The following is a 287,267-nucleotide window of genomic DNA, read 5'->3' as shown; positions in this document are numbered from 1 at the left end:
GAGGGGCCTTGGCCCAGCTGTCCCCTCCCTCCTGGCCCCGATGTTTCTGAGGCAGGAGCGTATTCCCACCTCTCCCGGTTATCTGTTTTCCCCGTGGCTGCTGCCCCTGAAGACCGGGAGCTCCTTGAGGGGGGATGAGGGGGGGACAGGGACTGGCCTAGGATTCACCTCCATGTCTCCGGCCCCCAGCCTCGGCCAGATGCTGGGGAGGCGGGTGCGGGAAGGAGGGGGAAGGCGGTGGGGTGGAAGGGGAGGCAGACGGAAAGAGGATAGCTGGTCTCTCCTCCCCTCTTTCCCCCTTGAGTTCGCAGCTCAGTCTCAGGCCTCACTCAGCTGTGGTGACGCAGGTGGCAGGGCTCAGCAGCGAGGGGAGATGGGAGGGCGTGGAGAGGAGGCTGCTGACCAAGCAGCACCTCCACGCAGAGGCTTAAGAGCTATTTGCGCGCCGCTGCTCGCTAAGCCCTAATCCTTCGCCACACCTGGCCTCCCAGAGGGACCAGGCTGGGGAAGCAGAGACCAACCACCCCCCGCCAGGCCTGCCGCTCACCACCCCTCATGGCCTGTTCTCCGCCCGGCCGAGAGGCGGCGGAGGCTCAGAAGGTCACCCACACCTCGCTTGGCCCTCCGTGCGCTCCCAGCTTCCCTCCGGCCGGCCCGGCAGTGGGGACAGCAGAGCTCAAGTGGAATGCTGGACCCCCTGCCTCTACCTGGCTCTGCCGAGGAAGCTCGTTTCCCCAGTGGTCAGAGGCACTAAGGCCTCCCCGCGGGGCTGGGAGGAGCTGTCCCTTCCCTGGACACTTGTTCATTGAGCACCTACTCCAGGATGGGCAGGCAGTTGGGAGACAAGTCAGATGCGGCTGGCAGTGTTGGGTACCGAGTAGGAAATGCACGTATAGAGCTGGAAGGGCCCTCCACGGCTGAGAACTGAACCAGGTTCTGAAGAGGGTTCCCAGGTGGTGCTAGTGGTAAAGCACCCGCCTGCCAGTGCAGGGGATGTAAGAGATGCAGGTTCGATCCCGGGGTCGGGAAGATCCCCTAGAGGAGGGCACGGCAACACACTCCAGTGTTCTTGCCTGGAGAATCCCATGGACAGAGGAGCCTGGCCGGCTACAGTCCGGAGGGTCTCGCAGAGTCGGACACGACTGAAGCAACTTAGCAAGCACACACATGCAGAAGAGAGTGACACTGTCAGCAAGGCTCACTGATCCCGGCAGGAAACAGGCTCAGGAAGGGAGGGCTGGGCTGCTTGAGGGAGCATTGGGGGACCTGCACCTCTGGGCTGCAGGTCTGTGAGCCGGGGCTGGCGGGGACAGTGGGCAGCTTTGCCCTGCAGGTGGGAGTGGATCCTGGAGGTTCCTAGTCCCAGTGAACTGCAGGGGGCGGCGGGCCTTTCCAGACTCTCTTGGTGACTGAGCCCAGTGCCACCCCCGCCACTCCTGCCCAGGCCTGAGTGACTGAGTTGGGCCCTTGCCAGCACCCCAGTGCAACCCTCTTTTGTCAGTGGCACCCCGGTGTGGATGATGGACGGTCTTCCTGAGAGCTGCCTTTGGGGCAGGAGTGGCCAGGTGGGTGTGTTACATGACCTGGGTGACTCCCTACGGACTGGGGGCCTTGGTGTCCCCACCTGCAAAGGAGGGTCAGAGTAGGTGACTTCTAACGACCTTCCTGTCGTTTTGTGAACCCATTCCTCCAACCAGAAGAGCATTCTTTGTTTTTAATTGTTTATCATGCATTACAGAGCAGACGTCCATCATGTCAGGGATGACCTTTAATCTCCCATATCCCCACCGTGAAAGAGTGGATTATTAGACTCTCTTACAGAGGGTTGACCTGAGTCTTAGAGAAAGGCAGCACTTCCTGTGATAACCTAGATCCATCTGCTCAGTCCACAGACAGTTCTTGGGCACCTGTCATGTGCCAGGCCCCGGGCACCAAACAGAAATCCCGGCTCATTCAAGTAGGGCAGGGGTCCCCAACATCCAGGCTGTGGACCTAAGGTACCTGCTGGGAGATTAGTGGCAGTGCTAGATTAGAAATAAAATGCACAATAAATGTAATGCACTTGAATCATCCCGAAACCATCCCCCCCAACCCCTGGTCCGTGGAAAAATTGTCTTCCACGAAATTGGTTGTGGTGCCAAAAAGTTTGGGGACCGCTGAAGTAAGGGAAACTATTTACGTGCAACTGCTGTGTGTCGAGTTGGGCTCTGGGGACCTGTGATGAGCGAGACAGACCCCAACTCACCCCTGGGGGCTCGAGTTATAGCCTAGGAGATGGACAAAAGACCCATGAACAGAATAGGAATTAAAAGCTTCCAGGTTGTCATCAGCATTAGGGGGTAACAAGCAAGGTCATGAGTTTGAGGGTCGAGGGCTCAGCCTGGCCAGGGCAGGGTTGCATGTGCTGGTCTTGACCCAGGGAGTCCATCGTCTGTCCCTCTGTCTGGCCACCAGGGACCATGTCAGAATCAAACTCTTCACCTTGACCTCTTTAGCGATGGGCCTAATCACTGGGCCAAGCACCTTACACCTTGAGTGGCCATGCCCCACCCACCCGCCACACCTGCCCGCCCTTTGCTCCTTCCCCCAGCGCGCATACCAGCAGGCTCCCTGCCCAAGTCCTGACGCTGCCCCCTTCCCGGGACAGCAGGGCTCTGGAGCCCCAGGTGGGCTGCAGGGAAGGGGGCATGTGTCTGAGCAGACAGGTGTAACCATCCCAGGTGGGAAGGGAGACAGCATAAGGGAGCTTCAGCGACGGAGGTCTTGGACGCCGGGATGCTTCCTGGCCAGCCTTGCGTTCCCTGCCTCAGGGCCTTTGCACTGGCTACTCGCTCTCCTTGGACAGCTCCACCCCTCAGTGCTCCTTCCACCCTCGAGTTCTCAGAGAGGCCCTCCTGGGCAGCTCCAGGAGACTGTGTGTTGGAAGGACGTCACCATCTGAACGCACCCTGTTGTCGTTTGTTTCATGGTTTGTGGGGGCCCCTCCCTGCCCCCACAGAAGGACACTTCCTACAGGCAGGGGTTTGGTCCTTCTTGTCCACTGTGTCCCCCAGAACTGAGTATCTTGTGGAGAACACAGTCAGTGCTGGATAAAATGCGCGACTGGACTGTGGTCATTGAGGACTCCGAAAGCCAGGCTGCCATGACTCCACTTCACTCCTGGGAGGGATCCTCACGATCCTGTTGTAGATGGGGGCCCTCGTTCGCACCCTGAGCTCATCCCACTGTCCTGGGGTGCGCCATCACAGCTTGCCTATCACACGGCACCCAAGGCCCACGGCCCCAGCCCCGCCTGACCCCAGTCCCGGGCTGTGGCCTGTGTGCTGCAGCATCCAGCCAGTCCTGTTCCCAGGGCCCACCTCCCCTCCACACGGGAGCGCCCTGGACCACACCTCCTTGCTCACTGCAGGGATCTGGTGCCCAGCACAGGCTTGGCCCCGTTCACCTTCTGGAGGCAAGGCCTTGCTTCAGGAGCCCTAAGAGCCTCTCTGCTTCGGTCACCTCTGCCCTGGTCCCTTCCTCCACCATCGCTCCCTTTGGTTCATCCTTGAGGGCTTTTGAGCCACCTTCCTGTCCCCAAGATCTGCCCAAGTTCACCTGGATAAAGCCCCTGGCACTAAGCCCCACCCCAGCCCACGAGGGGCCACATCCCAGACAGGCCTCGGGCCTCCGCCAGGCCTTCGTCTTCAGTCTCTACTGACTTCCCCACTTGGCAACCTGGCAAAGTGCCCCCTCCCTCAAAACATTGTCTCCCTGGACGTCTCCCCGGGTAGGTGGCCTCCCCTCCCTGAGTCAGGAGCTGGTCTTCCCACACGGAAGTCCTCCTCAGCCCATAAGCTCCTCCTTCCTGGAGCCTTGGATCCCCCAGTGACCTGCACAGAAATGTCGGTTTGAACAAGTGAGTGAATGAATTCCAGTTCAAGGGGACAAATGCTTTTTGAGTTCCTGGGCAACGTGGGGCTTGTGTCCGGTGCCCAGAGTGCCCCGCACTTGTGAAGCTCACGACCTGGCTGGTGGGCACAGTCAGTATGTGGTGACTGGATAAGCCCAGAGGTGACCCAGGTTGGGGAGGGACAGCTCAGGGGCTGAGGGAGGGGATGACAGAATAACCAGCGCTCTGCCCTCCGGGAGCTCGTGGGCCAGGCGGGAGGAAGGCGAAGTTTGCTTGCCCTGAGCCCGAGAGAAGTGGGCCTGGATCCAGGGGTCCCAATGCAAGGCCAGGGCCATCAGCTGAGATGACAGAGGGGGACAGGGGAGTTGGGGGCAGGCCTCTGCTCTTTCCCAGGGTCCCCAGCATGCTCCCCCTTCTCCCCGACCACAGCCTTCTACCTGGAGTCACCTTGGCCCCACCTGGAAGCCAATTAGGCCCCTCGTTGCAGCAGTGAGGATTAATATGATTAATAACGCCCCCAATCTCCCGGGTGCTGACTCAGCTGGGAGCTTAGGGAGGGGAGGTCACTTTATAAGGGCCTGGGGGGGGGAGTCGGAGCCCGGAGTCGTCCAGCCGGAGCCCCGAGTGGCTGAGCTCCGGCTTCAGAAGCATCTTCAGGTTCGCGCCGCTGGCAGGCAGCCGCAAGGGCCGCAGCCATGAATGGGACGGAGGGCCCGAACTTCTACGTGCCTTTCTCCAACAAGACGGGCGTGGTGCGCAGCCCCTTTGAGGCCCCACAGTACTACCTGGCTGAGCCATGGCAGTTCTCCATGCTGGCCGCCTACATGTTCCTGCTGATCGTGCTCGGCTTCCCCATCAACTTCCTCACGCTCTACGTCACGATCCAGCACAAGAAGCTGCGCACACCCCTCAACTACATCCTGCTGAACCTGGCCGTGGCTGACCTCTTCATGGTCTTCGGGGGCTTCACCACCACCCTCTACACCTCTCTGCACGGATACTTCGTCTTTGGGCCTACAGGATGCAACCTGGAGGGCTTCTTTGCCACCCTGGGCGGTATGAGCTGGGTGCGGTGGGCTGGGCTGGGATGTGTGTGTGTGCAGGAGCCAAGAGCTTGGGTGTGGCAGGGGGGTGTGTGTGGGGACAGCCCCAGCCTTGCGGATCGTGGACGAGAGCCCGTGAGCCAAAGCCCTCCCTTAGTCAGTAAACACTGTATAAGCGATGGCGAGCTCGGCCGGCGTTCGTGGAGGGCAGGCACTGAACACGTGATCTCACTGGCACTGGAGTCATTGTCTCGCCCTCCAGACAGGAGACAGATGAGAGAAGTCCGGGGCCTTTCTGGGGTGGCAGGCAGTCTCTGGCAAGGCCGAGTTTCAAGCCCACATCTCTGCGGCCCCTCAGGCCACGTTCTGCTCCCCTTGGAGCAGCGAGGCTGGGCGAGACCCACGCCGAGTCCCGGGGACAGAGAGCTGGACGACACGGGTGCCTGTGCTCAGGGCCCCAGACTGAAGACTAGAGTCTTCAGTCCCCTAGTCACCGGGCTCCGTCTGCACTGGGCTCCGGGTGTGGTCCCTCCCCGGCTTCTCTCTGACCCCCTCCCAGCCCGCCTCCAGGTTCTCTGCTCTGCTTCAGGAGTCCCTTCACAGGGAGCCAGTAGACCCTGTGAGGTGATCTGTGTAGCTGTGAGCCGTGCTTTAAAATATTATCACTGAAAAATGGGTGAATAGATCCCATTTAGCCAATGAGAAAACTGCAACATGCAGAGGGGAAGAGTGACTCAGGAACATGGCAGGCCAGTGCCCAGAGCCTGGGTCTCCTGGCTCAGACCCAGGAGCATCCCCTAGGAACACACGGGCTCTTAGGCAAGCAGGAGACGCGGGAGGTCGTCGTTATAAAGCCTGGGTGACGGAGAGAACCCAGCACCAGCCACAGGATGCTCTATTTTCTCTCTCCCATGTGCGTCCAGGCCCTGCCTCAGCCCTGTTCCCGGGGCGCTGGCCATTGCTGGGTGACCACGATCCTCCAGTCTCAGGCCAGAAGGGTGCCACACACAGGTGGGCACGTCTCTGCTACAACCATGGGCCTGGAGTACTCACTAGCGTTCCCTTTCACTCTCAGAAATGCCCTGGTTGGTAAACCCCACAGCCACCTCCCTCCTGAGTTTCTGGGGGTGATGTGCAGGGCAGATGTCTGAATCCCATCATTATTATTCCTCCTCCTCCCTCTGAGCAAAACACTCTCCGGCTCCTGGGCTCCCTGGAGAGGGTCCCCCATGCCCGGGGTGTTCCATGTCCCTGGAGGTGAGGGGCCCACAGCCCAGGAGGAAAGGAAGGCCTCCCCCTCTGGCTCCTGCTGCCTCTGCCGTGCCCTGTGACCGGAACTCTGCCGGTGGCCCCACGAAGGACACATTCTTCTGTGAAAACTCCCCACTGGGCTGCCAGTTGTCAGCCATGACCCCACGAGCCGATTTCCGTGTTCCCCGTGAACCCGGAGCTCTGGCTGCACTCACCTTCCTGGGAGTTACTCCACGTGGTGTGTCGGCCCATCTGCCCCGCCACCTCCTCGTCCGTGTCCAAAGTCCACACTCCAGGACTGCTCCCCGGGTGCCTTCCTGGTCACCCCCTCCCCATCCCCTGGAGGAGCACACCTCCTCCTTAGAAAGACAGGTCCAGCCATGTGGCGGGTGGACTGACAGCTGGCCGCCTTGCAGGTGAAATTGCCCTGTGGTCCTTGGTGGTCCTGGCCATCGAGCGGTACGTGGTGGTGTGCAAGCCCATGAGCAACTTCCGCTTCGGGGAGAACCACGCCATCATGGGCCTCGCCTTCACCTGGGTCATGGCTCTGGCCTGCGCCGCACCCCCCCTTGTCGGCTGGTCCAGGTAATGGCACTGAGCAGAAGGGGAGGAGGGTCTCCGGGTCGCTTCCTAGGGTCCTCCGGCTGGGAGGGGGGGTGCTGTCTGGTTTCAGGCCCACCGAGCTGGCAGCTGTCATAGGGTTGAAGTTTAGGGCAGGGAAGAGAGGGTCAGCCCCTAACGTCGCTATGGGGCTGTTCCCCGTGTCAAGGAGACTCCAAGACGCCCCAACCCTTCACCTTGGCTGTGCCCCTAATCCCCAACTAAGCCAGGCCAGATTGCAATCCTCTTTGGCCCGGTGCCCTGGGAGTGGCTCCTCTGACCTTAGGCCTCTGCCCCTGCGGAGGCAGAGCCTCCCTCATGCAGGTGTGGCCCTGGGAGCCAGTCCTGGCAAGACGCTAGGCCGTTATCCCCAAACGGGCTGATGAGATGGCGGCGGGGTGGAAAGTGGTTTGGGAAACTGAACTCTGTGGGTTCCCAGAGGCTTCATGCCCTTCTGCTTCCAGGAAACTGCCATCTCGCTCCCCTTTCCTCCTCTCTCGGTCTTCCTGGGGCCAGTGTTTTCCCTCCTGGGCAATTTAGCAAGGGGCAAAAATCCCCGCCCCTCCTTCCCTGTCTTCTCCAGTCTGGCCTAGTTACATCCTCATAGATGCAGCTAATGGGCACTGGGTTTCCCGAGGTCAGTTCAGTGTCACCATCCTTTGAAATCACACACCCTAACCACACGCCCCAGGGCCTCTTGTTTCCAGAAACTGTGCAAAGATCCCTTAGTTACCCTGAGTGGCCTAGAAAGACCTGGGTGCCTCCAATACAGACATTGGGAGCTTTTCCCTTCTCCCCACCGACCTCTGCTCCTCATGGTCCAAGGCCTGGCCTCCGGCCACTTGGGAGTGGCAGGCCGGGTGAAGAAGCGCCAGGCAGGGAAGCAGGGTGGCAGAGTAGGGGCGCTAGGAGTGAGAGATGGGGAGAGACCAGGGTCTCAGGATAACACGGTGCCAAACAAGGCAACAACACTGTTTCCACACATCTGAATCCCTTATCTCAGTAGATGTGATCCTCACAGCCAAGGAGAGGTTTATTATCCCCATTTTACAGAGTGGGGAAAGTGAGGTCCAGAGTGAGATCAGCCCCACTGCAGGCGTTGGCAGAGGACTCAGGTCAGCTGGGCCTGCTCCCTGGTCCCTCACATGTGGGTCTCCCTTGCCCCTCCTACCCCTTCCCCGCCCTGGTCCTCAGGTACATCCCGGAGGGAATGCAGTGCTCGTGTGGGATTGACTACTACACGCTCAAGCCGGAGGTCAACAATGAGTCCTTCGTCATCTACATGTTTGTGGTCCACTTCTCCATCCCCCTGGTCATCATATTCTTCTGCTACGGGCAGCTGGTGTTCACCGTCAAGGAGGTAGGGCCCTTGGGGGACCGGTGCTGTGGGGCTGGGGACAAGAGCATGGATTAGGCTAAGCACGGCCCGTGGCCCAGAGCAGCCGCAAGCCTGGACACCAGGCCCTGTGTCCCCGCAGGCAGCTGCCCAGCAGCAGGAGTCGGCCACCACTCAGAAGGCCGAGAAGGAGGTCACCCGCATGGTCATCATCATGGTCATCGCTTTCCTGATCTGTTGGTTGCCCTACGCCGGTGTGGCGTTCTACATCTTCACCCATCAGGGCTCTGACTTTGGCCCCATCTTCATGACCATCCCGGCTTTCTTTGCCAAGTCTTCCTCCGTCTACAACCCCGTCATCTACATCATGATGAACAAGCAGGTGCCTGCTGGTGGGGCGGGAGGGGCCAGGTCCCCCCAGGTGACAGGTGGAGAAGCCGCAGTCTTAACTGGGCCTGTCTTTCCACCTGCAAAATGGGCAGGGGAGTGGTCTTCCCTGGGGTAATCAGAGTCATCTGGGAGAAATGCAGATTTCTGGACCAACCCCCAGACCTTCTGATTAGAAGCTCAGGGTGGGCTCAGGAACATGCATTTCTAACAAGCCCTCTGATGCTGGCTCAGGAAAGAGAAGTGCCAGTCTGGATAGTTCTGGAGGCTGGCTGTAACAGTCCAGACGGTCAAAGTCCCAGGCCTGGGAACAGGTGCCAGTCTCCACAAAGCTCCAAAGAATGCTAAAAAGCCTCATTCCAAGAGATGACGGGATAAAGCGGTCCTTTTAACATAGACCAGTGGCTCCTCTGCAGGTTCTTTGGTCCAGTGGGGAAAACCTGGAGTCAGACAGATTGGGTTCAAATCCCAGCTCTGCTAGTTTCTAGCCCTGTGACCTTGGGGAAGTCACTTTCCTTTTCTGGGCTTCATCCATGGATAGGATGAAATCCTAAACTCCTGGGTTCAATGAGATAGTCTCCAGATGGCCCTTGGCACACTGAGGGCATTGTGGAGTGTCACCAGTGACAAGGCCCCCTTCGGGTTTGGTCCCAGCCCCTGGGGTGAGCGGGGTTGGGGAGGCTTAGTAAGTTCCTGCAGGGAGCCATCTGACCAGGGAGCGGAGGCTGGGAGGGCCAGAGGCAGAAGAGGGAGGAGGCACACCTTGCTGACGATGCCATTTCCCATCCAGACTCTGGGGGGCCCTGACCACCCCTCACCCTAACCCTACCTCTTCCTTCCAGTTCCGGAACTGCATGCTCACCACCCTCTGCTGTGGCAAGAACCCGCTGGGTGATGACGAGGCCTCCACCACCGTCTCCAAGACAGAGACCAGCCAGGTGGCGCCTGCCTAAGCCCCCCCAGGGACTCCGTGGCCAGCCGTGGGAGTCCCCCAGCCCCCACCCCCACCCCAGCCTCAGCAGCTCCATCAGGAGCCGTGCCTGTCGGAACCAGCTCTCACAGGCTCCCTGAGTGTAAACACAAAAACCAACCAACCAAATGCAAAAGAATCAATGAGAGAAACAGGAGGCGCCTCGCTTGGCAGGGGCGGCCCGATCTGGAGTCCTGATTTCCCGGGGGCTGCTGTAGCTCCGCTCCCCCCAGCTCATCTCTCAGCTATACAAGAACTCTTGCTCTGGAAAAGTGTCCCAGCTTAGGGATAAGTGAGTAGCACATGACGGGGCACGCCATAGGTGCTTATTAATAAATGCTAGGTGGAGGAAGGAAGGAATGAATGGAGACGTGAATGGAGAGATGAACGGGTCAGGAGGGCATAGCCATCCTCTCACAACCATGTTAGCAGCAGCTCACCCTTGGCTGATGACCCTGAGCAGTTGTTTTGTCCTTGGGCCTCACTTTCTTCCCCCATACAATGGGAATTCCAAATCTCTCCTCACACAGCTGCTGTGAAGATCAAGAGATTGGGTGTGTGTGTGTGTGTGTGTGTGTGTGTGTGTGTGCGTGTGTGTGTGTGTGTGTGCGTGCGCGCACGCGCGCATGCTCGTGTGGGTGAGCTGTTTGTAAATAGTAAGGAGCTGGACAGACTGTAGTTAACATTATGAATAATATCAATTAATATAAGTAATTCATTCCTATGATCATCTCCTCTTGATAGTGACCATTTTGAGATTGGGCAAGGCCCTCAGCATCCAGCCTCATCAGATTTATAAACATTAGACAGACGGCAAGGCCAGACCAGGGCTGGGTGGTGGGCCACAGGGAGGGACAGTCAAGGAAATGCAGAATGCATTAAAAAAAAAAAACCAACATCAGAGGACCAGATTCTGGGGCCAGTACAGAGGCCCATGACGTGGGCCATTCCCTTCCAATGCAACCCACAGAGAGACAGGTCTTGCTCTCGGCGTCTGAAAAACCACTAGCTCTCCTGCCCAGCACCCAGGCTGCGGCATCTCTGGGCCCCTATGGAGCTTCTAGAAGCTATGTTCACCTGCCCACATTTAATGAAGAGCTGGGTCCCCAACATCACCTTTGTCTCAAAAAGAGCTTAAAAACAAGTGTGGGAAATCCGGCTGGACCCACCTTCCCCCAGGGAAGTTCACAGGTTACAGATTTTAGCTCCCTTGCTGGGCAAGCCTTCAGCGGCTCCAGTCCATTCTCCCCTCCGAGAGTCCTTGCTGCTGCGAGGCTGGCTGGGACTCTGGGACATCAGAATCAAGCCGCCTCATAAATGCCCCTCCTCCACTACATAACCAAAGCGGGAAGCTCTACCTCTCCCCAGCTCTGCCTGGAGACGAAGGCAAATTGGGGTATTAAAAGCTCAGCTCCTATCCTTGGTGTTAGTGGTGGTGGTTTTTGTCACTCTCAAGCTCTTTATCTACAGGATGGATGGAAACGGGGCAGTGTTCATCTGATCCTTGACCCTGGGGTTTCTGGGTTTGGGCAACCATCAGAGCTCCCTGGGAGTGCTTTAGGCTGTGGGGAGCAGGCCCAGGAATGGGAAAAGCTCCAACCTTGGAATCACAGAGATCCAGGTGGCCCGTGAAACTGCAAGCAAATTTTGTCACCTCTTGGAAGCCTCCTTATCTGCAAAAAGGGATCTTAAAACTGACCTTAATGAGATTTCAGGCTTTATGCAGCCAGCGTGCTTCCTGGACTCACCAGATGATGAGAGACTTTTTTGCATTACTGGAGCCTTGGCTCCAGGCTGGCCCTACCAGGGACCTCATCTGAAGGGGGAATGGGATGAAGGTGTAGCTCCCAAATGACCATCCTCCTCCAAGGCGGGCAAAGGCAGCAGGAGTCTGAGAAGGGAGATCCTTAGTGCCATGGAGTGGGCTGGGGCAGGTAATAGCTGGGATCTCTATAGCTGCCCCTCTCTACTCTGTCTCCCTATGTAGGTGATGTCACTCAGGATTCCTTTATCTGCAGGGGAAAGGATATCGCACTCAATAGTACCAAAGCAAAAGGAAGACACGATTGGCTCCCATAAATAAAAAGCTCAGGGCTTCAGGCGTGACTGGGTGCAGGTGCTCAGATGAGGTCATCCGGCTTTTGAGGGGGCTGTACTGGATCTTCGTTGCTGTGCGCTGGCTTTCTCTACTTGTAGTGAGCGGGGGCCACCCTTCCCTCTGGCGTTAGGGCTCCTCATCACGGTGGCTTTTCTTGTTGCTGAGATCGGGCTCCAGGTCACTGGAGCTGCAGTGAGTAGCTGTGGCTCATCCGCTCAGCTGCCCTGGAGCCTATGTTCCTAGACCAGAGATGAACCCGTGTCTCCTGCACCGGCAGGGGGGACTCACCCACTGGACCACCAGGAGGGCTTTTCTGAGGACATGATGTCTTCACTGAGGCCAAAAGGATCAGTGAGAGGATGTTATCTGACTTCTAGGTCTCCCTTTGGATGCACTTTCCTCTGTGTTGCCTTTCAGTTCAGTTCAATTCAGTTGCTCAGTCGTGTCTAACTCTTTGTGACCCTGTGAACCGAAGCATGCCAGGCCTCCCTGTCCAACACCAACTGCCGGAGTTCACCCAAATTCATGTCCATTGAATCGATGATGCCATCCAGCCATCTCATCCTCTGTCGTCCCCTTCTCCTCCTGCCCTCAATCTTTCCCAGCATCAGGGTCTTTTCAAATGAGTCAGCTCTCAAGAGTCTTCTCCAACACCACAGTTTAAAAGCATCAATTCTTCGGTGCTCAGCTTTCTTTATAGTCCAACTGTCACATCCATTCATGACCACTGGAAAAACCATAGCCTTGACTAGATGGACCTTTGTTGACAAAGTAATGCCTTTTATGCCAGGTTAACTGTTCCCAAGAGGTAAGCATAAAAATCACCAGTAATTCCAACCTCAGCCAAACCCTGCAGAAATGGGGCTTCTCTTCTCCACCTGTTACAGTGAAGTTTCCAGGTAGGGCTCTCATTGGCCAGGCCTGGGTCACCTGATAGCTCCTAAGCCAATCACCAGGCTGGGATGAGCATTCATCCTCTGATTGGCCTGGCCCCCTGTCATGATTGCATTTGCAGCAGAAGGTAGCGTTCGAAGTGAAAGTCGCTCAGTTGCGTCGGAGTCTTGGTGACCCCATCGACTGACTATACAGTTCATTGACTTCTCAGGCCAGAATACTGGAGTAGGTAGCCTTTCCCTTCTCCAGGGATCTTCCCGACCCTGGGATCGAACCCAGGTCTCCCACACTGCAGGCGGATTCTTTACCAGCTGAGCCACGAGGGAAGCCCGGTAGTGTTAGCTCTATTTTAACCGAATGGTCTGAGGGTGGGGAAAGGAAGGAGCCGAAAAGAAACTTCAGGAGGTGGTTACCAGAAGGAGGAGGGCCACAGGCAAGGGGCCCGGAACCAGCAGCAGTCCAGGGGAGGTGCGCTTCGTGTCGGCGATAGCCGGCTAGTTCACCCTCTATCCACAGCGGTGACGAGAGCATTCCCACGGCCGGCGGGTGTGGATCTCACCCTCTGTTTCAGATCCTGTGTGGGACTGGGCACAGTAGTGGTAGGCACAGTGGCATTGCAGCTAGTCTGCCTTGTGGTCATCCCTGTCCCCTCACTCCACAGACCACTTATTGTGAGGATTCATCAGCCTCACATCCAGAGGGAAAAAAATTTCCTCTAAAACTGGAACAATCTCTGACTTTTTCCTGGTAGAGTGTAAACCCTACTTAACTTCCTCAATTTGCAGTTGATTTGACCGCCATTGGTGGGGAACCTGCCATATATAAAGGCGAACTGAGTCTGGGGAGAGGGTGTTACCCACCTCATCTCCAGGCTCTAGGCAGCCAATGTCCCTAGGCCAGGACACGCTGGAGACTCAGAGATGGACTGGAGGGAGCAGTCTCTGGGCTGTGACTCAGGGCCACAGAGCTCTCTCAGCCCCTGATTTTTGCCTCTGGAAGGAGAGTGCAAAGAGTTTAGAACTGTAACCTGCAGAACTGTAAGTTCACATGTAGAAGAACCCCATTCAGTGTCCCAAGATGGCAAAAAAAAAAAAAAGTTTTTGGCGAACCTTTAATTTCATACAGCTCTCAGTAAAACATCTCATGAGTACCCGAAGCAGCCCATCCTCTCTCCAGCAGTCTGATCTTCACAATTACCATTTCCCTGTGAAAAGGCAATCCTCTAGAAGAATTTTTAGATCATGCAGCACATTTTAGAACTTCTTCCCTCCAAATGCAAAACTCTATCCTGGCACAGACCTGGAGCAGGGTTTCAGATGAGGCTCGTGGGAATGTTTGTATCCCTGAGTCTTTCTCAGTTCTTGGAAACGTGATCAAAATTGCTGCCCCCGTTGGCACCAGCTTCCACACGCCTCTCTGCCTCATCTCGGCTCCTGCTCTAGATGGTTCCCACAGATGGTTTTCAGGCCTCCCTCCACTCAGCTGGGCTCTGCTCTGGCACTGGGACTGCTTCAGCAATGGGTGCTGAACATCTACTGTGTGCCAGGTGTTGTGCTGGGGACAAGGAACACCACCAGGAACAGGACAGACACAGCTCTGCCCGCTGCCCCCCACTCCCAGAGCTCAAGGAGACAGGTAAGGCAGTGTTTTAACCCCAGATGATGGAGGCTGCTGGCAACCCGAGGAGGGGCCCCTAACATCCTAGGGTGTCATGGAGGGCTTTTCTGAGGACGTGATGTCTACACTGAGGCCAAAAGGATGAGTGAGAAATAGTCCAGATAAGGTTGTTGTTGTGTTGTTGTTGTTTAGTCGCTAAGTCAAGTCTGACTCTTTTGTGACCTCATAAACTATATAGCCCGTCAGGCTCCTCTGTCCATGGGATTCTCCAGGCAAGAATACTGGAGTGGGTTGCCATTTCCTTCTGCAGGGGATCTTCCCATCCAAGGGATGGAATCTGCATCTCCTGCATTGGCAGGTGGGTTGTTTACTACTGAGCCACCAGGGAAGCCCCCCAGAGAAGGTAGATATAGATAAAAGAGGGCCTTGTAGGAAGAGTGTATCAGCTACACTGACAACAACCTCCAAATCTCATGCTTCAAACAATACACTGTGTACTGTTGCTTGTGACTCTGTGGGTCAGCCAGGTGATCCAGACCAAGCTTGGTTGATCTCTTCTGGGCTAATTCAAGCATCTGTGATCAACTGGAGGGCTGGCTGGTTGGCCAGTGTGGGCTGGGCGACCAGAGACTGGGCCACAGGCCTCTCCACATCCAGCAGGCTTGTTGACATGGGACTGGGACCAGACATCCCTTCCCTCATACTGAGTTGGTCACAGCAAGTCCCAAGGTGAGCTCAGATTCCAGGCATGAGGGAGGAGCTGCAAACTTACATTGCAAATGGGCATGGATATGGGCAGGGGTGAAAAACTGGCACTATTTTTACATCAGTCTAACACACACACACAGAGGAAACCAAAGTGGAAAGCCCTGCTCTCAACACCTAACCAGTTCCAAGAGCCTCAGTGTGGTTGGACTATGGGGTTTCCAGGGGGAAGGAGGCTTCATAAACTAGACTGGAGAGGTCAGACTTTCACCTATGGCAGTGGGGAGCCATGAAGGGTGCTAGGCAGGCAGTGGTATCTAGTTTCACTTTAGAACACTTTGCCTGCCTCAATCCAGACCTCTGGTAATGGAGAGTCCCCTGGAAAAATCCTAACAGTAAGACCACAGAAAGAAAGATGCAAGTCTGTTCTAGACCTGCCCCCTTAAAATCCTACACTCTCCTCAGAGGTAACCACTGCTGTTACCTTGGTATAAATCCTTTCAGACCTTCTTCTGGGACTTCACTTACACTCACACACACACACACACACACAAAGTTCTGCCTTCTCAGAAGTGGGGAACATATTCCACAGATACTTTTTGCCTCATTCATTTTCACTGCTGTGTAATATTCCACCATGTGAACAGATAACAGTACATTTGTCCAGTCTGCCCTTGGTGGGTATCTAGGTTGTTTTGCATTTTTGCCAAGATTGCACTGAGCAATGTATCATCAGTGTAAGAAAGAAAGAGCGCTAAGTCGTGTTCAACTCTTGCGATCCCGTGAACTGTAGCCTGCCAGGCTCCTCTGTCCATGGGATTCTCCAGGCAAGAATACTGGAGTCGGTTGCCATTTCCTTCTCCAGGGGATATTCCAGACCCAAGAACTGAACCCAGGCCTCCCGCATTGCAGGCAGATGCTTTACCAACTGAACTACGGGGGAAGCCCCATCAGTGTAAGAATTTCTCTCAAATTTATACCCAGAGTGACATAGGTAGATGTGGCCCAAATCCATCTTAGTCGTAATAGATGTTACTCAGTTGCTCTTCTATGTTGCTTCCCAGCAGCTATGTATTTCTTCACATCCTGGATGCTCAATTTCTATGGACATTTAAAAATTTGTCATTCTGGGGACTTCCCTGGTGGTCCATTTGTTAAGACTCCATAGTTCCAGTGCAGGGGGTGTAGGATCAATCTCTGTTTGGGAAACTAAGATCCCACATGCCACATGGCATGGCCAAAAAAACCCAAAATTGTCATTCTGCATTTGAAATACCACCTCATCCTTGTTTTAATCCATCTCATCATTTTATTTTTATTATTATTTGTTATCATTATTCATTTATTTTTGGCCACACCACATGGCATGTGGGATCCTAGTTCCCTGACCAGGGATCGAACCCACAGCCCCCGAAGTGGAAGCATGAAGTCCTAGTCCCTGGACTTAAGGGAAGTCTGCACCTCGTCATTTTAAATGGCTGCAGAGTATTCAACAGTAAGAAAGTAACTCCGCCAGGCCCTGAGTGATTCATTTGGAAGTTGTTTTTTTTTTTTTACCTTTTCCAAATAACACAGCAGTTATTTCTTTTCCAACAAATGTGCTCCTAGGAGAGAGAGGCGGAGTTGCTGGGCTCCAGGGAGTACCTTTCCATAGTAGGCTGCTCCCAATTTACACCCTGGCAGAGACAGCGAGGGTCTGGCTCCCACATCCTTGCCAACACTCTGTCTTCAGTTTTTATCAGTTTGACGAGAAAAGTAGTAGCTCACCGTTGTTTCGACTTAAATTTTCCTGAGTGCCAAAGAAGTTGAGGCTGTTTTCCTGTGTTTGTTTGCCTTTCTGGTGAATTCGTCTTCTGTGTCGGTTTTCGCAGTGGAGTGTTGTCCTTATTTACGGAGACTTTTGCTAAGTAATTTAAACATCGCTCTGTCACCCCTTAGAAACTCTTTCTTACAACACAAAAGGAGGTCACGACAGGCTGACCTGGGGGTGTCTGCTCCAGGTGAACCCACCGGCCGGCCTCCACCTGCTACTTCCTGAGACAGCGGAGGCCAGCTGTGGCCTGGGCACAGGGGCGGGCACCGGGGTGGCAAGGGGGCTCTCCCGGTGGCTACCTACACTGGCCCAAGCATGCCAGTTCCCCGTCTGCACCCCCCAGGCTCTGCTGCGCGGAGGTGCAGGGCGGACCAGGCATCTGAGCCCCCTTCCTTTCACCGTGGGGGCTGAGACCCAGAGCAGTCACGCCCGCGGACAGGGTCCCACAGCAGCAGGTGGCCGGGGCTGAGACATCCGCGCCCCGGGCGGGGCTGCAGGGCCCCCTCCCAGCCTCCCGCCCAATCAGCAGCTCCGCGCCTCCCTCCCGCCCAATCAGGGGCTAACTGGGGGCTATGTAAGGTGAGCAGGCGGGCCAGGGGGCCTGGCGCCAGGCGAGGGGGCCGCCCGGATCTTTCTGCCTGCGAAATGGGTCCCGGACGCGTCGCTTCCAGTGACACCTCTTCCTCAGCCTCCTCGGCCTCCGCAGACGGGTCGTCCAGGCTGTCAGGGTCTGAAAAGCCAGGTGAGCTCGTGGAGTCGCCCCCTCCGTCCTCCGAGAGAGAGCCTGTTCCCGGGGGGTCCTGAACGCTTCCTTCCTGCCCCTCTCCTCACTCAGGCTGGCCCCAGAAACCGCACCCCACCACGCCCCCCCAGGGGCAGAAGAGCTGACGCCAGAGGTGGGGGCCGGCAGGGAGGAGAGGGCAGGGGCCTCCCCAGCTGGAGCCCATTTGCTCGGGGCGGGGGGCTCTGCCCAGCTGGAGCTAATTGAAGGGCTCGAGCAACAGGCCTGCAAGCGCTTGAGGCTCAACTGCGCTTTGGCGTCCCAGGTTTCAACCAACACACAGCGCCTCAGGATTCTCTGGGTATGGGGTCCATGAGGTACACAGGCCCTCTTCATCCCCTCCAGGAACTCCCAGGCTGGGAGGCAAGTTGGCTTCTTTGATAATGCTGGCATGTGCTTGAGTGGCATGTGCAGAGGGCTGTCGGAGCCCCGAGGAGTCGCCTGACCCGCTCTGGGTGGTCAGGGTAGGCTTCCCAGAGGAGGCGGCTCCTGAAGGAGGTTGGGACAGGGGACATGTTTAGAGTATTTGCGAAGACGTCTTTGGAGAAAGAATGGGTCCAAGTGCCTGGGGAGCACAGGGCAGAGCGGCTCAGTGCTGTTTGGGCCTTGAAGGGTGAGTGACAGTGGCTTGGGTGGTCATGGCCAACCAGGCCAAGGGGACAGCCTGGCTGGGGCCAGGGCCTGGAGGGTAGCGTGCTGGTGGAGGGCTTGGTTTTGGGGGTGAGGGGCTGCTGTGCCTCTTCCTTCCAGCTGGGGCAGAGTTGGGAGAATAGCAGTGATCGGGGCAGGGGCTGATCGGACCGGGCCTCCCAGGTGGAGGTCAGGTGTGAAGGCAATGGCGGCTGAGGGATGGAGATTCGAGATGCGCGTGGAGACGGTGAGAAAGCGAAGTCTGCGCCCTGGGGATGGGAGCCAAGAAGCTTGCGGGGAGCAGGAGTGACCTCAGGGTTTCAGTTCCTGGCCAGAGACTGAGGCCGGGCAGTGGCAGGCAGGCAGAGCGTCAAATCCTGGCCACCAGACCACCAGGGACCAGTGGCCAGTGATGAGGCCCTAGCTTGTCGCCTATGTAGAAGTGAATTTCCACATAGAGACGGAAAGTAGTGAAACAAGTCCAGTGTTTATTAGGAAAAAGAGTACGTGTGGATATAGACCCATGGGTGGGCTCAGAGGGAGCCGTGCCCTCGTGGTTTGAATCACCTTTACGGGGCGTTTCTTCTGGGTTTCCTCTGGCCGGCACCTTGCTTTGGCTGGTTGTGCGTCTGCATCCGGTACATCTCAGCCTCCTGCCACGTGTGCGTGCGCATCTCCGAGCCAAGATGGAGTCTAGCGCGGAGGCCTATGGGTAGCTGACATTACTTGCTGTGGGGTGACACCCACTCCCTTTTTGACCTCCAAGGAGCCTTTCTGTGCCTGTGTCATCAGGGAGCCCTCCTTAACTTCGACAACAAGGAATACATGATCTTTTATCCAGGCAGGGTCCAGCCTCCTCCATCACGGTGCTTTTATGGAGTTTCTGTCCATAGGGGAGAAACTGTTCAAGCCTGCGGCCCATCTGTTTCCTGCCTCGGGGGGAGGGGGGGTTCAGGACACGCCCTGGGCACCTGTTTGGGTGTCTGGGTAGGTATGAGAGATGGGCACCACTGTGGGGGAGAGAAGACGAGGGACAGGTTTGTAAGGACCCTGAGCTCTTCTTTTGGACACCCCAGTATACAGCAGGCATCAAATAACTGCAGAATGAGGAGCTGAACAGTTTGGAGGGCTGGGGAAGGAAGGAGATGCGGGGGTGGCTCCCTGGGACAGGGCGTGGTTTGGGGGACACAGGGCAGCAGTTAGACATGTCACCCTGGGCCAGGCCCCTCTAGAAACCCTCTAACACTGCAGCTGGAAGGGCTCAGACCACACTAGGGCCCCCTTCTTGCCGTGGGAGGTGGGGGCTGGGAAAGCTGAGGCTCTCAGAGTGAGACTCCAAGGTCAGACTGACCTCGGGTTCTATGGACTAGCGGTCTCTGACCCCAAAATAAGTATTCTCAGACACTGGGCTCCTCCTGGCCAGGAAACAACAGAGGTTGGATTTGATTAAGTCTCTTTACAAATGTTGCTGAGGTCTAGACTTTTTAGATGCTGGGTTTTTTTTTTTTTTTCACTTCAAAATGTGGTTATATATATTTATATATATATATATAAGCCACTTGGTTCCTTTTCTTGAGTCTTTAGTTTTTGCAGATTGGTTGGAAGTCAACATTTCTAATCACTGTGTTTAAATCAGGTTTCATATTTAAACCACTTTTATGTGCTTTACGGTGACTGACAACTTCTCTCACCGGCTCCCTCCTCACCCCCGTTATCCTACTCTTGTTTGCAACTTTTTAAACACAACAGCTTACTGAGATACCTCAAGAATTCACATAGCACACAATTCACTCATTTACAGTGTACAGTGGCTTTTAGCACATTCACAGTTGTCTATTTGTTTCCATAGTCAATTTTCATCTCCTCTAAACGGAAACCTATACCTGTTAGCAGTCACTCCCCATCACCATCCACCTCCCAGCCCCTGGCAACCGCTAGTGCCGATTTGCCTATTCCTGGCATTTCACATGAACTAAATCATACAATTGGGCTTCCCAGATGGTGCTAGTGGTAAAGAACCCGCCTGCCAATGTAGGAGAAACGGGTTCAATACCTGGGTCGAGAAGATCCCCTGGAGGAGGGCATGGCAACCCACTCCAGTATCCTTGCCTGGAGAATCCCCGTGGACAGAGGAGCCTGGAAGGCTATGGTCCGTGGGGTCGCAGAGAGTCGAATACGAGGTGTGTAGCATCGTCTGTCCCTAGGGCTGTTGTGAGCCCCTGCATCATTTTGGCCCTAAAAGAGGGCCCATTACGGCTCTGGGGAGACTTGGGAAGTCCAAAGCGAGGAATTACTTCTATTTAAAAGGAACTTACAGATGTCCATAGCCTTTTCAGATCAGGTGGAGAAGGCTTCAACCCATCCTGTGAAAGTATCAACCAACCCCAGACCATATTTATATCTTGATCGTGGGAGCATTTGGGTGAAATCTAACTGCCAATCTTCCCCTAGATGTGTCACTCGGCACTGAATTGGCCTGAGTAACAGAGGGGGGATTGAATGGGTCTGGACATTATTATGGGTCTTCCCTGGTGGCTCAGACGGTCAGGAATCTGCCTGCAATTGCAGGAAACTAGGTTTGACCCCTGGGTTGGGAAGATCCCTTTCAGGTTATTATGGGCACATAAGTCACAGGCCAATGTTGCTTGCTTTGCTGTCTTGTAAGCACCTTCCCTGAAAAAGCCTGTTGCATCAAGTCCCATAATGCATCCCTCCCGTAGTGGATGGTATCATGTCAGCTCTTAGTTCCCATTGTTGGGCCTCCAGGACTAGACGCTTACCCTCTTCTTCATACTAACCTCTGCTTCCTCTCTCATAGCCCTGTTTCTTAGCATTTTCTTGTTCCTGTGGGGAGTACTGAGGAGGACCAGGGAGTTCAGGGGGGCCAATCACTAGGACCATAACTTAGGCTCTGCGGTCAAGCTGTGTGTTTTGCAATTCAATCAGCTTGGGCTTCCCTGGTGGCACAGATGGTAAAGAATCCACCTGCAATGCCTTGTCAGTTGCTTTGTTTGTAAATATTTTCTCACAGTCTGTGGCTTGTCTTTTTGTATAGCAGGTTGTTTTTTGTTTTTCGCTATGCAAAACTTTGAAGTTTAATTAGATCCCATCAGTTTATTTTTTAAAACTTTTTTGTTGAAGTATAGTTGATTTACATTGTTCTGTTAGTTTCAGGTGTACAGCAAAGTGAGTCAGTTATACATAAACATACGTGGTGTTGTTGAGTCGCTAAGTTGTGTCTGACTCGTGGTGATTCCATGGATTGTAGCCCACCAGGCTGCTCTACCCTTGAAATTTCCCAGGCAAGAATACTGGAGTGGGTATCCATTTCCTTCTCCAGGGGATCTCCCCAAACCAGGGACTGAACCTGCGTCTCCTACTTGGCGGGTGAATTCTTTACCAGTAAGGCACCTGAGAAGCCCACATATATGTGTATCCACTCATTTTTAGGTTCTTTTACCATATAGGCCATTACAGAGTACTGAGTAGAGCTCCCTGTGCTATATAGCAAGTTATTATTAGTTATCTATTGTGTAAATAGTAGTGTGTAAATCTCAGTCCCAGTCTTCCAATTTATGCCCCCCCAAGCTTATCCTGTGGTAACTGTTGTTTGTCTTCTACATCTGTGCCTCTGCTTCTCTTTTGTAAATAAGTTCATTTGTACTCTTCTTTTAGATTCCACACACAAGTGATATCATATATTTGTCTTTTTGTGTCTGCCTTACTTCATTCAGTATGACAACCTGTGTCCATCCATGTTGCTTCAAATGGCATTGCTTTATTCCTTTTATATGACTGAGTAATATTCCATTGTATTTATGCACCACATCTTTTTTATGCATTCCTCTGTTGATGGGCATTTAGGTTGCTTGCATGTCCTGGCTATTATAAATAGTGCTGCAACGAAACTTTGGATTATGGTAGCTTTGTAGTAGTCTGAAGTCTGGGAGCCTAATTTCTCCAGCTCTGTTTTTCTTTCTCAAGGTTGCTTTGGCTATTTGGGGTCTTTTGTGGTTTCATACAAGTTGGAAAATTTTTTGTTCTGATTCTGTGAAAAGTGCCATTGATACTTTGTTAGGGATTGCATTGAATGCATAGATTGCTTTGGATGGTATAGTCGTTTTCACAATATTGATTCTTTCAACCTAGGAACATGGTCTATCTCTCCATTTGTTTGTGTCATCTTTGATTTCTTTCACCACTATCTTACAGTTTTCTGAGTAGAGTTCTTTTACATCCTTAGTTAGGTTTATACATAGGTATTTTATTCTCTGTTGCAGTGGTAAATAAAATCATCTCCTTAATTTCTCCTTCTGATCTTTCGTTGTTAGTATATAAGAATTCAAGATATATATATATATTTTTGACTGTGCTGGATCTTTACTGCTGCATGCAGGCTTTCTGTAGTTGTGGTGAGCGGGGGCATACTCTCCAGTTGTGGTGTGTGGGCTTCTCATTGCAGTGTCCTCTTGTTGTGGGCACTCGGGCTTCAGTAGTCCTGGCATGAGGTCTTAGTTGCCCCATGGCATATGGAATCTTCCCAGACCAGGGAACAAACCTGTGTCCCTGGCATGGGCAGGTGGATTCTCAACCACTGGGCCACCAGGGAAGTCCTGCAAGAGATTTCTGTGTATTCATTTTGTATTCTGCAACAGTACTGATTTCATTGATGAACTCTATTACAGGGCATCTTTAGAATTCTCCATGTAATAATATCATGTCTGCAAACAGTGACAGCTTTACTTTTCCAATTTGGATTCCTTTTATCTCTTTTTCTTCTCTGATTGCCATGGCTAGGACTTTCAAAGCACTGTTGCATAATAGTGGTGAGAGTGAACTTCCTTGTCTTGTTCCTGATTTTAGAGGAAATGCTTTCAGTTTTTCACCATTGAGAATGAGGTTTGCTGTGGGTTTGTCATATGTGGCCTTGATTATGTTGAGGTAGATTCCCTCTATGCCCACTTTCTAGAGAGTTTTTATCATAAATGGGTATTTTGAATTTTGCCAAGCATTTTTTGCATCTATTGAGATGATCGTATGGTTTTTATTCTTCAATTTGTTAATGTGATATATCACACTGGTTGGTTTGTGGACTACTGATGAATTCTTGCATCATTGGGATAAATCCCTCTTGATCCTGGCATATGATCCTTTAATGTGTTGTAGGATTCAGTTTGTTGGTGTTTGTTGAGGATTTTTGTATCTATGCTCCTCAGAGATACTGACCTGTAATTTTCTTTTTTTGTAGTATCTTTGCCTGGTTTTGGAATCAGGGTGATGGTGGCCTCATAGAATGAGTTAGTGGGTGCTTCTTCCTCTGCAATTTTTTTGAAAGAGTTTCAGAAGGATAGGTGTTAACTCTTCTCTAAATGTTTGATAGGCTTTGCCTATGAAGCCATCTGGTCCTTGACTTTTGATTATTGGAAGATTTTTAATTATAGTTTTAATTTCAGTACTCATGATTGGTCTGTTTATATCTCTATTTCTTCGTGATTCAGTCTTGGAAGGTTGTACCTTTCTAAGGATTTGTGCATTTCTTCCAGGTTGTCCAATGTATTGGCACATAGTTACTTGTGAAAGTGAAAGTCGCTCAGTCGTGTCTAACTCTTTGCCACCCCATGGACTATACAGTCCATGGAACTCTCCAGGCCAGGATATGGGAGTGAGTAGCTGTCCCTTTTCCAGTGGATCTTCCCAACCCAGAGATCAAACCCAGGTCTCCTGCATTGCAGGTGGATTCTTTACCAGCTGAGCCACCAGGGAAGCCCATAGTTACTTGTAATCTCTTTTGAGCGTTTGTATTTCTGTGGGGTCAGTTGTAATTTCTCATTTTTCATTTCTAATTTTGTTCATTGAACGCTTCTTTTTTTCCTGATGAGTCTAGCTAAAGGTTTACCAATTTTATTTATCTTTTCAAAGAATCAGCTTTTAGTTTCGTTGATTTTTAGGATTGGTTTTCTTTGTTTCTATTTCACTTATTGCCACTCTGATTTTTATGATTTCTCTCTTTCAACTAACTTTGGGTTTTTATTTGTCCTTTCTCTAGTTACTTTAGGTGTAAGGTTAGGTTCTTTGAGATTTCTCTTGTTTCCTGAGATAAGATTCTAATGCTATAAATTCTCTCAGAGCTGCTTTTGCGTTAGAATAGTTGTGTTTTCACTGTGATTTGTCTCTTGGTATTTTTTGATTTCCTCTTTTGATTTCTTCAGTGATTGATTGGTTATTTAGTAACATGTTTCACCTTCATGTGTCTGTGTTTACAGTTTTTTTTTCTTGGAATATGTTTCTGATCTCATAAGGTTGTGGTCAGGAAAGATACTTGATTTGATTTCAATTTTTAAAAATGTACAGAGGCTTGATGTGATCTGTCCTGGAAAATGTTCCATGTGGATGTGAGGAGCAATTGTACTCTGCTGCTTTTGGATGGAATGTCCTAAAAATACTAATTGAATCTGCCTGATTTGTTGTGTCATTTAAGGCTATGTTTGCTTATTTTCTGCCCAAATGTTCTCTCCATTGGTGACAGTGGGATGTTAAAGTCCCCCACTCTTATTACGTTATTGTTGATTTCCCCTTTTATAGACGTTACCATTTGCCTTATGTATTGAGTTACTTCTATGTTGGGTACATAAATATTTACGATTGTTCTATCTTCCTCTTGGAGTAATCCCTTGATCATTATGTAGGGTCCTTCCTTGTCTCTTGTAACAATCTTTAAGATCTATTTTCTCTGATATGAGTATTGCTACCCCAGCTTTCTTTCTTTCTTTTTAAATTGGGGTATAGTTGTTTAACAGTGTTGTTAGGTTCTACTGTACAACAAAATGATCAAGTATATGTACACATATTGCCTCCCTCTACCCATCCCACCCGTCTGGGTGACTGCAGAGCCCTGAGCTGAGCATCCTCTGCTATGCAGCAGGGTCCTACTAGGTATCTGTTTTACACGTAGCAATGTACGTATGTCAGCCCCAGTCTCCCAGTCCATCCCACTTCCCTCCCTCACCCCCATATCCACGTGTCCATTCTCGACATCTGTGTCTCTGTTGCTGCTCATCAAACAGGTTCATCTAGACCACTGTTCTAGATTCCACATAGATGCATTAATATACAATGCTTGTTTTTCTCTAACTTACTTCACTCTGTCTGATGGTCTCTGGTTCCAACCACAAATAACCCAATTTCCTTCCTTTTTATGGCTGAGTAATATTCTGTTGTGTGTGTGTGTGTGTGAGCGTGTGTGTATACATACACATATACACACACCCAAATCTTCGTCCATTCATCTGACGATGGGCATTTAGGTTCTTTTCATGTCCTGGCTGTTGTAAATAATGCTACAGTGAACACTGGGGTTCACGTGTCTTCGTGAATTAGGTTTTTTTCACGGTATATGCCAAGCAGAAGTAGTGGGATTGCTGGGTCATATAGTAGGTCCATCTTTAGTTTTTTAAGGGACCTCCTTACTGTTCTTCATAGTGGCTGTATCGATTTACGTTCCCACCAGCAGTGCAAGAGGGTTCCCTTTTCTCCACACTCCCACCAGCATTCATCATTGTTCACAGATTTTGTGATGATGGCCATTCTGACTGGTGGGAGGTGATATCTCATTGTAGTTTTGATTTGCATTTCTCTAATGATTAATGATGTTGAGCATCTTTTTATGCATGTGTTGGCTATCTTGTGTCTTCATTGGAAAAAAATTCCGCCCATTTTTTGATGGGGTTGTTTGATTTTTTGATACTGAGCTGCATGAACTGTTGGTATATTTTGGAGACTAATCCTCTGTCTCTTGGTTTGTTTGTAAATATTTTCTCTCATTCTGAGGGTTGTCTTTTTATCTTGTTTATGGTTTCCTTTGTTGTGTAAAAGTTTTTCAGTATAATTAAGTCCCATTTGTTGATTTCTATTTTCTAGGATGTGGGTCAAAAAAGATCTTGCCGTGGTTTATGTCAGAGAATGTTCTGCCTATGTTTTCCTCTAAGATTTTTATAGTTTCTGGCCTTACATTTAGGACTTAAATCTATTTTGAGTTTATCTTTGTGTGTGGCATTAGGAAGTGTTCTAATTTCATTCTTTTTCATGTAGCTGTCCGGTTTTCCCAGCACCACTTATTGAAGAGACTGTCTTTTCTCCATTGTATATTCTTGCTTCTTTTGTCATAGATTAGGTGACCATAGGTGGATGGTGTTATTTCTGGGTTTTCTATTCTGTTCAATTGATCTGTATTTCTGTTTTTGTGCTATACCATACTGTCTTGATTACTGTAGCACTGTAGTATAGTCTAAAATCAGGGAGCTTGATTCCTCCAGCTCGGTTTGTTTTTTTTTTAATACAAATTATATAATTTTTTTGTTCTAATTCTGGTAGCCAAAGTCTTGGAGCTTCAGCTTCAGCATCAGTCCTTCCAATGAATATTCAGGGTTGATTTCCTCTAGGAATGACTGATTTGATCTTGCAGTTCAAGGGACTCTCAAGAGTCTTCTCCAGCACCACAATTCGAAAGCATCAATTCTTTGGCGCTCAGCTTGCTTTATGGTCGAACTCTCACATCTGTCCATACATGACTACTGGAAAAACCATATGGACATTTGTCAGCAAAGTGATGTCTCTGCTTTTTAATACACTGTCTAAATTTGTCATAGCTTTCCTTCTAAAGAGCATTATGTATCATATCATGTCATCTGCAAACAGTTACAGTTTTACTTTTCCAAGTTGGATTCCTTTTATCTCTTTTTCTTCTCTGATTGCTGTGGCTAGAACTTCAAAACTCTGTTAAATAATAGTGACAAGAGTGAGCTTCCTTGTCCTGTTCCTAATTTTAGAGGAAATGCTTTCAGGTTTTCACCATTGAGAATGAGGTTTGCTGTGGGTTTGTCATGTATGTCCTTTATTATGTTGAGGTAGGTTTCCTCTATGCCTCCTTTCTGAAGTTTTCATCCTAAATGAGTGTTTGAATTTTGTCAAGAGTTTTTTGTGTCTATTGAGATGATTATATAGTTTTTATTCTTCAGTTTGTTAATGTGGTATATCACACTGGTTGACTTGTGGATTTTGATGAATCCTTGTATCATTGGGATAAATCCCACTTGATCATGGTGTATGATCATTTAATGTGTTGTTGGATTCAGTTTGCTAGTATTTGTTGAGGATTTTTGTGTCTGTGTTCATCAGTGATATTGGCTTGCAATTTTCTTTTTTTGCGGTATCCTTGTCAGGGTTTGGAGTCAAGATGATGGTGGCCTGAGAGAATGAATTTGGGAATGTTCTTCCTCCCAAGCTTTTTGGAAGCGTTTCAGAAGGATAGGTGTTAACTTTTCTATAAATGTTTGATTGATGGGCTTCCCTCGTAGCTCAGCTGGTAAAGAATCTGTCTGCAATGCAGGAGACCCCGGTTCGATTCCTGGGTTGGGAAGATCCACTGGAGAAGGGATAGGCTACCCACCCCAGTATTCTTGGGCTTTCCTGGTGGCTCAGCTGGTAAAGAATCTACTCGCAATGCAGGAGACCCGGGTTCAATCCCTGGGTTGGGAAGATCCCTTGGAGAAGGGAAAGGCTACCCACTCCAGTATGCTGGCCTGGAGAATTCCATGGACTGTATAGTCCGTGGGGCCGCAAAGAGTCAGACAGGACTGAGCGACTTTCACATCACTTCTCTAAATGTTTGATCAGATTCACCTGTGAAGCCATCTGGTCCTGGACATTTGTTTGTTGGAAGATTTTTAATTATAGTTGCAATGTCATGAACTGGTAACTGGTCTGTTTATATCTTCTGTTTCTTCTGGGTTCAATCTTGGAAGGTTATACCTTTCCAAGGACTTGTGCCTTTCTTCCAGGTTGTCCAATTTACAACTGACACCGCAGAAATGCAAGGCCCATAAGAGGTTACTACAAGCAACTATATGACAATAAATTTCTCTTCTTTCATTTCTAATTTTATTAATTTGAATCCATTTTCTTTTTTTCTTGATGAGTCTCTCTAAAAGTTTATAAATTTTATTTATCTTCTCAAAGAACCAACTTTCAGTTTCATTCTTCTTTTTTTTGCTGTTGTTCTTGTCATTCCTACTCACTTCAGTATTTGTTTCCTCCTCCTCTAGTTGCTTTAGGTTATGTTGTTTATTTGAGAGTTTTCCTGTTTCCTGAAATAAGATTCTGATGCTGTAAATTGCCTATTAGAGCTGTTTTTGCATTAGGATTGTTCTGTTTTCATTGTGATTTATCTCTAGGTATTTTATTTCCTCTTTTGATTTCTTCAGTGATTCATTGGTTGTTAAGTAATGTATTGTTTAACCTTCATGTGTTTGTGCTTTTTACAGTTTTTTTCCCCCCGTAATTGATTTCTTTTCTCATAGTGCTGTGAAAAGATACTTGATACGATTTCAGTTTTTCAAAATGTACCAAGACTTGATCTGTGACCCAGGATGTGATCCATCCTAGTGAATGTTCTGTGTGCATTTGGGAGAAAGTGTATTCTGCTGCTTTTGGAGGGAATGCCCCCAAAATATTAATTGAGACTGTCTGGTCTATTGTGTCATTTAAGGCTTATGTTCCCTTATTTATTTCCTGCCCAAATGTTCTACCCACTGGGGTCAGTGGGGTATTAAAGTCCCCTGCTATTACTGTGTTATTGTCTATTTCCACTTTTATGGCTATTAGCATTTGTCTTGTTCCCTGGTAACTCAGCTGGTAAAGAACCGTCGGCAATGCGGGAGACCTGTTTGCTATCCCTGGGCTGGGAAGATCCCCTGGAGAAGGGCATGGCAACCCACTCCAGTATTCTTGCCTGGAGAATCCCATGGTCAGAGGTGCCTGGCCGGCTACAGTCCGTGGGATCGCAAAGAGTGAGACGCAACTGAGAGACTAAGCACAGCACATTGAGGTGCTCCTATGTTAGATACATGTACACTTCTTCTTGGATTGATCCCTTGATCATTATGTAGTGTCCTTCCTTGTCTCTTATAGCAATCTTTATTTTAATATCTATTTTGTCTGACATGAGTATTGCTGCCCCAGCTTGCTCTCCTTCTTTTAAAATTGGGGTGTAGTTGCTTTACAATGTTGTTAGTTTCTGCTGTACAACAAAGTGAATCAGCTATCTGTATACGTATATCACCTCCCTTCACCCATCCCACCCATGTAGGTCACCACAGGGCGCTGAGCTGAGCTCCCTGTGCTATGCAACAGGTCCCCACTGGCTATCTGTCTTACACAGAGTAGTATATATATGGCAAACCCAGCCTCCCACTTCATCCCACTTCCATCCCCCACCCCCAGGTCCATACAGCCATACATCTGTGTCTCTGCTCCTGCCCTGCAAATAGATTCATCTGTACCACTTTTCTAGATTCCACACACATGCATTAGGACACGATACTTGTTTTTCTCTTTCTAACTTCACTCTTTATGACAGTCTCTGGCTCTGTTCATTTCTCTACAAATGACTCAATTTCATTGCCTTTTATGGCTGAGTAATATTCCATTGTGTGTGTGTACACACACACCAGATCTTCATCCACTCGTGTGTAAATGTATATTTAAGTTCCCTCCATGTCCTGGTTATTGTAAAGAAGAAAATGAAGTTGCTCAGTCGTGTCTGACTCTTTGTGACTCCATGGAGTATAGCCTGCCAGGCTCCTCATCCATGGAATCTTCCAGGCAAGGATTGCCATTTCCTCCTCCAGGGGATCTTCTGGGCCCAGGGATGGAACCCAGGTCTCCCACACTGCAGGCAGACTCTTTACCGTCTGAGCCACCAGGGAAGCCCAAAGTGAAAGTGAAAGTCACTCAGTCATGTTCTGCTCTTTGCGACCCCACAGACTGTATAGTCCATGGAATTCTCCAGGCCGGAATACTGACATGGGTAGCTGTTCACTTCTCCAGGGAATCTTCCCAACCCAGAGTTTGAACCCAAGTCTCCTGCATTGCAGGTGGATTTTTTTACCAGCTGAGCCACTAGGGAAGCCCAAGAATACTGGAGTGGGTAGCCTGTCCCTCCTCCGGCAGGTCTTCCTGACTCAGGGTTTGAACCCAGGTCTCCTGAATTGCAGGTAGATTCTTTACCAACTGAGCTCTGAGGGAAGCCCTGGCTATTATAAATAATACTGCAGTAAACATTGCAGTGGATGTGTCTTTTTGAATTAAGTTTTTTTTCATGGTATATGCCCAGTAGTGGGATTCCTGGATCATATGGTAGTTCTATTTTTAATTTTTTAAGGAACCTCCCTGCTGTTTTCCATACTGGCTGTATCAGTTTACATTCCCACAAACAGTGCGCCCTCTCCAACATTTATTGTTTGTAGATTTTTTTTTATAATAGCCTTTCTGACCAGTTTGAAGTGATATGTCATTGTAGTTTTGATTTGCATTTCTCTAATAATGAGTGAAGTCAAGCGTATTTTCATGTGCTGCTTGATCATCTGTATGTCTTCTTTGGGGAAATGTCTGTTCAGGTCTTCTATCCATTTTTTGATTGGGTTGTTTGCTTTTTTTGATATTGAGCTGCATGAGCTGTTTGTATATTCTGGAGTTTAATCTCTTGTCAGTTGGTTCATTTGCAGATATTTTCTCTGATTCTCAGGGTTGTCTTTTTGTTTTGTTTATGGTTTCCTTTGCTGTGAAAAAGCTTTTAAGTTTAATTAAGTCCCATTTATTTATTTTTATTTAAAAAATTTTATTATAGTTGCTTTACAATGTTGTGTTAGTTTCTACTGTGCAGTAAAGTGAATCAGCTGTGTGTATGTGTGTGTCTGTGTGTCTGTGTCTGTGTGTCTGTGTGTGTGTGTGTCTGTCTGTCTGTCTTCTTTGGGTTTTCTTCCCATTTAGGTCACCAGAGAGCATTGAGTGAATTTCCCTGTGCTGTACAGTAGGGTCTCAGTCAGTTACAATCTCCCAATTCATCCCATTCCCTCCTACCCCCTTGGTATTCACACATTTGTTCTTTATGTCGTTGTCTCTATTTCTGCTTTGTAAATAAGATCCTCTGAACAAAATTTTTTCACACTCCACACATGCGTTAACATACGATATTTGTTTTTCTCCTTCTGACTTCACTCTATGACAGTCTCTAGCTCCATCCACATCTTTACGAATGACCCAATTTCATTCCTTTTTATGGCTGAGTAATATTCTGTCAAAAAAGATCTTGCTGTGATTTATGTCAGAGAGTGTTCTGACTATGTTTTCCTCTAAGAGTTTTATAGTTTCTAGCCTTATAATCCATTTTGACTTTAATTTGCGTATGGTGTTAGGGGATATTCTAATATTATTCTTTTTCATGTAGCTGTCCAGTTTTCCCAGCACCACTTATTGAAGAGACTGTCTTTTCTCCATTGTATATTCTTGCCACATGTGTCATAAATTAGGTGACTGTAGGTGCGTGGGTTTATTTCTGGGTTTTCTATTCTGTTTCATTAATCTGTATTTCTCTTTTTGTGCCATAGCATATACTGTCTTGATTACTGTAGTAAAAGCAGGGGGCTTGATTCCTCCAACTCTGTTTGTTGTTTTTTTTAATACAAATTATAAATTGTTCTACTTCTGTGAAAAATACCATTGGAAATTTGATAGGGATTGCATTGAATCTGTAGATTGCTTTGAATCTGTAGATTGCTTTGGGTACTGTTGTCATTTTTACAGTATTGGTTCTTCCAACCCAAGAATGTGGTGTATCTCTCTTATTTGTTTGTGTCATGTTTGATTTCTTTTATTAGTGTCTTATTAGAGTTTTCCAAAAGTGTGTCTTTTGCCTCCTTAGGTAGTTTTTTTTTTCTTGCTATTTTATTCTTTTTGTTTCAGTAGTCAGTGGGATTGGTTTCTTAATTTCTCTTTCTGATCTTTCATTGTTAGTATACAAGAATGCAAGAGATTTCTGGGTATTCATTTTGTATCCTGCACTTTCATTGAGCTCTAGTAGTTTTCTGGGGGCATCTTTAGAATTTTCTATGTATAGTTTCTGTCATCTGCAAACAATGACAGTTTTACTTTTCCAATTTGAGTTTCTTTTATCTATTCTTCTTCTCTGATTGCTGTAGCTAGGATTTCCAAAACTATGTTGAATGTTTAGAGTCAACTTCCTTGTCTTGATCTTAGAGGAAATGCTTTTAGGTTTTCACCATTGAAAATGACGTGTTCTGTGGGTTTTGTCATTTATGGCTTTTATTATGTTGAGGTAAGTTTCCTCTATGCCTACTTTCTAAAGTATTTTTATCATAAATGGGTGTTTTGAATTTTGTGAAACTGTTTCGTGTCTATTGAGATTATCATATGGTTTTTATTCTTCAATTTATTAATGTGATGTATCACACTGGTTGATTTGTGGATATTGAAGAATCTTGCATCATTGTGAGAAATCCCACCTGATTGTGGTTTATGATCATGTAATGTGGTGGATTCAGTTTGCTAGTATTTGTTGAGGATTTTTGTGTCTGTGTTCGTCAGTGATATTGGCTTGCAATTTTCTTTTGTTGTGGTATCTTTGGCTGATTTTGAAATCAGGGTAATAGTAATGGTGACCTCACAGAATGAGTTTGTGAGTGTTCCTTCTTCCGCAAATTTTTGTAAGAGTTTCAGAAGAATAGGTGTTAACTCTTTAAATGTTTGATCAAATCCACAGCCATCTGGTTCTGGACTTTTGTTTGTTGAAAGATTTTACATTACAGTTTCAACTTTATGACTTGTGATTGGTCTGTTGATATCTTCTATTTCTTGCAGGTTCAGTCTTGGAAGGTTGTACCTTTCTTAGATTTGTGCATTTTTCCCAGTTGTCCAATTTATCATCTTAGAGTTGCTTGTAGTAATGTCTTATGAGCCTTTGCGTTTCTATAGTGGCAGTTGTCATTTCTCCTTTTTCCTTTCTAATTTTATTGATTTGAGTCCTCTCCCCTTTTTTTTCTTGATGAGTCTCTATGAAAGTTTACCAATTTCAATTACCTTTTCAAAGAACCAGCTTTTAGTTTCATTGATTTTTTTGCTATTGTTTTTTTCATTCCCATTTCATTTATTTCTGCTCCAATTTTTATGATTTCTTTCTTTCTACTAACTTTGTGTTTTGTTTCTTCTTTCTCTAGTTGCTTTAGGTATAATGTTAAGTTGCTTTTTTCTTTTAAGTTTATTTTTTTATTGAAGGATAATTGCTTTACAGAATTTTGTTGTTTTCTGTAAAGCCTCAACATGAATCAGCAGGGTTAGGTTGTTTATGTGAGAGTTTCTTGTTTCTTGTTTCTTGAGCTAAGATTAAATTGCTGTATATACCCTTTTAGAACTGCTTTTGCTGCATCCCACAGGTTTTGGGTGGTAGATTTTGTGTTGCTGTGTTTGGACTGTGATTTGTTTTAATGTATTTTTTTTCTTTCCTCTTTGATTTCTTCAGTGATCTCTTGGTTATTTACTAGTGCACTGTTTAGCTTTCATGTGGGTTTTTGTTTAGTTTTTTTTTTTAATGTAATAAATTTCTAATCTCATAGTGTTGTGTTTGGAAAAGATGCTTGATACAATTTCAATTTTTTAAAATTTACCAAGGCTTGATTTGTGACCCAACACATGATCTATCCTAGAGAATGTTCCATGTGCATTTGAGAAGAAAGTGTATTCTGTTGCTTTCAGATGAAATGTCCTATAAATATCAATTAAGTCTATCTGGTCTCTTGTGTCTTTTCATGCTTGTGTTTCTTTATTAATTTTCTGTCAAGATCATCTATTCATTGGTGTAAGTGTGGTGTTACTTTCCCCTGCTATTATTGTGTTACTGTCAATTTCCTCTATTATGGATGTTTGCCGTATGCACTGAGGTGCTCCTAAGTTGGGTGCATAAATATTTGCAGTTGTTATATCTTCTTTTGGAATTGATCCCTTGATCATTATGTAGTGTCCTTCCTTGTCTCTTGCAACAATCTTTAACATGTATTTTGTCTGATATGAGGATAGTTCCTCCAGGTTTCTTTTGATTTCCATTTGCATGGAGTATCTTTTTCGGTTCCCTCACTTTCCTTCTATATGTGCCCCTAGGTCTGAAATGTGTTTCTTATAGACCACTTACAAAATGGATATTGTTTTTGTATCCATTCAGCCAGCCTATGTCTTTGGTTGGAGCACTTAATCCATTTACATTTAAAGTAATTATTGATACATATATTCCTATTGCTGTTTTCTTAATTGTTTTGGATTTTTTGTTGGTAGTGGTCTTCTTTCTTCCCTCTTTTCTCTCTTGTGGTTTGATGACTAGTGTTGTGGGGGTTTTGTTCTTTTTATTTATTTTGAACTATACTGGGTCTTCATTGCTCTGAGGGCTTTCTCCAGTTGTGAGTGGGGGCTCTTCTCTAGTTGGGGAGTGTGGACTTCTCACTAGAGTGACTATTCTCATTGTGGAGCCCAGGCTTTAGGGTACGTGGGTTCAGTAGTTGCCATGCATGGCCTTAGTTGCCTCGCAGCATGTGGGCTTTTCCCGTACCAGGAATCAAACCTATGTGTCCTGCATTGGCAGGTGGATTCTTGACCACTGAACCACCAGGGAAGCCCCCATTGTCGTGTTTGGGTGATTTTTTCTTTTGTATGTGTGTATCTATTGTAGTTTTTTGTTTTGTATTAATAGTTCCCATGAGATTTTGATACAGCAGTCTGTATATGTACAAAGTTCTATTTTTCCACTTTAATATGTGAGATATATATAAAGGGGCTTCCCTTGTGGCTCAGTGGTAAAGAATCTGCCTGCAGTGCAGGCATCACAGGAGATGCTGGTTTGATCCCTGGGTCAGGAAGAACCCCTGGAGAAGGAAATTGCAACCCACTCCAGTATTCTTGCCTGGAAAATTCCATGGACAGAGGAGCCTGACAGGCTACAGTCTTTGGAGTTGCAAAGAATCAGACACAGTTGAACGGAGCACATTTGCCTTCATATATGTATATTAATATGAGCTACTTGATTCCTTTTCTGAGTCTTCAGTTTTTAGAAATTGGTCAGAAATCAATATTTCTAATCACCGTGTTTAAATTAGGTTTCATATTTAAACTACTTTTCTGTGCTTTATGGTGACTGACAGCTTCTAACACTGTCTCCCTCCTCACCTGGATCCTACTCTTCTTTGCAATTTAAAAATAACAGTTTATTGGGATAACTCAGTAAATCACAGAGCATGCAGTTCACCTACTTAAAGTGTACAGTAGCTTTTAGCACATTCACAGTTGTGGCCCGTCTCTACTGTGAATGTTAGAATATTTTCATCTCCTCTAAATAAAAACCTGTACCCAGTGGTAGTCACTCACCGTCTCCACCTACCTCCCAGCCTCTGGCAGCCATGAATCTACTTTTTGGCTCTGATTTGCCTGTTCCTGACATTTCATATCAGCTAAATTATACAATCTGACAGGGCCTAGGCCGGGTCGGGGGCCGGGAGCCGGGGGCGGCGGCCGAGAGGGCCTAGGCCGGGCCGGGCCTACTTTTTTGGGCTCCAGAATCACTGCTGATGGTGACTGCAGCCATGAAATTAAAAGACGCTTACTCCTTCGAAGGAAGGTTATGGCCAACCTAGATAGCATGTTTAAAAGCAGAGACATTACTTTGCCAACAAAAGTCCATCTAGTCAAGGCTATGGTTTTTCCAGTGGTCATGTATGGATGTGAGAGTTGGACGGTGAAGAAAGCTGAGCGCCGCAGAATTGATGCTTTTGAACTGTGGTATTGGAGAAGACTCTTGAGAGTCCCTTGGACTGCAAGGAGATCCAATCAATCCATCCTAAAAGAGATCAATCCTGGGTGTTCATTGGAAGGTCTGATGTTGAAGCTGAAGCTCCAATACTTTGGCCACCTCATGCGAAGGGTTGACTCATTGGAAAAGACCCTAATGCTGGGTAGGATTGGGGGCAGGAGGAGAAGGGGACGACAGAGGATGAGATGGTTGGATGGCATCACCGACTCGATGAACATGGGTTTGGGTAGACTCCGGGAGTTGGTGATGGACAGAGAGGCCTGGCGTGCTGCAATTCATGGGGTCGCAGAGAGTCGGACACGACTGAGCGACTGAACTGAACTGAAATTATACAATACGTGACTTTTTTGTGACTGACTTCTTTCACTCTGCATCATCTTTTCAAGGAAGTACTTCATTCCCCCTGTTGGCTCTATGATGTTATGGCTATACTACATCTTGTTTATCTATTCACTAGTTTATGAACTTTGGGGTTGCTTCTGCTTTTGAACTATTATAAATAATGTAAGGGGCTTCCCTGGTGGCTCAGTCCATAAAGAATCCACCTGCAAAGCAAGAGACAAAGCAGGAGATGCAGGTTCAATCCCTGCGTCAGGAAGATCCCCTGGAATGGCAACTCATTCCAGTATCCTTGCCTGGGAAATCCCATGAACAGAGGAGCCTGGTGGGTTACAGTCCATGGGGCCATAAGAGTCGGACACGACTTAGTGACTAAACCATAAATAATGCGTCTATGAACATTTGTGTATATGTTTTTGTGTGGACATGTATTTTCTTTTCTCTTGGGTATATCAGTTCAGTTCAGTCGCTCAGTCGTGTCCGATTCTTTGCGACCCCATGAATCGCAGCACGCCAGGCCTCCCTGTCCATCACCAACTCCTGGAGTCTACCCAAACCCATGTCCATCGAGTCAGTGATGCCATCCAACCATCTCATCCTCTGTTGTCCCCTTCTCCTCCTTCCCCCAATCATTCCCAGCATTAGGGTCTTTTCCAATGAGTCAACTCTTCGCATGAGGTGGCCAAAGTATTGGAGTTTCAGCTTCAACATCAGTCCTTCCAATGAGCACCCAGGACTGATCTCCCTTAGGATGGACTGGTTGGATCTCCTTGCAGTCCAAGGGACTCTCAAGAGTCTTCTCCAACACCACAGTTCAAAAGCATCAATTCTTCGGCACTCAGCTTTCTTCACGGTCCAACTCTCACATCCATATATGACTTGGGATCAGCCCAGTATATACCCAAGAGTGAAATTCTTTAGTTACTTGTTATGATGAAAACTTTCAAAAGGACACAAAAGTCGACTGATGGTACGGTGACAGCCCCATCCGCACAACCGCATGCACCCATCAGTCAACTTCAGCAGCTAATAGCTTGCGGTTACCTTGTTCCACCACTGTGTTATTTCAGAGTAAATGCCACGCTTATCATTTCATCTGTAAATTGTTCAGTATTTATCTCTAAAAGATGAGAATCTCTTAAAATAATTGCACTGCCATTAGCACACCGGAAGCAATATCATCCTTAATGTCGTCAAATATTCCAGTGTCCACATGTGTCTAGTTGCATTTTTTGCCCCCAGTTGGATTGTTCAGATCATATTCTGAGTCTGGGCAAGGCCCCTGCATTGCCTGTGGTTGAAGGGTGTCATAGGATCTTTTCTTTCTGGGGCCTTTCCCATGTTTATTTTTCTTCCTTGCTTATTTGTAGGAGGCACTGGATCACGTGTCCTAGAGAATTCCTCATATCTGGGTTTTGCTGATTTCATGTGGCCCTTGCATTTCCTGTGAAATGTTAGATCTAGACAACTGACCTGGTGTAGTATTTTTTTGTGTTTTTTTTTTTTAGTTCTTTTGGCTGCACTGGGTCTTGGTTACAGCACGTGAACTTCTCATTGCTGTGGCTTCTTGACACGGAGCACGGGCCCTAGGACACAGGCTTCAGTAGTTGTGGAACCTGGCGCTGAGGTGCCCCAGGGCATGTGGCATCTTACTTCCCAGACCAGAGGCTGAAGCCGTGTCCCCTGCATTGGCAGGTGGCCTCTTAACCCCTGGGCCACCAGGAAGGGGATCCCAGTGTTGTTTATTAAAAGGACCCTTTAATGCTTTTTAATAAGCCTTCGTGGAGGACCCCCATGGTGGGCCCCGGGAGACCGTGGCTGACCAAGCAGTGCACCCCCAGCCTCTGCTCCCAGATCAGGGGTGGGTGGGGCTGGGGGAGCGCATACGTGAGTCCCCGGGCTGCTTGCCCACCCGCTGCGGGGACTGGCCAGCACCCAGCGGGTGCTTCCCTGGGCACGTTTGTCAGCTGGGGGGCTGGGGGCGGTCTGGGCCCTGGGTGACGTCCTGCCGTCCCCCCCACCCCCGCAGGCCTGACCCGGGGCGCTGTCCGAGCGCCACGCCGCCACCCTCCGGTGCTGCGCATGGTGCTGGAGGCACTGCAGGCCGGGGAGCGGCGCCGGGGCACCTCGGTGGTGGCCATCAAGGTCTACATCCTGCAGAAGTACCCGACGGTGGACGCCCTCCGGCTCAACCACCTGCTGAAGCAGGCCCTGGCCACGGGCCTGCACCGCGGCCTGCTCGTCCGCCCCGTCAACTCCAAGGCCAAGGGAGCCACTGGCAGCTTCAAAGTGAGTGCCCCGGGGTGTGGGGGGAGAGGTGGCAGGGGGCCCTGGGGTGTGGCGAACTTGGCCCCAGGCTTGAACTCCAGCTCCAGCTCTTCCTTCCCAAGCTCTGGGTGCTGTTCCCTCTCTCCTCCTGTCTCTTCTTCTTCTTCTGTCTTCACCCAGACTCCCCTGCACCCCCCGGGAGGCTGAGCCCCGACACGGCCCCCGTCACCCTGCTGCACCCACCTCCTTCCTTGTTGGGTGGGACCCATGACCAGAGACTGTCTCAGCTGTTTCACTCCGGGTCCTTGGCGCCCATGACCCCTTCCTGGAATTCCTTTACCAGGGGCGGCCCAGACCCAGCCTTGGCCCCTTCAAGGTCACAGCCTTGGGGTTTGCTCCCCACGCTCCCTGGCTCCAGACCCAAAGTCTCCAAACCAGGGCTGACACCTCCCTGAGCCAGCACGTCCTCCTCTCTCAAAGGGGCGAGTCACCCAGAGCTAAGAGCAAATTTGGCACAAAATTCAAACCCCAGTGTCATGACTGCCAGCTGCCACCAGGGACATCTCGGATCCCAGATCCCAGGGACCCAGACCTGGGATCCGTCTTGTCACTGCTGTGCCCCAGCACGTAGCAGTTCCTCTGATGGTCGCCGTGGAACTTGGTGGAACATTCTCAAACTGCCCATTCCGGTCCCTGTGGGAACAGGCTAGCTGAGCTCAGGGAGACCCCCTCCTAGGACTCCAAGTGTGTGGGTCTGAACTTCGACAGCTGCCATGGCAAGGCCAAGGGCACAGTGTGGGGTGAAGGAGGAGCAGGAGAGGGGCTGCTGGGTGTGTGTGTGACTGGGAGGCAGTCAGGAAACTGAACCAAGGGGTGGGAGGCAGGAAAAAGGGTCTCGGGTACCACGGAGTCAAGATGTGTGTGTGCTGGGAGTGGGGGTTGTTTCTGGTCATGGTGGGTAATGGGGAACCCATGAGGATTCAGGGATGTTGGAGAGCAGTGTCATCAGAGCTGGAGTCTAGAAGGGCAGAGCCAGGGGCCCCTGCATCCCCCTGCTGCTCACACCCTCCCTGATGACCCCATTGTAAAGATGGGAAGACTGAGGCCTGAGGAGGAGGAGAAGACTTGGACAGGTCGAGTTGCACGGCTGGGGTTCAGGTTGGAGGATGCTGGGAACCCTCAGCCATCTGCCCTCCACATCCGTATTCAGCTGCAGAGCAGGGGAGCAGCTGGGAGACCTGGGGACGTGGTGGCTTGAGGCGGGGAGGGGGTGTCAGGGCCACAGTCCATGGGGAGGTGTTGGGGGGGGTGTCAAAGGAGCTTCACGAGTTAGCATCAGAGGACAGGGTCAGGGCTCACAGTGCGTGCTGGGCTCCGAGGCTTCCGGGGGCAGGGGCGGGAGGTGTGTGCCTGCCACCTATGCAGGGAGCGGGGAGAACGCTGGGTGAGTTTTGGAAACTCGAGTCCCTTAGTTCCTACATGGCGGCACCTCCCTCATGGTGCGGGGCCTGGTGGCATGCACTACTGGCTTCCGGCTTTTAGGAGGCGATTTTGCATCCTCTCCCCAAGCCCTTGGCCACCACCTTCTTTGCCCCCTCCCTGGGAATGGGGTCTTCTCTGAGCCTCGCGTAGGGTGTCGGGGCATGAGACGCCCAGACCTCTGCTCTCAGTTCCACCCCGTTCTCTTCTCCACCAGTTAGTCCCCAAAGACAAAAGGAAAATCCCACCCAAGAAGACGGCCCCCAGGATGCCCGGTCAAGCTGAGGGGAAGGACCCCAAGAAGCCGAGTGAGTCAAAGAAGGACGCTGCCAACCCAGGCGAGGTGAAAAAAGGGTCCAGGAAGCCCGGAGAGGGAAGGGTAGCTCCCTCCATACCAGGCACAGTCAAGAAGGCCCCCAAGAAAGGCACGCAGACCAAGGACCAAGAGGCAAGGCTGGGTGAGGCCAAGAAGTCCTCCCAACGGCCGGACAAGGTCGCGCAGGCCCCTCCCAATGCCAGTGTGCCTGGCGGGAAGTCGAAGGTCAAAGAAAGAGGGAGCCTCCAAGGTATGTGTGTGAACGGGGTGGGGCTTCTGGCACCCACTGGCCACGAGTTGGGATGGAGGGGTCAGTTCTGAGGAGGAGGGGGATGTCTACTCAATGTGCCCTAAGCACTTGGCTTGACCCAGAGAGACAGAGAACTCATGGTAGCTGGTGGGGGTGGGAGGAGGGGTCAGCTCTGAGAGGGGTCAGCGGAGGCTTCCTAGAGGAGGTGGCCCACGCAGGAGAACAGCTTGTGCAAAGGCCTGAAGGCATGAAGAACGTGGCTGTGCTGAGCTGTGCTTAGTTGCTCAGTCGTGTCCAACTCTGTGAGCCCATGGACTGTAGCCCGCCAGGCTCCTCTGTCCATGGTGATTCTCCAGGCAAGAATACGGCAGTGGGTTGCCATGCCCTCCTCCGAGGGATCTTCCCAACCCAGGGATCGAACCCAGGTCTCCCACATTGGAGGTGGATTCTCTACCACCTGAGCCACCAGGGAAGCCCAAAGAGGGTGGAAGAAATCTAAATAGTCCTGTCTGTGTGCATCGGAGGCGGGAGAAGGGGAGGCTGTGAAGGGCAGTGGGAGGCTGGACTTGATCTGGAAGACGATGAGGAGCCACGGAAAGACCCTGAACAGGGGACAGTTAGGGCCCAAAGTGCTTTTTTTCTTATGAATCTAAAAAAAAAACTATAAAAATTGGAGTATGATTGTTTTACGATGTTTTTCTGCTGTACACTGATGTGAATAAACTGTATGTATACATTATATCCCCTACCTGGTGATCCCCTCTCCCACCCCTCTAGTCATCACAGAGCAACAAGTCGAGCTGCCTGTTGTGCTATACAACAGCTTGCCTCTAGCTATGCATTTCACACGGTAGTGTGTATATTTCAATGGTACTCTCTCAGTTCGTCCCACCCTCCCCCTCCCCGACTGTGTCCCCAAGTCTGTTCTCTACGTCTGCATCTCTGTTCCTGCCCTGCGAAAAGGTTCGATACCAGTTTTCTAAATTCCGTGTATATGCATTAATATGTATTTGTTTTTCTCGTTTCGACTGACTTCACCCTGTATGATAGTCTCTAGGTTCATCCACCTCAGTAGAACTGACTCAAATTCGTTCCTTTTTATGGCTGAGTAATATTCCTTGGTATAGTTAGACCACAACCCCTCATCCATTCATCTGTCAATGGACATCTAGGTTGCTTCCATGTGCTGATTGTTGTAAATAGTGCTGCAATGAACATGGAGGGTACATGTGTCTGTTTGAATTATGGTTTGCTCAGGATGTATGCCCAGCTAGTGGGATTGCTGGGTCACATGGTAGTAGTTTTATTCCTAGTTTCGTAAGGAAATTCTAGACTGTTCTCCATGATGGTTTTATCAAGTTATGGAAAGACTCTGAACAGGTGACAGGCAGGGCCTGAGGTATTTTTAAAATGTATCCCGGCCGCCGCGTGGAAGATGAGTTGAAGACAAAGGGCCAATACGCCTGTCGGGGGCCTTTGGCGTGGGTGGATGGGGTGCTGTGAACGGAATGAGGGATGGCTGTCCTCCTTCCACTTAGTCCTCCCACTGTCCCATGGGAGAGAGGCTGCGACCTTCAGTTGGCAGACTCGGGCACCAGGCTCAGAGAGGCCGAACAGCTTGTCCTAGGTCACACAGCCTGCAAGTGTCAGCATGAGGACTGGGCCCTGGGCTGGCTGAGGGCTGTAGGGCCCCTGAACCCTTCTGCCAAGTGGCAGCTCCTCCAGAAAAAAGTCTGTCTCACACGGCATCCCCTCTTCCAGCAGATACCAAGGCCCACAGGAAAACGCAGCCGGGAGGTCAGAGTTCAAAATCCATGGTCACCAAGGTAGGTGTCGGGGTGATTTCCCTTGTCTTGATCTCCAGTGGCCAGAGCTTGGGTGTCCCCACCTAAGCCCGGTGGGGGGGGCGGTCAGAGGAGGAAGGGGGTAACTTATTTTCCTGCCAAGTACAGTTCATTTTCCTCTGTCCCCGGCCCTCCAGTGCCCGGAGGATCACCGTCCCCACCTTATAGATAGGACCTGGCTGAGGCTTAGAGAGGGGAGGGCACTTGTTGAAAGCAACCTGGAGCTGGGGTTTCAACCCTGAGTTTGTGGGCTCTGAGCGGTGTGCCCAGCCCTGCCACCTTCTCCTGGTTTGCTTTCTTACAGAGTGAGAATGATGCTTCCTTGGCCAAAAAGAAAATGGGGAGCAAGGTCCCTAAAGAGGCTGCTGGGGAGGGGCCCAAAGCCAAGGCCCCTGTTCCTCCCAAGGGCAGTGGGTCCAAGAGGGAGCCTGCACCACTGGCCGGGAAGGCTGAGGCCTCTAAGGGCCCAAGAAAGCCTGGCATCCCCACCAAGTCTTCAGCGTCCAAAGCGGCCAGCAAGAAGGCAGAAGCTGAGGGCTAGTGGCGAGGTGGAGAGATGCAGATTCTACTTTTTTACTCTCCTAGAAACTATCACTCTATTTATTTCACTATAACCTATTTATCAATAAAGCTTTTTTTCCCCACTCATGGGTGCAAGAGGAGGAGGAGTTCTAAAGATTTGGCCATCCAGGGCATGGACCCAGATGGACAGGATGGAAGCTCCTGTTCTGGGAGATGCAGACTGCTACAGGGATGCAAAGGCACGCAGGGGCCTGCGGAGGCACAGGAGAGGTGCTTTGTCCAACCTGAGATCTGGGACTGCTTCCTGGAGGAGGCAGCTTTTGGTCTTAAATGGGTGAGCAGGAATTGCCAGACAGATGAGGGGGGAAGGGCTTGCAGGCAGTGGGATAGGACTGGAAGGGGGTGGGGGGAATTGTGGCTTTGAGAGGAGCACAAGTCGGGAAGGGATGGCATGAGCCCCTGGGCTGTGGGGGATGGGGCAGCAAGGCGTGGAGGAGTAGACTAGGGAAGGTAGACGTCATCTTGGGGGCAGTGGGAGCCAGGGAGGGTTACAGGCCGGGGAGAGACTGACGTGTGTTGAGAAGGAGCTCTGTGGTTGCAGAGAGGAAGGATTAGAGGAGCTGAGAGGAAGTATGGATCAGTGGACTAGTCAGTGAGGGTGGGTCCCAAGGGAATCTGCAGAAGGAAGCGGAAGTGCAAAGGCCCTGCGGGTGGGAATGAGCTACGGAGCTACAAGGCAGCTCGTAATGGCTAAAGCCCACACAGAGACAGTAGCCGGAAGAGCAGAGGTGAGGTCTGGGGGTTTTTTAAACGTATGTGACACTCTGCACAAGGAGAGGTTGAGTCTGCGTCCCTTCCCCTTGGTTCTGGGCTTTGTGGTCGCTTGAATCGAGCACTGAGGAGATGACACTGGGACACTTTCTGGGCCCAGGGCTCCAGAGACCGGCAGCTTCTGCTTCCTGCGTGTGGGTGGTTTTTCCATTTTTTAATACCTGTGCTTAGAATTCAGCCACCACGCAGTGGGGAAGCCCAAACAGCCATTGGATGAGAATCGAGACATCCCAGTTCTCAGCCCCAGCTGAGCTCCCTGACCAGCCAGCACCAATTTGTCCACCTTGGGCCATCTAGGAACTGGATCCTCTGCCCCTGTTGAGCGGCCCCATTGACACCAAGGGACGGGCCTTCCCTCGCGAGCCCCGACCCAATCACAGACGCACGAGCACCGTGAATGTACTGAGGTGGTTTGTTATGCAGCAGTAGACACCGTAACGAGAGCTGCGGGGTGGACAAGGGTGACATCCTGAAGGGCCTCGTGAGCCCGGGTAAGAACTTTGGGTTTTGCTTTAATTGTGATAAATGCCCATTTGAGGCCATTGAGCAGCAGGGGCACACGGGTAGCCACAGGAGGCCTGGGCGGTGTGTGTGTTAGTCGCTCAGTCGTGTCTGACTCTGCAACCCCGTGGACTGTAGCCCGCCAGGCTCCTCTGTCCATGGGACTCTCCAGGCAAGAATACTGGAGTAGGTAGCCATTTCCCTTCTCCAGGGGATCTTGCTGACCTAGGGATCATACCTGGATCTCCTGCATTGCAGGCAGAGTCTTTACCGTCTGAGCCCCCAAGAAGCCAAGGCGGAGGCCCCTGCTGTGGTCCAGCTGCGGGGTGGCCGGCCACAGAGGGAGTGGTGGATTCCGGGTATATGTTTAAGCTCAGTGGATGGGATTTGTTGAGGGACTTGTGTGTAGAAAGGGGTCAGTGATGAGTCCATAATGTGGGGTCCACACAAGTGCCTGCACTGCAACCACCTGGTGGGGTGAGAACTTGGCTCGTTCAGAAGGCTGCCTGCCCCAAGAGATGGTCCAGATGAGGGGTGACCGCTGAGCCAGGGATGGGGGCAGAGACCAACAGAGTGGATTTGAGGGGCATCAGAGGTCAACTAGATGGCACTTAGGGCAGATGGACACAAAAGGAAACTGAGGCAGCCCAGTCTCCCTCCCTGCCCTACTCTCAGCCCCCGCCCTCGCCTCGCCAATCCCACTCGAGGCTTTGTCAGGCTGTACTAACAGCTTCCCGGCTTCCCTGGGGCCTCTGTCATGTGGCTGCTGGCAGAGCCCCTGGGGCACCGTGAGCAGCTGGCAGGGAGCTGGACTGGCACTTCCCACGAGAGGGGTCTGGTTGTGGGAGGCACCCCAGGCAGGCTCTTGGGGGGTGGGCATCACTGGGCACCTCTACGAGCTGGGGGCCAGCCAGGAGCCCCAACCTGGCCAAGGCTGGACAGCGTGGAGCACCCACGAGACTCGGGAAAGCCTGCTCCCCGGCTTGAAGACAGACAGTCCGCCCAAGTCCCCACCTCCTGTGACCCGCAGACGGAGCCAAGGGACACCTGGAGCTGCAAGGCAAGCCTTCGGGGGCCCAGACAAGGACTGGGGGTGGTTCAGCAGATGACCCCAGAAATGAGAGATTTCCTCCATTTGCAAATGCGTCCTTAAACTTCAAGGAGGACTCGCATGTTAATCAGGCATTAAAACAGGCTGTGGAATATTTAATGGCATAGAAAGATGGTACTGACTTAAAGCCCACATGGGGAAAAGGCAGCTTGCAGGATGGAGCATGTCCTGATTCCAGTTCCTACCCGTCTGCCCACAGCCCAGACGGGCACACGATTTGGGCTTTGCGACAACATTCTCTGAGATTCAAACCATGGGTGGGTTAGGGTAGCTTTTATTTTCTCCATGCTTTCTGTACTCCTTGACAGTTCTGCAGAAAGCATGTATTCATTCTAGAATCACACCTACCCCCTCCCAAAAAAAACCCCATCAAATGTGTCAATAACTCACATTAGAAAATCTGCTGCTTAATAAAAAGGCATCAGTGATCAGAATAGAAAATTTGAAAAGATAATCTCTCTCCACCCAGAAGGCACGACAGGAAGAGGCTATTTTTAAAGCTAAAAATTGTTTACTTTTCTCTCCTCACTTTTCTGTGCTCATTAATTCTAGAACTGGTGTTGGTGGGGTTTTGTTTAAATTGTACACATTTCTGTCCTAGTTCTTACTCCTGATATATATGTGTGGTTATTTCTCCTTCCTAAAAGGAAAAAAAAAACTTACTTAAGCCGCTTCTAATTTGGGGCTGGTCCTCTAATGACCTTTCCTGGGGCTCAGTGACTCAGCCCCGGCTCAGGCCCAGAGCCAACTTGGGGGCAGGCAGGGCTGGGGGTCTCCGTGGTATTTGCTGATCCCAAGTCAAGGACAGTGGCGAGGAAGAGTCCAGGGTTATACCAGCCCAGGGCAGTCTGCGTTTCCTCATCTGAATAATGGGGTTGATGGTAGATGTTTGTCAAGTAAGTATTGAGTTAGTTGCTCAGTTGTGTCTGACTCTGTGCGACCCCCTGGACTGTAACCCACCGGGCTCCTCTTTCCATGGGATTCTCCAGGCAAGACTACTGGAGTGGGTTGCCATGCCCTCCTCCAGGGGATCTTCCCAACCCAGGGATTGAACCCAGATCTCCTGCATTGCAGGTGGATCCATTACTATCTGAGCCACCAGGCAAGCCCATACCTATTTGTCAAGACTGATGTCAAATTCAGGATGAGCATATAAACATCCAGTCTCTTTGCAGGGTGGTCAGCTTGGAGCTCCCCACACGCTGGGGGCCACCGTGGACACGTCGGCCCGGAGGAAGTGTGGAGCAGAGGGATGAGGCCTGGGCACTCTGGTGTGTTGTCCTCACTCTCCCAAGAGCTGGGAGACTCCTCGACTGTGCCGAGAGCCAGTTTCTACATCTGTGAAATGGGGACACAGCCTCATGGCCTGCTGCACAGGTAAGCAGGTTAGGGGCAGCGGGAGGTGACACACAGCTGCTGTGGCATCGTCCTGGCGGCCAGTGGGCACTGGCGTCGTTACCCCGGGGAGCTTCTCAGAAGCAAGAGTCAGCGTCTGCCTGCCCCTCATGAAGGGGGCTGGGTGGGGTCCGAAGCCAGGCTCCCTGACCTCCCTTCTGCTACAAGCACGGCCATCTCAGGATAAAGGCTGGAGCTCACGGCAGGGTTTCCCATCAGGCTTTTATTATAAAGAAGGTTCCAGAGCGTCCCGGCCTCCCCCTGCAGCCCCGCCCCACGGGCCACAGCCCGTCCAGGCACTGGCCAGGCCAGCGCCAGGCGGCCGCTTCCGACAGAAGAGAAAGGGCGATGATCTCGGGGCTCAGCGGGGCGTCTCTGCCAGGTCCGCCCGTCCACGGAACAGTCATTTCCAGTGTTGCGCTGGGAGCCCCGGGGGACCCCTTCCGGGGTCTCCGCACTAGCGGCAGCTATTCACAGTTGGCGCGTGATAAGTTTCTTTAATATATAAAAGCTTCTTTTAAAAAAAACAACAAAAAAGTGGTGCTATCTTTAGAAACACTTCCAGCAAGATCACGTAGCCCAGCTACAGCCTTGGTGCAACTCAGCCCCCTTCCCCTACCCCCTGCCACCCCCCCTAGACGGGTCCCTCGGCCTCAGCCCGGCTCCCAGGACGGTATGGAGCCTCCCGCGGGCCGTGGACGCCGCCCGCTCTGCCAGTGTCCGCTGGAGCCACAGAAAGACCTGATGCTCCTGGAAGCCAGGAGTGGCCAGGCTCCTGCACAGGTGAGTGGAGATGGGGGCGACGTCTAGGTGGTGGAAGCAGAAGCGAACCGAGGGCTGGGTCACAGGGCCTCCCCCTCCGCCAGGCAGGATGAGGTAGCGTTTCTGGCTGTGGCCTGGGGCCCAGGCGGCCCTCCCTGCCCGTCGGTGGCCTCGTCGGCACTGGGCCGGGACAGAGCAAGTACGGGGGGCACCGTCCAGGCTGTGCTGGGTGGACGGCGTTCAAGGCTTCGGCCTGGAGGTGGGGTCTGAGGGCAGGTGGGAGGGGACGGTGCCTGCGGGGCCGGGGCCGGGGGCTCCTCTGCCCCTGGTGCAGCGTCCTTTCCCAGCTGGCGTTGGAGGCCCGGGGCAGGGACAGAGTGAAGTCGCGGGTGGGCGCCCACCCGCTGGCCCCTGGCTCAGGCCTCGCTATAGCACTCGTAGATGTTGTCCTCCATAAGGGCCACCACCTGCTCAAACTTGTGCTGCAGCTGCGTCCTCCGGGCCGTGGGGTTCGCCTCCAGGGCGCTCATGATCTGGAGCAGTTGTGGGGGGGCGGTCGGCAGAGGCGCTCGTTCAGGGCCCAGAACACCCCCTGGTCCCACCACACATCGGGGGGGAGTACACACACACGGCCTGGATTCCCAGTGCTGGTGGCCACACCCACAGCACAATCAAACGTCCTGGGGCCCGGAGTACCTGAGCCCCACGCTCACCCCAGGTTTCCCTGAGCGGGTGGGAAGGGCTGACGGGGGCAGGGGGGGTGTGCCCTGGATCTCACACTGGGGGCTGCTCACCTGCGGGCGATACCTCTTGGCGTATTTATAGATCTCTGCCATGGCCACGTTGGTGTTGAACTCATTCTGGTATTTCTGCGAGGAGAGACAGGGCGGGAGTTGGAGCACGGTAGAGACTCCATGGTCCAAACCAGGCCCAGCCAAGACCTGCTGCTTATACACAGAGCCCCCTCCCACCCCTGCTCTGAGGGTCAAGTCCTGCCCCCCCAACCCCCCATCCTCCGGGCGAGGTCCCCGTGGAGCCGGCCGCACCCGCGACTCCTCGGCCAGGTGCGCGTTCATCTCCTGCTCGCTGAGGGGGGTCATGTCATGGATCTGTTTGTAGTAGCGCTGCACGATCTTCCGGTACTCGGGGATCTCCTTGGCATAGAGCAGCTTGTTGGTTGGTGAGTCCTGGGTGGGCGGAGAGGAGTCAGGGAGTAAGACGCTGGGTGGAGATGGCAGACTCGTCTCTTCCTGGGCCGGCCCGCGTCTACGCCACCGCGCACACGGGCCGATCCCTGAGCCAGCGTCCTTAAGCTGCAGGCTCTGGACCAGGTGCTCCCCACCCCTCTCCTCTCTGCCCTATTTTCTGCAGGGCTCTCAGGGTGATGACCTCACGGGGGACATACTTGGAGGGGAAAGTGCGTGGGCTCGGGCCAGCTCTTGGACACGCAGGCTGTTTAGTTCGCGTCCTTGCTGAGGGTTATGGCTCTTGGTGGCTAAGATTTCTGGAAGCCTGGTTGCTGTCTCAGTGGAATATTTCCCACCACATGTTTCCTACTCCCGAGAGCGAAGCGTGCCAAGTACGCTCCCAGTTCTTTGTCTGTCATGGGCGTCCTGCCCTCCCAGACAGCATGTGAGAGGTGATGGCGTTTTCTGCCTTTTTTGTGGTCTGTCTCTGAAAGTCACAGGCTAACGGCAGGGCCAGGTCTAACTCCTGTCTCATGGACACTCACAGCCCCTCGGCCTGGAACGCCGGGCTCTTTGAGGCCTGCTGCACCCTCTCCCTACAGTCCCCGTCTCTCAGGGGTCTCCTCCTGCGTCCTGCGTGCCTGTGCCCCCTCTGCCCACCCTCACTCAGTGCCCACCGGGTGGCTCTTGGCCATCAGGGCTGCCGCCTGGACCGCGGCTGGTCGCCGACGCTGTATCAGACCACATGGGCTTTCCACGCCTACCTGGCTTCTCCCCACCTGGCTCTAGGGCCTGAAGAGCTGGTGCTGGGCACAGCTGAGGCAGCTGCAGCCCTGGAGTCTGTGACTGTGGGTGCCTGTTTCCAGGAGAAGCCCTGTCTGATGACCCCATTCACCTCACATCCGAGCTCCTCTGGTTCCACTCCCAGAAAGTCCTCCGTCCCCACAGCACCGGGCGGCCCACCCACAGCAGCTGACCTTGCCCAGCTGCAGGTCGGAGATGGAGCAGGCGTCGATGAAGGCCTGAGCGATGACCGAGAGGCAGGCGTCGATGTGGTCAGTCTTCTCGATGTCGAAGACAAACTGCGGGTTTTTCAGGATGTTCACCCAGAAGCGGAGAGGAAGGCTAGGGGACAGAGGGAGGCAGTGGTGTGAGCCCCGCCCGAGGGTGGGTCGCGGAGGAAGCAGTCACTGATGGGGGCTTGGGCCAGGGAGGCTGGCAGGCCCAGAGGACAGGGCTGGCTTTGCTCCCGAGGCCAGCGGAGACTGGATGGAACCTCGGTGTCTCCTCCACAAATGGGGTTGATGATTGTCCCTAGCTGGCTGGGGGCGGGGCAGAGGGGCTGGGAGCCGGGTTTCCTGCGTGGAGGGGGCCTGAGTTGACCCTCGCTGCCCACCCCATCCCCCGCAGAGCCTCCTGCTCGCACGCAGGAGCCGGGAGCCAGGGCCCAGTCCTGGTTCTCATTAGAGCCCCCGCCCCGCCTGGCAGCCCGCGGCTCCTCCTCCAGCCCTGCGTGGCTGCAGGAGCCCGTCCATCATTAGCTGGGTCTCTCGGAAGGGCTGAGGGTGGGCGAGGCCCACGAAGGCCAGAGGGTTGGTAAAACCGCCTCCCCAGGGACTAGGGGGCCTGGGACAGGGGACACACACACTACCCCCCTCCACCGATGGCTCAGAGCAGCCCCTGCAACTACAGAGAAACTTCTGCGTCTATGGCAATTCTTTTTGAGGGTCAGGCTGAACTTTTCAACAACTTTCTGTTGGGGTTTGGGTCTCTGAAAAGCTAACACGTGCCTCCAAGGAGGGATGTGATGGAGGCGGGCGCGTCTCTGGGAGCCTCAGAGTGCTTGTCTGTAAAATGGCGCCAACAGTATCCAGCCAAGGGGTGGGGGGTGGGGGAGAGGGACGGCAGGGCAAAACTTAGACAATGCTCACTTCGAGTTAATCCTTACAATTACGGCGGGTTCCTTTTACTGCCCTGGTTTTCCAGCTGGGGGAAACTAAACCCCAGAGAGGTTAAGTCTCCTGTTCAAGCTCACACAGCTTGGAATGGCATAAGGGACTGAACCCAGGCTCTGAACCCCAACCCCACTGCTGCCCGCATGATCCAGTGAAGCAGCCCCACCCCCCCCACCAGTCCCCCCGAGGGCCCCCCACCTGTTGGTCTTCCAGATGTGCAGCGTGTCGGGGTCTGAGATGCCCCTCTTCTCGGCTTGCTCTTCTAGGAAGTCAAAGAAGTACTTGACGGCCAGTGGGGGCTTGTCTTCCCGGATGCTCAGGATGGCCTTAAACAGGTCATCCAGAAACTTCTGCAGCGTGCCCTGCATGGGAGTGGGTGGCCGCTGTCAGCCCAGGAACACACGAGGTGGGGGTGGTGGTGACAGGCGCCTCTGGCGACTGTGGGGAGCCTGCGGTGCTGGGGCTGAGCAGTGCTGGATGAATGGGAAGCTGTGTGGCCCCAGGCTGGCCACCTAAGTGCTCTGGGCCTCAGTTTTCCTGTCTGTGAAATGGGTTGGTGAAACCCACTGCACAGGAGTGTGGGAAGGACTCGGACACAGAGCAGGGACTTGCTGGGCTGGGGTGTGGGCTCTCTGCCCCTAGTCATGTGGCCTTGGGGACATTTGTGGGCCACTACTGCCTTCTCTGTCAGACCAGCTGACAGAGAAGTTGTTGCTGGGCGCCCTTCAGGCTGGGAGTGGGCGCTCTTCAGGCTGGGAGCGAACCCCTCCTAGGGTGGGCCCCGACGCCCTCAGCCTCTTGCCCTGGAGCGCGGCTGGCCCCGCAGGGGAAGAGCTGTTCCCCCACTCCCAGCCTGTGCTCCCAGCTGACCCCCGGGAGTGAGGACATGGTGGGGGCTGGGCGCACCTTGGTGGAGAGCAGGCGGGTCAGGTAGATCTCCGGGAGCACCTTCTTGCGGTGGCTCTGCCGGTGGGACTTCTTGGGCTCTGCCAGCTCGTCCGTGGGCAGCACCTGGGAGGCGGGACCGCAGTCAGTGCTGGCGCCAGGCACCATCCTCAGCCACCCCTGGGAGGCCCTACCCAGGACCCGCGGGCGCCTGGCTCTGCACACACCCCACCCCAGCCTTCCCCAGGCCTGGGAGCATGGCCTCCAGAGGCCCAGGGCGGCAGGAGGCCAAGTCCACTCCCCGTGAGGGGCGGGCACCCCCAGGGCCAGAGGCAGGGCACTCACCAAGTGGAAATACTTCTCTGTGTCCAAGTCTTTCACTGCGAGAGGGAAACACACACAATAAATAAACAAGACACAGAAGCAGATGGGGGGAGAGAGAGCGAACCAGAAACGGAGGCAAAAAGCTGGAGAAGGAAACCCAGGGAGACGGAGCGAGCCAAACAGACGTGTGGAGAGAAGACAGAGGAACGCAAAGTAAGACGGCTGAGAGAGAGCTCTAGAGGAACACACACAGGATGAGGCACAGACAGACGCCCACATGGTGACAGGAGGGGCAGGGAGACCATCACAGAGGGACATGGGGCAGCTGCCCTCACCCACTGCCCCCGAGCCCAGACCTCACCAGCTGCTGGAAGGGACCCCAAGACCCCAAGGAGCCTAGGAGCCCCAAGCTTAGGGCATCTGAAGGTAGGGATGGGGGTGTGAGGCAGGGACACAGCCCGAACCCTCGATGGCCTGGAGCCTGTCCAGACCGCTTAGAACCACCTCCCTGTTCCTGGGGCCCCTCTTGGCTGCCCGCAGGAACCCAGCGCCGAGGAGGCCCAGCCCTGCCCCTAGAAGCCTCAGTTTCCCCCCCGGGGCTGCGCAGGAGGGCCCCGGCCCCTGTCAGCCCGCGCTACCTCGGCCCAGGGTGTTGTCCTTCTTGTCTGTGAGGCTCATGGCCAGGGAGGCGCCTTCGGGGATCTGACGGGGAGAGAGGCAGTGGTCAGAGGTCGGAGGTCAGGGAGGGCGGTGTGGCGGGGGGGTGGGCGGGGCCAGGGCCCACCTTGTAGTGGGCCAGCGTGTTGAGCTTCTTGCGGCCGTCCTCCACCACCGAGGTGTCATCCAAATCCCGGAGGATGTAGCTCTGTGTGCTTGAGGCGAACCACTCTGGGGGCAGGGGTGCAGGGGGTGAGGGCCGGGGCGCCCACCCATGGGGAGAGAACCGGGGGGGCCCCCCCAGAGCTCTCCGAGCCTCTGCCTCTGGGGGACCAGGAGAGGGTGCTGGGCGGGGGCACAGAGCAGCAGCCCCTCACAGCCATCCTGCGGGCAGTCACGGGGTGGTAGGAGCGGCTGTCATCACCCGTGGCGAACTCCCCACCCCGCCTGAACAAGAGCCCCCGGCTGACGTCCCTAGAGCCCCAGACGGCGCGCTTGTGGCAGAGAGGCCGGAGACTGTGTGACCGAGCGGGGCCCGCCGGCTGCTCCCCCAACCCTGCCCACCTAGGTCCACATCCTCGGCGCGCGGCCACTGGGAGTAGGGGACGTTCTTGCAGAAGGCTTCCAGAATCTTCTCCTTCACCTGTGTCAGCGTGTCCGTGTCCATGGCACGCACGCTCAGTGAGTCCATGCCGCAGCCCTGGAAGGACACGTTCAGGTTCTGCAGGAGAGAGACGGGGGGGGGCGATCAGCAGCTGCCCACCGGCTGGCCGGGGAGACAGCCTGCGGGCGGGGGGCGGGGGCGTCAGGAGCAAAGCCGGCTCACCCGGGGCTTGGCCTCGATATTTTCCCGCAGCAGCCACTCCTCATTGAGGGTGTAGCGGGCCTTGCCCGTGATGGCGTCGATGGAGCCCTTGTTGATCTGCTGTTTGATGGCACACAGGAGCAGGAAGAAGGGCTCCCCCACCGTCTCCTGGGGGGCGGGGGGAGGGGCAGTCAGAGGCTCAGGCCAGCTGCCCACCTTCCTGACACAAAGCCCCTGTCACGGCCTCTGTTCCCAGGCTAGCTCTGAGCCTCGATTCCCCCACCTGTATAACGGATCCTGCGGGCTAACCCCCTTTCCCACATGTGCAGAGACCATAGTCACCGGTCCTGCCAGATAAAAGGAAGTAAGACTTTGGGGCGCCCTCACCCGCAGGCAGCTGTACATGCAGATGGACATCCAGTTGGTGAGCATCTTCTCAACCACGGACTCCGTGCGCCGCAGCATCAGCTTGGGGTTCTTGGCGGCTGAGGCGTCGATGAGGTCCACCAGCAGCTCCTTCATGATGCCCGTGTAGTATTCGAGCTTGCTGTGGAGCGCGATGGTCAGCAGGGAGGCCAGGCTGCACCTGTGGGCGGGCGTGGGGGAGGGGCGTCAGCACCAGCCACACCGCAAGGCCCCGGGACCCCGAGGACCATGCCGTGGGGGCTCTGGTGCCCGCCTCGTCGCTGGACAGATGGGCATATGCGGCAGAAATCTCCCTGGAGAAAGGTCTACCTCCCCTACTGTACACAGTAACCACCATGCCGAGTCCCACAACCCTGGGCAGGCAGAACCAAGAAGGGGCAGAATGGGGAGGGGAGGTCTCAGGACCTCCAAGGCCCCAGGGCCTGACCCTGGGGAGATGCTGGCTGCCCCGAGGACACGGTGCTCTGCAAACTGCCCCAGGCTTGGATCCAGCCCGGGGGACCCAGGATGCGTTGTCCTCCCCCGGAGCCTGCACTGCAGCCTGACCTGTCCCGCACCGCGAAGTCCTTCTGTTGCTCCAGCGCGTGGACGAAGACGATGAGGAAGTGCTTGTTGTTGAGCAGCGAGGAGAACAGGCTGATGCCCTCTTCCATATTGGGCCGGCAACTCTCGGGGATCTGCAGGGGGCAAGTGGTGAGGGGTGTCTGTGGGGTCCCGTGTCTCAACACTCGGGATGCCTGGAGTGGCACCTGGAATGCTTCCCGGGATGGGGAGCTCATTACCTCTTAGTGGGAGATGCCTAACTCCCTGTGACCGGGAACAATGGCTCAGCTGAGCTGGAAAGGGAGGCTTGGGCGAGGGTGCTTGAAGGTAACTCCATATCCCTGTGTAGGGGACCCTCTTCCGTTCTCTAGGCAGCAGGGGGATAGAGATGTCCAGGGGGACCCAACCCTTTCCCCTCTCTGGTCTGGGAGTCAGTATGTAGAATACCTTGAATGGCCACTTGACTACCTGCTGGGATGGAGAGCTCACTACCTTACAATGGCAGGTTCCTCCCAACTTCCCAAGATTAGGATCAACGGATCAGATGAACTAGAAAGCGGGGCCCACAGAGAGGTGGGGGTGCCCCGAGGCAGCCCCCTTTGTGTGTGTGTGTGCGCGGGTGGGGGGCTACTCACCTTCCACTCTCCCAGCAGCGGGTGGGTCTCCTGCACTGGGGAGCTGCCCTGGGAGTTGAGGGTCTGGGAGGGGAGCACGTAACGCTCTTCGTAGAGGGAGGAGCACTGTGGAGCAGACCCCCAGCGTCTCAGCAGGGCCGCGCACTCCCCTGACTCATGCAGGGGCTGCCCCACAAACACACAAGCCCACTCGACAAAGGAAGAAGAGGCAGTGGGCCACGCCGAGGCACCACAGGACTCCACAGGAGAGGGGAGGGGAGTCCCGGGGGGCTTCCTGGAGGAAAAGCAGAACCAGCCTGAAGTCCAGGGGTGGTGAAGCTGGAGCGCACAGGCCTAAGAGGAAGCTAAAGCAGCTCAGTGTGGAAGGAGGCAGAGAGGCCTGAGGGGACCCAACAAGGGCTTGGTGTGCCATCGAGAAAGGTGGGGACAGGGCCGGAGAAGGCTGGTGCCACCCGCAGAGATATTCCTGACAGGCCAAGGAAGGTGGGGATGGGGCAGCGGCCCCTGGAACAGCACGAGGAGGCATGGAAGGGAGGGCACTGAGTCCAGTGGACAGAAGGAAGAGATGGAGATGAGATGGCCCCTTGGTGAGAGTAAGGCAGGCCCAGCACCCCAGGAGGAAAGTGGGGCTGACAGCTGGCTTCGGTAGGCACACTTAAACATCAAGTGAGCAGAGAAAGAAAGTTGGCGGGGTGGGGTGGAACCTGGGCCCTTCCCTCGGCAGGCCAGGCAGGGAGACCAGGGCAGGTGGCCGGGCTGCCACAGGCGGGTGTGTAGGTTTTGCACTGCTCAAGGGCCCATGCTGCACTCAGGTTCTCCCATAGGCGCAGAAGTGCCCTCTAGGTTCCCAGGACCCAGGGAGGGCTCAAGGAACTCCTGGGGTATCACCAGCCAGCGGGAAGCCTGAACTGACCTTGGGGAAGAAGGTGCGGGTCACGAAGTGCTTGTACTCCAGGAAGGGGATGCCTTGGCTGCGGTTCAGCTCCTTGGTCAGGTCTGTCATGTCCGTCTGCAGCTCTGCGAAGCCTGGCGGGCAGGCAGGTGGCCGTGAATAGATGAGGGGGCGAAGCCAAGGCCCGAGGTCCCACGTGGCTGCCCCACTACCTTTACGGATTTCCTCCCGGATCTGGGACTCCATCTCCTCCATCTGCAGCAGCGTCTTCTGCCAGTAGCGCTCGGCGCGGCGGCTCTTGGTGCAGAAGACGAACAGGGCTGTGGGCAGCAGAGAGGTGGGTCAGGCCTGCGATCCCTTTGGTATCAGAGTGTGTGTCATTACCTGCCGTGTGCAGGGCCTGGCTGGAAGGCAGACAGCCTGCCTGCGAGCCTCAGCTCCTCTGGCAGCTCACTCAGCTCAACACCAAAAACAGCAAACTACCCCATCAACAAATGGGTGGGAGATCTAAATAGACATTTCTCCAAAGAAGACATACAGGTGGCCAAGAGGCACATGAAAAAATGAACGTCACTAATGATTAGAGAAATGCAAATCAAAACGACTCCGTATCACCTCACACTGGTCAGAATGGCCATCATCAGAGAGTCCACAAAACAATAAATGCTGGAGAGGGTACGGAGAAAGGGGAACCCTCCTACACTGCTGGTAGAAATGAAAACTTGTACCACCATTGTGGAGAACAGTATGGAGTACCTTTAAAAACTAAATACAGAGCTACCATATGACCCAGCAACTCCACTGCAGGGCATATATCTGGGGAAAATCATAATTGCCAAAAATACATGCGCCCCAGTGTTCACTGCAGCACTACTTACAACAGCCAAGACATGGGAGCAACCTACATGTCCATCGACAGAGGAGTGGATGAAGACGATGCAATGAAATATTACTCAGCCATAAAGAAGAAGAACATAATGCCATTTACAGCATCATGGATAGACCTAGAGATTATCATTCAAAGTGAAGGAAGTTAGAGAAAGACAAATATCATATGCTATAAAAATTATACAAATGAACTTATTTACGCAACAGAAACAGACTCCCAGATTTTGACACACTTATGGTTACCAAAGGGAAAAGGTGAAGGGAGAGATAGATCAGGAGTTTGGGATTGACGTATACACACTACTAATACAAAACAGATAACCAACTAGGGCCGACTGCATAGCACAGGGAACTCTACTCAATACTGTGTAACAACCTATATGGGAAAAGACTCTGAAAAAAGAAAGAACATAGGTATGTGTATAACTCAGTCCACTTTGGAGTACACCTGACACTACCACCACATTGTAAAGCAACTCTAATAAAATACAAATTGAAAAAGTAAACTGCTTGTGGAGCAAAAAGCATAAAATCATGGTCAACAGTGGATTTCTCTAGATATGAGAATTATGGGTGATTTCTATTCTCTTTTAACAGAAAAGTATTTATATATTCTACCTCTGCTTTCCCTAAAATTTTCTACCTTGAATATATTGCTTTTTAAAAACCAGCTTCATTGAGATAATACACATACCGTCTACATCTACAATCTATCTATAATTCACTGCCTTCTAGTATATTATGGGGTTGTGACACCAGCCACGATCTAATTTTAGCACACTTTTTCTGCCCCTAGGAGACCCACTACCACAAGTACTCAGTCCCTATCCACCTCCCGCCTGCCTCCAGGAGCCACTAATTTGCCTGGTGTTTATCGATTTACCTGTTCTGGACATTTCACAAATGGGACCAAACACCAGGTGGCCTTTTATATCGGCATCTTTCCCTTTACCATGACGATTTCAAGGGCCACCCATGCTGAAGTACGTGTCAGAACTTCCTTCCTTTTTATGACTTAATACTATTCCACCTTATGTCTAAACCACATTTTCTTTGTCCATTCATCAGCGGAGGGACATTCTGGGCAGTTGCCGCTGTTGGTGATGATGCATAAAGCTGCTATGACCTTTGTGCACAGGGGCTGGTGTGGACACGTGTTCTCATTCTCCTGGGCAGATGCCCAGGGTGGGGAACTGCTGGGTCACGCAGTAACGCTAACCTTTCGAGGAAACGGGTGGTGAGTCTGCCATAACAGCGGCACTAGTTCAATTCCCACCAGCAGTGTACAAGGGCTCCAACTGCCCTGTGACACTGAATATAGTACTTTTGTAACCATTATCTTAACAGGGGTATAGCCTACCTAACGCGTAGGTTCATCTTCCCCGAGCAGCCCTCTCAGAAACAGCTTCAGTAGCCCTACAGCCTCCAGACCATGGTGCCAAGTCCCTCTGCCCGGCACTCAGGGCTCGTCCGCCACGCTTTGTGCCGTTGCTGGACACCCTCCCCACCCCGCTCTGAGCGCCTAGCCTGCTCCCAGCTCCACACCTTTGTTCAATGTGCCCAGCCCATTACACCTCTGTCCTACCCACCGATCTTCAGAGGGGGCCCAGGCAAGGTGGGCAGGTCTGCCCTGCAAGGCTTCACGAGGTCGGGGGGGCTCCTTACCAACCACGGAGAGCAGCAGCAGGACACTGCAGATGACGATGGACACGATGATGGCGGTCTCGCTGCCCCCCAGCTGCAGCGTGGCGATGGTCTGATTGAAGTTCCCTACCTGGATCTGTCGGGGTGGGGGCGTGCGGTGAGAGAGTTGAAGCTTCCCTGGACAGACGCCCTGGCTCTTCTCCTCACTGGCTGTGTGGCCTGGAGCAAGGCACCTAACCTCTCTGAGCCTCGGATGCCCCAAGTATTAATAGAAGAGATAACCCCACCCGCCTCCTGGGGACGCTGTGAGGGCTACATGAGATGACGCTTGTCAAGCCCTTAGTCCTGGGCCTAGCATGGAAGGGGAGACTCAATAAATACAGAGAACTGTGATTACTAGTTCTGTGATGACTATGGGCAGTTCACAGAACCTGGTCTGTGAACTGAAGTATCTGCTGGGATACCCGAAGACCAGGGGAACAAGTGAGTTCTCAGGGCTCAGACAGCAGAACTGGGACTGGGGTGCAGGTGAAAAGAAGCTTCTGCAGTTCACAGCCATCGTGGGGTGCGTGTGCTGTCAGAAAGGGAGTGAGCTCCCTGTCCTAGGAGGCATGCAAGCAGGTACAGTGCAGAAGAGATCCCCTTTTCTGGGCCCTCTCCCCACCTCTCCTGCTTCCCTCCCTCTGTGACTCGGCATGGTGACTGGCGGCCCAGACTGTGGGTATACCACCAGGTGGAATAGGGACCACCTCTCATGGCCTCTGAGAATCCCCCCCATTAGGCCCAGCTGGGGTCCTGAACAGGTCACTCAGTTCTTGGGTCTTGAGTTTCCTCATCTGCCCAGTGGGGACATAAAGCTCTCCTGTCTGAGCTCCTGAACTTGACGGTGCTCAGCTGAGATGCACCGGACGGGCGCGGGGGCAGCTGATCGGGCCTTGGGGGCAGGACCTGGGGTGGGGGGGATCACCCCTGCCTCCGGTGCCCGGTCCACTCACTGTGATGGGCAGCTGCCCCTCGGCCGTGCCCAGGGACTCGTTGACGGAGCAGTGGATGACTCTCTCGGAGACGATCTGGATGTCGCAGGCCACCTGGCCGATCTTGACGCGGTACTCGTGACTTTCGAGCCCCAGGCCATCCTGCTCCTTCTGCGGGAGCAGAGGGGGTGCTCACCCGGGGCCCGGGGCGGAAACCGATCTGCTCATGCCCCGCGCCCCCGGCCCCCTGCGGCTGGCACCCACGGGCGCTCACGTGGATCACCAGGGTGAGGGGCTCCCCAGGGTGGTGCTTGATCCACTTCTCCCGCTTGGCCGTGGAGAACTGCGGGTCGGGGAGGTAATCCAGGCGGAACTGGCTGCCCCGCTGGGCCTCTTCGGGCTCCAGCAGCTCCTCGGCCACCACCGCCTCGTCTGCGTAGACCCGGCCGTTGAGGAAGAAGTCCACGGGGGCCGAGGCGTTGCTTAGCGCCCCGGGTGACGGGCAGGTGATGAGGGTGGAGTTGAGGACCTTGCAGAGCTGGAGGGGGGGCCACAGGGGCCAAAATGGGGGATGGGATGGACAGTCGGCGGGGGAAACATGGAAGGAGGGGGGTCAAAGATGAGAAGACGCGGCATGGGAAGGCCTGGTCAGCCGGGGGCTGCAACCACCCTGCCCGCCAGGGCCTCGCCCTCACCGTGGGCTCCCGGCCGATGTGGTGCACGGCCATGGACACCTTCTGCACCATATGGAAGCGTTTGCCAGCCACCGTGATGGTCCTGCCGCCACTGCGGGGTGCGGGGAGACAGCAAGCCCTGTGAGCCCAAAGCAGCCACAGAGCATGCCCTGGCTGAAGGGCGCTGCCCGGGTCTCACCTGACGTGACTGCGGTGGGGACTGATGGCCGTGATGACCGGGTTCGGCATGTACTGGAAGCTGAGGCCGCCGCGCACGCAGCCCCGCTGCTCGAAGCGCACACACACGGGCACCACAGCCGGCAGGGCGCCCCCTGGCACCGTGCAGGCGATGCTGGCGTCCGAGCGCCTGCGGGAGGAGCGGCAGGCCTTGTCAGCACACACTCGCCTCCCGCTGCCGCCCCTGCCCATCACCCCATGGCCCTGAGCCACCCCCCTGCCGGCCCCCGCCTCACACAGACACCGTTTCCACATTCCCACTGCCGCACCTGTGCTCGGGCCGCCCACCCCACCCTGGACACCTCCCCTTCTCCTCTCTGATCCTGCCCCGTCCCACCTCCTCCAAGAAACCTTCCCAGAGAAACCCTCCCGGCTCCCGCCCCTGCAAGGGCTCTGCCCCTACAGCCCTTCCTGAAAGCCCGGGTTCCTCCCAACCCCAACCCCACTGGATGTTCCTAGTTCCCGCGAGACTGCGGTCCCCTGAGGGCCGAGACACTGGGGCGCGTCGTGTGCCCATCAATGGGACCTGGTACACATTAAGTGCATAATACAGACGGGCATTTCACTGAGAGGTTCTGGACCACGCCCCTGCCTCTGGCCACAGCCCTAGGCCAGCGGCAGGTCTCAGACTATGCACAACCGTCACGTTTTCACCGCAGGTTAAGGTCACTTATGAAGGGCACAGTACTCCCCCCTACTCCTGGGTACTGTCCATACTGGGTGAGAACAGTGAGGCTGAGAGGGAGGAAGGGGCCTGGCCAGGGGACACAGCCAGTGAAGGCCCCGGTGATGCTCGGTGCAAGGACATTCCCCTCCCAGCCCTCCGGCCCCCCCAGACCAGGGACTTACAGCAGCTCCGTGCAGGGCTCCGTGTTATTCACCAGGACCTGGAGCTCAGAGCCCACATGGAGGTCACTCCCGTGGATGGTGATCCTGGTGCCCCCCGCTTTGGGGCCCATGGTGGGCTCCAGGGAGTGGACCAGGGGCAGCTGTGGGGAAGAAGGCAGGTGGTGAGGCCCCAGGCCAGCCCGGGATGAGCCTGGCAGGGTGTTGGTGGGGGGGCAGGCTGCATTCCCTTACCACGTAGGAGAAGCGCTCCCGAGACCTGCCCTCCTTGGAGGCGTTCACCGTCACCACGTCCGAGAATGCCTCTGGGGCTGGGCCCGTGGCGCACACGATCCTGGGTGGGGGAGGCGAGTCTGGTCAAGGAGCAGCCGGGGTGGCCCGGGGGCCAGGCAGGCGCCCCCTGGTTTCTCCCTCGAACGATGCCCCCCCCCCAACTCCAGGACATGTGAGCCTCGCCTCCTTGCACTCAGCCCCCCGCACCCACTCAGCTGGGACTGGCACCTGGGCCAGGACACCCAACGGCGTCACCCTTGTCGAAATCCTGAAACAATTCCCGATCAGTTGGAAAATAGCCACTGAGTCCTCAGGTGTCACCCTGGTGCCGAGCTCTTCTCTGGGACTGCCCTCCCCGAGTCTACCACAATTTTGCCACTAGTAGACATGGGACTGGATAAGATGGTCGTTTGTCGTCGTTTAGTTGCTAAGTCGTATCTGACTCTGGAACCCCATGGTCTACAGCCCCCCAGGCTCCTCTGTCCATGGGATTTTCCAGACAAATATACTGCAGTGGGTTGCCATTGCTTCCTCCAGGGGATCTTCCCAATCCAGGGATCAAACCCATGTCTCCTGCATTGGCAGGCAGCTTCTTTACCGCTGCGCCACCAGGGAAGCCCAAGGGGATACTTGAAAGTTCTCCAACCATGAGAACATCTGCTGGGCTGGGAGACTGACGCCCTTATCTGCAAGCCTGGCTTATGGCCTCTGGAAAGGAAACCGAGCTCGGTCCCTGCCCACGACATTTCCTCGACCTCTGGGCCGGGCCCCACGGCTGCAGGCCCAAGTCTCTGCACACACCAGCAGACCTGCACTTTCTTAACTGCAGTTTTTTCCATCAGAGCGAGGCTTCTGTGGAAGCAGGGCTGCTCAGGGGAACCTGGGAGGGCTTCCCGGGGGAGCAGGCTCTGGAGTGGTGAAGCAGGGAAGGGCAGGACGCGTGGCGGGAATGGTCTGAGCAAAGTCTGGGAGACCCGGGAGTGAGTGATTTCTGGGGAGCAGAAAGGATCCAGGGATGGTGGGGTGGTTGAGGGCAGAGGGGAGGGTGCGGAGGGCGAGGGGAGGGCAGAAGTGCAGCTGGCACTTCCGGGTGGGTGGGGCCTGCAGGTCACTGAAGGGCCCCCCGGACCGCCCTCTACTCACTCCTCTGACACCGTGTATCTGTCGGCCAGTGGCTCACAGGCCACGCTGCCGATCCACACGCCGTGGGCCACGTCGCTCAACCGCCGGCCCAGGTTCCTGCCGCGGATGGTCAGCCGGGTCCCGCCGTCCAAGGGGCCGCTCAGGGGCTCAATCTGCCAGGCGATCAGAGAGACGGGAGGATGGGGCTCTGAGGCTGGGGTGTCCGGGGAGGCAGGGCCAGGCAGACCCGCCGCTCAGGGGAGGCTCTGAGAGCGCTGGCCCTGCCGGCCACCTGGCAGGTCACCAGGGCTGCCAGTGGGGATGTGTGTGACATGCAGCCTGCTCAGGGACAGTAGGGACAGAGCCAGTTCTACTGGAGGGGTGTCTCCTGGGGACGCTGAGGTCCATTCCCCATGGCCACGGGGACCCATGTCTGACCACGTGACCCTAAATCCCAGGCAGAACTGACTGGGCCTAAGACAGGCATGTGAACCAGGCTAAGGCAAACAGAACCCTTCCCTGAGACTTTTTCTTAATTAAAAATGAGGCTCGTGGGTTACCCCAGTTTTCCCCTTATCAGCAAGGGTTCCCAGACCTCGCTATAAAGACCCTCAGCCCCAGCCTCTCTTCCACCCCAGACTCCAAAGCCAGCCCGTTCGTAGCCCTCTCCACCTTCTTTATGCAAATCATCTCCTTTCTCATCGTTGTCCCCCAACCCCAGCTGAACCATGAGCTCTGTGAAGACAGGCACGTGTGTGTTCACTGCTGTGTCTCCAACCCTGGGACAGGGGGCGGGGGGACCTGGCACCCACTGGGTGCTCGGCGGGTGACAGCGCGTGGGGGCCCGGGTGTGTGCAAACATATGAGCTTCGGGTCCCTGAGCCTGTGTGGTGCGCTGTGGGTGTGCATGTTCAGGCGTGCGGCTGTGACAGGTCCCCGGCGGGGGAGGGGACAGGGGGGTGCTTACCGCTCGGATCTCGGGGGCGGGGCAGGTGCCAGGCGGGGGCTGCAGGGTCCCCCGCGGGCGGCAGCCGTCACTCCACACACACAGGTGGCCCAGATCTTCCCGGCCCAGGCACTGGGAGCAGTCAGGGCTGCCCACGGCGCAGTTGTAGACCTCCACTGCGGGAGACACGGAGGTGGCCCAGCTCAGCTGGGTCTTGCTTCTTAAGAGTCAGGACCTCATGAAGCTCTTAGTACCTTCTCCAACCCCCAGCCCCACCCCAGGGGTGTGCTAATAATAAGCACAGTGCAGCCACTGCCCCATTAACAGTCATCCTCATGGAGATCCTATCCAGTGGGGGTTGTTTATCAGGCCCAATTGACAGATAAAAGGATGAGGCTCAGAGAGACAGAGTGACTTGCCCGAGGTCACACAGCCTGTGAGTGGGAGAGCTGGAGTCACAGCCAGGCCCGAGCGGGTCTCCTGAGTCCCCAGCGGAGCTCTGGGAGGAGCACAGGGTGGGTTCCCCAGGGCATACAAGCTGGTTCTGGGGCTTCTGTCTGGGACCTTATAGTACAGAAGTGGGGCCGGAGGTGGGGTGCACATGCACAGGCCCCCCCCGAACAGAAAGGCCCTTGGTGAGTTGATTCGACATGGATAATAAGAGCAAGGCCCCCACCCACCATCTAGGGGCGCAGGCTGTGTCCCAGACAGCCTTGCAGGGCTCTGCATACGTCGTCTCAGCACACCCTTGCCCCCGCCCTCTGCAACCGGGCCTGCGCTTCACGGGAGGACCCTGAGGCTGAGAAAGGGCAGGTGAGTGGGTGCTGGGGCAGCACAGCCGCGGGCATGCGGGCGCCTCGAGGGCATGGTGCCAGCCCAGAGGAGCGGCTCCACAGTTAGGTGCGGAGTGAGCAAGAGGGCACAGAGAGGCGGGGCCGGGATCTGAGAGACAGTGTGTGTCAGGGAACAGTGGGGGGACACTGGAGCGCTGGACGGCCATGTGAGGTTGGGGGGGCTCCCACCTGTCACAGGGTCAGGGCTGTCCAGGAAGCGGGCCGGCCGCCCCTTTAGTTGGAGGCTGAGCGGAAATACCTGGCTCTTCTGGGCCGTGTGCAGCTGCAAAAGATGGGGAAATGCGTGACGGGTGTGGGCGCTGTCTGGGTCTTTGTCAGGGGGAGGGCGCATCGGGGGAGAGACGGGGGCAGGGCTGTTGGGAGCAAGGGGACCAGAAAGGGGAGGCAGAAAGGAAGACGTGTATGCATCTGGACGTGGGCAGGCCTGCCCTTCCCCTCCGCCCCTCTGCCCCCACCGTGATGCCCCGTCGCTCACCACCACTTGGTTGCAGCGTACGGCCGATTCGTTCACCCACACAGCCTCAAAGGTCTCCTCTGGACCAAAGCTACACTCCAGGGCTGCACCCTGCGGGAAACGGGGGTCAGGGGGCATCCAGGAAGCACCCACCGCCCCCCACCTTCTTCAGGACACCAGAGACTGCTGTCCCGAGGAGTGGGCGGGGTCTCTCTCCCTGGACTGCATCTCCTCCAGAATGCTCCTTCCTGGCCCAATGTCTGGCAGAGGCGGGGGCGGGGGTGGGGGGTTCACATGAACACCCAGAACTCTGGCCTTGTGCTCTCATGCCACTAAAAACCTCACCGACAACTTCCGGTGGCCTAACCCCGGGGCCTTTCACTCCGCTGGTAAAGCCCCGACTCTTCGGCACAACCAGCACTTACAAGGTTCATCCCAGGAGACTCCATCTGCCCTGCAGCCTCAAAACCCTCCACGGCTGCCCCCACGGCCTGGGATCAGTCACACAAGACGCGGGTCAACAACGCACACGCCGGCCTGCCCTCAGCCTTTGCCCAAGTCCATGCTTCCCTCCCAGCAAACCTCAACACAGCCTTCAAAATCCAGCTCAAATGTCCCATGTTCCAAAAACCTTCCCAGACCTCCCCCGACCCAAATCACGGGGACACCCCTCACTTGAGCATCCATCCGTTTGGCAATGAATATTAGGGTGTGTGCTAGGGGCTTCATTGAGCTCCTACAGCCTTCCACAACCCTGCATGCCAAGGACCTCCCCTATCCCCTGCCCAGGCTCTATCTACACCTGTCTCTCCACCCGCTGGAGGAGGGCGGTGCTGGGTTTCGGCCCCTCTGACACCCCAGGAAGATGGCAGTTGAAAGAGCTCAGGCTCTACCTTAACACAGGCCCACTCAGGTTCAAATCCCACCTCTGCGACTTCCTAGCTGTAATGAGTCTGTGCAAGTGGCTCCTTCTCTCTGAGCTGCGTGGGTCTCTAAACTCAGCAACGGAAAGAGACTCCCCTACTCTGCAGGAACCGGACACCATGTGTCTTTAGTGGGTTGCATGCTGTGGGGGCCTAATATATGCTGGCTGTGATCAGTACACAGGAAGTGCTCAATAAATGCTTGCTGGGGGTGGGAGGTGGGGAATAAACAGGGCCAATTCCCCAATGCCATCTTGCCCTCAGCCCAGCACAGGCCCCCCAGGAGCAGCCATTGGTAAATATTTGCTGAGTGAACAAACTCAGGTTTCAAGAGTGCTAGGCCAGCCGCGTGGCAGGACTTCCTGTTTATGTCCCTGTCGTTGGCAGATGTGCTACCCTGAGGAGAAAGCAGGTCGGCCACCCCCCGGCCCTGCCCCCTCCCTGCTTCACTACGAAACTAACACAGGGAAGTGGCTGTTGACAGGCTGAGAGCTCCTGTATCCCTGCCACGCTGAGCTGGGTCTCCTGAGTCCCTAGGCTCATGGCAGCTGGACAGCCTGCCTGGGGCTCTGCTGGGTGTGGGCTCCGTGGACCAGGCTGCTGCAGAGCCCAGGCAGAGTCAGAAGCAGGCCCAGGGCAAGGCAGGCCAGGATCACCGAGGCCCCGTGAAGGCAGACAGGGGCCCCCCAATTACACTCTGCTCAAAAGCAGGAGGCAGGACCCACACTCAGGCTCTGGGCCTCCCCGACCCAAGCTCCGGCAGCCCAGGGGAGCAGCATGGCCTTCCCCGCTCCAAATGCCCCAGAAGCTCTGCCCCAACCACCGTGGGAAGGAGCCCCAGGACCGAGGGCACAGCTCCCCCCCAGCCCCTCATGGGGTGGCAGCCCCTGCCAGGAGGCTCCCCGACACATTCCAGATGCCCGGCACGTGGCCCCCACGTGTGACAGTCGTCAAGGGCCTCAGCTCCCCCGTGGAAGCGACAGATGGCGAGTCCCCGAGAGCTGGGGAGGGGGTGGCTGGCATGCGTCCAGGACTTGTCAACGCTTCCCACCCAGGACGCTCCTCCAGGAGGGACCCAGCAAGGGGCGGCGTCCCTTCCCCCAGCCCAGATGGGTGGGTGGGTGGGGGGCGTGGGCAGGGAAGGCTGGTGGTGGGGAAGAGCACTGGACAAGGAGTCCAGGGCTAGGGTGCGAGTCTAGCCCGATGCCGTGTGCCCTGGAGGCATCTGTTTCCCCTTCCTGGGCCTCACTCTCTCCACTGGGACAATGGGGATGGGGCAGCCCAGGGGGTCTCGGGCCATTCTCCAGGGAAGATGTGTCAGCCTCAAACTGGGTGGGTGAGTGGTATGTCCAGGGTCACAGCCCAGCCTGGGGGCAGGGCAGGGTGGACATGGACAAAGTCACCCATGGGCTGCAGCACTGGGCGGGGCTGGGCCTGTCAGGGGGGAGCATCACAGGGGAGAGGGTCTGGGGGTCCCGGCCAAACCCTCCTTTCCTGCAGGAGCTAGGGGCAGCTGGCTGTCTCCACGGCCTGTGCCCACCACCCACCTTCCCTCCCCCTACCTCCATGCAACCAGGGCAGGGCTTTCTCCAACAAAGCCGAGAAACTCAGAGGGAGAAAACCAAAGTATGGGACTTCCCTGGTGGTCTAGTGGCTAAGACTCCAAGCTCCCAATGGAGAGGGTCTGAATTCGACCCCTGGTCAGGGAACTAGATCCCACGTGCGGCAACTAGAGATCCTGCGGCAACTAGAGATCCTGCATGCTGCAACTAAGCCCTGGGCAGCCAAATAAATAAAAAGCGGAAAAGCAAAGCAGGGGTTGTGGGCCCCACCCCTGCTTACCTGGAAGAAGGTGGCGTTGGCCAGGTGCACCGGGATGCTCTGGGAGCTGCCCGTGGGCATGGGGGCCAGGGAGGAGGGCAGGATCTGCGGGCAGTCCTGAGGGCTCTGCAGTCAAAACACAAGGAAGTGGGGCTAACCCTGGGGCGTTTTGGAGGAGACGGGATTCACGACCACCCCAGCCAGCCGGTGCAGTCCCATCTCCCTCGGGAGGCGCCGGGCAGCCTATGCAGTGAGGAACTGCTACTAATAAAATGACAGACACACCCACTGCCTCCCACACACGATCTCACCTGATCCTACGAGCGGGAAGGTGTATTGGCCCCATTTCACAGACGAGGAGACTGAGGCACAGAAAGAGGCAGTAACCTGCCCAGTGGAACCGAGTCCCCATGGCCACTGCACGGGGAGCCTCTCAGGCGAGACCTCCCCAGCTCTGGGCCTCGTCTTTCCCCAGCTGTAAAATGAGGCACTGTGCCCACTTTCTGAGGCTCCCTCCAGGTCTGGAATTCCGGTTTCCAGAAGGACACACAATGAATGATTCACAAAAGAGGAAACCTCAGACTTCGGAGCGGCCCATGAGAAACAGGGTGTGAGGCTGCACACCCCTCCCCACTGCCTGCATGTGTCACGGGCCTTGAGGGGGGGCCTGGGCATCCGCATTCCCGTGTCGGATATGGAGTCACTGTTGTTGTTTAGTCACTTAGTCATGTCTGACTGTGACCCCAGGGACTGGAGCACACCAGGCTTCCCTGTCCCTCACTACCTCCCGGAGTTTGCTCAAACTCAGGTCCATTGAGTCGATGATGCCAACCAACCGTCTCATCCTCTGCCACCCCCTTCTCCTCCTGCCTTCAATCTTTCCCAGCATCAGGAGCCACTGAGGCTACTCCACAAAAAGAAGTAAGTAAGAGAAGGGGAGGTATGAACCTGAGGTCAGAGGGCAGAGCGGCTCTTTGAATTCCCATCGGTCTGGTTCTCGGGCCAGAGACTGGGGTCTGAAACTGAGGACCGAGGTGAGAGATAGGGACCCAGGGTCTTTTCTCAGTATTGTTAATCAGACAAGGACCCTCAGGGGCCAGCATGAAACCAGAGCTCAAGGGATACCAATGCTTTACTTATTATCATTAACCATGGTCATAAATAGTGACCACAGTAGCAACAGTGGTTAGTGGCCAGCGCCCACAGCCCTCCATGTGCACCTGGACAGTTCTGAGCACCCTGTGCTGTAGTAATTCACCAAACCCTCCTCCCAAAAGCCCTATGAGGTGGGTACCATTGTTATACCCACTTGACAGACTGGAACACTGAGGCACAGAGAAAGAAAGTGGTACGCCCAGGGTGGAATGGGCAGCACAGCGGGCTCTAGTGGAGCAGACCCTTCTGCTGACCCCCAGGCCAGACATAGTGCCCAGACGATGAGCTTCCCTGGGAGCGTTGCCTGCTGCCGACCACAGGGGCCTGGACCAAGGAGGCCACCTGGCTGGGCCAACACTGCAGGGCTTCAAGGCAGGAGCTGGTGTCCGGCTTGCTGTGTGACACGCAAGTCTGTCCCTCCCTTGAGCGGCCGTCCTGAGCCATTCCATGTGTAAACCCCGTGGAATTTCGGGGAATGGAACCCACATGTTTCCAATCGGGTTTCACCGCCGCTGCCAGCCCGCTTCACAGCTGGCTGGGGGCCCTGTGGCTGCGACCCTGGCTCCGCCCCAGCCGAGGGGAGGTGGCCAGCAGCGGGGGCTGCAGGCATGTGGGTCCAGAGGAAACGACGCGGGACCATCCCCAAGGGCCGTACTCTCCTTCATCTTCATAACCCACCTTGGACCCTTGTACCCATTCTACGGAGTGGGCAAGCCTGGGAGAGTGTGCGTGTGTCTCTGCCCTCTTTCAGCACCTCCCCCAGGGTCGCTAATCTCCTCTCCTGGGGACGGCTGTCCAAGTGTGCCTGCATCTCCCCACCCTACAGGCCTGTGGTTTGGGAGGACTGACCCTCCTTCCTAGCCCCAGGGATGGGCAGGCACCCAGGCCTGTCCTGGGCTCAGCGATTGGTTCAGGGAGTGAATGTGACCCAGTCCCCCTGGAAAACTTCCGCAGAACCAACGAGAAGGAGGGTCTCCTGGGATTCCCGGGGATCAGGACGCTGCCCAGGGCTGCTAAGGCGTCTTGGGGCCAAGGGGGAGGGCCTGCCGGAGCACGGAGGCCACTCAGAGGGGTAGGGATGACGCTGCCCTGATGATGCTGGCAGAGCCCCCGGATCCAGCTGAGCCCGAAGGGGGTGCCGCTCCTCGGACTCTGTACTCACACAGGCGGACCGATTCTGCTGGGGCCACGGCTGGTGGCTCGCAGAGCATCGCGGCCTCCTCGTCCCATCCCAAGCCAAACCATCAAAGCCTTAGGGACAGGCTGAGTGACTTCTCCCCTTGGCCAGGGTAGAGCCTCCAGACTTGGGAAACCGCGGCCGCTGACCCATCTCTGGGCAGAGCCGAGACAGGAGAGCAGGAGCTAGGGCAGCGCGTGAGGCCACGGTGGGGTCTCGCCCGACTCTGCGCTAGAGTTCACAGACTCCCCCACGGTCTTTCCACGTGTGAGGGTTGAGAGCTGGGGACTCAACCCAGTGGAGCACTGAGTGGCCCCGGGGCCCTGAAACCACCTGACCTGCTTGCTCCCTGCCTTTCTGCATCGCCTTGCCCCCTACATTCCCACCAAACCGCCCTCTCCACCAGCTCCTAAGGAAGCCACTGTCATGGAGGTGCCCAGCCAGGCTCCCCCAACCCAGGGAGCATCTGCCCAAACCCTTGCTGCTTCTAAGGCCTAACATCACCCCGCCTTGGGGAAGCCACCTCCTCCAGGACAACTGGAAGGGGCGGAGGCAGTGGCCTTCTCCACTCCCTTCCCCTCCTTGGAAAAAAGCTGCAGCCCTCCTCGCAGCATCCTGTACCCCCTACTTCCTTCCTCTGGGGCCCACGAGGCAACGGGAAGTCAGGAGACACAGTCCCTGGCTCGCGCCTGCCCAGAGACCCCTCCCCAGCCTGGCCCAAGCCCTGCGGCCTCCACGACCGACTGGCTCTTAATTAAACGCCGGATTAAGCAGCAGGCCAGGCCCAGGCAGGGGCAGCCTCTTCTCCCACTGGACTACCATAATCCTCTGAGACAGGCCCCCTCTGTACCCCAAAGCATCCCTGACCCGCAGACCTCGGGTGTGGGGTGGGGAGAGGGGGGCTCCCTGGGGGCACTGCCCCGGAAACACCTCCAGGCTGGCGAGCTCCTATGCGTCTGCCAGAACCTGGCAGAAGGTTCCCCTCCCGAAGAAGTCCTCCCAGCAGAGGGGCCACCTACGGTGTGTCAGGTACGAAGCTGGTGTTGCTCCAGAGCCCCCTTTGAGAGAGGCTGCCTTTCAGAGATGGGGAGACGGGCACAGAGAGGTGGATCTCACAGCCACAACTCACGCCTCAAGCTCTTGGGTTCATCATGGGGAGGGCAGAACTATGTCTAATTGGCTTCTCTCCCAGCGGGCACCAGGGTTGCTTTCTAGGGATGCAGGAGGGGTCCCAGTGACCTCTCCCTGCTGGGAGCCAGGGCCTTGGGGGTCACACTGATTACCTCAATTGTGCCATCTGGAAAATGGGTGGGAACTCCCCTTTCCTGAAGAGATGAGCTGCAGGCAAGAACCTGGTACCTCACCCCAAGCCTCTCATGGCCCTGATACAAGACAGAGGATCCAGCAGGTGGGCCTGACAGGGGGATGAGCTGGCATATGACCTGGCACCATCCTGGTCCAGCCATCCCACCCTGGCACCCACCGCAGTCCAGCTGTCCCACCTTAACCAGTCTTGGGAGTCCCATGTGGTCGTCCATGGGACAAGGCTGGGACAGCCGTAGAGGTTCTCTGGGTGAAGACGCGACACCACCCCGTAAGTGAACACACCCAAACCAGCAGGCGGCAAGGTATGTGGTGCCTTGGCCTATGTCTCTGCCCGTCCCCGCCCTCCCCAACACGCCCGCCCTGTGTAACTGATGGCATGCTGTCCCCCAGCTCAGGGCACCGTCAGGACGGCCGAACAAGAGGACCTGGGAACCTGTGGCTCTGGAGGTCACTTGCTTTCTTTACTCTTCGAGAGTCACAGCAATCCCCGGCCCTGGGGCCCCAGTGCCCATGGGAGACGGAGACTGGGGTCTTTTGGCCCAGCCCTTGACTTGGGGAAGCGGGGAGAACACGGGCTGCCAACAAGAGGGGCTTCGATTCAAGGCCCAAGCCTGGTACTCCCTGACCTGCTAGGGTCACTGAAAATGTTGAAGGTAAAATTGAAAATGAGTATGACGTGCAGAAAGGGGCCTTGTCCTAAAAGGCTGGACGTGTAAATGGGCTCAGGCTTTCTGGGGGTCAGCTGAGCTAAAAGTGTGGGCTTTCACCCCAAAATGCCATGTTGAAGAACTGGGCTCCAGGGGACAGTCAAGGCCATGCAATGCCCTGCACATATGAGAACACAAAAAGGAAACAGGAGAGCTCAGCATGTCCAACAACAGGGGCTTGGAGGGGCTTCCTCGGTGGCTCAGATGGTGAAGAATCTGCCTGCAATGCAGGAGACCCGGGTCCAACCCCTGGGTCGGGAAGATCCCCTGGAGAAGGGAATGGCGACAGGGGATTGGTTACATGCACCGTGACGATGAGCCCCACGCGGCGGCTGTTAAAGCTGGAGCCAAGGAAGACAACGTAATGACAAGGAAATGTTCTCAACATGCTAAACGGAAAAAAAAAAAGGAACAGTGGAGGCAGAGGGCACCCTGGGCCTGGCTTACCGTGGGATTGGGTGAGGCCGCACACCGAGACTGGTTGGAGACACAGGCGTGCTGCTGGGTGCACCAAAAACAGGGCCACTGTGTTGACAGGCAGCTGGTGCAGCTGAAAGACAAAGGGGTACCACCCCTCAGCTACCTGGCTCCCCATCCGCGTGCCCAGCAACGGAGACCCGGGACAATCCTAGCACAGTGAAACGAGGTCTTGCTCAACATCAGAGCTGCCCAGAGGGGCTGGGCATTTTGTAAGATAATGAGCTCCCCAGCGCAGGAGGTATGCAAGGAGGAGACAGGCAAGCAGGGCCTCCAGGAGACTAAGTTAGGTGTAATCAAAGCACTTTTCTCAGCCTCGACTAGCCTGGGTGCTCACAGGCGCCAGGCACAGTGGGTGATGAGAGTTTGTTGCACAAATGAGCCAGCAGGTGAACAGCCAAGGGTCCCGTCTGCCTCTGGGACACCGTCATTTTTCTTGCGGAGGCTTCCCCGAGAGCAAAGAGTCCTGCCCCCACCGGAAGCTAGCCCCCACACCCTACTCACGCCGTGTGTGGGTACACCTGCCCAACCCGGCCGCAGTCATAGATGGTGAAGCTGGCCCTGACGATGTTCTGCCCATGGACCCTCACCGACATCTCGACGGTCACGTGGTCTGGAACAGAGCAGGGCGTCCAGGGAGAGAAGGACAAGGGGGCAGGGAGGTCCACCGACACCAGAGGCTGTGCCATCAGGACCCCCCATGCCTGAGAGTCCACCATCTGAGGGCCCTCATCGGCCGTCCCCGCGGCCCGGGCCATGAGGTGCCTACCTTGGTGGGGCGGGAAGGGCGGGAACTGATCCTTGGGCAGGAGGTTGCAGTAGGCGATCTGGTGGCCGAAGGCTGGGCCCGGGACCCGAGCCACCGTGCGGATGCCGTGGCCATAGTCACAGGCCATCTCCATGCCGCTGAGGCTGGGCAGGCTCCCTGAGATCTGCAGGATCATACCCTGGAGGCCAGGGACCCTTAGCTGGGGGTGCGGGGGGTGGGGGAAGGCCTTGCCTCACACCGCCCCACCCCCACCCCAGAACCTGGGGAGAAGAGGTGGTCAGTGGCCTTGACTCCAGGCCAGAGGGATGCAGCCAATGTGGGCCTCAGTTTCCCCATCTGCAAAGTGAAACTGACCACCTTACAGAAGCCAGAGGCTCTGCACGATCTGGCCCCTGGACCTTGGATGTCAGCCTCTTAACACTCTCTCAAATCATGAGTCTTGTTCCCACCCCAGGGCCTTTGCACTGGCGGGTCCCTCTGCCTAGACGCTCACGCTGGCTTGCTATCGCTGTTCGGATGTCATCTTGCAGTGAGCACCCCCACCCAGACCTGATCTAAAATGTCAATACTGTCCCCCCAAGCTGCTCGCTCTGCACCCCGTCCTCTGCTCTGCTTCCTTCTTCTCCATAGCACTTATCACCATCTTGGCATTTTATCTTGTTTCTGTTCTCTCTTCTGGGAGTGTGTCCACCCCTCGAGAGCCAGAGGTTTGTCTGTCTTATTCACTGCTGTGTCCCCAAGTCCAGGACTGTACATGGCACACAGAAGGTGCTCAATAACACCTACTGTTGTTGATGAACGAATAAATGAACGAATGGATGGACAAAGCCCTGCTTGACCAGAGGACGTATGTGCAGGACTGTGATGTGTAACGATGAGAGGGGAGCGTGGGAGCCGCAGCTCCTGTCGGTCATCAGAACCATCATGTGACAGACGAGGATGTCTGCCCCAGAGAAGTCTCTGAGGGCAGGGCTGTGGCGGCGGGGAACGCAAGCCTGTCTGTCCCTCAGTTCCTGCCCCCTGGAATCCCCTGCACCGAGGCTGTCTGCTACAGGCATGCAGGGAGCTGGCTGCGGCAGGCCTAGGCACTCCTGGACACGGATTGTTGGTGGCGCGGGGTGGGGGTGGGGGGAGCGGGGGGCAGCTACTTGAATTCAAATCCCAGTTTGGGCACTCCCTCACTGTATAACCTTGAACAAGTCACTTTACCGCTCTGTGCCTCAGTGTCTCCATCTGTATAATGGGGATGTTAAGAGCACCCAGGCACTGTTTTCATCATCTGCCTTCAAGCCCCTGGGGCACCGCACCCAGGAGGCTCCACTTCTCGGGTCTGGGAGCCAGGTGAAGGCTTGTACTCCACCCGCAGCCCTGAGCCTGGAGCTGGGGTCCTGGCTCCCCCGGACTCACCGGGTACTCCTGGTGCATGTTGATCTCGGCCGGCAGGACGGTCATGGCGGGGCAGCGGCCGGGGCCCTCGCTGGCACTGGTCCAGAAGTGCGGCTGGCTGGAGTTGGCGCAGTCCTGCTGCAGGGTGCACCTGGGGTGCCCGGCACAGGTCAGGATCCAGGGCGGGGGGCGCCCCCACCCCCACGGCCTCCCGGGCCCAGCCTGCGCCCCAGGAGTCTCACCTCGTCTCCAGGGCGCACCAGCCACAGTAGGCGTCGGCCGCGCCCACGCAGTCCCCGCAGGTGGTGTGTGCGGAGCACGCAGCGACCTTCACCCTGGCCATCTGGAGACAGAGGCGGGGGCCCAGCTCAGGAGGAGGGGACGGCAGCCAGGCGAGGGCCGGGAGAGGCTAGGGAAACTGAGGCTGTCAAGGCGTCGGAGGCTTCCCTGCAGGGGCTACGGCAGGCCAGATGGGAGGGGGCGACACTTCCGGGAGGAGCGGCTCAGAGGCAAGGGGGTGGGGGCGGGCTCAGAGCATCCTGGGACCTCGTCAGGCTGAGGCCCGGCCGTACCTGGTGGGACGTCATCAGATACAGGTAACCGGGGTCCGCAGGGTCAAACTGCATCACGTGGTGCACAGGCTCCCCGTAAGCCACCGTCACCACCTTCCGGCTCACCACCTGCATGCTCTCGTTCAGGTTGATCTGGGGGGCCACGGGGGAGGAGGGTGGCCGTCAGGGGATGGGGCGCCAAGAGGGCATCCCCAGGTAGGGGGAGGCTGGGGACCAGCCCTGGGTAGGGGGGCTGCCCCGAGCTTGGGAGTCGCAGCCTTGGCCCCTCCCTCAGGCCCTTCCAGGACTGGCGGTGGGTCTGGCCCCCACACTTTGTCCTCTGTCGTGCCCCCCAGGAATCCCCCCTCCCTGCCCTCACCAGCACGTCCCACCCTGGTATGCACAGGGCCGGGCTCCACAGTTAAGAAAACATTCTCTGGGAGGCTGCGGGCATCATGCCAGGGAGCGGGGATCTGGGTTTGAATTCTGGCCTTGACATTTACAAGCTGCACAGGCCTGAGCTGTCCAAGTCATTTCCCCTCTGTGAGCTAACAGGGCTGAGGACGGTACCCGCCCTGCAGGGCCGTGGGGTGTGCTAGGGAAGAAGCAGGTGAAGTGCTGCTGGGGCCAGGCCCGGGAGAGGCTGCAGGGCCACTGGTCTCACTCCTCCCCTCTCACATGCCCATCTCACAGATGGGGAAACCGAGGCCCAGAGGAGCCAAGGGATTTAGCAAGAGTCCTAAAATGAAGATGCCGCAGGATCACGATGGAGGTCTAGGTCCGTCTGACCCCAGATCCAAGGCTGGGGTCCAATGTCCAGGCAGGAGAAGGACCAAGACTAGCTGGAGTCTGGAAGCTTCTCTGGCTGAGGGCCCCTCTGCACGTCCCCCAGAGACCTGACAAGGCTGGTCAGAGACTCATCAAACTGCTCTTCTCCGTTGATCTCACATTCCATGTTGCCTTGTCAAGGCCTTGTCAAGCTCTGAGCTGGGGCGAGGGGTCTAGATGGCTCCCTGGGGCCTCCAACCACCCAGTCCTCCTCCGTGGGCTCCAAAACCTTTAACAGCTCCTCCTGCTTATGGAATCAATGTGTTCTGGCATTCAAGGCCCTGACAGTCCACGCCATCTTATTCCATCAGCCTCATCTCTAGTCACTAAACCCAACTCAACATCCAGCCCCCGTGTCTTCTCCGTGCTGTGCTCCGGTCTCAAACACCTTCCTCTCCTCCTTGGGCCAGGAACGGTCCTCTCAACATCTTCAGCAAAACAGCCTCCCTGATGCCCCCCACACCCTAAACTGCAATTACTCTCTCCCCAGCCCCTGGGTCACCCCTCATCCCAAGTGGGCTCTTGGCAGAATCTGCCCTGGGCAGCTTGGCCCCCTGCTTCCCCCAGGCATCCAGCAGACATGGTGCCACTCCTTCCAAAGTCTACCGGGCACCTGGCATGCTCTGGGGCCTGGGCTGGGGGCTGTGATCAAAGCCTCAAGCGAGGCGAGAGTGGACAGATGGCCTGGCATGAAGTAGGGTGGTGGGTCCAGAGGTCAGGACTGAGGGCGGGGCAGCCTCTGAGCTGACTGGACTTGGATTCCACCCTGGTTCCTGGTATGGGGGCTTCCCTGGTGGCTCAGCTGGTAAAGAATCCGCCCACAATGTTGGAGACCTGGGTTTGATCCCTGAGTTGGGAAGATTCCCTGGAGAAGGGAGAGGCTACCCACTCCAGTATTCTGGCCTGGAGAAGTCCATGGACTGTACAGTCCATGGGGTCCCAAAGAGTTGGACACGACTGAGCGACTTTCACTTTCACTTTTCACTTTCCCCACTATGTAACTCTGGGGCACTCTGTTCCCCTCGCAGAGCCTCAGTGTCCTCATCTGTGAAATGGGGCTCACAGCTCTGCCTCCCTCAAAGCGACGTGAGAATTAAACGTGAGGATGCCCGTGATGTGCCTGTTGAGGCTAAGTAGACAGTGGTGCCTAATAACTGCAGCTTCATGGGTGGGGGTGGGGGAGACTCCTGGACAGATGGGGAAACTGCCCCAGCTGAGAGGGCAAGAGCCAGGAGCCACATGCAAGTTTCTGACCCTGACCACAAGCCCCACTGTCTGGGGACCCTCAATGGAAGGCTTGAAGGTGGAAAAGGCCCGCTGCCCCTGCTCACACGCCTGCCATCTCCTCCAGGGCTGTCAGCGGCTAGGGTCCCGCGGCTGGGCAGGCTGGGACTCCGACCCCTACTGCTCACCACCAGCCTGCGGCATCTGCCCGGGGGAAGCTAAGAGAATTGGATTACTGGATCTGAATCAATTAGACCAGGGCCTGGTGCAGGTCGGAGTCAGGCCAGAGGGCTAACGCTCTGGACAGGCCGGGGGTGGGAGGTGGCTGGAGGGCCGGTCCATGCCCTCCCCTGGGGCCGCTTAGTAGGGAGACCGACTCCTCTCACCCAGCTCTCGGCATCTCGGGGGCGGGAAGCGTTACCTGCAGAAACCAGTCACCTTGGTTGGGAGCTGAGGCGTCCTCAGAGGCTGGTGGGAGGCATGGAGGAGGAAACGGGGGAGAGGGGAGACCCCCACTTGCCAGGCTGTGGCCTCTCCCACCCGCCGTCAAAGTCCTACAAGAGTCTTGAGAGGCTGAACTTGCAGCCCTTGATGGCTAGGGACACTGAAGCTGGGAGAGAACACGTTCACTGCTCCAGGTCAAACAGCCTGCCAAGTGGCAGAGCTCAGAGACTTGAACACATATCCGCCAGCTTCTAAAGCCTGGTCCTGGAGGTCCCCCGAGATGGGCCCCCCCTAAGCTCTGGTTCCCTCGTCTGCACTACGGGAACTCACTGGCGTGAACCAGAGTGGAAGGAACGAACGTGGAAGATGCTGTCTAACCCGTGGGCCCCCACCCTGCCCCTGCCAAGCACCCCCGGCCTGGCCATACCTTCAGCAGCCGGCCGCTGACCGTGCCCAGGAAGACCACCGTGTAGTTGCCCACACTGGCCACGGCTACGGAGGAGAGGCCCGGCGCTCGGAATACGGGCAAGGCCTTCAGGGGCTGCAGGACGGACAGCGGGTGCTGCAGGTGGGCGGCCCCACAGTCCAGCTGCTCCGGCTGCAGCTGGAAGAGAGAGAGCACATCAGACCACGGCTCCAGAACCTTCTGTGGCTCCCAGTCCCCCATGGCTGGCCGGGACCTCCGGCTTCTACCTCCGCGCTTTTCAAGTCCTGCTCCTGCTCTGTAGGCCCCGCGCTGGGGTCAGGCCCCGACGCAAGCAGGACCACGTCTCCGAGCCCAGGTCAACCCCTGCCCTTGGCTTCAGTCATGGGGCTGCCTCTAGTAGAGGGGTCCGTTCCGGGTATGCAGGAGCTAGACAGGAAGGGTCACGTGAGGGAAGCAAGAAGCCCCAGGGAGGCCAGCCTCTGACCCAACTTACCTGCTGACACCCAAGAGGTGTCCCTCCTGTCTGGCTGGGTCTCCATAGCAACCATGGGGCTTTTCTCCCCCCAGATTCTTGCTCTGACTCCAGCAACCCCCACCGGCCCCAACTTTCCAACAGGTTACTAGACAAAGGTTGACCCCAAACTGAGACCCCAATACACATCCCTTCATCTGCCCACATTACAGACAGGCAAGTTGAGGCCGGGTGTGTCCAAATGCACACTCCTGGCATCCACGTCAGCCCCAACTCAAAGGGGTGGGATGACCTTTTGAAGGTTTCTTCTGCAATTTGCACAAAAATACAACACAGGCCTGGTTGAAGCACCTCTGAGAGGGCGACTGTGCAAATCTACCAGGACGCGGACACAAGGGTGGTTTAGGAGAGTGGATGGTAGGGACGTTCAGGGTGGAGCGCGTCACCCAGCAGGGACGACACCACAGATCTGCACTGATGGTGAAGAAGGACACTGTGGCTGAGAAAACTCACAGGGTGTCATGAGGTCTTTCTGGTAAAACGGGCGCATAAACATTAATAGTCACGACAGCAAAAGTAATACAGGCCATGCTTACTGAGAACTGACCCTGCACCAAGCCTGTGCACTGGTTTGCTGAATCCTGGCCCCGTTCTGAGATCCCGTGTCACAGATGGAGAAACTAAGGCTCAGAGGGGACGTGGCCCACTCCAGGTCACTGGCTGCAATGTCACACCACCCAGACTGAAGCAAGCAGCAGGACTGGCTTTTTACGGCATGGCCTCAGAGAGAAGCTTTCCTCCCTTATCTGTGCTTTCTGCAAGGCAACCGATGTGCCCACATGGGTTTTGTACACAATCTCAGCTAGTGTTCAAAAGCAAACCATAAATACTGGGTCCTTCATTCTTGGAAAAATAAACACAGATGAGCCCTGAGCCCAGAGATGGGAGGGGGCTGGGGAGGGCCCCGGGGCCACAACCCACCACGGGGTGGCCTTCGGCAGGAGAGCTAGGGGTGACCTGGGCAAGTCACTTCACTCCTCTGAGCCTCGGTTTACCAAGCTGTGAAATGGGCACATCTTGGACTTCCCTGGTAAGTCCAGTGGTTGAGAATCTGCCTACCAATGCAGGTGACACAGGTTTGATCCCTAGATTGGGAAGATCCTGGACACTTTGGAGCAACGGAGCCGGTGTCGCCCAACTACTGAGCTTGTGCCCTAGAGCCTGTGCTCTGCAACAAGAGAAGCCACCGCAATGAAAAGCCCCAGCACCGCAACGAGTTTCAGAAAGCCCGCTCACAGGAACAAAGACCCAGCATGGCCAATAAATAAATAACTTTTTAAAAATCTTAAAAAAAAACAACACTGGTACATCTCCAGCGCCTCGCTCACAGACACCTGGATAAGAGAGCTCACTGTGGAGCGCCAGCGTGCAGCGTGGCCCACGGTAAACGTCTCAGAAGTGTGAACTGACACTACCGCTGTTTCAGACGTGATGGTCACTGACATGATTGTTACTAAGAGGAATTTAGGCGTAAATCATGCCTACCTCAAAAGCTTTCTCACCTGGACCCCTGGGACCACCTTAAGACAGCCGACTTTCCATAAAGGAGGCTCTCATGGCTCCTGCTCTCTGGGCTGACTCTGTCCTCAACATTTTCCCCCAGAAAAGAGCTGCCAAATGAGCCCTGTAAAGGTGCAGAGGTCTCCTCTGCTCAAGACCCTCTTTGATGGTTGACGCGATCCTGAGAATAAGCCTCACATCCTAAGCCTCCCTCACACCCCTCCCAGGGGCCTGAGGAGCAGGGGCCTGTCCCTTACCTTCCCCGCACCCCCCCACTCCAGCCACGCAGGCCTCGTCTCTGCCCCTTGGTCCAAGCTGGGTCTTCCCCCAGGGCCTTTGCACGTGCCAGCCCCTCTGCCTCAGATGCCACCGCCCAGACTGTCTTATCACTCTTTGCTCCTCATCTTCCAGCTTGAGACCTACCCTGCCTGATTCATCCTCTGTGTTCATCACTGGGCCCTGGAAGGAGGCTGCCCGCTCCTCTCTCCAGGGCCCACCCCCTGCAATCCCGTGGCTGCAGGGAAGAGGTGAGGCGGTGAGCAGCCAGGAGAGCAGGCACCTGGGTCCCGGACTTTCCATGAGGACGCTTTCCCCAGGGGTTGCATAACTCCTCTTTCCTGAATAGGGATGCGTCATTAAATAAAACGTTGTTCTAAAATTAACATTGTAAACCCTGGCCCAGGGGACACGTGCTTCCTTGAGTTCTGGGAGGGGTTGGGGGGGCAGGAAGGGGGACCTGGGAGGCCCAGGTGACACCTTTGGGGTTTTCCGCGATGGGGGTCCCCAGGCCGGCAGGGTGGGGGGGTCCTGGGAACCACCCGGACCAGGGTGATTTGTGGGCCGGGGCAGCAGAGAGCGCCAGGCAGGGCAGCCTGGGAATCTGACTCTGGCCTGCCCGCCCCAAAGCGCAGAGCCATTAATTCTGCACCGAAGGAATTCTCTAAAAAGCCTTTCCTCTTTTTTTTTTTCTTATCCTAAAAATAAAATTAAAAAAAAAAAGTTTAAAGGAGAAGTCACCCGTTGGCTGCTCTGCGAGATCTGTGATCTGAGGGAGAAGGTGGCTCCCCAGCCGCCAGGGGAAATCACAAGACTTCAACTGCCTCAAAAACGGAAGCTGGACACACACGTCAACTGGGCAGGCGGGAGAGGCCTCCACTCTTGGGGGGATACAGCCCGGGAAAGGGGGACAGTGGGCTCCGGGGACCTGGCGGCCGGCCCCCGAGTGTGGCCTCAGTCGAACTTGGTCTCCAGGGGCGGCAGTCAGCTCCAAGGTCCAAAATACCGCCTGCCCTGACCCTGTGACACGGCCTGAAATTCCTCCATCAGCACCGGCCCGCCTTCAAGTCTCACTCGGCCTTGGTCTTTCACAACACGAATTCCTCCGGGCGCAGGGGGCGGGCTGGGCGCCCACAGCGGCCTCCCCCAACCCACGGGGGCCACCTTCCTAGCACAGGACTGGCCAGCCCCTCCCTGGCTCCTGACCGCCCCGGGTCAAGCTGGCAGCCAAGGCCTGGATGAGCTGGCCCCTGCCGGCTGCTCCGGCCTGGAGTCTCACTTCTCTCTCTGCCTCGCCCCTGGTTCCCACCACACTAATCTCTGCCCTTTCTTAAATGCTTTCCTCCCAGGGCGGCTGAACCTTCATCATGCTGTTCGTTCAGCAACCAACACCCTTCCCAAACCTCTGAGCCCCAGGGACTCCTCCTTGGCCCTCTAGTCCCCCTCATCCTGACCCTTGCCATTCCCTTTGCCGGGTGTGCTCAGGCAAGCTTTCAGCCCGCCTTCAAGATGCAGCTCCAAAAAAAAAAAAACACCTCTCCCCTTCTCTGTGCTGCTCACCACTTTGATTTCTCCATGAGCTCCTTTAGGGCAGAGACTGCTCTGGGTTTAACTAAAGAAAGGAAACTAATTTTGACTAAAGTGTGAATGACTGTATTCAGATTCTTCTTTGCCAAGCAGAAATACTGAGAACAACACCGCCCATGCTGGGTGCTGGTGAACTGAAGGAAAAACAGGAGTCAACTGTATGTTGACAGTGTGTGTGGCAACACAGGTCTTCAGGGCCAGGCAGCACCTGGCTGCTACTTCTGGTTCCTCTGAGAACCTCAGTTTATCCCTCTCAAAAATGGGATGAGCAGCAGGCGGCTGCTGGTCTCAGCTCTTTTCCAGGAGAGTAGAATACTCCCTCCCTTCCCAGGCTGGCTGCCTCCCGGGGCCAAAGCTCAGCTCTGCCCACTCTCACATTAGAGCTCTGACATATTGATTGCACTACCAACTGTAATTGTGTTGACTTTCTCTCCTGAGGAAGCCAGTGGAACAAGAGCGTCCAGAGCCTGCTTCTCAGGCCTCCCACCTCCTGCCCGCAGACCCCACCAAGCCTCAGCTCCATGGCAGGTGACTCTGAGGAGGATGAGGCGTCAACAGCCGACTACAAGCCCCAGTGGTTCCGCCTCCAGTGTAGACGACACCGGCTGTGGGGCCTCTGTGTCTGGGAAGTGGGGGGCCCCTTCCTGCCTCGAGGTTTTTGATTGCTATCGAACCCTGACCCCGGGAAGGTGAGGTTTCACTGCCGAGGAGCTGAAAGAACACAATCACTTTGGAGTGTGAAGAGCAGATGGCAGGGCGACCTGCGCTCATCACATGGGGCTGGGGGCTGGACTGAGACACCTCTAACTCTGACACAGCAGCCAGAAGGAACCTTCACAACTGCAAAGCACTATATGTAACGTGCGTCACTGCTTCAGTCGTGTCCGACTCTTTGCAACTCCATGTACTATAGCCCACCAGGCTCCTCTGTCCATGGGATTCTCCAGGCAAGAACACTGAAGCGGGTTGCCATGCCCTCCTCCAAGGGATCATCGCAATCCAGGGATCAAACCTGCGTCTCTTATGTCTCCTGCATTGGCAGGCGGGTTCTTTACCACTAGCACCACCTGGGAAGCCCAAGGGAAGGGTATGCAGGAACTATCTGTACTGTCTTTATAACTTCCTGTAAACCTAAAGTTATTCCAAACTAAAAAGTTGTTAAAGAAAAAAAAAAAAATGGGACGTCCCTGGTGGTCTACTGGTTCAGAACCCACCTTGCAATGCAGAGGACGCAGGTTCAATCCCTGGTCAGGGAAGTAAGATACCACATGCTGCAAAGCAGCTAAGCCCACACACTGCAACTGCTGAGTCTAAGTACCACAACTATAGAGTCCGTGTGTTGCAACAAAACATCCCGCATGATGCAAGAAAGATCCCATGTGCTGTGACTAAGACCCGATGCAGACGAATAACTAAATCAGTTTTTTAAAAAATGCAGGGACCTTCCTGGTGGTCCAGTGGTTAAGACTCTGAGCTCCCACTGCAGGCGGCATGAGTTCGATCCCTGGTCAGGGCACTAAAATCCCACGTACCCAGCTGCGTGGCCATCAGAAAAAAAATGAAAAAGTGCAAAGCAAGTGCTGCCCCTCCCACAGCTCTACAGCCTTCAATGGCTCCCCAGTGCCCTCAACATAAACCCAAACTTTGCTCCCGGGCCCTCAAGACCCTGGTGCACCTGGCCTGCCCCTCTGTGGCTCCCCTCAACCCCTGTCCCGGTGGCTCCTTCTCCCTCAGCATGGACAGGAAAGGCGGGGCTGGGAGGGTGTGCTGAAGACAGGACTGGAGAAGCAGAGGCCTGCAGGGCCCACCAGGGTGGCAGTGGGGGTCCAGTACTCTCGCCTGGAGAAGTCTACGGACAGAGGACCTTGGCGGGCTACAGTCCATGGGGTTGCAAAGAGTTGGACACGACTGAGCAACTAACACACACACAGCCTCAAAACGCAGGCCTAGAAACAGGGCGCTCACTGAGCTCTGCTTCCCGCAGAGCTCAGGTGAGCAACCTCTCTCCCAAGCTTCCTCCGAAGCTCTGAGGTTAAAGGGGAAGGGTCCCTGAGGGGTCCAAGGGCACAGCTCAGCTCCAGTTTTGAAGCCACCGCTGTGACCCTCAAACCCAAACTCCTCCCAACCCTGTCAGCCTGCAAGGCCTCCCGGGACATGACCCCACTGAGTGACCCTCCACAGAGGGTAAACTGAGGCATGGAAAACCTGGGCTACTGTGTGCGGGTCCTGGGAGGGGGAAGGACAGACCCAGCTCTGGGGAGGCTGGGTGGGGGGCTCTCTGGCAACAGCCCCCACACCAAGGAGGAGGCTGCCTGCTGCCAAGAAAGGAAATACCAGTACCTCCCCATTGGGGGTCAAGATGCTCACTTCCTGGCGGGGGATGTGCAGGGCAGGGTGGGAGAAGACGGCCAACCAGGCCAGAGGACAACAAGTCAGTCAGGGGGCCTGGCTCTGAGCCCAGGTGGGGGGAAGTTGGGGAAACTGAGGCACGAGGGGGCAGAGGCTTCCTTAGGACACACGGCGCAGTCATTCCTGACCTGGCCTGAATCAGGCAGGAAAAACCGACCAATGGCAACGGGCACGACAGCTTGCACACACCCTTCCAAGCTTCCAAGAGGCCTGCCTCGGCCTCCCTGAGCCCCTGACCTCTGGAGCAGCAGGGTCACCCAGGCACCACCTGGAAGGGCTAAGTGGATCAGCCAGCCAGGCTGCCCTCAGCACTACGTGTCCACTCACTCGCACTGGGCACCCGTGACCTGCCAGTCTGGAGGGACAGCCCCAGGCGAGGGCCAGACGCCGGGCCACACTGCCGACCTGCCGTGTGCGGGGGCCGAGCACACCCACTCCTGGAGTGTTCCCATTTAACAGGCAGAGAAACTGAGGCTCCTGAAGTGCCAAGTCTCTCAACTCACTGTGGGCTGCCCCATCCTCACTGAGCCTCAGAGTCCTCATCTGTGAAATGGGGACAGGACCTGCACCCACCACAGAAGCTCAGCTCACAGCAGCCCCCAATCCTCGGGGGGCTACAACATTCCCAATTAGTTCTGCAGGCCGCCAAGCAGAGACCAGGGACGCCCAAGGATAGCAGGGCCCCCCCCAGGAGCAGCCGCTCCCCTGCTCCCCAAAGTCGACCATCAGAGGCTGGACCATCCACGCCGCTCTCGCCCGGGGCCTGCCTGGGAACTGCCGCCGCGGCCGCTGACTCAAGCAGCCCTTGTTTTGTTAGCTGGACGCCCCCCGCCCCCCCGGACACCCAGCTCCCCCTTCTCGAAGCTGTTTCTCATTCCAGCTCAGCCTGGCCGCGTTTCCAGCCCTCCCCCTGGGTCCCGGAGGAGCCCAGAATGGGATGGGCAGCCAGGACTCAGGCCAGGGGGGCGGGGGCGGGGGCTTGCGGGGTTGGAGTTGGGGTGGATGCTTCGTCAGTGGGGGTGGGGCAGCTCCTCGCCCTGGGGGGGACGGGTTTGGGTCCCCACTCCTTCCCCTGAAGGGACACGGGCCAGGAGGAGCTGGGAGCAGCTGTCTCTCCTGGGGACCGCTGGGCCCTCCTTCTCCAGGGGCTGAACTCACACCCTCCTACCCATCCCCCGGGGTGCTGGCCTGGGTCCCAGAGTCATCTTACAACGGCTTGTGACCGCAGCCCAGGGCGGGGGGTGTTGCCCTGAGCAAACATCTCTGGGCCGGGTCCCATGTGCTGGAGACACGGAGACATGTCCCTTCTCTCTAGCTGCCAGCATCCTAGTCCAGGGACCGACCCTCAGCAGGGAAGGGACAGCTGTACAATTACAGCGACACAGTAGCGCCAGTAACACAACAATAAAAAGCAGTGATGGTTTCCTGCGTGCAGAGACTTCTGTCCGGAGAACCTCATGGAACCCTCACCAGATCCTCATGTGCTACTACTGCTCCTTTACAGCAAACGAAGCTGAGGCACAGTGAGGTCAAGTGACTTGCCCTGGGTCACACAGCCAGAAGAGCCGGATGTGAGCCTCACACCTAGGCAGGCTGGCTCCCGAACCCCACAGTCCCGCCACCCCCTGCTCTGTTGGGGTCCACCAACAGCTGCTGGGAATTTGGTCGCTTTGGAGCTGGAAAGGCCCTGGATTGTGAGCTGGGGAAACGGGCCCATCAAGGAGCTGGCCACCTCCAGAGGCTCCACTGCCTCCATCACAGACGGTGGAGGGCTCTGAGAGGGGCTGGGGGCGGAGGTGGGCGCCGATGGTGGCTGAGTTCCGTTCCCGGCCCGGCCTGTGCTTCAAGGACTCTGCCCACGGCCCGCCCCCCCCATTATTTACAGATCAGAGCAGAAAGCGCTCCGTGATTAACGCCCCACCAGGGCCTCATGGGGCCTCGTAATGGAGCTGCGAGCTTCCTCCCTCCCCCAGCGTGTGATTTATTGCGTTTCAGGGTGACGGATGGTGGACGGGGCGGGGCGAGCCTCGCTGGCCCAGCCGATTGCAGGGGCACTGGCATCGCACCGGGGACACGGGGCAGCTGGAGAGAGTGGGAGGCGCGGGGTCCTTCCAGGCGGCCTGCTGGGCTCGGCCCTGGCCCAACACAGGCTTTGGAGAGAAGGAAAGCGGCTGAGCTCTGGGGGCAGCCGGGACCCACAACCACGCGGCCGGCGCCAGGAGACTTCCCAGACCTGTGCCCACGCGCGGGGACCAGCTAGTTTCCATGGTGACCCCCACGCCACTGGCAGAGCCAGAGGGGCCCTCGGGAGTCACCTGGTCCAGCCCCAGTGGGGGCTCCTGCCGGCTCCAGGCAGGACTGACGCAGGGCCGGCAGCCCTGGGTCTGCTCCAGAGCCAGACCGCCTGTGTCTCACTCTTTCCCCAAGGCCTTGCTGGCTCCCCGCAGCCCACAGGACAGCGTCCAGACCCTTGGCCTGCACCCCAGGCCTCACAGACTTCTCAGCTTCATCTCTGCCTGCTACCCAAGCCATGTTCTACTGCATCTCTGGACCTCTGCCCCAGCCATGTCCTCTGCCTGGAAGGCCTCCCCCAGCCCTATCCGTCAAAGCCTCTGCTGCAATACCCCCTCCTCCAGGAAGCCCTCCCTGACTCCCTTAGACAAGGCTGGTCAGCGTGCAGCTCTGGCTTGGACGTTCTACCTCCTGTCTTGATCTCCTCCCCGACCATCTGGGGGCTCCTGGAGGGCAGGGGTTGATTCATCTCTCTTGAGGGGCTGCCGGATAACAGAGCTGAGCCCCCCTCCCCGCCACACTCCAGGGCACCCTCCACTAGGAGCACAGACAGGCAGGGCACGTTGCCTAGGAGGTCTGGGCTCTGGTGGGCGAAGGTGGAGATGGCTGTGGTCGTGAGGACCTGGTCCCAGCCTGGGACCGTGCTGGGCATGGGACTCGACAGTTCCGCTGGCCCCATTGGGAAGTTCTCGCTAGATCCCCAGCAGGGGAAGGACGTCCCTGGGTCTCACTCAGTTCCTGCACCTTCAAGAGGGACACACCCACCCCTTCCCACCGTGACCTTGATGGCCTCTGCGGCTCACACCCATCAGGTCAGCATTTTCAGAGGAAACAAGAAGGGAAGGTGATGAGCACGGGCTCGGAAACCCAACACCTGCTCCACCACTGTGTGACCTCAGGCAAGTCACTGACCCTCTCTGGGCCTCTGTTTTCCCTTTCTGTAGCCTGGGGTTAACGCTAACCCCATTCTGTTTCTTGAAGGGTTAAAAGATAAACATCGCGTGCAATTTGGCAAAGTGCCCAACAGAGAATAAGTTCCCAGGAAGCAACAATAATAAGATAATAATAACGATGCTGCTGCTGATGGGGTGGTTCTGGTGGCAGAGTGAGGGCTTTCCGGCCACCCCGCAGCCCAGTTCAGACTGGGAAACCGGGCCCAGAAAGGGGAAGGGATCCCTCAGGCTCCTCTTCTGTACAAACTGTGTCTGCCCTCTACCCTCTGGCAACCAGAACCTGGAATCTGGCCTGCTTCCTTCATCTCCATGAAAACCAGCAGCCACGGCAGCGGGCAAATCAAGATTCCCGCAGAGGGAGATTCTGCAGGGCCCGAGCCGATGCAAGCACGGCCTCCGCTGGACTCTAGCAGCCCTGTTCTCATCGACGGCCGAGCCCACTTTACAGATAGGGGAATACAGGCCCGGAGGAGGGGAGGGACTAGCTGGAGGCCACAGGGAGGAGGCGCAGAGACAGGCTTTGCATCCAGGGAGTTGGCACCAGGGTCCAGCCCTGACCTGCCCGCCGCTCTGGGCGTGCCTGGGGCAGCAACACACCCTCCACCTTCCTAGTGAAGCACTGCCCTGCCCTGGGACACAGCACCGTCCGGGGCTGCGGTCAGGGCTGAAAGCAACTGTCAGGTCACTCAAACCGACCACACCTCTTACTCACACACCTGAAGGGCCAGGGCTAACAACCCCCTTCTCAGAGATGAGTGTCCCTAGGCGCCTTTCCTGCCGCCCTGACCTCCTCAGGAGACCCAATCAGCAGCCCCCAGCCCCCCACCTTGTGGCCTGGCCTCTGCAGACGTCCTCGCCAGCCTCACACTGCTCAGGAACTGAGTCACTGCAGCGGCAGCTCCCAGCTTCCATCCGGGGAGGTGCTGTCACAGAGGGCATTTCATGTCAATACAGAGGCCGTCCCAAATCTCCCTGGGGTTGGGGAGGGGCGGTAACTGCAGACCTGCAGCTGAGAGCCCACAGCTAACACGGGAGGACATCCACCGCAGACTCCAGAGCCAGCCAGCGAGCCAGCCAGTCTGCAGACCCTATTCTGTTAACCAGCTGTATGAGACACTGGGCCTCAGTTTTCCCATCTGTAAAGTGGGGATAACAGCACTCCCTGCCTCACAGGCTCCTGGAGGCAGGTGTTGTGAGAACAAACACACTGGTGCCTCTGAAGGGCCCGCAGAGCTTTCTTCTCAGAACCGGGAACGCAGCTGTGGTTCCTATTCAGCCCCAGAGAGCCATCCACACGCCCCTCAGGCCCACCAGACACTGCCTGCACCATCAATAGCAGTGGTGATGCCAGGCCTGGTTTATCTTGGCCTGTGCCTCCCGCCAGGGAGCTTGGCCTGGGGGGCACCCGACACTCCCCTCTCTCCCCACCACCCCACACCCCGCTCACCTGCAGAGCCTGGTTTGGCCCCATCTCCTCCCGCCTCTGAGCAGTCCCTGCCCCAGTGGCTGTTCCACACACTGAGCACACTTTTCCTGGAGGTATTTCTCTTCTCCTGGTGCCAGTACCTCCTCCTGCCATGGCCTGGGTGCTCCATGTGAGATTTCAGTTCAGGAGGAGGCACTGTTCCGTTTGACCAGGAGAACGCGTGAGACCCAGAGAAGGTAAATGACTCACCCTGGGTCACACAGCTGACGGGCAGGAGGAAAAAAGACTCACCATCAGCTTTACCCTCGTGTACCTGGCAGTCAAGACTGATGATGTGCCAATGGGCAGAGAGGTATGGTAACCATCTCCTGGCCCAGGAACCCGTCTGTCTTCCTAGGCTAAAAGGTCATTCTGCCAACCCCGCTGGAACCCCCATCCTAAGTCCCACCTGGTATCTCTGCTCATACCCTTGACCACAGGGAGCTCACCCCCAGCCTCCAGCCCAACTCCAAATGGAAAGCCATCTTGCAAGCTTATCTCCCTCCACCTCCACCCTGCATTTCAGCCCCTAAATCGGTTCAGAAAACGCCTTCTTGACGACGGGCACCCACCCACTGCATGCCAGTTTAAAACCGCCTGAGCGTTTTTTTTCCACCTTTACTATAAAAAGACACCTTGAAAATGCAACATTGACATTTCCCTGTTGGTTTTCTTTTTGACTTAAAAACAGAACCTTTCAGTCATTGAAAGGTTGAAGGGAAAGACCCAGGGAAGGGAGCCAGACTCAGCCTGCCCTCGCTGTGCTGGGTGGCTCTGTGCCTCAGTTTCCCCACTGACAGCACGAGGCAACCTGCTGTCCCACTTTCAAACCGCATTCACAAACTAAGGGAAGGGATCCGATCTACACTCGATGGAGGCTCATTCCCTCCTGCACTTTCTCAAAATAGTCCAAAGGCCCAAATACGCCCAAAGCAATCAGGGACAAAGCTGAGGACCTCTGAAGCCTGGAGGCCAAGGTTCCCCACCTCTTCGTTGTCTTCAAGGTGGTGGGCAAGGGTCAGAGACTGCCAGGGGAGGAGCCAGAATGTCCGAGGCCACCCCGACCGGGGCTCTGGACTTCCAGGCCCCGAACGAAAGAGCACGAGGGTCAGGTAGCCAGAAGCCTGGAGAAGCCACTCAGCTTGGGGGTCAGACATCCCTGGAGAGGAGACGGGAGAACTGGGTCCTGGCCCCCGTGGTCAGCCCCACCGAGACCCCCTGTTGCTGCAGCAGTCAGGCCCAAGGGGGTTGGGAGGCAGACGGATTCCAGGCCCCTGGTACTCACCCCCGCCCCTGACCAAACTCACTCTCTCCCCAGAGGCACCCGTCACATCCCCTACCCCGCTTTCCACCCCAGCACCGGCCTGGACGGAGCAGCTCCCTCCTCCATCCTGTCTGTCCCCACCTCTGGGGCTGCATCCCCGGCAATGTGGCTGCCCCCACGGCTGCCCCCAACGTCTGCCACAGGGCTCACCACACAGTAGGTGCTCAAGAAATACGTGCAAATGCAGGAGGGACTCACTTGCCTGCAAGATGGCACCAGCCTCCTTCCTTCTCGCCCTGCTTCTCCTCTGTCCTTCTCAACTAGCAACTTTCCAAACTAGCTCCGTTAAAAATAACCCCAGTAACTGCAAGCACCTGTGCCGGGCACGCTGCTAGAAGCCTCACCTGTGGCATCTTATTTAATCCTGCCGCAGTCCTGGAAGGGTGGTACTTTTGTTATCGCTCCCATTCTACAGATGAGAAAACTGAGGTGCTCCTTCAAAGCGGATGCTCTGGCTGAAGCCCTTTGAGCCCCCCACTCCCCCACCCCGAGTCCCCAGGACATAGCCACGCTGAGGGCAGGCCCACCCGCCTCCCCCAACCCAGCTCACACTTCCCAATCCCCACCCCTGGTGCACTGATCACCCTGCACGGCCCCAGCCCGCCTTGCCGCTCCAGGCCCCTGGACCTGTGACCCTTGGCCTGGACCCCTTCCTTCTTCTCCTGCCATCTTCAGGAGCCCAACTCCTGTTCACCCACCCACCTGCGCGTTGACACCACCCTCCCCAGAGGCCTGGAGGCCCCTCTCTGCACTCCTCCATCACAGTGCCCACGCCCTGGCCACGTGTCTGGCCCTCCGCTCGCCTAACACAGTCCCCGAGAGCAGAGGGTGAGGGAGCCACTACTGGTCCCCAGCGCACAGCAACACCGCAGGAACTTAGGAAATGTCTACTGCGTCTTCAGGGTTGCAGAATAAGCCAGCAGAGGTCACTGGTTGACATCCAGGACTAAGCTCAGATGTGCTACTAACACCCCAGGGGTAGTAATAACTGCAACAGCACACATCTACTAGGTGCCCTCTATGCGCTGGGCACCGAAAATTAACTCATTCCGTCTTATCAATCCTTAGAGATAAGGACTGATAGTTGGACGGCATCACCGATTTGATGGACGTGAGTTTGAGTAAACTCCGGGAGTTGGTGATGGACAGGGAGGCCTGGAGTGCTGCAGTCCGTGAGGTCGCAAAGAGTCGGACACGACTGAGCAACTGAACTGAACTGAATCCTGGGTGATCTAAGGTCCCCACTTTACAGATGAGGCAACTGAGCCTCAGAGAGGTTAAGCCACTTGTCAGGGTCACACAGCTGGGAAGCAAAAGAGCAGGATTTAACCGAGGGTGTGAAGTCCAAATCCTTAGCTTGTAAGGGGGGAGCGGGCAAGAATAACCACTGCCCTTCCCACCCAGCCCCACACCCCCCGGGGCTAGAGGTCTCAACCTGGGACCCTGCACGCATCTGGGAACGACCCTGGCCTGTGTCCGCAGCTGGGCACGGGAAAGGGAGAGGGGTGTGGAGGACACAGGAATAGTGCCAGGCAGGGCCAGGAATCAGCCCCACTCTGGGGTGGTGAGGAGGCCCTGGGCCACTCTGTCGCTGGGGCGGTGTCCTTGCAGAGGCCCTGCCCCCCCAGGAAAGGGAAGCCCCAGCCCCCTGCAGCAGAGTGAGTCACGGCCGCAGGCCAGGCCAGGCTGGGGACGGACACCGTGGGAACCAGGGCGGCTCCTGCCAGAGGGGGAAGGGACGCTGCGGCCTAAGGAATCCCACAGATGGCCTCACACCGCTGCCCAGCCGGCCGCGCAGGCCTGGAAAGGTCCTTCCAACAGGGTCTCCCCTCCGGAAAGCAAGGAGACTCCCCATTCCCCTCCTGCGGCTCTGAGACCCACCCCGGACACAAAGCTTGTGTCCCACAGCCCGGTGGAGCGCAAGGGTCTGGGGAGGGGAAGAGTGGATTTCCCGAGCACAGCGCTGGGTGGCCGTCCGCTCGGTCCGCCCACCCCGCTCACCCACTGTGACCTTCACTTGCAGGGCAGCCGGCCAGCCGGGTGGTGGGCACTGCTGGGGGGCCGGCCCAGCTGCAGCTAAGGAATCTGTGTGTTCTCAAAGCTCCAGTGTTGGGCACACCCACGGAGGGAATAATTCATCTCGTGACCAGCTTGCTGGGCCCTGAGGATCATGGAGAAGGGATGGGGTAGGGCCCCAGGGAGGGCTCTTTCGCGTCATTTCAGGGAAGGCTGAGTTCTGCACTTGGAGAAGTTGAGGCTTCCAAGGGGAGTGGCCGAGAGTCCCCTGACTCAGCTGGGGATGAAGAACGGGAAAAGGCACAGGGGTCCACCTCCAGGGCCCCCTGAAGAAGGGACCCCTTGCTGGCTCGCTTCCTTGAGAACCACACAGTTCCCTCCAGCACCCCTGTGTCACGTACACCCCGAGATCAATGCAGGCATCCATTCCCCAGCCTGGACACCCCCTCGCCCCTGCCCAGCCCAGGCCCAGATGCCTGGGCCGCATCCCCCCAGCTGCTGGGGTACCTGGCCCTCCCCCTTCCCTCCAGCTCCCCACTCAGGCGCTGCACACAGTCCTGCTCGCCTCCCACCTCCTGCCCCTCCTGGAGCGGCAGCTCCCCACCCCAGCCACCCGATTCCTCAGACACAGGCACACACTCTGAGCTCCACGTCTGTAAAGCAGCAGAGGCGCGACAGCACTCGGATGCCGCGGCCACACAGCCTGAACCCAGGTCCTGCCTCTGCTCCTCCTGAGCTGTGTGATCTTCAGCAAGCTACTTAACGTCTCTGGGCCTCAGTTGCTTCATCTGTAAAATGGGGATGGGAACAGAGCCCACTTAAGAGGACTACTGTGAACGCAGAGTCACGCTCTTGTGATGAGCTCAGCAGGCAAAACCCCACGCCAGGTGCGTGCCGAACGCTCAGTGAAGGCGTGCTGCTGCCAACCAGCAGCCTCCCTGGGGCACCGATGGGTTCCCAAATGCCAGGGTCCCCGTGCTGCCCACACTTGACTGCCTCCACTCAGTGACACACGGGTCTGGGGCCCTGGCACACATCTGCCAACTCCCAAAGGTGGCTCTAAGGGGCCCACACAGCTGGCCCTGAGCACATCTTGGGCAGACACGGCACTCACGTGATGTGCCCTCCGCCCACTGCTACGCCCCTCACTTGCATACCTAGCTCTCTTTCGAAGACGTCTTCCAGATACCTCTTCGGAAGATATGCCCCTCTGGCTCTCGCCAGCGCACACCTGGGCACTCACCCACAACCAAATTGGCCCTGCACACCTACACACGTGCACCTGTAAGGGAGCACGCCTATGGACTGCCCAATGGGCTCACACCATATTCAGGCCAATGCCCCCCACCTAGGCTGACACTTGTATCCTCCGGTCAACACCTAGGTCTCAGGTGTTGCAAAAGCACCTGGGGCTCAGAGTTCACACTTGGGTCCCCATACACGCATATCTGGGTCGGGGCACGCTCACAAGTGGGACTCGTTCGGCGGCACAACCTGCCCGGTTACCCGCACGCTCTCCCGCCGGCCCCCTGGGAAAGTCCCCCGAACCCCGGCGGCCTGGGCGTCCTACCTGGATGTTGCGCTTGCGCTCGCAGGCCGGCCCGGTGCCCTGCACCACGCTGTCGAGCACCGCCACCACGTCGGGTGCAGGATCCACGAAGCAGGCGGTGCGCGCGGCGCGGATCGCGGCTTGCACGTCGGCGAAGCGAAAGGCGCAGAGCGCGGCGGGAGCCGCGCGGGCCGCCGGGGTCCCCTGCGGCCGCTCGAAGACCGCGAAGAGCAGCTCGCGCGTGGGGAAGACCGACACCAGGCGGCTATAGAGGTCGCCACGGCCCGCGCCGCCCGCGCACTGCAAGCCCAGCTGGATGTAGGACTCCGTGAGCTTCTTGGCGTCGCCGCCGGCGCCGCGGGGCAGGCAGATGCGCGCCAGCAGGCTCCGCGACTGGCTCTCCTTGTCGCCCGCGCGCGCCTCGCTGTTGAGCGCCAGGTACGCGTAGGTCTGCGCGCCGGGTCGCGGGTCGGGAGGGTGCAGGAAGGCGCGGACGAAGCCCAGCTTGTGCTGCTCCTTGGCGCCCTGCTTGATCTTGAGAATGTTGTCGTCGGAGGGGTTGAGGTCGAAGGTGAAGAGCTTGGCCAGGTCGCCGCGCGCGTCCAGGGAGCGGATGGCGATCTCGGGCGTGTTCTCGAAGCGGTGGTCCTCCAGGCTGCGGTTGCGCGGGAAGAAGGCGCTGCCGTAGCCCGTGTACGTGGCGCCCACGAGCAGGCGGCTGCCCCCGGCGCCGGCCGCCGGCGGCAGGAGCAGCCCCACGGTGGACGCGTTGGGGTGGTTGGCCGCCACGTTCAGCATGCTGGGGAACACCGTGACGGGCGCGGCGGGCGGCGCGGCGGGCGGGAAGGGCACGGCCACCGCCGAGATGTTGCCCCGCCGCCGCAGCTGGCAGAAGCCCTGGTAGATGGAGCCGCACACGACCACCAGGCCCTGGCCCGGGTCCAGCTGCAGGATCTTGTTGTAGTTGTCGGTGAGGCGCCGCGGGTGCTCGCACGAGGCCTGCGGGAGCTGCGGGGCGTGACACAGCGGGCTGTCGGCCACCGGGCCCACGGCCGCCTCGGCTTCCAGGCTCAGGTTAGCGCCCGATAGCTGGTAGAGGCGGTTGACGGCCGCCAAGTACACGGTCCCCGCCGCGCCGTCCAGGGCGAAGTTGTTGGTGGGCGTGGGCGAGGGGAACCGGCGCTGGATCTCCAGGGCGCCGATCCGCGCCGCCCCCAGGAGCAGCCCCCAAAGAAGCAGCAGCGGCGGCGGCGGCCACTGCGGGGCCCGGAATGGCGGGCGCGGCGGCAGGGGGCTGGCCGCGGCGGCCCGGGCGCTAAGGGGTGCGCCGCCCGCGGCGCGACGAGCCATCCGGGCGTGCGCGGGCTGCGCGGCACGGCGAGTGCATGGGGCGCGGCGCGGCCGGGAGCCGGGAGCCCGGAGGCGGCAGGAGGCAGGGGGCGGGCCCGGGCCGCGAGGCGCGCTTCCTGCCCGCGCCAGCCAGCCAGCCGCCCCCGGCCCCGGCGCCCCGGCCCGGCTCCGTCGCTCCGCGCAACTCGGGGGCGGGGCGGGGGCGGCTCCGCCGCGGACACGCCCTCTGGCCCCGCCCCCGCCGCGCCCCGCCCGGCCGCGCCCCGCCTCCCGGGCCCCCTCCCGCACGCACCCCGGGTCCCCCCGCCCTTGGCGGCCCGGGGCCTCGCCCCACCGGGCCCCGCTCGGCTGTCGGTGGGTTGGATGCCACGCGCCCTCCACGACCCTCTCGCGCGGCACCCGGAGCTGCCCAGCCTCCGTCGCCGGTTGCTTGAGTTCCTTCCCCCTCTTGGCTGCCTTGGCCTGTCTCTCGCGCTTTATTTTTCCTTCCTCTTTTCTCCCATCTCTTTCTCTGTATCTGTCTTTCTCGCTCCACGTCTCTCGGCGTCTCCCTGTCTCCGCGTGGCCCGCCCCCCACCCCCCACCCCAACTCCGTGCGTGCCGTCTCTCCTTTTCTCCTTCTCTGCTTCACCCACCCTCCTCTTTTCTGTCCTGGTGGCTCCCTCTGCGCCTGCCTCCTCGGCCCGCTGTCTCCCTGGAGCCCTCTGCCCGTTCTCGTCCACCTCTGTCCACCCTCCTCACCCCCGTCCTCCCGGTCTCTCTGCACCTCACACTTCAGTCTTCTTCGCAGGATACTGTCCAGGCCTCAGACCCCAGAGCCTGGGCACCCCCAGGTCAGCTGGGCAGGAGCACCACCCCCTCACATTCCATGATCTCCAGCCCAGAAGGGGCCTTGACCAGTGGCAGGGGCCTGGACTCAAGGGTCAGCACACAGATCAGGGAAAAGCAGAGAGGAACTATTTCAGGACCATGAAGAGCCCAGGGCACCCAGAGGGGGGCCTTGGTCCTGGGGCGGGGTGGGGGTGATGGCCCCAGGAGGCCCACAGGGTGGAAGCTGCCCTTCCACCCACTTTATTCAGAACTCTAGAAGGATCTAAAATCCCCCCACATTTAGTGGAAGATCAGCCACATGTGGGGCTTCCCTGGTGGTGCAGTGGTAAAGAATCTGCCTACCAGTGCAAGAGAGGCGGGTTTGACCCCTGGGCTGGGAAGATACCCTGGAGGAGGACATGGCAACCTGCTCCAGTATTCTGGCCTGGAGAATCCCGTGGACAGAGGAGCCTGGCGGGCTACAGTCCATGGGGTCACAGGGAGTCAGACACGACTGAGCGACTTAGCACGCTTGCTTGCAGGCACAGCCACAGGTGAGCCGGCCCTGGGCCTGCTTCTCCTTTCACGTGGGAGGAGCAGGTGGGCGCAGGGGGCAGCAGTGGGCAGCGATGATGACAGGTCACAGGGCCTGCACGAGGCACACGCGTGGCATCTGACCACGGTGGGTGCCCAAGCAAGGCTCGCCCCCTGCCATGCGCTATACCAAGCTCTTCACACGCTCTGACTCACTTGGTCCTCTCAGCCGCCTCTGAGGCTGCTCTGATTACTGTCCCACCTTACAGATTCAGAGCCTGAGGCCCCAGGGGGGCCAGGAGGGCCTGGCTCCAGAGGCGCAGTTCCCTTAAGGAGCAGAGCTATGATGTTTGAAAGCCCGGTCCGCAGGCTCCGAACCCCACCCAATTCTCCCCGCCACAGCCCCAGCCAGCTCCAGCCTCTCAGAACTGGGGGTGGGGTGGGGCTCCCACATGGTGCCCGGGGTCAGGACTGTGATGGGGAGCATAGTCTCCCTCACCTGTTCCCACCTGGCCAGGAAGGAAGGATGGGGGGGTTTCTCTGGGCCCCACAGGGTAGGCAGGAAAGGCCAAGCCGACAGCAGGCCCCCACTTCCCCAAACACCCCGCCTCCCTGCCGTCAGGATGTGCGCATCAGCCTGCCTCTTTCCAAGCCCTCCGTTGGGTCTGACCGCTGCCCTGACAGCCGGGAGCACTCCACGCAGGAAGCCAGAGGTTCTGCTTTGGGGGCCCCATCCCCCGCCCCCAGGACTCAAGGCCACGCAGGAGACAGCCTGATAAGAGCGATGTCCCCACCTCCAGCCTTGGTGGGGAGCACTTATGCTGTGCCACCTGTGGGGCAGCCAGGGAGGGGTGCAGGGGGCTACCTCAGTGCACCTCGCCCCCCCCCCCGGGGCGCCCCCCTCCATCGTCCCTCTGTCTAAATCCCGCCCCATCTCATTCTCCTCAGCCTTCCCCACCCCATCTCTGGTTCGCCTTCTCGCTCCTCCGGGTCTCTCCCGCTCTTTGTCTCTCCCTCCCTCTTCCACTCTGTCTCTTTTGTGTGGGCATCTCTCTTTCTCTCTGTGTCTCTGCCTCTCTCAATCTCCCTCCCCCGATCTCCCAACTCCTCTCTCTCCAACCCCCTCACCCCTCCTAGCTTCCTTCCTGTCTCCCGGCTCATCTTGCCACATCCTGCAGCTCCCCCCACTGAGCCTTGAGGAGAATGCTCTCTGTGGTCGCAACTTCAGTCTGGCGCCTGGTGGATGGTTCCGGGCGCTCTGGACACCAAACTACCTGCCAAGCCAAGGGCTGGGTCTCCGGAGCTGCCGGGGAGCTGGGGCTACGCAGGGCCAGGTGAGCCGCGGAAGCCACGGCCGGGGTCCAAGCGTCTTCATGGAAGCTGGAGGTGAAAGTGCTGTGTGGGCTAGGGCAAGGCCCTTGCCCTCTCTGAGCCCGTTTCCTTGTCTGTAAAATGAGGAGAATCATAATAGCCCTCCAGCCTCTGGGAGGCAGTGGATGTGAAGCCAGCCCAGTGCTGGGCACACGGCAGGCCCTGGGCAACTGTCTGCTTCTTCCCTCGTATCAGGGCCCCATGGCAGCTCGCAGACCCACTCTCCACCAAGAGCAAACTACTGTACCCAGCACTGCCCTACACAACCTCATGCCATCCTCACAGCCAGCGGAAAACGCAGGGGTCATCAAACCCGTTTCACAGATGGAGAAACGGAGGGGGCATTAGCGAGGTGAGAATTTGAACTCAGCTCTGTCTCCAGATCATACGCTTTTCCCCCTCTGCCCGTTCATTACCCTCAGGCCACGACGGATCGTGGTGGCCGCCACAGTGGGCAGAGAGGGGCTGAGCGAAGGAAGGAAGGAAGGAAAAGAGCCATATCTCCCCTGGTCACGCTAAGAGGCGGAGGGGTAGGGGGTATCCTCCCAGAAGGGATTTTAGAGGGAACACGGAGGCGATGGATAGTCCCCAGGCAGGGGGGCTAGGTGGTGCCCACCATCAACCCACGCTGAGTTAACTAACCCAGATTAACCCACCCTGGAGTGGCCGCCAGCTACCCCGGCTCACACTGTGATCCAGGCCCTTCTCTGTGTCTGCTCAAGAGGAAGTTTCTGCTTGGGGCCCATGTATCTTTAATACCTCTCTAACAGTTGTCCCTGTCCATTTTTAATAGAGACGAGGTCTCAAGCTCAGCATTCTAGAATTTTGCTTATAGCTCCTTGTTTTCTTCATAATATTGGCACTTATTCTATGGCTTTGGCAAGTTGAGGCTGGCTTTCCAAGTATAATACAGATGTCAAGCTTGCTTGATAAATGGATTTGTGGAGGTCTTTAAAACATGGGTTGATTTAAAGACAAATAGGGTCATAATCCAGGTGGTATGAAGAGTCTAACATTTGGGAAACACTGATAGAAACCAGTGTGCTTGGAGATGAGGACATGGTGCCCCAGACAGGGCAGGTCCTTACCTGGACATCCAGGGGTCCAGTGGCCAGGATGGCCCAGGGAAGGCGGGGCCAGGGCCTTCCCCCGTCACCTGGGCCGGGGTGGGGGCTCCCCATCCTGCCCTGTCTGTCCTCTGCTCTCTGGCCGCCCAGGGCAGAGCGCGAGGAGGAGGAGGAAATGTTTTCCTTCTTCAATTGGAAAAAATAACAGTGGGGCCAGGGCTGACAGGGAGGAGGGGGCCCCTGCCCTCCAGTCCCTCGGGCCGGCCTCTTCTGCCAGTGCTTCCCCTGCAGGAAGTGATCCCAACACGCCCCCTGCTCCGCGCACCGCCTTGGTGACAGGGACAGAGTCCTCCGGGACAGCTCGGCACCCCAGCCTGGGCCCCCCGACAGTGCCAGGAGCCCCCCTGCTGCAGCTCCTCCTCGGGGCTCTGCCCATCTCACTCCCTCTGGGAACAAGCCTGATGGGTGGTTTTTCTCAGCCCCATTTTACAGACAGGAACACTGAGGATCAGGGAGGTGCCACCCTTTTGCCCACGGCAGTGCAGCTCGGCGGCCTCTGAACCCCGCTCTAGGCCACTGTGACCCTCTATGTCCTGCCCTGGCGTTGGGGAGACCTGAGTTCCAGACCCAGTTGTGTCTGCCCCAGCCACCTGGGTGAGCTTGGTGGCAACTGCCTCTCTTTGAGCCTCAGTTTCCTTATCTGGCAAAGGGGAGGGTAACTCAGCTCATACGTCTGCGGTTGAGAATGGAAAAACCCGGCCCCACTGTGGCAGGTGAGGAAGTAGGGCGTCCAGTGACTTTCCAGCTCTGGGTCACAGGGGTCCTCTCCCCTAGCCCCTCAAATGGGATCATCTGTACCCCACTCGGGAGAGGCCCCCAGACCCAGATGACGACGTCACCTTCATATCAGTTGCCACTGAGACGTGCTGTCGATGCCACTGCCGTTACCCTCCTGAATGCAAAAGATCGCCTCCGTTAATCAACCTTCCACCTGGTCTCCTTCCCCTCTTCTCATCAACCTGGATGCCAGGTTCAGAGACGCCAAGGGGCCTGCCTGAGGTCACACAGCAAAGAGGTGGCCCGAAGTGGCCCCTGCCCCCTCTCTAGCCAGCCCTACCCCTCCACGCCGGGTCTCCCGTCACTGTCACCGCGTCCTACAGCAGTGGATGTGGGTGGGCCCAGTGACCCTCGAGTAGCAGCGTGGACGGGGACACAGGACCCATCACTGTCCTGGGTTTCAACCACAGACCCCTGGTGCTGCCGGTGAGGTTCGGTGGGTGTCCGCCCACGGCCAGCTCTGGGGAAGACCAGGGGGTGGATCCTTTTCAGGGTTCTGGAGCATTCCGTCCCCGGGGATGGAAACCCGGTGGGGGCAGGGTGGGGAGGGGGCAGGTAGACTTCTAGGTTGGGTGTCAGGGCTCCTGAGGGGTTCCCACCCTCGCCTGTGACGAGCCCCCTGCCCGCTTCTGTCTTTGTCTCCCTGAGGGGCTGGAGGAAATGGTTCTCATTCCTGCGTGTGAGAGACGCCCTCTCTCGACTCTGGGCACAGCCCTGCCCTCTGGGGTGGGGACCCGGAGCCCCCGTGTACCCATCCCGGGCGCCGGGCCTGCCAAGCCCCCGCGTGGCCCCTTTGTGCTCTGTGAGTTGGATAATGGGCGGCATTCTCAGACGTCCAGTCATGGGTCTGGGCCCGTAAAAGGACCCGGGCAGCTCCACACTGAGGCCTCTGTCCGCAGCGGTGGGGGGGCGGGGGCAGGGACGCCCCGGGGGGACCCCACCCACATTCTCAGGCTATTGCCTGCTCCAGGGGGCCAGCTGCCCGGGGCAGGCTAGGGGGTAGGGGCAGGTGGTCCCTGAACAGAGGGGAGGTGCCCCACAAACGGAGCCCCGAGGAGGCAGGGGAAGCCCAGAGCTGAACAGGACGCTGTTGTTCACGGAACAGTCACGGGGGCTGAGCACCTACTGTGCGCCAGACACATCCCAGTCAATCCTCGCAGAAGCCATAGAAGGTTGGTGCTAGTGATCCCATTTAATGGATGAGTAAACTGAGGCTCAGGGAGGCAAGGCAGTGGTCCTGGATTTGAATCCAAGCCTGTCTGGCCATCCTCATTCCAGTGGATTTTGAGTGAGCACCTACTGTATGCCCCGGGACCCAGCAGTGAGGATACAGAGAGGAGCGTTCAGGCAACCAGGCCCCTGGGAGCAATCAAGGCAGGCTTCCCAGGGGAAGAGGCACCTGAGCCCTGGGGTTTACAGAGCCCTTACAGGATGACTCAGTGTTGAACGTGAACTTCATCCTTCACACCGCACGGACCGTCAGGCCCATTTACGGGGGAGGAGAAAAGGGAAGTGACCCCGCTGCTCAAGGTGGAACAGGAACTCCTAGGTCTGCCTGTTCCCTCTTCTCCACGAGGGAAGTCCCGTCAAAGCTGCGCCGTTATCATCCTGTGGTCCTGGGACCTGGGTTCATCTGCTTCCCATGTGTGTGACCCAGGGTGAATCCCTTTGGCTCTCCAGGTCTCAGTCTCCACGCCAGTGTTCAGTTCAGTTGCTCAGTCATGTCTGACTCTTTGCGACCCCATGGACTGCAGCACGCCAGGCTTCCCTCTCCATCACCAACTCCCAGAGCTTGCTCAAACTCACGTCCATTGAGTTGATGATGCCATCCAACCATCTCATCCTCTGTCGTCCCCTTCTCCTCCTGCCCTCAACCTTTCCCAGCATCAGGGTCTTTTCAAATAAGTCAGCTCTTTGCATCAGGCGGCCAAAGTATTGGAGCTTCAGCTTCAGCATCAGTCCTTCCAATGAACATTCAGTGAAATGGGTCTAAAAGTCTCAGCCCCTCCAGGCCATGTGGATCAAAATGAGATATTCCCTAGCGAGTGTGGGGCCGCCAGCCGTTTGGCCTGTGGTAAATAATCAATCACATTGATTACTGAAGTCATGGATGGGGAGGAGACGTTGCTGCTCCCCCCATCCCTCCAGCTCTGGCTTCTGGCTTCCCTGCCCTGCCCTGCCTGGACCGAGCTCAGAGCTGGCTTGGGTGTCAGGTGCCTATAGAAGCAGCTCTTCTCCCTGCCCCCTCCTCCTCCGCCTGCAGCCAGGGCCTCATCTCAAGACCCTTTTGTCCTCTCCAGACTACATGCTCCTCTGAGCCTCAGTTTTCTCTTCTGTAAAATGGGACGATGCACCTGCCTCCCAACAGAGCTGGCCCATGACGTTTGGTCTCTGCTCAGGACAGAGCTGGCTCTTTCCTCAGTGGCTCCCTGGAGTCTGCTTAGTAGGTGTCCCCTGGGCCTGGCCTGCAACTGAACCGATTCTGAGATCCCTTCCACTCCAGTGGGGCACGCACAAGAACCGGAAAGTCCTTTTGGCTCTAGGACAGGACAGAGATGCTCTCATTGGCACGCATTGTGGGTGAGGCTGGCATGGATGAGCAGGGTCCAGTCTCACTGGCCCTGTGGCCTGCACAGTTCTCTAAAGAGAACCCAGTGTCTGGAGAAGACGTGAGTCTTCTCTTTTCTCGGTCACCTTGCACGCGTCTCCCCAGACCCAGCCCAGATGTCGCTTCCTTCAGAAAGTCTTTCCGCTTGAGCTCCCAGGCATCCCTCAAGGTCTAGTCTGCATGGCCGTCTTCCTGAGAGGACTCCCTTGAGTCCTTCCTTCCAGAGGACTTTCTGGAGCAATATCAGAAGCTCCTCTCATCAAGTTGCTCCTCACAATAACAGAGCATCTGTCCTCCCCAGCAGACGGGGTGGTCTTCCCGGGTGGACACGTGATCACTGCCTATAAATTTTAGGATGGATGGACGGCTGTGTCCCCACCCCAGGACATCTACCGAGCAGACGGGATGGCCACGCTGGCCGCTGGAGACCCCTTCCTGGGCAATGCCAGACAGACTCTGCCAAAGCTTCCTCCACAACCTCTATTTTGACCAGGTGGCCACACTGCCCGACCCCCTTCACAAGACCAGGCCATCCTGCCCTGTGCCTGGAAGACCCATTGGCCCTCAAGGTGACCCCTCACTCTGATTCCTGGTGTAGTTCTGAGGGTCCTGCTGCCTCCAGGCAAAACCCTGGGTGGAATGAAACACTAGAACAGAGTTCTCCCTTCCTTCCATCCACCACCGACCAAGCATCTACTATGCCTAGCCCTGGGGAAATTATGGGGACCCCGCAGGCATGGTCTCTGTCTCATGGGGGAGACAGTCTTTAATCAAATAGCTCAAATAGTCACATAACTGCAAAGAGCCACAGGTTCCACGAAGGGCAAGACCACGTGGTTCCAGGAGGATTTCTCGCGGGGGGGACCTGAGCCCGCCTCGGGGTGAGCAAGGGCCTCCCTGGGGCAGTGATCCTTGAGCTGAGAACTGCAGGACGCTCACGGGAGAGCTTTCCCAGCACGAGGCCCAGGGCAGCGGCTGGAGTGGGCAGTGCGCGGGCCCTGGAGGAGCAGAGAAGGCAGGCTGGGTGCTCCACTGGAGGGGGGTGGGGTGGGGTGAGGTGGATTCTCCAGGTGCTGGGGCAGGGCTGGGGGAAGCTCATTACCAGGGCACGCCCCGTGGGGCCCCAATGCCTCGCTCTCCTGGCAGGTGGACTGATGGGCTGTGGCCCCGCCCACCCTGGGCAGCTGTCCATGAGAAGGCCTCTTCAGAGCCATCGGCCAGTGTGGTCCTGTCCCACCTCTGCAAGTCTCAGACAGGGCAAAGTCTGCACCCAGTGACCAGGGAGGCCCCTCTGACTTGACGCCTCCAGAGTGAACTCTGCATCTCCCACCAGCCTGTTGCTCTCCGCCTCTGGAAGAGGAAGCCCCAGGTTGGTGAAGCCCCGGACCTAGGAACTCCTTGCCTGGACCCTGCCTCTCCTCACCCCAGTCCACATCCTCGTCCCCCAGTACTCAGGAGTCCCTCTTCCTAAGAACCTGAAAGCCATCTCTGGCTTCTTGAGCTCACTGTGCAGTCAGGGGGCTCTCCCTGGCCTTGCCCAGCACCCCAGCACCTGGAGAATCCACCTCCGTCTCGGGTTGGCTCCTGGTGTGTACGCATGGGGGGGGGTGGGCCTAGCGGGGAAAACATGGGCAGGGATGTGGGGAGACGTGCATATAAACACAGGTGTGCGCGTGTCTGTGTGCACATCGGGGTCATGTGTACACGGGTGGGAATCTGGGAACACGTGGGGGATAAGTGTACAAGCTAAGCTCTGCACGTGTAACAGGCTGATGTGAGGGGATGTACACAAGAGCCCATGCTGTGCGGTTCTTGCTGGGACTCTGGTCTTCGGAGTGTCCACTGGTCCTGGGCTTGCTGCCCCCAGGACTGCGAGAGGATTTCCTCCTCCAACTGCCAGATTTTTATCATCAACCTTCAAGAGCTCAATTTCTGCTTTGGAGGGTTCAGTCTGGTCCTGGGTGGTTCAGCCTGTGACCTTGAGTAGTCCAGCCTCTGGCCTTGGAAGTTAAGTTAGTATTAGTCGCTCAGTCATGTCTGACTCTTTGCAAGCCCATGGACTGTAGCCCACCCAGGCTCCTCTGTCCGTGGGATTCTCCAGGCAAGAATACTGGAGCAGGTTGCCATTTCCTTCTCCAGGGGATCTTCCCAACCCAGGGATTGAACCTGGGTCTTCCGCATTGCAGGTAGATTCTTTACCACTGGGCCACCAGGGAAGCCCAAAGGCATTGGAAGGTCCAGCCCTTAACCACGGGTAAGCCAGCCCGTGAGCATTACTCAGCCTGGCCACAGTCCCCTGAGTTGAGGAACTTGGAACCGGTCCCTTAGGGACTTTTGGGTGACGCCATCCGTCATCTTACTCAAGCGCAGTCTCCACTGACCACAACCAGGAGGCTCAGGATGAGCCAGCATCCTCGCTGGTACTTTCCCCGTATTCCTCCCCGACTCCAGGTTGGAATCTGAGTCCCCAGAGCCCAGCAGCCCCCCAAGGTCCTGGTATGCATGGGATGTTTCACGACCCTGAAACGGCCCTCCTCGCCCTGTGCCCCCTGGCTGAGCCTCCAAGGGTGCCTCTAAGGTTCGGCTCTGGCCTCTCCCCTTCCAGGCAGCCTTCCCTGATCTCCCAGGCTGGGTGAGTCCTCCCACTCTGGGCTCCCACGGCCCCCCACGCTGCCACCATCACAGCGCCCACACCAAGCGACAATGTGTCTGTTGCTCTGGCTGCCTCACCAACCAGGGGGTATCTCAGGAGCTGGATCTTGTCAGGGGCATACCTGGGTCCCCCATAGGGACTCAGAGCAGGCACACGAGAGGGAATGAACCAATGAATGAATGGATGGGCAAGGAGATGAACAAAAGTCCTCTTACCACTTTCTTGGCCGGTACCCACTCCTCACAGCTCCAGGGCCCTGGTGTCTGGCTGATGCCCCCACGTGCCCTCACCCACCTGCCAGGGAAGGCCAACACCCCCCCAGCCTGGGGAGGGTTTGTGAGTCTAAAAATACAGATTTTCCTATGAGGACGTGACTTGGCTGGGTTGATCATGCTGGTGTCAACTCATTCCCCCAGCTTAGGGCCACAGGCAGGGGTGGGACACTCTGGAGTCCCTGGCTGGTGTGGGGAGGCTTTGGGGCCTGAGGGACTAGATTTACATCCTGCCTCGCCACTTCCCAGCTGCGGGACCTTGGACAGAGCCCTTCTCTCTCCCAGCCTGTTTCCCCTTCCGCAAAATGGGGGTGAGGCTGCACCTCTCAGATTCACTGGAGCCTCAGCACCTTTTTCACAGCCCCGGGCACATGGCAGAAGACCTACCGGACCCAAGGCGGAAAATACAAGCAGCTACAGTTTACTGAGGCTGCCCAGAAGCTGCAGGTGGATGATCACGTTTATTCCTCACAACTGCGGCCTGTGAGGGAGGGCCTTCTATTATACCCATTCTGCAGATGGGAAGCAAGGCAGAGTGGAGTTGAGTGACTTGTCCACACTAACAGACTGAATGCGTCGCCCCGCCTGGACCCAGCCCAGGCCTTCACTACATCGCACTGAAGGCAGAACCGGGGAGGTGCCCAGACACCCCATCCTTTCCTCCCGTTTGTCCAGAAGGCACCCGGTCCTCCCCTCCCATGGGTCTGAGACTACATCATCGGTCCGAGCCCCACCCCCTCCCCTCCTGCCTCTCCTGGAATCACTTCTCCATGAAGCAGCCTCAGGGAGACTGTCAAATTGCAAACCTCTTCACGTTGTTTTTCTACAGCTTGAAACCCTGCAAAAGCTCTTGGGGGTAAAGCCCCACCCCATTTCCTTCATTCATGACCCCTGCGGACTCCACAGTGGGGACAGGTCCCCACGCCCTCCCTGCACAGGGCTCAAGGCACCCTAGTCGCCTAGTTATTTGGTGAATGTCTGCAGACACACAAGGGCAGGTCCACATATGTTTGTTCACTGCTGCTGCCCCAGGGCTAGACCCGCAGCTGGTGCTCCTACAACCCTAAGCTAGCAATGAATGGGTCCCTGGGCTGGTCTGGTGTCCAGCAGAACACAGACTTAGTGGTGGGTGCCCAGGTCTGGGCCGGGGGTGGGCTACAGAGACTTTGAGTAGCTGCTGGGGAGGGACCCCCCAGCACTGGCCCAGCATCCAGAGGAAGATATTTCTAGCTCCGGGAAACAGGAAGTGAGTCATGGCCTGAGAAGGCCAGCCGGACGCTCAGCACCTCGGGCGCGATTGATGAGCGCCTGGACGGAAGGGCCGGCCGCGCCTCGGGAAGCAGGAAGGAGGCCTGGAGGAAGGGGATAGGAGGGGAGACCCTCTCCCCAGCGAAACAGGCGGCCCTGTGGGGCCCCAGAGGAAGCCGGTGAGCTCCACACAGATGGAGCCCCCGGCCCATTGTCCCTCCGCACCTGGGGTAGGTCGGCGGGGCAGGAGAGGCCACCTGCCCGAACCTTCCAACCCAACTGACCCCCATCCGGGGCCCACCCTGGGGGGAATTATGCTCACCTCATCTGCTCCCCACAGGAGCACGAGCAATCACTCGCCCCGTTTCACAGAAGGCCAAAGACAGGGAGGGGCTTGCCAAGGCCACATCCACAGAGAGGACCACGGGGGACTTGAACCCTGCCCGGTGTGACCAAGGGGACTGCTCACAGAGGACAGGAGGCCGCCACCACGAATGTCTGGACAGGTGTCTGAGGCCCCCTGGCTGGGCTCTAGACCCCGTTCAGTCTCTATCTGAAAATAGTAAAGCCAAACAAGTAACCCCCCACCACGCTGGGCCCCGATTTCCCAGTCTTCACTTAAGAGGCGTGGCTGGCCAGGCCAGAGTCAAAGCCTGGGGTCTGAGGCTGGGACGGTCCCCCCTGAGCTGAGGCTCCCTGGGCAAGCGACCAGGGAAACCCCTTTCCTCCCGGCATCACAGCCCAGGGCCCCAATATGGTTTTGGTTGGGTGGCGGGGGGGCACCAGCCTGTGAACCTCCATCCAGGACAAGGGGTGGTGCCGGCGGGCTGCGTCAGTCCTGTCGGGGGTGGGGGGGTCGCAGGAGAACTTTCACTTCCTCAACTGGATCCATGTTATCCCATCGCTGCCCCTCTGTTCTCACTTCCCCCTCCATGCTACGGCAGGAGTGGGCATCCCCCGCCCCTACAGGAATCGAGGGCTTCGACAGGCGGAGCTTCACTCCGGGACCTGGGCTTGGACGCGCGATGCAGCTGCCGATGGGCACCCTGAGACCCCTCCACCGAGGGTGTGCGCCGCGGGTTACAGGGTCGGGGAGAGGCAGAATGAGGCAGGGTGAACCCTGATGCTTTGCTGGGTGTGTGCATGCGTGCCAAGTCGCTTCAGTCGTGTCCGACTCTTTGCAATGCCATGGACTGTGGCCCGCCAGGCTCCTCTGTCCATGGGATTCTCCAGGCAAGAATACTGGAGTCCCATGCCCTTCTCCAGGGGGAGCTTCCCGACCCGGGGATCGAACCCGGGTCTTTTACATCTCCTGCATTGGCAGGCAAGTACTTCACCACTAGCGCCCCCTGTACTGGAGTGCTGGGTGGGAGGGGGGAATTTGAAGTTTTTCTTTCGAGTCTCAATTTTCTCAGTTTCATCAGAGAAACTTGTGTATTATTTGTGTTAAAGGCAAGAGGACAAGAGCCACGGGTTGAGAGGATGTGGGTTATGGTGAGTATTTGTTGAGAATCAGAGGCCAAAAGCGCAGCTGCACCTACAAAGGGAAGGAGGGAGGGGCCCGGAGCCTGGGTTTGGGGGGCAGTCAGACCACCTCGGCCCAACTCAGGCCCTGTCGCCACCCTACAGCCCAGAGGAAAGAGACTCAACTCCACCGCAGCGGGGCACCAGACGCTCAAGACAGCCGGCCACCTGTCCGAGTCACCCACCCGATAAGGGCTAACAGCGCCGCCCACCCAGACCCTCCTCTCAGACACGACTTCCAGGGCTGGACTCACCTAGGTGTCCGCAGGTCCCCTCTGAAAGGCAGCTCTAGTGGAACTCCAGCTCTGAAGCTCCCTAACAAGTCACCACCCTGCTCTGTGCCTCAGTTTCTCCCGGCTCCCCGGAAACCTTAACTCTGGGCGGAGCCAGGCAAACGCTGGGCACGCACGCGTGCGCACGTACACGTGGGCCCGGACGCGCCAGCTCTACTCTTTGACTGACGTGGGGAAACCCAGCACACGCGCATGCGTACGGGCGGGCAGGACCGTAGCACCCTCCGTGGGGGCCCAGTATCTGCGGGTGACGGCCAGAGGTTAACCCCCCGTTTTATTATCCAGCCCGAAGGTGCCGGTGTTTTTCCCTGCCCCTCTGTCTTTACTGAATCTCAAGGCCTCCGGACCTCAAAGCTTGATGGGAAGCAGGGACCCTGCTCCTCTGGACGCGCAAGTGCCCACCCAGCGCTGACCCCACGTGATAGAGGAAGCACCGAGAGGTTAAGTGAGGAGCCTCAGAAAAGGCTCGTAAATGCTACAATCAGCGTTATTTACCACAGGTTTGCGTTTGCAGGACCCTCGGCCCCTGGCGGAGGATGCTGGGAGAAGGCGAGGTGGGCGTGCAGGGGAACCGGTCGCATTACTTTGAGCACCGGTAGCTGAGTGGATCCCTGTGAGTTACAGGTCTGGGGCTCCGCTTTCCCCTCCATGCCCCGGACCCTCCGGACCGCCTGGGCACCAAGCCCAGCTGCCCGCCTTGCTAAGCTTGTTAAATCACCTGCAGGGTGCCTCCTGGGCCAGGCGCTGAGGCCGATCAAGTTAGTTTCGCCAGCTAGGGCTGTCACCCCCATTTTACAGAGGAGTAAGTTGAGACTCAGGGAGAACTCACTGCCCAGATTGACAACCAGGGTCGTCGGAGTCCAGCCCTTGAGCACTGACCATCCACACCCACTTCTGTGCCTGTAGCCACTCCGCCCCCGACCCCGCCCTTGCCTTCTCCGTCCCAGATCAAGGCCCGTGAGTGGACAGTGAGGACCGCAGTGTAGGGACCGGGTCCCCCTTCCCGTGCTCTACGCGGCTGCTGTCCCCCTGAGTGCTGAGCAGAGAAGAGAGCTGTAAACCAACAGGCCCAGCCAGCAGTGGAAGATGAAGTGCCGATGAAGGGGAGCAGGAAGGTGCTGACTCCCGTTTGTTTAGCTTTGGTGGGGGTCAGGGAGGGCTTTCTGGAGGAGGCACAGGGGCTCCCAACAGGGGCTGGGGTTGGGCTGGGGGAGGAGGGGGGCGGACAGCTGGTGCAAAGACCCAGGGGCAAGAAGGAGCCCTGCCTTCCTCCTCACCCCCCCCACCCCCAGCTCTCCCCTTCCTGACCGCCCCCGCCCACGCCCATCCTCTCCTGGCGGCTCCTCCAAAGACCGGAAGTTGAGGTGGGACTCCAACCCCGCAGATGAGGAGAACTGCTCCAAAGGGGAAAAAAAAAACCCACCAAAACCCTCACACACATTAATTCCATTGTTTCCACTCCCAGATCATGCCTGAAAAACAAAAATAAAATCAAAATCAAACCCCAGCTGGGAGGCTTTCTCTGGCAAAGCCTTCAAGTAGGGGGTTGAGTGGAGGAGGAGCCCAGACGCCAGCTCCCTCCCCTGGGGACAGAGACCCAGTGCCCCTTGGCCCTGCGCCTCCCCCAGCCCCTCAGTGGGGTGAGCACTGTGGGTGCCGGTTGCCTTCCCTGGCCAGCTCACTCAGACCCCTTCACACCCAAAAAACTGAGGGGCTGGGCACACAGGGGAGCTGGGATTGGAATCTGGACCTTTGAGACGCCCCCCGGAACACACTAGCTTGCTCCTAGTCCACGGGGCGCTAGGAACGGGTAAGGAAGAGGAAGTGTTGGCAGAGGTCGCCTCCCACACATCCAGCTGTCTCTGCTCATACGTCCAGCGACGGGGAGCTCGCTCCTCACAATCAAGCATCTTCGCCTATTTGCATTGTTAAGTGTCTGTCCATTCCTGCCGCACCCCGGCACCCCAGGCCTGGTTCCTAATCTCTGATAGCGACACACTGGGAGGCTCTGCAGGAACCAGGACTGGAGCAGCAGCGCGGTGGGACACTTTTCAGAAATGGGAACAAGAAGTGGGAGGTCACAGGAGGAGAGTTAAATCTGGCCCCTCCTGGCACTGTGGTCCCTCGGGGGAGTCCCCTGGAGCCTCCCTTTGTCCCAGGCCTCTCAAGGCCCCACGGGCAGCGTCCCCGTCTCGTGCCAGGCCCAGAGCGTGCATCTTATCTCCTAGGGGCCTCTGAGGTGGGCGTGATTAGGCCCATTTTACGGATGGGGTCAATGAAGCCCAGGACGCTGCCAAGGTTGGCCAGGCAGGACCCCACACGGGGGCCCCGGCGCCCCCCTTCCCACTTCCCTCCCGGGCTGACCTCAGCGGCCCCTGGCCGGGCTTTTCCCAGAGCTGAGGCCAGAAGCGCAGGTCCCGAGTGTTTGTTCAGGCCAGGCCGGGGCTCCGGGCAGGCGAGGAGGAAACGGCCGCAAGATGTTTGTCCAAGTGGGGGGGGTCAGGATCCACAGCCAGGAGTTGGGAAGGAAGTGCCAGAGGAGGAGAAGTCAGCCGGAGTCAGCAGGCCCGGAGCCTCGCCTGCCTCTCCGGTGGGGGCAGGGCTGCACACAGTAGGCGCCTGCTGGATGAGGAAGCCAGGGCCCCACCCCCACCCCCTCCTCTGCTGCACCCTCCCAGCTCTGTCCTTTGGGAAAACCTACTGGCCCCACACCTCAAAACAAAGAGTCTGGCCCCGCACCCCGCCCACCATGCCACCCAGGTCCAGCCACCAGCTTCCAGCCTGGACTGGGCAGTAGCCACCTCACTGGTCTCAACTCTCCTCCCCCCACCATCCCCCCCCCCAGTCTATTCCCCGCCCGCCTCGGCGCCAGAGGGATCCTTATTAATATGCAAATCAGATCTTGTCTCTTCTTGCTCAACACTCAGCCAGGCCCCCACCTCCCCGAGAGCAAAAGCCATCTGTCAGGGGCTGAATTGTGTCCCCAGATTCACATCCTCAAATCCCAACCCCCAGCACCTCGGAATGTGACTGGATTTGGAGATAGGGCCTTTCAAGGGGGTGATTAAGTTAAGTCGAGGCCATATGGGTGGGCCCCAGGCCAACGGGACCAGTGTCCTTATAAGAACAGATTAGGACACAGTCAAGTCTACACACAGAGGAGAGACCGTGTGTGGCCACAGCGATAAGGGGGCCATCTGCAGGCCAAGGAGAGAGACGTCAGGGGAAAGCAAACCTGCTGACGCCTTGACCTTGGACCTCTGGCCTCCAGTGAGCCCGGTGGGACTCTTTGCGGCCCCGTGGGCTGTAGCCCGCCAGGCTTCTCTGTCCATGGGCTTTCCCAGGCAAGGATACCAGAGTGGGTAAGCCACTCCCTTCTCCATGGGATCCTCCTGACCCAAGGGTCCAATCTGGGTCTCCCACATTGCAGGCAGATGGTTTACTGTATGAGCCAGCAGGGAAGCCCTCTGGCCTCCAGAACTGCAGGAAAAGAAATTTCTGTTGTCGCACGGCGGTACTCTGTCTCTGCCACCGAAGCCAACCAAGGTACCCTCTCCCCCGGTGCCCTGGCCGGTCCTGGCTCCTCCCACTGTGCCCGTGCTCTCACTTGAGTCCACCTGGCATGCTTTCACCCCCAGGCCTTGGCCCTTGCTGTTGCCTCTGCCTCTTACACCCTTTCCCCGGAGCTGCTGCCTTCTCATCACTCAGTGTCTGCTCACACGGCCCCCTTCACAGAGGCACTCCCGACCCGACGTACTCATCGGGGGCTGTCACCCACCTCTCCTGACAGACTGGCCCCTCCACCAGGGCAGCGGCTGGTGCTCCATGCCAGAGTGGCCCGTATACAGCACATATGCAACGAAGACCTGCTGAACGCCGGGAGCAGGCCCCTTCTAGCCCCACCTCCCCATCTTCCAAAACTCAGAGCACAAGGGGCTTGCGAGGCAGGGCCCCGCCTCCAGGTGCCGCAAGGGCTCAGGAGGTGGCCCCGCAGTGCTCCAGCCCTGAGCACAGCGTGCCTGCCGGAAGCGTGAGCTTGCTGCCTGCCTCCCCCATCCTGGGCTTCCAGACAGCACCTGCGTTCACTCCCCTCTTTCCTCATTTGTTTTTCAATGATTCTTCCGGAGGCTCTGCTGTAGGTCGAATACGGTCCCCCCTCAAATTCATCTGTTAAGTCCTAATCCACAATGTGATTGCATTAGGAGGGGAATCTTTTGCGGGGTGAGTAGTCATGAAGGTGGAGCCCTCATGAATAAGGATTGTTGTCGTTTTTTAGTCACTCAGACTCTTTGGGACCCCATGGACTGTAGTGCCCCCAGGCTCCTCTGTCCATGGCATTTCCCAGGCAAGAATATTGGGGTAGGTGGCCATTTCCTTTCCCAGGGTATAACCGTGTAAACATTCACATGTTTGACATCTGTCCGTTTCCCTCTAGCTAAATTACATCTTGATAGAAAAAAAAAAAAAGCAAAACCTTTTTTTTTTTTTAAGCCACCACTCCCCTTGTCGGCCACTTGCCGGGGCCGGGGGTACTCATCTCCTAGGGCGTCGCAGTCGTGGGACGGGCCGCGGGAGGCTCCGCGCGCGGGCGCTGCCTGGTGCCTTCTGGGCCCGGGACGTGTGGCCCCCAGAGCCGCGCTGGCTTCCCCGGTGCCCTCTCCTGCCCGCCGGGACTGGGAAAGGCCGGAAGCGAAGCCGGGTGGGCGAGGGCCATTGTCCGCACGTCCGCTCCGGCCGAGCCCCGCATTGTCCCGGGGGTGGGACCCTCCGGGGGCCCGGGGCTGGGGGTCCCCCGGGTCGCGCAGTGGAGCCTCCCCTCACCCGTGCCGCCCCCTCCCCGTTTGCAGGAGGGAGGCCAGCGCCGGGGACCGAGCCCCGCGTGCCCCGCCGCGCCCCTCGCTCCGGACTCTGGCCAGCACGCTGTCCCCAGAGGCCAGGGTCACTCGGCCACCCGCTCCCCCCTCCCCCCTTGGGGCTTCGAGCCCCTCCGAAACCACAGACGCCGCTGGCGGGTGGGGTGGGAGGGGACATTCCCTCGCCGACGGTCACGTGTCTGCAAAGCTGGGGAATCGAGGAGACGGGACAAACCTCGCTGTCCTTGCCAGCGCCCACGCTTTGTACCAGGGAAACCAGAGAGGGTCGCGTCCGCAGGGGGCTCCCATTCCAGTGGAGGACGGAGGCAAAGGGGGCGCAGAGCATCGTTTAGACGACAAGCAGGTGACTGCACGATTGCACAAGCTGGGAGACCGGTGAGGGACGGCTCAGCGAGAGGGGTGGTCGCCGGAGGCTCTGGGCAGGGGACGTCCTGGCAGAAAGCACGGGAGGAAGAGGCAGCCCCGGGGAGCAGGGTGGGGCGCAGTCGGGGCAGAGGGGCTGTGTGGACCGAGACCCGAGTCCGAGTCCGGCTGGGGGAGGCGCCGGCGGGAGGGAGTGAAGTCAGAGAGCCGACTGGAGGGACCCCAGACTTTAGGGGCTGCATCTGAGTCAAACTCGATGAAGAGACGGGCCAGCAGTTTGCTGAGAATAGAGAAGTCAGGAAGGCTTCGTTTCTAGCTATGCTCGACGACGACGCGCTCTCACCGGCCTCGCTTTCCCTGGTTGTAGAAAGCATCCGGGTTGGAAGAAGCTCTGAAACTGACTCCTCTCCAACCAACATTACCGCGACCTCGCCCTGGTTGCACAAGAAGGGCGCCTGCAGTGGTTCACAGATGGCGGACGGGCCAATGAATGGAAAATCAAACCTGCCCAGCCAACGGGCGGGAGGCTCTGATCTGCCGTGAGCCGCTGCCGGCGGCGGAGAGTTTAAATGTCTCCGCCAGGGAGGGTGTGCTCCCCGCAGTGGCCGCCAGGCGGCGACAGAGACCGGGCCTGCAGCGCCAGTCTTTTTCTGAATTGTTTTCGAAGTTACAGAGAAATTCTGTGAGACTAGTACAGAGAACTCTAGGACCCCTTTCTTAACTCAGATTCATCAAGGCCCCCAGCTATGCATAGTCAAGTACCACCCCCCACCAAGCATGGGGAGAGTAAAGTGCAGACGTGCTGCCCCTTGAACCCTAAATCCTTCAGTGTGTGTTTCCCAAGAACAAGGACATTCTATTACACAACCGCAGTAGAACTTTCAAGATCAGGTGATGTAATGGGGATGCAAGACTATTATGTACTCTGCAAAATATTATTCAAATATTGCCAGTTGTCCCAACAAGGCCTTTTATAGCATTCCCGTACCCACCCCCATTCCAAATCCCGGATCACATTTAGGTGTTCGTTTTTATATTAAATGAAATGTATTCACTAAGCCTTCTCAGGCTGAAGTATTTGGAAAAGATACATGTGAAGAGTTCCAGCCTCACCCTCCTTAACCACATGGCCCCGGAGCAGGTCCCACTCAGGTCTTCTCTACTGATTCTGGGCAGATTCTGGGCAGGGTGTGTGGGAGAGGCCAGAGCGGCCAGAGAATGCACTTACATCCTGAGATGGAGTCTTTCTTTTTCATTCTTCCTAGCCTGAACCAGTTCTCCAGGTCCTTTGGCCAAGGGCTGCGCCCCAGCCATCCACCATGGGTTTCAAATGACTCCTTGAGGAAACACCTTCTCGCTTTGGGAAACAAAGGCAAATGTCCCCAGCTGGCAAGGCCAGGTGAAGACCTGCCTGGGTCTGGAGAGGGAGGACTGTAAGGGCTGCCGATACTGGGAGATAAATCCTTTGGTTGGCCCAGTGGTTTCCATTTCTTGCTTGCAACAAAAGGGCAGGAGGGCCCAATCCTTTTGTCAACTAACAGAGAGTAATCATAATGTCTTTAACTTTATTATGAAAAATGGAAGCATGCGCAAATAATAACAGGAACCCTCATTTACCAATCACCAAGTAGCAACAAAAAATAATTCTTTATGATGGATTACTATTGATTTCTGGCATAAAAGGCAAAGGGAGTTAACATAATTAACATTACTCCAGTACTCTTTCCTTTTTTTTCTGTTCCTTATTTATGTGACAAGATTTCTGAGTGCTTATAGCTGTAAAAATAAGAATGAAGAAGAGATGGAGCTGTAGAAATAAGTAATACTTATCCACTGGTACACAAGATGGAGGAAATCCAATTAAATCATTAAAAGTGTCATGTGTAGTAATACTTTGTGTAATCAGTATCTATCAAAACTTATAATATTTATAGTTTTGATCAATCACGTGCTAGTATTTGTAATCATACCTTTCCAGAATAACAGTTTGCACTTAGTGACTTAGGATCACAGAAAATTTTTAAAAATTTAAAACCAGTTTACAACCATAGTTGTTTTTACAGAGAAGATAGTGTGATCAGTAAGCGAATTTCAGGCATGAGAATATACTGTTGAGGACTTCCCTGGGGGTCCAGTGGTTAAGACTCTGCACTCCCAATGCAAGGGGCCCGGGTTCAATCCCTGGTCAGGGAACCAGATCCCACATACCACAGCTAAGACTCAGCAAAGTCAAAAATATATACATATCTTTAAGTGTATTGTTGTTGTTTAGTCACTAAGTGGTGTCTGACTCTTCGACCCCATGGACTGTAGCCCACCAGGCTCCTCTGTCCATGGATTCTCCAGGCAAGAGTACTGGAGTGGGTTGCCATTTCCTTCTCCAGGGGATCTTCCTGACCCAGGGATTAAACCTGTGTCTTGTGCATTGGCAGGTGGATTCTTTACCACTGAGCCACCAGGGAAGCCCACAAATTATGTTGGGCTAAAAACTTTGTGAGAGGAGTGGAACTGAAGACAAGTTTCAGAGAGAAAAAACGGAGACGAAACCTTCTAAATACGAGGAGCTTGTTTGTGTCTGTTCACACGAGTGCCAGTGGAGTCCCTGTGCGCTTACAGTGTCAATATTTAAAACACCCCTGTGCACCCACTTTGGCTTCGACACTGTCGATGTCAGTTTTTGAATGTGTAGGAGGCTGCGGTGTTTCTGAAAGCAGTTTGCAGCTTTCCGATGGGTGGGTCCAGGGAGCTGGCTCTGAAGTGTCAGGCCGGCCTCCCTGCAGACGCAGGTGTCTCTGCGTACTTGTCCCCCGTCCAGGAGATGTCTACCTCCACCGCTGACTGTCTCACTCTTGAGACCACTGACAGTCCGAGGTCTCGGAGCAGACACCGGCCCCTCCCAGGTCCCCTCCCAGTCCCAGTGGGGCTGACAGTCATGTCACTGCTCGACCACCACTCACGGTGTTATCACGGAGGCCTGCTCAGCTGCCGCCGGGCCCCAGACACGGAGAAGGGACTGGAGACGGCTTCCTGGTCTGTTTGGGGGCAGTGGGGAGAAGGGCTGCTCCAGGAAGACTTCCGAGAAGCAGGGCTCTCCGAAGGAAGAGAAACGCCTAAGCAGACGGAGGGAGGACAGGGCAGCGAGAACAGCACGTGCGAAGGGGTGGAAGTGACAGCAAGCATTTGTCAGGCGAGGCGAAGGGCGTCCAGGATACCCGCAAGGCCGGTTGATTTTGCACTGAGTACTGCCTGTTGGCTGCTGATCTGGGTACCTGTCTAGGTAACTCACGACACCCTCCTGGGCTTCCCTGGTGGCTCAGACAGTTAAAAAAAAAAAATCTGCCTGCAGTGCAGGAGACACGAGTTCGATCCCTGGGTCGGGAAGATCCCGCGGAGAAGGGAATGGCATCCCACTCCAGTGTTCTTGCCTGGAGAATCCCATGGACAGAGGAGCCTGGCAGGCTACAGTCCAAGGGGTCGCAGACAGTTGGACATGACTGAAGCGTGTGAGCACGCGGGCACTGGCTCCTGCACTGGGAGCTTCTAGAACTGAAACTGGCTTCAAGCATGGCTGCATCTAGGAGTCAAACTGGTTTGTCAGGAACCTGTTTCTCTTGTCCCTGTCTTGGCCTTGCCTCCCTCCCTCTTGACCTCGGGCTGTGTTCCTGGCAGCCCTGGGCACACAGGGTCCCTGTCGGTTAACAAACAGAAGAGTTTCTCTTTCCCAACTCAGCCAGCAAGAGCCTCCAGACCGACACTGATTGCCCTGCCTGGAATTACTTGTCCGTCTCCTGAGCCAGGATCATGGGATTACTTCGCCTGAATGGCGCGGCGAGAAGGAACGGAGGAGGGTGTTTCCTAACCCAGGGCTCGGTTACCGGAGGAAGCCATGTGGCGTGGCAAAAACCATGGGCAAACCAAAGACGCCATTTGGTGAGGGGACTGCTGTAACGGAGGGGCTGGCAAAGCCGGGGTCCCCCGAGTGTGCGTGAGGGAGTCAGGGCAGGCTTCACAGGGGACAGGCTGCTCACGTCCCCAGAAGGTCACACACAGAATTGCCACGTGAGCCGGCATGGTCGCTCGTAGGCGTACACCCCAAGAGAACTAAAAACAGGGACTCAAACCAGTACATGCGGACCTATGTCCATGGCTGCATGGTGTCTACATAATATATAGCACCCAGACGGTGGAAACGGTCCAACAGCCATCAAGCGGTGCAGCGTGGCCTGCCTCTACGATGGGATCTGGTTCAGCCACAGGAAGGAGTGGAATGCTGATCCGCGCCACAGCACGGATGAACGCTGAAAACGCGCTGAGGGAAAGGAGCCGCCAGACAGAAAGGTCTCGTTTTGGATGATTCCATTTGTAGAGAACTTCCAGAACTGGGAAGCTCACAAGGACAGAGCCCAGGGTGGTGGCTGCAGTGGGTGGAAGCGGGGGACGTGGGGGACACCCGCGCATCAGGTGCGGCGTTTCCTTCCAGGGCGAGGACACTGCTGTCACACTAGACGGTGCCGCACTGTGACCCCACCACCTGCCAAACGCCACCGAGCTGTTCACTTGAATGCTGTTCCTTTTAGTGGCAGGAGCCTCGTGGGGCCATGAAGGCGGCAGGAACCCCAAGAAGCAGCTGAAGAAGCAACAAGAGACGAAAGGGGAAGATAAGGCATTCAGGCACTAACAGGAGGAAGAGGGGAAGGAGCTAAAAGCGAAGGCCTCAGGGAAAGGCCCCCGGCCGCCGGTGGAATGGAGAAATCTGGCCAAAAGGGAAGCTGTTCCTTGTGCCTGAGGCGATGATGACCCTTAGCTCCTTTCCTGCGTAAACGCCTGGATTCACTGCCATAGTATCTGTTGCCACCTATAGCTAGAAGTAAGTGTCATGGAACCTATTCTACATGTAAGAATAAACTTTTGTAAAAAAAAGAAAAAATCACACACTGGTTCATCTTGTCTTTAGTTCTTCTCAGCCATTTCTACCTCAGCTACGAGGTCCACATAAACCTAGTCCAGAATCCTGCCAAAGTGTGTTCTTCAGTCTGTGTTCTATCCTGATCTCTGTACCGCCTGAAATTAAACCAACTCACTTGAAATAAGAAAAAAAAAAAAGTTCATTTTATGTCATATGAATTACACCTTAGTAAAAAAAAAAAATTTTTTTTTACCAGAAAAAAAAAAAACCCAAAAGGACAAATAATGTATGCTACCTGGTTATTTCCTCCCAAAGGATCTAGTTTGAGGGGAGACGGGAGGGGAAGGCAGGTGTGTGGATGAGGCAAGACTGACCACAAGTTGGTGACTGATGACTGAGGTTTAGGACACTATTCACTTACGGTCCGTTTGAAAATTTCCTTAATAAAGAGTTAAATACAAGAGTAGGAGCTGTCAGGCAGATAAGTAGGGTTGAGGGAGGTCACTGCAAGGGAGCAGAAGACCACACGTGAAGGAGAAGACGAGCAGAGAGGACAAGGTGTGAAGGGAGCGTCAGGGACGCCTGCCTGAGGACCTGGGCCAAGTCCACGGCCACACCACTTGTGGGAAGCCAGGCTTCCTTCTCTCTCTCCTTCCTCTCTCTTTCTTTTAAATAAAATCTTGGTGTTGAGCACCAAGAGTCTCAAAGCTACTCGATCAGCAGTCACAAAGCCCAAGCACCTATCGCACTTACTGGTGGGGACCCAACAAGTCCTGGTCATTGAGGATCCAGGTAAACTCGTGAAGGTCGCTCAGTCGTGTCCGACACTCTGTGACCCTGCGGACTGTCGCCTGCCAGGCGCCTCTGTCCATGGGATTCCCCAGGCAAGAATACTGGGGTGGGTTGCCACTCCCTTCTCCAGGCGATCTTCCCGACCCAGGGGTTGAACTTGCATGTCCTACATCGGCAGGCAGATTTCTTTATCACTGAGCCACCGAGGAAGCCTGTAAAAAAAAGTGAAAACAACCCAAATATCCACCAACCAATGGATCAATACAAACGTGTATCCATACAATGCAATATTATTTAGCAGTAAAAAGGAATGAGGTATTGAAACATGAGACCACACAGATGAACCTTGATAACGTCCTAAGTGAAAAAAGCCAGTCACAAAGGACCACGTACTGTGTGATTCCATTTATATAAAATGTCCAGAAGAGGCAAACCTATAGACAGAAAGTAGATTAGTGTTCTTAGGGTTGGGAGAATAGCAGGGTGAGAGTTTATGGGTGGAAGGTTTTTTAGGTGATGAAAATGGTCTGGAATTAGTGATGTTGGATGCACCACTGTCAGTAGACCACTGAGCAGAACACTTTAAATGAGTAAACTGAATGTTATCTCAATAAAGCTTCTATTTTCAAAAAAGATTAAGTACAGTAGTCTGGGCTATTTTAGGGCAGGGGCAAATAGCATAACACTCCAATTACCCAACTCAGCTTCTCTGGGCTGGCAACCTGGTCATGATAATTAAATGAATTTCATTAGGAAGTGTTTCACTTATGTTCTGGAAGATACCTACTGAAAATGTAACAGAGGGAAAAAAAATGCTTCCGGTGCATAAAGCAGTGAGATTCAGGGTCTTTGAGTCAAAATTCTGCCTTTGCTATTCACTAGTGAAATGACTGGCCCAGAGAATAAAACCTGAACACCTATCTGAGTTTGCTTTCATCTGCAACATGGCAATTACACCATCTCCTCTTCAGAGCAACTGTTAAGAATTAGAAATAAAACAAGTGTCACTGTGCCTGGCACAGACTAGGGATTCTATATGTAGCAACTTAAAAACTGCACTTTTTTTAACTTGGGAGAAATTTACATTTATTTTTACTTTCCCACACTGCCAATCACGGATTATAAGAGGCTTCTGTATCTCCATCAGGAAAACACAGCACCACCGAGTGACTACTGTACCTAATGGAGAACTCAATCTTTGGTCACAGCATTAAGAGTGCCTGGATTTGGTCCCACCGGCCCTCTTTGAAATGACCTAAAATCCCACTTTTCAAAGAGCACTCACCTTGTGCCAGGCGCTGAACCAGGCCCTGAGGACATGGCCACGAGCACAGCACCATCCTTACCTGTGGTTAAGAAGTCACCAGTAGGGACTTCCCTGGTGGTCCAGTGGTTAAAACTCTGCCTTCCAATGGAGGGGATGCCAGTTTGATCCCTGGTCAGGGAAGTAAGATCAGGGAAGTAAGATCCCACATGCCTCGGGGGCAACTAAGCCCCTGTGCTACAGATAGAGAGAAGCCTAACGCTTGCCACAGCCAACAATCCCATGCAGCCAAATACATAATAAATAAATATATAAAAAGCAGTCACCAGTAGACTCTATCATTAGCCCCTTGGCCCACTGTACTTGCATCCATTTGCTAGTTCCTGTTCTCTAGGGATGGGCTCCTCTCTCTTGTCGTTTCTATGGTCAGAGTATTGTTGACACATACTGATTTTTTTTTTTTTTCCCCAAGCCAACGTATGATCTAGAGCTGGCAACAGAGAGCCCAAATTCTGGCTCCTGGTTCCTTCATCAGGTAAGAATGAGAGACAGGACATAATCTGATGGGATCCAGATGAGTGAGAGAGGTCCATGTCCTCAAAAAGTTCTCAGTCTATTAATAATAACATGAAGAATCGAGACCGTTTGTGGAGCTGGGTGAGGTACTGTACAATTATTTAATCTCATCCTTACCACCTCTAAGGTATAGTGGTTATTATAATTTATTTTCTTCGTGGTTTGCTGTACCTTTTAATTGCCTCAACAACGACTGAAATGAGTCTTCTAAAAGAATGTTTTGGACATTTTTAAGCATTCTTTAATACAGAAGCCTAAATAAGCTGTTAAGGACTCCTGCTGTAGAAGATCCCTTTAAGGGTTCTCAGGCCAGAAGTGACTTATTTATGTACATGAACTGAACTCAGAGCTTCCTATGCTCTCACCATACCCTCCCCTCACAGATCAAAGAAAAACCTGAGCTTCCTCCATTACAGGATCAAAAAGGCAAATGACCAAATACCTTGGACAGCGTTTCTCGGCCAGCCAAATGCCAGGAGAAAGAGGCTACTGGTTCATTGCGAAAGGGCTACAATTGCCTTTAAACACAGGGTGGGTCACTACACCACGCCACCTTCCTGCAGCCACAGGGTAAACCTTCAGCCAGGCATTCAGAATCTTTCAAAACTACTGTTAACTTTGTCTCTGATTCACACGTTCTTCCAGCATGCTTGCAGCAGTCCGAGGCTCTCATCCGCTGCTGAAACCACTTGCCTTGGCCTTTGTCACCTGGGTGGTGTTTGCCAATACTGTTCCTTCAGCCCAGACACCGCGCCTCCTCCAGCCTTTCCCAACTGCCTGCTCAGAGCGGCTTCCTCCTCTTCACCCCCACACGTGGCTCCCTGTTCTGTTACAACACAGGCTCTGCCCCCTTGACCGAGGACACCTCCACCGCCTGGCCTGGCACACAGAGTGGCTCCCAAAGGCTGGAGGATAAGTCAGGGGCTGAACTGAACAGGTGGCCCCAGCTGCTGCAAGCCCACTGCCCCACGTACCACCCCTACCCCCGGGGCAGGGGGACATCCATCTGACCACCACACCCAGAAATCCAGAGTGGGAAGAAACCCAACGGGTAGTCCAAACTTGGCTCAGATCGCCTTCTAAGGCAATCCTAAATTATAATCTGTCATGAGGAAACATTGTCAACTCTTTCCTGCTTCTTCTCAATGGACCTATTACTTAAAAAAAAAAAAACACAGGTTTTGATTTTTTTAAAGATACACAGATACATTCATGTTTAAGAGATTCATACTTTACAATCAAACATCAAAGTCCTTTTTCACCACCATCCCTCCCACTCCCTTTCCCAGAAGTAATTACTGGGAACAGTTTTAATGTGGTTTTCATTTCTATATCCTTACATACATAGAGTTATGCAAACAAAACTACTGGGTTGGCCAAAAAGTTTGTTGGGAAAAAACTGAATGAACTTTTTGGCCAACCCAATACTTTGCATAGAAGTAGACAAAATTCTCTTTCACCACAGATTCCACCCCCCCACCCCCCCCATTTAACACACTGCTTTACCCATGAGGCTGAACATTTTCTTTTGAATACTTACTGGTGATTCATTCCTTTTCCTGGGAACCTCGGCCTATTTTCTATTTGGTTGATGATTTTTCCCACTTTGCATTAACCCTTTGTGGACACTCATCTTTTGTTACATATGTTGCACAGACCTATTTTCCACCCCATTCATTTATCACTTTCTAACAGTGTAACTTTGGTCAAGCCACTTAGCTCAAGCTTTGCTTCTCAGCTAGACAGTGAGGATGACAAGGCCTGTATGAGAACCTTGGGAAGAATTAAGTGAGAACTCTGTATCACTCGGGCTTCCCTGGTGGCTCTGTTGGTAAAGAATCTGCTTGCAATGCAGGAGACCCAGGTTCGAGCCCTGGGTCAGGAAGATCCCCTGGAGAAGGGCATGGCACCCTACTCCAGTGTTCTTGCCTGGAGAATCCCCATGGACAGAGGAGCCTGGTGGGCTACAGTTCACGGGGTCGCAAAGAGTCAGACATGACTGAGCGACTAAGCACACAGCACACGCGTGTCAAGTACCAAGCATTTAAGCCCAGCATTCGATAAAGATTCCGTGAATGTTAGTGACTATTCATTACCAAGATTTGGGGTCACAAGCTGGCTAGGAGTTTAGTTTAGCTCGTAGAGTTTAAAAGTAACATGGTTGGCTTTTAGGTGAGGCACTTTCTGGTTGGTCACACGCCCATTCCCTGCCTCCCTATCTGTTTTCTACAGCACAGCTTAACAGGTTTATGAGGGAAGCCCATTTCTAGTCTTCCGTACTCCCAAGTTTTTCATGGATGATAATAAATCAGGCTTTGAAATTATCCATCATCTGCTGTCAGGGCTGCTCCGTGTGTGTTCCCACTGTTCACTGTGAAACGCTAGGACTTTTCACTCATGGTGTAGCCTACTTAGGGCCCCTGGGGACTGGCCAGTATACCATCTGCACATAGCAGGCTGGTCCATATTTCAAGCAGCTTAAGGGGCTTCCCAGGTGGCGCTAGTGGTAAAGAACCCGCCTGCCAATGCGGGAGACACAGAGATTCGATCCCTGGGTCGGGAAGATCCCCTGGAGGAGGGGATGGCAACCCACTCCAGTATTCCTGCCTGGAGAATCCCCATGGACAGAGGAGGCTGGTGGGCTACAGTCCACGGGGTCGCAGAGAGTCAGACACGACTGAAGCGACTTAGCAGCAGCAAGGGCATTCTCACAGCAATTTTAAAAGTTTTCGTAAGAGGCATCTCTTCCTTTCACATCATCCACCAGGCAGGATCAAGATGGGTGAGATATCTCTAGCTGATAGATGGAGGGGGAGGCACAGAGCTAGCAAGCCAGAAGAGTGACCTAAACATCTTGACATTCAGATGGGGGGAGTGTGAAGGATCAAAGTCATGAGGACCCCGTTTGGTGCCCTGTCAAAGGCGAGATCAGAGCTTCTCCATTTCCAAAGGCCTCCCAGAGATCATTAAAAAAAAAACATCATCACAGAAACTACTACATAGATACCATAACCACAGATGGAGATGGCTACAAGATAACCCCTTGCATGAATACAGAACTTCAAATGGTGTATGTTTTACTAAGCAAGTTTTTAGTCCCATCGTAACATTTGTTTATTAACAAAGTGGACATGGATTATTATACCTATTTCGAGTCATGAGGTGCTGAATTTGGAAGGTCCTGCCTCTAAAGGCCTCCCTCCTAAGAACGAAGAGGCAGTCTTGCGTGCCTGCGCACTCAGCTGTGTCTGACTCTGTGCGACCCCATGGACTGTAGCCTGTCAGGCTCCTCTGTCTGAGAAAGTTTCCAAGCAAGAATACTGGAGCGGGTTGCCATGTCCTCCTCCAGGGGATCTTCCCGACCCAGGGATCAAACCCACGTCTCCTGTGGCTCCTGCATTGGCAGGTGGAGTCTTTACCACTGAGCCACCTGGGAAGCCCTCAGGAGGCAGTCTTACCTACCAGTATAAAGGAACTGTGGCAAAGTGCCAGTGCTGAAATGAAGTATATACAATCCAGGGAGACTGTGACAGCTACCCAGCTATAAGTTATCAGTTATGGTTTTGAGATACTGGCTAAACACACACACTCTCTCTCACACACACACACACACTCACACACCGAGTTTCTAATGCACAAACTAGTGGAAAGTTTTCAGACTGACAAACTTGTCACTGGAACTGAATATGCAAAAACGAAGAGCAAAAGAAACCCGAATCCAACCACCTCGTTAGTAGTTGAGGTCTTTATTTCAAATTCGTATGTACAGTAAAAGTGCTGCTGAGAATTGGCAGCAACCAGACACAACATAAATGTAATTCTCTCTCAACAATTAGCAGCTTAAGATCTATCAACTACAGTGTTAATGTTCACACGTTCACAAGTGTCATTTCTGTACTTTTCGATTCGTGCAAGTGAGTTTTTACTCTTACACACTTTGATAAAACACACTTACAGTCTAGTAATCACTCCTATGAGGGCATCGCCCAGCATACACGACACACAGACAGCAATGTTAACTCTTAGAGCCACATTCAAAATCCCCAGCTGCATGTGGGGGCGGAAACCGTAATTAGACCTGCGTCGATTTTTTTTTTTATCATATTTGGTTTTGTTTTGGATGTATATTTTCCGAAGCTGAAAGGCAGCTCCTTGCTGGAACTCACTTGGAATTCAGCATTTCATCCGACTGTACCTCAAAGGAATATGAAATCAGAAAACAAAACCAAATGCAGCAAAGACCACGTGAACATTATGCTCGTTATCATGACATGGCTAGCAAGGAAGGCTTGATCCCAGTTTTTCCTGGAGGCAAATTTTTACCTTAATTGGGTGAAAGGGGCTCAGGGGAGAGGGAAGACTCCACCCAGTCAGTGAAGTATAAAATGTAACCTTACTTTTGCTTCTTCAGGATCCAGTGGGATAGAAAGCCTTCTTTGCTAGGGTGCACTGAGTATCTTTCCAGAGAACTGAAATTGGAGCAGACAGAAGTGCCCCTCAACCATCATATAAAAGGTAAAATGTTAGTGAGACTCTGCAACCTGAACAGAGTCACCTGGGCTGTCACGGTCAGCCTCACACACCAGCACTAACCACTCATCCAGGAATACTTCATTTCACAGGGAATGCACGCAGTCTTTAGAAGAGAAGAAGTGTTAAAGTGAGGAGACATTTCCACCCACAGACCTGTTAAACCGTGAGGGCGAGGTTATAGGAGAACTCTGAACAGAGAAGACAACCCAGGGACAGCCACAATGCAAAAAAACTCAGAGGCAACAGGGATGGGCAGGCGAGAAAACGGATGCACGGTTACAAACAGCATTAGGTGCAGACAACTGCTGGGCCTGGGGAATAATCAAGGGACAGGTGGGCTAGAAAGCCATTACTGGGCCTGACCTGGCCTGGAGGAGGGCCTTCCTAGGACAAAGGAAGAGGATGGGCAGTCAGCGGGGGCCTGTTTGGCTGGGAGCTCAGGGAGCTTCCAGAGGTGCAAACCTTCCTTTGATAGAAATTGTCCCAAAGCAAAAAAAAAAAAAAGGAACAATTTCAATCCATCTAGCCAGTGAATTCCAGTGCCCTCCAAACCTTGTAGCCTCTCCACAGTTCAGGGGACTCAAAAGTTCTGTCTTAGAAAAACTGGAGGATTGTAGCTAGAGTTATTTGCAATAACTTCGTGGGGTGCTCTTCCCCTCTCTGAGAGATTAACCTAAAGCAGACAGTTAAGAGACACTGTGCTAGTTTGAGCAGGTCGTGGTGTCCTCTGGCACTGCTACCTAAAGTCACTGCAATATATTCAGGCAGAGGTAACATTTTATCATTTGTATTTTTATTGTTTGGCCGTGCTGCACAGCATGGGGGATCCTAGTTCCCTGACCAGGGATTGAACCCACGCCCCCTTCATTGGAAGCACGGAGTTTTAACCACTCAACTGCTGGGGAAGTCCAAACATTTTTAGATACATGAGCTTGGGAACAATTTGTTTTGGGCCAGGACATAAACTGGTTCCAATTTTTTTTTTTTTTTAAAAGAAAATTCACCCCCGTGGTCCTTGTTCTGGGCGGTGATTCTGAGAGGTCAACAGAGCTAACAGGTGTACTGTCACCATCTGGGGATGGAGGATGGAGTGAAGACTGGGGTACCTGAGTTAAAACATCGAAATGATGATGGAAACAACATGCTGACTCTGAGAAGGCCAGCCTGCCAAGCCACGGGAGGCCGGAGCTGTCATTTAAGCCATCGTCTCAGACGGACAGGCGAGGCTAATCTGGTGCCAGAAGCGTCCCCCGGCATAGGGAGGATGGGCAGAGCATGCTATGCTTCTCTTTTCAGGGCAGAGTATGTCTGCGCCTTGCTCACTGCCTGGTCGCACAGGACGGAGGCCAAGAGGCACCAGCATTTGTGATTCAATACTACGAACATGAAAAGGCTGACCACGCTTTCGAGACAGGCTCGAAAAGTCCAAGTTCCACCAAGATAGTAGAACTGGTGATAAGACAGGGACGAAGGCTCAGCTCATTTTTCTAAACTCTCCATATAAAGGTCCACTGAGCACAGCTAATACGTCAGTCTAGATGAAAAGGAGGCTGACGACGTGTTACACCCCAAACTTGGGTCCTTCTAACCTGACATTTCCTTTCCTGCTCTCTAGGGAGAATCATCCTCAGTTGATTCTCTCGGGCAGACAGAATAAACCTGTGAAATGAAGGCGGCTGGGGCCAAAATACAGACACAAGATTCCACGTCACTTTGGTCTCGGTAGTTAGGGAGTGTTAAGAAATAAATTAAGAAAGCACGAGGAATTATTTATGACTCTCGTAGTACAGTCTCAGATTTTCCTAGAGACAACCCCAGCCCAAAGTCACTGGGTGAACCTAAGTCTCGGGGCAGAAACGTCTCTACCCTATCATGCTGGTTTGTGGAGACAGCCTCCCCTCTCCCTGAGCACCCCTTTCCTCTCCAACCAAGCCAAGCCCATCAGGGGGAGGTGTGGGGTGCCAGGACACCAGAAAGCGGCAGCAGCAGCCAGAGAAGGCGGAGCGGAAGCTGTGTCTCAGAACAAGGGCATCAGAGAATGGCATTTACAGCAAGTTTTCCTTGACTCAAATTGTTTCAGGACAAGAGGGAGCAGCACACTTAAATATCCACACATTTCTTCATTTAAAAACATCACTTCTTTATTTCAAAGAAGAAAAAAAAAATAAAAGACCCTCCCAACCCTTTCCAAAAAAACCCAATAATAATAATAACAATAATAAAAAATCCTATTAGAAACCATAAGGAAGCACTGAGAGTTTGAGTATTACATTCTTCAAGTATGCTGTTTGGATTTGTTTGTTTGTTTTTTAAGTTGGTGACTATACACATCTTTTTTAAAAAAACCTTAAAAGTACGGCCATGGGATTTGCTTAAAATTAAGTAGTTAGAGGGCTACTTCAAAATACTGTAGTAGGACTGTGCAGTGATCCTTGGGGTGTGATGTCCTCTTTTGTATCCTAGCAAAGGTTAAGGGACCAGGCTCCAAAGTGATCATACTTCCAGGGTTAGCATGAGTGGCCAACTTGGGTGAGAAAGCCAGGGAGATCCATGTGTTCTTCCACGGACAAGGAAAATCCGCCCCGAGTGCAGAAACTCAGACATGGAATGTGGTAGGACTTCACAGTAAAGTTAGTCTGGGATGGGGAGAGGCGGTGAGCCCAGACAAGGCAGGGTGTTAGGTGCAACTGGTTTCCCTAGTCAGGCGTTCGCACGTCTTTTTAGTGGGTTTTAGTGCAGTCCTTCAAGCCACAATTTAGAATGCCCTTCCGTGTGCTCCGGATGGTTGGTTCATGTGAAAGGACTGTTTTCAGATTTGCATCCCAAGGAAAATCATGCTACATAAAAGTGATCCAAGATTGTTGCCCAAAAAACTTCTTGGATAAAATCTAAAAAATACTATTGCAATTGCGTCTTTTGAGGAAGAAGAAGAAGAAAAAAAACATTATTCTAAATGTAAACAGATTCACTCAACTCTTTTGTTGCTGTAGAAAACTCCAGAGGAGGGAAGTGGCCGTCTACATCTTCGCCGCATGCACTCGCCGGAGGGGAGGGGAGCGCTGCGCTCCGGGCAGCGTCATCTGGGCGAGGGGAAGAAGCGCTGCATGTAGCCCAGGAGGGCGTCCCAGTGCTTCCAGAGAAAGGCGATGAACACCACGAGGAGTAACGTGCTGAACGTCCTGCTGCGAGTCTTCATGAGCGGGACCACGCAGTTGGCGACCGTGGACACAAAGACCAAAAGGACCGCCATGACCGCCAGGAGGATGTTGATGAGCTTGCCCAGCAGGTTCCGGGCAGTGGCGTTCTCCAGCCCCTCCAGCTGAACCACCTGCTGCTGCTGCTGCTGCAGCTCCATCTTGGAGATGCGGGTCTGGCACGCCTCCAGGGCCTCCTGCGGGCCAGACAGGGGAGAGGTAAGCCTTGGGAAGCTCACGGCACCCGGGGCAGCTGGCAGGCCCCGCGGGGCAGCCAGATGCATCCCGAGCCACGTCAGAGATCTGAAATGTGCGCGAGTCTTGAGTGTGAGGGGCCACAGCACAACTCACGATTTAAGCAACTATTATTCCCTTTTTGATTGTGATTCAAGCAACTATGATTCCCCTCCGCTGCGCTCTGCCGCATTCAGCCACAATCAGAACTGGTCTTGAACACTTTAATGACAAGACCTCAAATCCATGCTGCTGTTTCCCTCTTTCTCTTCCCCCAAGTAACAATTATTATTGAGCTGCACGGGACACACGCACTTGTTCACCTAACAGGACACACAGGCTCCCCTGGCATTTCCCTCAGTCCCAGCCCCTGCCCTTGAAGTGACTCTGCCAGTCTGGTGTGTGCCCACCCTTTCACCCGTGTTTAAGTCTATACACATATGTCCTTAGGGAAATGCATGGAATTATTTAAAATTTTTCTACCTTCATGCAAATAGTATCACACCACCGGACTGGTCCACAACTTGCGTTTCTCACTTGACAGAGGGCCCTGGCGATTCTCTGCGTCAATGCGTGGAGGCCCACCTGGTTCTTCTTAATGGCAACCTAGCATTTACAGCTTGGCTAGGTCACAGATTATTCGGCCAGCTCCCTACTGGAGATCTGGGTTATCTCCACCTTTCTCAGTGAACGATAGGGCAGTGACCCTCCTCTGGACATACGACCAGGTGCTATTCAAGCTGAGCACCCCCCACATCAGGCAAGAGGGCTCCCTGCTCTGTCTTCTTAGTAAGAGCTGATCTCTGTGAAGAGAGCAGGCACTGTGCCCAACTTTGACCCAATCTTTCCTCTCATAACCTTCACCCCCGGGTTCCTGTAAGACGGACCGTAACACTCAGAGGACAGGACCTAGTTCCGTAGCCGTGGTCAGATACCCTCCGAAGCTCAGCAGTGGTAGAAACCCTGGATTATGTGACCTCGGTTTCAGGAGGTCCTGGTTTCCTGGGATCTGAGGTGAAGGCGAGGCAACTTCGGACTGAAGCTAAGCTAGAGAATGAACATACAACAGATACACCCCAGGCCAGAAGGACCTTGGGAAAAAAACTAACACATAAACAGATTTCTGGGTCATGGAAAAGGGGGCATCTGGGCAAATGACCTAGACATTCCCTTGATTCCTTGAGGCTTCTGTCATACACGTCTCCTATACTACAGCACTAAGACTGGTTTACTTCAAGATGCTTTCATGTGAAACCACCAGAGCTGCCGGAGAAAGGCAGTGAGAACCACAAAGAATAAAGCGCCGAAGGTCCTGGTGTGAGTCTTTGAGTTTTCTTAGGGTTTTTAGAAATATCTCCCAACTGGGATGAGAAAAAGCTGAACTATTCTGTTTTGCCAAGGATTAAACTAGAGGGCCATTAGCCTTCAACATTACTGCTGCTGTTGTTGAGTTGCTCAGTTGTGTCCGACTCTTGTGTGACCCCATGGACTGTGTAGCCTGCCATTATTCTTGAAAACAGCCTGGCGGTGGAGCTGTATCAGGTGGATCTGGCAGTGAGGCCTCTGCCACAGAAGATAGGTCAGGTGGCCCTGGGACCTGTCAGAGCAGCTCCCGAAGCAGTGACCACAGACGTAACATCCGTGCTCGTCCATCTACTGGGACTATCTTGATCCCAAGAAATATTTCCCAAGAAGCCAAGCAAGCATACCACCTCCAAATGGTGCAGACGTTTGAGAAATGCTGGTGGCTCAGACGGTAAAAAATCTGCCTGTGATGCGGGAGACCCGGGCTCAATCCCCGGGTTGGGAAGATCCCCTGGAAGAGGGGATGGCAACCCACTCCAGTATTACTGCCTGGGAAATCCCATGGACAGAGGAGCCTGGCGGGCTACAGTCCACGGGGGCGCAGAGAGTTGGACACGACGGAGTGACTGACACTTTTACTTTGAGAAACGCACCTCATCTGAAGAGCAGGTGTGTTATGGGTGGTCCAAGCTTCTTGTAATACTCTGCCCTCTCTGTCTTTGCCCCGAAACATTTTTTTTGTACGTGGTAAAATACATAATATAAAATAAAAATTTACCATTAACTCCTTTTAAAGTGTTCACTTAAGAAGCATTTAGTAAGTTCCCCACGTTGTGTAACCATCACTCCTATGAAATTTCAGGACGTTTTCATCATCCCCAGAATAACCCCCCCTTAGCTATCACTCCCGTTCCTCTCCCTCTAGTCTCTGGCAACCACGAGTCCACTTTCTCGGTAAGTAAGCGTGCTTACTCGGCAGCTCTGTGTAAATGGAACCGTGCACTGTGTGGCCTCTGTGACCAGCTTCTCTCACTGGACTCCAAGTTTCGGGGGGACCCACGCTGTAGCAGGGTCGATGCGTCACTCCTTTTTCTCCTCCTTTTTTATTGTGGTAACATATATATAAAATGCAAAACTTATCACCTGAACTGCTTTTAAGTGCACGGTTCAGTGGTATGACACATTCGTACTGTTGTACAACCATCACCGCCACCTACCTCCACAGCTCTTTTCATTTTAGAAAATTGAGACTCTGGACCCATTAAACAGTAACCCACCCCCAGCCCCCAGCCCCCTGCCCTGAGCCCCTGGAAACCACCATTCTGCTTTCTCTCAGCCTTCGGCTTCTCCACCTGGCCCATCATGCTAACCTGGATGTCCCGGGCCCGTTCATAGGACTGATACGCAATTTTCTCTTCCATGCTGGCCAATTCCTGCTTCAAGTTCAAGATTTCATTCTGGTGGAGCTCTGTTAGGTCATTCAGTTGTTCCTCTAATCGTTCACATCTAACAAGAGGGAAAAGTTAAATGTTTCACGCGCTCTGTATTTCTGTTGGTATTATTCACATCCAGCCCCCCAAATCCACTCTGCAAAGGAAGAAAACGGAAGCACAGAGGTCAGGGGAGTGGCCTGGGCTAACAGGGCATGCTGGTGGGCACAGCGCCAGCCCCTGGATGGACAGCTGCTCACAGGCCGTATCACAGCAGCAACATAGCCCTGCCACAGTCTTCTCAACACACAGCATTTGCAGCGAGGCCAGCAGCGCTGGTTAGCTTTGAGCAGACCCGTTACAAACGAGGCCGTTCTTACACTGCCCTGAGCGGCCTATGGGCGAGGCAAAAACCCGAGGGATGGTCGCAGTCTCATCACAAGATACACAGCACACAAGCGGAAACTGGCCCTCCAGCAAGCACCGGGAGCTTATTCCGACCAGGGCAGGTCACTCACTCACCTGGGTGTTCGTCATTCAGAGCCCACCATCCCTACTGCCAAGCACAGTGCCCAAGACAGTGTCAACAGATGTTTACTGAGCGCCTGCTGTGTGCCTGGTTTGTTCAAGGTTCTGGGAACGCTGCAGTAAGCAAGACCGAACGCCTGCCCTCAGGAGTTTCTGTTCTACGGTGGTGGTGGGAGGCAGTAAAACCAAGACGACGGCAGGCAGGGGTAAGGAAGCCAGAGATCAGTACGGGGATATGGCAGTGTGCCTGGCGGTCCTGGACTGCTCAGGGAAGACCTTTTCCCAACCGTGAGAGCTGAAACCTGGGTGATGACATGAACAAGCCACGTGAAGATGTGAGGGGAAGAGTATCTTAAAGCTGAGGGAAGAGCAAGTACAAAGCTCTTGAGATGAGAATCAGCTTGGCAGGTTTTAGGAACAGAAAGGAGAGAAAGCGCGGCTGCAGCTGAGCAGGAGAGTGGGGGGATGCACAGAGAGAAGGTTCCTCAGGAGCAGGGACCATTTTGCTCATTTGGTTCACCTCTAGCACTTTGGATTCACGTGAAAAGGTTCATTCTATATGAAGATGGGACCTGGGAAGGGAATCTATGGATCTGTGGGGTTGGAACTGTTTAAAAGGAAGAGATCAGAGACTGGACAAAGAACACAGGTAAAGGGTGGGAGATAGAAATGTACAGACTAACCGAACAGATGGGGGGGGGATCTGCTCTTAAAAGGTAGGGAAGGCAGTGGGAATCTGGAATAGACAGTACATGGACTCAACGCAGATGCTGACGGGGGAGGCTGACATGAGGAACACAGGGCTGTCTGCTACCGGTGAAGCTTCGGGCAGGTTGTGGGTGGAGTTCAAGGAAGTAAAAAAATAAAAGAAAGAAAAGAGCTGAGTAGGTAGGAGAAAGGCTGACGACTACACACTAAGAAGCCCCGAAAGGGAGGAATCACACAGCTTTAGCTGATGGTGACTAGAATGGAAGCGTCTCGGTCAGACGGAGGGCTCATCCCAAGAGGAGGATACACAGTTGGGGATCTACATGCTTCAGGTTCTACCGAGTTCGGATGGAAAATATTAAAAAAAAAAAAAAAAAAAAATTCCATCACGTTCCAAAATGTAAGACGTGCATTTACTGGGTGCCAGTAAACATCTACAGAGCATTTACACTGTATGAGGTCTTGTATGTACTCTAGGCGTGCCTTCCACCATACGAGAGGGTGTGCACAGGTTCCATAAGGGGCTGGAGCATCGGCAGACTTCGGTACCTGTGGGGGTGGGGTGGGGTCCTAGAATCAATTCCCTGCAGATGTGACAACTGGGTGCTTCTCAGGCAAGCATGCACCTAATACAGGCACACGAGTCTTGGCAAATTTTGTATTAAAAAAACAGAAATGTCAGAACAAAGTCAAACATTTAAACTACCCTCCCCTTTTGTGTTTAACCAGATGTGCGGTACACAAACTTCTAAGGAATCCATGGAAGTTCTCTGTTCAAGGTCATCTTTATGTGGTGGTAGCATCAGTAACATTCTCCCTTCTAATAATTATATAATGAATAATTAGATGCTAAACCCCATTCCTTCTCCATGAGACACAGATTAAAAAAAAGGTCCAGCTGACCCTCTTTGCTACATTACTGACTCCTATTTAGTTCTCCTGCATCCTTGATAACAATCTCTGTGCTGCTCTCTTGCTCGCCGAAACCGTCACTAGAGTGACTTGAACAACTGATCGGGAAGGTTTCCACTTTGCGTCTGTGACTCGGGCAGGTTCTCTGGGACTCTGCCTTTTCACGTCATCTGTGGGCCTGGACACGCGCTCGGAAACAGTGCCACCTCTGGAGCTGATTTTCCATCATGTTTTAAGTTCAACAAATGCCACGAGCTTAGGTTAACATATTGTCTTTTTATGACTGTCCTATTGAACCCATGGTGTGTGGTGGTGTCAGTGTTGGATGATTTCGTCATTCTTTCCCCTCACCACAGAGGGGCTAGAGGCTCTTTAAAAACGGGGTGTTCCACTGTGTCAGTTCCTGGGGATTTAGGGGAAGGGCCAGGCTTGGCTGGCAGCAAAGAGCTCTCCTGAGCTAGGGCCGATGAGGGGTGGCAGAGAGGGGAACCTGGTGGCAGTGACAGCCAGCCTGCATGCTGACGGCGGCAGACTCAGGTGGCTTCTCTGGCGTGCATTCCACAGGCTACCTCCTCAGTCTCTCGGCCCACAAACTGTACAGTTTTTCAGGCTTTCCAGGAAAGTTAGAGACGCTCGTTTGACATTAAACATGGCTCACAAATACCATTAGAACAGATTAAAAAATAAGAGCAGCAGCAGCTACCATTTATTCAATACTTATGATGTAAATTGGGGCTTCAGCAGGAAAGAATTCACCTGCAATACAGGAGCCACACAGGACACGGGTTCGATCTCTGGGTCGGGAAGATTCCCTGGAGGAGGGCATGGCAACCCACTCCAGTATTCTTGCCTGGGAAATCCCATGGACAGAGGAGCCTGTCAGGCTACAGTCCATAGGGTTGCAAAGAGTCAGACAAGACTGAGCGACTTGGCTAAATTGACTTAGCAGGGATTATGTAAATTAACTTCCACAACCTCAAGATGACAGTAGGTAATACCTTCACTTTACAGATGAGGAAGCTGGAGCTCAGAGAGATACAGAAATTTGCCCAAGGGCAGAGAAATTAAATTGAATCCTGGTAGGTTTGACTCTAAAGCCCAAGTTCTTAACCATTCAAGAAGCCCAGATGAATTCCCTTCATAAGAATGGTGAGTCAGGTCTAAAGTGGATTCAAATCACACAGCTCCAAAGGGGCCCGGACACCACCACACTGACTGATGGTTTTGAAGATGTATGTCAAGGTGGAGTCAACAGGAGAATGAGTGTAATAAAAAGATTATGGACCTAGAATAGGAAAGAGGATGATAACAAGTGTTGGTGAGGATGTGGGGAAATTCGAACCCCGGTATACAGCTGGTGCAACTGTTCTCTGGAAAATAAGTTTGGAGCTCTAAACATAGTTACCATGTGCCCCAGAAATCTCACTCCAGGTGTACACCCGAGAGAAATGAAGACTAACTTCCACTCGAAATTCGTATACAAATATTAATAGAAGCATTATTCATAATGGCCCCAAGTGGAAACACCCCGCTGTCTATCAACTGATGAATGGATATATAAAGTGTGGTCTATTCATACAATGCAGTGTTACTGGGAAAGAGAAAGCAATGAAGTAATGACACATGCTACAGTATGGATGAGCCATAACACATTGAAAATGTGTTAACTGAAGGATGCCAGTAAGCAAGAACTGAAAATTGTATGATTCCACATGCATGAAATATTCAAAACAGGCAAAGCTATAGAGACAGAAAGATTAATGGTTGCCAGGGGCTGGGGCAGGGTAGAGAAGATTGTAGACTGATAAAAATGTCCTAAACTGATTATGGTGGTGGCTGCATGTATCTGTGGATATACTAAAACCACTGATTTACATATCTCAATAAAGCTGTTAAAAAAGATTATGGATGCCTGTAGTTTACTTTGAAATGCATAAAAAAAACAGATAAAGGATGGATAGATGGAAAGATATACAATAAGACAATATATTAATATTATGGGAGTTCACTGTACACTTTTTTTCCCAGGTCTGCAGTGTGTTTGAAAGTTTTATAATAAACATCGGGAAAAAATGACTATAGGTATTATAGCCAGGAGCATTTGGGTGTGAGTCCTCTGAGAGTTCTACCTCTCAAAGTTGCATGGTCTCAGGTCAGCTCACTTTACATAGCAAATTCCTTCATCTGTAAACTGAGGTTAATAATCTACCTTGTAACATTCATTTGAGTACACAGGAGATGTTAAAAAATGTGTTTCTCTTCTTTCCATTTTCAGTCTACTAAGAACACAGTGGCTGTCTTGAAAATGTTTCTAGTTCATAATGAAGAAGGCATGGAGTGTTACTTGCTCCCTGAAAAGAATTCATGGGAATTTGAAAACCTTTCTAACTAACCAAGTATTTCCTGTGGTGACTGATTCATGCCTTAGTCTCATTTTAGACTCATCAGCAGTCCACATCATTGTGCTAACTACAAAATAAACCCAGTATCTCACACCCTATTTTACGTGTCTCTAAGATGATCACTATTTCACATACCTCCCTCCTTTCCCCTTTAGAGTTGTTAAAAATCAGTATGTTACAAAGAGAAACACACCACAAAGTATTGTTTGAAAGGTAAAACAATTAGTTTCCTGACTATAAAGAATCTTAAATTCTAGGAACAGAAGAAAGAAGCCTTGTTAAATCTCTTTCCATCAAGGAACTATTTCTACAACAGCCCTGACAAGGAATCTCTCTGTGAATACCTCCAGGGGCAGGGTCTCACTTTTCTTAAGAGTTGTTTTCACTACTAGATAGATGGCAGCTATCCATCTAAAACTGAACTAAAACCTAGCAACTCCTCACTCGCACCAAGTCCCTCTCTCAGCTACATTACGCCTGCCTTCAGCAATAAGAGGTAGTTCCCATGGATTTCCATAGAACCAAACCTTGGTAAAGTCTTGACTGCACACACATCTGTCAGTATTTCTCTCTCTCTCTCACCTCGTGTTATTTGTAAAGATGAGCCTGTATTCTATTCCGGGGGAAGATACAGAAGGCAGGAGGTAAGGGTAAGACGCCTCGGAGCCTGGAGGTGGGAACTAACCACTGGACAGCCAGGAAGGCCCCAGCATCTGTCAATTTAAGGCAACAGGGATGACGTGAACAGAAACTTGCCAGGTGGTGAGTGATGGGCAGATTGGGACATAAGATACGCTTTTTCTACCCCTCAAACTTTTAACACTTTAACAATTCTTTGAAACGTAACCCTTGAATCTTATATTCTCTTCCAGGATTTTAGATCCAAATTGATGTAGATATTAAGAATTCCCAATATAATTTTTTAAGTCCCTACTTAATTAAGATTTACCAACCTGCTTTATTGATGTCTTTCACTGATTTAAGTTCTTTTCTTTTTTCTGTAGTATTTCTTTCAGCAAGGCTTTATAAGAGGTAATTTTATCTGCATGTGTCTGTAAGCATCTTGACTTCACCCTCTTCCCTGAAGAATAAAGCAGGTGGGACGGAGCAGCCTACGTACAGTTGTTCTCCCCCAGCCCTCTGGAGGCATCACGTGGGTTTGGTCTGTTTCACACTAAGTCTCTTTCATCAACTGGATTTCCTCGTGACGCTGGGAACTCCGGCTTGAGAGTATTCCATGGCGTTCCCTCCTGCAGGTATCTCCTCTTTCAAGTTCCTTTTTGAGCTGTTTCGTGGCTTTGAGTTGTGACAAAACATGTTTGCATACTTACACCTATGAACAGCTAAGATGATTTATTACAGGACACTTGAGGCTGCCCCTCGGATTCTTTTTCAACCCGTCTGTAGAAGGGGAGATTCTATAACGATGCAACACTATTGATGAGTACATAATGCTACATGTGAATCAGAATAAGTGCAAAAGTCTTTAGCACGTGTTTCTAACTCTTGAAGCTTATAAACCAGTGTCTGTCATATAAAGGTTACTAACATGTCAAAGGCTCTGGAAACCATGTTAGGACTGAATTTTGTTCACCCCACACTATATCTAAAGGCTCTCCACCTTCACTGCTTCTGCTTTGTACCTTTTTTTTCACTTGAAAATGTTTTTATGCTGTTGCAGTTTGTCCCAGCCCATGAATCTGCTCATCCAGGTTTCAGACTCAAATCCTGACTCTGCAAAACACTGCTGTGAGTGACCCTGTTCACCTGTTAAGAAGTCTGCCTCCTCCCAAAGGTGGCTGTGAGGATTACACAGGAGACAGATGACAAATGCCTGGCAAAAAAAAAGGTCCAAGCCCCAGTGAGGTGGTTCCGGGGGACTGCTTGTCAATCGCCACGGGGTCCCAAGTGCTACGTGGCCGTGGCTGCACTGCTCACGGCTTCCTGCTTCCGATTCTTTTCTCTAATCCTTCATTTCTTCATCTGTCTCCACATTCTCAGTTTCACATATTCCAGAATTTTCAGCACTCCCAGTATATTCATGTTGTCTTCCCTATGACATCACACAAGTGGGTTTACGGGGCAGGCATTCTGTCCTTCTCCACGCTGGGCACAAGCCTCTTATGTCTTGCCTCCTCATCGGGAGGGCAGCACAAACACATCAACGGCTCCGGCCATCTCCCTGGCTCAAGCCCGCCAGGTGACTCAACTAACTGAACTAGCTGGCCTGTTCCAAGCTGTCCTTTAAATTGGTAAAAACTCTCCTATCCGCCTTCCTTTCACGGCATGTGTTGTGTATGTGTGTGAGGCAAAGTCTCTCGAATAAATTATATCGGGTCTTTGCAAACCTCCAGAAAGAGCTGAGTAGAAAGTGTTAAATCCTTACCCTGGGTTACCATGCCCTTGCAGAAAACGAAGGCTTTCAGAAGCTGAACGATTTACTCACAGTTACATGGGAATTAACAGCAACATCCCCTCAGGCTGAGACAGCGCTTATATTAGCAGGTAGCTAACTAGCCAAGTAGCACTGGTGTAAGCAGAAGAGCTCCGTTTCCCAACAGAGGAGACACAGACAGGTTAGGAGCCTTGCTGAGGTGACACAAAGCTGCAGAACTCAGAGGTGAAGCAAAACCCACAAAGGGTCCAGCTGAAACAGCCCTGTTAATTCATCCACTAATAACTACCAGCGTTTGTTTCCCCTCTTCAAGTCATAAGAATTACCTGGAGAATGATGACTTTCTGAAAGAACAGAAAAGTTGCAGCTGTTATTGTGTAGTGGAAATCCTATCACACTCACACAAACAGTTGTGTTTGGGTTACCATAGTAGTAAAGCACCTCCAATCTGCAGGGAACATTAGGGAGGAGCCAGAGAAAGCCATACACTTTGAGGCTTTTGCCAAATGTTGACGAACAAAGAGGTTGATTGGCAAGATACACCTGGTGCTGTGCAACACCATCCTCTGGGTTGTCCCAGTACCCTGAAAGAATTTGACTGGCCTATCATTACTAAAACATTTTCCCTAATTTTCCCACCTGGGTCCGGGAAGTTGGTCCCTCAGCTCTTTTCACAACCTGCAAATTGAAAAGCACAAACCTGACCAGGCTTAGCCACTTCCACTCAAACATTTTTTTTCCATGCTACCAGCCTGAGAGGCTTACATAAACCACGTGTGAAATTTACAGTCTGCAAACAGACTAGCCCAAAGAGCCCAGTGAAAAATGATGTGGTATTATTTGGGGTGGTGGAGCGTGTGGGGTGGAGGAGTTTAGGGTTCAGTCTAACCAATTAATCACTGTAAGCATGGAAACATCAAAAATGCCAGCAAAGATAACGAGAACAATAGCTACCTGGCCCACTATGCCTTTTTATTATGTGAAGTGTCTGCCTTGGAGACTCATCAAGACACTGCTCAGTAATCCTCACTTCCTTCCTCTCTGGGAGGTACTTCAAAACGAAACTTAGAAAGGGGAGGCTGAGAAAAAAAAAATGCCACAACTTTCCCCTGCTAGTGAGGTGTAGGAGGATGTGAATCGCATGCTTCATGCTTCTTGCTGTTCAGATTTGTTTTATTATTCTCTTTTTTATAACTTCCACCCTGCCCCATACTGTCAGTCAAATGCAAAATCTAAACCAGGAAAGGAAGGAAGAAAATACTCTCACCAACTTCCCACTCCTCCCATTTTGAATACTATAAACTCGTTTGCTTACTTTATTTTTCAGTGTTTACTTCCAGTCTGAATTCTAAAACAGAGAAGCCAGATACCTAGGGAATTGATAAAAAGAACACCTCCTTTCTCTCCTTAAATATTAATGCCAAACCAGCAGAGGGGGGAAAAAGGGAAAGTAAACTGTGTAACAGCCTTTCATCTGTGATTTTTTAAAATCAAGAAATCCCTGTAAGGGACTTGTAACCTCTTCATATGACACTACTTAAACTCTCTGGACATGAAGAGTGGGTGTTCTTGATCCTACTAGTATGTGACTTTGACCGGCACATGCTTTTCATGTGATTTAACGTGGAACACAAAGTAGCATAAGATGAATAATCTCATTTTGAGACTTTTAACTTAAAGGTTCTTCCTAAATCATTACAACTCAAATGGAACGTCAATTTGAGCTTAACTATTTAGTAAACAGAAAGCCTGAACACTTGTAATATCTTTTTTGAAAAAAGTAGGTTATATCGTATTTGGGGAGGTGAAATTCTTCCCCACCAAGATGCAACTGCTCTATCTAAAAAGTATTAAAATACATCTAGATTTTTTTTCCCAAAAGGAATTTAGAGCAATTTATTCCAGGCTTTTAACAACAGGATCTGAGTCTAGTCTAGTCTGACCACAAGAATCCTTCTGCGTTAAGTTCACCACTGGGGTGCTTCACCCTTTAGGCAACTTACTTTTTTTTCCCCCCAAGCTTATTTATTTATTTATTTAAGTTTTTCAAATTTTGGACTTCCCTGATGGTCCAGTGGTTAAGACTCTGAGCTCTCAATGGAGGGAGAATGGGTTTGATCCCTGGCTGGGGAACTAAGATCACAGGCTGTGTGTCCAATAAATAAAACATTAAAAAAAATTTTTTTTCAAATTTTTATTTAACACCAAAAACATTTTGTACTGGAGTACAGCTGAAAATACATCTAGATTTTGCTGCAGGTTTACAATGCATAAATGAATATTGGTCTTGCAAAGTAAAAATTCCCAACTGGTCCTGGAAACTGGTCCAATTTCATCCATTGGATTAGTCAACACAGTAGTCACCTTCCTAGATCAAAGACAAGCCAGGGCTCTTTGGGGCCGCATTCCTGACAAGTGAGAAATCTGGGTGAGCACACAGTTGGCAATGCACCACCACTCTTTGGGTGTGGCTCAGGAGTCTGGAGCCATCTCTGAGAGCCTGTGGGGCTCCCCTGATTGGGCAATAGGTCACTGGGACAGGATGGCTGAAGAATCTTGTGGAACAGGTATTGAGAGGAACAGGAAGGACTAGGTCCCAGGGCTGACTGACACCAACAGGCAACCATGGCAGCAGATGAGTGCATTATCTCCCCAGTACGTCCTAGAGACCTGAGGTGGTTTCTGCCAGTGCTGGACCTGAATGGGCAGACACAGCGGGGGCAGGGGACAGGACGTGCAGTGGGAGCCTGAACGCACCCCTGGCTGAACTGGGGGAAAGAAAATCAATTTTCCCTCCTTACCTTTTGTTACGTTATTTATGTCGAGGCCCAAAAAGAGGCTAGGAAAGACTACACTAGCCTTCAGTTGAAAAGAAAAAAGCACAGTTTCAGTTCCAATCAACAACAACCAGTACCCCCAGCTTTCAAGAGAGGCAGTGCGTTATCTTAAAAGACAAAAAGCAGCAGATGCCTCAAGCGTGGAGGGAATAAAGGCTACAGGGGGAGACGGTGACAACAGCTTTCTGATATCCTGGCACTGCTCAAACCATCCTGGTTGCCCCCACAGACACTACCTCATTTAGTAATCTCCACAACCCTGTACCATAGACATCATTACCTCGTTTTTACGGAGGAAACTGAGCTTAGGTGAGCCACATCGGGTCACAGCACTCATTAGCGTCAGAACTGGCTAGCTAATTCAGGCCTGTCCAGCCTCTATTAATTAACAAAGTGAGTACTTTATTTGCTCTCCCTCCCCATCCGTCCGTCCTTCTTCCCTCGCATTCCCACTTCATCACCTCTCCAGGGGCTAACCTGGAAAGAGCTCATCCGTATGAAAAGTCTCTTAGATGGAAGATCTTACCCTCCGAATGAAGCGTCTGTCTCCTAGGTACACCTCTCAATTGGGCTTTTTTCCCTCTTATAAATGAAGAATCAACTTGAGCCAATATTTTCAGTTTCTATTTCAAGCTTATGGCCAAACCTGGTCTGCATACCCTCTGCAGACTCTCAGATCGCCTGACAGTTGACAAACGGGTTTAACACCTGGAATATGGGGCTACCACAGCTGCATCTGACTGTATCTCTCTCTTATGCTCAGTGATAGTAAAATAAATTCACACTCAACAACAGCTTCTTCAGTTGGAACTCCAGTGGCCACTGCCTAACTGGGTGGGCCTCACTACTGACTGCTCTGCTGCGTGGGACAACTGCTCATGGGGATGGGCTCCTTCCGTATTTTTGCCCTTACGACTCAGTGCAATTTAAAATATCCCTGGGCTTAATACAAACAGTCTCAGAAGCCGATTTCCAAAGAACAGCAATCCCCTTAAAATAGAAGCTTTCAAATGGCATTATTGCTCATCAACACCAGGAGGGTTTTTTGCCTGCCTGATACGACACTACTTCATGCAGGCAGTAGCTGAGCAAAATTCCAGGTCAGATTCCCTACGGGAAAAACAACAAAACGAACCTGTAAGACTACTGATGGACTGTTTTCCTAGTTCTCTCCTCTCAACGCACTTAGCCACAGCAGAACTTCTTCCTACAGTAAGTAGCTCAACATGGTATACTCAATTTGGGAACAGGACTAAACCTCCAGCTTTTAGCAGCCAATTAAATATATGTTAAACCATTTTACTGTGTGACCTGGCAGAAGTCACTTTATATTTCTGGGTCTTGGGGGACTCATCTGTGGAATGAGATTGCACTAGATATCTAAGGGCCCCCTCTATCTCTGAAGTACGAAAGTGAACCCAGTTGCCAAGAACCAATCTGTAATAATACTCTAATGGGATGAAGAGATTAGATGGACAAAGAGAATCTGACACCAGCACAGATTCCATCATTTAAAAAAAAAACAAAACACAGCTATATATCTTGTCTCCTGCCTTCTCAGATATACGATCCCACTCATATCTGACAGTCCAAAGCAAAGCGCAAAGACTAAACACCTAGTTAGGGGCCCAAGGTTGAGATGGAGTTCAGATCCAAGCTCTGCAACACTGACCTCCTGGGCTAAGTGTGTGTGGGTGCTGAAGATACACTCTTCAGTCGTGGCACAATCATGTGGGTGAAAAGAGGTTTCTGAGTAATTCTGATGATTCCAAAGAAGATGGTCTTTGGCAAAACTCTTCCTTGGTGCAACTCACTGGGGTAGAGACCAGTGGGAAGCACTCACCAATGAAGAGAGTGATGGTGTTGAGAAGGGACTCTGAAAAGGGGGAAATCAGGATGGGGTAGTAAAGGTTTACTTAAGTAGGGGTCCCTTATTATTCACCTATAGTGTTGTACAAGCTTGAGAAAACCTTCTAGAGCTTGTGCATTCACAGAATTTTATAGAATCTGTTAAAAATAGGGAGAACTTTTACAGAAATAGACACTGGATCCTCAAAAAGGCCCTAAAGCTCTTGCTATTCAAGTCAATGCTTCTTAAAGCTAGACTCTAGGTTAGTCTGTCCATCAGACAGATTTCAGGGCTGACTTTGGGAAAACACTTGTCCTGGGATGAAGAGACCCCAGGCTTTGAAGTCACGTTAAACTGGCTGTGATTCCTGGCTTTACCATTTACAGAGTAATCTTTGGCAAAACTTAAAACCTCACTGGGTCTCAATTTCCTCAGCTGTAAACTTGGGTCTAGGGTTTCCCAGGTGGCTCAGTGGTAAAGAATCCACCTGCCAATGCAGGAGGTGTGGGTTTGATCCCTGGGTCAGGAAGATCCCTTGGAGAAGAAAATGGCAACCCGCTCCAGTGTTCTTGCCTGGAGAATCCATGGACAGAGGAGCCTGGTGGGCTACAGTCTGCGCAGTGGCAAAGAGTCGGACAGGACTGAGTGACTGAGCACACAAAATTGGGTACAGTGTACCTAAGGGTCCACCGTGAGGATTAGCAAAGATGCAGGAAACATCTAGTGCAGCAGGCATCATAGGCGTTTACTGAATGCTGCCAGAGGTAGAGTCCTCCTCCTCCTCTAACACTGTGCCTGGCCTCCCTCCTGTCAACTCAGATGTTAGTAAAATAAACTAAAGCAGAGAAAATAAGCAGAAACCCATCTAGAGCGGCCATGGACACATTAATGGGTTTCTCGGTCACAGAAGAGTCTCATAAGTCCAAGTCCTTCCAAGCCTGGAACAGAGCAGAAACAAATCCGCGGGGAGAGGCTGCTGCAGGCAGCTCACTCAGAGTGTGGAGAAGGTGTGGAAAGAGAGAGAACAAACTGCCCAGGACCATTTACTGCAGAAGCATGTGTGCTTCTACCTTCACTGGGCTGAGAGTATTCTTCTAAGCTAGAACACTACTGTTGTCAGCTATTTCCAATCACATCAGGTTCAATGTTCTAATCTGTTAAAGGAAGGGAGAGAAATGCTCCAAAAATGCTTAAAATGTGAAAAGTTGTGGTGCCTTAAAGAATACACTACAATCCGTGGTGGAAATCTCATTCATGTAAAACAGTCCAAAGACTAACAAAATTAGATAAATATATTTACCATGTTAAGACATATGGAATACAAGAGAATTCCCTTATTGCTTTATACATGGAAATACTGGTGCAACGAAATAATTGAGTAACATGGTTGCTGACTTTTCCACTGCTTTTCTTGGGGGAAAAAAAAAGATTCCGTTTAAAGGAAAGACCACTCTCAAGCTGAAGTGATGTGACAGATATGTCTTCCTCCTGCCCCTTCAGTTTTTGAAAATTCACAAGTTCCCTTTATTCTCTCTTCATTCCATAAAACTAGGCATTCACTTACTACCAAGAATCCAAAATGCAATGAAAGAAGTGCACTTCTCCTTAAGTCACAAGTGGCTTGGATGTGATTCTTTTAATGAGGTACTAATGAGGAGCTAAAAGTTCTGTCCTATCTGTGAATTATTTTAAATGGACACAGAGGTGGCCTTGGGAGACTTGTTTTTCAACTCCCTGATTTTCTCACCCTGGCCTACACCGGACTTGAAGGCATAGCAAACTCTGTATGAATTTTAAGCTCTGGAAGAATTTAAAAACTGGAATGTTTTGCTATCCCTTCAAAATAAAGAGGTCAAAGCAGACAGTTGTTTTTCTGAGCAACTGACCATGGAACGCCCAGGTCTCCATGTTCAGAGCAATGTATTTTAATAGCAGCAGTAGCAGCTGCTACCTAACATCAATCAAGCACTATGGGGCCAGGCACTGAGCTACGTGCTGTGCATAAATTATTTCATTTAAATGGCACAATCATCCTATGAAGGACTATTACTATTTCTATGTTAGAGACAAGGAAATCAACACTTAAGTTAAGAATCTTGTCCAGTTTTCAAGATTAGGAAGTGGTAGAACTAGAATTTGAACCTGGGAGTTAGGCTTAAGGTGATACAAAGGATCAGGTGTTTTTAGAATCTGAATATATGTTAGATTGGTCGCTGCTTTAGATACTGTTTTCTAAGTATACTCTGTGTGTGTGCTCAGTTGTGTCAGACTCTTTGCAACCTCATGAACTGTAGCCTGCCAGGTTCCTCTGTCCATGGAATTTTCCAGGCAGGATACTGGGGTAGGTTGCCCTTTCCCTCTTCATCTAAGTATATTAAAGAATATATAAAACAATGACATAAGAACAGTCATTGACTTGCTTTTGGAACTTCATTTCTCTCTCCCACACTTCTCTTTTCTTCTCCCTTCAAGTCTTAAGTCAGAATTGAAGGACAGAAGAGTGAAGATAAGAGGTAGGACTGAGTGACATTTTTACTACCTGAAAAGAGCTTGCTGCTGTAACTCCTCTTGGAACTAACTGATACACGTGAACAATTAACCTCAGGCCCTGAAATTAACTCATAAAAGCAAACTTGAAAAAAAAAAATCACTTTTATTATTTTTTTTTCCCCAAGAGGTAAAGGGACCCTAAGAAACTGTTCAATCCTTGACACTACAGTAAAAGTACTGAGACTCTAGATGCTAAGTGGGATAGGACCAGACGCAGGTCTTTCAGGGCCTAACCTGTGGCTGTTAACAGGACGTGTGGCTCCTGTAATATTGGCCCTTACATCTGTCTCAGAGAGGTGGCCTGCCTCTGGTTGACAACACCAGCTGGATATTATTTCTACCTTCATGCGATGGAAACGCAGAGGAAAAGACACACATGTGGAGAATGGTTAGGAGTGGTCTAACATGAATACAGTGTGTGATGTGAAACACAAAAAAGAGACCAGTTTCTACCTTTAGCACAGATTATGACTCAGTCCTTGGAGAATTTTCTAACTATTGCAGAACCATTTCATGTTTAAGTCCACTATCATTCAAAGAGCTGCCAATTCATGAAAGTAACAGACAGGCTTATCTAGATTTATTTCCAGTCTAAATCTTTCTATATCAATTGCCCAGATAAGTGTGTTTAAAGTCAAATATCTACAAGGTTCAGTACATTTTGGCTGAGCTCTATCTTTGATTTCTACAGAGTTCAGAGGGTTATAGATCTTTTCAGTTTCATGTAGTAGAGCTATGGGCTGCAATGGTTTGCGGTGCTGCGATTGATAAGTAAGTAGGTGGAATGCCTTAGAAAGCCTGGGCTCCGTTTGGAAGTTGAAGACGGGAGGGCTACAGTGACTGGTGTGAGATCTTGGGAGTCATTTAACTCTTCTGGCCTCTCTTTTGCTCTCTATGAGAAGAACTCATGCCAACATCACACAACATTATCTAAAGTGCTGTGGATACTCCAGAGAAAGACTCTCTACACAGACCTTTTAAAGCTGCGTCTCCACAGACACAGAGAACAGACTTGTGGACACAGGATGAGAGGAAGAGGGTGCGAAGAATTGAGAGAGGAGCATGTAAACATAGATACTATCATATATCTAGGACTTGAATTCCGTATCACTTACCTATATCGCTCCTCCTGTAAGGCCTGCATTATGAGTGAATAGTCTCTCTGATAATGTTCCTTGAGGGTCTCAAAGGATTCCTCGAGTCGGGCCTGGGTTTCCCGGATCTCCTGGATCTCGTGTAGTAGTGCATCGAATCCTGAGCTCTGCATGTCCAGGGTGTTGGTTTTGGAGCTGGACGCTCCTACAGCGAGGCCTCCAGTGGTGCTGTTGGCCCCCACTGAGCCCGAGGTGGCACTGGAACAGTCTTCCTCGCTCCCATACTTGGGGCTGGACTGAAAGGTGGAAATGGCCCCCAAGGCCTTCCCCGCCTCGTCCACCTGCCCTTCCTCTAAAGAGTCCTTCAGGTTGGGGATATTGTCGGCGCTGCCAAACTTATTCCGAATTAGAGACGCGATCTCTCTGGGCTTGGAGACCACGGCCCCGGCGGCCGAGTGGGTTGCCTGGGAGAAGCTGGAGAGCCCCCCCTTGACGCTGTCCACCACGCCCTCGCTGAAGCCGGTCACCCTGGCGCCCACGTCCTTCAGGCCCTGGTGCATGTCCCTGAAGACGTCCTTGGGCTGCCGGGGGATCCCATTCTGCTCCACCTCCCGGAGCTTCCGGCGGTAGTGCTCCAGCTTCTTCTGCAGCTGCTGGATGGTCTGCGCGGACTTCTGGTTCTTCTTCTCGAAGACCTGCTTGATGCGGGCGGCCTGCTGCTTGTCCGCACTGTTGGCCAGCTTCAGGTACTCGGCCACGTTGTCGTCCCGGGCCGTCTGTGCAATCTTGATTTGCTCCGTGAGCTTCAGGATCTTCTGCTGCAGGTGGGCAATAGCAGCCTTTGTGCGCTGAGGGTCTGGGGTTCCATCCACAGAGTCTGTGTGGAGGCTGCCATCTGTGCTGGAGGCCACCGCACTGGAGGTCTGGGCGAGGCTGCTTACTTCCAACCGCTCAATCTGGTGTGAAAGCAAGAGGGGGAGGTTAGAAGGAGCCCAGGAGGACTCGCTCTCCACCATCGATGGGCCCCAATGTATTGAAAATTCACCTACTCAGCACAGAGTGTTGTTCTTATTATTTAAGTCACTCAGTCCTGTCCGACTCTTTGCGACCCCATGGACTAGAGCCCACCAGGCTCCTCTGTCCGTGGGATTCTCCAGGAAAGAATCCTGGAGTAGGCTGCCATTTCCTCCTCCAGGGGGTCTTCCCCACCCAGGGATCGAACGAACCCACATCTCCTGCACTGGCAGATGGATTCTTTACTGCTGAGCCACCAGGGACGCCCACTCAGCAAAGAGTGCTGACCCAATTCCTCCTGTCCTATACCAGCCCCCTCGCCCTGTTGTCCCCAAACAAGTACACTTTGCTTCAAGCGTAACAGATACATGAGAAAAGATTTGCAGAAGCTGGAATCGGTGCAAAAGGTATTCATCTTCTGCTAGAGGATTTCTTACAGTATTTCTTTACATAATAAAGCTCTAATGAGTTTAAAGCATGAATTAATTCACACTCAGCACACACACTTGTGTTTAGAAATATATCTATGTACAACATAGTACACCTGCATTTCAATTTAATCATATGAAAATTGTCTCTATATTCAGACACCACTGTATTCCAATTCTTGCTTTTAGATTACAGTCATCTGAAAATATTGGTGAAAAAGGTAACTTAAATGGCTACATATAAAAATCCAATTGTTATCATGGTATCTTTTTAATCAACCCATATCAAGGAGTACAGAATCATTCTCTCTTTCCAACAGGGCCACTAAATTGGAAGTTGGAGGCATGTGAAGGGGAGAATGGGAAGGTCCTGCTGAAAGTGGCAAGCATGAACATGGTAAGGGCTTGAGAGTTAACAGCCCAAATCACCAGTAGCTGTGATAAACTGGGGCAACGTAACATGAACCGTCTGGGACAGAGACAGAAGAGGAAAGTAATTACACAAGTCAGGGACTAAGTTCTGGCCTTGTGAAGCTCGAATTTTGTGCATTCTGTCCACTCAAAGATTTTTATTAGGCAAGGGACTCCAAAACACATACAATGACTGTCTTCCGGTGTGTGTGTGTGCAACCATTCAAGGGAGCCAAAGAAGAAGACAAATTGTTCAGATTTGAAAACTTCAACTATCATACTTCAAAGCCATCAGGCCAAAGCTAAGGGAAGGTTGTGTTTCTCCAACTCAGGAGAAAAAAGCCCTTCAAGAAGGTGTGCCTGGATGTGGCTTGTGGTGATGAATTAGGGCAGGGCCCATGCAAAAAGAGGATGAGATGGTTGGATGGCATCACTGACTCAATGGACACGAGTTTGAGCAAGCTCCAGGAAACAGTGAAGGACAGGAATGCCTGCGTGCTGCGGTCTGTGGAGTCACAAAGAGCCAGACACAACTGAACAATGACAACCATGCAAAAAGGCTTTAGACACTGCTCTCTATTGAGCAGTAACAGTAAGAAATAATGAAATAACCATTGTGGGGTAATAAAAATTCCCACTAGGAGTGACAATGTACAAGTTCACCATCCTGGAGAAAAAAGGGCATGTTCTTTTCCTTCTTTCCCATCCCTCATCTTGTTTACCAGTAAACAAGATGGTATCAAGAACTATATATAGGTTACTCTCATATTCTGAAAGGCCAAATCGGTAATTCTGTAATGACAATAATACACCAAACCTGACATATTCATGAAATGCTGACCATTAACTTGTCAGTCTAGAGACGCAGTCTCCCTGTCCCACCCTGGCTGTACCTCCTCAGTTTGCTGTCTGAGCAGGGACCACACCGATCTCTAAGACACATGCAGTTTGTGACTGGGTTTAATATATTACTACTGATGTGAACAGCAAACAGTATTATTTTCCTTCCAGATGAACACATGTGAACTACTGTATGCTGAAATAAAAGCAAAAGATAATCTATAACTGAAATGAGTAACAAAAATGACATTATGCTCCACTAACAAAACGAATATGCACAAGAGTCAGGGACGAGCATGATAACGGTGTCGAGTCCCTTCACCATCTACCCTGCTCATCTCTAGGTGCCTGCTAATCAGCGTGGAAGGGCCGGGGGTAAGGCAGCAGAGGGGAAGACGAGCCAGAGTTCCAGCTAATCGAGCTGCCAAGAGTTGCAACAGAAGCTCCTGGACACCCACTCTGCTCAGGGCCTCACGGTCACTCTCTCAAGCTGTACAGAGCTCCCACGGCGTGATCTTCTCTCTGAATCGAATTTCAGATCCCGTAACTACTGTGCATATAATTACATGATCCTGTGTGTTTATGCTTGATAGCTCCCCATCTACCACAGTGTAACAGGAAGGCAAACACGAAACACCTCTAGATTGAGGACCACAAGCTTATGCATGGTCTCGTTTTCTTAGGCTCTTTCTTATCAATCTGAATATCAACTTCTACGCATCCTGTTGTCTGAAGAAGTGTCGACATGGAAATCAAGTGTCACTGTTATTCTGGGAGGACACAGATGGATCATACTGCTCAAAAGATAGCATTGGGACTAGAATCGAGGTGTTTTAAATGTATTTATTATTTATTTATTGAAATATATCTAATTTACAATGATGTGTTCATTTCTGCTGTAGAGCAAAGTGACTCAGTTGTATACAAATATATACATTGTGTTCCATTACGGTTTATCACAGAATACTGAATATCGTTCCCTGTGCAATAGAATAGGACCTTGCTCTCAGAATCATGGTTTTGATTCCATCGCTAAAATTGCAAACACCTATATAAAGGTTCAATATAATTATTTACAAAGGATCACAGTTTAGATGTGATCTTCCTTCCCTGCATAACAACTAAAGGGACAGCCTGGATTCTCTTTTCTCTGACTTCTCTATCTAGGCTGTTTGGGGCCCCACTGCATGTCCCCGCGCCTGATTCCCACTTAGCATTGGCAATATGCCTGCGAGAATACAGCTGACAGAATCCATTGTCCTCAGCCTCAAGAAAGAAGACCAACCATCAGTTTCAGCCCAAGGGTAGTTTACACTTGAAACTATGAATCCCTGGGTTACCCAGTAACTCCTCCCAATTTTGGCAGGCACTGTTCTTAAAAAGGAAGAAGAGCAAGAGGAATCGGGAGAAGAGGGGAGGGGACAGAATGAAAAAGGAAGAAAGAGAAAGATATATTGAACTGCAGAATTACAGGACAGGGGTGAGAATGATCTCTCGGTATCGATGGTGCTATGAACCAAGTTCTTGGTGGCCTGAATACTTCGCACTGGAAGGGCTGACTTAGCCATGAGTTGTAAATATACCAGCTGCCAAGTTCACTTTCCCAAAAGTCTTTGCTAGTGTACGAGGCTCTCCACATCTAACAACAGAAAATTTCATTCCTACTTCACTCCAGATAAACAACTAAATTGCCAATATGAAAAGAACGTTTTAAAACCTTTTTAGAAGGCAGTAGTGGAAAATAGGAGAGGGTGTTCTTAACAGGAAAAGGCACAGGTCAGAAAAACAAGATGATTAAGTCTGGCTACAGTTCCTATAGCAGGGAAGCACAGGTTCTGGCCATAAACTGCTCGGGTTCAAAACTGGCTTTGCTACTTACTAGCCAGGCGACACTGGGCAAGCTGTTCAACCTCTGTGTTTGTTCCGTCAACTATACAACAGGGATAGTACTAATGCACACAAAATCACACTCAAAAACAGCCTGAAAAAGCACTGATATACAAGTGATACTCATGACAATAATCCTGGTCACCTGTGAACTTGGCGCTACAAGTCTAGTTTGTCTCAAACAGCCCTTTTCTGTTAAGAACCACTTAAGACCCCACTCTCTTTTCTACCACCAGCACTTTTCAGGTCTATCTTCACGAAGAACAAAGTTTTAAAATCATCTCGTGGGTGATACTGCGTATGTGAGAATTCACTGAAACGTGAACTCTGGTGGGGTCTGCTCACTAGCTTTGGAGCTACTGATCCCACCATGTGCCTCAGCAGAACTGTGACCAAAAAAAAAACCAAACCAAAACTGTATCACGGGTCACTTGGGAATAATGGAAACTTTCCATTTGATTCTATGTATGCTAAGGGCACAACTGGAATGTAGTTCTTCTGCCAGGGCACACGGTTTCACATCTCCAGTCTTCTGCCTTCAAGGGCACAATCTCCTTTCTTTTCCTGGCTGAAGGGAACCCAGTCCAGACATGAGAACCTCCTTTCAGGAATCTGTCCTGACAGCCTCCTGCTCCCAGGTGGATTCATGTGTGTAGTCACTCACTCATGTTCTACTCTTTGTGACCCCATGGACTGTAGCCCGCCAGGCTCCTCTGTCCATGGGGATTCTCCAGGCAAGAATACTCGAGTGGGTTGCCATTTCTTCCCTTAGAGGATCTTCCCAACCCAGGGATCAAACTCAGGTCTTCTGCATTGCAGCCAGATTCTTTACTGTTGGAGCCACCAAGGGAGCCCCTGGAGTCATGGCTCTTCCTTTCTATTCCCACACATCTATGCACCTGCATCACTGTATTGATCACATTATGCTGATACCACTGTTTGAGCGTGCTTGCTGCTTCTATTGACGGTTCCTGTGGGGTACGGGTCATCACTCATCTTTGTGCCCTGAGAAGGTATGACAATGCCTTGGACAAAGAAAATATCCAGTAAGGGTTCGATATAAATGCTCGCCAGCATCTCCTTCAAAGGATCCTTTTAGAGCTCATATGCCACGCAGTGACTGAGCCTATACAACTATGAATGGAAAAAAGGTCAGAATTTTTGTAAGAAAAACAGCTTCCAACAGATAATACACATTCCTCCAAGGCTGCTGAGGAAAAGCTACTGCCTGAGTCGAATATGGAATCCAGGGCTGCTGCTCAGAACGCTCTGTCATAGGAGAACTGCTTTCCTGGCTTGTGTGAAATACAGCACTGAGGATGAACACTGCCAGGTGTATTTCAGCCCTGATGTGTGGGTTTGGTGGATTCATGTGAGCCCGGGGAGGGGGAGGGGAGAGAAGGGGGAAGGAGGGAGGAAGAGAAAGAAAGAAAAGAACAGAAAGAGATTATAGGCAACCTACAACCACCGCACTAAAGGCGTAAGTATAAAATTATATGCTGTTTTTTTATGGTTAGGAGCTGTTTTTGTAAGCACAGATTCATTGTTCAGCTTAACCAAGGGGTTTCAAGTATCAGGTCACGTGTGCCACTGGAAATGTCCAAGCAGAGACTTCATGCCTCCATGTTAAAACTGTCACATGAGGATACACTGACAGTTGGAACAGATGACCCCTGTTTCCTTCTAATTTTAAGGTTTTAAGTTTTGTGAAAAAGAAATAGTGACTTGGGGAATGGGTTTTTCAAAAATCTTTCTCATAAATCCTCAGAATGAAGAATGACTAGTCTGAAGCGCACAGATCTGCTAATACTAAAATGAGTTTCTAGTTTTTGAGCAGGTGCTAACGAGCAAAAGAAGAAAGTGACACAGAAAAATGCTTTCACTGCTGAGGATTTAAGAATGCATATATCAATAAAACCTGTGTGTGGATAAGCGAATCTGTAAAACTGCCACCAATGAGTTCCCCTTTACAAATTAATTTCCCACAAATACTCTTAGGACACAGTCTAATTAAGACAAAAGATTTCTAAGCCTCAGCTTAATCCTATTTATTTCAAGCAATTCTGATAAAACAAAAGTCTAAAAAGCAATGAAAGAATATGAAAGCTCCATGTTGTTTGCGATAATCTGGTTCTCTCTGAACTGGCTATTGTTAGGCTCACATGTGGAGTAAAAAGTGCTAAGGAGGGGCTGTACAAACTGTACACCCCCAACTTCATTTTATGGCTTGATTACTCTTCTTTCTCTTAAAATAGTCTTAAATATAATGCATTTGCTAACAGTTTCCAAATGTTTACCGTAGCCCATACTTTCCTTAACTCTAGACTTATATACCCAATTACCCACTCACTATCTCTACTTGGATGTCTAACAATCACTTCAAATTCACTACGTACAAAACTGAGTTCCTGACGTCTCCCTAACCTGTGCCCCCTGCAATCTTTTCCATCTCAGTAATGGCTACTTTACTGATCCATGTGATCATAAAGCATAAGGAGTGTAAGTTGTCCACAATCACACAGTAAAGAAGTGGCCGAGCCACTGCTCGAGCCCGGGCAGCCTGGCTACAGAGCCTGCGCTGTTACCGCCACGCATGCGATGTTGCCGCAGCAAAACGTTTTGGGCTCGACTTGCAGAATCTGCCTGCTTCTCATTGTATCTCAGCTGCTGCCACTGTGGTCTACGACACTATCAGTTCTTCCCTGGATGACTGCAATCATCTCCTACACTATTACAGCAATAATATTTTTACAGTCAAAAATATTTGAGCAGTCCTTAAAAACCTAAATCAGATCACAAGTCTTTTACATGTACAACTTTCCAGTGGCTCCATACATTGGTCAGAGTAAAAGCTAAAGTCCTTACAATGGATGATATATAAATCAATGTTCTCAAATAGAACATAAGGGATATAATCTAGCTCATACTTCAACGTTATAATGGGACAGCAGTAACTTAAAAAAAGAACTATATTAAACACATCAATTAAAAATACTGTAAATTAAAATTTTTAAAAATTTTAATTCTACTATGAAAAAAAAATAGCATAAATATGTGGCTAGTATGGATTTCAGTGCATGCTCAATCACTTAGCTGTGTCTGACTCTTTGCAACCCCATGGACTGTAACATCTCCTCTGTCTCCTGCACTGGCAGGTAGGTTCTTTACCACTGAGCCACACGTAAAGCCCCATCCATCAGGTCTGCTGCTGCTGCTGCTAAGTCGCTTCAGTCATGTCCAACTCTGTGCGACCCCATAGATGGCAGCCCACCAGGCTCCCCCGTCCCTGGGATTCTCCAGGCAAGAACACTGGAGTGGGTTGCCATTGCCTTCTCCAATGCATGAAAGTGAAAAGTGAAAGTGAAGTCGCTCAGTCGAGTCCCACTCCTAGCGACCCCATGGACTGCAGCCTACCAGGCTCCTCCATCCATGGGATTTTCCAGGCAAGAGTACTGGAGTGGGGTGCCATTGCCCTCTCCAATTCATCAGGTCACACAACCCAAAACCAAACCATGCCAAAGCCTAGGAATCATCCTCGACATCACCTGCCTTCTACCTGTATCCAATCCAATAACCAGTCCTATCCATTCTTTTCCAAATTTCCATCAAAGTATAATACTCGCCACCCATCTCTACTTATTTCTACTGTCAAACTCTTAGGACAAAATCTTGTCCTCTCTCTCCTGAATCACTCACACTGACTGATCTATCTGCATTCATGTAGGCCCTCAGTTAAACTGAAGATTTTAATATTAAAAAAGAGGAAGTCCTAAACCACTCAATTCTTACAATATTTTAGTAGCTTTCCACACTCTTGGAGTATTAAGAAAAAGAATCTGAACTTGGTCGACAAAGTCCTATGTGACTGGGCCCTGGGTCTCTCTCTGGCTCCATCTTGTAGCATGCTCCTCCCACTCTAGACACTCGGGCCTTTTTCAGGCACTGCTGCTCAACCTGTCTTCTCTCACGGTGGATGAAAAGTTATCGCTCGCTGTCTGCCTCTACAAAGATGAAGTCACTGGCCACTGTGATCGCTGATCTTCAACACATCCCGAAGGATTTCAAGCCAGAGATCAAGAATGAGGGACTCTGTGCTCTGGGAAAAACTGGCAGAACTGGCCTTCAGATAGTTAAAGACACTTTTTAGGAAAAGATTTTATGATCCCAGTTTCCTGCATCTTTTCAGATCTAGAAAAGCACTAAAATCATTAGTGAAGACATCTGCTTCTCATGACCAGCAGTAACCTTCTTCTAGACTAGCAGCAATTGTCTGCAAAAATGTATGCTTGAATCCCCTTTTACCAAAATCACATATATACTAAGACCACCCCTCCCTTTGGAGTAATTCCTCACAGCTATCTGAGAGACTGTCTCCCAGGCTATAGTTCTCATTTTGTTCCCAAATAAAATTCAAGTCACAACTCTGACATTGTGCATTTTTTTAGTCAACATCACCACAGGGTCTTTACACATGCAGTACTGCCTATTGTCCTTTCTTCAACTCTCAGCCAGGCGTTTTGCTAGGTGCCTGGACATATAGTGACAAACAAAATAAAGTCTCTTCCTTCATGACGCTTAGGGCTAAGTCGGGAAAAGTGGCTGAGAGAAAAAACCAGTAATCAAATAACATATATTGCGAGAAGTGCTACAAAGAAAAAGGACAGAGTGCTGTGAGAAAAGGAATAACGTAAGGCAGAGAAACCTACTTTAGATCGGAAGGTCACAGAGTAATTCTTTGAACTGGGGCATTGAAACTGAGTTCTCAAAGACAGAAAAGGAAGTTGTTACTTAACTGGGCCACAAAGGAAGAGAAGTCTTATTACTGTAGGTCTCAAGTCCCAACAAAATATAGAATTTGAATGATCATAATCAAGATGAAACTACACAGTTAAGCTGACAATTCAAAAAGAGAAAAAAGATTTGTCTTTTCACTGCTTCTCACAACTCACTTGGTAAAGGGCTGAGACTGTGTTATCAAAAACGTTTAAGGAAGAAGCACAGGAATGGGATGAGAGAGGAAGAGACCAGAAAACAAGAAGGGGCCACCTGCTCAGTAACCGAATGGAGTATATGGATAGCTGTATTTACAAGGCTTATATAAGCAGTGAGTCAGCAAAAAGCCAGGTGTCAATGGATCTTTTCTCTGCCCACTCTAAGCAGCTAGAAAATTTGGCTCTCTCTACTGGATAGAAGAGGGGCTCAAGGACAAGGTCTGAGGTAGGCTAATAAAAGTCACACCATCCAGTGGTACCTGCCTAAGAAAAGGTGGGGAAGAGTAAACCTCCGTGCTCAGCAAAACACAAGAAACAGGATCTAACTTCAAGCAGATTAGAGCAAGGTGATTCTGGTAAGATTTCACTGACCTAGTATAACTATTTAACTTGCAATAAAAATGCTTATTCAGTTCAGTTCAGCGGCTCAGTCATGTCCGACTCTTTGTGACCCCATGGACTGCAGCACGCTGGGCTTCCCTGTCCATCACCAACTCCTGGAGGTTGCTCAAACTCATGCTCATTAAAGAGCCCCAAATCCAGACTCCAAAATTTGCTGAAAGCAAATTCTAGGTTTTAAAGAGAAAAATATCTTTATCTTTCTTGGGGTCCATTAAGTATTTCAGGGCTTCTTTCTACAACTATCTTTTCTCTAAAAAAGGCTAATATGTATTAACAGTAACAGGAGAAGGACTCATAATGATGGAACTGGGTCTGGCAAAGCAAAATTATACAAACTAGAACACAAAAGGGATTAAGTCACAGTACAGACAAAGAGATAAAGCACTAACAATCAGTTGATACTGAACAGCAATGATAATGAATCCAAGACAAACACCCATCAACGCACAGCTATGAAAATAGCAGACTCCTCCACCTGCCTCCCTCCACCTCCACGCTTATAATTCTCAGCCTATTACTGTTTCAGTGGCAACAATTAAACAAGAGCACAGAGCCTTTATTTTTTCTTCTCCACTTCAGGCCACAGGGTAAGCTGAAAAAAAGGGGGGCGGGGAAGGGGTTAATTATGACTGTTCAAGGAAGAAAAAGGCTATCTAATTGTTAGTGTTCTTTGCTCTGGAAATTCCTAGCTTCTACCACTTCATGGATATCTGAGAAAACCTGATGACTGTTTCTGAAGGTCACACAACTGAATGACCAGAAATAATGGCTTCCGTTCTGGCTCCCTGGGGTATCTCTTTCCATCAAATGTGAATCTGCAACATGTTTTAGTTATTGCTAAGAGGCAACTCTACGTAGCAGATACAGACAAGTAGAAACAAGGACAACAACAAAACAAAAACAAAAAAAGGGGAGGGGACCAGGGGGGCGGAGACCCAAAACATAAGCGACACATTTATCTTACCAAAGCCCCCTGTCAGGCAGTCTGCTGATTTTGCTCGCCACAGAGCTCATCCTTCATTTGTGCACTGCCAGCGCAAGCTTGGATCGCGCAAACAATCACAACCTCTTTTGGCTATAAGCTCTTTCCATTTGTCCCAGCTTCCAAACTGCAGATGAGCTGTGGCAGAGTCTGTCACAGCTCCACATACTCGGTTTCCGAGAATAACGCGGTAAATGAGGACAGCTACCACTGGGAATGCCTTCCCCCACCAACAGCCAGCCGAAATGAAGCTTCCAGTTGATCCCTGGGCTTCTCACCTTCACAGCCTCAGAGAAGTGCCTTTCACAGAACAGGCAGGTACAGCCACACCACATCAAGATCCCCGCATAGCCAATCCCCTGCAGTGCCCTCCTCGGCCTGCCTACTGTTCCGCTTCTGTCTCCCGCATCAACTCTTAGAGCTTTCTACACTGGGGAGCCAGGGAGGACTCTGTGCTGAACAAACAGAAAGTGTCTGCCAAACAAGCATCCGTGTGTGAGAATGTGTGTGTGTGTGTGGACGCGCACGCGCGTGCCTGGGTGTGGGCACAGTTTGCTAGAGCTGAATGCAAATGAACAGTTTGAGACCAGAGATCACAGACAGTATCTGCCTCTCTTCTCCAAGCTGTGAGCATCTTTTATAAAAGACAAAAGCATCCAACAGGCTGGGCTTAAAGCTACAGGATGTTCATTCACCATCCACATTTGTACTCTCATTTACAACCAGAGAACAGCTCGAGGAGGTGAAAAATACTCTAAATAGGATAACACTGTTTAGGGAGCTTGGTTCCATAAAGACAAAGAAAAAACAATCTATCCATGTTTCAACAGAAGACTAAAAGGTTGCCAGGACAAAGTTCTATGCTTTTCTAATGTTTCTTCTCTTATTTTTCATTTTAGGTTCACAAAGTCATTTAAGTGAAAACTGAGCAAGAGAAAGACTTCAGAAAGACTTCTTGTGCAGAGCACGAGACCCTGAAGTCTTTTTCACTATGGCCAATGGGAAAAAAAGCTTCTGAATGAAAAGCAATAAGCTCTCTGAAGTAACAGATTAAAACACCACAATTGTAAACCTGAGCTCAGCTCCTGTACCAACACATACTATTTACTGAATACTCACGATACTGCATGAAAGAACAAAACGTCTTCAAGAGACTGACTGTTCCTGCCCTGAAAAAGTCACTTTGGGATTTACCCTAACACAACCCATCAAGGATGTCTGTGTGATTAATTAGCACTCTTACTGCAATAATCAGGTCAAATCTAAAGAGAATAACTATTTTGTGATCAAGAAAAATCTTTGTAAATTATTTATGATCACAAGAGGGATGGGAGGTTGTCAGCTGAAATTGCGAAACACTAAAGTGGTAAAAAGCAAAAAAAAAATTAAGTGTCCTTTCAAGGGACTACCCAATGTTGTCTATCAGATATTTTGGAGTTATCTGATAGTATAAATTCTACATCTTTATCTCTGGCTAGGTTATTCTAAAACTGTAGAGATGGAAATTACCTTGTGGATAGTACTAGTGATGAAATACATATCAATTTTGTCTCATAGAGAATATAAACTTCCTTAAGTCCAATTCTCATTTTAATATCTTACTGCTTTCTAATAATTGGCAAATTAGTGAGACAAAATCGTTGACACGCATTCATTTTGTATGAGAGTCACAATTTTTCCTTTGAATAAAACCTTTAACATTTGAATCCGTAGCTTTTATTTTGTAAAGCATCTAATTAAAAATCAATTGTCTAATTCTGTCTGTTTTAATAAGGCTCTTACAAAAAGACCTAAGAAATATTTTTAAATTTTTAAAGAGTTTTAACAACAAAAACAAACAAACTAAAAGAATATATAATAGAGTACTTATAATAGAGTACTCTTGTGGCTCTCAAAGTCTAAACCATTTATTATCTGGTCCTTTACAAAGAAAAAAGAAAGCTTGTTAATCCTTGCTTCACAAACCCAGACAGCATATTAAAAGCAGAGACATCACTTTGTGGGCAAAGGTCCGTATAGTCAAAGCTATGATTTTTCCAGCAGCCATGTATGGATGTGAGAGTTGGACCATAAAGAAACCTGAGCACCGAAGAATTGATGCTTTTGAACTGTGGTGTTGGAGAAGACTTGAGAGTCCTGAGAGATCCAACCAGTCCATCCTAAAGGAAATCAGTCCTGAATATTCATTGGAAGGACTGATGCTGAAGCTGAAACTCCAATACTCTGGCCACCTGATGAGAAGAGCCAACTCATTGAAAAAGATCCTGATGCTGGGAGACTGAGGGCAGGAAGAGAAGTGGGCAGAACAGGTTGAGATGGCATCATCGAATCAAAAGACATGAGTTTAGGCAAACTCTGGGAGATGATGCAAGACCAGGAAGCCTGAAGGGCTACAGTCCACGGAGTTGCAAAAAGTCAGATATGACCTAGCAACTAAACAACAACAGTAACAATCCCTGCTTTAGATCAAAGTTACAGCATCTCAACTGGCATAGATATTTGAATAAGCATGATCAACTAGACAAAATAGAAGACACTGAGGATTCAATTGGCATTTCACAGTAAAGTCAAGTTAGGACCCAGACAGAAAACAGGCTCCTTTACTAAATACCACCCAAAGACATGTCAGGGATATTTTACTGATAACACAAAAAGTTTCCTTTAACAATGTCTAAAAATGTTCAAATGTTACTTTACAATGAAACTTTTTTTTAGCTTTATTTATCATCTCTGGCTGTGCTGGGTTTCCGTTGCTGTGCGTGGGTTTTTCATTGCAGTGGCTTCTCCTGTTGCAGGGCACGAGCTCTCGAGGGTAGCTCAGTGGCTGTGGCCCACCAACTCAGTTGCTCCAGGGCATGTGGGAGCTTCCCCAACCAGCGATTGAACCTGTGTCCCCTGCATTGGCAGGCGGATTCTTAACCACCAGACCACCAGAGAAGTCCCAAAGAAACTGTTTAAAACTGTTTTTCATTGACTAGTTTTACGACTTCTCAACACTGATTAAAGTTTACTGAATATGCCCTTAGAAAGAAACAAAGGTGGACACAAGTTTCACTAGAATCTAATTTATGAAATACTTTTAAACACTGTAGTATAAGTACAATAATCTGGCAATAAAACAAAAATAATAACAAAAACCCCTACTAAATTCAGAATTTATCTGAGAAGAAAATATTTTTTCCCTCAGTAATACAAACCTACAGCAGTACTTTTACTGTGTTCAATACTGTTGAGTACTGGGGGGAATGCTGAAAATTTATAGGAAATAGATTTTATCCTTCTAAAATTCTTGAGGAAAGAATGTCTTTTAATAAAACTTCTTTGTTATGCAACATTTCAAATATGTGTAAAAATAGAGAGGATACTGAATTCTATACACTTTATCCAGCATTAATTATTTACTCATGGCTGGTCTTTCCTCCCTACCATGCAATGATTTGGAAGCAAATCCCAGACAAAAGATACCCTTAACATAAACCAAGACTAATTCTAGAGGCTTTGCTCTATTATTAAAACCTATCTCAGCTGTAAGACCAATTCTAGAGGCTTTGCTCTATTATTAAAACCTATCTCAGCTGTAAGACCTCATGGATACTACTTTATTTTGGACAAAATGCCTAAAGTTCTCCCCCTCTTTCACCCTTTGCAATACTTCATGAAGGATCCACTGAGGAAAAACGTCCAAAAGACTGAGGAACTTTGTTCTGTAAAGTATCTAATTTGACTCACCTTCTTGATGCTGATGCCTAATGACTGGCTGGATAAACTTTTCCCAAAGTGGCCAAAGGTGGGGAAAAGGAAAGATGAATTGAGGAAGAAAAATGATAAATATAATAAATCAGCTACTGTCTGTAATAGCACAAAACAGAGGATAGATTTGCAAGGGAGGCACTAAACTCAAGAGCTGTCGCATCAGCTGGCCGTGCATTCCTCAAGGAGTCTCTTTTCTTGCCCTCCTCCAGTAGGTTACGGGTTCACCTAAAGTCCTTAACTGTAGTAAGCTCCCACTGGGATTCAGTTAAGAGGGAGGTTTTGTTTGACTTCAGCAGCTTTCTCTATGCAAAAGCAACCCCTCATAACCAGCCAGTGGGTAGGGGAGCAGAAAAATGACAAAGAAAGTAACTGTAAAGGAATTTAAAATCTTTTGAGATTAGTACAGTCATATGAACCTCTAAATAAGGCAAGTGCTTTCTTATACTGCTTAGAACCAATTAGTTCAGAAAGGAGAGCAACAGAATTAGTGCCAAAGCCAATACCAGAATTCTGAGGCTTTAGGAAAAGAATACAGGCACCTGCCTTCTTTAGAAATTAACTGGGTTACCTGCCTTGCTATTCGAGACAATTAACTGAAGAAGTGCAATTCTGATCCAAAAAGGATGTCCTTGAGATATTTCCATGACTAGTGTCAACATTTAACGTATGACAAATATGAAGCCAAATATGCACATGTCCTTTGGCCCAAGTGTGTTTCCACTAAGTGGGAACAGTGTGCAAATGAAGAACAAGTCTTGCTGAGGTCAAAGACGCACACAGGATAATGGTAGTCAAAACAGCTGATTAAGAATCTGCACCGACCTTGAAAAATAGAACAAACACAGGTTCACGAAGTTGAAGTTCGGAAACAACTCACTCCTAGAGCTTCAGTGAACCAGACCAATGTATGTACAGTAGATGTACACACAGTACTAGTATACTTATCATTCTAATCACAGAGGGGAAAAAGAAGAAGACACGGAAGATAACAGGACATCTTCTACCGAAGTCAATAAATATGTTCTAACAAAGAAAGTATAGAGAATTAATGTCCCTTCAGATACTAATTTATTTTATTCTATTAAAAATGTTTAATTGAAGTATAAACATTGCAATTGTCATAGCAAACACCCTCTTCCAACAACACAAGAGAAGACTCTACACATGGACATCACCAGATGGTCGACACCGAAATCAGATTGATTATATTCTTTGCAGCCAAAGATGGAGAAGCTCTATACAGTCAGCAAAAACAAGACCGGGAGCTGACTGTGGCTCAGCTCATGAATTCCTTATTGCCAAATTCAGACTTAAATTGAAGAAAGTAGGGAAAACCACTAGACCATTCAGGTATAACCTAAATCAAATCCCTTATGACTATACAGTGGAAGAGAGAAATAGATTTAAAGGACTAGATCTGACAGAGTACCTGATGAACTATGGACGGAGGTTCATGACATTGTACAGGAGACAGGGATCAAGACCATCCCCAAGAAAAAGAAATGCAAAAAAGCAAAATGGCTGCCTGAGGAGGCCATACAAATAGCTGTGAAGAGAAGAGAATCAAAAAGCAAAGGAGAAAAGGAAAGATATACCCATTTGAATGCAGAGTTCCAAAGAATAGCAAGGAGAGATAAGAAAGCCTTCCTCAGCGATTAGTACAAAGAAATAGAGGAAAACAATACAATGAGAAAGACTAGAGATCTCTTCAAGAAAATTAGAGATATCAAGGGAACATTTCATGCAAAGATGGGCTCGATAAAGGACAGAAATAGAAGGGACCTAACAGAAGCAGAAGATATTAAGAAGAGGTGGCAAGAATACACAGAAGAACTGTACAAAAAAGATCTTCATGACCCAGATAATCACGATGGTATGATCACTCACCTAGAGCCAGACATCCTGGAATGTGAAGTCAAGTGGGCCTTAGAAAGCATCACTACGCACAAAGCTAGTGGAGGTGATGGAATTCCAGTTGAGCTATTTCAAATCCTGAAAGATGATGCTGTGAAAGCGCTGCACTCAATATACCAGCAAATCTGGAAAACTCAGCAGTGGCCACAGGACTGGAAAAGGTCAGTTTTCATTCCAATCCCTAAGAAAAGCAATGCCAAAGAATGCTCAAACTACCACACAATTGCACTCATCTCACACGCTAGTAAAGTAATGCTCAAAATTCTCCAAGCCAGGCTTCAGCAATACGTGAACCGTGAATTTCCAGATGTTCAAGCTGGTTTTAGAAAAGGCAGAGGAACCAGAGATCAAATTGCCAACATCCACTGGATCACTGAAAAAGCAAGCGAGTTCCAGAAAAACATCTATTTCTGCTTTATTGACTATGCCAAAGCCTTTCACTGTGTGGATCACTATAAACTATGGAAAATTCTTAAAGAGATGGGAATACCAGACCACCTGACCTGTCTCTTGAGAATCCTGTATGCAGATCAGGAAGCAACAGTTAGAACTGGACATGGAACAATACACTGGTTCCAAATAGGAAAAAAGAGTACGTCAAGGCTGTATACTGTCACCCTGCTTATTTAACTTATATGCAGAGTACATCATGAGGAACGCTGGGCTGGATGAAGCACAAGCTGGACTCAAGACTGCTGGGAGAAATATCAGTAACCTCAGATAGGCAGATGACACCATCCCTATGGCAGAAAATGAAGAAGAACTAAAGAGCCTCATGATGAAAGTGAAAGAGGAGAGTGAAAAAGTTGGTTTAAAGCTCAACATTCAGAAAACTAAGATCATGGCATCTGGTCCCATCACTTCATGGCAAATAGATGGGGAAACAGTGGAAAGAGTGGCTGACTTTGTTTTTTTGGGCTCCAAAATCACTGCAGATGGTGATTGCAGCCATGAAATTAAAAGATGCTTACTCCTTGGAAGGAAAGGTATGACCAACCTAGACAGCATATTAAAAAGCAGAGACATTACTTTGTCAACAAAGGTCCGTCTAGTCAAGGCCATGGTTTTTCCAGTGGTCATGTATGGACGTGAGAGTTGGACCATAAAGAAAGCTGAGCGCCGAAGAATTGATGCTTTTGAACTGTGGTGTTGGAGAAGACTCTTGAGAGGCCCTTGGACTGCAAGGAGATCCAACCAGTCCATCCTAAAGGAGATCAGTCCTGGGTGTTCACTGGAAGGGCTGATGCTGAAGCTGAAACTCCAATACTTTGGCCACCTGAATGGAAGAGCGGACTTGTTTGGAAAGACCCTGATGCTGGGAAAGATTGAAGGCGGGAGGAGAAGGGGACGACAAGGATGAGATGGTTGGATGGCATCACCAACTTGATGGACATGCGTTTGGGTAAACTCCGGGAGCTGGTGAGGGACAAGGAAGCCTGGCATGCTGTGGTTCATGGGGTCACAAAGAGTTGGACATGACTGAGCGACTGAACTGAAACTGAAACTGAATTGAAGTATAGCTGATTTACAATGTTGTGTCAGCTTCTAGTATTCAGCAAAGTGATTCAGCTATGTGTGTGTGTGTATATATATATATATGGGCTACAGTCCATAGGGTCGCAAAGAGTTGGACACGACTGAGCGACTGAACTGAACTGAAGGCTTTATATGGCATTATAGAATTTGCAGCCCTTTAATCTAGGGAATAGGAAAGGAAAAGTCCTAATTAAAATTCCTAATAACTTAGTGCTTTGTCTTGCACATTAAGGGGAAAACTTTAATAAAACAAATTTGGTCATGACCAATTGATAACAAATATTCTTTTGGTGGCTTTTGTAAACAAAATTGAGAAGGGAATATTGTTAGGCATCTCTCTCATTCTTTTCAACTACTAGGAGCTCTGTTTTCTCTCAGGGTGTTTTATGTTGTAATTATATCAACAACAATGTTTCTGTTATAACATCCTAATGTTAGGGTAATATTAATAATGCTTCTTTTCCAGAATTTTAATTTCAAAGAATGACTAAGACAACCTAATTCTTAAAATGTACTGTAACGTAACAAGAGCTTTGTCTGATTTAGGTTAATTAAGATCCCACTAGGTGAAGACTTCCTCTTTGCTATAGGATCTAAATTACTTTGAGTTAAGAGATTGCCAGAGAACCTACTCACAGCATCTAATTTAGTTTTTGGTTTGTTTTCTCTTTAATTGAAAATGGTGTTAAGAACAGCTGACCTTTCCATAAATCACATAAATGTGGTACAGCTGAATCATATAATGTGGTGACTTCTGCTTTACGTCTGAGAATACCACTGAATTCCAACTTTACAGCTCAAAATTTTAATTACTCTTTTCAGCTGCTTGACATCTTCAACCCTGACTAAGCACAGCAGTATCATTAGCCACGGATTAATGAAGAGGGCCGGAAGCACTTTGCAGCGGCCCTCACCACTGTGTTCCAGGACGGTGTTTATCCAGGTTAGTACTCTTCACTCTTTCATCCACTGACTCAGTTACAAATAATCAATTATAATTTCCTCCCCTCAAAAGATACCATGAAAAACTCTGTTAAATGCACTGCTGAAATCTAGATATCCTGTCTTCAGAACACCTATACCGCTATAGTAAGCCTATTAAAAAAGGAAATGAGTTTAGTCTAGAGATAATCAAACTTAGAAAATCTGTTTAGAGCCTTCCCTCTGGGCTTCTTTTACAAAGTACTTATTTATGTATGCCTAACCACTGGCCTGGAATAGTAACAATTTAATGCTAAGTAGACTGAAAAGTTGTCTATTTTTCAAAGAATTAATAGCAGCCAAAAAATATTTCTGTACCCTTAATTTTAACATTAATAAAAAAATGGAAGCATGAACTGAACACTTAAGTTTTTATCTTAAGACTGTTAGTGTTTTAGCAACTTTGGATCAAGTAAATGTTTAGAGTACACATATACACTATATGGTTACATTCATTTCACTGCACTTTTTTTTAATCTCAAATTCCAATGTACTAACTTGTAGGCCACAAAGATTTGTGCTCGTGCTCAGTCATAGAGTTATGTCCAGCTCTTTGCAGCCCCATGGACTCGAGGTGGCCAGGATCCTCTTCCATGGAATTTTCCAGGCAAGAATACTGGAGTGGGCTGCCATTCCCTTCTCCAGGGGATCTTCCTAACCCAGGGATCGAACCTGCGTCTCCTGCATTGGCAGGCGGATTATTTACCACTAAGCCACCTGGGAAGCCCAGGCAACAGAGATCAACCTCATGTAAATTAAGATATAAGTCTCTCACTTAAGGCAGATTTTGTTCCAACAAAATAATGTGCAAATTAAGGATTTAATATAGAATAATATTTATTACATTTAAAAATACGTTACACTTAAAAGTGACTATATAAAGGAATTTAGAATGAATGCTTTTGAAAGTAAATAATTACCCTATCCAGAGTTACAAAACTTTGTCTAAATCCAGATTTTCCTCTGTACTAGTAGTTCTAGTTTAAGTCCAGTAAACTCCTTCATTTATTTTCTATGAGTAGTTTGTAACTGAATAATAATCAGTTAAGAAATTGTTTTGTAACTCTATTAACTGCCTAGAAGCAGAAAAATAAGTTTGAGACCAGTGTCTCTGACCATTTCTGAGAGTCACAGGAAAACGTGTCACTTTATTTTTAAAACCAATCTATGTATGTCTACACACATATATTCTGAAACGTCCTAAAATCTAACGATCGTGAGAAGCTGTCTTGTGAAATAGCCTTATTTTACAGGTGAGGAATAAAAGCTCTGGCATGTTAACTGAATCCCCAAGTTCCCATCCGGTTCTGGGAGGACTGGGACTGCAGCCCATACCTCTCCAGCGTACTCTTCGTTTACTCATTAGGCTTATTACTTGTCATCTTCCCCAGTTAGAATGGAAGCTGCATGACGGCAGAGAGCCATCTCAACTCCCAAACTCTGATAGAAGGCAGATTCTCCACAACTGTTTGTTCAGTGAACAAATGATCAGTCTATACCACCCTCTGTTTCAGATGGGATATACTGGAACTCTGGCATTCAGTAATTTGCGGCATGAATTAAAATAATCAACGATGAATGTTCTTAAGCATTAAGTCAGAGTTCTCAACCTGTTTTTCTTCTCACAGTCTTAAGGGATGTAAAGCATTCTCCGGAGGAGAAGGAAAGCATTTTGAGCACTGGGAGTAGGGAGGTGCTGTACTGCGAAACAGTCTTCTGCTGCCGTGTTGTACACTTCTCACTCACCATTGAAATCACTGTTCTAGCTATTTCTTTCGAATGAAAGTCAATTACAAAGAAATCCCACAACTACAAAATAACGTGGGCTGATCTTTGCATTGTTCCTAGGGAATCTGACCTTTATGTAGCACCCTGAGCTCCATGGAACGATGAGAGTTGGTCAAGCAGCAGTTGAGATGGGAGGGGAGTTTTACCATTTGAAAGTTCACCACTTAATAAAGTGACAGTCCGATGTAAATAACAACCGTTTAAATGACACAGATAGCATCTGTACAGAACCAAATAATTACCACCATAAATTCTAGGCATTTGTACAGAAAATCAAGGCAATTTATATAGATGTGTGTTGTTGCAGAGTTATTAAGGAAGGAAAAAGCAAATTATTCATCTTTAAGTCAACATCTGGGAATATTACCTTGTGTAATATGTAAAACACAAATATAACTTCAATATATAAGCAATGTATTCTGTAATATCCCACTTCCTAAGATTCTCCAATTCTTTCCTAGAATCAGATATGTTTTCCCCTCTAGAGTTTTGTTCCTTTAAAATATTTATCCTGCAGTTTTCATAAAGTGTGATGCAACCTCATGCAAACAGGTTATATATAAATCCCTATCTACAGCAGTTAGATGTATCTAGAGAGTCATGAAGAATTTCAGAAGTTAGAGCAAGTACCTAATTTCTGAACATTCTAATCATTATTTCAATGAGAGGATCCTTGTGGCTCAACTGGTAAAGAATCTGTCTGCAATATGGGAGACCTGGGTTCGATCCCTGGGTTGGGAAGATCCCCTGGAGACGAGAAAGGCTACCCACTCCAGTATTCTGGCCTGGAGAATTCCATGGACTGTATAGTCCATGGGGTCACAAAGAGTCAGACACAACTGAGTGACTTTCACTTTCACAGATTTGATGAATACTTTGAGTCAGTGAGAGACAGACAGGGGTAGAGAAGCAAGTTTAATCTAAAACCATTCACTCAGGTACTAAGTGATTTTGGCAAGCTTTTCTCTACTCATGGATTAAGGCAATAAATAGACAAAACAACATCAATTAAAAATATTCAGATTATGCTTTACGTTTTCCTCCTCTTTTTGGACTGTCAATAACGGAGAAAAAGGAGTTAACTTCTGTTTTACTATCAGTCTCCACCCCCCATCATTTTAGGGCTTGCCTATGAATTCTTTTCTCCTGAACACCCCATTCAACCTGGGATTGCATTCTTAATAAAACACAGATAAGGAAACTGACCTTTTATAACCTCAGAACAAACAGAGATGTGCCAGGGTTTTAAAATCCAAGATACAGAACAAACAACAGGAAAAAAAAAAAGAGGGCACCGAGCAGAGGTACAAATCTGTTAATAAAGTTGGCATTTAAGTGATCAACCATAAGGAATAGGAGAGTGACCTAACATCAAACTTCAGAGTGAAAAACCTGTTTGGAGCTTAAATCCAGTGGCTCACAACAAACAATAATAGACGTCAGCTTTAGGATCAGATAAAACTGTACAGGATCTGTGTGCTTCAGCATGTATATCTTAGAAAAGATCTATACATTATTTATAAACCCACAACACATCAAAAACTCATGGCAAACTACAGCTGTTAGCCACGTTTTGTACTCCTGACTGTGGATGAGATGTAAAAATGGTGGATTCACCATGAAGCTGGATTACCCTCCCATCCAGTTCAATCTCAGGGACTTGCTCCACTGATCCGGAGGCATAGTACCAAAACATGTGCGAACTGCTTTACAATTCAGAAAATTGCCAAGTCTTTGGGAAAAACACACGAAAAACAAGTAGCTGAGTAATAAGAACTGTTTTGTTTTTGTTTTTAACGTGAGAAATATTTCAAATGGCTTTAATCCAAATTCTTATTGGTTATGCATGCCTGGTATCTTCAAATTTAACCCAAGCCTTCCCCAAGCTGCCAAAGGCAAAGGAAACTCTGGTTCTCTGAAGAAAACACTTATTTTTGGAGAACTACTTAGCCTGCGAGAGCGAGGATGACATTTACTCTGCACCGAAGCAGCCCCGTCATACGGCAGAACGAACGGGACACTCTGCTATCATCTGAGCATGCCCACACAGCCAAAGAACACTGTGCGTGCTACCTAAACACCTAGGGGTAAAATGAACAACTAGGAAACACATAATACGCCTCTCCATTACTGCCACCTCACACAACTCAGTCCCAAAATAGCAAATGCCTGGGGCCGAGATCTACTGCTGAAAAATGCTAAGTTTCAGCAGCTCAAAGCATTTCCTGTGTCTGTCTCAGCCACTAGCCCCCACTTAAAGCTGTAGAATTATAAGATTAAGGAAGAGATTTGAGGGGAAAAAAAGACAGATACACACACATATACAACATACGGTTTCCGAGGAGAGTGAGGGTTCCATGCTTGTGAGGGAGAAGGAGGAGGAATATGCCGAAGAACCCTCGGGTTTCTCCCAGATTTGAACATGCTGTACTGTGGCATGAGGTCAGCAGAGACTGACTCCAGCCCTGTGAGGCTGAATTCTACCCTGACAAAGCAGGATCACTGTAATATGAAGCGAGAGGACCCAGGGCATGTTGGCTGCTGTACAGAGTGGCTGTTCTAGAAAGTAATGGCAATTCCAAAACAAGGGATCTATGCTGTCACATGAGGTGATCTTCAGCCCAGTTAAGCAATAAGCACCCAAAATACTCTGAATCCCAAACACAGGCAGCTCAAAACATTAGGAGAAAACTTTGTTCCTCAAACCTATTTTGTGTCTGGAGGAAATGAGCAGGAAGTGGGAAATTTGAAGAACTATTGGTTTCTTTGTTTTGTCTCACAAATAATGTCCAGATTCTATTCTAAATGAGGCAGTCATTTGGACACTGTGACCTAGCCGAGGAGCCCTAAAACTTTTCTATGACTTTACAAGGAAGAAGGGAGAATGTTCTGAAAAAATATTTTTGGTGTTAGACATAGGTTGGAACTGAAGAGATGGTTTAAAAACCTCATTTCTCCCAAATACCCACAAGGCAGAGGTTGCTGCACACCTAAGGCACATTACCATTTCTTTTTAGGTCACCAAGAATGTATATAACTGTACTGTTAGAAATTTTTCCCTGAAATAAGGGGAACACACAACACACACAAAAAAATCATAAATAGAAAAAGGAACCAGAAGATAGAATTTCCGTCAAGAAAAAAACATAGGACAATGCAGACAATCCTCTCCGTTTTGTGGTCTCCCTTATATTACGGAAGTTTTACTCTAGACCAGAAGTGACTCAATCCTTTTATCATTCTCATAAAGACAAAACTATGATGAAAAGAATGGATTCCGGATTAGTGGTGGGGTTAGGTGTGACTATCAGGGGAGTCTCCCAGAGTGATGGGACACATGGACACGCACACGCACACCCAAAGTCAGCACACGGCGTCCATTTTCCCTCAAACGTCTCCCAGGTCTTCTTCTGAATCCCAGTTCTGCCATTCTAAGATGCACGGCAACATAAATGGAAACAGCTCAGACCTCTGCGACTTCTGGGACTCTCATTCCGTCTTCAAGCGCTTCGGGCTGTCTCACCTAAAGCATGGGCCCCATGCACGTTAGTTCCCTTTCCTACTTCTATTTCCATCACAGATCTGTTCTCACAGACACCAACCACCACGGATTTCTACGCAGAAACTGAAAGTTTGCAAATCAGAATGTGAGTTCAAAGTTCTGTGCTTCCCCCGTGCCAGCTGCCGACATCGCCAACAGCTACACTGCATCAGGGAGAAGCATGTCTGCTGCTTATTCATTTAGCAGCAGCAGAGGCTAACAGCTAAAGCCTGACCTCTGTACTTGTCATCAAGAAGATAACGGCACAGGACAAATCAATGAATAAAAGCTGTTCTGTTCTCTTCTTGGGCTCTTTTCTGGTCTTGTACTTTTTAAAGTCTTATCTGTGATGGTGCTAAGTCACTTCAGGAGTGTACGACTCTTTGTGACCCCATGGATTGCACCCCGCCAAGTTCCTCTGTCCATGGGATTCTCCAGGCAAGAACACTTGAGTGGGGTGCCGTGCCCTCCTCATTAGTCTTATACGTCCACAAAATATTTCTCAACTCCACCAGGGAAAGGACAAGAGTGTGGGAAGAGCAGAACGAGCAGAGCTATGAAGCACTCAGGATCTGCCTAGTTTCACATTTGGAAATGAATCACAGGCACTTTATGGGTGGGGTGAGAAGGGTCTTCAAAGGGTATGAATATGAGAAAATCAATTCAAGTAAGAAAACCAAAAATTCTAAGAAGTGATATCCTCATGGTCCAAAGCAAAGTCTGCCCATCTCCACAAGCTGTGGTACCGTTTTGCCCTCTGGTACTCACCTCCGCTCCCCACTCAGACATCATTACCTCACTGCTGCTCTGTCCTCCCTCTGCCTCTTGAAGAAAGATGTCCAGGACTCCAGCAGACACATGGATAAACTCTTATATGACTGTGCTTCAGAACATTTAGCTCTTCCGGGACTTACCAGTTAGTCAAACGGAATTTACCTTTGACCTTATTAACACGAGGTTCTGTTCCACCTCACCACTGAGATCACTAATCTCAGGACTAATCACCCCTGTGGAATTACATCTGAAGCTTTCATGTCTAAGAAATTAAATCTCATTGGTGCTACCCTATTCCCTCCCCCTCCCCCTCCCACCAGGATCTATTATACTATCTTTCAAGCCAAAGTCAAAGTGGCATAAAGAAATCAAGCAAAACTACATTAGAATTGACTCTACTGATTACTGACTGTCCAACTTTCATAACCGCTGAACGTCAGTTTCTTCATCAAAATAAGGATATACCACACCTTTCAGCAACATTTCTGAGCACTGACATACAGATTTTCAGATACTCCTGCTACAGTGAATAAACCCAAATTTCAAGAATAATCTCTTCTATGTACATGGCTCTTTACAGAAGTTTTCAAAGCAATTAATGTGACATAATCTCCATTTTACAAAAAAAGAACTTAAGATTTGCACAATTCCTGAATATGGTAGGGCCTCAATAAATATTAGTCACTACTCTGAAGATTGACTTACTCAAGATTACACAACTGGGGTGGGTTAGGATTAGAACCAAGGAATTCTGACTCTTCCCTAACATTCTTTCCACTATTTTGCCATTCAGTTATTTGCCTCTATTTCTGTGCTTCTGTGTTTATTTGGAGGAAATAAAATTATAAATTATTTTTCTCATGCTCTATCTCTGTCATTTATTATTTCTATATTGGCTTTTTTTAGCTTATAAATTTACAGCAGCTTTTGCATACTCAAACGTTCAAAGTTTCTCTATACATTCATCCTAATAAAATGAAGATTCCATGACTTATTTCAGCAAAAGAAATTGAGATTATTTAGTTATTTCTTGTTAGACTTCTAACACTACAACTTCACTCTCTATTTCTAACACTGTAATTTCTCCTGAGCAAACGTCTCATCTTTTGGTTTCCAACTGTCTGCCATGGGGAAAGGACTCTCTGATATAAATATTTTGACCTCACACTCTTCACATAATTTACCTAGGAGCCAGATCAGAATTCTTTCATTTCTGTCATTTACATCTCTCTTCGTAAAGCAATGCTTAAGAATAATTTCCTTTGTCAAGAAGACTCATAGTCTTTTCAACAAATGATACCAACACAAGTAGCTATCAACACACAAAAGAATGAAGTTGGACTCTTCCTCACAAAATATAAAAGATTAACTCAAAATGAATCAAGAATCTAAATGTAAGACCTAAAACTATGGGTGTAAATCTTCACGACCTTTGATTTAATCAATGGTTTCTTACATGTGACACCAAAACCATATGAAATAAAAGATAAAACAGCCACAACAAACTTCAAAGTGCACCATTAAGAACATGCAAAGACAACCCACAGAGAGGGGAAAAACTTTTGGCAACTCATAAGCTTTATAAGGGACTTGTACATAGAATGTATAAACAACCATTACAACGAAATGTTAGCAAGAAAACCCAAATGGGCAAAGGACCTGAACAGACACTTCTCAAAAGAAGACTGACAAATGGCCAAAATGTACATAAAAAGATGCTTGACATCATTAGCCTTCAGGGGAATACAAATCAAAACCACAATGAAATACCAGTTCATGCCTAGCTAGGATGACTAAAATAAAAAAGACAGATAATAACTAGAACTGGTGAGAATGTAGAGAAAATGGAACCCTCATAGATTGCTGGTGAGGTGGGGATGTAACATGCTACAGTCCCTTTGGTAAACAGCCTGGCAGTTCCTCAAACGATTAAACAGACAGTTACCATATGATTCAACAAACCACTCAGAGGTGCATGCCCAAGAGAAATAAAGACAAATGTCCACAGAAAAACTTGTACACAGACATTCACAACAGCATTATTCATGAAAAAAGGAGAAACAACGCAAATGTCCATCAACTGACGAGTGAATATATAAAATGTGACATTCATATACCTGAATATTACCTGGCAATAATAAGGAAATATTGATGAACAACATATAGAATAATCTTGAAAACAGAATGCTAAGTTAAAGAAGCCAGTCACAAAGGATCATATATTTTATGATTTGATTTACATAAAATGTCCAGAACATTCAAATCTACAGAGACAGAAACCAGATTAATGCTTGCCTAGGGCTGAGGGGAATGATAAGATTGGCAGTAATGGCTAGGATGTGTGGGGTTTCTTTCTGGGGTAATGAAAATATTCTAAAATTAATTACGGTGACAGCTGTGAAACTGAATACAGTAAAAGCTGTGCAATTATAAACTTCCACGGGTGAAGGGTATAATATGTGGATTATGTTCAAAACAAAACTGTTAAAGTTTGTTGAAAAGCTGTTAAAACCTGAGAAAGTCACTTCTTGATTAAACATTTCTAACAGGACTTGTGTTCTCAGCTACCCGGACTCTTAAGATTTATTGCATAGATGTACTTGATTATGTACCTGATTATAGACAGAATGGTATATACCAAAAAAAGCATTCAGAGTCAAGGAGAGAAGAAAATGTAGACTGAATACCAGCTTTGGAACCAATAACCTGTGTAGACAAGTCTTACTAAGCCCGTTTCCTCATCTCTGAAGCCTCTTATGATAAAATTGTTGGCGGAATCAACTCTCTTAGAAGGATTTTCTCGTAGTTTGCACACAACTTGAACTTCGTGAGCAGTTGAGAATTCTAGGAAGGCTAGGATAAGGGATTAAAAAAAGAATTAAACATTCCTATAAAAGACTTCTGTAGAAAAGTGTCATCTGTACTTCATGCTATTTATTATGGTGAATCTTTGGAATATGCAGCTACTCCTCTACATGTTATATAAAGTATTCAGAGTAAAATATTTTATCACCAAATAAGAAAAACAAAGTTGTATTTACATTACACAAACGGCACGGTGAAGCATATGCGATTGACATGTTAATTAGGAACACTCACGAAGCTGTTATGTTGTAACGCACCATCAATTTTTTCGGATGACGAAAGGTCTTTACATCCCAAACAATGTAGTACTATTTTTATCACAACTACTACTATCAATAACCACCAGAAGAATAGTGACCTTTTAAGTACGAGGCTCTTCATATACATTACTTCATTTAATCCACCAAATACCTAGCACTCTACTTATTCATTGGCTTCATTTTTAATGAAGAGGAAATTAAGGCTCAGCAAGGGTAAGCCACTTGCTTACCTGTGCTATTCAGCCTATCTTTGATGCTCTCGTAGACTGGCCTACATCAAATGACAAACCAAATCCCAAGGGAGAAGCTTCATTGTTCTTCTACCCATCCTAAAGGAAGGTAGCTACCTTGCTAGCTTCATTTTTGTCCCAGTGTCTTTAGGTTCACATTGTGACAGTAGTTCAGAAGCACTGGGATGGTTTGTAAACACGTGTGACATTTGTACAGTATCCATCACTACTGAGCCTTGCCTCCTGAAACTCTCTCACCCTGGAGTGCCCTTCTACATCCAAGAGCCATTAAAGGCTCAAAGCCAATGCTCCCATGAAGCTTTCTCTGAGTTCCTTTTGTGGAAATCTTTCTCCCAATCATAGCATTTCATGAATATAATTATAAAACACCTACTCTGAGCCAGATGTTGTGATAGGCACTGAGTTAGATATATTTACTTTTTACTATATGGTGCAGACTGAAAAAATCAATTGTATGTATGTTTCACTCAGTGTATAAAAAGCGGCAAACAGGCTACTTGGTCTGCAAAATGCCCTGATAGAGAAAAATGATCTTGATCATAGTTTCAAAAACAAAGACAGTGGAAGGTGAAAGGCATTTCTGAGTTCAGTTTCTAAACTCAAAGAAAAACTTAAAACTCACCACCTGGTTGCTATTGATTAACTTATTTAAAATTCAGGCTTTAAAAAATACCTTCACTGTTTCATAAAACCCAAATCAGAATTTTTCTGGTAGGTTTCAACTGCCAAGTTCCATTTGTTTTAAAGGAAAACGATTACAGTCATAACAGCATCTAATGAAACTGTTCACAATGAAAAGCCTCTTTAATTCTAGTGACACCAGAGTATGATTTTAAAAGAGTTTCTTTGAAATTATCCAAATCTCTAGAGCAAATATGATTAATATTGTGTTCCATGTACCAAATTCAATGCAAAATGGATGCTTACGTTGCTGATAAGATGTTTAAAATCTTAATTTCACCTCGTGATTACAAGTGTACTACCACCTGTACCAAGTCGAGCGCGCGCTTCCAGCAACTTCAGGCGAAGAGGGAGAAGGGGGCAGTGAGGCTGGTTTGCTGCAGAAGATTTTAGAAAATCAAGTATTTTTAAGTTGAAACAACCCATTTATCTTCACTCCTTTCTTTAAAAAGTTTAAAATAGCACACAGTATGTAATCTCAGTATATAACTTATTGAGTGTTTTACACATATTCAATATAATCTCCTAACAGCCCTAGTAAGAAGCTGTTACAACCACCATCTTCACCTCAAAGATGAAGCTGAGAGGATGAGAAACTGCCCAAGGTAAGAGCGCTGAAGGTAAACGAGATGAGATGTGAACCTCGGTGCCTCCAGTGCCTCCAGCCAATACATACGGTAATTCTGGGTAACCATTTAAGAGCACAGCAAGAACCTTTGAGACTTCCCACAATATGAAGAGAATAAAATCTTAGAAAACAAACATGTCACTGTCATGTGCTAAATCAAATTAAACTAGATTTCCAAGTACCAGCTATGAGTGCTAGAGACACGGATCTAGTAGGAAAATTCTTCTATTCAAGAGTACGTTAAAAACAACAACAACAACAGAGAAAAAACATGTCCCACAGTTTCAAACACACATTCACATTTCTCGAAACTCACTCTTCTCTTTGGCTTACATGGTGAGATTATAAAACATTTTGTTGTCATGTCCTGCACCAACTCCACACCTTCTCTTGGGAGCTCATAATCAGAATTAACACCAACAGCTTCTCAGCCACAGCACAAAAGATGCTTCCAAGAATGGCTTTGCATTTCTCTAAGTGTAGTTGTTGCCACAAGAATCCTCCCCATTCAGAGAAAATGCCCTGAAGGGAGACCGCGTAGACCTTGTCTACACTTGTGCCGCACAGCCTCTAGGGCAGCGTTGCTAGACATTCTGGATCCTAAGGGTATTGGCCTCTCTCTCTCCATTTCAGCAGCACAAAACATGTCCTTGCTACCCGAAGAGAAAGACAAGGCTGAACCTCTTCTCCTTTCATCTAATTTTTAAATCCCTGAAAGGGAGGAAAAGAAGTATTCTTAGAGAAGATTTCATGAATATACCTGTGGCTTTAAAAACTGTTTTAATTTTTTATAATATTGTAGACTGTTGATTACTGTGTAATCTCAACTGTTAGAAAACCTGGTCCTAAAGTGATTCCATGAATAAATTGGATGATAAGGAGACAGTTATGATTACACTCACCACTACTTGTGCATATGTAGAATAAATGTTTTTTCCATGAGGATACAGGAAGGCTAAGGAAGTTCAATAAAGCATTCCTAGCATTCTCACGAGAGAAAATGGACTAATATAGGGAACATCTGAAGTACTTACATCCTCAAGAGTTTTATTAGTCGGTATATACTTATTCCTCTCATCTTCTTTTTGAGAGAGCAGGGCACGGGGCAAGGGTGTGTTCAACACCACGGCACCAGCATCCATGCAACGCCCAGTGCATCAAGGGTACTCAGCTGGAGATAATGGAATGGGGGAGCAGGAAGAGCACCTCCTTACTCTCTCACTTGGCTCTGTAACCTTGGGCAAGCTTTTTGAATCTGAGTCTCAGTGTCCTCATCAGTAAAAACAGGATTATTCACTTTGTATAAATGCTGTGAGAATGAAATGAATTAATGTTGTTAAGAGTTTTTTTTTTTCTCCTAGGCACAAAAAAGGCATTCAGTAAAACGGTAATCCCCATATACTTGAAGACCAATCTAAAACATAAATTTAACCCTAAACACAAGCTCCATTAATGCGGGTTGCAATAGGATTCTTAAAAATGAATTTATAGAGGCTCTTCAGTTACCCACCCTGTTTTTAAAAATGTAATACAACGGTTTAGTCTTTTTTGGATCACATACCCTTTTGACAATTTGATGAAAATTCTTCCTACAGAAAAACTCATGGACACATACAGATTTATATGTAATCCTAAAAAATTCAGGGACCCAAGATTAAAATTCCCATTTGTAATATTTTGCTTTGAATACCAGGGAGTGCAGTCCAAACTATAACTCAGTGTTATCAGGTAAACCATCAATGTTCTGATGTTCTTCTTGTCCTTTCTTTGAAAACTTGTATTATATGCCTAAGAAGTTTTTGTGTATAATACTCCTATTTAGAAGATTTTATTTACAGTCAATTCACATTAAGTTGCAAATCGGAAATCAAAGTTTTTCCTTAAGCTTTTAGGACTGGCTTATAAATCATGATTCTTTCCAAAGGCTAGTAAAATTTAGCAATCTTAGCAATCTGTCTCAGTTGTAAAGGATCCGCCTGCCAATGCAGGAAATGTGGGTTCAATTCCTGGGTTGGGAAGATCCCCTGGAGCAGGAAATGGTAACCCACTCCAGTATTCTTGCCTGAAAAATCCCATGGACAGAGGACCCTGGTGGGCTCAAAGAGATGGACACGACTGAGCAACTAACACTTTAACACATGGCTATAAGTCATTTATTCCCATCTTATTAAAACCATTAACTATAAGTATGGACTGGCTCTTCTTTGGGAGTTTTTAATATAGCATCAGAGCTTAAATTATTCATATTTGGTATTTGAGAGCCTCCTCCCAGAGACCTTTTATTCTTGAACAGTTTGCCAGAGTTGGGAGATTTGCTTCATTTTTACCCAGATTCCTCTGTGGTATATTTTGAACAAGTAAGGCAATTAATTTTTTTTAAGGTAAATTTAGCACGTATTTCTCTAAACCTTAGTTTCCTTGTTGGCAAGGAGCTCACTGGATTGTTATAGAAATGCAAATATGGTCATAGTATAAGTATTAAATATAAAATCCTTCTAGCCAACAATGACTAGAGGAAGTAGAATGGAAAAGAGATTGAGGGTTCCAGGCAGCTTAAGATAGGTGCAAGGTATTCAGTCTTGTTTTGATCTCCTTAAGGAACAAAAAAATCCAGGATATCCTCATTGTTTCAGAAAAAACATAAAGATGTTTTAATATGAAAAGTAAGCTAATCTATTGTTTGTGATCTCAGCTCATATGGAATTAAGATTAATCCTGTATTTAGCTTGCAAGGCTAAGTTTTATGTATCATTATAAAAGTTTTATTTTGGCTTCCCAAGTGGCCCTAGTGGTAAAGAATCTGCCTGTCAATGCAGAAGACGCAAGAGATGTGGGTTCAATCCTTGGGTCAGGAAGATCCCCTGGAGTAGGAAATGGCAACCCACTCCAGTACTTTTGCCTGGGAAATTCCACAGACAGAGGAGCCTGGCAGGCTACAGTCCATGCGGTAGCAAAGAGCTGGACATGACTGGGTACACACACACACAATGAATAAAACTGTGATATCTCATAATTCAATAATTATTAGCACAGGCTATGGAGCAAGGCATCTTCTAGTTGACCCAGAATTCAAAGGAATATAGATGTTACAGTGTCAGAGCGCTCTTGGTCCAGATACGAGGTCATCAGGATTCCAGAGGGTTCTGGGGAGCAGAGCTGAACTACATTATTTGTGTTTTAAGTCAGCATCCAACTAACTGATCTAATTTAATTGTCAAAAAGTACGAAGAAATTGTGACTCTCACTGTAAGAGTTTAGGGGTTTCATTTCTAGTCTGCAAGTGAAAAGAAAAGAAATATCACCTGTGCAGAAGATTCTGAAAGGCATTTTCTTGGACTCCGATTCAGGCACACCTGAAGCCAAATTTGTTGGGGCTAATGTTCTCCTTAAAAGACCTGCAGGGAGATTAACCACTACCCCCAGGAGTAAATATAGAGACTGAAAGCTAGAGATGGGTTGCTGGCTACTCAAAATAAGGACCAAAAGGAAGGAGGGCAATGCAATAAAAGCCCCCCACTGCCTCCCCTTTTCTTACTTCTGTGGAAATGGCAAAACCCAGTCAGAATAATCTTTCACTTGATACAACTATTAACTGCTGTGTGAGCTAGAACTGCTTGCTAGGTCTGAGACTAGACTGATAAAAAGAAAAGGAGAGATCAGTACCCTGATGTCCTGGGATGCCAAGCTGAAGTGCTAAATTCATTCATTCATCAGTTCACATACACTGTTATTCATCCAAATGTTTTAAGTTTATGGCATCTGTCAGGCTTTGTGCTAGTATGCATGGAGAATACAGAGATGACTGTGCTGCTGAAAAGCTGGGTGGAAACTAGCGCCTAATATAAGAAGATGTAGGTTTTCAAATATTTAGCACAATGCCTGGCACATAATAAGCTGTCAATAAACGCTAGCCTTTACTCTCAAAAACTCCAATGGTTCTTCAGATGATACAAAATGCTCACTAAACAATCCTTATGATAAATGCTTTTTAAAAATCACTTTTGAGATGTAATTCACACACCATTATAGTTCACCCATTTAAACTATACAATTCAACGATTATTTGTATATTCACAGAAATGCACACCCATTACCACAATCAATCTTAGACCATCTTCCTCACCTCAAAAAGGAACCCCCTACCCCTGAGCCATTACCCTCCTATTACCCCATCCCTCCTGACCCTATGTAACCACTAATCTACCTTCTGTCTCTACAGACTTGACTATTCTAGATATTTCATATACATGGAATCACACAATATGTGGCCTTTTGTAACTGGCTTTTTTAACTTAAAACATTTTTAAGGTTCATTCTTGTCATAGCACGTATCAGCACTTCTTTCGGATGTTTTCTTAAAGTGAAGCCATCTTTTGAAAAGCAAATAATCACTCCCTAATCTGAAGAATAAATAATTATTTCATTTTGCTTGAGGTGTGTTATAATAGATGGCAAGATACAGCTCTTCCTCACAATACAGTTCAAAGATATTTCATTAGAAAGTAAAATTTTAAAGTCCCCAATCCAAACAACTTCTGAAGATCATTTTTCAAATGCCCACATATTTAGACATAAGGATCTCAATGTGTCTGTGAGTTCATTATTTAAAAAAAAGTTTAGTGAGAGGTGCCTCCTGAGAAGTAAATGATTTCAGCAACTAGATCTCTAGGCATTTTGTTTTGATTTATCATAAATCCTACTGAATGGATGTTTCTTTTTCCCTCCTATTGTCCTCCATCATGAGAAACTTAAACCATCCATTCTTTTTCTGACTCAAGAATAAGATTTTAAGACTAAGTTGCAAAGGAAAACGGATCTGGTTTAAGGCTTTACACCACGGTCCCAAATGAAATTAATCCATCCCACAAGAGAAAATCAGGATAAAATATAACACGGCTATTCACTTAGTTCAAAGGATTTCTGTTCTCACATCGAGGCAAGCCAGGCTGTCAGGGTTTTTCCATCCACAAAATACGGGGTTGGATTATGTACTCGTTAAGGTCTCTTCCATCTCTGAGAGACTATGACTTTTCTCTTTACTCCTTCTGAACACAGGCACAAAGAGCTGTACTATGACTTGCCTGAGGCTAAACAGAAGCTTGTCAGCATGGCTAGGGTTAGACTCCTGATTCATCCCTGCTTTCACTGGGGACATCCAGAGAAAGAAGTCAGCCTCATTTCTGACCTCACAGACATCACGGTCTAGTAGAGAGGAAGGACAAGCAAACAGGAATGGATGTGACACACAGAGAACCAGGAGAAGGAAGGGGTGAGAGCTGGGAATTTTGTCTTCTCTTCTTTGAAATACTTCACATCCCCCTCCAAATATGATTCTTCTATAAAGCAATCTAGGTTAGACCTCATTCACTTAGGTTCTTACACTGATGTTTGGAAATGATGTAAAGGTTGACATACTTACTCTTGACCAGGGGTAAAGATAAACCAAGAATAATTAAACCACACTTCTCTTCTTATGGCACGTAAACTGTGCTGATTTACAGAGGCGGAACAACACTGCACAATTTACTTTTTAAATGCTTTTTATTATTAATCACAAACTCTGCCTGAATCAAGCAACAAAGAATATGTTGCCTATCTTATCCTTTAGCAGTTAAAGGTCTTTCTTTAAGGTGATAATTACCAAAGGATTATTTTAGCCAACACACTCTTTACCTTCCGATTTTATTACACGTGCCATGAATTCAAACGGACCCATCCTGCACTGCATTTTTGATGCAAAATGGAACTTTCATTTCCCTTATATTGTTAAAGGGAAACATTCTGTCCTTGGCAAGCAAACAATTTTGCCTGAGGTTGGTAACTATTTGGGGCTCCAAGGGATTCTGTGATTATCTGAGGTCCAATTAAATGAAAGAGCAGAAAAATGAAAACTGTCTCTGTCCTTACTGAGGTATTAAGAACATAGGCTTGACACAATACTTTAAACACTATCAAAATGCTCCTAAACTACAGATTTTAATGCTACAATCTATCAATTTGGAGATTATCTCCAGAGAGTGTGCAAAATTTCCCACACCTACAGGGAACACACTCCGAATTTGGGTTCAGGGACACTACACAGTAAAATGAATATGCAATTGCAATTTGTACCCTTGACTAAAAAGACGGACTATAATTAGGTTAAACCTAAAATTAAATTTGTGGCCTCCCAAGCACTCTAACAAAAATGAAGAGATGTGGACAACAATAGGAGTATCACAGGCATCGCCCACGGGAGATGAGATGAGTCAGTTAAGAAGATGTGTGTGTCCTGAGGTTTTTGTCAATGTGATACTACCAGAACACAATTCATCAAAATCTCTGGATCTCTGAGGACTCTAATCCTTAACTCTAATTGTCCCCAACCACAACACTCTCAAAAATCAACATGTCCATAGTAAGGAATGAGAGAATGATAGTTGTTCAGCCCTTAAGTCGTGTCTCAGGGACTGTAGCCCTCCAAGCTTCTCTGGCCATGGGATTTTCCAGGCAAGAAGACTGAAGCCCTAGGGAATGGTAGAGGAAAGCTTTGATAGGAGGGAAGCAGCTGATCTTGGCTTAGAGAATAGTTAAGACTTGGATAAGGAGATTGGGGGTGGGCAGGAAAAGGAAAGGGAGGATAAAGTGATTCGGGCAGTAAGAAAAACCTGAGTGAAAAGCAAGAGTGAACAAATACGGAGGCTGTACAGGAAACAATGAACAATTCAGTCTGGCTGGACCCTAGGCTCACTGGCTAATGAAGTTAGCTTAATTGTGCTATCTCATGAGAGGACTTAACCAATAAGCTGAGGAATATGAGCTTCATTTTGAGTACAGAGGGAGCAATTGAAGACTGTATGGCATGACTGAGACCACGAGAGACACAGTTTACAAAGATTTATGTGGTGCACAGGCAAAACAGATACAGGAAAGGCAGAGCTGGAAGTGGGTGTGGGAACAGTTAAAAAGCTAGACTTTTCTGAGTGTACCCTGCTTTGTAGATTTAACTTTGGAACCATGTAAATGTTTTATGCGATTATAAAATCAAATTCACTCAGAATGGGGGAAAAAAACCTCTAAATGTAAAAAGCGAAATGAAAGAAGCCTAACAGTATCAAGTTGGTAAGTTAACAGAAAATTTTGAAAAAGTAAAAGAAGAAAATAAAAACTTAAAAATTCATGTCCGACTCTTTGCGACCCCATGGACTATAACCTGCCAGGCTCCTCTGTCTATGGGACTCTCCAGGCAAGAATACTGGAATAGGTTGCCATTCTCTTCTCCAGGGGATCTTCCCGACCAAGGGATAGAACTCAGGTCTCCTTAACTGCAGGCAGATTCTTTACCATCTGCGCCACCACGGAAGCCCAAAATTATTTCAAGTGATTTTAAAATATATTCTTACTGTACTTTGTACCTTAAAGACCAAAAGAACTATAAAGAAATATTAAACTGTTTTCAGTTGTCATACTGGCACAACACAGAAGCAATGAGCATATGGTCGCTAAATGTTATTTCTCACTAAAGGAACCAGGGCTCCTTGGAAGAACACAGATGATTCTAGGTCTGGAGAAGAAAATTTCTTGACTTTTGTGTTACACAAGGACGGCTGGGGTCCTGTGAAAATGTCTAAGGGCCATTTCAGAGAATACTATTATTCAGGGTACTGATCAGTTTGTCATTCAGCCTGAGGTATCAGTCTATTTATGAATCATATATATATATACTGAATATTCTTTCCATAAAACTGCCAGTAGGCAGAATAAATTATCACACCCCAAAATGCTATGAATGTTCTATTAATATATACATTTCTTACCACAGATTACCTTCAAGAAATGTATATTAAGAATCCAGAAGATGGAAGTATAATGGTGGACATGGAAGATTTCACCCCTGCTCTCATGAAGCCTACAGTCTAGTGGAACACAAGGGCAACTCAAAATACTGAGACAGTGGCCTGGTGGATGGTAGGTAGTACACGGTGCTGAGAGAACACAAAAGAAGGGCAACTGGCTTACAGCTGGTGCGCCACCAAGTTTCTCTGGAGAAATGACATCAAAGCTGAGACCCAAAGGGCATTCAGGAGTTTGTATACGTTTGCTTGTTTCTTGGGAATGGAAACTGGAGAGTGAGTAGTGACAGGATTAGGAAAAGGGAGCGAAATCAATGCAAAATTAGCCACAGCATGACTCCTCACGACTCAGGGGAAAAAAAAATAGTAATTTAGTGTGGCTGGTGGATAGCAAAGATGAGGCAAAAAGGTAAGCAGAGGCCAGGTCATAAAAAAAAAAAAATCTACAGATTACGCTAGGGCAGTTTTAACTTTATCCTGAGGGAGCCAGTGAAGAACTTTTGACAGAGGGAAGCCTTTATTAAATCTGTCTGAACAGCCACAATCCTTGCCTGAAGAATCCCATGGACAGAGGAGCCTGGCGGGCTACAGTCTATGGCGCCACAGAGTCGGACACGACGGAAGCGACATAGCATGCATACATGCACGCACATCCAGAATGGATTAGAAGGGGGCATGATAAAGGACGCAAGGAGACCCATTAGAAGTCTGCTGTCAGAACTCAGGCGCAACCCTGGGGATGGAGACATGCACTCAGATACTCGCTATTTGAGAGACGTTTAGCAAGCAGGGTCAATGGCTTCTATTGGTTAGAGGGTGATGGTGTGATGGGACAAAGATTAGAAAATGAAGATAAAGCCTCATCTTCTATCATAAGTAACTGGGTACACAGCGGGTGACCCTTAATAAGAAAAGACTGGGAAAGAAGTAAGTTTGGGGAAAGGGGCAGGGAAGACGAGTTCATTTTTGACCATATTAAACACCGAATGACTATGAGAGGTCCCAGAAGAGACATGAAGTAGGCAACCAGCACTATTCCTCATTCTTTACATTCAATCCATCACCAAATCCCGTGAAGTCCACTTTCAAAAATCAAGATATAGCACAAATCTCTTTTCATCTCCACTGTTAACCAGCATATTGCAAAGCGTACTTATTTTTCTCGATGGTTGCCATATATCCACTTCTATTACCTACTCCCCATGCTGTAAGTAATCTTTCTAAAATATAAATCAGATCATATTACTCCCTATTTTAACCCTTGAAGGGCTTTCTATTGAATTTTAAAATGAAATCGAACTCCTTATCATAGCCAAAAAATTCCTTCATGATACTGAGCGTTTTTTCTTCTTTTATCTACTGCTCTCACTTATTTGGTCAAGTTCTCTGCTTTTAGAATCTTTGCACCAGGGAACTACCTCACTTCCCTTTATTCCCCTTTCTTCCCTCAACACACAAGTCTTACTCTCTGCCTTTAGATCTCATCTCAAATACCATCTCCTCAAAGAGTCCTTCTCTAGCCACTTCCTTCCACATGGCATGACTTACTGGACTACAATCTGCAACCTTGGTTGTTTGCCTATTCCCTACACCATAAACTCCATGAGAACTGAAACCTTGTTTATCTTTTCCACTGCTCTACTTTGTATAGATGGTACAAAGTTGACCTTCAACACATTTGCCAAATGAATTAACAAATGAATAAAGCACAAAATAAATGGAACTGAAGTTCAGAAGGAAAAGCTCAGCTGGAGACCCTGATTTGGGCGTCTTCCTCACGTGTATGACAAATGATGCCAAGAAAACAAACACTGCCCACGGGAAGTATAGCCAGAGAATAAAAGAGCCCTTAAAACAGACCCCGGAGGAACTTCAACACTTGAGATGAGCAAAAGAAGAGGGCCTATACACACAAAGGAACAAAACGGAAGAATCAGAGATAAAGAAGGAAAACCAGGAGATACTCCCAAAGTGCTGGACGCTGTAGAAGAGCACTCTTTATTGGAAAGGCAGCTTGGCATTAAGGAGAAGTATGTATCACTGAAGTCAGACATATATTCCTACCACGTGCCAGGGACTAGGCTAGGAGTTGGGACATAAAATCAAACAAGAAAATAGATCACATGCTACTAATGACTGTTCAAAGACTGGTACACAGTTTTTGCAATCTCAAAAATGATAGAATGATCTCTGTTCGTTTCCAAGGCAAACCATTCAATATCACGGTAACCCAAGTCTATGCCCCGACCAGTAACGCCGAAGAAGCTGAAGTTGAATGATTCTATGAAGACCTACAAGACCTTCTAGAACTAACACCCAAAAAAGATGTCCTTTTCATTATAGGGGACCGGAATGCAAAAGTAGGAAGTCAAGAAACACCTGGCGTAACAGGCAAGTTTGGCCTTGGAGTACAGAATGAAGCAGGGCAAAGGCTAATAGAGTTTTGCCACGAGAACGCACTGGTAATAGCAAACACCCTATTCCAACAACACAAGAGAAGACTCTACACGTGGACATCACCAGATGGTCAACACCGAAATCAGACTGATTATATTCTTTGCAGCCAAAGATGGAGAAGCTCTATACAGTCAGCAAAAACAAGACCGGGAGCAGACTGTGGCTCGGATCATGAACTGCTTATTGCCAAATTCAGACTGAAATTGAAGAAAGTAGGAAAAACCACTAGACCATTCAGGTATGACCTAGATCAAATCCCTTATGAGTATACAGTGGAAGTGACAAATAGATTTAAGGGACTAGACCTGATAGACAGAGTGCCTGATGAACTATGGACAGAGGTTCGTGACATTGTACAGGAGACAGGGATCAAGACAATTCCCATGGAAAAGAAATGCAAAAAAGCAAAATGACTGTCTGAGGAGGCCTTACAGATAGCTGGGAAGAGAAGAGAAACAAAACGCAAAGGAGAAAAGGAAAGATGTTCCTATCTGAATGCAGAGTTCCGAAGAATAGCAAGGAGAGATAAGAAAGCCTTCCTCAGCGATCAGTGCAAAGAAATAGAGGAAAACAACAGATTGGGAAAGACTAGAGATCTCTTCAAGAAAATTAGAGATACCAAAGGAACACTTCATGCAAAGATAGGCTCGATAAAGGACAGAAGTGGTATGGACCTAACAGAAGCAGAAGAGATTAAGAAGAGGTGGCAAGAATACACAGAAGAACTGTACAAAAAAGATCTTCACGACCCAGATAATCACGATGGTGTGATCACTCACCTAGAGCCAGACATCCTGGAATGCGAAGTCAAGTGGGCCTTAGAAAGCATCACTACGAACAAACCTAGTGGAGGTGATGGAATTCCAGTTGAGCTATTTCAAATCCTCAAAGGTGATGCTGTGAAAGTGCTGCACTCGATATGCCAGCAAATTTGGAAAACTCAGCAGTGGCCACAGGACTGGAAGAGGTCAGTCTTCGTTCCAATCCCAAAGAAAGGCAATGCCAAAGAATGCTCAAACTACCGCACAATTGCACTCATCTCACATGCTACCAAAGTAATGCTCAAAATTCTCCAAGCCAGGCTTCAGCAATACGTGAACCGTGAACTTCCAGATGTTCAAGCTGGTTTTAGAAAAGGCCGAGGAACCAGAGATCAAATTGCCAATATCCGCTGGATCATCGAAAAAGCAAGAGAGTTCCAGAAAAACATCTATTTCTGCTTTATTGACTATGCCAAAGCCTTTGACTGTGTGGATCACAATAAACTGTGGACAATTCTGAAAGAGATGGGAATACCAGACCATCTGACCTGTCTCTTGAGAAACCTGTATGCAGGTCAGGAAGCAACAGTTAGAACTGGACATGGAACAACAGACTGGTTCCAAATAGGAAAAGGAGTACGTCAAGGCTGTATATTGTCACCCTGCTTATTTAACTTATATGCAGAGTACATCATGAGAAACGCTGGGCTGGAAGAAACACAAGCTGGAATCAAGATTGCCGGGAGAAATATCAATAATCTCAGATATGTGGATGACACCACCCTTACGGCAGAAAGTGAAGAAGAACTAAAGAGCCTCTTGATGAAGGTGAAAGAGGAGAGTGAAAAAGTTGGCTTAAAGCTCAACGTTCAGAAAACCAAGATCATGGCATCTGGTCCCATCACTCCATGGGAAATAGATGGGGAAACAGTGGAAACAGTGTCAGACTTTATTTTTTGGGGCTCCAGAATCACTGCTGATGGTGACTGCAGCCATGAAATTAAAAGACGCTTACTCCTTGGAAGGAAGGTTATGGCCAACCTAGATAGCATATTTAAAAGCAGAGACATTACTTTGCCAACAAAAGTCCGTCTAGTCAAAGCTATGGTTTTTCCAGTGGTCATGTATGGATGTGAGAGTTGGACGGTGAAGAAAGTTGAGCACCGCAGAATTGATGCTTTTGAACTGTGGTGTTGGAGAAGACTCTTGAGAGTCCCTTGGACTGCAAGGAGATCCAATCAATCCATCCTAAAAGAGATCAATCCTGGGTGTTCATTGGAAGGTCTGATGTTGAAGCTGAAACTCCAATACTTTGGCCACCTCATGCGAAGGGTTGACTCATTGGAAACGACCCTAATGCTGGGTAGGATTGGGGGCGGAAGGAGAAGGGGACGACAGAGGATGAGACGGTTGGATGGCATAACCGACTCGATGGACATGGGTTTGGGTAGACTCCGGGAGTTGGTGATGGACAGAGAGGCCTGGCGTGCTGCAATTCATGGGGTCGCAAAGAGTTGGACACGACTGAGCGACTGAACTGAACTGAACACAGCACAGTCTTCTCCAAGTGTGCTATGAGCAAGTCCCAATCCAAATCTTAATTATCACAACTGCTAAGAAGATTAAATGAGATCTTGTTCATAAAGTGCTGAGTATAATTTCTGAAACACAACAGGCATCTAATCAATCACAATTACTATTATAAAACTATCTTCCCTTCACTGATTAAAAAAAAAAAAGTACAAAAAAATTACAGCACACTATAGCAATTTACGGTAATCTTCCCTTGGGGAATAATTTGATTTAAAAATTCATTATCTATTCTGGGAATACTAAAATAAGCAAAAGGATAGGATTCTTTATAGGGAAACTACTGACAAGTACCAATTCAAGGTTTTTTTTCAAGATTCCAGTTTGGTTTTAGCACAGGTACAGAAGTGAGTTAAGTGACTTAAAAGTAGGTCAACCCAACTCACCTTAGTACACAGCTCTTTGAGTTCCCCACCCCTCATATGCCACTCAGAGAAAGACCATAAACCTGCCTTTCCCCTCAAAACACAAGTTCCTTGGGCTTATCTTATTCCCGAATAAGACTTTCTGACTTTCCTAAAACGAGGCAGATTAGAAGAAAAAGTATCACAGTTCAGTCAGATCTCATTTTTTGAGCTTTTATTTTGCTAGATTATCCCCTTTAGAGTCAAGAGGCTTGCTTCTTTTAAAATAAAGAACAAAAAAGTCAGCTGAGCTGAAAGAACACAGATTCCTCAAAAACACTAAACAAGAGAAAAATGCCTGAGTATTTCTCACTTAAATTCCAACTGGGAACATGAGGCTGAAATACTGCGGACCAACAGGAACCTTTATTCTGCATGCCATGCGATCCAACCCCCAACCGGAATGCCTCCTTCCTCAGAGCACACACTACTTTCCATTGATTTCCCCCTACTTCAGTTGTTGTCCAAACCCCAGAGATCAAGGCTTCACTGGTATCTTCCAGCCAAAGGAAAATTATTTTCTTTGCTTCTCTTTTGTTCCTCTCTAACAGACTGCCGGTTCTTTTGTCCAGACCATGTGGGCAAGCGGAGCTGAAGAACTTCTGCCAGTTATACACGCTTAGCAAGCAAAAAGTAAACAAGACACATTCTTCTAAGCTGAAATGTTCTAAAAGCAAACTACAGCAGTTAGGTTTCTGAATATTTTCAGGTAAACAGTCTATTTACTAGAGTGTATTAATAAACTAAGGTCTGGAATAAGGGGAAAAAAACAATTCAAAATTTAAACAGAGCAAAATTTTCATTTAATATGAAGATCAAAAGAGCATGAAACTGGAAAGTAAGAGGGAGAAATCTCATCACGATTGGATCACTATGCAGCTGTGCTTTTGCCCTTGTTTACGCATTGATGCAATTAGGCTAAAGACACTTTCTCCTTTCTGCCTTCGAAACTGGTTGAGTTTCACAATATCTCATCCCCCTGCAGTAAAGCATAACTGCCAGAAGTGTACTATATCTCAAGGTAGTATGTTCCCTTTTAAAAAAGTTAATCAATCAGCGTAACTCCATTCTAACAGGGCTTTCTTTTGTGTGTGTGTGTTTCTGAGAACCTAGCACCAAACAACTGTATCTTGATTTGGCAATGTGTTTGGAATTCAGTGACTTACAGCAGAAGCACAACGTCCCCCATCATAATACACAGAGACTACTGGCAGCAGTAAATCAGCTCAGAGTGGTCATGTGCTCTCAGAAATAAATTGGGAGCATAAGTTAAACACCAAGATGTAATTCCTAGCTTCAAATTATCTGGTCAGTTGTTATTTCTAAGACATCACTGCAAAATTAAAAGAAATCTTACATTTTACCTTTTAATTTTCTACATAAGGCTAAAGCCTAGGAAGTCTCTTAAGAACATTTTCTTCTAATAACAATGGTAATATAAGTCAATCTTCTGGGTCCTTACAAATCTTAAGTTCTTCCTCTTTCCCCAACCTACATTCTCATTTGTCTGTGATCACCATTTCAGTAGAAGTTCCCTTTGTAATATGACATCGTAAAGAAGGATCACCTGAGATACCTTTTGGGGGTGGAGAAGCAGGGAAACTTCTTCTCCCTCACCCTAGCTTTACTGAGCTACAATGAACATGCTGTGACACATTTAACTTATATTTGTTGTTCAGTTGCTCAGTCGTGTCCGACTCTCTGCAATCTCATGGACTGCAGTATGCCACGCTTCCCTGTCCTTTACTATCTCCCAGAGTTTGCTCAAATTCACGTCCATTGAGTTGGTGATGCCATCCAACCATCTCACCCTCTATCACCCCCTTCTCCTGCCCTAAATCTTTCCCAGCATCAGGGTTGTTTCCAGTAAGTCAGCTCTTTGCATCAGGTGGCCAAAGTACTAGAGCTTCAGCAAACATTCTTCCAGTGAATATTCAGGGTTGATTTCCTTTAGATTGACTGGTTTGAGCTCCTAGCTGTCTAGGGGCTTTCAAGAGACTTCTTCATTTATGTAGTAGTTGGTTCTTTAATATTATGGGAAATATCTTCAAATAGTGGTGGTTAGATAATTAAAAATTATAAAAAGAACATATTCAAAGTATTCATGCTAAAAATTTGTCTCTCTGAATTCCTTTCAGATCTTAGTGGATCAAGTGGTCTGAAGAACAGGAAATATTATGAAGTCATATCTTTCCGAGTAAAATGCTAGTCATACCAACGATCAACATCTTAAACCAGAAGAGAATAACGTGCAGTAAGGCATGACTTTTTCTGTATACACACAATCAGAAGGTTTGGTCATGAAATAGTTTCAGTAGACCTAAGGACTATCTACTTCTGACTCCAGTGACGATAGTCTTGAGTCAATTACTTCCCCTTCCTAGGCAGCAGTAAGAGGAAGGTAAGACTACTCTGTCACTTTCATCCCTTGCCTGTCAAGCCAGAATAATTTATTCAGTGACATTTCTTTAACCAAAAAAACACTGTGGTTTGATTTTACTGCCTCTTCCAATTGCATCCCATTTCAAGCCCTTCCCCACCCCCAACCCCACCCCCCACCACCAGGCTTCCTAAAGAAGCTGTCCACACTTACTAATGCCATTTCTCTATGCCATATTCCACTTATTGGTCTGTTAACTAGCTTCCCACCTAGTCTACTGAAATTATATTCCTCAATAAGATTTTTCTGTTTTGCTCACATAATGAGAAAAGAAGTAAATTGAAGGAGTCAGCAGAGAATTTAGGTTCAAGACTTCCATTTGACATTTACAGTTCAGTTCAGTTCAGTCGCTCAGTCATGTCCGACTCTTTGCGACCCCATGAATTGCAGCACGCCAGGCCTTTCTGTCCATCACCAACTCCTGGAGTCTACCCAAACCCATGCCCATCGAGTCGGTTATGCCATCCAACCATCTCATCCTCTGTCGTCCCCTTCTCCTCCCGCCCCCAATCCTACCCAGCATTAGGGTCTTTTCCAACAAGTCAACCCTTCGCATGAGGTGGCCAAAGTATTGGAGTTTCAGCTTCAACATCTCATCTCGCATCACTGAGCACTTTCCTCCTCTGTAAACTGAATAGATTAGATGACAACCTCTAGGGTCTCTTCCTCTACTAAACCTATAGTTTCACGACTAAATTCAATCAGCCTTCATCCTTTTCTCTTTGCTGTATGACACTAATCACCACCTTCACTCCTCTATTATTTGCTCAAAGCTCTTCCATTCATGACTTCAGGTATTATCTCTACGCTAATATCACCACCAAATTCTCTAACCCCAAATTCTCTATTTCCAAATACACAGTCTCTCCACTTAGCCATTATATCTTCATCAAAGACATAATACACCTTAACTTGTACTTACACCCAAACCAACAAACCAGCCTTCAGCTTGTTCCAAATATCCTGTTTCCTTAATAATTCAGTTCCTCATCACCCAAAGTCTGGGATTCTAGGCAAGTCTGAGTCTTCCTTCTTTCGTCTCCTTTTCATTCAATTCTGTTGATCCTTCTTTCTAGACAGCAGATACTCTCCCTTTTAAAATTTCATCATTCATGGCTGGATTACTCTAAAAGCCTACTACTTGTTTCCTCAGTCCTAGTTTGTTCACTTTCCCAACCATCCAATATTCTCTTGCATTGTCCAATATAGCAGCCACTAACTGCAGGTGGCTTTTAAATTAAGTTTAAAATTCAGTTTCTCGTTCACACCAGTTGCAGTTCAAGGCTCAACAGCCACATGTGGTAGGTGACTATTACACTGGACAGCACAGATACATTCCCTTCCTCACAGAGAGTTCTATTGGAAGGAGCCGTAATCTTAGACAAAACTTCTTAGCACACTATTTACATCATGGGTTTTCTTAGTAAATATTTAATAAGAATATGGGCTGGATTGCTAACACTTAATCAAACCAGTCTGAAATCCTTATCTGGACATTGAAACGTTCCAGGCTTGGCTTCATCAAACTTCTTTGCACATTTTCTTTGCCAACACATACTCTGTTCGCCAAACTGTTCTCATTGATCATGTAGGGGATAATGCTCATTATCACATTCATTCATTCTTTCATTCAATAAATAAACCATGTGTGAGACACTTACAGAGTCCAGGAATACTGCAGAAAAGGAAACAGACAATAATCTTCTGGCCGACTCTTTGCTTCCTCTCTGCTCACTGGCTTTCTACCCATCTATCTTTCAAAGCCCATCTTCTTCAAGCTCTCCTAGCTTATCTTCCCCTCTCAAAGTTCTCAGGGCACTAGTACACAGCCCACATTTGGACACAATTAAGTAAGCCTTAGTTTTATATTCTTTCATGCTTTATCATCCCAACTAGAATTCAATCTACTTAAGGAATTTGGCACTTACTACCAAGAGAGGAGATATTTCTGTGTTAATATGAATTTAACTAAAATCAAAGAGTTATAAGAGACACTGAAATCTTATTTTATAAACCTACTAAGTAGGACAATAGCACTTGTTCTATCTAATTCATAGACTCAAACTAAATAAGAGTGAATAACTTTGGTTTTTCTTGTTGGTAAGAAGAAATCTCTAGGGAATAGTTATTTATAAAAAAGCTAAAAAATAAAGAGTAGGCAAAAGGTTACTTTGCTGTTGTTACATTCAAAGGAAATGATGAAACCACTTTTAAAAAGTTACACACTAAGATTTCTGCTCAACAATAAAACACAATGTTCCATGGAATATTACATTCTTAATTCAGGATGGCTATTTTCTTTCCTTCCATTTTTTTTCAAAGAAACGATTCATTCACATTTTCAATAAACAGGAACTAGGCATCCACTATACCCCAGATGCTTAAGATACATTAATAAAATAGACAAACACTCTCCAAGGAATTACACTCTTGAGGTGGGGGCAGGGAGGGGGAAAGAGAACAGACAAATTAGTAAATTGTATAGTATATTAGTTATTGTACACTAAAAGGTAATAAATGGTAGGAATAAAAAATAAAATAAGGAGATATCCTAATATTTTAGAGTGCTCAGGGAAGGTCTCACTAAGAAGATCTGACACGACAACATCTAAGGTAAGACCTGAATGCAATGACCACATGAGAGATGTGGCTCCCTGGAGGAAGAAGAACCCAAGAGATAGCAGAGTACAATGCAAAGGTACTGAGGGGGGAGAGTGCTTGGTATGCTCCAGGAATAGCTAGAGGGCCAGTGTCAAGGAAATCAACCCTGAATATTCATTGGAGGGACTGATGCTGAAGCTGAAGCTCCAATACTTTGGCCACCTGATGTGAAGAGCTGACTTGTTGGAAAAGACCCTGATGCTGGGAAAGATTGAGGGCAGGAGGAGAAGGGGACGACGGAGGATGAGACGGTTGGATGGCATCAGCGACTCATGGACATGAGTTTGAGTAAACTCCGGGAGTTGGTGATGGACAGGGAAGCCCGGCGTGCTGCAGTCCATGGGGTCACAAAGAGTTGGACACGACTGAGCAACTGAACTGAACTTAGTGCAGTGGGAGAGTTAATGAAGAAACAGATTGTGCAGGGCTATAAAGACCACATACAAGTGAATGACAGAGGAAAACACTGGGGAGTTTTGATCATATGAATAATATCATCTGGCTTAAGTTTTATTAGGATTATTCTGTTTTTTGTGATAAGAATAAATTCTAGTGGGGCAAAAGTAGATGCTAAAAAACTAGACAGGAGGTTAACGCAGCAATACAGGTAAAAGAGGGTGTCAGCAGAGAACAGATATTGGCAAATTCTAGATATGTTTAAAAGCAAGAGATTTGCTGATAAACTGGGAGTGAGAAAGAGGCATCAAAGGTGACTCAAAGATTTCAGGCCTGAAGGGTAGAGGTGTTGTTGACTGTGAAGGAGAAGTGCAAGGGAACCAGGGAGGGGCAAGGATACCAGAAGCTTAGTTTTGGACATACCACATTTCAGATGTCTGCTGGACATCCTAACGGAGATGTCAAACAGGCAGCTGAATATACAGGTCTGGAATTCAAGGGAAAGATCAGGACTGAGATTAGACACTTGGGAAGGGTCAACGTATAATGGTACTTAACACTGTAAGACTGGATGAAATCGTCAAGAAAGTAGTAAACTCGACTGAGCCTAGGCTATAGCTACATGATTAAAAGATCAGGAAAGGAGACTGACTGGTGAGGACCAGTAAGGTGGAAGAAAAACCAAGAGTATGATCTCCTGACAGCCAAGTGAAGAAAGTGTTCACTGAGGACAGAGCGACTGTCATGCCACATGTTAAAATCAAGATGAGAACTGAGAACCGAGGACTGGATTTAGCAACACAGAGGTCACACTGGAGGTCTTGGCAAAGCATAAGCAGGAAAGTGACACAAGTAAAACGAACAGCCATGCCAGAGTCAAGATCTCTGTGTTTCGTCTTCAAAGCTATAGGATTAGAGTGGTACTGACAGACACAACAATCTCCCTCGCTGCTGAATCCTCCTTTGATTCTCATGGGAACTATTTTTACTTGAGTAGGACTTGGGAAAAAAGGTAAAAGGGTATTTATTGGGAATGTCTGCCACCCTTCCTATGACCTTTCAGGTGGTTGCTCAATACAATCTGATTATCATGAGCTGTGATATGTTATTTCCTCTTTTGTTTGCTGCATTTGAGAATAGACACAGGAAATATGGAAGGTAGTAGTAGATAGTGTTTCCACTTATCACCTAAAGCGTGAGTATTCCCGACAACTGCAGTGGCAGAAAATGACAAGTTGTTTAAAAACTCAGCTAATATAGATGCCAGAATGGGGAATTCCATTTAGTTTGTCCTTTAAGATAAGCTATTTTATAGTAGCCATTTGCCCTTTCTCTTAAATTAAAAAATAGGCAAGGTGACTCTGGAAGCCACCAGTATATTCAAACACAAATGTGTTTTTGTGGTTAATACAACAGCTGGAGTAGGTTTATCAAACCAAGAGACAGCTCAAGAATGAAGTATGAGGGCTTTTTCTCAGTTTAGCCCAACAGAGAGATGTCAGCTCCTAAAAGTCTCCATATTATAATATCTAAATACCTAAATGTATCTGTCCATTGAATAACAGAGGAAGTTTCAGTAGAATTCTAGTTTCTAAGTAGTGATGTTTTTATGCAGGAGTCTAAAAGACAAAATCTACAGCTTCTTGTATCTCCGAAGTCCAGGAAAAATGCAAACATAACACAGACAACTTTCCAATAGTCAGTATAGCTCTAGCATTTCTTTTGTGATTACTTTTTCAAAGGATATAGCACTTATGAAGGGTGGCTATCACCAGTTGACACCGAGCTTTATTTATAAGGTGAAGAGGGAGGGCCTCTATATTCCAACATGCAACCAAACAAAAAAAGACTGAAAGGCATGTCTTCTTGTATCTAGACATGAACAAAATAGACTGACATAAACTTTATTATAAAGTTTACATGATGGGGGTGTGGGGCAGAGTAAGAAAATACAGATGACAATAAATAAACGGGAGGGGAAAAAGAAAAGAAACTCAGAAGGGAAATAAGGAGAGCTGGGGAACAAGTGTGTGTGGGCAGAGTGGGTGGGGGGAGTAATTTTGCTATTTTAAAGAAAATAGCCAAAGCCTTGCTGAAGAGGTGACCTCTGAGCTGAGACTTCAATGATATACAAGAGCAATCCAAGCAGATGTCTGGAGAAACAGGATTACAGAGGGAAGGAAGAACAAATGCAAAGGATCCAAGGCTGTGTGTGCATTTGAGAAAACAGCAAGGAAGGGGGTACAGCTTGAGTGGTCTGAGTAAAGGAAAAGAGTAGTAGGTCGTGAGGTCATTGTTCACCTTCATACACAACCTCCATTTACTAAGTTCCAAGTTCTCTCCAAGTCAGAATACACACAGAATTTCTACTCTTGGCCCTACAATTTCTTGAAGTCCCAAGGGTTGGGTGTTATCGCATTACAGTGATCAATAACATCATTTCGTAAGATTCGAAACTAAAATAATCACTTACCACTAGACACTGAATAGCTTGGGTCACATTCTCAATTTTCTCCAAAGAGAAAGTGTTCACTGAAACCAACGTTTATGGCTAGTCTAAGTCTCAACACACAGACACACACAAAAACACTCTGCAACCCAGAGAGAATGGGCACTTACACTCAGGTGTTGTGTGCATCATTTCAATGTACATTTCATCAGGTGACTAGAAGACCTCATCTCCAGCACCTCTGGCAGTGACCCAAAGCCCCCACCCTACTCACATTGTTTGGGTGAGAATGTTAGAGGAGTATGTTAAGACTTTGCAGTTACAATTCCATACATAATACTAAGTGGAAACATTAAACAACCCATATACATTATTTGGAAGACTGTTTCCTGGATTTACCTATAGAAGTTAAGGAATTTAGGTTGACAACACTGTTCATTGGTTGGTTGGTTGTTAGTCACTCAGTCGTATCCGACTCTTTGCAACCCCATGAACTGTAGCCCACCGGGCTCCTCTGGCCACAGGATTCTCCAGGCTAGAATACTGGAGTAGGTTGCCATTTCCTTCTCCAAGGGATCTTCCCAACCCAGGGATCGAATCCAGGTCTCCCACATTGCAGGCAGATGCTTTACCAGCTGAGCCACAAGGGAAGCCCACACTGTTCATTACTTTGGTTAAATTTCCCCACAGAAAATATAAACTCTCGGATTAGATTTTTAAAGGATGTTCACATTAGAACTCATCAAACTAACAGGTATTGAATATGACATAGCTCTCCCTCTTAAAACCATACCTGGTAATCTTGCCTCATTCCTAGAATATTTTCCTCCTGTCTTTCCTTCACTAACATCAATGATATGCAAACGAAGGGGTTCTCCTGGAGCATGCATCAGAACCGTGAGGTATTTTTCAGGTCACCCCCCAAAGTACTACTATCTTAAGCCTAAGTCACATTCTTGGAGTATTAATATGTTGGGGCTAAAGGGGAAGGGACAATTGAGAACCACTAATCCAAATTCTTTGAAACTGAAAGTTACCAGTCAGTTGTGCCTGACTCTTGGCGACTCCATGTACTGTAGTCCACCAGATTCCTCTGTCCATGGGATTTCCCAGGCAAGAATACTCGAGTGGGTTGCCATTCACTTCTCCAGGGGATCTTCCCAACCCAGGGATCGAATCTGGGTCTCCCACATTGCAGGTAGATTCTTTACCGTGTGAGCTACCTAAATCCTTTAGGTCCAGCTTAAATCTCACTTCCTCTACGGAGCTTCTCAAGTCCACCTCAGGTTCAAAGGAAGAGTTAGTTTGTAAAAACAAAAAGCTTATTTTAGCTTTTTATCTTTCTTACACTCCCCACCCTAGTTATGATGAACTTTTCCTTAAGAGAAGTGGGTTTTGTCCAAGAAAAAGGACTTGAATTCCAATACCCCATCATAAGAAGATAAATCTGTTGAGTATAAGGTAAATTTCCATTATTAAGAAATATCTGTTTCCATAGAGAAATTTTAAATTTTCTCCTGACAAGGAAGAGGTAGAGGAAATGTTTATCATCTCGGCGCTCAAACTCTAACAAGTGTAATTCTCTTGTTATTTTCAAATCTGAATTATCCAGAGTCAGCTAGCATCTAAACTCTAAGCCTATCCATTAAAGTCATAAACTTATTTATTTACTTTAGCTAAGAATAACTGTATAAAATTAGATCTCTCCTGGTATACAACTAGATATTTTTTCTGGCATTTGCTATCTGAAGTCATTTTTCTTGGGACTATAAAACAGCTCACAAACAGTTCACATAATTTTACATCTCTCAGGGATCCCAGATAACACTTTTCAGATGAGGAAAAAGCTTCAGAGAGGTCAAATTACTTGTCTAAAGTCACATAGCCAGCCACGGTTCACTTAACTTCAGTGAGATACACCTTTGGGATAAATTTTATTAAATTAAAATGAAAGCTATGAAATGTTTATTATATGTGTTACCTTTGGATTTTAGACACTGCTGGCTTTAACATGGATTCTTCTCAAATACTAAATTTCTAATAAAGACACACAAAGCAATCTACTTCTTACAAAACACTAGCTGGAAACAGACTGAAATTTAGTAGCAATTTCCTGTGCTACCATAAAGCAAGTTCAATTTGCACTCTTTTCTTATTTAACATGTTTTGCAGTAGGACTGTTACAGGTCCATGTATACAGCAGAGGTTAGCCTCGCTAACCCCAGCATGTCCAAAAGGGCAAATTCTTTTAACTTTCTCATGTAAGCCAAATCAAGAGTATTTTAGTAAGTATTACATACAACTTCTATATACAGATATAACAAGTAAAATGTCTTCTTGCCTTTATATACCATTCCCCAAATGGTATATAAATAGTATGGTTTTTAGAATAGTATGGTTAACTTAGTCCAAACAGGTTCATCTAAAAAAATTCTAAAGGGTTAGTAACCCTGTACTACAAACTTCTGTGTTACATGCAAAAGCTATCTTCAATCTGAGAATAACATGGATGGTTGGGATAAAGTTCCAAGCCCAGAAGAATATCATCTTTCAACCATTAACCTTTAAGTAAACTATTGGCAATGGTTTTCACTGAAGAATAATGAACCTGAAATTCAATTCTACATTTTGATCTTTAAACACATTTAACTCAGATTATTATTTAAGAAAGTGTATATACATGGTAAATAATTTTTAAAAACCAAGTCTCCTTCCCACCCCCAACCCAAGTTTCCCAGGTCCTCTTCTCAGAGGCACTGTTACCTATCCAAAGAAAGAGGGTCTATGTGTACCAAAAAAAGGGCATGTGTGTATGTGTGCCTATTTCAAAATATAGTTTTAAAGAACCATCACTTCTTTTCAAACATACTTACAGAATGACAGAATAATGAAAACACCATAATCTTAAACTCTTTAATATAATGCTTCACAGTTTTCGAGGTGCTTTCAAGGATATCAGCTAATTGATTTTCAAAACTAACAGTTCTTGGTAAACATGTTTGAACTTCAAAGAATCTAATCAAGTCATTTAATACAGCCATCTCACTTAGGAAAATGATATTCAAGGTGACACCAAATGAAAGTTGTGTACTTAAAAAACAAAAAAGCAACACACTCCCAAGGAGGTTTTACTATCTTCTCTTGGTAACATATTCTAGTCTCTCAGATCTACAGCCAGTAACTTGTTATTTTTAAAATTTAAACTGGCATCAACATCATGAAAAAATTTCAGAATTACATAATACACGTATTTTTAAATTAGTTTCTCTACTTCAGCCTATTATTGCCAATATATTTGAACAGGAAAGCCATGCTCTATTCCTTATCTATTCCTACCGTATCTACAACATATGGAACCGATTTTACTAGGGTCTCGTTTCACGTCACAGTAGAGCATTATCCATCAGTCTTCTTTTGCTTATGTAATGTATCAGAATGATCTTATAATGCTGACAACACTACTATCCCATTTAAGCCTCCTAAAAGTGGATTAACGATTAACAGGACAATGTAACATTTAACTGACAGCAAAATACAAACATAAACCATTATATTTCCAAGTATGAAACTAGTTGAGGTCTGAAGTAACTTAGAGAAAATTGAATTTTAAAAGCATGAAAAAGAGATGTATACATTTCCATTACTTAAAGGGATCCATCTGGTACTGACTCCCATGCCTATACATAAACTACTACCTTGCTGTACCGATATAGTATTTATCATTCAGTTCAGTTCAGTCGCTCAGTCGTGTCCGACTCTTTGTGACCCCATGGACTACAGCATGCCAGGCCTCCCTGTCCATCACCAACTCCTGGAGTTTACCCAAACTCATGTCCACTGAGTCGGTGATACCATCCAACCATCTCATCCTCTGTTGTCCCCTTCTCCTGCCTTCAATCTTTAGAAGGGTTCAAAATATTTTCTTTCTAATTGTGGTAAAAATACATAAAATTTACCATTGTAGCCATCAAAATACTTTTATAAGATCTTAATTAACTTACTTAAAATGGAAATGAGAATCTCTATTTCTTATACATTCATAGAATGATTAAATCAATCATGTGCATTATCAGAGGTCATAAACCCAAAGAAAGCAGGTGGAAATTCAAAGGAAACTACATTTGAGAATATATCAGTTTTTTATTAGGAATTCAGATTATGATCAACACTTCTCTAAATGTTAAGTTTCTTAAGCTGGTACCAAGCTGACACCAAATAACAGGGCAGTCTCAAATGTAGGAAGGGCAAGAATAAAATTCTTAGACAAAAATACTTTCAAGTGCTCTACAAGTCTGAATTAAATAACTTCAATAAATAAGTCAACAGACGAACTGGGGGGAAAAAAAGTCCCACATCTCCTATTTCTCAGCCATTAATCTCTTCACAGGGCAACCCAGAATTTACTGGTGTGATTTTTATATTCTATGTTTTTCGCCATATGAAGAATTTTAATATAGCCAAAGAAAGATCTCCAACTGAGTAGTAAAGAAATGTGGTACGGATGAAAAAGAATCAAATCATCTTTGATGTGCTATTATTTTAATTATCTTTTATATAGAAAGTACATTCTGTGTGGCTTTACTTGTCCTAAAGGAAGTAAGCCTCCTGTGTAAATGTGAAAATAAACATGAACCCCAAACAAAGTTCAAGCTATTATCTTAGAACAAACATTATCCTGCATTTTAGAAAGGTCAGAACATACATATTCACATTTTCTTATATATACATAAACAAAGAGTGGAAGGCTAAACAAGAAACTGGTTACCTATGGAAGCAGGGATTTGAAAGAGTTGAAAAGACATGGAAGCAAGAGTTCGCAATTATATAATTTTTATTTATGAATCACAGAAATGATTATCATTAAAAAATAAAAGTATATTATTCTTACTGAAACAATCATAAAGTTATTTTCTCAAAGCCTCCTCAGCATTTATCATACTTGCTAAACCTTACTGAAACAATCTTAAAGCTATTTTCTCAAAGCCTCCTCAGTATTTACCATACCTTCTAAAAACCTAAAGTTTCTGAAAAAGAAGGAAAAGACTGATTTTCTATTACCCATGTAAAAGGTTTGGTGGGGCGGGTCAGGGGGGACGACAACAGAGCCAGAATGAGTTAAAATAAGACTTTCTGAATGTTTAATTCATTGTATTAACATTATTAAACATTATTATAGAAACTCAATAGTAAATTCTTCTCCTTAATAGATATTTTCAGAAAGGCAATATAGTTTATAACGTTTCATTGTAAGTACATGCAGTTAAGCTTGAATTACATTTAATATGGCCTTATTAAATCAACTATTTTACTCAAATCAGTATGTTTCTCTGGCCAAATAACATAACTTTGTAGAAGACACTTACCAAGTTTGACTGATAAACCCTTTCAAACATTAATTTCAGCCCTATTGGGCTGCTCCAAAGAAATTACCTAAGTTATTTACTCTACTGTTCTCTATACGCATGGAGAGATATCACAGACCATGACAGGAGACCAATCAATACGTCAGAAATTTAGGGAGGCAGGTAGTGCAGGGAAACAGAATGGGCTTGGAGTTAGACCTAAGTTAAACCTGACACACTATCTCTTGGCTGATCCTGGGAAAATGAATTTCTCTGAACCTGTTTCTTAAATGGCAAAATGAAGTTGGTATCATCTAAGCTGAAGTATCATTAAGAGAATTAAATGTAATGTCCAAATGAGCAAGTTTCAGATTATTTTGGCTGGCTCATGAAGAGGACTTAGGGGAGGAAGAAAAAAGCTTTCCTTAGTATTTTCGAAGTCACAGGTGAGAAAACTCTAAAGGAAGAAAATAATCTAAGATGGCAAGGTAAAGGAACTAAGACGGCAAAGAAAAAGAACTTTTCTGAGGCAGGTAACTGGGATCTGGTCAAAGAGAACAACGGATCATGTCTCTTTTTAATGACGATTTTTACTTCATTTATTTAATTTACTCCCTCCTTTTTTACTTAGTTCAGACGTCAATATCCATTAGCCTGGAGGAATCAGGTTAACATTCTAGGGCAAACATCCAGTGTAAGTAAACATGACTATCAAAGGTAAAAAGCATCTAAATTAGATACTGGGTTTGAAATTACTGCGAACATGTATCAATATTTTCTTTCAACAAATTCCCAACAAAATTTGAAGATGATCATCTGAGTATTTCTTCTTGTCAAGATAGGAAATTGTTTTCAGGTAATGTGGGTTTAGCCAAAAAGACAGAATAGAGGCACAGTGCATTCACTGTAGTTTAAAAAAAAAGTTTTTTTGACATAGCCTTTCAGTTTCTCCTCCACATTTCAGGGCCATACAGACTGAAACCATTAACAATATTATTTTTTCAATTCATTATTGCATTTTTTCAATTCATTACTATGTTAAGGACTCTTTATAGAAAACAAAATTCCTTAGATTTGGTCCTGACCATCCAGTTTAGGACCCAGGAAGCATGTTAAAATAGAAAGGGATGTTAGTAAAAAGAAACGAAAGAGGTTACCTCTTGTATAATTTGTATATATTTTCTAGTATATAATTTGTACCTTTTATTTCTTCATGTTATAGAGAAGATGTGCTCCTAGCTCCCCTAAGAATGTTTTTCCCTATAATTCATGGTCAAGAGTATAGTACAGAGTGAAATGAATATTAAAAGTTCACTAAATAATTGGGAGAGAAAAACTGATAGCAAAATACCTAGACAGCAGTTATTTCCTAATTAGAAACTTATCACCTAGTTCTCAATTGTTTCAAAAACTCTTATGCAGAAATATCAGTGCTCTGACAATCTACACAACTTCCGATTTTTAGTTGTACTATACATCTGAAAATACATGGTTCTGGAAGTTCACATGAAGGAGAAACAACAATGACTTTTTTATTGTTAGGGAGAAATGTTGCAGCTTCCCCGTTTCCTCACCCCCATCACACACACACGTGGAATGAGGACCAGGGAAGCAAGGAAAATTTATTTCCGAAAAAGTCCTGGTTCAGCTTGGAGATCCAAGAAAAAAGATGACTTTTGACAAAGGGATGGAGGCGAGAGCCTTGCTCCTTTCTGCTTGAATGCACACATCTTACACTGAGGTCAGCTGTGAGGAACTAAAGGTTTCCCCTTAAGATAGTAATGCTGTTCAGGAGTTAACAATTCTGACTAACCACCAAGGAAGTGTAGAATACCTACTGATTTACTCTTTGTTTTAGCTTTTTGTCTGGACAGAGGAGCCTGGCAGGCTATAGTCCATAGGGTCACACAAAGTCAGACACGACTGAAGTGACTTAGCACGCATGCACGAAGAGAATGAACTGTGACACAAATCCAGCCACCCAACTGCTACATTTTTCAAAAAGAGCTTTTAAAACAGAATGATTTTTGAAATAAGCTCAACTCTTAGCACACCTCTCTCCTCACTAGTTTCTGCACTGACTTAAGAGAGCTCCGTGAATGCGTGTGCAGAGGGCTGGCCACTGCCAAGGCTGATACATAAAAGCAGTAGCCCCTCTTCTCAGAGAGCTTTGCTTTTTTTTTTTTATTTTCAATTTGATTTTCTCAGATTAAAATAAGTTTTCCCCCAAAACTGCACACATGAAATGTGTTTTGCCAGCAAAACTCGGTAAAAATTGATTCCTGAGCCTTCCGGTGACTGCCTGTCACCTGCTCCTTAAATGAAGGCGTATGTGAGTTTCTTAATATCACCACTCACGGTAACATCCTCATGCTGGTCACCCTTACCCAACTATTTTCTGGGAGCTTTCCCCAGTTTAACATTAATGTTTGTACAAAAGCACTGATTCCACAGACCAGTAAGGTTGCCTCATTTTGGTCAAGAGCGGCTACATGAATTGCTAATTAAACATGGGCACTTTTTACCCACTATTCTCTCTTTCCCCGCACACTCTCCAAAACCCTAAGTGAGAAGCGGACTACAACTTCCTCCAGATTCACAGATGACAGCTCCCCTTTTGGGGGGGGACAAAATCTGGGGTTCCCAGTGCAGTCAGCCTTCCACCTTTGTATGTCTGAGGAAAGAACAAAAGGCAGCGCTTCCTCCCCCAGCCCCTCCTCAGGCTCGGGGAAGGCAGGCTTGACAGAAGAACCGTGCTGGAGAACAAGGAGCCCACGCCGGAGCCGCTGCAAGCTCCCCTCCACACGCACACCAGTTACCCCAGCTACCCACCTTGGATAGCTGCCTCCTGAGGCTGAAGCGCTGAACCATGGTCACCCTGAGGACTCTTCACACAAAGCGATCCACCAAGGGAAGGGCTTTTTCCGAGGCCGCTTCTTGCAAAAGTCGGTGGCAAAACATCTTGCAGGCTAGCACGGGAGCCAGAGGAATGCGCCCGGGAGACTCAGCAAACTTGGAAGCCCTTCATTGTTCTAGGGGAGACAGGGCAGAGCCCACGTCGGAGGGGGAGGGCGGGATCCCGGCTCTGCGAACGCGAGCACTTCCTGTGAGTCAGCCCAGAGGGGTCCGGGCAGAAGGACCACCCCTTCCCTTCCCACCAGCTCGCCGGCCGGTGGCCAGGGGAGCCCCCCCACCGCGGTGCCACCTGAGAGCCGGGGACAACCTGGCTCTCGAGCGGGAGGGGGAGCGGCGCGCTGGGGTCGGCAGGCACCGGTCTGCCTGCAGGAGCTGGGATCGCCTCGCCGGCTCCTCCCCCGGGGCCTCCCAGGGGCGGGGGTCCGCGGCCCCGACAGCACCCCCTGCTCAGGCTCCACTGCGGGTCGGCTGCGGGTTGAAACCCTGGGAAACAAACCCCGCTCGGAGGAGAGGAGTCTCCTCCCCGGCGGCTCGGCAGGCAGCCGTCCGGCTTTGTCTAAGCGATGGGCCAAGCCTTTCCTCTTACTCACGGGGAGGGGCCCAGGGCAGGAATGTCAGGTGCGGGGCAACTTCACGAAGTTAAAACAATCTAAGCCTGTCTCCTGGGATGCTAGCCCTCTCTCATTAGAACAAAGTAGTAACTTTAATAACATGTCTACATATACAAAAGGAACAGCTCGGGCTGAATTAATGAAGGTAGAAAGGTATGAAAAAATGGCAATGGTGAGGGCAGGGCCAAAGATTAAAAAAATACATATGTATTTTGCTGTCATTTATTGGTCTCTTCCTATCTATTGGATTCTGCTTCTAGACGGCCGATGGAAGGATACAGCGTCATTTTAATGACACTTTCCACACCATATGCTCCTCTGCAAATTTTTCATTACTTCTGAATGAATTTCATAACTGACCAAGGCAGAATTTGGGGGCATGTACTAATTTTTCCCTGAGCCTGTGACTGTCAATTCCCTGTCACACATGACCACCTGTCAGGCTACATAAAGCCTTTGTGTAATGAACCTACTATGTGCGGCTGTGGTGTTGAGCATGTCACATCTATCATCCCACTGACTTCTCAAACAACTCTGTGAAATAGGTACTAAAATCCAACTATGATAAGTAAAGCAGGGATATTCTCTCTAAAAATCTCAATATTATTATGAGTAAACTATATAGTGTTTCTAAATTTCTTCTTCAAATGAGAAAAATGAAAAACGAGTTTGAAAAGATCTTCATGCAATGGATATTCTCAACTGTGCCTGTATCACACACCACTGTTTCTACTTATCAGCAAATATGATGAACAGTTTTTAAAAATTAATCTAAAATATGACACACACATTTCAGAATACCTTAGGAAGAGTAGAAAAGACATACCAAATCAAAAAAATATCAGGCTGCCAAGACTCCAACAAATTTCTCTAACCAAAATGCATACATAAAAAGTTTATTCTACAAACTCTGAATAGAAAATGATTGCACATATTTAACTAAACTTTTGGTGAAACTCCAAAGCTTAAAAAAAACTATTAGATCAACAGCTCTGATTGAAAGTGAAGCCTTCTTCGTATCTAGGTTCAGAGTATGCAATGCAACCTAATATTTAAACTAACTGATTGAAATTTAATTCCAAGTGGAAAGTAGGCTGACAAAGAACTTGAGTTCTGTGTGTTTGGTTTTTAAAAGGTAAGGGTACCATTACCTCCACTTTTCTCCTACAAAGAGAGAAACCAAGTATTCAGCAAACTTCTCCAGGGAAAGCAGAATTAATCCCAAACAGGGATTGAACCCACACTCCTGGAAGTGAAAGCACGGACTTCTAACCACTGGACTGTCAGGGAATTCCCAAGATACAGTATCTTTAAACATGAGGTGTTTCTGATACAAGCAACTAGAATCCCAGATCACTGCTCTAAGATTCTTGCTAACCCCACCTCCACAAAAAATAAAAACAGTAAACAGGAAAAAGAATTAGAAAAAAATGTCAAAAAGTCTACAGACTTAAGTAGACATTAAATATCAACCATAACTGAACAAGGTACACATCCTCAAAGTGCCAGACACACATGTGCTAAGCCGCTTCAGTTGTGTCCAACTCTTTGCAACCTTATGGACTGTAGCCTGCCAGGGTTCTCTGTCCATGGGATTCTCCAGGCAAGAATACTGGAGTGGGTTGCTGTGCCCTCCTCCAGGCGATCTTCCTGACCCAGGGGTTGAACCTGCATCTCTTATGTCTCCTGCACTGGCAGGTAGGTTCTTTACCACTAGGGCCACCTGGGAAGTCCGTAAGACTTAAAAAGGATGATGTCTCCATTCTAGGAGGAACCTGCTTATTTTTTACCTATTAAAATAAAGATAACTCTCTAATTGTTTAAAAATGCAATAAAGCCTGTTAAATATAATTTGAATGCATGACTGCAATTCATTCCTTGATAAAATGATTAAAAAAACCTGAAAAGATCCTCAATAAATTGAGCTGTTAGGGGAAAGATTAGAATCTCTAAATTTGATGTATTTTGAGGAGTCTCACAGCTTTGTGGGTAAAAGTAGTAGACCAAGATCAAAAGCATTAGAACTGGGACTAGAACCCCAAATACCCAGATTTCACAACACCACTCTTCCCATTACATCATGCTTCCTCCTATTTTTAGTAATTTAGAATGCACTTTACAAAGAACACCACAGAAGATACGTAGTAAACTTTTGTTGCAAACTGTATAATTACTACATTTTAAAATTTGAACCTTCATACTTTGCTATGAGGGAGTCTCCCTACAGCCTGGCGCACCTGAAGTAATATGCTTATAGTTCCTCCCCTTATCTTGCTGGCGTCCAGTCCTGTAACAGAGTTCTATTAAATAAATCTTATTGTTCAAACATTATTGTGGGTTTTAACCAGCTTCCTGTGATAACCCAGTAGAAGCAATTGCACAGTGCCAGCTCCCAGTCAATCCATAAAACTGTAAGACAGGCTTTCATTATGTAGCACCGCGTCATTGCAGAAAGCCCCTCTCATTCAGGCCAAACAAGCATTCATGACACCAGACACTCAGTACAGAAGGAAACATTCCCTTTACCTAGGGAGGTTCACAATCCAGTGAGGAAACAGAAAACTTATACAGCTGTCATTAATGTGGCAGGTGTTATAATATAGGGACAGTGGTGGCACACAGGAGGGAGATGAACTTTCCGGGGGACAGAGAAACTCGGAAAGTAGGAGTCTTTCAGGGTAGATAGAAATTCTGCAAGTGGACAAGAAAGAGAAAGGGCATTCCAGGCAGTAGAAAAAACACAAGTTAAAAACACAGAGGGCCAAATCAAGCAGTAAGTAAAATTCAATTTTTCCAAACTAACAAGGCACCGTGTTGTAAGAAGTAACATTTTTTCTTTGTGGAATGGAATGGGGATTATAACAAAATTCATGTATTCTTTCTTTCCAAATTGCACATGTTTGTTAACTATTTTGCTATAAACTGCCCAAATGGGAATAGGCCATCATTAACAAATAATAATCTGACAGGGTCTCTCTTTATACAAGTTATGATTCTTTTAGTTATTGTCTGCCTTTAAAGCAAGGAGAGAGAAAAATCTATTCACAGAAAGTTTAGTAAATAACATCTTCAGTTGCTGGATTTCCTATGGCAGTTCAGGCCCCTTGAATCATATTTCTGTCTTGCAGAAAGAAATTTCTTTTGGGAATCCCAAAATAGGTAACAATACAAAAACCATATTTTATCTACCTAAGACCTGATTAAGTACTTTATGGAGTTATTTGCAAAGGTTCCAGCCACTGTCAGTGCAAATAACCCTGAAAGTAGTATACTTTATTCAGTAGTAAGATGTTAACAGATATTGATGACAAAAATAATTTTGAACATCTAATCGTATTCAATACCATAACTAACTCATCGCGACGGCTGATTTAAAGAGCAGTCAACCATGCCAAATTAACATATTTATTTTCATGAACTGGACATGGCTCTTTTAAATATGCTAAATTAAGGTTGCCTCCTTTTACATCAGCAATGTTTGAGGATCTGTGATTATTTTTCCCTGTAAAACCCATGCTGTGTATCACCTGCAGTGAATACATGCAAGGGAGAGGGAGAAAAGTAGAGGGAGGAGAGAGGGGGAGGAAGACTATAGTGTACCTGCTAAGTACCAAACAACAACGTGATTGTTGTTTGCTGTGCTGCTAAGAACACCCAGCAAGATTATGTATTTGAAATATTTAAACGCTATAAAATCACATTCTTAGAATGGTTTACAAGGTGTTTCCTGTGCTGGTCCCTGCTTTCTCTCTCCAGACATCTCACATTACTTTCATGTTAGCTCCCAAGCTCTGCTTATACTTCTGTTCCTTCAGGAAAGCCTTCTCTGTCAACCCTCCATGACCCGTTTCTCCACCCTGCTGTTTCTTCCTCATACACTGTCATTTCTTTGTCGGCATCCTCTTCATCAAAACATAAGCATCTTAGGGCAAGAGACTCTGGCACCTGCTAGGCCAAATATTTACCAAATATCAATGTTTACTGAATGAATGACTTAAAAATATAAGGCAATGCTCAATGGCTCTATAAAACTTCAAAAGTTTCTAAGACATTCTAGACTTCCTTCTTTCTTCCTCAACCATCTCCCTTACTCTTAAACTCCCTGATTTTTCCACCTAATTCTTGTTCTCCTATTTCATTTTGTGACTATTAATTTTATTAATTATTTGTCAATTACTTATCTCCCACTTACGACTCTCTGTAATTTAACATTTTCCAATAAAATGCTTCTTGTAAAAATTCAGAAAATATGGTAAAATATAAAGAAAATTTGTGAATAATATCACCACACAGAGGCAACCACTAATAGTGTTTGATAAATTTTCATCTGGGCTTTTTATTTTTAATTCTGCAAATGATTTATAAATGCTTAACTGCTGTAACCACTCATCAATTTATCCTTTTTTTACTATGAATTTATATACTATGTACTTATAAAAGTACACAGGATTATCTGCATGCTAGCTTGCTTTGTTTTTAACCCAAATAATATCATACCATACATATTATTTGAAACTTCCTTTGCTGTGGTCTGAATGTTGATGTCCCCCCCAAATTCTCATGTTGAAATCCTAAAACCAAGTGTGATCATATTAGGAAGTAGGGCATTTGAGATACGCTACAGTCAGCAGGTGGGACCAGTGCTCTTGTGAGAGACCCCAGACTCTCTCGTCCTTTCCAACATGTAAGGATACAACGAGAAGTCTGAGGCCCAGAAGAGGGTCCTCACCCAGCCACACAGGCCCCAGATCTCGAATGTCTAGCATCTGAACTGTGCGAAATAAACCCTGGTGTCTATAAACTCCTCAGTCAGTGGTACGTGGTTATAGCAAGCCAAATATGCCAAGCTATCTGTTTTTAAAAATTCAATTTACTTAAAAAATTCCGACAGCACATATGGATTTCCACTATTTAATTCCTACACGGTATTCCACAGTATAGACGGAAGAATTTATTTATGCATTTTCTTGATGACCATTTAGATTATTTCTACATTTCTGCTAGTAGAAATATATGAGCCTACTCAGGCCTGCTGTTGGATATGTGATTTCTTTTTCCCCCTCCAGGTGAGACATTAAGATAAGATCCTAGCTACTGAAGGTCTACCCCAAACTCAGTTTTTTGGAAGCCACTCTGTTCGCTTAAGTTCACTGTCTTTTCTGCTTCTGCATAGCTCATAGTGATGGTTCTTGTGCTTTTATATTTTGTGTGTTGATGCTGTATTGTTATACAGTTTTTTATACAGTTAAGGTTGCCTTTTATCAAATTAAAAATAAGGACCTTGGAGGATTATATCTCATCCTTTCTGTATTCCAATTGCATAGTACCCTATACATAGTAGACTGTATTATGCATAGTAGCCTTTGACTGTGTGGATCACAATAAACCGTGGAAAATTCTTAAAGAGATGGGAATACCAGACCACCTGACCTGTCTCCTGAGAAACCTGTATGCAGGTCAAGAAGCAACAGTTAGAACTGGACATGGAACAACAGACTGGTTCCAAATCAGAAAAGGAGTAAGTCCAGGCTGTATACTGTCACCGTGCTGAAACGCTAGACTGGATGAAGCACAAGTGGGAATCAAGATTGCCAGGAGAAATATCAATAACCTCAGATATGCAGATGACACCACACTTATGGCAGAAAGCGAAGAAGAACTAAAGAGCCTTTTGATGAAAGTGAGAGAAGAGAGTGAAAAAGTTGACTTAAAACTCAACATTCAGAAAACTAAGATCATTGCATTTGGTCCCATAACTTCATGGCAAATAGATGGGGAAACAGTGGAAACAGTGGCAGACTTAATTTTTTGGGGATCCAAAATCATTGCAGATGGTGACTGCAGCCATGAAATTGAAAGACGCTTGCTCCTTGGACGAAAACCTATGACCTACCTAGTGTGTGAAGTCGCTCACTCGTGTCCGACTCTTTGCAACCCCATGGAATGTAGCCTACCAGGCTCCTCCGTCCATGGGATTCTCCAGGCAAAAATACTGGAGTGGGTTGCCATTTCCTTCTCCAGGGGATCTTCCCAACCCAGGGATCGAACCCAGGTCTCCCACATTGCAGGAAGACGCTTTACCCTCTGAGCCACCAGGACCAACCTAGACAGCATATTAAAAAGCAGAGACGTTACTTTGCCAACAAAGGTCCGTCTAGTCAAAGCTATGGTTTTTCCAGTAGTCATGTATGGATGTGAGAGTTGGACTATAAAGAAAGCTGAGCACCAAAGAATTGATGCTTTTGAATTGTGGTGTTGGAAAAAACTCTTGAGAGTTCCTTGGACAGCAAGGAGATCCAATGACTCCATCTTAAAGGAAATCAGTCGTGAATATTCATTGGAAGGAATGATGCTGAAACTGAAACTCCAATACTTTGGCCACATGATGAGAAGAGCTGACTCATTTGAAAAGACCCTGACGCTGGGAAAGATTGAAGGCGGGAGGCGAGGGAGATGACAGAGGATGAGATGGTTGGATGGCATCACTGACTCAATGGACATGAGTTTGAGTAAAGTCCAGGAGTTGCTGGTGGACAGGGAGGCCTGGCATGCTGCAGTCCATGGAGTCGTAAAGAGTCAGACACAACTGAGCGACTGAACTGAACTGAACATAGTAGACATTCAATAAATATTTGTCAAATGCCCTGAAGACTTTAAAACAATACATGGTCTTATCTGATAGGATTACTTTCTTTCTATATTCCAAAATAAAACATTACATAGGCTAATACTGCTTTAGATTTCATCTTCTCCATTTGTACTGCTTTAGATTTCATCTTCTCCATGAACCTCACAAAGGACACACCACCTTACTCAAGTCCAAAATATTCCATCTCTGGTTCCCTTTTTCCCACCTGTCTTATAAAGAGAAACACTATCTGGCAGTATTCATACTTCAAAAAGTGATACTAGGGAGAGTGACGTCAACAAAATGGCAGACCAGGAAATACTGGCCCTCCTCCCCTCACAGAGACATTGAGTTAACAACAATAGACAGACAAGAAGTTACAGCACCTGGGCCACTGTAAATTCAACACAAGATTTCAATGAAAGGGGTAGGAGAATGGTGGGGTTCGGCATTTTGCACTCGTGCCACTTTCCCTGCAGAGCACAGTGTGGAGCGACCAGGAAGAAAACTGTCACGCCTGGACTCTTCCCTCGGAAACACAAACAAAACAGACCACAAGTCCAATTCTGGCTTGTCTGGGAACCATCTAAGGGACTGGCTTCTGTCTTGGATAACACTGCACACTAAGAGAACCAGGAACCAGAGTTGCAAGACACTGTAAGCAAGATGCAAGAAGCACCTTGGAGCTGCACTTCTGCAGGCAAACCCCAGGGGGAGCTGAGATTAGACAAAGGCTTGAGAGGCTGGGATAGATGATTTTTTTCAAATTTTTTCAAGTGCCTCAGCAAAAAACAACAAAGTACATAAAGAAACAAGGAGGCAGGGCCCAATTAAAGGAACAAAATTAAACTCAAGAAACAGACTCTAAAGAAACAGATCTATGAGTTGCCTGACAAAAAATTTTAAATAATTGTTGTAACAGTCATTTCAATATGTGGTATTGGAAAAACTGGAAAGTCACATGCAAAAGAATAAAATAAGACCACTAAGCCAAAATGGATTAATGACTTGAGTGTAAGGCCTGTAACCATAAAACACCTAGAAGAAAACCTAAGCAGTAAGCTCCTTGACATCAGTCTTGGCAATGACTTCTTGGATTTGATGCCAAGAGCAAAGGCACCAAAATCAAAAATAAGCAAATGAGAATACATCAGACTAATAAGCTTCTGCAAAGCAAAGGAAGCCATCAAAAAAATGAAAAGGCAGCCTAGCAAATGGGAAAAATATCTGCAAGTCATACACCAGAAAGGGGGGTAATACCCAAAATATGTAAGAGCACATGCACCTTAACAACAAAAAGTCAAGCTTATGATTTTAGAAAATGGGCAGAGGATGTGAACTGATATTTCTCCAAAGATGACAAAAGACAGCCAACAAGCTTATGAGAAGATGCTCAACATTATTAGTCATCAGGGAAATGCAGTCAAAACCATAATGAGATACTGCCTCATACCTGAAAAGATGGCTACTATCAAAACAAAACCAAACCCAGAAAACAAGTGTTCAATTCACAACAGCTAAGAGGTAAAAGCAAACCAAAGATCTAACAGATAAATGAATCAACAAAATGTGGTCTATACACACAAGGGAATATTATTCAGTCTTAAAAAGGAAGGAAATCCTGTCACATGCTGCAAGATGGATGAATCTTGAGGACATTATGCTTAGTGAAATAAGCCAGTGAGAAAAAGACAAACACTGTATGATTCCACTTATATGAGGTATCTAGAGTAGCCAGATTCAAACAGAAGGTAGAATGGTAGTTACCAGTGGCTCAGGGGAGGGAAGAAAGGAAGAGTTTTTAAAACGGGTATAAAGGTTCTGATTTGCAAGATGAAATGGTTTGGAGATCTATTTCACAACAAAGTGAATATAATTACCACTACTAACTTGTGCATTTAAACAGTAAATTTTTTTAAAATTTGGGCCACACTGAGTGACATGATCTCAGTGCCCCAGCCAGAGAATGAATCCATGTCTCCTGCAGTGGGAACAGAGTCTTAATCACTTAACTGCCAAAGAAGTCTCTTAAAATAGTAAATTTTGTTATGTGCTTTTCCCCACAGTTTTTAAAAGGTGACATGAGTTGTATTTCTGTCTATTTCCAAATATGCTCCTTGATTCAGCACTTTTGTTTCCTTAAACCTCTCTCCTTTTCTTGCATTTAGGCATGAATATCAACCAACAGATGTCTTTTTTTTTTCCAGAAAAATGGAATACCCTCTAAATAAAAGGACATTCTCTCCAGACAGAAATGAAGAGTTTTGACAGTGACACATCACTGCAAGGCTTTAAAGACCTAGTACCACCCCCCCAAAAAAGGCTTACTGCCAAGAATCCTTATAAATGGACGAGCAGCTACTCCTTTCTGATTTGTTCTTTATAATACCTTATTACTCATATTCACACAATGTTAAAAAAGAAGTCTTTAAAACATAACTTCTTAGCCTTCATCTGAATTCTATTTCTCATAGGTGGCCTTTTGTAAAGGACAATAATTACATTAAAAATAACTACAACGTAAATGAAATAATCACATCCTGAGGCTTTGCTCTCTCAAGTGGGGCCCCCACGCAGCTGTTTACATTGCCCAGAGCATGCTGAGCACGAACATTACCACAAGTCAGAGAGACAAAGGAGCAACTCCCCCCTCAGAGACCACAGACACGTCTCTAGCAGTGAAAAATGACAACACTCGTGAAAAGAAAAGACCCAAAGACCACATATGTACGATCGACAAACCAAACCAGAGAAGGTTGCTGGGGATTCTTATGTCTTCTTGCTGAGAGGCCCATCTTGGCGTTATAAAATGTCATTCTTTATCGCCAGCAATAGCACGTGCCTTAATGTCTAACCTATCTGATATTACTATATTATAACCTGATATCAGCACAGTTTTGACAGTTTTCTTTTGGTTAGTGCTCACATGGTCTTTTTTTCTGTCTTTTTACTTCCATCTTGCTATTTGTGTTAAATTTGTCCCATGTGCTCTTTATTCTTTTATTCTTCTTTTCTACAAATCAAGCATTTTTCATATTCCATTTAATCTTGTCTCTTGCATTAAAGCATTTTTGTGTTATTCTTTTAGTGGTACCATGTGAATTACAGGGTTACAGGCTACCTTAACCACCTTCCAAACAATTCCCCCAAGTCCTTCTCGCGACTGTTGTTGTATATTTTATTTCTACTATGTTTTAAGCCACACTGGCAGTCATATTATCATTTTAAAGTTCGATCTTAAACCAACCTAAGGAAATACACATGAAGGCTATATACAGAATGAACAAAATTATGTAATACTATTCCAGCTAAACTGGTATTTGCTGAAATCCCCTACAGATTCATGTAGCCTGGCAGCCAGGAACTCAGGGAGTATGTCGTTAGTATGCAAATTCACAGGCACTGTGTATCCATGGAGGCACACACAGCCTCTAGCCTCAGTAGCGTGGAGCTTCTAGAAAACTACAGAAACCCTGATGTAGCTCTAAGACACACAGGTGCACTGAATAGGGGCCTCAACTCTTGCTCTTAGCCTGACATTACCACTTTATCTCATCCTTTCCTCCTACTGGAATGTTTCCAAAAACTCTACAGAACAAATTCCTGCATTGGACAAAAAGGTCTGTTAACTAAACTATTAAGATCTTTTAACTTTGCTGTGTTGCAATCACACAAAATTACCATTTTTATAGGCTAAAACTTCTTCAGTTCAGTTCAGTCGCTCAGTCGTGTCCAACTCTTTGCGACCCCATGAATTGCAGCATGCCAGGCCTCCCTGTCCATCAACCAACTCCTGGAGTTCACCCAAACCCATGTCCATTGAGTCAGTGATGCCATCCAGCCATCTCATCCTCTGTCGTCCTCTTCTCCTCCTGACTTCAATCTTTCCCAGCATCATGGTCTTTTCCAGTGAGTCAGCTCTTTGCATCATGTGGCCAAAGTATTGGAGTTTCAGCTTCAACACCAGTCCTTCCAATGAACACCTAGGACTGATCTACTTTAGGATGGACTTGTTGGATCTTCTTGCAGTCCAAGGGACTCTCAAGAGTCTTCTCCAGCACCATAGTTCAAAAGCATCAATTCTTTGGCGCTCAGCTTTCTTTATGGTCCAATTCTCACATCCATACACGACTACTGGAAAAACCATAGCTTTGACTATACGGACCTTTGTCAGCAAAGCGATGTCTCTGCTTTTTAATACACTGTCTAGGTTTGTCACAGCTTTCCTTCCAAGGAGCAAACATCTTCTAATTTTACATAAGCTATAATATACCATTTTATAAAGCCCCAAAACAAATACAACTAAACAATGTCACATACATCGTTTCAGGCTCTGAAAACCTGAAAGATGGCAGCACATGAGTCTATGAAAACTCCTTCACAAAAAATGTACAAGAATTCCTTGGGTTAAGGATTCAGTGGTAAGGACTCCATGCTGTCACTACCAAGGGCGCAGGTTTGATCCCTGGTTGGGGAACTGAAATCTCACAAGCTGCACAGAGTGGCCAAAAAAAAGGTCAAATCACAGATTTGCAAGCAAGTAGAATGTTTTATACTGCTGTGTTGAAAAGCACAAGTCTGTGACTTTTAAATTCTTGGTTTCAACAATTCTCTGAAGGACTAAAGACATTAACACATACTGAAATAATATTAATTTTTTAAACATCATTTGTCCTATAGCTTATTGCTGGCCTAAAGTCACAATTCAGTCTTCCTTTGTCAGAACGCTTTTCAATGCTTCCAGCTGTGATTTCAAAAATGCTACTAGGACAATGCTGAATTGTGAAGCCACAGACAGTGAATGATAAGAGATGCAAAGTAACAGGAAGAAAAAAATCACAAGGGTACAAAAAGGAGAGAAAAGACGGTATCTATAGAAATATATGTATCTGAAACGTTTAAATTACACAAAAAGAATGGCCTTTGTTATTTTTCACATTGAACATATGATTCTGTGATTTATCAATATACATGTCTATGTTGGTCTTGTGTCCATGATTCCTAGATCATGGCTCCCAAGACTCTTGGAATTCCTTAAGGGTAAAGCAATGGAGAGCACCTTGTTACAGTATTTGGTGTTTTGTCCTCAGTTCCTGAAACAGCTTCAGAGTATAAAAGTGAAATGGGTGTCTTATTATTGAGAATTCCTTGCAACTACATCTGAATTTGTGCTAACAAGGTGACTTTATATAAAGGTCCTAGGTAACCCATGCTTGGTGGCTAGTTGCCAGGGGAACCAAGCCATGTGATAAGAGGGTTGGAACTTTTAGTCCAGTCCATCCCACCCAACCCAACCCCCGCCCCTGGGAAAGAAAGAGGGACTAGCGATTACTCCAGTCACCAGAGGCCAACTATATAATCCATCTTGCCTGGGTAATGAAACTCCCATAAAAATCCCTGAGGACTGGGTCCGGAGAGCTTCTAGGTTGGTGAACACACGGAGATGCTGGGAGAAGGCAGGGAAGCTCTAAATCTCTTCCCTGGTACCTTTCCCTTTGCACCTCTTCCATCCACCTGTTCCTGAGTTATAATCCTTTAACAATAAAGCTGTAGTGTCATAAGTAAAATATTTTTCCAAGTTCTCTGGGTCGTTCTGCTTGATAGTAAATTAATCATTCCAGAGGAGCGGCTTATGGAAGGTGCTCTAGCCAGCTGATCAGAAGCACAGGGGACAACTGGACTTGGGACTGGCAGTAAAGGGGGATGGGAGGCAGCCTCATGGGACCGAGCCCTTAACCTGTGGGGTCTGATGTTATCCTCACATGGTGTCAGAACTTCTTTAAACTGGAAGACATCCAGCTAGTGTTGCAGAGAACTGTGTGGAGGGAAAAAAAATCCCAGACCTTCGGTGACCAAAAATGAAGTGTTTTGTGTGAGTAGCAAAGGAGAGACACATAGGAATATTTTTTTCCTTTATACAAACATTGATGTCTTTTGCAAAGATTTTTCCGCCAGTTTTGATGGTAGTTAATTTTTTTTAAACCTCATTTTTAGGTGAATCCCACTAAAAGAGTAAAAAAATAACTGCTCATTAAAGTTAGTCTAGATGTGACAATGTGTGACTCATCTAAACGAGTAAACTGATTTATTCAATTGATTTTATTCAGTAAAACTACACATCCTCATAATGATGAAAGCAGGATGTAAAAGTCAAGCTTGTCTTGATTTCTGTACCAATCTACAAACCTCTCCGTACCCTAATGCAACAGGAGATAAGGACACAGAACTATAAGCAGAAAACAAGGAATACATATCACACATTAGTCGGTAACCCAAGCAGGTACTTTATACTGTGGCCTAAACCCTCCTGAGCTCTAATTGGATCATAAACCTTTATTCCCATTCTCACGAAGCTGAACTTGTGACAATTAGAAGATAGACTGAATTCTATCTTTATGCAAAGAAACTTAAGCAAGGTCACCTTACACCTACGGCCCTCTGGGCAAACATTCTTAGGAAGAATACATTAATCTCACACATATTTATCTGCTTAAAGTTAATTTGATTCTATGTTCAATGCAACTCATCACAAATCATGTAAAGACAAAGTATGATAACCAAAGAATATGGAAAACGGAAGAAAGCTTAACAAAGAACTATTTCAAGTTGCAACAATCACACTTACAGTAACAAAATGGGGTACATTATTTTCTTCAGCTGTTTTGTATTCTTGCAGCAGACAACAGTGCCACAGAGTAGAAAACTTAGACCCTGTTCTTTTGCCTAGAAGAATGTACAGTTGTGACCTGAACCATCTACAGTGACTGAAAAGAATCTACTGTTGTTGGAAAGGCAGTGGTAAGCTTAAGCCAGTAAGCAAGGTTGAAGACATTCTATGCGATGCTAAAGTGGTTCTTTATATGTGCATTTGCATTGCTCCTTAACAGGAGACTTTTATTAATAAACCAGGAGTATGCTCCCTAAGACTGTGTATGTTCCAATGAGCCTCTATTTCAATAAAGTCCCAGAAATCATTTTCCACAGAGCATCTTCATATGGGAGGTTGTATCACTCTTCACTTCCTCTGAAGCACTAGTCCACAATGAAACTTCTTACAGAGAAATGCTCAGAAATAGATCAGAACTAGGTCTCTCTTTCACTCTTATGCCCATGCATTCATTTCATGACTTTTTCATTTTTAAAAGAAAAGTGCTGCTGAGATGGAAATTGTCTCAATAAATGCAGGGTCAGTCATTATGAAAAAAAAAAAGTCTCAAGTTCTGGTGAATTCAGTATCACTTCTAGAGTCATTGGTGCAGAACAGCTTTTGCCTCTGCGTTAACAATGAGAGAGAACAGGGTATTACATGAACCAGGAGAGAAGAAAACCACAACCACAACAGAAAACCTTCAGCAGCACTTACTCTACAGCACTGTAGTCACAGTCACAATACTCAAATCAAGATCTGTTTCGTGAAAAAGCTCTAAGTTTACTGCTGACTTATCTTTGTTAGCTGGATCTCACAAAACAACCATTCTCTCACTGAAAAGAAATAAACGGAGCTTAGGAGGAAATGAAGGTTTTTCTTTTTAAGGTGATACAACTTTGAAAGTTAAAAGATGAACCTGTTCAGTTTCTACCACAGAACAGACTAATCTTAATGAAACACTACTTATGTATGTTATTTCCTAAGTCATTAATGATACTATATACTTCAAAATATCTGTTCATTTATTTTAAACTTGTTTTCATTTCTTTCTCTGTTTGATATGATGAAACAGAGTAAGCAATAAAGTCCATTTTTGGAGTCCCTTGTTGTTTATATATTTAGTCTTCCATTTAGCCAGGATGGAGAAGGGAATGGCAACCCACTCCAGTATTCTTGCCTGGAGAATCCCATGGACAGAGGAGCCTGGTGGACTGCAGTCCATGGGGTTACAAGGGGTCAGACATGACTGAGACTGAGTGACCAGCACTTTTAGTCAGGAAGGCTGTAGGCTTGAAAAAGACATTAATAGTTTTCCCTATGTGGAGATGGCTTGAGAATCAAAAACCATTAAATTTCCAAAGAAGACAGCAGAGGTTGGGATGAAGAAGTTCAACCACTTCCCAGCACACTCCTGAGTCAGACCTTCATTCACAGCCTGACTCTACTACAGTGTTCTACATTTAGGTCCTCACCTCATGAATTCCTATCTATAGCCACAGAATCTTAGAAGAAATATCAGAAGCTTAGTCCAATTCCCAACTGGAGTTGTGGAGTTTTTTTTTTCCTACAACAGGCATGATGTGTGGTTCTCCAGCCTTTGCTGGATCACCCAAGGCAGCCTACTCCAAAACTGGACAGTTCTATTGTGAAATTTGTTCTTATATTGTGCTAGTGTCACATTCCTAAAAGTGAAGGTGACAGTAAAGTCAGTCGTGTCCGATTCTTTGCGACCCCATGGACTGGAGCCTACCAGGCTCCTCCATCCATGGAATTTTCCAGGCAAGAGTACTGGAGTGGGTTGCCATTTCCTTCTCCAAGGGATCTTCCTAACCCGGAATTCAACCCAGGTCTCCTGCATTGCAGGCAGATTCTTTACCAACTGAGCCACAAGGGAGGCCCAACATAATATACAGGAACAATTATATAAAATACGAAAATATAAGAGACATAGTAAAACATGTGGGTGAGCAAAATAATTTGGAGGCTACTACTCTCCATAGTTAATAACCTTCCCTTTATTTTTTTTTTAAATTAGGTCATAGGAGGCCTACCTACACGATTATGAATCTTCAACAGATATTAAATACTCATAAACAGTGTAGCATCAACCACGTATAAATAAATGTTCAGCATCAGACCTCAAGGGCACCCAAATAATAAAGTGAAAGGCAAAAGAGTCCAGAAGGGGTGGCAAAGAAATGGGAGTATCCAGCTCTCCAGCAGGCTTACTCCATGCATGTGGCAACCATGTACACAGACAGACAGACACACACACAAACACATACAAACATACACCCACACCCAGAGGGGGATAAAGACCTGTGAGCCTATCTTTCATTAGCCTTCCAACCTAAATCTAAAAACAGAATCTAATTTGACTGAATTTATCTACCTTTAACTGGAGGAGGAAATGGCAACCCACTCCAGTATTCTTGCCTGAAAAATCCTACAGACAGAGGAGCCTGGTGGGCTATAGTCCTTGAGGTCACAGAGAGTCAGACGTGACTGACTGACTGAGCACAAGCACTACCTACCTTTAAAGGTCTAGGCTGGATTCGCCAGAATCTTCATATTCAAAGTGACCCCCAAAACATATCAAGCCCATTTCAATTAACATTTAAAATATAGTTATCCTTGAAATTAGTTTTCAAGTATAGTACTGTTTAGAAAACACTATCAAAATCTTTATTATAGAAAAATAGAAAATACTCTTAAGTTTTTAAAGAAAATGTTCATGTTGCCACAAGGAGTACCCTAAAAACAAGGCAAGGAAATGAAGAATGAGTCTTTGAGAAACTGCTCTATCTAGGACCTTTAAAAAAGGCAAGCAATTTAAATTAAATTGGGTTTTCAAAGGCTCCCCTAGTAGTTTAGATGGTAAAGCATCTGCCTGCAGTGCAGGAGACCCGGGTTCAATCCCTGGGTCGGGAAGATCCCCTGAAGAAGGAAATGGCAACCCACTCCAGTATTCTTGCCTGGAGAATTTCATGGACAGAGGAGCCTGGCAGGCTACAGTCCACGGAGCCGCAAAGAGTCGGACACGGCTGAACGACTAACACACACAGGTTTTCAAAGCACATTGTCTATCTTCTGGTTATTTAAACCCAAAACCACCTTATTGATCAAAGTAAAAATCCTGAAGCTACTTACTAACCACAAGAGTCTATACAAAAGTTCAGAATTTGTGCCAATATTTGTTAAAAATTAGTTCCAAGACCAAGTTGGTAATTAAAAATAAGACTTCAGGGATTATTATGATGGTTAACCAAGAAACTTTGTTTAAAATACACTGCAGCCAGTAAGAATCACAAACCTAATGCAGAAAAATTAGCCATTTCATTAAATACTCTCAGCAGTACCAGAAGGTATCAGCAGAGGGCCTCTAGAAACAGTGGTGCACAAGCTTTCTAAAAACATCTTTCCCAAGTAAACCAGGAAATGAATTACTTCCCTGGTACTGATATTTCCTAAAAAGAAAGTATAAGTTCAAATTAATTTGTCAACATCTGATTAAAACTCTAGCTCAGAAATGAAATCTGGGAATTTCTCTTAAACTAAAAATATTCACCCCCAAACAAGGAAAGCACTATTTAAATGTCAAATATTGCTTTCCAGGTTACAACTCTGCACTGTAGGACCAAACTTTTCTAACAGTTTAAACAAAAGTGCCAGCTCTTCAGACTATTATTTTTTAAAAAACCATGTGATATCTATTGTCATTCAGTTGCTAAGTCATGTCCAACTGTCTGTAGCACATCAGGCTTCCCTGTCTTTCACTATCTCCTGGAGCTTGCTCAAACTCATGTCCATTGAGTCGGTGACGCCATCCAAACATCTCATCCTCTGTTGTCCCCTTCTCCTCCTGCCCTCAAGACATCTAAGATCATAAAATCACAAATATGATTGAAAAGCAACATGTGTTATCTCACTATCCTGAAAATAAGTAAATTAGGGCCCCATTGAACCAGGCAGATCCACATCACTTCTGATTTCCTGAGAGACTCTGTTACAATTTCAGAGGCTTCCTTTATCCCAGTAGGCTGAAATTTCTATTATTTGGAGCTGGGAAGTTATTTCTTTTAAAAGATAAAACAGAAGGTTCACTAGCAAAGTCTTATAACATTCTTAAAATTACTGGGCATCTGTGTTTTTAAAGCACTCTCGACAAAAATTTCAACTGTTCTGAATTAAATTCTATGACTATTAAGTTAAATTCTATGACTTTCATAGAAATAGGAAAGGAGTACGTCAAGGCTGTATATTGTCACCCTGCTTATTTAACTTATATGCAGAGTACATCATGAGAAACGCTGGGCTGGAAGAAACACAAGCTGGAATCAAGATTGCCGGGAAAAATATCAATAATCTCAGATATGCGGATGACACCACCCTTACGGCAGAAAGTGAAGAAGAACTAAAGAGCCTCTTGATGAAGGTGAAAGAGGAGAGTGAAAAAGTTGGCTTAAAGCTCAACGTTCAGAAAACCAAGATCATGGCATCTGGTCCCATCACTCCATGGGAAATAGATGGGGAAACAGTGGAAACAGTGTCAGACTTTATTTTTTGGGGCTCCAGAATCACTGCTGATGGTGACTGCAGCCACGAAATTAAAAGATGCTTACTCCTTGGAAGGAAGGTTATGGCCAACCTAGATAGCATATTTAAAAGCAGAGACATTACTTTGCCAACAAAAGTCCGTCTAGTCAAGACTATGGTTTTTCCAGTGGTCATGTATGGATGTGAGAGTTGGACGGTGAAGAAAGCTGAGTGCCGCAGAATTGATGCTTTTGAACTGTGGTGTTGGAGAAGACTCTTGAGAGTCCCTTGGACTGCAAGGAGATCCAATCAATCCATCCTAAAAGAGATCAATCCTGGGTGTTCATTGGAAGGTCTGATGTTGAAGCTGAAACTCCAATACTTTGGCCACCTCATGCGAAGGGTTGACTCATTGGAAAAGACCCTAATGCTGGGTAGGATTGGGGGCAGGAGGAGAAGGGGACGACAGAGGATGAGATGGTTGGATGGCATCACCGACTCGATGGACATGGGTTTGGGTAGACTCCGGGAGTTGGTGATGGACAGAGAGGCCTGGCGTGCTGCAATTCATGGGGTCACAAAGAGTCGGACACGACTGAGTGACTGAACTGAACTGATATTAAAAGCAGCATATTGGATCTTAGAATCAGAACAGTGATAGGGACTTCCCTGGGGATCCGGTGGCTAAGACTCTGGACTCCCAATGCAAGAGGCCTGGGTTTGATTCCTGGTCAGGGAACTGGATTCCACATGCTGCAACTAAGACCTGGAGCAATGAAATAAATAAACAAGAAAAGTGATAGCTAAGCTCTAGTAACCACATGTGGACACTGTATTCTGTTTTGGAGACCATAATTTAAGAAGAATACTGACGAACTAGAACAACCAAGAGCCAATGGACCAGTATGACTAAGTATTCAAAATGATGATGTGATAGAACACTCCAGTGCTTGCTCCAGCAGCACATATACTAAAATTGGAACACAGAGTATAGTTATGTGGGCCCTGCACAGGGATGACACTCAAATTCCTGAAGCACTCCGTATTTTTCATGGGCCTCTGGGGTCCTTAGTGAATTGTTTAAAACACAGATTTACATCTGTGACTGCAGTTTCCTGATGGAACCCAGGGAGACTCCAAATTCATTTAGCATCCCAGAATCTCATTGCTAGAAGGCCATTCTTTAGGTTGGTTTTCTCCTTGAGCTTCCTCCAGGCATTACTGATGGCTACAAGATTAGTTTTGGCAAGTCCCACAACAGCAAAGGGCAGTAGTCAGAAGGATGACCTTTGTTACTCATCTGTAAAAGATGACCAGAGTTGTTTCAAAGTAGTAATGGAAGAAACCATACAAGGGTAGTGGGGAAATCAGCCTTCGTCACTGCTCACATTCAAAAAGCTTATTTAAGTTATTTTGAAAAAGAAAAGACTTTGTCCCCCTTTCTTGTCCCCTACTTGACAAGAACAATCATGTTCTTCAATTCTCTGACATACAAACAGGATAAAGAGGCAAGAAAGCTGAACACAGAATCAGAAGGAACCCAGGGATCTGGCCCTAGTATCACTCACAGTTAGCTGCATTACCTCAGGCTGTTTTTCCAAAATTTTTGGATCTGTAAAATGAGGAGCTTGCTTAGGCTTAGCCCATAGGCTTAACAGTCTTTGAGTTTTTGCTAAACACCTAGCAATAGCCAGCAATCTTTTGGCTGAAAATCATTTGTGTTGCAAGGGGCTCATTTTGTAAGCAAGGTTTCTAAATTCTTAGCTTCCTCATTACTATGATATCGAAATCTGTGTCAGGGCTCTTTACACCAGTAAGATGTTACTGTGATAAAATAAAATGTTACTGCCAGTTCTGTAGCTCAGTCAGTAAAGAATCCACCTGCAATGTAGAAGACCTGGGTTGGGAAGATCTCCTGGAGGAGGAAATGGCAACCCACTCCAGTATTCTTGCCTGGGAAACCCCATGGACAGAGGAGCCCGGTGAGCTACAGTCCATGGGGTCACAAGAATTGGACACAACTTTGCGACTAAACTACCACCAATAAATATTTTACTTGATCTTTGGCTAAAGATATGTTTTTGTAATATATAAACCAATAAATCCTTGCTAATTCTTTTTACAAAGAGATTTGTCCAAAGACTGATTTTTGAAATCAAACATCTTTTACATATTTTAAAGGATTCTATTTAGGAAACAAGATACTTTCAAACTCAAACCATACATAAAATGAGAGACACTAATGCCTAATAAATATATGCTGATCCTGAAGTATGAAATCTGGTCTGCTCCCATTGACTGACGAGATCACAGGTCATGATGATGTAACATCAAAGCAAGTCAAGTATTAACAAATACTTACTAAAGCCCAATATTGTGCTAACTTGCCAAAGTTGCCTATCTTTCTTTAGATAAAATGCTGTATTATGATCGTTGAAGAAAAGCCAATCTGTTCTAGTAATTATCTTCTATCATACATGATCCTGGTCTGTCCTTCTATTTATCTACCTGTGAGTCTTTGGGAAGCTAATAGTCACAAGACAAATTCTTGTAACAATGTTCTGGATTTAAAAAAAAAAAAGAAGAATAGTGGACTTTGGGGGCCCAAATTCTCCCTCCCTCCTAAGATTGAAGGCTACTGATAAAGTACTCAAATCCTTTGTGAATAAAAGGTGAAAGCAGAAGGTAGAGGCACATACTATGTTCCTTTAGAGGTCTAATTACTCTAAAGTCTCTATATATTTTGTAATATAAAGGAAAAGGAGGTTAAATTTAACTTAAACAGTGAACTTGACTTTGCATTATGCTGAGCCTTCGTCACAGAAGCTGCTGCTTGGAACAGAAGGAATACAACTCAGATGTTAAAAGCAAAACCAAATAAAACTTTGAGAGACATCCTTATGATGATAACTGTACATGGTAAGTCTACCAAGGTCAAGAACATCCTAGCTACACCTTCAATTCCATTCTTAGGACAATCGTATGTATTAAAAGTTAGCGTAAGATCATTAAGGATAATAAAGGTATCTTGTGAGTCACCACAGAAACATACTGCATTAAAACAAACATATACATTCTGGACCTTCTTGTAGCTCAGCTGGTAAAGAATCCACCTGCAAAGAGGGAGACCTGGGTTTGATCCCTGGGTTGGGAAGATCCCCTGGAGAAGGGAAAGGCTACCATTCCAGTATTCTGGCCTGGAGAATTTCATGGACTGTATAGTCCATGGGGTTGCAAAGAGTTGGACACGACTGAGCAACTTTCACTTCACTTCATACATTATAGACCTCTGAGTTAGGGTCAATAAGCGTAAAAGTTACTTCCTTTGGCATACAAGTTTTGTTCTATAAAGTATCTTTACTAGAGAACAACTGAAAAGTCAAAACAGATCTTCATCTCTGATTTATTCCTACTTTTCCATCCCATATCATTCCCTTGATAGCGAATAAAATATTCCCTTGATAGCATCAGCTACCAAACTGACACTAAATACACAAACGAGAAAGATCTCTATTGGTTTTCATTTACAAAATACAATTTTCAACGTTTTTGTTTTTAGGAAAACAGACATTATTTTACTAGTCCTCCCAAGCAGACTTTAGGACTTTCAATTTTATCTTGAATTATTTTTAAAAGTATTTATTTATTCATTTATTTGGCTGCACTGAGTCTCAGCTGTGGCATATGGGATCTTTAGTTATAGCATATGGGATCCAGTTCCTCGATCCGGGATTGAACCCAGACCCCACTACATTGGGAGCCTGGAGTTCCAGCCACCAGACCATGAGGGAAGTCACTTTATTTATTTTTTTTTAACTTTTATTTTTAATTGGAGGATAATTGCTTTATAATTTGTGTTCGTTTCGGCCATACAACAATATCTCTATTTTTAATTCTAACACTGTCGGTAAATTCTACCCACTCATCTATTGTCAATTCCATTTCCACAATTACCAATTCAGTTCAGTACTTTAAAAGAGGGCCTACTACTACTACGTATGATAGTCACTACTCAATCCAGCCCATATCCTAACAATTCCCTGAACTAGTGACTTCTCAAGGTATAATTCCTTCATTATTAATGGCCCGTCACAGTAGGAGTTATCTCCTCACTTCCACCTACTTCTCCTGGTCTAGGGGTACCACCTTGTGGTCAGCAACAGGAATTATCCTTCCCATTACCTCATCTCTTTCCCCTTTGGTAGAACATTACACCTAGGCTTTCTGGTTTTGCACACGGCTCAATTAATTCCATCTTACAAACCTCCCTTTCATTTGAACAGAGCAGAATGCCATCCTGCAGTAATTTACCACAGACAGTAGTGTTCCTTATTTATAAACCCTGGGGAATTCACACACGCTAAGTCTACAAGCTATTTGTTACTGAATGAGAAAGAATAGGTTTTAGTCTACACCTTCGACAAGGCCACTTAACATGACCATTTTAAAAGCTACATATAAACACAGTAAGTTTATTTAAAAAAAAAAAACACCACAGTAGGCCCCAAATGGAGTCGCTTTTGCTAATCCTCACATCATCAAACTGAGAACTAAATTAGTTTTTTGCCTCTCCCAGAAATGGACTCAAACCAGCCAACCAGGAACTTCTGATTAGCATTAGTTAGGTAACCCTTGCCATCCTCTGTAGGAAAGTAACCTAGCAATAACCAATACACTTTTTGGACGAGTGTAACTTCCTTGTTCCTGGTTCCTTCTGCCTAGAAGTCTTTCATTTTGTAGAGTTCTTCAGAGTTCGTTTCTATTTGCTCAGACTGAATGCTGCCCAATTCATGAATCGTCAAATAAAGTCAATAAAGATTCAGTTCAATTTTGCTTTTTTGAAAAGTACCAACACTTAGACCATACAACCTAAGTTTAAATAAGACATACAGATCAAATTCTCATTAGTAAGAACTAGTTCAAGTATTGCTCCTCACCCATCAGGTACGGTAGACGGGTGGCTACTGCTTACGGCCTAACGTGCACTATCATTTTCTCCCCTTTAACAATGCCAAAAAAAATCCAACTCCCGTAACTTTTCCTCATAGTACAGGTCTTTGAGACCTTACCCTTTGCTCTTCCCCCAGGTCTCCCTTCAGAGGTTTGGTCTGCTCTCTCACATCCTTCAGGTCTTTGCTTGTACATCACTGAGGTCTTCCCTGAACCCTCTGCTTAAAACTTCCCTCCCTTATCTTATCTTAAAGATAAGAAATCTTTACCTTCTTACGAAACTGTCATATCGTGCACTTTACTTATACGTTTTGTTTACCTCCTCTTAAACTTCTCCAGAGCGAGTATTTTTGTTTGTTTGATTCACTCATATATTCTCAGCGCCTAAGAATGTGGTGGGCAAAGTATGGGCCGAGGCCCAGACACTGTTCACCAGTCAAACCCCGGCATGCCCATTTATTTACATATTATGGGTGACTGCTTTCATGCTCCGACACAGCTGAGTAGTTGCAAGACGGAGCCTATGGTGGAAGATACTTACAATGACTACTTAACAGACGAAGTGTGCAGATCCCTTACCTAAAACAATGGTAGGTCAGACACTCAGTGTAACAATTACTGAACAAATGTATGAGCAAACAAACACGGGGGGAAATGTCTCCGATCCCACAGTATTTTATAAAGATACAACGGAAGAGCATCTAAACTGAGATATCACTATGAAGCCCTCCCCAGTCTGGCCACCTGTGACCTCTCTTACGCCATCTTGTACTACTGTCCCCCCTCACTCTGCTTTTCCACACTGGTCTTGCTATTCCCTGGACACGTCAGGCAGGGAATGTCAGCTCCTACCCTGGAGTTATTTCATCCGCCTGAGTACTTATCCCCCAGAGAGCCAGCCTCATGACTAATTTCTTCATCTCCTCAACTCTTCACTCAAACGTTACTTTCTCAATGAGCCTTACCTTACCTTATACTGCAACTCCCCTCCCCTCTGTACACACCCCTAACCTCCTTCTCTCTCCAATTTTGTTCTTTTCTTCCCATAATACTCATCACCTTTCATCGTAACATATTCATTTTTTATATCTATTGCACGTTTTCTTCCTTCAATACAGACTATGCCTCCATAATGGCACAAAGTTTTGCCTGTTTCATTTCCTGGTGTATTCTAACTACCTAGTAAACTGCCCAGTACATAGTTGGTATTTAGTAAGTATTGATCAATAATTAAATGAAAGATTACTCCATTTCAAAAACTTCTCCACGTACATTCTCAAACTCCCTAACTAGGTATCGTTTCTTGCTCCCTATCTATTTACTACTAATTCATCAAACCAACAATCCAAGGGCCAAAGTACTGGATGCATGCTCAGTCGCTCTGTCGTGTCTGACTCTTTGTGACCCCATGGACTGTAGCCCTCAAGATTCCTCTGTCCATGGGATTCTCCAGGCAAGAATACTGGAGTGGGTTGCCATTTCCTCCTCCAGGGGATCTTCCTGACTCAGGGATCAATCCTGCACCTCCTGCACTGGCAGGTGGATTCTTTACCACTGTGCCACCTAGAAAGCCCAAAGGATTGGCACAAGGAGTAAGACACACCCCTGCCCTTAGGTAATTCTTCTTTCTGCTCCCACCATCACGTCTTTGATCCAAACTACTGTCATCTCTCACCTGGACACGACAACCTTCTGGCTCATCTATCTGCATCCCACCTGGACCCACTCCAATCCACTCTTCACACCATAAACACAGTGATATTTTCTAATCACAGAGGTGAAATGCTTTGATACTACTCATTCCTCTTAAATGGAGAAAAACTCCTTAACACTGTCTACAAACCTCTGTATGAACTCCTTCCTATCTCCCTCTCCAGCCTTAACCACTGTGTGCTTGCATGTACACGCACACACACCTGCCATCCCATCCCTCATACTCAGTAAACATCCTTCCATCTTAGCACCTTTGCACCTGTAGTTCTCATCCCATCACCTAATTACCTTAGCTTACCCTCTAGATCTTTGTCATTTCCTCACAGAAGTGACACCCTTAACTAGGTCATAAGCTCCTATAAGAGGCTCTAGTAGCATGTGTCACGGATGAAACTTTAAATTTGCTCAGTGATATTGCCCCATCTGATAATAAACTCCATGAGAGTAAGGATCGCATCTTTTTCTGTTCACCACAGTATCCACAGTGACTGGAACATCTCATCATATGTTTGCTAAACAAATGACTGAATGAAAGCATAAGTCAAGATATGGAAAAAAGGAAAAACTTTAGAGGAAAAATAAAAAGCATGAGAAAGGAGTACTAGCTGTTAAGTTGTAGGAGGTAAAGAAGTCCACATGGGGTAAATCATGGGAGGTCCTGAGTATCATTTTAAGGAACTTTCTTTGCCCCTCAGGAAACGATGGAGTCAGTGACAGCTTTTTAAGCGGTGGAAATGACAATGACTTGTTTAGTATTTCAGATAGCTCTCACAAGCTGTGTCCAGCATGGAGAAAAAAAGAATTTGAAAGGGCAGTGAGACAGATGAAGGCCTAAACTAGGGCACTGATTTAGGACTGGAGAATGGGGGCAACCTTGGGGGTCATGTCATTAAGGAGCAAGAGCAATCCAGATAGCTCTAAGCTTGCCGACTGGGGTGGCTGGGGGCTCCAGAAATTCGGATTCAGTAATTCTTAAAACTCGTGGGCTGACTGCACTGGAATCATCTGAGGCGGTAGGTTAGGAAGCAAACAGGAATATAATCAGAAGCATTCATTATTAGCTATGACGATTACTATTCATCCCACTTATTTAATGAAAAGGGAAACTATCTTTGGCCACAGCCTCAGGGTACTTGATGAGATACTTCTTTTCAGTCACCCAGACAAAGTGTGCAGAGTACTAGATAAAAAGCACAAGAAGTTAACAGGTAATCTAACAGAAACTTACCCTCTCTGCAGACACCTCATCCCCCGGCAGACACGCAGCAGCAGTAGCGGCGGCACAAGCTATTTCCATCACCGCGGAGCTGGAAGGAGCGTCAGTAGTGGATGAAGACCTGGGTCGGCCGGACTGCATGACAGTTGCCATCTCCTGGCCAGATTTCCTGTTGATCTGGGGACTTCCCTTTGGGGCCTCTGGCTTGCCCCGCCTGCTGTGCAGGCTCGTCCCTCTCTTCATCTTGGGCGGCACGCGGATCTGCTGCAGGACACGATTCAGAGCTGTGGGGTGGGTGGGGACACCATCAGTCTCAGCACACGCGTTCTGGCTTTCCAGATCCATTTCAGGCTCTGGGTCTGCCTGAATCTGTTGCACATCGTGGGGAGACACGGACGACCTCCTGCGCTGGTGCTGGAAGAGATGCTTCAAGCCTTGGCCAATCACGTTAATGTTCTCCAAAGCATTGTGGGTCATTTTAGACAACTTTTGTTCTGATTCTGTTTGCTTTCTGGCCTCTGCATCTTGGGATTTGCCTCCGGGATCAGGGTCCTCAAATAACTGTTCACTGCCCGAAGGCTCCATCAGTAGACTTAATGTGCTTATTTGCAAACTCAAAATTTTTTTTAACACACCACGACTGTCAAATTAGGTAGGCATTGCTTCGACAGTAACTACACATGCAGCTGTGAGACGAAGGCTTCATGCCTATCTAATGTTAAAAAAAAAAAAAAAAGCTTGTATTATAAATCCATGCAGAAACTCCAGTGTTAAAACAATGAAAAACATGCCACTAGCCGAAGAAATAGACACTATCATTAAGCAATCTTTAATCAGAAGATTAAAAGATAGTTTTCTAGATAGTGGGTAATGATTATTTTCTAGAATAGGAGAAAAAGCTCCAAAACAAGTACAAAGAAAATGAAAACAGCATTGTTAAAAAAAAAACCCTATAAGTTGTAATATGAAGAAGAACTAAATACTAGAAGAGTCATCTTGGGATGGAAACCATAATAATATTTGAGAGAATAGCCATTACTTGGGGACACAAGAGAGAACAGAGCACAGAGCATTCAATACAGACAGTCTAGCTGAGGCAATTTAAACGATTCCTCTCAATCACAACCATAGTTAATTATCTGTATGCTGAAGCTCAATACAGTAAATTCAAAGAATAATCATGAAACGTGGATATCCCAACCTAACTGCATTGTGGATTTTAATGGAAAACAGGAATTTCTAGTTATCATTTATATTCATCAAGGTCACTGGCAACTAGAAGTGACAGGTTTGCTCTTTTGAGAAGAAAATGGAAACTAAAATCTTATAGGTTGGATTCTCTGCTGGAGCACAAACGACCTTTCGGTACAATGAGTACATGATCCAGAAAGAAACTGTCTTCAGAGACTAGAGCTTGGCTCAGCACCAGCGAACAAGGAAAGAGACTCAAAGGAATCCCTTTCTTTGAAAAGGGTCAACCCTGACAGTCGACAGAGGTTGCCCATGTACAGTCCATCCTCCATATGCACAGGTTCCACATCTGCAGATTCAACCAACCTCAGATGGAAAACATTTGGGGTGAAGGAGTTCTAGGATGATCCAAAGAGCAAACCTGAATTTGCCATGCTCACAGCAACTGTTTTCATAGCATTTATTTACATCATACTAGGTATTATAAATGCTCTAGAGATGATTTAAGGTATATGGGAGGATGTACATGGTTCTATGCAAATACTATGCCATTTCATATAAGAGACATGAGCATCTGAGGATTTCGTTATCTGCAGGAGTCCTGGAACCAGTCCTCCATGGGTACCAGGGGACGGCTGTATTCACACAAACTCAAAAGCAAAGAAGTGACACCGTAACTGGGTATGACTAAAAAGGAGAGAAAAAGAAAGGTCAAATAGCAACCAACACCAACATTAAGTTCAGGAAATTAAAAGGAAGTTGAAACTAAGAGATGTAAGGTCAACACAATTGCCATAGTTACGGAAGTCACATGCCAAAGAAAGGGAGGGTGTGGTAGGGATGAGATTTCTAATAGAAAACTTTTTAAAAAAAATTGAGTTTCTGCAAATATCTAAAACAAAACTGCATTAATGTACAGAACCTGCTAGAGAGGACAAAATGTGGTACGTGAAGTTCTTTATTTCTATATTTTACCTCAACCTTTTGTTCAAAGGGCTTTAAAACTCCCTGCGGTACACCAAGGACTTTGAACAGTTTGAAGCCACTACTAGGTTACTACCAAGTCTGAAGCACTTAGGGCGGTCATGGTCTGGGCATATGCAGACAGGCCTCTGGCCACCAAAAAGCAATCTGAAAGGCATAAATCAGTTGGATTTAAGAGGTCACTGTGACCTCCAGGCTGCTACAGTCCAAAGGGACAGGAATACAAATCCATCAGACCTTTCTTCCTGGTAACTTTTCTCAGACGACCTTCTCACCATGAACGTGGATGGGCGCCGTCACCGTGGCTTCGCGGACCACACTCTTTCATGCCTGTCTTCCCATCTCCTAACCTCTTCATAAACCATGTTGACAGGGTTAAAAATCTTTAACCAGTACCTTCCTACTATCTAAATACTACAAAATTCTTTGCTCCCAAACTAGGTAAATGAGGAGCAGTCACGAGGATGGGAAATTTCACTGCTTTTCACTCAAATTCTCTGTGGCCACACCAAAAACCTGCCACACCACTGGGGCCTCTCACCCTTTTCCTGACTCTGTGTTGCTTTTATTTTTCCTTTTCCCTTTGGGAGAGCCAAGAGAGCGGCCCTTAATCCTTCCGACATGAACAACTGTTTCGGGCTATATGGAGTTTTCTGGGGCTCCTTGTGGGCAAAAATGTTGTCAACAGTATATGTATTTAATTATCCTCACCTTCCCTCATGAGTTTCTAGCGCAGACTAACAGTTATTGAATTATTTTCACTCTGCAAAGCACTGAGCTTCTCAGACAAAAAGGGCTATGTAACCAAGATAATCCAGTAACTGTATATCAATTAACCTCTTCTTGCACTGGAATATTTAGACCCTGAGAAGACAGAAGATGTGAAAGCAGCAGGCTGATAATGAGGAAGTGATTTACTTTTTTTCCTTATGTATATTGCATTAGCTAAGTAATACAACAGATTTTTTTGTTGCTGCTGTTTTTGAAAGTAAAATATATAAAATAAGTTTCTCCCATGAGAGTAAAAGATACTATAAAGAGAGGAATGGTGTCAAGGTTCGTTAGAAAACCAAACAATCTACTTGGCTCATATATGAACATACAAGGAATTTATTACTCAGCAGATCAACTTCACTGGGCAGTGTTATAAACTAATCAGGTAGTCACCTGCTTCTTGGTTTTAAAAAATGGAGAATATGGTACATTTTTAAATGTCAGTATCTTCATTTGAGATTTCATTAGCATGTCTATACCATTTATTCTCATATAATTCAAAAGGATGATGAATTATAAAGATATGCCAGCATTTGGAGAAAACCCTAGAAACAGAGTGTCGATTTCCACGCCAAAGCTTGCATAGGCTATCTACATGGCTGCACAGATTACCTAGTAGAGGAGTAGTCAATTCTGGGGTTTCTAAAGGCAAAACACACCTTCATGATACTAACAGAAGCTTACCTAACACAGAACACCAAAGAAACCTAAACCGAGCTTTAAGCACCAAATTGTTAGATAAGAATTTTGAAAAACAACCTGTTGCATTGACTGTAAAATGTAATGCTATAATCATATAAAACTTGTGACAGGAAGAAAGCAAGCACTAAAATAATTCAATAATGTGAATGTTTTTTAGGACTCCCCTATTTTCTTCTGTAAGACAGTAGTAAAACTCAAATGAATAATAACTGTTGTTCAGCTTATAAAACTTCCCAAACAACCGTATTGCAATCTCTGGTTTAACACGAACAAGTTCAACTGTAAAGCTAAGTGTTCTTTCATAAGACAGAAATGTTGGCTTTTCTTTTATTCACAGGGCTTCTCTGAAAAGTAAAGTCTTTCTAAGTAAACCTGAGGAAACCAGTAACAAGTAAAGGGAACAAAAGGATATGGGAGAAAGGGGGCAGGAGGAAGGGGTGAAAAGTGGGGGAAAAAGAGGAGGAAATGGTAGCCACTGACAAACCAGGTATTTCAGAAAACTTCGTTAAATTCTCAGAATTTTTAACAATTTTCTACAACAGTTTTGGGAAAAAAAAATTCAAATTATATATGAACTATCTTTCTTTTTTTTTCAAGTTGTTATTCCCAACTTTTTAGTTTTCTTGATAGACACAGTGACCAAAGCCTTTTGGTTTGGCTATGAACCAAATTATTTCACTGACGCTAACGAGTTGGATACTTGCCTTTATCACTCTTCCTCAAGCACTTCTAAGGTGTTCTGGGATCCTTTTAGGGAAAGCTGAAAAGCAAACATTAAGAATTACAAAGTAGGAAACTTAGAAGAGGGAAATTTATTTATATAAACATAGGAAAAAACTGAGTATACACGTAACAAAATGGTAACATTTATCTCTCAGTGGTAGTAGTGCAGGGTGATTTTTTCTAGTGTTTTTCAGTATTTTCTCATTTTGCAAAGAAATAATGAAAAAAAAACTATAATCAAGAAAAAACACTTTGGGGAAAAAGTAACTTGTCAATAATTGAAAAAAGAAAGTAGCCTATTTCATAAATATTTTTACACTATGATACTGAATTAGGAATGGACAGTCTTTGAATTCTAATCTTAAAGTAAAATGAAACGCAAAATAAGTGTGTTAGTCGCTCAGTCATGTCTGATTCTTTGCGACCCCGTGGACTACAGCCCGCCAGGCTCCTCTGTCCACAGGATTCTACAGGCCGGAATACTGGATTGGGTTGCCGTTCCTACTCCAGGGGATCTTCCTGACCCAGGGATTGAATCCAGGCCTCCCACATTGCAGGCAGATTCCTTACCAATATGAAAAGAAGTATAATTTTATAAGCAAGTATCTTTCAAGTAGCTTCCAATTCTCCATCCACAATTTTGCGTTCAAAAGCAACTCTTAAAAACTATGTCTACCATGAATAATTGAGGCACAAGATTCACCAAAATGGAAAATTGCCTGGAAAACAGCCATTACCAGAGGCAATATACTTAGGCACGTGTTTGGGGGGCATCTGCTTTGTGCTCCGAATTACACAAACAAAGCATCCTATCTTACTTTCAAGGAACTAATCTAGGATGGAAAGTAAGTTTACATACTTTAAACTTAAGAGAAACAGCACAAAACAACATAATTAAGTGCTAGAATGTGTAAGGACAACTGTGATTACAGCAGAAGTGGAAGAAATCAGATTACATTTGCCTCAAAAAGTTTCAAAAAGAAAGAAGCTTTCACTGAACTTTGAAAGATGAGAAGATGGATGAATAAGCAGGAAGATATAGGCCAAGATTCCCAGCTACAGACCAGTAAACACAGCACAAAGCAGTATACATGCTGTACGTCGGGGGGCCAGTGAAGAGGCCAGATGACTGTACTGGGGGATACTCATTCTGAGTCATCTGGAGAACTGAGCGGCTGGTGGGCAGATGTGAGGGAGGACTTTCCATCTTTAACTTTTTCTACCTTTCGAAGTGTATACATTATGACTATTCTTATGTTGGGGAAAAAATAAACTTACATATTTGAAAAAAAAGAAAGTAAATATACGTTTTAATCTCAAGAGTAAACATTTAAAAATGGTAGAAAAGGATATAACTATTGTGCTAACAGAACAGAAAAACAGAATTAAATTATGCAAATGAATACAAAAAGGAGGGAAAGCAAGATTGCAGATAAGACATATAAAAAGGAAAATGTAAGATATCAAATCCAAACCCAAATATTCCCGTAATTATATTAAATATAAGTGGACCAAAAGAAAAAGATTATCATACTAAATAAAAAACAGAAACCCCTGGTGGTCCAGTGGTTAGGACTCGGCACTTTCACAGCAGTGGCCTGGTTCATTCCCTGGTTGGGGAACTAAGATCCCACAAGCCCTGTGACGTGGCCAAAAAAAAAAAAAAATGCCTCTATTATGATGCGTAAAAGAATCATGCCAAATATAGAGAACAATTAAAATAAAATGTATAGAAAGGGTTAACAAACATAATCTAAACAAAAGCTGCTCAAGCTTTATTAGTAGTACTCAAAGCAGACTATAATTCAAAAAGCATTAGCAGAGGTAATATAATTCATAGGATTAAATGCAGAATTCATTAGAGAGACATAACTTAAAATTTATATGCAAGTAATAACACAGCCTCCAAATGCATAAAGCACAACTTAGCAGAACTACAAGAAGTGAAATATATCTATAATCATAATGGAGAAGTTTTTAACATCTCTCATAATTGATAGAATAAATGACCTAAATCGGAGGAAAAATAGAGTTACAGATTTGAATAGCACGGTTAACAAACTGGGGACCTAAACAGACATTTGTATGAGACAGTACCTAATAACTGCAGAATACTCTATCAAGCTCAAAGAGATCACTTACAAAAAGTGACCCATATGCTGAGCACTAAAGCAAGTCTCACAAGTTATTCTCTAACCACAACGTGGACTCCTAAGGTTCAGAATGAGTGGATGAAACCACACTCTCCCCACCATCCACAATGTCTCCTGACCCAACCTGGAGGCAATGCAACAGGGATGGAGCAACACAGAGGCTGGACAATCATCTAAAATCCTAGAGGTAAAGCTTTCTTTCTAACCAAAGGAAATACAGCCCCAAGAGCATGAAAGAATTCCACTGCAGTGAGGAAGATTAAATAACAAATTTTGACCAATTGCTGAAGACTGAATGTGGGCTAGCATGAGAGTGCAAAGTCTTGAGGGACTGCAATCATGGGAGGGTCTCTACCCTATTACAGGCTTTTCTGCCAGGAACCTCAAAAAGCTGTGTGTGGGGTGGGCGGTGGGGGAGTGGGGACAGAATCTGAGAGAATGCAAAGAAGCTCCTTATCCCTGCCCCCACCCTTGTGGAGCTTGGCAGTCAAAGCCAATCAGCCCAGATCTATCTCGCCTATTAGCTTAGGGACTTCCCTGGCGGTCTAGTTTGGTTAAGCCTCCGTGCTTCTGCTGCAGGGGGCACGAGTTTGATCCCTGTTCAGGGAATGAAGATTCTGCATGCCACACGGCGAGGCCAAAAAAGTAAAATACAGAAGCAGAGAAGGCTGCTTTGAGTAGGAAATTCAAACAAAAAATAAACTACTATTGGTTAAACTCTATTAAAAAAAAAAAACACTTTAGCTTAAAAAAGGGGAGGGGATATAAAACCTAAGACAGACACAGCAGCTGAGGAAGAGAAGAGAAGGGAAATAACTCCACCCCTAGAAATAGAAAGTTTTATGAAGGCCACACCTCTGAGACCCAGGTTCTAGTGCCTGCCTAAATTTGAGGCCTACCAGACCATCACAGAACTCCCCTCACCCTCCACTCTCATGCTAACAGTTCAGTTCAGTTCAGTCGCTCAGTCATATCTGACTCTTTGCAACCCCATGGACTGCAGCACGCCAGACTTCCCTGTCCATCATAATCTCTTGGAGCTTGCTCAAACTCAGGTCCATTGAGTCGCTGATGCCATCCAACTATCTCATCCTCTGTCAGCCCCTTCTCCTCCTGCTTCAATCTTTCCCAGCATCAGGGTCTTTTCCAATGAGTCAGTTCTTCCCATCAGGTGGTCAAAGTATTGGAGTTTCAGCTTCAGCATCAGTCCTTCCAATGAATATTCAGGACTGATTTCCTTTAGGATGGACTGGTTGGATCTCCTTCCAGTCCAAGGAACTCTCAAGAGTCTTCTCCAACACCACAGTTCAAAAGCATCAATTCTTTGGCACTCAGCTTTCTTTATAGTCCAACTCTCACATCCATACATGACCACTGGAAAAACCATAACTTTGACTAGACAGACCTTTGTCAGCAAAGTAATGTCTCTGAGTAAAAATAACAATGGAATATAGCTGCAAGAAACAAACTCACTGTGTGAAATACCACAAAGAGAAAATCCAAAGCTAAGCAGGGATATAATGGACACTAGGGAAAGTTGAAGTCTTTGGTTTCCATGGCAACAACATGTATCAATGCTGGTAACCATAGCAATAATACACTTTAAACATAGACCAACCCCTAACAGATTAATTTAAATTCTACCTTAAAGGCCCAGCAGAAGGAAGCTTGCAGTCTTCTCCAAGCATATCAGACATTCACCTCAGTATTTCCTGTTCTACACAAAATGGACATGTTTCAACAAGAACTTATGAAGCGTGCCAAAGGCGGTAATAAAAACATAGTTTGCAGAAACAAAGCAATCATCAGAACTAGACTCAGATATGCCATAGGTATGAGAATTACCAGAGAACTTAAAATATGATTAATATGGTAAAGGATAATGGAAAAGGTAGACAGCAGGCAAGATCAGACAGGTAATTTTACAAAGACATGGAAATCATAAAGAATAAAGTGGAAATCCTAGAAAGAAAAATATGGTAATAAACAACAAATTCTTTCAGTAGATTTGAAACCAGCTAAAAAAAGAATCAGTGAACTTGAAGACAGGCTCACAGAAATTACTCAAATTGAAATGTAAAGATGAAGTAAACAACAAATTCTTTTAGTTGATTTGAAACAGCTAAAAAAAGAATCAGGGAACTTGAAGACAGGCTCAAAGAATTTACTCAAATTGAAATGTAAAGAAGTAGGAAAATAAAACAAGAGAAAACATCCAAGAACTGTGGGAAAATATCAAATAGTGTAATATAGTCAGAATGCCTGGAGAAGAAAGAACAGAGCAGAAGAAATATTTGAATGGTGAAGTGACAAGACATCAAACTACAGATTTAAGAAGGTCCAAAGGTGTCAAACAAGACTTAAAAAAACAAAAAAACAAAAAACTAGGCATATCATATTCAAATAGCTGAAAGGAAAAAGGGAAATCTTGAAGGCAACCAGAGAGGGGAAAACATAATATATATAGAGGAACAAGGATAAGGATTATAATAACCTTGCTGTCAGAAACTTTGCAAGCAAGATAATAGGGGTTTAGAAACTTTAAAATGTTGAACGCAAAAGACTGTTCAACAAGTATTCTATATCTAGTGACAATATCCTTCCTAAGTGAAGAGGAAATAAAGACTTTTCCAATGTGTGAGGAGTGCACTTTTTGGTGCAGCCACTATGGAAAACAGTATGGAGTTTTCCCTAAAAAGCTATCAAGAAAAAAGAACTGCCATATGACCCAGCAATACCACTCTTGGACATACATCTGGAGAAAACTCTAATTCAAAAGGGTACATGCACCTCAATAGTCACAGCAGCACTATGAGTGATAACCAAGGCCCGGAAGCGACCTGAATGTCCATCAGCAGAGGAATGGATACGGAGAAGGCAATGGCACCCAACTCCAGTACTCTTGCCTGGGGAATCCCAGGGACGGGGGAGCCTCGTGGGCTGCCATCTATGGGGTTGCACAGAGTCGGACACGACTGAAGTGACTGAGCAGCAGCAGAGGAATGGATAAATAAGATAAATGGATAAATGGATAAATAAGCAGCATATGCACACAATGGTAAACTACTCAGTCATAAAAAGAATGAAGTAATGCCATTTGCAGCAAAAAGGACAGACCTAGAGAGTATCATACTAACTGAAGTAAGTCAGAAAAGACAAATATCACAGAATATCACTTATATGTGGAATTCAAAAAAAATTATACAAATGAACTTATTTACAAAACAGAAACAGACTCACAGAGAAAACAAACTTACAGTTGCCAAAGGTGAAAGTGGGTGACGATAAACTGGGAAATTAGGGCTTAAAAGATATACACTACTAAAACAGATAAACAAGGCCTACTGTACAGCACAGATAACTATGTTCAATATCTTGTAACAACCTAAAATGGAAAAGAATCTAAAAGGAATATATATACACATATATGTATAACCAAATCAGTTTGCCGTACACAAGAAACTAACACAACATTGTAAATCAGTTCAGTTCAGTCGCTCAGTCGTGTCGGACTCTTTGTGACCCTATGGCCTGCAGCACGCCAGGCCTCCCTGTCCATCACCAACTCCCGGAGCTTGCTCAAACTCATGTCCATCAAGTTGCTGATGCTATCTAACCATCTCATCCTCTGTCATCCCCTTCTCCTCCTGCCTTCAACCTTTCCCAGCATCAGGGTCTTTTCCAATGAGTCCATTCATCACATCAGGTGGCCAAAGTATTAGAGCTTCAGCTTCAGCATCAGTCCTTCCAATGAATATTCACGACTGATTTCCTTTAGGGTTGACCGGTTTGATCTCCTTGCAGTCCAAGGGATTCTCAAGAATTTTCTCCAGCACCACAGTTCAAAAGCATCAATTCTTCAGCACTTAGCTTTCTTTATAGTCCAACTCTCACATCCATACATGACTACTGGAAAAACCATAGTTTTGACTATATGGAACTCTGTCGGTAAAGTAATGTCTTTGCTTTTAATATGCTGGTGTGTGAGATGAGTGTAACTGTGAGGTAGTCTGAACATTCTTTGGCATTGCCTTTCTTTGGGATTGGAATGAAAACTGATCTTTTCCAGTCCTGTGGCCGCTGCTGAATTTTCCAACTATACTTCAATTAAAAAATCGTAATTCCAAATTTCTTACATCAAGTATTCATGATATGTATTCAAAACAGGAAAGAATACTCAAAATAAACATATAATAGTGTTTATTATTAATTAATGCTACATATAAATAGCAGGCTTCCCAGGAGGCTCAGTGGGTAAAGACTCCACCTGCAATGCAGGAGATGCAGCTTCAATCCCTGGGTCAGGAAGATCCCCTGATGGAGGGCATGGCAACCCACTCCAGTATTCTTGCCTCAAGAATTCCATAACAGAGGAGTCTGGAGGGCCACAGTTCATGGGGTCACTAAGAGTCAGACACGACTGAAGTGATTGAGCACGTACACACACATAACATAAATGTTACATTTCAATATGCCTTCAGAATGTCAAACTCTGCTCAACTGACTCAGAGCCAATCTTAAATCTCTCTAGAGTAAATGGATAAACACAAAGTTTAGAAATAAAACTTAGTCATGTTTTTTGGATTTTAAAAACATCTTCAACTTATGCTCTTTCTCCTTCACTGTAGGTCATTTGAAATGGTTTCAGTGGTAACACATACTTTATGCTTTGCTACACTGCAAATTTATTCAACAGTTCTATTCTTGAAGTCATTATTTCTTCTCATGCTTCTGTTTTATAAAGGACAACATTTTTCCGGCTACCTCCTAAGGGTATTTGTGATTTAGCAACATCTTTTCCCAGCCCGGTCATTCACACTCAAAACAAACCTTTCTCTTGACCTCTTTGGTTTATAAATGCATAGACAAGAAACCCAAGAGTTGAGTCAGAAATGAGAAAGACATAATCAAGTAAGCTCAATAGATATTTACTACTTTGAAAAATGAAATCACCTCAGTCACAAATATAGCATTATCCCATTTCCTTGAGTTGGGCTTCCCTTGTAGCTCAGATGGTAAAGAATCTGCCTGCAATGCGGGAGACCTGGGTTAAGTCCCTGGGTTGGAAAGATCCCCTGGAGAAGGGAAAGGTTATCCACTCCAGTATTCTGGACTGGAGAAGTCCATGGGGTCACAAAGAGTCAGACACGACTGAGCAACTTTAGCTTCACTTCACTTGAGTTTACTCAGTAAATATGGCCGAAGGAAGAGGACCTGACTAGAAGCACAGTGACTACAAAGAATGGGTAGCTCTAGTGCCTTGGCTTAAACTGTTCTGTGAATGAATGAACATGCAAACATGAGAATACAAGATACTAAGATACAGTGCTCTATTAAAAAGTGAGAAATACAGTCAAAGTGAGACTGTCCAGTGAGTAGTTGTTAACTACAAGACAACAAATGCACTGGTAGAATCTGTCTGCTGTATTTGGAACTATGGAATCTATTTAAGGTTTGCAACTTCCAGGGGAAGGCTTGGACAGAAAGTTGCATTTAATTTCAACTCCTAGCACTGTAGCAGCTACACAGCTTCCTCTAGCAACACGGAAGTCAGCTGTGCAAGGTTCCAGAGCAGCTTGGACACAGCTTATGGGAGCTAGGGTGGGCAGAAAAGACTCTGTCCTCCATATGCCACAGATCTATGTGATCTATGCTCTGACCACCAACTGTTGCTTCTGATCATAAAAATGCAGAGACAGGTGCTCATTTTTGTTGCACCTTTCCTCCCCATCCCTCTGATGCCCGGTAGTTGCAAGGCCCTCTCTCTCCAGCTAAGTGACTTCAAAGGGATTTATTTAAAGGACTGGTATCCTTCTTTCCAATACTCTGGCCACCTGATGTGAAGAACTGACTCACTGGAAAAGACCCTGATGCTGGGAAAGATTGAAGGTGGGAGGAGAAGGGGATGACAGAGTATGAGATGGTTGGATGGCATCAGCAACTTGATGGACATGAGTTTGAGCAAGCTCTGGGAGTTGGTGATGGACAGGGAAGCCTGGTGTGCTACAGTCCATGGGGTCACAAAGAGTCGGACAGGACTGAGCGACTGAACTGAACTGACCTGACCCTTTTTTCCCCAATCCATCTCCCTACCCCTTACCCCCACTATTGGTAGCCAGACACTGAAGACTAAGACATTCAAAAGCAACTGCATACACATTCTTCTGAAATATACGTGGGATACATTAAGGACAGACCACATAGTAGCTCACAAATTAAGTCTCAATATATTTTAAAAGACATACAAACTATCTTCAATCAGAATGGGATGAAGTTAGAAAATAACAACAGAAAGATAACTGGAAATTCACAAATTTGTGAAAATTAAACCACACACTATTAAATTAACAAATGAATCAAAGAAATCACAAGGGAAATTAGCAAAAACTTAGAGACGAATGAAAATGAAAACATGACATTCTAAAACCTACGGGTCACTTAGAAAGCAGTATTGAGGCAGTATTTTATAGACTATAAATCCCCGCATTAACAAAACAAGAAAGATCATAAATCAAAAAACACAATTTTATAACTTACAGAACTAGAAAAAGAGGAATTAAACCCAAAAGTAGAGAAGGGAGGAAATAAAGAAGATGAGAGCAGAAATCAATGAAACAGAGAAGAGAAAAACAATAGAGAAAAATCAACGAAACTAAAAGCTGATTCCTTGAAAACATCAACAAAACTGACAAACTTTGAGCTAGAATGACTACTAAAGAAAAGAGGACAGACTCAAAATCAGAAATGAAAGTGAGGACATTACTATCAATTCTATGGGAATAAAAAGGATTACCATAGTATATTATGAACAACTGTGTGCCAACAAATTGTACAACCAAGATGAAATGGAAACATTCCTAGAAACACAAAATATACCAAGACTAACTCAAGACTTTGAATAGACCTACAAAGAGTAAGGAGATTGAACCACTCATCAAAAATCTCTTGACAATTTAACAGTAAGATGTAAGAAAGAAAAGTGAAAATGAAGATTGCTTAGTTGTGTCTGACTCATTGCCACATCCATGGGATTCTCCAGGCTGGGATACTGGAGTGGGTAGCCTTTCCCTTCTCCACGGGATCTTCCCAACCCAGGGATCCAAGGCAGGTCTCCTGCATTGCAGGCAGACTCTTCACCAGCTGAGCCACCAGGGAAGCCTAAGATGTAAGAAAGGTTACATTTAATGCAAAATTGTAAATTCTTTTCTAATTAACACTCAGATTAGGTGTCATTTGAAAACTGTTAGTACTTTACTGAAAAGTCTGCATTTCTTTTGTAAAGAAAGATAAATGCGTAATATGTAACTAAGGCTAAGTTCTGATAGAAAATAATATGGAACAATACTACTACCTCATCAATTCATGTTCTTGTACTTAACACTGTTCAAACATAGACTGTCCTGTCCTTTTGTCTGTACTTTTAAATGCCTTAAAAATGCAAGATGTAATATCCTAGCTGGATCCACAGAAATTAGAAAAGAATCCTACTTTTTTTTTTCCCACTATGCTTTCCTGAAACCAGAAGAGAAAGCTTATTTTATATCCATCTCACTCATGTTTTAACAGTATCCACCCAGGCCAGAGCTAAGATATATTTAATCTCACATTCTGTCTTCCTATCACACCAAGTCCCTTCCATGAACTAACTTGCCTCCAAAAACCTGACAGTGGCTGCTGAGATGAGGCAAAGGTTTAATCACTGGGCCGTACTCACAGAAAACTAAACCAGTGAACCCAACACCTGTTCAACAGTGGGATTTCTCAGGTGGGCTTTTTTCCCCTCCTGGAGCAATCTATACAACAATTTTCCAAACTGCACTCACAATGCATTCATTCCCAGGATCACTACTCTGAAGGCATATAAATAAACCATGGCACAGCCAGAGCCCACCAAACCTGTTTTGACAGATCCAGGCCAAGCAATTGCAAAGCTTCTGACTGTGCACCTCCACAGGCCTATATGACACCAGCCTTTGGCTCCAGCTTAGGTTCCTTTCCTTCCTGTGGGCCTAGTGCTGGCTTTTGAGGAAAGAAAAATAAAGCTGTCGACCGAGTGGTTCAAACTTCCAGCAGGATAAACAGAAAAAGACTGTTATACAAATTCCTTCAAACGAGTGTCTGCTCAGGCAACTTAAAGTTATAAAAGACAATACAATGAAAATTCAATATATTTTAACTTTTTTAATGATTAAAAGAATAATACTCAAATATGCTACTTTCATCAAACTATAAACCAGCCAGCATGAGTAAAGAACAATACAACTCGAAGCCAAATAATACTAGGCAGAGAGCTATTTTTATTTTGCTATGTTGATTTCAATAGGTAACATGCTCCTGAGCGATGAGGTCTTTTTCATCTTGACATTTTACAAAATTCTAGATTAAAAATAGATGGTTTATGGAAGGGGAAGGGATTATTAGGTACGGAGAGTTTATTATTATTAAGGGCAAATATCAATTAATAATGCATCCTTAATTATTTGCCAACATGAGAAACATGAGCAAGAGGACAGTATTTCTGGAAAGCATTAAAATTACAGATCTAATCATTCATTCAGGAAGCACTACCCAATGCCTACTCTCTGGTTAAAACTTCAGTACACATCAACACATATAAAAACCTACAATGGGAAAAGTAGTGATAGGCATACCACTATGGAAAAGTAATTCCCACATATGTATTTATTTGTATCTTAAGAACAAAATACTATCAAACTAAACTAAAACTCAACATTCAAAAAACTAAGATCATGGGATCCAGTTCATCACTCCACGGCAAACAGATGGAGAAACAATGGAAAGAGTGACAGACTTTACTTTTTAGGGCTCCAAAATCACTGCAGATGGTGACTGCAGCCATGAAATTAAAAGACACTTGCTCCTTGAAAGAAAAGCTATGACCAACCTAGAAAGCACAGTAAAAAGCAGAGACATTACTTTGCCAACAAAGGTCTGTCTAGTCAAAGCTATTGTTTTCCCAGTAGTCATGTATGGATGTGAGAGTTGGACTATAAAGAAAGCTGAGCACCAAAGAATTGATACTTTTGAACTGTGGTGTTGGAGAAGACTTGAGAGTCCCTTGGACTGCAAAGAGATCCAACCAGTCCATCCTCAAGGAGATCAGTCTTGAATATTCATTGGAAGGACTGATGCTGAGGCTGAAACTCCAATACTTTGGCCACCTGATGCAAAGAACTGACTGACTGGAAAAGACCCTGATGCTGGGCAAGATTGAAGCAGGAGGAGAAGGGGATGACAGAGGATGAGATGGTTGGATGGCATCACTGACTCAATGGATATGATTTTGAGCAAGGTCCAGGAGTTGATGATGGACAGGGAAGCCCGGCATGCTACAGTCCATGGGGTCGCAGAGTTGGACAATACTGAGCGACTGAACTGACTGAAACACATAAGAGGGTATATCTAAATCTCACCAATCAGTTCTCATCTCATTAAGACATCTCCTTCCAGGTATCACCAAAGAGTACCTCAAGTTCTACATTTAATTTGTGATCTTCTTGGAAAACAAAATAAAATGGTCACCTGTTTTCTTTCAGCATCCCTTTTTCTGTGAGGGGCACTAAGTTGCCCAAGACAGAGAAACCCGAGTTCTCTCTTTCCGTCCTTCACGTTCTCTGTCCCTCACCAAACGCCACCTAAATACTCTTTTTTTACAGTTTTATTGAGCTATTTGACGTACAACATGATATAAGTTTTAGGGCTTCCCTGGTGGCTCAGCTGGTAAAGAATCCGCCTGCAATGCGAGAGACCTGGGTTCGATTTGGGAAGATGTTGGTTTGGGAAGATCCCCTGGAGAAGGGAACGGCTACCCACTCCAGTATTCTGGCCTGAAGAATTCCATGGACTGTATAGTTCATGGGGTTGCAAAGAGTCAGACATGACTGAGCGACTTTCACTTTCATGGTATAAGTTTAAGGTGTGCAGCGTAATGTGACTCACATACATCATTCAATGATCACCACAATACATTTAGTGGATATTCATCATCTCATATAGATTAAAAAATAAAAGAGAAAGAGAAAAAAGCTTTTTCTGTGGTAAGAATGCATAGGATTTACTCTTCTAACAATGTTCATATACCTACCATACTGCAGTAGTAATTAATCACGCTTCTCATTACATCCTGACTACTCATTTATCTTACCACTAGAAAGTGAAAGTCGCTTAGTCATATCCGAGTCTTTCTGACCCCATGGACTATTCTAGCCTATTCTAGGCTAGAATACTGGAATGGGTAGCCTTTCCCTTCTCCAGCGGATCTTCCCAACCCAGGGATCCAACCCAGGTCTCCCACACTGCAGGTAGATTCTTTACCAGCTGAGCCACAAGGGAAGCCCAAGAATACTGGAGTGGGTAGCCTATGCCTTTCTCCAGAGGATCTTCCCAAAACAGGAATCAAACTGGGGTCTCCTGCATTACAAGTAGATTCTTTACCAACTGAGCTATCAGGTAAGCCTTTATAACTAGAAGTTTGTCCCTTCTGACCACTTTCATCCAATCCTCCACCCCACCCCTCCACCTCTGGTGATCACAAATCTGATCTTTTTTCTGTAAGTCTGTTTGTCGAAATATAGTTGAACTACAACACTATGTATGTTCCTGGAGTTCAACATAGTGATTCGATGTTTCTATACATTACAAAATGATCACCTTGCTTCCCAAATATTCTTGAATTAATTCCTTTCTATCCTCTCTACTAATATCACTCTTGTCTAAGTAAGTCACAGATTTAGAAAAACAACTTATGGTTACCAAAGGGGAAAGGGGGGAGAGGATAAATGAGGAGTTTGAGATTAACATATACACACTACTACATATAAAAGAATCAACAAAGACCTACTGTATAGCCCAGAGAACTCTACTCAATACCCTGTAATAACCTGTATGTGAAAGGAATCTGAAAAAGAAAAAATATTAATACGTGTGTTTATGTATATAAATATATAAAACTGAATCACTTTGCTGTACACCTGAAACTAACACAACATTGTAAATCAACTATACTCCAATATAAAATCTTTAAAAATTAAAAGAAAAATTTTTTAAGAAGTTTAAATCTCTAGACATTAAAAAACAGAAAGCCCTCAGTAGAAAAAGGAAAAGAAATCAGGGCAATGTTTGGATGAAACACCCTCTTCCACTATACAAAATAAAAAGAAAGACATCTTCCCCATGAATTCTGGCAAGGTCAATACTCAGCCTTATTCACAAAATTCTTGGATAGTTTCCTTGGCCTAAAAAAATCCATGCTATTTCAGTGACTGAGTAAGGCCTGTGTATAGATATGGTTGCTTAGGCAACCTGTTTGCCTGTTTTGCCTGTTTTGATAATGAGCACAGTTCTAATTGGTGTTTCCATACCATTTGAAGTCATTAAAAGAGTGGATAAAATAATTCATGACAAAATAAAAAGGCAAATGAATGAAAAAATATAAGGTATCCTACAATAAAAACAGGAGTTGTAGTATCAGAAATTATTAACAATTTAGGGAAAGATACACATTTCTAGAGACATTAGGAGAGTTACAGAGAAAGCAGCATCAGTTCTTTAGATTCCAAAATGGTCAAATGATGTAGCATGAAAGTTCAGTTAAAAAACCTACCTCATTCTTCAGTTATTCATCACTTCAATGGGATCAACAAAAGACTGCCCAAGCAAACAATCTAGAACTACTAATTTTAATATCCTGAGAGCAACTGTTGCTGCTGCTGCTAAGTCGCTTCAGTTGTGTCCGACTTTTAGTGACCCCATGGACTGTAGCCTACCAGGCTCCTCCGTCCATGGGATTTTCCAGGCAAGAGTACTGGAGTGGGATGCCATTGCCTTCTCCGGATACTAAGTTTAATATCCTGAGAGCAACTGTATATACTGGTAAAACAACTATGTCAACACATACACCTTATTTTTTATGATTTTCCTCACATAAAATTTTCAGCACCATTTACATGACAAGGAATGGACAAGCAGTAAGAAGATATTAGTAGACTCACTACACTGCTGGAAGCAGTGTAAAATGGTATAGCTCTTATGGAAAAGTTTGGTAGTTTTTTATGAAATTAAACATTTAGTTATCATACACGCCAGTGATCATATTCTTTGGCATTTATTCGAAAAAAAGATATATGTTCATGTAAAAACTTGTACATGAACATTCACAGCAGCATTACTGACAGTACCCAACTGGAAGCTAGGCAAACATACCTCAACAGACAAATGCTGAACTCTGGTACATCCATATACTGGAATAGCACTCAGCAATGACACAGAAAGAACTACTGGCACTGACACACATGAAGACCTGAGTAGATCTTCAAGGCATTATGCTTAGTGAATGAAAACAAAAAAAGCAAATCTCAACTGATTTCATGTACACAGCATCCTCAACATGACCAAACTACAGAGATGGACAGCTCAGGCATGGTCGCCAGGGAACAAGCACAAGGACACAGGTAGAAGTGTGTTCCCATAATAAAGCAATGTTTTGAATGTATCCAATACACATTAACTGCCCTTGGACTTTCAAGTTTTAATTTTGGTCCTGATTCCACTGAAAGTATTTGCTAACTTACCCCCTCAACTAGCTGATTCACTTCAATTAGCAGTAGCTAGTAAGGTAAAACACACAGGTACATCTGTCTCTGAGTCATCAAGATATCCTTACAGGAAGTCTAAAGAAAAGAGTGAGGATACAAAATCAAGTCTCGGAACCCACAGCAACTTCAACCTTAGCTGGCTAAAAGGAAATTTAGCTCTCAGCACTGAACAGGCAAAGACTGCATGGGGCCAAGAACGACAGGCTGATAGTGCTTGTTAGGTAGAAAATAGTCAAATGGTCAAAACACGACTATACCGCCTTGATATTCAGTTCAGTTCAGTTGCTCAGTCGTGTCCGACTCTTTGCGACCCCATGAATCGCAGCACGCCAGGCCTCCCTGTCCATCACCAACTCCTGGAGTTTAACCCAAACTCATGTCCATCAAGTCGGTGATGCCATCCAGCCATCTCATCCTCTGTCATCCCCTTCTCCTCCTGACCCCAATCCTTCCCAGCCTTGATACTAGATCTCATCAATTGATTAACAGGCGCACCTAAAGGGGGTGGGGGACATCTATATCTAAATAACAGCTTTTTGAAGAGAAATGCTATCATATTAAATGCATACAATATCAACACATTATGATGCAAAAAAAAAAGGCATTCCTCTCAGAATTGACAAAATAGAGAATTTATAAAATACCACCAGCTTACCTAACCAACACCTATCATATGTTCCAAATTTTTCTAACGAAGAGTTAAGACTGAAGCACTGCTCCTGGACTTTTACTTATCCCAAAATCTATCGAGCCATCTAGAGGTAATCAGATAAAATTACCAATAACCTATTGCTGGAACCTGACAGAAGAAATCTTTTGCAAAGATGTGGTAAGTCTGCAAATGTGTGAAGTGCAAACATCTTCAGACTGTAAAGAAAAAGTTTCAGAGTATTGCAGCACCAACCACAACTTATTTGTCAACCTTCAATTTCCTCATGGGTTACAACAGTATCTACTCTCCCAGAATTGTGAAGATTAAACGTCCAACACTTAGAGTGCAGCCTGGTATGCAATAAGCACAACATAACTATTAGGTTAAAAAAAAAAAAACTATAAGGATATATTGTGTACAAAGGGAATAACAAAGGGAATAACAGCCAATATTTTATAGTAGGTTCCCAGGGGGTGCTAGTGGTAAAGAATCCGTCTACCAAGGTAAGAGATGTAAGCAATGTGGCGTCAGTCCTTGGGTCAGGAAGATTCCCTGGAGGAGGAAATGGCAACCTGCTCCAGTATTCTTGCCTGGAAAATCCCACTGACAGGTAGCCTGGCGGGCTACAGTCAGTGGGGTTACAAAGAGTTACACACGACTGAGTGACTAAATGACAACAATCATTTTGCAGTACAATCTCTCATTTTACATAATGCCCTTATAAGGAGAAAAGGCCTCATAAGGACTACTATTTGCAGTAAGTAAGTAAAGTAAGTGTTAGTCGCTCAGTCGTGCCCAACACTTTGCGACCCCATGGACTGCAGCCCACCAGGCTCCTCTGTCCATGAGATTTTCCAGGCAAGGATACTGGAGTGGGTTGCCATTTCCTTCTCCAGGGGATCTTCCCAACCCAGAGATCAAAGCCAGGTCTCCTGCACTGCAGGCAGATTCTTTACCAACTGAGCTACAAGGGAAGCCCACTACTTGCAGTAGTCAGAATCAAAACAAATTTTTTTTCATGTTCTCACATATAAACACCTGCAAGCATGTATGGAGATTAAGTGGCTGAGAAAAAGAATGAAAGGGTTAAAACATACAAACCCCAAATTATCTTGTTTTGCCTGACTGCCTCTTGGATTCCAACATATCTGTTGGAAAAAACAGACTTTCTTATTCATAGGTACAGGTCCAATTTAGGATTTTTTCTGATAGCTTTAATGACTTTTTAGTTTAGGTAACTATAAAGAACCTGGTACCTGATTTAAATTTATATATATAAATATATATATATGTGCAAAAATATATTTCATGATTTCTTCTCATACTGTCAAAGCAGTAATTCAGTATAAATATAGTACAAGACAAAGTGGGGATAGAAAAATAATCTGATAGCAGTGATTTAAAGGAACAAAAATAATCCTATAATCCCTATTTCAAATTTTGTCCGAGATTCTGGTTTGCTCATAGTATAATTTCATTCACTTTGCCATAAACACTGCAAAATTTTCATGGACAATATTATTTTAACAACATTAACATCTTAAATATTCAAGAAGAAAAGTGGTATTTCAAAGTCACATTTCCTTTTTCCTAATAATTATTTTTAAAAATAAGTAGATACATTTTTATCATTTTATCATTTAAATGTATTGCAAAAAAAGTCATTATGAAATAAACATGGAAATGCAAATAATTTGAGTATAAAATAAACTACAAAAACAAATCAGCACTTTAGGAAATTTGCCTTTTGACTTTGCTCTAATGCCGTTTGGCACTATCACCCACCACATCCCTGCTGGAAAAACAAACATCTCTAGGACTTTGATCATTTAATTTTTGCCCCCTTTACACTGCCTGACACACAGTTGGTGCTCAATAAATATATGTTAAGCTTTCCAAGAGACTTCAAACTTTCCATTAATAACCATCAAGACCATAATCCAAACTCCAGTACCCAGCAGTTTATCTCTGTACATCAGGGCAACTGTACAATTTTTAATCAATCCATCACCAATGATAACTAGAAAGACAATTTTGGATACCAAAGCAGATACTTCTTGATATAAAGTAGAAAATAATTACCATCAGCTAATTTAATCTACAAAAGAATCCAATGATTTGAAAAATACACAGGTTTAACATTTAAATATTTCCCCACTTTCCTATCTTCATAAATCAACTGGTCATCATTAAGAAACAACCATTTAAATAGATGTTTCATAACTTGATGTCAAAATTTAACTCCACAAAATATTGTATGATTAGAAATCTGTTCATAATACATCGCTAAGTGCAGTGGGGGAAAAAACTTGTAACAAAACAGTATGAACACTGTTATCCAGATACACATATGTATTTACAGGTATGTTTGCATCAGTCTACCATGCAAATATTAAAATTATAACACTGGTTATCATTATAAATTATAGAAATTATAACTTTCTAATTTATATTTCTCTGGGTCTTTTTAATATTTGCTGTACAAATCTATACTTTTCTCACAAAAGCAAGCAATAAAAACATTTTTTAAAAACTTTACTCAAAAAAGAAAAAACAAAACTTTACTCTACTAACCAAGGAATGTAGACTATCTAAGATTTGAAGAAACATGCTTTCCCAACCATCTTTGATTTCTGTGTAGTCAAATCAGGGAGAAAATAAACCAAATGCACTTATTATGGGACTTTGACTTGCATGATATTCTCTGAGTGCTTTCAGAAAAGTGGGGGATGTAATAAAAGCAAGCAAAATCACTAAATAATTATTATTTTAAAAATTACTGTTTTAACACAACATTGTAAAGCAACTATACTCCAGTTTTTAAAAACTACTGTTCAAGGCTAGATCTTTTCAAGTGATTTATAATCTTTCAACTGACTTACAATCTCCTTGGTAAAACAAAACTTCATATACAATTAAGACAATCCAATTAAAAAAACAGGGAAAGAATTTGAAAAACATTTCTCCAAAGGTATACAACTGGCTGATAAACACATGAAAAGATGCTCAACATCACTAATCATTGGGCTTTCCTGGTAGCTCAGCTGGTAAAGAATCCACCTGCAGTGCAGGAGACCCTGGTTTGATTCCTGGGTTGAGAAGTTCCCCTGGAGAAGGGAACAGCTACCCACTCCAGTATTCTGGCCTGGAGAATTCCATAGACTGAATAGTCCAGGGGGTCGCAACTACTCCGACATGACTGAGTGACGTTCACTAATCATTAGGGAAATGCAAGTCAAAACCAGAGTAAGATACAACTTCACATCCACTAGGATGGCTAAAATCAGAAGACAATGTAACAAGTGCTGAAGAGAATGTAGAGAAACTGAAACCATCCTATCCTGCTGGTGGGAATGTAAAATGGCCCAGGCAGGCAATGCCTTGAAAATCGTTAACATACAGTTACCACATGACTTGATAATTCCATTTCTAGACAGATGTATGTAGTCTACACAAAACCTTGTATGCAGATTTCACACCAGCACTGTTCACATCCGCCGGATCACTGAAAAAGCAAGAGAGTTCCAGAAAAACATCTATTTCTGCTTTACTGACTATGCCAAAGCCTTTGACTGTGTGGATCACAATAAACTGTGGAGAATTCTGAAAGAGATGGGAATACCAGACCACCTGACCTGTCTCTTGAGAAACCTGTATGCAGGTCAGGAAGCAACAGTTAGAACTAGACATGGAACAACAGACTGGTCCCAAATAGGAAAAGGAGTACGTCAAGACTGGATATTGTCACCCTGCTTATTTAACTTATATGCAGAGTACATCATGAGAAATGCTGGGCTGGAAGTAGCACAAGCTGGAATCAAGATTGCTGGGAGAAATATCAATAACCTCAGATATGCAGATGACACCACCCTTTGGCAGAAAGCAAAGAAGAACTAAAGAACCTCTTGATGAAAGTGAAAGCGGAGAGTGAAAAATTGGCTTACAGCTCAACATTCAGAAAACGAAGATCATGGCATCTGGTCCCATCACTTCATGGGAAATAGATGGGGAAACAGTGGAAACAGTGTCAGACTTTATTTTCGGGGGCTCCAAAATCACTGCAGATGGTGATTGCAGCCATGAAATTAAAAGATGCTTACTCCTTGGAAGGAAAGTTATGACCAACCTAGACAGCATATTAAAAAGCAGAGACATTACTTTGCCAACAAAGGTCCGTCTAGTCAAGGCTATGGTTTTTCCAGTAGTCATGTATGGATGTGAGAGCTGGACGGTGAAGAAAGCTGAGCGCCAAAGAATTGATGCTTTTGAACTGTGGTGTTGGAGAAGACTCTTGAGAGTCCCTTGGACTGCAAGAAGATCCAAACAGTCCATCCTAAAGGAGATCAGTCCTGGGTGTTCATTGGAAGGACTGACGTTGAAGCTGCAACTCCAACACTTTGGCCACCTCATGCGAAGAGTTGACTCATTGGAAAAGACCCTGATGCTGGGAAAGATTGAGGGCAGGAGGAGAAGGGGACGACAGAGGATGAGATGGCTGGATGGCATCGCTGACTCGATGGACATGGGTTTGGGTGGACTCCGGGAGTTGGTGATGGACAGGGAGGCCTGGTGTGCTGCGATTCATGGGGTCGCAAAGAGTCGGACATGACTGAGCAACTGAACTGAACTGAAAATCAATTAATGTGCATCAACTACAAAATGAAAACAAAATGTGGCACAGCCATCCAACGGAATGTTATTTGGCAACAGGAAAAAGAATGGATACATGCTATAGAATGAATAAACTTTGAAAACATGCTACATCAAAGTAACCAGTCACAGAAGACCACACACTATAAAAGTTCATTTATATGATATGATGTCCAGAAGAGACAACCCATAGAGATAGAAAATAGATTAGTCGTTACCTAGGACAAGGGCTTGGGGGAGGGCAGAAATGGGATTGATAATGGGGTACAGAGTTTCTTTTGGGGATGATGCAAATATTCTGGAATGAGATTGTGGTGATGGTTGTACACCTCTGTGAATATGCTAAAAATGGAAATGTACACTTCAAATGGGCAAATTTTAAAATATGTCAAATTTATCCCCATAAAACTAACAGGATGTTACCAACAGGGAAAATAGGTGCATGATAGACTTTATATATTATCTTTGGTTAACTTTTCCATAAATCTACAACTTCTAAAATGAAAGATACAAATATGCAAATTAGTAGACAAAATCACGTAATACATATAGTGGAAGTATGAGGTAAGCTAAAGCTGCACCACAGCAGTTTAGAAAGACACACACACAGTGCCTCAGACAAAACCACACTGAATAAATATTAGATGTGAAAAATGAGGTTAGGCCTTGTTCGCAGGGTTACAAAACGAAACAGCTAGAAGGAAGAACAGAACTCACAGAGCTGGAACAACTTCATCGTTCACTTAGCCAAACCCAACTTTCCTTTTCCCACTTACCTACAACGTTCCAAATGAATTTACTTTCAGACAACCCACAAATTTTCAAGAAAAGGTCTACACAGAGAAGAAAATGCACAGCACTGCCTCTTTATCAGTGTAAAATTACTCCCTCTGTGGGCTTCCCTGGTGGCTCAGGTGGTAAAGAATTTGCCTGCAATGCAGGAGACCCGGGTTTGATCCCTGGGTTGGTAAGATCCCCTGGAGAAGGGAATGGCAGTCCACTCCAGTATTCCTGCCTAGAGAATTCCATGGACAGAGGAGCCTGGCGGGTTACAGTCCATGGGATTGCAAAGTCGGACACAGCTGAGCGACTAAGCGCACACACACACAGAGAAAGGCATTCTAACACAATTATGCCTTACCTAAAAGGCTAAAGACCTGACTATCTACAGATCATACTTTATTATAGAGTTCAAGATTCAAATTACTGATGAAACATAAAAGATGTCAAGATTTGTTTTCAATGGCTTCTTAAGATGAATAATAAAGCACTCAAAGAGTTCAGAAACAGGGCACAGAGTGACTGGAAAGGGGCATGAAGGAATCCTAGGGGGAGGAAAATGTTCTAAGCTTGATCTGACTGGTGATGGACAGAGAAGCCTGGTGTGCTGCAGCCCACAGGGTCGCAGAGAGTCAGACATGATTGAGAGACTGAACTAACTGAACTGACTGGTGATTACAATTATACATATACAGCAGCATACACATGTAAAAATTCAGTAAGCTATACATATATCTTAGATTTGTGCATTTACTAGAAATTATACCTCAAATTTTTTACATGACATTTTTTAAAAGATTCCAAAGAATGACCTCATTATTCCAAGGTATGTGAGGTAACAAGAATCAGATTTTGTTTTCTTTCAGTAAAAAGAATCAAGCGTGGAGAAGTAAAGTAATTCACTTTATTTTCTTCTGTCAAAATGAAGAAGAAAAACAGGTCTCCCAACTATCTTCTATCACTGATCTAACCAATGTGTGTCACAGACAACTGAGTTTGAATCTCAAGATCTTTCTACTGAGAATAAAAAAAAAGTCAAGAAAACAAAGAGGACATAACCAATCCTAGTTCAGCAAGTCACCTAGAATAAGGCTAGAAAACTGAGCAACCAAATCAACAGCCTCTCCATCCTCAATGCTATATTCTTATTCACAAATAAGAAAAATATTTCTAACTAAAACTGGTTGTGAAATAATTGCAAAGAATGCAAAAGAAGTTCACAGGTTCATACTTCCTCTAAAAACTAACACAGTGCTACCTCTTGCTTCATTCTGTGGTTTTTCTAAGGGTCTCAGGACTACACTCCCTGGCCTTACTTTGGGCCATTTACACATCTTGAGTAAGATACGTAGAAGTGTAGAGGTTACACCTCAATGAACCAAGGTAAAAGATGGCTCTTATTTTATGGTCATAAAGTTTTAGAGTTGGACTAGATCTGAGAAGTCAATTATTCACTTAATGAACAAAGAAACTAAATCCTAAAATGGTTAAGCATTAGTCCCTAAGTTGTGTCTGACTCTTTGTGACCTGTGGACTGTAGTCCACAAGGCTCCCCTGTCCACTCCAGGCAAGCATACTGGAGTGGGTAGCCATTCCCTCCAGGGGATCTTCCCGACCCAGGGATCAAACCCGGGTCTCCTGCATTGCAGGCGATTCTTTACCGTCTGCATCACCGAAGTTCAAAAAGGGTTAAGAGACTTGCCTAATATCTCAGAGCTAACAGGTGGAATAGTCAAAGTTGAATCCAGCCTTCTATTCATCACACCACACCTATTATCTCTGTCCACACAAAAGCTGGATACCACCTTATCTAAAATGATAATTATACTCTGGAAAAAAGCTGTTCATATTATGCAAAGCCTCATACTTATCTGTCCCATAGCACCAATATTTTAATCAGAATTATAACTATCAGTCAGTCAGTACCTTCTTTTCTCAGTAGTAAAAGTCTCCTTGGTAAACTGAATAAATATCAAAATACTACTTGGTAAGTAAACACTCAGAGATAAGATAAGCCATCCAACGCAGTCCAAAAAGAAATATACCATCTTTAACAGTGGTCTCTTACTGACACAAAAATCTCCAAAACCCATGCCTGAGGCAAAAACAGCATTATAATATTATCCTATTTATGTAAAATTACTTCACATATATACACCTATATGTGTATTACTTGTAAAAAGAGACATGTATAGAAGAATGTTTACAAAAATTTTAATGGTAATCATCCATGTGGGATGGCATTTCAGATTAACCTGAACTGGAAAGGAAGAAGAAAACCTGTCACTGTTTGCAGACATGATACTCTACATAGGAAGTCCTAAAAAACTACTATAGCTTATCAATTAATTCAGTAAAATTGAAGGATACATAATTAACATGCAGAAACCTTTCACATTTCTATACACTAACAACAAACTATCAAAGACTATCAGAAAAGAAATTAAGAAAATAATCCCATTTACAATTACATCAAAATGAATAAGATCCTTAGGAATAAGGAGGTAGAGACCTGCGCTCAGAAAACTGTAAGACACTGACAAGAGGGACTGAAGACCACACACATAGATGGGGAGACATACCATGTTCATGGATGTGAAGAATGCATCATATACATCACAATTTGATTTACATACATCATGAAATGATTATCACAGTAAGTTTAATAAAAATCCATCATCTCATATAGGTAACAAAGTTAAAACACTGGAAGAAAAATATTTTTTTCTTGGGATGAAAACTCTTAGGATTTACTGTCTCAACAACTTTCAAATATACCATAAAGCAGTGCTAATTATATTTATCATGTTGTACATTACATCCCTAGTCCTTATCTATAACTGGAAGCCAGTACCTTTTGACTGCCTTTATTCAACTGGCCCCTCGCCTCCACCCATCCCCCTCACCTCTAGTAACAAACCTGATCTTTGCTATGAGTTTGTGTTCTTGAAGTATAACCTACAATACTACGTTATTTCCTGTTATATAACACAGTGATTCAGTATTTCTATGGTACATTTCAAACTGATCACCATAATAAATCTAGTTGCAATACATCACCATAAATGATAGTACAAAGTTATTAACTAGACTCCCCCAATGTTGCATCTCACACCCATGACACTTTTTGTTTTGCCACTAGAAGTCTGCACCTCTTCACCCCCATCACCTATTCCTTTCTTCCCTTTCCTCTCTAGTTCCCTTTTCAAACGGCCAAGTCTGTCATCTCATTTTAGGACCACAAAACAGAAAAGTTTAACTACTAAAACACAGTAAAAGAAAGTTATTTCTGCCAACTAGAAGAGAAAAAGGCAATTCTTGTTTCAGAATACTTGAAAGAGTAATGCAAATTCTCTAGGTACAAAAAGAAATTAAGCAAACTCTAAATAAAATCATATTAGAAATTGACAATCATAGTGCATTTACATTCATTGTCTGAAATATGACATATGTGCTGCTGCTGCTGCTGCTCAGTCGCTTCAGTCGTGTCCGACTCTGTGCGACCCCACAGACGGCAGCCCACCAGGCTCCGCCGTCCCTTGGATTCTCCAGGCAAGAATACTGGAGTGGGTTGCCATTTCCTTCTCCAGTGCATGAAAGGGAAAAGTGAAAGTGAAGTCGCTCAGTCGTGTCTGACTCTTAGCGACCCCATGGACTGCAGCCTACCAGGCTCCTCAGTCCATGGGATTTTCCAGGCAAGAGTACTGGAGTGGGGTGCCATTGCCTTCTCCAATATGACATATGTAAACATGGGAAAAACATATGACATTTTTTAAAAAGTTTGGTCAACTGGCCAAATTTCTCTAAACCCATCTTAAGAGAACAATGAAAAAAAAAAGCTTAAATAGTATTCCCCGGAACCCAAACTATACTGCACATGGCACCATTTAGGGATCTACACGACTGGAAAAATGATCAGTCATTTTATGAGGCTCCCATTCTATCCTGTTTGGACTGGTGCTAAGAAATCTTCTTGTTAATAAACAGCCAGTCCTAACTAAGAATGAGGAGAAAATCTAAGGTAACTCAACTGAAGGAAGAACGTATGGCCAAGGAAATAACTGAAGCCACAGAGAATGGGTTATTTCATGGCACTTTCCAATTCAGTCTATCTGGTGATTCTGTTTGCTTGCTTTCAAGAAACTGACTTAAAGGCCAACTGAAACTAAATTTTTAAAAATAAGGCTAAGAATAAACAGAGTCACAGAATCAGGGCCAGAAAGGGTTCTAATGATTTTAAAAGACAAGACATGAGATTGGGCTTCCCTGGTGGCTTAGACAGTAAAGAATCTGCCTGCAATATGGGAGACCTGGGTTTGCTCCCTGGGTTGGGAAGATCCCTTGGAGGAGGGAAAGGTTAACCACTCCAGTATTCTCAACTGGGAAATCCCATGGACAGAGGAGCCTGGCAGGCTACAGTCCCTGGGGTTGCAAAGAGTTGGACATGACTAAGCAACTAACACTTTCAACATTTGGGTGAGTAGTTGGGAAATCCTCTGATCTTAAGAAAGTGCATCTGATTCATTTATTCAGTTCAGTTCAGTCGCTCAGTCATGTCTGACTCTTTTTTGACCTCATGGACTGCAGCACACCAGGCTTCCCTGTCCATCACCAACTCCCGGAGTTCACTCAAACTCATGTCCGTTGAGTCAGTGATGCCATCCAACCATCTCATCCTCTGTCGTTCCCTTCTCCTCCTGCCTTCAATCTTTCCCAGCATCAGGGTCTTTTCCAATGAGTCAGTTCTTCCCATCAGGTGGCCAAAGTATTGGAGTTTCAGCTTCAGCATCAGTCCTTCCAATGAATATTCAGGACTGATTTCCTTTAAGATGGACTGGTTGGATCTCCTTGCTTTCCAAGGGACTCTCAAGAGTCTTCTTCAACACCATAGTTCAAAAGCATCAGTTCTTCAGCATTCAGCTTTCTTTATGGTCCAACTCTCACATCCATACATGACTTCTGGAAAAACCATAGCTTTGACTAGACGTATCTTTGTTGGCAAAGTAACATCTGTGCTTTTTTAATATGCTGTCTAGGTTGGTCATAACTTTTCTTCCAAGGAGCAAGAGTCTTTTAATTTCATGGCTGCATGGTTTTTATTAGTAAACCTTTATTAGCCCACAGGACACAGGAGCCCAGTGGACTCCAGTCCATGGGGTCGCAAAGAGTCAGACATGACTGAAAGACTTCGCACACACAGAGATTCTAGTTAGTTTACATAGGTAGCTTGTAGCAAAGGCTAGAGCTGACTTTCTAACTCTTAGAAGAGAACAGATGTTTACTGAGTGCCTAATATGTGCTGAGAACTCAGCTAGGCACTCTTAGACCAGGGCTCACTGCTGTATACCAAGATACTTCCTGTGAGGTTCAAACATGTAAGGCTTGTGTGCTTAGTCACTTAGTCAAGTCCAATTCTTTGCAACCATGGACTGTAGGCCGTCAGGCTACTCTGTCCGTGGAATTCCCTAGGCAAGAATACTGGAGTGGGTAGCCATTCTTGTCTCCAGGGGATCTTCCTGACCCAGGGATTGAACCTGGGTCTCTTGTATTGCATGCAGATTCTTTACCATCTCTGCCACCAAAGAAGCCCTATTTAAGGCTTACATTCTCTGTAAAGAAATTTTTCTATTAGGACAAGGCAGTGAGCACATCTCTAACAAGCATATTAAAATAAGCAGACAGAGGTGCGGAAAACAAATTTTAAGTAGGAATGAATTTGAAATTCCAAACAATTTACCCTTCCTTCCTATGAAAACTCACATGTGGTTTACAGTTAAAAAGATTAAAACTACCAAAAGACATTGCTACCCAAATTTCATGACCCAATAGGTCTAAGAAAAACAAGCCTTATTACTGTTGGAAAAATGATCTCTTTTTGTCACATTATGATGGAAAAGAAATGCAAAAAAGCAAAATGGCTGTCTGAGGAGGCCTTACAGATAGCTGGGAAGAGAAGAGAAGCGAAAAGCAAAGGAGAAAAGGAAAGATATTCTCATATGAATGCAGAGTTCCAAAGAATAGCAAGGAGAGATAAGAAAGCCTTCCTCAGCGATCAGTGCAAACAAATAGAGGAAAACAACAGATTGGGAAAGACTAGAGATCTCTTCAAGAAAATTAGAGATACCAAAGGAACATTTCATGCAAAGATAGGCTCGATAAAGGACAGAAATGGTATGGACCTAACAGAAGCAGAAGAGATTAAGAAGAGGTGGCAAGAATACACAGAAGAACTGTACAAAAAAGATCTTCACGACCCAGATAATCACGATGGTGTGATCACTCACCTAGAGCCAGACATCCTGGAATGTGAAGTTAAGTGGGCCTTAGAAAGCATCACTACGAACAAAGCTAGTGGAGGTGATGGAATTCCAGTTGAGCTATTTCAAATCCTCAAAGGTGATGCTGTGAAAGTGCTGCACTCAATATGCCAGCAAATTTGGACAACTCAGAAGTGGCCACAGGACTGGAAAAGGTCAGTTTTCGTTCCAATCCCAAAGAAAGGCAATGCCAAAGAATGCTCAAACTACTGCACAATTGCACTCATCTCACATGCTAGTAAAGTAATGCTCAAAATTCTCCAAGCCAGGCTTCAGCAATATATGAACCGTGAACTTCCAGATGTTCAAGCTGGTATTAGAAATGGCAGAGGAACCAGAGATCAAATTGCCAATATCCGCTGGATCATCGAAAAAGCAAGAGATTTCCAGAAAAACATCTATTTCTGCTTTATTGACTATGCCAAAGCCTCTGACTGTGTGGATCACAATAAACTGTGGACAATTCTGAAAGAGATGGGAATACCAGACCATCTGACCTGTCTCTTGAGAAACCTGTATGCAGGTCAGGAAGCAACAGTTAGAACTGGACATGGAACAACAGACTGGTCCCAAATAGGAAAAGGAGTACGTCAAGGCTGTATATTGTCACCCTGCTTATTTAACTTATATGCAGAGTACATCATGAGAAACGCTGGGCTGGAAGAAACACAAGCTGGAATCAAGATTGCCGGGAGAAATATCAATAACCTCAGATATGCGGATGACACCACCCTTATGGCAGAGAGTGAAGAAGAACTAAAGAGCCTCTTGATGAAGGTGAAGGAGGAGAGTGAAAAAATTGGCTTAAAGCTCAACGTTCAGAAAACCAAGATCATGGCATCTGGTCCCATCACTCCATGGGAAATAGATGGGGAAACAGTGGAAACAGTGTCAGACTTTACTTTTTTGGGCTCCAAAATCACTGCTGATGGTGACTGCAGCCATGAAATTAAAAGACGCTTACTCCTTGGAAGGAAGGTTATGGCCAACCTAGATAGCATATTTAAAAGCAGAGACATTACTTTGCCAACAAAAGTCCGTCTAGTCAAGGCTATGGTTTTTCCAGTGCTCATGTATGGATGTGAGAGTTGGACGGTGAAGAAAGCTGAGCGCCGCAGAATTGATGCTTTTGAACTGTGGTGTTGGAGAAGACTCTTGAGAGTCCCTTGGACTGCAAGGAGATCCAATCAATCCATCCTAAAAGAGATCAATCCTGGATGTTCATTGGAAGGTCTGATGTTGAAGCTGAAGCTCCAATACTTTGGCCACCTCATGTGAAGAGTTGACTCATTGGAAAAGACCCTAATGCTGGGTAGGATTGGGGGCGGGAGGAGAAGGGGACGACAGAGGATGAGATGGTTGGATGGCATCACCGACTCGATGAACATGGGTTTGGGTAGACTCCGGCAGTTGGTGATGGACAGAGAGGCCTGGCGTGCTGCAATTCATGGGGTCGCAGAGAGTCGGACACGACTGAGCGACTGAACTGAACTGAACTGAACTGAACACTAAGAATGAGCTCTGTCACGGGATTAGAGTACAGTCATCTGAGGACAAAAGTCTAGGCAGAGAAAGAACTGATACTGGAATCTGATAAAGATCCCTAAGGAAAATGACATCTAGCTGTTTTCAGTGGCACCTTTCATCTAAGAATCTCAAAACAGATGCTATTTACATTACCAAGAATCAAAATGGTGGCATCACAGCCCAATAAAGAAACAAAGCAGTTTCTAGAGGAAAACTGACCTAGAGGGAATTCACTACTGATGTTCTGAAACTCAGCCCTCTACTCTAAAAACAAAATCTAGTTTTATGTAATCGTACTATGGATGAGATGGTTGAATGGCATCACTGACTCAATGGACATGAGTTTGAACAAACTCAGGGAGACAGTGAAGGACAGGAAGCCTGGTGTGCTGGCAGTCCATGGAGTCGCAAAGAGTCGGACGTGACTTAGCGAATGAACAACAATAACTATGATATTGTAAGAAATACATATTTGGTCTTTACCTCCAGTTCCTGACACACAGCTCCTAAAACCCTCTGAATTTCCTGAGTTAGAGCAGTGTCTTCTGTTATTCAAAACATGCCTCTTCCAACCATACCAGAGTTTATGCTAACAAGATGACTCTTGGTGGGGGGTGGGGCCCTAGATAGCATCCAGATGGGAGGTGGTTACCAGAGAACTATCCCTGTGATTAGAGGTTTGCAACTTTCAGGTTCTGCCCCCAATCTGGGGAAGGGAGACAGACTGGACAAAGTTAGCCACCCTTGTCAGTGATTCAACCAATCATTCCCAGGTGATGGAAACTCCAGAAACTCCCTAAACAAAGGGGTTCAGGGAGCTTCTAGATGGGTGAACACAAGGAACCAGGAGGGTGGTGCACCTGCAGAGGGCATGGAAGCTCCCCACACCTACCCATACATCTCTTACATTTAGCTGTTTCTGAGTTGTATCATTTTTGACAAACCTGTAAATGTAAGCAATGTGTTTTTTTCTGAGTTTTATGAGTCAATCCAGTGAATTACTGAACCTGAGAAGGGGGTCATGGGAACCACAGAATTTGTAGCAAAGTCAAAGAGGGGAACAGGTGACCCAGGACTTACAACTGGTGTCTACTTTAGGGGTCTTATAAAACTGAACTTCTTAACTTATAGTGTGGAAAAACCCACACTGCTGCTGCTAAGTCACGTCAGTCGTGTCCGACTCTGTGTGACCCCAGAGACGGCAGCCCACCAGGCTCCTCCGTCCCTGGGATTCTCCAGGCAAGAATACTGGAGTGGGTTGCCATTTCCTCCTCCAGCGCATGCAAGTGAAAACTGAAAGTGAAGTCGCTCAGTCGTGTCCGACTCTTCGCGACCCCATGGGCTGCAGCCTACCAGGCTCCTCCGTCCATGGGGTTTCCCAGGCAAGAGTACTGGAGTGGGGTGCCATTGCCTTCTCTGAAAACCCACACAAAAGTAGTTAGTTCCTGGTCTGCATTTGTAAAGCTTGAAGATACAAATGGGTTTGCTGATATAAACTCCCAGCTTACCTTGCTGCGCACACATCAATAATAAACCCTCCAATTTAAGCATTGTCGTCAGAATAGTTGCTACTAATAATAATTAGCATTAATTTTATGCCATCTATGTGCTCTGCACCAGGCTTTAAACTTAGAATAAATTATTTCCAGTATATATGCAATTCTGAAAGGTAAACACTGCCAATAGCAGATAAGAAAATTAAATCTCATCATTAAACTTCCCACTGTACACAGCAAGTGGCAGAGATGGGGGTGAAATCTAGTTTTAACACACAAATCCCTGCCTTCTTCTACACTATAGCAGCCTTTACTTTTTACATGGAGTGTAACATTATAAAGTCTCTAACAATCCTTGAGGATAACACATCTCAAATCATGCCCATGAAAGGCTAGTCTTAAGAGATGCTCTGTGGAAAAAATAATTATAAAGTAAAAATGCAATTTCATGTACAGATCTAGTATTCTACTTCTGTACTTTACACACTTAAGGAAACTGCCTTTTTAATCGTATTCTCTGGCCGGTTGGCAGATATTTCATTTTATTTCTTCCCCAATTATTAAGGAACTAAGTCAACAAGACTTTCATTCCTTTCTCATCATTACCAACATTAGCACTAAGGAGAGAGAACATTTGAAGTTAGAAAACCACAAGAGCTGTGATGAGAAAACTCATGTAGTCCAGACTCTAGCAGGGGCTCCTCTCACTATCTCCAGAAGACAAGCATCCAGCCTGTATCTGAGTATCTCTAATGACAGAGGCCTCACAATTTGGCTACTTCACTGTTGGACAGATCCTATGTGTGAAAGGTCTTCCCAGGGTGGGATGAAATTCACCTCCACTGATGTAGTTTCCACCTGCTGTCTGCCCTCTGCTGTAATACAGATGAGAAGCCTGCTCCTCTTGCTTAAAGCTCTTCAAAATATATCTAGATAGTCGAGTTTCCAAGTATTAGCTTCCATAGCAAAATAGCACCTGATTCTGCTACTCTTCTTCAATAGATAAAGGTGGCTAGAGCTCTCAGTATTCTGGTCACTTTAATCTGGAAAATTTAGAATAACACTGTCCCACCAAAGTGTAAAATCCGTAAGTGGACACAATACCCAAGACATAATCTGACAGTACAAGAACAAAGGAACTAGCGCTTCTTTTAATCTAACACTGTACATCTATAAACGTTCATCAATGTTAGCCTCTTTTCACAGCCACTTCACCCAACTACTTCAGATTATGGTGGCTGTCAAATGAAAAACAAACTATTTGGGGCCAGATCATTTAACAAGAACACCCTAAGTAATTCACGTGCACATCAACGTTTGGAAACTACTTCCATTTGTTGTTCAGCTGCTAAGCACTTCCATAAGGCACCATAAGAACCCTTGCCATTCCTCACACAAGTTTGTGTCTCAGGACCTTTGCACTTGCCATTTGCTATGCCTGGCATGCTCTTCTCATATTTCTGCATTTCTCCGTCATCCTTTCAAGACTTTACTCAAATGTCACCTTCTCTGTAAGGTTGTCTGTGATCACTAAATACATTCCTCCCCACAGTGAGCCCTATTCCCCTTTCCCACTTTTACTTTTCTCATCAGAACTGGTTGCCATAGGTTAAAAACTGCATTTTTACTTATTTTGTTTATTCTATCTCCCCACATATTATACAACATAAGCTCTATAAAAGCAGAGATTTTTGTCAGTTTTTTTCCCCAGTGCCTAGGATACAGTAAGCACTCAATAAATATTTTAAATACATGAAATAAACAAATGAGGTCTCTCTTCAAAACTACCAAAAGATCTTGTAAAATACTTCCTTATCACACAAATTGAAGTTTTCTCAGCATTACATTACACAGATCTCCCTTTTAAAATATAATGAGAACCTACTATGTAACTAGGCACTATAAACACTAATGTTCAACCATAACTAAGCATGGGGATTTAAAAGTTGATTCATGGCTGGGCTGTACCATCAAAAAGTTTGCAGAAATAAAAACTGAGTCTCTGAGTGAAAATAAAACAGAGATGCCTACAGCTTTCCACAATGCAGTAACAATCCTTTATATTGATAAAAACAGTCTTCCACACAAATTTTTTCACTTGATCCTCAACTATCCCATAAGTTTTGGGTAAAACAAATAATAATAACACATTTTAAAGATAAGAAAACGAACATGCTTTAACTCTCAAAGTATGGCCATAATAATGTCAAAACTAGGACTGAAGTCTCTCAATTTTTAGTTCAAAACTCTGTAATACCACATCTCTTCTTGCAAATGATAATGAACCAGACTATAAAATCACATAGCCATATATTATGCTGGAGACAGTAAGCTTTCCCAAACTACCTAGTGCCTCTGCAAAATGGGGGCAAACAAAATACTCAGTTCATCAAAGTTATGATCTCAACTTGAGGTATAAGAATTCAAACTGCTTCTTCCTATTACTTATAAGACTAACCCAGAGCCCAGTGACATTCACCAAGATGTAAGAAATGAGCTTGTTATATTACACATCAAGAAAGTTATTACTAGGACTTCCCTGGTGGTCCAGTGATTAAGACTCCACACTTCCAATGCCAGGGGCATGGACTCGATCCCTGGTTGGGGAGCTAAGATTCCACATACAATGTGGTGTGGCCCAAAAAAATAAAGGAGAGAAACTTACTACTGAGCTATGATGACTGCTACAAATAAAGGAAGAACAGGAGTAAGGAAGATGGAGTAAATGAATGAATGAGAACTGAGTTCCACTGAGGAAAGAGGCAGTGTTATGATGTCATACTGCTCTAAGTGATGTAATTTTGCAATAGAAGAAAAAAAGACATACCTCCTCAAAATCCAAGCATAACAGCTTTCCTTCCTTTGCATAGATGAGGATGAACAGTTGTAATCCAGAATGTTCCCAATATTTATTTTTTTAAAAGACAGAGAAACAAAAAATCCATGTGAAAAGACATCCAATCTGGGAAGATGGAGACTGTCTTCTAAGTCTTATGATCAAGAGCAGCTGTTCTCCAACTGTCAGAATCTGAAGAAAGTGCTAACTGTCGGTGTGTCTTCTCAAGAGAGTAATACCTGCTGGGACAGAGGAGCAAGAAGAGAAAGAAATACTACTGAATCCAAGTGTCTGGCTAGCAAACAATTACCAGTTGTTAGTCTGCAAAATTTTTCAAGTTGATAAAATGTATATCAGAAGATAACATGGAGGTAAACACAAGTGACCTAGCCCATCCAGGCTGGGGTTATCAATAACAGCAGCAATCCAGCTCTCTGGTCAATAATAAATAAGCAATATAAAGAAAATATAAAAATCTATTTCATGCTTTCTATCTGGGATTATCAATAACAGCAGCAATCCAGCTCTCTGATCAATAATAAATAAGCAGTAAAGAAAATAAAAAAGTCTGTTTCATGTTTTCTATCACAAGATGATGGTCATATCATACAACCAAACACAGGCAAATAATATTAGTCTGCCAAAGACACCAAAGCACTCTAGTCCTTTATAAATACTGTAGAACTACCAATGCAGAGGTCTATGTTAGCAGGAAATACAGAATAATCATGCAAAAAATACATATTTAGGTCTGGCAGGAAAGCAAAGTTGATGTGGAAGTGAAGCAATATTTCTAAATTGTTAAAAAAAAACAAAAAGCCAACCTGGAATTCTATACCCAGAGAAAACAGCCTTGATAAATCAAGGCACATTAAAAGACTTCTTCAAACAGACAAAAATCCATGAAAGGATCCATCACCAGCAAATCTGAACTATAAGAAATGTTAAAAGAACTCCTCCTTTCAGAAGGAAAATATACGAGGTAGAAATCTAGAACTACACAGAAAAATGAAGAGCACTGGAAATGGTAAAAATAATACACATACTGCTGCTGCTGCTGCTAAGTCACTTCAGTTGTGTCCGACTCTATGCAACCCCATAGACGGCAGCCTACCAGGCTCCTCCGTCCATGAGATTTTCCAGGCAAGAGTACTGGAGTGGGTTACCATTGCCTTCTCCGGAATACACATACAGTACCGGACAAAGGCTTTCATTACTATCAGATAGCAGATTCACCCACATTATTAAAATAAGAAAAAATACTAACAAGATACATATAACACATGTATCTTCCAAAATAAAGAACCCTGATTAACAGAACTCATTTCCCATCACACAGTCCTGTAAACTAGAGAGTCAATATTATCTTTTTTACAAAAAGAAGTCTCAAGGTACAAGCTATTTGTCCAGTAGTAGTCTTTTACAGATGTGAAATTAAAATATTCTTGGTTCCAGTCCAGTGTTCTATACACAAACTCTTTTAAAGTGCCTGCCTAAAAAGAATTTCCTGGAATAAATTACGATGGCAGTTAATACATAATTTATCTATTTCTCATCATCTCCAGGGAACCCCAAAGTCACTTAGACGCTACAAAGACAGCAAAGAATATTTCTTGCTTTCAAGAAGTCTGAAAAACAACATTAGCTTTTAAATAAATTGGTCAGGTTACTCCAAGTTTTCTAGAAGAAGAAAACATTTGCCAAGTCTTCGCAAGGAAAATTAATTTGTCAAAGCAGTAAGAGCAAAGGAATAGGAAAAAGAAAACGCTAATATTTAATGCCACTCTATCATAGTCCAAACCTCAGAGGGAATGTGGTTAGTAAGAATAAAACCTCTGTAAAATCACTGATGCTAAATGATGCCAACAGAATGGGAATCTTGCCTACTATCCCTCTAAATACAAAATGTTAAACACAATTCATATATTCAGAGATTCCTCGAGACCACAAGCAGATCTTATAATAAAACTTCACAGTGAGTGAATCTCACTCTCTGAAAGACTAAATGGTACACAATATAATTCAGAAAATTCCTCTTAACAGAATTTGAAGGGAAAGCTACTACTGTCACCCTATCAGGACCAACTTTCTTTACTGTGCAAAGACAACAGAAAAATTAAGTGATTTCAGTATTCAATGATGAATATCATGCCAAGAGAAAAGTATCATTCTTTCAGCACTTTACCACAAGTAAGCCATCAGGTAACTTGCCTCTTATTATAAAAGTAAAGTTTATCAAAAGAAATATATTGGTTATAAGCCCAAGAGATTTTAAAACATATGTTCAAACAAAAACTTATACATGAATGTTCATGGCAGCATGATTCATAATAGTCAAAAAGTGAAAACAACACAAATGTCCATCACTGAGGAATGATTCAACAAGATGTGATATATTCATACAACTAATTATTACTCAGCTACAAGAAAGACATTAAGTACTGAAACATGCAACAACATGGATCAACCTTAAAAACATTAAGTAAAAGAAGCCAGAAACAAAAGGCCATTTATTATATGATTTCATTTAAATGAAATGCACAAAATAGGCAAATCCACTGGGACATAAATCAGACTAGTGATTACCAGAGGATGAGGAAAGGAACTGCTTAATGGATACAAGGTTCCATTTTGCAGTGATGAAAACGTTCTGGAACTAGACAGCGGTGGTGCCGGTAGGTGCACAACTTTGTGAATGTACTAAAAGACTCTGAACCATACATTTTAAGTGGTGAAAATGATGAATTTTATGTTATGCAAATTTTACTCAATAGAAAAAAGGAAGTATGTTTCTAATTGTTAGTTATTTAGTACCTATACCACCTTACCTGCCTCCTGAGAAATCTGTATGCAGGTCAAGAAGCAACCGTTAGAACTGGACATGGAACAACAGACTGGTTCCAAACTCTGAAACGAGTACATCAAAGCTGTATATTGTCACCCTGCTTATTTAACTTACATGCAGAGTACATCATGTGAAACGCTGGGCTGGATGAAGCACAAGCTGGAATCAAGACTGCCGGGAGAAAGATCAATAACCTCAGATACACAGATGATACCACCCTTATGGCAGAAGGTGAAGAACTAAAGAGCCTCTTGATGAAAAGTGAAAGACGAGAGTGAAAAAGTTGGCTTAAAACTCAACATTCAAAAAACTAAGATCATGGCATCTGGTCCCATCACTTCATGGGAAATAGATGGGGAAACTATGGAAACAGTGAGAGACTTTATTTTCTTGGGTTCCAAAATCACTGCAGATGGTGACTGCAGCCATGAAATTAAAAGACGCTTGCTCCTTGGAAGAAAAGCTATGACCAACCTAGACAGCATATTAAAAAGCAGAGACATTTCTTTGCCAACAAAGGTCTGTCTAGTCAAAGCTATGGTTTTTCCAGAAGTCATGTATGGATGTGAGAGTTGGACTATAAAGCATGCTGAGCACCAAAGAACTGATGCTTTTGAACTGTGGTGCTGGAGAAGACTCTTGAGAGTCCCTTGGACTGCAAGGAGATCAAACCAGTCAATCCTAAAGGAGGTAAGTCCTGAATATTCATTGGAAGGACTGATGCTGAAGCTGAAGCTGAAATTCCAATACTTTGGCAACCTGATGGGAAGAACTGACTCATTTGAAAAGACCCTGATGCTGGGAAAGACTGAAGGCGGGAGGAGAAAGGGGTGACAGAGGATGAGATGGTTGGGAGACATCATCAACTCGGGACAGGAGTTTGAGCAAGCTCCAGGAGTTGGTGATGGACAGGGAGGCCTGGCAGGCTGCAGTCCATGGGGTCACAAAGAGTCGGACACGACTGAGCAACTAAACTGAACTGAGCTCCCACTACTTAACAAAATGCTGTGTTCATAAAAATCTTTCAAAATTACTTTTTAAAAATTCAATATACTGACATTCTAGAAAAGAACAGAGACAGTAAACAGATCAGTGGTTGTCAGGGTCTGGTTGGGGGGAGTCAAATAGGTGAGGCTCAAGTGTTTTAGAGCAGTGAAACTACTCTATATGACAGTGTAATGGTGAATAAAAGATATCAAACGCTTGTCAAAACCCATGGAACTTTTTTTTTTTAATTTAAAAAACATTTAATGGCTTTCCATTCCTTTTATAGTGAAATTCAAATATTTTTCCATGGCCAATGGAACACCGCATGATCAACCCTTTCTGTGTATCTCTCTCCTCCTGGTTTGCCATGGCCTCTTTTATTTTTTTAATTAATTTATTTTAATTGGAGGCTGATTACTTTACATTATTGTAGTGGTTTTTGCCATAGATTGACATGAATCAGCCATGGGTGTACATGTGTCCCCCATCCTGAACCCCCCTCCCACCTCCCTCCCCTTAAACCCCTAGAATTTTAAAGTAGTGTAAATTCATGTTGAGCTTAAGAACAAATAGTTACATACAGAAATATTTAAAGATATGTGTATATACACAGCTTAATATATACACGCATCTCCTTGCTCTCTCACTCAGAGTGTGGAGAAGCAACACTCTGACAGCAACCAGCACACCCAGCACTCAGATCTTGGTTTCTGATACTATTTCCCCACAAAAGGAACTACGGTGCCTTAGAAGAATGACCATACAACTGAGGCATCACATAAAAGATGAACCTGAAGCATTTTATGTTGCCAGAAAGAAAGTATTCACACACACGCATAGCCAAGGGAGTATGTCAAAGGAAAGGGATACAGAAAGCCAACTGAAAGAGCTACAATGGCCAGAGCTGAACAATTTGAGCAATGAAATTTATGTAGATACTCCACTTCAAAGGAAGTAGAGCTTAAGTCATCACTCATTAAGTGTGGGCTACTCTCTTCCAGAGCACAGTACAGAAAGAGAGGAACAAAAGGGTAGCTTTACAGTGGAGAAAACAGACACTAGCACCGGTTAAGTGATGGAGGTTAACAACATCACTGATAAAGTCATATCAGTAGTATGTACTCTTGATGGGCGATGAGAAGGGCGCTTTACCTCTGTGGTCTTCCTTCCAAAATCGTATTACATTAATCTACTATTAGCAAAACATCAGACAAATGTCTGGTTGAAGGATATTCTATGAAAATACCTGATCAGTTATCTTCAAAATTGCCAAGGCCATTAAAAACAAGGGAAGTCAGACATATTGCCTCGATCAAGAGGGGCCAAGGAGACATGACTATTGAACGTAATGCGCCATCCTGAATGGGATCCTGGAAAACAAAAAAGGACATGAAGGAAAACGCTGTGGAACTCCAAATAAAGTATAGACTTAGTAATAATGTACCGATACTGAGTCATTCATTGTGGCTAATGTCACACACTAATGCAAGATAATAGGGGAAATAATAGGGGAAACTGGGTGTGGGACAGACAGTAACTCTCTACTATCTTCCCAATAAGTCACTAAATCTAACACTGTTCTAAATAGAATGTTTACTTTTAAAATTTTTATTTTTAGAAAGTTGTAAACATTTTATATGGTCTTGGCTCTCAAGAAGCTTGTTGTCTCATTATGAGGTAAGATATAGGCTCATGAAAGAAGTATTAAATGCAAAATAAGTATTAAATACAAAAATAAGAAAATATTGAGAAATACAGATAAAAGTATCAATATTTAGGAATGTAGTTCTAGAATTATAAGGGAAGACTTCATCAAGGAGGTAAAACTTGAGTTTGCATCTTAAACCAGACTTCAGGGTCCCAAAGCAAAAAAGAACAATGACCAGGGCACTTATAAGAACCAGAAGGGTGAATAAGGAAAATTTAAAAGAAATGAAGGGCTTCCCAAGTGGCTCAGTGGTAAAGAATTCACCTGCCAATGCAGGAGACACAGATTCGATCCCCTGGAGAAGGAAATGGCAACCCACTCCAGTACTCTTGCCTGGAAAATCCCATGGACAGAGGAGCCTGGCAGGCTACAGTCCATCCCACTAAACAACAACAAAAAGAAATAAGAGAATTGAGCCCTGCAAAGTGAAGACTTAAATAAGAGACATAATAACAGTGCTCAAATACTTTATAAAGGTCACGTGGCAGAACTAATATGGTTACGTCATATGCCCATTTAACTTACAAGCTGACCTCTGGGAAAATGTGACCAACACTCAAGGACACGGGGAGTGACAGCTGCTCTACAGAGCCACAACAGGAAATGCCAGTTTGGAAAGACAGGAAGCAGGTGGCCAAGTTCTTCTCTACAACTTTTCAAAGGACAGTGTGCATGTGAGCCCAAGGAAGCCAAAATTTAGATTCAAATCCTGCAAACATTTATTGACCACTTACATCTCGTTTAATATGCACAACACAGCTGTAAACACTTAATAATGTTTTGCATTTATCCATTTAAGAGGCTTAAATTTATACATTAAAAGGAATAATGCATAAATACAATAAAATTAATCCTGCAGCAAAGCAGGAACACATTAAAATTCATTGTCTGATAAGGATGTGATAGCTCTTAAAAAGCAAAAAATTTTCTGAAGGCCTATATATCAACATAACAATTTTTTTTTTCCTTTTGTTCCTTCCTTCAGTCAAGCTTAGAGGCTCCCGGGCTGAAAAAGGCTTAAGAATTAAACACGATTATATGTGCACAAACATGCACACTATGCTTTTAAAATAATTTAAGGGATTTTCAAGTATAGTCTTCATCTTATGTAATGTTTGTCTCAAGCACTGACTTCAGAACCGAATCCTGGAGACGAGGTGCAGCCCCCACTGCAGGCTTCCTCCGTGGGCACGGGAAGGCAGCCTCAGGGAAAAGGAGGCAGAAAGGCTGAGTCCCACCACAACATGAAGGGCATTCTGACAATAATCAGAACAGTCGAAAAATGGTCTGGGCTACCTCACAGGAATGAATTTTCTGTCATCAAAGGACTTCAAACAGAGGCTGAAAAATCACTGAGAACATCTGAGAAGAGAGCAATTGGGTAAGAAGCTAAGATCTCTTCCAGGTCTTCGATTCTAAAACGCGTAGACTGTAAAAACCTGTCAGGAGCGCAAACTAGTTGAGAAGGACAAAATGAAAAAAGATATCAAGGCAAGAATGACACGGTATGTGAAGTCAACGCTAAGGACCACAGACATGCATGCGTGCTCAGTCGTGTCCAACTCTTTTCTGACCCCATGTATTGCAGCCTGCCAGGCTCCCCTGTCCATGGGATTTTTCCAGGCAAGAATACTGGAGTGGGTTGCCATTTCCTACTCCAAGGGATATTCATGACCCAGGGATCGAACCTGTATCTCTTGCGTCTACTGCAGTAGCAGGTGGATTCTTTACTGCTGAGCCAAAAAGCCAGAAGCTCACTTCTACCTGCAAATATTTGTCCTTGTTATTCCATCCGTCAAGTAAGCTCTTCCATCACAATGACAGGCCACAACTCAACTATCTTCTCAATGATGCCTCCCCCACCAACACCACCAGGCACTCACTTATCAGATCAGCTTGCTTTATTTTCTTCATGGTTCACACTATTTAGGAGTCAGCAAAGTTTTTCTATAAAATGCCAGGCCACAGACCAAATCCAGCTTGTCCCATGTTTTTATATGGCCTACGAACTAAGAATGGTTTTTACATTTTCAAAAGGTGAAGGGAAAAAAAAATCAAAAACCAGAATTCAAATATCTTGTAATACGGGAAAAGTGAATGAAATTAAAATTTCCGCGTCCAAAGTTTAATTAGAACATGGACACACTTGTTTCTGTACTGTACTATCTGTGGCTGCTTTTGTACTCAAACAAGAGAGTTGAGTAGCTGCAACAGAGACTGCGTGGCCCGTAAAGCCTAAAATATTTTGTTTCTGGTCCTTTCAGAAAGTTTGCTAATCACTGATTTGTAGCATTACCTCTATTTGCTTATTTGTTACCCTCATCCTCACATACACAAAATCAAGTTCAATGAAGGCAGACCTTCCCCCACACTATAGCCCAGTACCTACCTAGAAACAATCCTGGAACAAATTAAGGGCTCAATAAATACTTGAATAATAAATTAACAAGTGCGTGTGTGTATGCGTGTTCACTCAGTTGTAACCAACTCTTCCTGACCCCTTGGACTGTAGCTCACCAGGTTCCTCTGTCCATGGGATTCTCCAGGCAAGAACACTGGAGTGAGTTGCCATTTCCTCGTCCAGGGGATCACCTCAATCCAGGGATCAAACTGTCTCCTGTGTCTCCAGCGCTGCAGATGGATTCTTTACCGCTGAGCCAGGGAGGCTTCCCAATAAATTAATAAGTGATCCATTAATGGCACTCTGAAGAGTTCAAACTTAAGCTTTCAGCCATTATAGTCATGTACAGATGTGAAGGTTGGACCAGAAAGAAGGCTGAGCACCAAAGAATTGACACTTTCAAACTGTGGTGTTGGAGAAGACTCTTGAGAGTCTGTTGAACAACAAGGAGATCAAACCAGTCAATCCTAAAGGAAATCAACCCTGAATATTCATTGGAAGAACTGATGCTAAAGCTGAAGCTCCAATACTCTGGCCACCTGATGCAAAGAGCCGACTCATCAGAAAAGACCCTGATGCTGGGAAAGATTGAAGGCAGGAGGAGAAGGGGACGACAGAGGATGAGATGGTTGGATGGCATCATCGACTCGATGGACATGAGTTTAAGCAAGCTCCGGGAACTGGTGATGGACAGGGAAGTCTGGTGTGCTGCAGTCCACAGGGTCACAAAGAGTTGGACATGACTGAGCGACTGAAGAACAGCAACATATATGACAAGCATAAGAAAAGGGGAAATATTCTAGTAGAGACAAGCAGAGAGTTTAAAGCAATGGTCATCAATAAAGTCATCAATTACTGCAGGTCATTGGGTTTCTTCACCAAATTGCACAGGGTTTTCTGTGCTCATAAAAGATTTTCTCATCTACTGTAAGGTGTCAGAACACTGTCAGCTGACTGTACTTCTGTTTACCTTATGATGCAAATACTCCTGAGAAATCTCATTTCCTATACATAGTACACAGCACCCACACCATGCCATATCTTAATAAGTGCTCATAATTTTAATAGCTCTAGATCACGTGCTAATGAATTTTTAATATGATTCCTCCCTATGCTGCTGATCAGCAATCTATTCTGCAAGCAGCTGAAAATTCCTCAGAAATGAAAGGTTACCGCCCACAGACCAGAAGCAGCTTTTTAATCTTTCTATACTAGCCAGAGAGTGGGTGTGTGATTTCAAAAAAATACAAGCCAACTCTGTCGGTAGAGGACAAGGTATTGTCGCATTAAAATCCCACCTATAAGCATCATTTGTTACATGACTCTAGTAAAACTACCACCTACTCATTACCAGAGCCGCACTCCTCTAATCTACAAGTAGGGAGAAAAATGTTATCTACCTCCTGGAGGAATCTTGTCCTTAACATTTCCATAAGGTTCTTTCCTTCCAGGGTTTGCAATTCTATACATGTCTATACACATGTACTTCAAAGACAAGGATCTGGTTTAAGTCAATAACTCCCAAATGTAAGATATATTTGATCAGAAGGCATAAACAAATCAAAGTTTTGCTTTGTTTTAAAGCAGCTACCTGCTTTTTAGTAATTTAGGAATTCAGACCTTTCACCGAGATGCCTGCGGTACAGGTACCTCTGATAAGTATGTCAGACTTATAGCAACCATTTTGGATTAGGACATGTGTGTGTTCGTCTTCTTTTCCTCTATGACAAGTGAGGATGAAAAGGCAGCCTGCAAAAGCATTGGCTAAGATCTTCCAAGACGAATGTGTAAGCTGTCGCCAAAGAAGAGGGGGGAAATTAACCAACAGCTCAAGTGGGGTGCTTCAAGAAGCTGCAGCAGATTCACCCGGGGGGATGTCCACGATCAATGTTAGGGATAATCCAAAAGAACCCCTGGACAAACACTACACGCACCTTTGCTTAAGCTGAAAAAGCTGTGGAGTCTGCAACTTACAAACGGATCTCTGGCCCTTCACAGAAGGTACAATTCACTGAGCCCCTTTTCCTTTCCTAAAAGGGTTAATAAAAGACACCTTAGGGCCCAGCCAACCCAGACTCCCATCCTACCGCGCACCACCTATTATTCTCCACGTTCCCAGAACTGCCGGCTCCCTCCTCCCTCCAAAGGACAAGTTCGAAAATCAAAACAAAAGGTGCAAAAACTGGTTTCAGGTGGCAATGGCCGAGTCCTAGTGGCCAACTTCTGGGGACGCCAGGGCGACCGACGACAATTCGTAGGACCCCCTCACAAACTGTCCCTCGGCCCTGGGCCCACCTCCTCACGCTCCCCTCGGTCTCCGCGGCCCTGGAGCGGGTGCCGGGAAGGGGGCGAGGCGAGGGGGTTGGGGAAGAAGAAACCTCCAGGGTCAAAATGACAGCGGAACGCGCCGGGTGACGAGAGAAGCCCGGCAGGATGCTGGGGGTCGAGTCCTAGGCCCCGGGGCTTCCAGCCCCGCTCGGGGGCGACCGAGGGTCCGAGCCGCGCCAGGCCGCGAGCCGGAGGCCCCGGGCCGCGTCGGCGGCGCCGCCCGGCCACGCTCACCGCCTCACCATTCTCCCCGCCCCAGGGCGGAGGGGCGGCGAGAGGGGCCCCAGCCGCCTCCAGCGTCCGGGGCGGGAGCACTCACTTACCGGCGGGGAGGGGAGGAGCAGCCGGCGTCTCCTCCAGCGCCGTCGCTCGCGCTCAAGCGCCGGCTCCTGCCGCTGCGGCCGCCGCGCCCGACCCATCCCCCCAACCCCGACCACCACCCCCTCCCGACCCTCCCCCCGCGCCGCCTCAGCCGCCGCCGCCTCAGCCACCGCCGCCTCAGCGGCCGCCTCAGCCGTCTCTACAGCCGCCAGAGTCCCAACGCGGGAGCGCGAACCGGTGCTAGGAGGCGAGAGCGCGCGCGCGCGCCCCGCCGGCCGCCGCCACCCACAGCCTCCGCCCCCGGCCGGCGGCGCACGCGCGGGGTGGCGGCGGGCGCGCGCACGCCGCAGGAGGGGGCGGGGACGGCCCCCGGAAGGCGTGGCCCCGCCCACCCACGCGGTCCCTGGGCAGCGGGCTCCTCGGCGGCAGGTGGCCCGCGGGCTGATCCAGGTGAGCTCTTCACCGCCAAAGCTCCGGCAACCGAGTTCCTCCGACCAGGCCCGGCTTTCTGAGAGTGAAGGTTTGAGCGAATTTTTGGCAGTCGCTCCGGGTGCCTCACCTGTTAATGCCTACCTTCAGTCGAAGGCCTTCTTTCCTCCCCGGATCCAGCAGGGTTTCGGCCGCTGCTGGCAAAGGGGCATGTTAGTATTTCGCAGCCATCAACCTGTCCCTTTGTTATTCCATGTTCCTAATTCATTTATTCGTTCATCACTTACACACTGAGGCTCCTTAAGGGTGCTGGGCCTCATATGAGTTACTGGAAGTCCTACGTGGGAACAGAGAGTCTTGACGTTATAACTGGTGGAGAAGGCAAACGTTAAAGGGAGAATCACACAAAATTTACATTTGTGCATAGTAAAAATGTCTTCTAAGAGGTGCATGGTGTTAAGAGAGCCTGTGCTGAAGGAAGGACGGAGATGGATTCAGCCAATGATTTCCAGGCTGGAATCTGAAGGCTGACTTGGAAAGACTTAACTTTATTTCCAAGGACCAGAGCTTAGTGTGGCTGGAACGGGGCACTGAATGTGGAGTAGAGTGTGAGTTGGGGCGGGGAACTTTACAGTTGGAGCAAGGTAGACTGATGGACGGAGAAGACAGGCAGACCACTCCAGTACTCTTGCCTGGAAAATCCCATGGACGCAGGAGCCTGGTAGGCTGCAGTCCATGGGGTCGCGAAGAGTCCGAGGCGACTGAGCAACTTCACTTTCACTTTTCACTTTCATGCATCGGAGAAGGAAATGGTAACCCACTCCAGTGTTCTTGCCTGGAGAATCCCAGGGACGGCGGAGCCTGGTGGGCTGCTGTCTATGGGGTCGCACAGAGTCGGACACGAAGTGACTTAGCAGCAGCAGCAGAGTGGTGGAAGAGAGGAGCCCTTTTTTAGAGAGGAAAATGGACAGGACTTGATTGGATGAAGATTGAGGCCAAGGAGGTGACATGGTTGACTCTTAGATTTAATTAATGCATTTGTATTTCTCAGGAAATGCATTTGTAGATCTCAGGAGCTCTGAAGGAGGCCCTTAAAAAAAGTAACTCAAAATGGATGATAAAGGTGAAAGCTATAACTCTTAAGTACATTTCTAGAAGAAAACATTGAGAGAAAAATCTTCGTGATTTTGAGGTAAGCAAAAATTTCTTAGAACATAAAAAGCGTGAACCATAGGAGAAATTATTCATAGGTTGGACTTAACCAAAATTTTAACTTTTGTTCTTTGAAAGACACCATGAAGAAAATGAAAAGGCAAGCCATAGACAGGAAGGAGGTATTTGGAATACAATATATTTGACAAAAGACTTGAATCCAGAATATACAAAGAACTCTTTTAAATGAATAAGATGAACCACCCGAGCAAACAGTGGGCGAGACGTTTTACTAAACGCTTCACGGAAGAAGATATAAAAATGGCCAATAGGCAACAAAGCAGTGCTCAGTATCTTTAGTCATCCAGAGATCTGCAAACTAAAACCACAATAAGATGCCTCTGCACTCTCATTACAGTAGCTGAAATTATAAAGACTGATGACCCAGCGACCACATTCCTACACATCTACTTAACTGTACTTAAGCTCCAAATAAAGATAATAACAAAGTCATACTTCCGCCTAACATGATACGACTCACCTGCATACAACCAAAACACCACAACACTTTCCGCAAAAGAGGATGCAAACTTCCTGAGTGATACTCCCTTTCTGCTCTTGACATTCTGTAACTTAATGCTGTGATATAAACTTAAGTATATTATTACTGCATCTCCATTGTGTGTTGTTGCTGTTCAGTCGATAAGGCGTGTCCGACTCTTAAGTGATCCCATGAACTGCAGCCCGCCAGGCTCCTCTGTCCATGGGATTTCCCAGGCAGGAATACCGAAGTGGGTTGCCATGCCCTTCTTCAGGGGATCTTCCCTACCCAAGGATAGAACCTGTGCTCCTCCATTGGCAAGTGGATTCTTTGCCACTGAGCCACCAGATCATTACTATTCAAATTGTGTCCCTTGGACCAGCAACATCAGCATCACCTGGGAGCTTGTTAAAAATGTGGGATCTCAGCTCTACTCCAGATCACCTTAGTCTAAGTCTTCATTTTAACATCACCTCCAAGCAATTTGTATGCATATCACAGTTTGAAAAGCACCAGGCTAGGAAACATGTGTGATTTGGAGAATTACAGTAAACATGAATTGTAACAACTATTAAAAATTTACAATTGAAGTTGACTGATGAATATTAGCAGTAATGTCCATGGGAAATGAATGCAGAAGAACTAAAAATCTTAAGTTGTTCAACAAAATCTAGCATAACTTCCATTGAAGTATTGTAATATCTTTGCAGCAATACTTTATCATATTTCCGAATAGGCTTTGCTAAGTACAGGTAACCAGTAAAGAACATAGCTTCACAAAATTAAAATTTAGTAAAAACTATTCAAGGTCAAGAGTGATCAAAAAAGACTGTCACATTCCGTGACCATGATGTATTAGAGCATGTAAGGATTGAAACTGTCATGTTCAGTCACCCAGTCGTGTCTGACTCTCTGTGTCCCCATGGACTGCAGCATGCCAGGCCTCCTTGTCCCTCACTATCTCCCAGAGATTGCCCAAGTTCATGTCCATTGCATTGGTGATGCCATCCAACCATGTCATCCTCTATCACCTCCTCTTCCTGCCCTCAATCTTTCCCTGCCTCAGGGACTTTTCCAATGAGTCAGCTCTTCACATCAAGGGGTCAAAGTATTAGAGCTTCAGCTTCAGCATCAGTCCTTTCAATGAATAGTCAGGGTTGATTTCCTTTAGGATTGACTGGTTTGATCTCCTTGCAGTCCAAGGGATTCTGAAGAGTCTTCTCCAGCACCATAGTTCGAAAGTGTCAGGTCTTCAGCGCTCTGCCTTCTTTACAATCCAACTCTCACATCCATACATGACTACTGGAAAAACCATAGCTTTGACTATATGGACCTTCGTTGGCAAAGTGATGTCTTTGCTTTTTAATACACTGTCTAGGTTTGTCATAGCTTTCCTTCCAAGAAGCAATCGTCTTCTAATTTCATGGCTGCAGTCACCATCCACAGTGATTTTAGAGGCCAAGAACAGGAAATCTGTCACTGCTTCCACCTTTTCCCCTTCTATTTTCTATGAAATGATGGGACTGGATACCATGATCATAGTTTTTTTAATACTGAATTTTAAGCCGTTTTTTTTCACTCTCTTCCTTCACCCTCATCAAGAGGCTCTTTAGTTCTTCTTCACTTTGTGCCATTAGAGTGGTATCATTCTGCATATCTGAGGTTGTTACTGTTTCTCCCGGCAATCTTGATTCATCCAGTCCAACATTTTACATGATGTTCTCTGCATATAAGTTAAGTAAGCAGGGTGACAATATACAGCCTGATACTTGCTTGTACATCTGAAACTGCCATAAGGAATTTTGTTTCCGTGAAAGCAAGACAAGTAACTGTTATACAGAAAATTATCACATGCTCGTGTCTTTAACTTTCTAATTATTGTGCTAGTTTCTCTCTCACCTCAGGGCGTTTGCTTCTGCTGTTGCCTGTCATGATACACCTTCCTCTCCAACTCTGCCGCCCTTTCAGGTCTCAGCTGAAATGTCATTTCCTCAGAGACACCTTCCCTAACCCCACAGACAAGGTCAGTCTCTCCCAACACACATCCAGATCATCCTGAACTTCCCCTTTCTCAGCCCAGCACATGGGTAACTTCCCCCTTAAGCATCTTCTTTTCTCTCTAGACTGTGAGGAGTCTAGCACTCTAGCACTAGCTACAAGGTGCAAGAACTTTGTCGTTCCGAAACCACTAACTGTATCTTTAGGTGCTCATTACATGCTTAGTCGCTTAGGGACTTCCCCAGCGGTCTAGTGGTTAAGACTGTACTTCCACTGCAGGGGGCATGCGTTTGCTTCCTGGTTGGGGTACTTCCTGGTTGGGGTACTAAGATCATGGCATCTGGTCCCATCACTTCATGGCAAATAGATGGGGAAACAGTGGAAACAGTGGCTGACTTTATATTTTTGGGCTCCAAAATCACTGCAGCTGGTGACTGCAGCCATGAAATTGAAAGACACTTGCTCCTTGGAAAGAAAGTTATGACCAATCTAGACAGCATGTTAAAAAGCAGAGACATTACTTTGCTAGCAAAGATCTGTCTAGTCAAGGCTATGGTTTTTCCAGTGGTCATGTATGATGTGAGAGTTGGACTATAAAGAAAGTTGAGCACTGAAGAATTGATGCTTTTGAACTGTGGTGCTGGAGAAGACTCTTGAGAGTCCCTTGGAAAGCAAGGAGATCCAACCAGTCCATCCTAAAGGAGATCAGTCCTGGGTGTTCATTGGAAGGACTGATGTTGAAGCTGAAACTCCAATACTTTGGCCACCTGATGCAAAGAGCTGACTCACTGGAAAAGACCCTGATGCTGGGAAAGATTGAGGGCAGGAGGAGAAGGGGACGACAGAGGATGAGATGGTTGGATGGCATCGCTGATTCAATGGACATGAGTTTGGGTAGGCTCTGGGAGTTGGTGATGGAAAGGGAGGCCTGGCGTGCTGCAGTTCATGGGGTCGCAAAGAGTCGGACGTGACTGAGCAACTGAATTGAACTGAACTGGGGTACTGGGGGGCTTTCCTGGTGGCTCAGCAGTAAAGAATCTGCCTGCAAGGCAGGAGATGCAGGTTCATTCCCTGGGTCGGGAGGATCCCTTGGAGGAGGGCACAGCAACCACTCCAGTATTCTTGCCGGGAAAATCCGAAAATCCCATGGGCAGAGGAGCCTGATGTGCTGCAGCCTTTGAGATCACAAAGAGTCGGACACAACTGAAGCAGCTAAGCACTAAGATCCCCCATGCAGCACTGTGTGGCCAAAATTAAAATAAATAAAAAATATGCTAAAGTCATTAAAAATTTTAATGCATATTGGGTTATTAAATGAATAAATGGTGACCCTATTCACATTAAATGAGGCATGACCCTGCCTTCTATTTGTACAAAGTTTTATTCTTTTTAGCACATTTTTTTACTGCTATTATCCCATTTGGGCCTCCAAAGACCCAGATCCAGCTCTGAGCCTCTCTCAGCCCTTAAAACGTGTATGAGAGAGACTTCCCTGGCAGTCCAGTGGTCAAGACTTCGCCTTCCAACGCAGGGGCTGCAGGTTCAAACCCCGGTCGGAGAGCTAAGATCCCACATGCCTGCTGGCCAAAAAAAACAAAACATAAAACAGAAGCAACACTGTAACAAATTCAATAAAGATCCACATAAAAATCTTAAAAAAAATATATGTATGAGACATCTGATCTCTCAGACGTAAGCATGACTAGAGATTGGTTGCCTGCCTTCCAGTCCTAACTCTGCCTTGAACAAGTTACCTGTCTGTACCCCAGTCCCCTTATTTTTATTTACCTCATAGATACACTGTGAAGAGTAAGAGAATACGTACATGTAAAGCACTTGGAACAGTGCCTGGCACCTGGCAAATGTTAGCTATTAAAGCTCCAGTACTTTGGCCACCTGATGCCACTCTTTGGAAAAGACCTTAGATGCTGGAAAGTTTGAAGGCAGAAGGAGAAGAGGGCAACAGAGAATGAGATGGTTGGATGTCATCACCGACTCAATGGACATGAGTTTGAGCAAGTTCTGGGAGCTGATGAGGGACAAGGAAGCCTGGTGTGCTGCAGTCCATGGGACCACAAAGAGTCAGACACCACTTGGCGACTGAACAACCACAACCATGAAGATCAAGAGCATTGGGACAAATATTAAAGATTAGGCATCCTCTCTATTTGTTGTTGCTGCTGTTGTGTTGGTCAGTTGTGTCCGACTCTTTCTGGACCCCATGTACTGAAGCCCGCCAGGCTTCTCTGTCCATGGGTTTCTCCAGGAAAGAATACTGGAGTGGGTTGCCATGCCCTCCTCCAGGGAATCTTCCTGACCCAGGGATCGAACCCATGTCTCCTGCGTTGCAGGTGGATTCTTTACCCTGAGCCACTAAGGAAGCCCTAGCCCCTCTATTACGTTGAGTGAAAAAGCAGCCAGACACAAAAGAACAGTTTGATTTTTATTACTTGATATTTAAGAGCAGGCAAAAAATTACCCTATGATGGTAGAGGTAGATCAGCAGAGAAGGTCAGAGGCCAGCATGTTGACTTGGAAGGGGTACAAGGCCATCTTCCCAGGTGCAGAAATGCTCTGACTCTTGCTCATCATTACACAGATGAATGTGCATGTGGAAATGTAGTCTTAAGATCTGAGTGCTTTACTGTATGTAATTTGGGGGCTTCCCTTGTGGCTCAGCTGATAAAGAATC

General features: G+C 47.5%; 5 protein-coding genes, 1 long non-coding RNA gene and 2 other non-coding genes across 71 annotated transcripts; 4 read left to right on the top strand and 4 right to left on the bottom strand.

Moving 5' to 3' along the window:
- The first annotated feature begins 4,587 nt into the window (after window positions 1–4,587).
- On the top strand, window positions 4,588–12,425 carry RHO (rhodopsin). The gene is made up of 5 exons (XM_081528635.1): window positions 4,588–4,948; window positions 6,603–6,771; window positions 7,981–8,146; window positions 8,265–8,504; window positions 9,352–12,425. The coding sequence occupies exons 1-5, from the start codon at window positions 4,588–4,590 to the stop codon at window positions 9,460–9,462; spliced, it is 1,047 nt and encodes a 348-aa protein (XP_081384761.1). The 3' UTR covers window positions 9,463–12,425.
- Window positions 12,426–12,584: 159 nt separating this feature from the next.
- On the top strand, window positions 12,585–42,874 carry H1-8 (H1.8 linker histone). Of its 28 annotated transcripts, XM_081526291.1 has the most exons (7): window positions 12,657–12,803; window positions 14,018–14,106; window positions 15,659–15,748; window positions 38,087–38,346; window positions 40,022–40,370; window positions 42,135–42,196; window positions 42,519–42,874. In XM_081526291.1, exons 4-7 carry the CDS (start codon window positions 38,140–38,142, stop codon window positions 42,753–42,755), a joined length of 855 nt encoding a protein of 284 aa, XP_081382417.1. In that variant the 5' UTR covers window positions 12,657–12,803; window positions 14,018–14,106; window positions 15,659–15,748; window positions 38,087–38,139; the 3' UTR covers window positions 42,756–42,874. The 28 variants fall into 28 exon arrangements, with proteins under 28 accessions (XP_081382407.1, XP_081382415.1, XP_081382406.1 ...); XM_081526289.1 differs by lacking the exon at window positions 15,659–15,748 and having other exon boundaries at window positions 12,589–12,696; XM_081526280.1 differs by lacking the exon at window positions 15,659–15,748 and having other exon boundaries at window positions 12,601–12,696; window positions 42,132–42,196.
- A 3,908-nt stretch (window positions 42,875–46,782) lies between these two features.
- PLXND1 (plexin D1) lies at window positions 46,783–95,212 on the bottom strand. Of its 2 annotated transcripts, none has more exons than XM_081526262.1 (36): window positions 93,697–95,212; window positions 77,773–77,949; window positions 74,871–75,002; window positions 74,541–74,641; window positions 74,320–74,449; window positions 72,913–73,090; window positions 72,648–72,756; window positions 72,114–72,216; window positions 67,323–67,427; window positions 64,579–64,668; window positions 64,272–64,365; window positions 63,271–63,425; window positions 62,325–62,476; window positions 61,143–61,242; window positions 60,912–61,051; window positions 60,025–60,192; window positions 59,847–59,964; window positions 59,426–59,689; window positions 59,173–59,322; window positions 58,199–58,313; window positions 55,858–55,965; window positions 55,667–55,779; window positions 54,754–54,858; window positions 54,122–54,252; window positions 53,537–53,735; window positions 53,171–53,317; window positions 52,909–53,065; window positions 52,472–52,575; window positions 52,326–52,389; window positions 51,709–51,743; window positions 51,385–51,489; window positions 50,677–50,840; window positions 49,501–49,648; window positions 48,383–48,523; window positions 48,131–48,205; window positions 46,783–47,869 (listed from the first exon to the last, which is right to left on the bottom strand). In XM_081526262.1, the coding sequence occupies exons 1-36, from the start codon at window positions 95,023–95,025 to the stop codon at window positions 47,753–47,755; spliced, it is 5,823 nt and encodes a 1,940-aa protein (XP_081382388.1). In that variant the 5' UTR covers window positions 95,026–95,212; the 3' UTR covers window positions 46,783–47,752. The 2 variants fall into 2 exon arrangements, with proteins under 2 accessions (XP_081382388.1, XP_081382389.1); XM_081526263.1 differs by having other exon boundaries at window positions 59,847–59,937.
- Window positions 95,213–120,307: 25,095 nt separating this feature from the next.
- LOC145522121 (small nucleolar RNA SNORA25) lies at window positions 120,308–120,434 on the bottom strand. Its single transcript, XR_014065933.1, has one exon. It is a non-coding gene; the product is annotated as a small nucleolar RNA SNORA25 (small nucleolar RNA).
- Window positions 120,435–127,665: 7,231 nt separating this feature from the next.
- Window positions 127,666–280,764, bottom strand: TMCC1 (transmembrane and coiled-coil domain family 1). Of its 36 annotated transcripts, none has more exons than XM_081526223.1 (9): window positions 280,458–280,764; window positions 279,741–279,836; window positions 274,944–275,067; window positions 269,857–270,104; window positions 236,822–236,877; window positions 232,479–233,178; window positions 147,010–147,944; window positions 131,654–131,789; window positions 127,666–128,941 (listed from the first exon to the last, which is right to left on the bottom strand). In XM_081526223.1, the coding sequence occupies exons 6-9, from the start codon at window positions 233,049–233,051 to the stop codon at window positions 128,627–128,629; spliced, it is 1,959 nt and encodes a 652-aa protein (XP_081382349.1). In that variant the 5' UTR covers window positions 233,052–233,178; window positions 236,822–236,877; window positions 269,857–270,104; window positions 274,944–275,067; window positions 279,741–279,836; window positions 280,458–280,764; the 3' UTR covers window positions 127,666–128,626. The 36 variants fall into 36 exon arrangements, with proteins under 36 accessions (XP_081382349.1, XP_081382360.1, XP_081382375.1 ...); XM_081526234.1 differs by having other exon boundaries at window positions 232,479–233,174; window positions 236,818–236,877; window positions 280,458–280,761; XM_081526249.1 differs by having other exon boundaries at window positions 232,479–232,750; window positions 280,458–280,761.
- LOC145520258 (uncharacterized) lies at window positions 216,394–218,066 on the bottom strand. The gene is made up of 2 exons (XR_014064347.1): window positions 218,009–218,066; window positions 216,394–217,646 (listed from the first exon to the last, which is right to left on the bottom strand). It is a non-coding gene; the product is annotated as an uncharacterized LOC145520258 (long non-coding RNA).
- Window positions 225,534–225,637, top strand: LOC145522102 (U6 spliceosomal RNA). Its single transcript, XR_014065916.1, has one exon. It is a non-coding gene; the product is annotated as a U6 spliceosomal RNA (small nuclear RNA).
- LOC145521867 (uncharacterized) lies at window positions 279,543–282,708 on the top strand. Its single transcript, XM_081530868.1, has 4 exons — window positions 279,543–279,695; window positions 280,065–280,905; window positions 281,936–282,076; window positions 282,175–282,708. The coding sequence occupies exons 1-3, from the start codon at window positions 279,543–279,545 to the stop codon at window positions 281,977–281,979; spliced, it is 1,038 nt and encodes a 345-aa protein (XP_081386994.1). The 3' UTR covers window positions 281,980–282,076; window positions 282,175–282,708.
- Window positions 282,709–287,267: the final 4,559 nt, after the last annotated feature.

Source organism: Giraffa tippelskirchi, chromosome 9, assembly GCF_054371585.1.
Source record: "Giraffa tippelskirchi isolate mGirTip1 chromosome 9, T2T-mGirTip1v1.2.pri, whole genome shotgun sequence".
Lineage (NCBI taxonomy): Eukaryota > Metazoa > Chordata > Mammalia > Artiodactyla > Giraffidae > Giraffa > Giraffa tippelskirchi.
This window is presented reverse-complemented; position numbering and strand designations above follow the sequence as displayed.

What these genes read in the sequence shown, in the direction of transcription:
- RHO (XM_081528635.1), top strand. Translation starts at nt 4,588, where the DNA reads ATGAATGGGACGGAGGGCCCGAACTTCTACGTGCCTTTCTCCAACAAG. An exon ending in TGGTGTTCACCGTCAAGGAG is followed by an intron (nt 8,147 to 8,264) that starts GTAGGGCCCTTG and finishes GTGTCCCCGCAG; the next exon opens with GCAGCTGCCCAGCAGCAGGA. An exon ending in ACATCATGATGAACAAGCAG is followed by an intron (nt 8,505 to 9,351) that starts GTGCCTGCTGGT and finishes TCTTCCTTCCAG; the next exon opens with TTCCGGAACTGCATGCTCAC.
- H1-8 (XM_081526264.1), top strand. Translation starts at nt 14,419, where the DNA reads ATGGAATCTGCATCTCCTGCATTGGCAG. An exon ending in ACGGGGGAAGCCCCATCAGT is followed by an intron (nt 15,749 to 38,086) that starts GTAAGAATTTCT and finishes CCACCCCCGCAG; the next exon opens with GCCTGACCCGGGGCGCTGTC. An exon ending in CAAAATCCATGGTCACCAAG is followed by an intron (nt 42,197 to 42,518) that starts GTAGGTGTCGGG and finishes GCTTTCTTACAG; the next exon opens with AGTGAGAATGATGCTTCCTT.
- PLXND1 (XM_081526262.1), bottom strand. Translation starts at nt 95,025, where the DNA reads ATGGCTCGTCGCGCCGCGGGCGGCGCACCCCTTAGCGCCCGGGCCGCC. An exon ending in GAGCCCTGCACGGAGCTGCT is followed by an intron (nt 60,193 to 60,911) that starts GTAAGTCCCTGG and finishes CTCCTCCCGCAG; the next exon opens with GCGCTCGGACGCCAGCATCG. An exon ending in CCCCACCGCAGTCACGTCAG is followed by an intron (nt 59,965 to 60,024) that starts GTGAGACCCGGG and finishes TTGGGCTCACAG; the next exon opens with GGCTTGCTGTCTCCCCGCAC.
- TMCC1 (XM_081526222.1), bottom strand. Translation starts at nt 233,051, where the DNA reads ATGGAGCCTTCGGGCAGTGAACAGTTATTTGAGGACCCTGATCCCGGA. An exon ending in ATGAGGTGTCTGCAGAGAGG is followed by an intron (nt 147,945 to 232,478) that starts GTAAGTTTCTGT and finishes CTTTCACACCAG; the next exon opens with ATTGAGCGGTTGGAAGTAAG. An exon ending in AACGGGCCCGGGACATCCAG is followed by an intron (nt 128,942 to 131,653) that starts GTTAGCATGATG and finishes TCTGGCCCGCAG; the next exon opens with GAGGCCCTGGAGGCGTGCCA.
- LOC145521867 (XM_081530868.1), top strand. Translation starts at nt 279,543, where the DNA reads ATGAAAAGGCAGCCTGCAAAAGCATTGGCTAAGATCTTCCAAGACGAA. An exon ending in GGGGGATGTCCACGATCAAT is followed by an intron (nt 279,696 to 280,064) that starts GTTAGGGATAAT and finishes GACAATTCGTAG; the next exon opens with GACCCCCTCACAAACTGTCC. An exon ending in TGGCCCGCGGGCTGATCCAG is followed by an intron (nt 280,906 to 281,935) that starts GTGAGCTCTTCA and finishes TGTATTTCTCAG; the next exon opens with GAAATGCATTTGTAGATCTC.